Source organism: Monodelphis domestica, chromosome 1, assembly GCF_027887165.1.
Source record: "Monodelphis domestica isolate mMonDom1 chromosome 1, mMonDom1.pri, whole genome shotgun sequence".
Classification (NCBI taxonomy): domain Eukaryota; kingdom Metazoa; phylum Chordata; class Mammalia; order Didelphimorphia; family Didelphidae; genus Monodelphis; species Monodelphis domestica.
The window spans coordinates 213,488,248-213,761,144 of NC_077227.1; the positions used below are offsets into that span (position 1 = coordinate 213,488,248).

Below are 272,897 nucleotides of genomic sequence, written 5' to 3' on the forward strand. Positions count from 1 at the left end.
GAAGGAAGGAAGGAAGGAAGGAAGGGAGGAAGGAAGACAATTTGGATCATATAACTTTGGAAAACTTATGTGGAAATTTATTACATGTAATTGGTAAAGAAAAATAAATTAACAAAATAAAATATAAATAAATAAATAAGTGAAAGGGTGATAATAGCTAACACATATAGCATTTTAAGGTTTGAAAAATCCTTTAAATTTATCATCTTATTTGATTCTCACAATATCCATATATGGTAGATATTATTATTATTATTCCCATTTTACCACTGAGGAAACTGAGACTGAGAAAGGTTAAATGACATGCCCAAGATCAAATAAATAGCTCTTAAGTTTCTGAGACGGTATTTGAACTCAAGTCTTCTTATCTCTGAGTCCTCAAAGTTCTATCCAACATGCCAACCTTAAAATAAGTGGACAAAGTAGAATGTAATAAAAAAACAAAAGGTGCAAAAAGAGGCCAAGAAATTGATATGAGAAAATTTAAGGAAGAGGAGATCAAGTCTACCTGGTACTTGAGCGAGAGCTACTCTGAGAAGGTAATACTAAGCTAATTTTGATGGGAGAGAAGAATTTCAAATGGTGACAATGTAGATCAATTGCATTCTGGGCATGGGACATGGCCAACTCAAAGGCATGGAGCTGGGAAGTAAAATGATACATTTGGGGAACAGATAGTAGTGTTGGTCCATTTGCCTGGAACTTGACTTGCACAAAAGGAAGTAGAGTGAAATAAGGACATTGTGACAAGGAAATCACTTTAAAAGACTGATATATATTAATTTAAGGTCGCCAAGGAATTCAGCTATGTAATTCCTAAATGAAAACTCAAGTCAGCAGTCAATCTTTTATGGAGTTTAATTACAATAGGAGGAAGAAAGGAATTAGAGATAGAGAGAGAGAAAAGGGAGAGAAGGGAATAGGGCTTAAATACCCCTTCTGTTTGGCCTGGGCCAAAAGGCCCAAGCCCTTAGATAGCTGGGGCAAAGAAAAGAGATCAGTCCCTATTACTCACGTGACCAAAATGGAGAAACAGTCTCAGAGGCCCCCACCTTCAGCTTCCTCCAGAGCAAGCTTCTCAGAGCACACTCCAACCACTCAGACAAACTCCTCAACCACCACCCCTGAGTCTTCAGACCCCTCTCTCTTTAAGGAAACCATCCAAGTTCCCTCCCCTCAGTTCTCACATCTACCAATCACTCTCCATCAATTTCCCTGTGCCAATGGAGGCTCTAGCTTAACCCAGGACCGCCCAGAGGTCTCTGGCTTTGCACATGTCTGTTGAAGGTCATATTTTCAAATAATTAAATCTTTGATCCTTTGCTACAGCCTTTCCTAAATCCTGTTAACCTGAGTAGGGTAGAGATTGGAATAATTAAATTTTGATCTATGCTGCAGCCCTTCCTCAATCCTGTTAGGACTGAGTAGGGTGGAGATTGATTCCAAGTATCTCCATTGTATCAATTCTAAAATCAATCATGACTCAAAGAAATTCCTGTTCTATGCTTAAGCATAGGTCAAAGTCCTTTCCATTGTTCAGCAAAAGGTTTCTGTCCTAAAGTAATCTTAAGAAGGGAGGAGGAGGAAACTCTCATGCCAATGGGGTTCACATTCCAATAGCCAAGACCCACTATCAATAGGAAATTTTTCAAGTATGAAATTTCCCAATGGTGAAATTTCCAACATTTATAAGTCTAAGAAATTTTGAGGTTTACACCATAAAGGAGATTGAACCCATATCATTAAGGGCTTTAAGTTCAAGACTGAGTTTATAAACAATGAGAGCTCAATAAATGAAGTTTTGAGGGGTTTTTTGGAGCAAAGGAGTAACATGGTTGGACACTAATTTGGCAGTTATATAAAGAACAGATTGAATGGGTGAGAGAGTAGACAAGGAGACCAGTAAGAAGGTTAGAGATAATGAGGAACTGAACTAGTAATGGTCTTATGAATGAAACAGAAAGGATAGATTCAAGAGATATTGTAGAGAAAGATTAAATAAAACTAACACTTGCAGTATGAAGATATGGGAACTAGATCCTAAACCTATTGTAAAGATAGAATTTGTAGGACTTGGGGTTACAGATTTAGAACTGGAAGGGATCTTGGAAATCATCAAGTGGAACTCTGTTTTGCAAATGAGGAAACTGAGGCCTGGAGTGTTTGTTGGCCCAAGATCAAACAACTTGACAATAAATTGACTATGCACCTGAGAATTAATGGAGATTTGAAGCTGACTGAGGTTTTGAGGATGGAAAATGGACAGGAAAGCAGTTCAAAAGAAGTAAGAAAGTTGAGAAGAAAGGCAAGTTTTAGAGGAAAGATGAGTCCAGTTTTTGTTAAGTGTGAGGTATTGATATGGTATTCAGTTGGAGATGCCAAGCAAGCCATTTAGAGGTATATGACTAAATCTCAGTGGGAAGATCAGGGCTATGTATATAGATCTGAGAGTCATTAGTATAGAGATGATGATTGTGGTTTTAAGCTTTAATCTCTTATTAAATAGCTATTAAGTCACTATTTAATTAGCTATTTAATAGTTATTCAATAGCTATTAAAGCTTAACACAACACTAAGAAGAAACAAAAACAGAGAAAGTCAGAGCAAAATGATAGATAGAAATAGATAGAAGCTGTCTTCACAGATGACTGTGCTCTCATGGCCCACCAAGAAAATCATCTCCAAACCATTGTGGACAGGTTCTACACCGCAACAAAACTGTTTGGCCTGACTATCAGCCTCAGCAAAACAGAGGGGCTGTTCCAGCCTGCACCAGGGAGGCCAACTAACCAGCCCTGCATTACAATCAATGGCACGCAGCTTTCTAACGTCAACACTTTCAAGTACCTGGGCAGCACCCGACGGGTCCCTAGACCACGAGATTAATGCCTGGATCCAAAAGGCCAGCCAGGCACTCGGGCGGCTGTGCTGCAAAGTCCTCCAACACAGAGGTGTAAGCACTGCGGGGAAGCTCAAAGTGTACAACGGTTGCGAGACATGGACACTGTACCGGAAGCACATGAAACAGCTGGAGTGATTCCACCAACACTCTCCGGTCAATCATGAGGATCCGATGGCAGGACCGAATTACCAACCAGGAAGTCCTCGACAGAGCCAACTCCACCAGCATCGAAGTCCTGGTCCTCAAAACCCAGCTACGATGGTCTGGACACATCATCTGCATGGACCCACAGCGAATACCAAGACAGGTATTCTATGGTGAACTGTCAGCTGGACTCAGGAAACAAGGCCGACCAAAGAAAAGATTCAAGGATCAGCTAAAGTCCAACTTGAAGTGGGCTGGCATTACACCAAAGCAACTAGAAGCAACTAGAACTCGCTGCCTCTGTCAGAAGCAGCTGGTGAACCCACATTAACCATGCCGCCACCACCTTTAAAGATGAGCGACGTCGACATCTTGCTGCTGCGCGTGAACGCCGACACCAGGCCACAACCGCACCTCCCGTAACAACTGGTGTTCCATGCCCCATGTGCCACAAACTCTGCGCCTCAGCCTTTGGACTCCAAAGCCACATGAGGGTACATCAATAGATGATAATGCACAAAGACAATTGTCATTTTCGGTCACCGAGAGACTACCACTAACTGTATATGTAACTATTTTATTATATGCATATATATTATAATTTTACATTAAAAAATTTTGTTCTTAAAAAAAATTTTTGTTCTTAGTGATTTATTATTTGTTTCATTAGTTACTAACCTCATCAATTAAATTGAGATTTGTTATTCTTTCCCCTTTTATCTCCCTTCCTACTCTTTCAAACCTCAAGAATTTGACTCCTGAACTAATTCTAACTAGAATTTGATTTAATTAGGGTATTCATGAGATGGAAGGCTCAAAAAAGATAAGGCATGTAAAACTCTGCAAACAATACATACCTTTGTTATTGTTTTATTTTTATCTTATTCAATAGTGTTCAGATGTAAATGATCATGGGACAAGTGGCTATCTTGTAATTCTTTTAAAGTTATTTTTTGTTACTTGAAACTGAAAAGCTTCTGTAGACAACATTAATGCATCTAGAATAGGAAAGGAAGTGTTCTGGAGGGAGGGCATTTTGCATCAAATTCTCTGATAAGTGTTTGGTAGCCAAGATATAGAAACAATTAAGAAACATATATTAGACTAATAGCCATTCCCTAATATATAAATAGTCAAAAGATATGAATAAACAGTTCTCAAAAAGAATGGCAAATAATTTATAAGTACATGAAAAAATGCTCTAAAACACTAATAATAATAAGAGAAGTGCAAATTAAAACAACCCTGTGATTTTACCTGACATCCTGAAAATTGGCAAAAATGATTTAAAAAAAATAGCAATTGTTAGTGTTGGAGAGGTTTTTGAAAGATAGACATTCTAATAAATTGTTAGTGAAGCTTCAAAGTAGAACAACCATTTTAGAGAGCAATATGGAATTATGCAAATAAAGGACCTAAAATGTCCATACTCCTTGAACCAGAGATTCTGTCATTTGGCTTATACCTCAAGGAAGTCATTAATAAGAAAAAAGTCCCCATATACTCCAAAATATTTTTGCAGCCCTTTTTGTGATGCTAAGAATTCAAAACAAAGTAAATGCCCATCAACTGGAAAATGGCTAAACAAATTGTGATACATGGATGCAATGGAATATTTCTGTGCTGTATTGTAAAAATTAATGTCAAATAATAAAAATGTTATATTTTAAGGGATTTGTTAATGATCGTTAGAAATCAAGGAATAAAGAGGATACAAAATAAAGACCATGTGCCCATGGCTGATTAGCCCATTTAAAATCCCGAAGCTTAGCTTACTACCACCACCAAGCTCGATGTCATCATGTCAAAGAGGCCCAAGAGGACTGCCCACTTGCTAAATCCTCTGTCTACAGGAAGTACATAATGACAGGAAGTCAGTGGGCTCTGGGGAAATGTAGTTCTTTTTTTAGGGTAATAGATTTTCAATTATACATTCCCCCTGAGATCTGTGGAAGACTAGTCTCTCCAATGGATCTTGTAAACATAACCAACTTTGAAATTACAATAAGTTGAGGATAAGAGGAAAAGAGAACAAAACCAATGACTGCTAGGTGCATTGACAAAAAAGCCAGTTACAGGGCATTCTGCTTTGGCATAAGAGTATACACACAAAAACAAATGCATTCAACCCCACACAGTTCAAATCACCACATCCCAAAGTTCACTCTGGATCTTCTGGTGCAGTGTGTGGTCTGTGGAGGCATCTTCATGGTGCCTTCTCCAAATAGTTCACTTTCTGGATTCAGAGAGGTAGGATGTTTCTTATCCTAAAATTACTCTCAAAAATAATTTAAACTTAGCATTTTAGAATAATAATACATTCCCCCATGAAGAGGGTGTTGAAAAACACAGGGATCACTTAGGGATGCATGACTGAGTTATGAGGTCTATTAATCAATTGACAAGAGAAATAAAAAACATTTTTAAAAGTCCAAACTAAAAAAAATTTCTGGATGAAATATAGACTACCAAAGTCTTATGTGTAAAAATTTTAAGTAAAGGAAAATAAAACTATAGCAGGTCTTTTAATCAGGGCCCAATTAAAATGATTTATGTAATTTTGCACTTTCCCAATCAGCAGCCAGGATTACAGAAAATTTTGCCACACAATGAAAGATGGAATAGGGACTAGATTATGGGAGACAGGTAGGAGCCAAATTTGAGATACTTGGTAGAATGTAGTCCAAGGAAGACCTGCCTTTGATATATGTCAAAACAGCCACAACCTTGGACCCCAAACAAGTTTAAGTCCTCTTGTCTTGGCTCAAAATTTCATCAATCCCATTGGGATTGGTTGGTCTCTTTGACCTTGTGCTCAATAGGCACTATTCAGTTTAGCTTCGTGCTTCTTTGGCACTGTTCAATGGCTATATCATGCATATAGAGAAGCATGGAAAGATCTTTATAAATTATATTATAAATTATTATAAATAAATTACGAATTAAGCAGAGCCATGAAAATAACATACACAGTAACTACAATAATGTAAAAAGAAAGGAAAATGACATCTCAAGAAATCAAAAGTAAATGTAACAAAATTATAAAGCTCAAACAGGACTCAGAATGAAGAGACAGACAACCCCCCCCAACCCACTTCTTCATTGAGGTAGGATATCTATAGGTGTTAAACATTGCACATCTTTTCAGGTTTTTTCAATGTACCAGTCAGATTGATGACTTTTTTTTCCACTCTCCAAAATATACTACTTGTCATATCGGATGGTTTTCTGGGAAGGGGAGAGGGAAAGATGCAAGAGATACTATGGTGATATAAGAAATAGAAAATACCAATTAAAAACTTGTTTTAAAAAGAAAATTAAAAATAAGGTTAATATTTTTCAAGATGTTGAAAAAAGCAAATAAAATAAAATAAGTATTGGAATGGAAGTTTATCTCTGTAGGCTTGCTGAAATTGTCTGAGGGTAGACCAGTATCATACAGGATTATATTGCCTGAAGATGATCTGTACCTTGATTTTTATTTCTTATACTAGGTTGTTGAACCTATATTTGAACCAATTTATTCCACAAATATTGGATATTACTAGTATTTTATATAGTAACATGTATTTAAAAAATTTTCAAGTTTTTGTGGATTATTGTTATGTCACATTGATTGTGGGCAATAAGTCAGTCTATGATGATGGTCTAGTTATATGGCATTTATTGGTTGAATTCTCCAGGATAAATTGGAGTCTCTCTGTAGTTATGGGAATTTATCATCTGTCAGTCCATGAAAGGTAGCATGATTCTGATGTATAGTTCTAGCCACTGTGTCTATTCTTGCTAGTGTAAGAAAGATTTGGTATAATTATAGAGGTAATGAGGTGTTAATGTTTTAACTATTAATATGTTAACAGCAATCCTTTTATGAGGTAGGATCAGGTCACCTATGAATTAAAGGGAACAATCTAATTGGGGAGCAAACAAATTAGCTACATCCCTGAGAGCTTCAAATACCTAAGCTCTGGAGAGTTCCACGGTGGCCAGGTTCAGCAGTGTTTTGTAGAAGAGACACCACTTCTGGGGGTGGGGGTGGGGGTGGAGAGGAAGAGAAGGAATTTCTCTTTCCTGTCTATCAGGGTATCTAATAGCTGAGTGGAAAGCTCTTGATCCAGCTGTCTGAGAATTCATCAGTTCTCATAATTAAGGAAACAAAAGGAACACATTCCAGACAGAAATGGATGTGTGTGTGTATATGTATATAAAAACCACAGGATTATTTCTAGAACCCAAAGAAATAATATTCTCTGAGCCTAAAAGTGTACACCTCACTAGTTATTCAGTAGATGCTAACTTCTTGTAGCTTCGTCTTACAGTTTCTACTGTTTATTATTATTATGCAGAATTCCAGGCATAAGCTGATCAGAATCGAATATGGTATATCTAATATGTCCCTTGATCTGGACATTCATTGTACTAAATATACTATTAATACAGTCTAAATGTGCATTTAGTTTTTCTTAGCAGCAATATCACATTATTTGTTTAACCAAAATTTGGCTTACAATCAAATAGTCATCCATCATAAAAATTAACATGAGAATATCATAAAAGTTCTTGATTAACACAAAGATATAACTAATAAGGTAACGAAATTCCTTAATTCCTAGTTTAATATAAAAATTTCTCAACAGACTCTATCCCACCCCCAAAATCTCCTTACAAATTATATTCCCCTACAAAGTTTATTGATTTACAACAAGGGATCTGTCCCTTGCCTTTTGATAGTATAATACTTACTGCACAACAATAATATTTGACTCCCTAAATAATATTTGACCCCCTAAAATTTCGAGGCCAAGATTAATAGAAGACAGGGAACTGAACTTTCCATCATCATGATTTGAACTCCACAGAATATCATGCTCTGGGTAAGAGTATTATCTGGGTAAGAATATTCCCCTCAGGGTTTTGGTTTCCTGTTGTATACTGGGAAGCAGTTAGATGTCTCTGGTTTGATGGTACCATTATCCTTCTAATTACCCAGACTTACCACCTAGGTGTCATTCAGGACTCCTCTCTTTCATTCATTGACTCCTCCAGCCAAATCCAGTCTGTTGCCTTGTCTGATCATTAGGTCTCCTTTTCTTTTCAGACACAGCTACCACCCTGGTGTTATTATCCCTTATTTCCCCTTATCTAGACCAGCTGTACACTCTCTACTCTTAATGAACCCAGCTCCTTCTACATGGGTTCCCTAGACAGATCTAAAGTTTTATTCCTTAATATTGTTAATTGCTATAATATTCTAACACATCAAGCTATATATTTTTCCAACTAACATTATATTACTAAAATTGATGTCTTATACAGAGTTTGATAACTGGGTCTAACTTTCTAAAACTTAAAATTGCAATTACTAATCTAAAGGATCATATATGATCACTTGGTTCATGATCAATAATATGAAGGCAATATAACAATTTCCTTTCACAATGTCTTTCATTGGTCTTCATGTTTTATTAGATCCGACATTTGTAGAAGGCAGGTAGAAGTGAACTTTCAGTAGCAGTGATTAAAATAATCAGGGTAATTTAAAAAAAAGGAAAAACACAAATTTTTAATAATCAACCTGAAAAAATGTTCAGCCTCACAGCATATTCTCTGGCTGTCCCCCCATACTTGGAATGTTCTTCCTCCCCCACTCCAACTATTGACCTCCCTGGCTTTCTTCTGTCCCAGCTAAAATCCCACCTTCTACAGGAAGCTTTCCCTAATTCCTCTTAATTCCAATGCTTTCTGTCTTTTAAATTTTTCTTATTTATCCTGAATTTAGCTCATGTATTTATTTTCATGTTGTTTTCCCCATTAAATTATTAGTTCCTTGAAGGCAGGAACTATTTGCCTCTTTAGTAGGTACTTAATAAGTATTTACTAATTGATTAAAGAGATTAAAATTAAGACAGCTTTGAGGTGCTATCTCACACTGATCAAATTGGCAAAATAACAAAGCAACAAAACTCCCTGTTGGCAGCCTTATGGAGAAACAAGTATATTCATTAGTTGCTGGTAGAATTTCAAACCTGTTGAAATCTGTTGGCAATATACAATCCAAAAGACTATAATAACCATGTTCTTTCAAAATTTGCATTTTGGATAATATGCTCTGTGAATATTATCTACAAGAAAAAAAGAGTTCTCTGTTCAAAGGGTTTTATAGAAGTGTTACTTTAATATAGGTGCAGTACAGTATAGTAGGTGGCATATAGGGTTCCAGACAACCTCAGGTATTTATTAATAATAGCTATATGATCCTTAAGCAACTCCATAGGACATATATTGTCATAGGTAGGTTGCTAATAAAATCACACATCCTTTGGACATTATTTGTAGTTTTTATCTTAAATATTTAAAAATAGGAGAATATTTAAATAAATTATGATACATTAACGTACCAACAGAAATATGAGATGTCTTAATGCATTTACATAAAGAAAAAAACGTAGAACCAGAAAAATAAGGGCAGCAAGTTGGCTTGGTGGATAGAGAGGCAGGCCTAGAGTTGGGAGGACCTGAATTCAAATGTGACCTCAGACACTTCCTACTTGTAACCCTGGGCAAGCCACTTAATCCCAGTTGCCTAGTTGTTCCTCTCTTCTGCCTTATATAATAACCATATTCTTTCAAAATTTACATTTTGGATAATATGCTCTGTGAATATTACCTACAATAAAAAAGAGTTCTATGTTCAAAGGGTTTATAAATAATGATTCTAAGGCAGAGGGTAAGGGTTATTTTTTTAAATGGAAGAATGGATCATAAGATAATCATATCCTAGGGGTTAGAACACAGGGCCTGGAATTAGGAAGACTCTAGTTCAAATCACATCTAAGATAATTACTACCTGTGTGATCCTGGGCAAGTTATTTAATTCCTATTTGCCTCAATTTCCTCATTTGTATAATGGGAATAATACTAGCATCAATCACAGGAGGGTTGTTGTGAGGATCAAATGAGATAATAATTATGCCTGGCACATAATAAGCACTATATGTTAACTATTATTACTATTATGTCCATAGAAAAGAAAAAGCGACTAAGAATAAATGGGCAATGGATACTGAATAAGGGAATGAATGAAAGGTTATGGTATTTTACTCATTGACATTCATTATTTAATTGATTATATTGATGTTTATTGTTAATTTATAACAAATCATTCAAAATCTTTAAGAAGAAAAGTTCTTTTATAAAATGAACCTTTAAAAATTAGGATTATGACTTCCATCCAAACTACCACTGTTCTTTGTACCTATTACCTCTGGCAATGTGCATCTATTCCATGCTAAACTGCAGATTGTTTTAGACTACTTTTATCATCTAGTGATAAGTCTAGTCCTATAACAACAGCAGACATTTAAATTATATTTTGTTCTTTTTAAAGTGCTTTACAGACATTACTTCAATTTATACTCACAGCTCTGTGAGGTAAGCAGTTACAGGTATTATTATCCCTATTTTAGATTGGAGGAAATTGAAGTTTAGAGAGATAATAAGTGACCTGATGGAGGAGGCTCACACAGTAACTACCTGAGGCAGAATTCACTCTGGTCTTCTCAACTCTAAGCCCTCTATTATACTCACTGTAACACACTATCTCCAAGGAAAGAATGTTATTCATTGTAAGTTAAAAATTTAGGTTATGATCTGTTGGTTATGTACTCTGGGTTTCCTACATTACATTTGCCTCCATTTAAAACTAGTGAGGAGGGTGTAGGTAGGTAGCTTAGTGAATAGAGAGCCAGGTCTGGGGCTGGGAGGTCCTAGATTAAAATCCAACTCTAGACACCTCCTAGCTGTGTGATTCTGGACGAGTCACTTAACCCCAACTTGCCTGGCCCATATGTCTCTTCTGCCTAGGAAATGATATGGATTCTAAGACAGAAGGTAAGGGTTTTAAAAAATAAAACTAGTGAGATTAGTCTAGGATTTTACTATGATTTCTAATCTTCTCAGGAAGCTGATCTCTAGCAACATTCATGCCCTTATATTGGTTAGAATGGATTGAAAAAATTGTAATAATGTAGAACTGACTCTGCAAGTCAGTTCAATTTTCCAATGGGGAAAATAAGCAAAACAACAACTGAACTACTGTTCTGCATCCTCCCTTTCAATTCACATGTTTGTTGAATAAGAGATTTCAGGAAGCATGTAGCTGCTTCTCTGGCATCTGGCATCACCATTATTTACTCTCCAAAATGAAGCTGTTGAAATGAACCTTGATGGCTTACTGTAACCATAGCCAACATTGAACTGAACCCTGATTCCTTTCATATCCTGGAGGCCACTGACATGACATAGGATTTTATGAAGTAAATAATGCCCAGTGAAAAAAGTGAAAAAGTCAGACTCAGATATCAAGGAAAAATATAGGGCAAAAGGTCCAATAAACCACACACACAAAAAATAACACATAGTCCCCGTGGGCAGCTTTTAGTGAGGCAGATTAAAAGTGAAGATGAGGAAAATGCCAAAGGGGTATTTGGAAAGAGGAAGAGGTGAGTCAGCAGCTTTTGTGAGTTGAGCTGAGATCTGGCTGCAGGGGTGAAAGAGGACAGCCGGAATTAGCAGTGGATACACTTTGACCAGAACCTGGAAGTGAGTGGTAGCGCTAGGAAACAGGTGGAAAAGGGAATGTTTTGAAGGCAAATGACCTAGAGTACAGCTGCTCAGCTTGTCCAATCTGTCCTGGGGGGGGGGGGGGGGGAACAAAACCCTAAGGTTTTCAAGACAGTGGTCATTAAATTTATTTCGGTAAATTAATTGTACAGAATTGTCTGACCAGCAAAATTCCAGTTCCTATTCTCTACTAATATACTAACTTTCGGGGGGCAAATAATTTACTTTCTCTTAGTGATATCAGATGGAAAATGAGGAGAGGGACTCCAACAGTGTTGCTTTTAAGTCCGAGACAAGGGAGACTCCTTACCCAGTGAGAGAAGGGGCCTCAATAATAAATCATCCTTAACTTCTTCCCGGAAAAACAATCCTAAAATAGTGTATGATTTTCATTTAAGGTTCCAGACAAGTATTGGGTGTCTCTCCAACAACAGTTAGAGATCTACTTCGTTTAAAGGCCATGCAAATGACAATGATAAAGGATTTATACAAGGCAAAGGCCTAAAAGGTCATTTTCAAAAAATTGCCAAAAATATTTAAATATGACCCCATATTTAAATAAATAAAATAGTTCTAATATTTCTTTAGGCTTCTTTGCCTTCAAAAAAGGAAAAGAAAGGGAAAGGGAAAGGGAAGGGGAAAGGGAAACGGAAAGGGAAAGGGGAGGAAAGAAAAGAAAGGAAAAGAAAAGAAAAGAAAAGAAAAAAAAGAAAAGGAAAGAAAGGAAAAGAAAAGAAAAAAAGAATATGCACGTAGAGAAAACTACAGTTGTACAGGAGCTTGCTAAATGCAGAGCCACACAGAACACACTTCTCTGCGCCGCTACCTCCCATCTATCTTTCGGTGATAGATCAGTCAAGCCTGCCAGAGTGGGCGTTCGATGGCTCGGCGTTCGGTTAGTGGGGGCTGCAGAGTAGCCCAGCCCGGGAGCTCCCCTCCATCCCTCACACACTCCTGCTCGCGGACTCCCGGCTTCTCCGCGCGCCTCTACTCCTCAGCCACCCGGACAGCGCGCGACCCCCGTGCCCCTCCCCTCCCCGCGCGCCCTGGCGCCTGCGCCTGCCGGTCAGTCTATCCGTCAGTTCTTTCATTCGTTAGTCTGTCCGATCCTTGCTCAGGTTCCGCCGCCTTGAGGAGCCGGTAATGTGCCGGGACGGGACGGGGCTGAGGACCGTGTAGGGCTGGGAGGGAGCAACCGAGGGGAGGCTCCCCGGGAGGGGGCGTTCTCGGGACTGAGGTGATCCCGGCGGTCTGATGGTGGGGGCACTTCCTACCACCCTTGATTCATCCTGGTGGATCAAGAAGCCGCGTCCCGGGGTTCAAGAATGTCTTTGGCGAGGTCTGGTCTCAGAGGAGAGATAGGGATAGGATCTGAACTCCTGACCCAGGGAGAGGGCCGAAGAACCCATCCCGCCGTTCCCAGTCCCCGGACTAGAGCTTCACAGCCCCCCGGATCCCCGAGGGAAAGACAGCAGCGGGAGTTTTGGAGGGGAGAAAGAGGAAGCTGGGAATGACGATGACAACTGCTGTCTGTCCCGCCGGTGCCTATGCGCACAGGCACAACAGGTAGGCGCAGCCTGTGGACTCTGTGCTGGCCCTGGACTCCTGGAAACAATTAGCGGGGATTGGAGGGCAGGGCAGGGCTAGGCTTGGCCTCGCTTAGCCCGGCCTCTGGGTGTGCCCCACCTCCCCGACCCCCAGGGGACCCGCCCTAGCCGCTGCCGGCTGCGCGCCCCGGCGGGCAGCCCTACACTTCTGGAGCGGAGCTCAAGAAAACAAATGACATCCAGCCCAAACATATTTCATTTCTTGTAGTGGACCTTGGAAAGAGCGCTATGTATTGGGGGCATGAAGGACAGATTTTACTCATATCATTCCCGGACAAACTCACTGAATTTACTTGGGAAAAGGGGTGTAAAGTTTTCTCAAAAGTTAGTTTTTTTCTGGAATAACCAGTCTACTCTTTTATCACTAAGGACACAATTGAAGTGATTATTAACCCTTTACCAACTCTCAAGTTGTATATAATTAATTATAAGTAGTTGTGGTAATGTATACCTGGGGCAAGTTATTCTAACTTTCCTGTGTGAAAGAAGAATCCTAACTGAACTGTTAGAGTTCTCACAATAATGGGGCTTTATAATGGCAAATTATTACATAGTATTTATAGTAGCATTGTCGAATTATAGTAAAATTTGACAATTTAGTCTTTACCTCACTTTATTTGAGAAAGAAATGGCACCTAAGCTTTGAGAATAAGAATTATGTTTTAAAATGAATGATTTATTTTTATTTTTACAAGTGTTTTTGTTGACAGCATTGAAAATCATGGCAAAACTAGAGATGGAACTAGAGGTTGAACTTTTGCCCCTTCATATTTTTTATTTTTATGAATTTGCCAAATATCAACAATATTCTTTATGCGGAGATTTCAAAGCATAGTAGTTCCAACATTGTTCAACTTATTTCTCTCCCTTCTGTACTTTCTTCTGTTCACTAATGTGAACTTTAAAAAATGTTCTATTCTCTATTCTTTTTTGGAGGGAATGTCATTATCACTACCTCCTCATCCTCCCCTCCCCCAGGTCTACCACCACACTCCAAAAAAAACTCCAGATTCCTTCCTTGCAACAATAAGTATTGTGGAGCAGAACAAAACTACACATTGTCCCTGAATCAAAAATGTATGCATACTGTCATACCACTCTTCAAATATATCAGTCTCCAATAACATTAAATTCATGTGATAACAGATTTAGACTGTAAGGAACCTAAGAAGCCATCTAGTGGATGTTCTCCTTTTCTTTTCCATTTTACAGATGAAGAAACTGAGGTCTTTAGACTACAAAGCCAGTGCTAGATTTTATAATTTTCTTGGTTTTGTTATTCTGGAAGAAGGGAGAGAGGGAGACAAATGAGAGATGTTGTGAATGTAGAAACAAGAAGTTTGGCAATAGATTTGTTTAGGAGAGGATAGTGTGAGTGAAAAGATGAGAATACCTAGGCTACAGATTTGAATAACTTGTAAAGTGGAATGCTCTCTCTCTCCTTATTCTCAACTCTAACTTCCCTAACTTTCTTCAAGTCTCAAATAAAATCTTATCTTGTAGAAGCCTTTCCCAACCCCTCTTTAATTCTAATGCCTTCCTCTTTTAATTATTTCCTATTTCTCCTGTATGTAGCCAGTTTGTATATATCGTTTGATTGTTGTCTCTCTTTACATTGTGAGCTCCTTTAGGGTAAGGACTGTTTTTTCTTTTTTCTTCTCCAGTATTTATCACAGTGTCTGGCTAGTAGGCACTTAGTAAATGTTTATTGACTGATTAGTGGGTTTGGTAATAATAGGGAAGTTCAGAATAGGGAAAGATTCTAAGGGGAAAGATAAATTCTTTTTTAGGTATATTGATCTGGAGGTTCCAACAATTCATTGAGATTTCTAGAAGGCAGTTGCATTATAATACTGTACACTTAGGGGAGACTAGAGCTGGATATAAAACTGGGAATTATTTGTATAAATATAATAATTGAACTTATGGGAGCTGACAAGTGATAGTATAGTGGGAAAAGAGAAGGGGGCCTAGGACAGACTCTTGGATATCCATGGTTAGAGAGAAGGGGAGCCAGGAGATAACAGTATCATGAAAACAAAGAGAGTAGAAAAGACACAGAAGCAGATGTTAGTGCCAAATACTGCAGGGAGGTCCAAAAGGATAAAGATAGAGAATAGGCCGTTAGTTTCAGTAAGTAAAAGATAATTAACAGCTTTGGAGAAAATAATGAAATATTTTTATGCCATCTGTATCTAGTATAAGTATTCTATAGTTCATATATTTAGAAGGAATTGTATTTCTAACTATGGAGATAACCACAATAATACGTTTCTTTTATAAGACACTTACCTGAGGGCAGATGGGTAGCCAGGCCTAGAGATGGGAGGTCCTAGGTTCAAATGTGGCCTCAGACACTTCCTAGCTATGGGAAGTCACTTAACTGAGCAAGTCACTTAACCCCCATTGCCTAGCCCTTACCACTCTTCTGCCTTTGAACCAATACACAGTATTGATTTCAAGATGGAAGGTAGGGGTTTAAAAAAGAAAAAAGTCACTTACCTTTTGGGTTGTTGGTTTTATGATTGCAAATATCGGTATTTTAATTTAGATAGAAAGCTAGGTTAGAGCAGATTCTATATCATCCATATCTTTCTATGGAATGGTATAATGGAAAGAGGGTAGTCATAAGTGACCTACCTCTGACATTGTGTGACCCTAGGCAAGTCACTGAACCTCTCTAATTATCAGTTTCTTGATGAATATAATACCTAAAGGCATTTACCTTACAGGATTGTTTCAAGGATCAAATGAAAATGTGTATATGTACTTTCCAAACCATTAACAATTTATATAAATAGCAGCTACTTTATTATTTGTTGAATGAATGAAAAATTTTATCATGGCTTAGCATATAAAATTGACATTTTGCCTTAAATTTGTAGATTAGCAATTTCTAAAACATTGTGATTTATAAGTTAAAAATTAGCCATAAATGGTAATGTTACCTATGTTTAAAACTTTTGGCCAGTAACTTCATCTAGTAACATAATAGCAGCATTTTAGATCTATGATTATTTAGTACAAACCATCTTTAATTTTATAGTTTAGGAAACTGGATCCAAGAGGCAAAGTTACTAAGGGACAAAGAGACTAAGATTCCATATCACATGGTATAGAATTAATATTTTCTAAATATGTATCTAATGACTAAAGCTGAGATTTTTTTGGTCTTTTTAAAATAGGAAAGGTAATTATGAGCATGAAATCTTACTTCTTTTATCAATAGAATTGGAGTATTAAATCTCAGCTCTAAATAACCTCTTAGGAGAATTAAAGATTCAAGCTAGAAGCAAGTATCCCAAGTTATTCTTTTTTTTTTTTTTAATAAAAAACCCTTACCTTCCGTCTTGGAGTCAATACTGTGTATTGGCTCCAAGGCAGAAGAGTGGTAAGGGCTAGGCAATGGGGGTCAAGTGACTTGCCCAGTGTCACACAGCTAGGAAGTGGCTGAGGCCGGATTTGAACCTAGGACCTCCCGTCTCTAGGCATGGTTCTCAATCCACTGAGCTACCCAGCTGCCCCCCTAAGTTATTCTTATTATTTTTAATAGTAATAATATAAAAATATCTATAGCTTAAAAGCAGACATAATGTTGATAAAGCCAAAAAATACTATTGCTATTACCTCTTGACAAACTTATGATACTGAGAGAAATAACACTTTTGAGGGTAATTCTTAATTTCCAGTTTCTTTACCTCTTTTTGCTTCATCTTCCTGGTCTGTAAGCATGACTTAAAGGGGACAACCTATATTGGTTGAATCACTGCATTTTTTTTTATACGCAGAACAGAGATAGGATGGAATTTTTTGTTTCAAAGTAAAATTGAAATAAAATTTTGTGTCAGTTAATATTCCTGGTCTTTTTAGTGTTAAATGTGAGGTTTTAACTTCAAAGCACTAAAATCTTTTTTTAAATGGGTGTGTGCACATTAACATCCACATACAATAGAACTTGATTTTATCAACATATTGGAGAAAAAAGCTTTTTTTTGGAATTGAAGTTTTCAGATAGCTAAAATTTATCCTTTAAGCATCTAATCTTTTTAAAAATGTAAAAAACTTTGGGCCAGTGAGGTGGCTTTGTGGATAGAAAGCCAGGTCCTTGGTTTAAATTTGGTCTCAGATACTTCCTAGCTGTGTGATCCTGGACAAGTCACTTAATCCCTATTGCTTAGCCTTTATTGCTCTTTCTACTCTGGAACTAATTCATAGCATTGCTTCTAAAATGGAAGGTAAGGCTTAAAAAAAAAGTAACTATTTTAATGGAAATCTATGAAAAACAAATGGAATTCCAAGAGCTATAAAAGCTTAAAATTTCACTAAAATTTTGAAAACCCTGTATTAAACATTTCTATAAATTCTTGAGCATATTTAATAAATACTAAAAATATTTTAACCTTTTTTATCCATATTGAGATCAGAATATAGAATCATAGATTTAAAGTCAAATGGTACCGTAGAGATCATCTAAATCCTGCCTTTTCATTTTATAGTTGAGGAAACTGAGACCCAAAGAAATTAAAATGGCTGACCCCAGTTATAGGTGGCAGAGTCAGGGTCCATTTGATGCATTGAATATATGGTTGAAATAAACTTTTTTAGGCAGATCCAGGAACATTCTATAGATAACACTTCACCTGGAAAAATATATTTTGATGAGATTCCTAAAGACTAAATACTATATGTTAGAGTTGCCCAAATATAAGAAAATATGATAGTCTTTTAAAAATAATTTTTTTTAACATTCTTTAAAAAATTTTTAACATTCCAAATTCTTTCCCTTCCTCCAGTCCCTCCCTTACCTTTTGAAAAGGCAAACAATATGATGTCAATTATGTGTGCAAAGTCATGTAAAACATATTTAAATAGTAGCTAGTTTGTCCCACAAAAAAAAGGCAAGAAAAATAAAGTGAAAGAAGGATAGTGGATATCATTTTTCATTATGAACCCTTTAATTGTCTTGGGATCATTGAATTGATCTTATACAGTTGATCATCATTATAATAGTGCAGTTACTATGTACCATGTTTTCCTGGTTTCAGCTCACTTTGCTTTGCATTAGTTCAAATAAGTTTTCCTAGATTTTTCTGAAACCATCCCTTCATCATTTCTTGTAGTATTCCATCATAATCATGTCACAACTTGTTCAGGCTTTCACTGTTACCCAGTTGATGGGCATCCCATCAATTTCCAATTCTTCACTACCAGAAAAAGAGCTGCTATAAAAATTTTATACATCTTGGTCCTTTTTCTTTCTTTTTTTCTTACTTATTTCTAAGTCAAAGGGCATGCACAGTTTGACAGCCTTGTGGGCTTAGTTCCAAATTGTTCTGTAGAAAGGTTTGGCTAGCTCACAATGCCACCCACAGTACATTAGTCTACTGATTTTTCCACATCCCTAACAGCACTTATCATTTTTCCTTTTCTTTCATGTTAGCCAATTTATTGTTGTGGGATGGAACCTCAGAGTTGTTTTGCATTTCTTTAATCAGTAATGATTTAGAGCTTTTTTCATATAACTATTGGCAGCTTTTATTTCTTCTGAAAACTACCTTTTATATGATAGATTTATTATTAGCATTTTTAAACCCACTGATTAACTCCCCCCCCCATTTCCTCATTTGTATCTAGGAATTTGGGAATATGTTGGGAAGTTGAGGGATTTAGCTATGGATTGCAAATATATATACTGGTGTTTTTGCCCATGATAGTAAGATAGAATTGACTAATCAATGTGTTATGCAACATTTTAGAATTTGGAATTTTACAAAACATTTAATTAACATCCAGATTGGGTACAAATATAGATAACATTTCTTGTCTTTAACTTTTTTTTAAGCCTTTACCTTCCTTTATTGGTTCTAAGGTAGAAGAGCAGCAAGGGCTAGGCAATGGGGGTTAAGTGACTTGCCCAGGGTCACACAACTAGGAAGAGTCTGAGATCAGATTTGAACCTAGGCCTCCCTTCTTTCTAGGCCTGGCTCTCAATTCACTGAGCCACCCAGCTGCCCCCTATAATATTTTTCTAACATTATAATATAATATAATATAATATAATATAATATAATATAATATATAAAATATAATATACTTCCTTATGTTAGTTATTCAGTATAGAAGGTATAAACAGACTGACTACTTTTAGCCATTAGGACTAAGTCAGTTCTGAGGAACTTTAAGTGACTTTGTAGTTTTTAAGGGGAAAAAAACAGATTGTTTTACCTTTTGTTTATTTCTCAGTGAGCAGGGCCTAACATTTCCTTAAAATCTAAAGTCAAAAAATAGGCTAGAAAAATAAGCTCTCAACCATAAAAAATTAAAAACAAAAAACAAAAAACTTGACCATAAAAAACTACTACAGTGGCAGGAAAGTGCAAGGGAAGACTTTTTCACATTGCTGTTTTCAGAGCTAGTTTTGAGGATCTGCAAATTTTCAGTGCTTCAAAGTGCTTCAAAGATTATATGATAATAGAAGAATAGGAGAAGTGTGATCTCTGTTTTGGTCTTCACCCAGAAAGGGTCCCTATCCCCCTGCAGCTATAAACCCTTGATGCTCTTCTCTGATCTTTCTTTAGGAATGCGTGAAAGTCCTCCATTTCATTAAATAACCACTTTTTCCCTTGAAGGATTATATTATTCATTGACTATCAAGACACAAACTCAAAAGAAGACAATAATGTGGAAAACCTATGAACAAACTCCAAAGAAAAGTTCAAGAGTTTCTTGGAGAGTTAAAGAAAAAAGATCGAAGTGGTAGAGGAAAAATTGGAAAAAGAAATGGGAATAATGCAAGAAAATGATGAAAAGAAGGTTTATAACTAAGTTATAAAAGGCATAAAAATACTGAAGAAAAATAACATTAAAAAAAAAACAGAACTAGCCAGATGGTAAAAGAGAAACAAAAATTCACTGAAGAAAACAATTCTTTTAAAAGCAGAATTAGCCAAATTTTAAAAAAGAGAGAGATCCAAAAGCTCACTAAAGAAAATTAGAATTGGACAAGAGGAAGCTAATGACTTAGATATCAAGAGATTTTGTAAAAAGTCCAAAGAATTTTTAAAAAGGATAAAATGTGAAATATCTCAAACAACTGACCTGGATTATAGGTAGAGAGATAATTTAAGAATTATTGGACTGCCTGAAAGCCATGATCAAAGAAGGAGCGTAGACATTGTAGTTTTTAAAACTGTAAGAGGCAGCAAGGCAACTTGGGATAGAATTAGGCCTGGAGATGGGGGATCCTGGGTTGTGTTTTGGGTAAATATTATTGTTGGAGGTTGATGAAATTGCAGATATCAGTTTTGAACACTAGGAATACTTATTTTTGGAGGAGAGTAGGTATAGGAAACAGGAGATAGGAAAAAGGATTGTATATCTTTTAATCCTTATACTATGTCTTAAAACCTACATTCTATAACTAAATCTCCAAGAAAATCTTAACCTAAGAATCTTCTTGCCTGGCAAAGCAGGCCTAATTAAACCTACTCTCTAACTAATATTAAATTCTCTCTCTTTCTTATCTAGCTAATCAATGAACATTAAATCAATAACAAACTCCTTAAAGTAATTCATCTATTAACTGTCAGAAGTAACTGCCAGTTCTTTTGACACAGAGACACTGATGCAGCCTTGCTCTCTCCGAAGCCCTGAGGAGGCAAGCCCCTCTGACAGCTCCTTTTCCCTCAAGGAACTGAGGAGAAACAAAACCTCCAATAACCAGACTCTTTCTCAAAGCTGGTATCTATAAACTCTCAAAAGTAACTGTCAGATCTTCTTGACTGAGTGAACAACCACCAAAATCCCCAGAACCCTGCTCCCTAGGAAGACAGAGAAAGTGGAGTGGAGTCTTAACTGAAAACTTCCCTTATAAAAACTGCTCTTAAAGAGACAGTGAAATTAAGAACATCTGCTCTTACATAGAAACTCTGCTCTTCAGAGACAGTGAAATTAAATAAAACTCTTTATAACAGTTGTAATATATCCCAGACACTTCCTAGGTATGTGACCCTAGACAATTCATTTAACCCCATTTGTCTAGCTCTTACTGCTCTTCTGCCTAGGAAACAATACTTAGTATTGCTTCAAGGACAGAAGGTAAAGTTTTTAAAAAATTGTAAGGGAGGGGCAGCTAGGTGGCTCAGTGGATTGAGAGTCAAGGCTAGAGAGGGGAGGTCCTAGGTTCAAATCTGGCCTCAGATACTTCCCAGCTGTGTGACCCTGGGTAAGTCACTTGACCCCCATTGCCTAGCCCTTACCACTCTTCTGCCTTGGAGCCAATACACAGTATTGATTCCAAGAAGGAAGGTAAGGGTTTTAAAAGAAAAAAATTGTAAGAGAAAACTACACTGGTATCTTTAAGTCCAGGGAGCAAAGTAGAAATGAAAAAAATCTACTGAGATCACCTTCTGAAATAGATGCCAAAATATAATCTCCCATGACTATTATAAATAAATTCCAGAGCTCTCTAGTCAAGGACAAAATTTTGCAAGTATCCAGATAGAGGAAATTCAAACATCATGGAGCCATAGTCAGGATCACACATTTGGCAGCTTCTACCTTGAAGAAATGGAGGGCTTGGAATATGATATTCCAGAAGGTACAGGAGCTAGGATTACAAATGAGAATGAAATACTTAGTGAAAATGAATATTTTAATCCTTCAGTGGGAAAAAAAACAGATATTTACTGAAATAGAGGAATTTTGAGTGTTTCTGATGAAAAGATCAGAACTCAATAGAAAATATGACATTCAGACACAAGACTCAAGAACTATATAAAAGGAAACATGAAAGAGAAATCAGACTGAATAAGGTCAAACTGTTTATATTCCTGTATGGAAAGATGATACATGTAACGCCTAAGAACTTTATCATTATTAGGACTGTTAGAAGGAATCTTTCTGGATAGAGGGCGAGATGTGAATTGATTATTTTGGGATGATCTCAAAAAGCAAAATGAAGTGGTGAGAAAAAGAGATTCACTGGGAGAAGAGGAAAGGATAAGGAAGAATAGGGTAAAGTATGTAACATAAAAAAGGCACACAAGGAAAAACATGCAGTGTAGGGGAAAATGGAAATACTGGCAGGCAATGCTTGAACCTTAATCATTATATTTGGTTCAAAGAGGGAAGGGAAAAAAAAAAGAAATATACACTTAGTTGGAAATAGAAATCTATATTAACCCAAAAGGGAAGTAGGAGGAAAAGAAGATAAGAAAAAGAGGGAAGGTTGGATTAAGGGAGGCAGTTGTCAGAATCAAAACAGACAGGGTAAAAAGAAAGAAAAAAACAAAAATAGGATGGAGGGAAATGTGGTTGTTAATCATAACTGAATGTGAATGAGATAAATTCACCCATAAAACAAGTGGATAGATTGGATTAGAAACCAGACTTTAACAATATGCTGTTTACAAGTGTTACATTTGAAACAGATACATAAGGGGCTAGAATGGGAACTTTTACTTCAGCTGAAGTCAGGAAGGCAAGAGTAGCAATCATGATCTCAAAGCAAAAGTAAAAATAGACTTAATTGAAAGATAAATAGGGAAAATACATTTTGCTAAAAGGTACCATAGACAATAAATATCACATTTTTTAATAAGAAAGTTCTCTGATAAAGGCCCCATTTCTCAAAAATACAGGGAAGTGAGTCATTTATAAGAACCTTTCTTGAAATTGATCAATGACCAAACGAAATGAATAGGCATTTTTCAGAAGAAATCAAGACTATAGTCACTTGGAAAAAAATGTTCTAAATCACTATTGATTCAAAATGCAAATTAAACAAATCTGAGTTACCATCTCACATATGTCAGAAATGACAAGTGCTGGAGAGGATAGGAAGATAGGTATAGTCATGAAGTGTTGGAAGAGTTCTGAACGGGCCCAACCATTTTCTATTCCAGAGAACAATTTGGAACTCTGCCCAAAGGATATATCAAATTGTGCATATTCTTTGACCTAGCAATACCATTAAGTGGTCTTTAACCCGAAGAAATTAAAGGAAAAAGATCTATGTGTACAAAAATGTAGCAGCTCTTTTTGTTGTGGCAAAGCATCAGAAATTGAGGGGATGCCTATCAATTGGGGAATGGTTGAACAAGTTGTATTATATAATTGTGATGGAATACTATTGTGTTATAAGAAATGACAAAGGAAATGACTTCAGAAAAACCTAGGAAGATTTATATATGAACTAATGCAGAGTGAAGTGAGCAGAGCAAGATCATTGTATATAATAATAGCAATATTATGATAGTCAACTATGAAAGACTTAGTTATTCTGATCAATGTGATCCAAGACAATTGGAAGGATTCATAATGAAGAATGCTGTCCAGGGGCAGCTGGGTAGCTCAGTGGATTGAGAGCCAGACCTAGAGATGGGAGATCTTAGGTTCAAATCTGGCCTCACACACTTCCCAGCTGTGTGACCCTGGGCAAGTCACTTAACTCCCATTGCCTAGCCCTTACTGCTCTTCTGCCTTAGAACCAATACACAGTATTGATTCCAAGATGGAAGGTAAGTGTTTAGAATTTTTTTAGAGAAACCATCATTATGAACCCATAGTGAAAATTGAAATATAATTTATTTGTGTCAAAAAAATTGTTTTAAAGATTTTTTTAAAAGTTTAACAAAACTGGGTAACATCAAAAAAAGGCCTTTGCTATATTCTAGACCCATGGACCTCTGTAAAAAAGAGTGGGAATTATGTTTTCTTTGTGGCTATTGTAAAACTAAAAGACAAACTGTAAAAATAATGGGCAGTGAATTACTGATTATAAGCTGATTTAGATACTCTGCTTGCTGTGCTTACAAAGTACTTTCAGTTTATATAAATGAAGTAAAGCTCATAAGTGAATTTCTCTTCAGAGCCAGGTGCAAGGATGCTACAGAGACTCTTGCTATATAAAAATAGACTATTTATTGAAAATATAAGGGTAAAATGTATTTCTAACTCTAAAAGATTCTAACTCCGCCCAAATAAAACTCTCTGGTTCTATAAGGAACTGCTTCTTCTGTTTCCATGGGTTATACTGATCCTTTCTGATCTGACTAATCCAAATTTTTACTATTCTAAATAAACTAACACTGTTATCCTTAAAATTCTCAACTTCATCTCCAAGTATAAAAATAACAAAGGCTAGCTGGCTGCGCCTTAGCAAGAACCAAGTTAGGACTCTGAGCCCTAACAGATCAGAGTCCAAATTAAAGACCAGGTCTTTCTTTGGTCTTCTCAGATATAAACAAGTTGGAAAAAGAAAATACTTGGCTCCTTCAGGTTCAGGTCTTTCCCTCTTTTCCTTCTACCTCAGAAAGTGAGGGGAGAGAGAAAAAAAGATGTTACCTCTTCCAAGCCCTCAGAGAGTCTCTGCCAACTGCCAGAGACCAACTGCCACACAGAAAAACCATTAGAGGGGAAAGCTGGGTAGCTCAGTGGATTGAGAGCCAGACGGGAGGTCCTAGGTTCAAATATGACCTCAGACACTTCCCAGCTGTGTGGCCCTGGGCAAGTCACTTGACCCCCATTGCCTAGCCCTTGCCACTCTTCTGCCTTGGAGCCAATATTGACTCCAAGAGGGAAGGTAAGGGTTTAAAAAAAAAAAAGGAAAACCATTAGACTTGAAATTGACACTCTCTCAGCTCTGTTTGAAACTCCCAATTCTTTCTCAAACCAGCTTCTTTTCTCTAAACTCATATAACAAGACTTAATTTCTAATACCATCCTTATAATTTTCCCCCTTTGAGCATATGGAGAGATAAAAAATCTCTCCTGTATGCTTGCTATTCTATGTAATTCTAAAGCTATACCTAAACTTATTGTTATATTTTTTAAAAATAGTCTTAATCTTACGCTTATCTTATCCTATTCTTATTGCTACACCTTATCTATGTTAACCTGCACTACGGATATAAATCAAAGAAAAGAAATTTCAATGAAAACATACTTGCATAAATGCAAGTGCAAAATATAATTACAGAATTCAAAATGCATACTTTTGAAACAATAAGATGCAAAACTATGTTGTAATAAATAGACCAAAGCACAACAACAAAAGGATTATGTATATGACTGAATTTCTAATATATATAGTTGTTTTTTTAAGTAATGAAGCTCTCCTACTTCTCTGAATATTTCTGATCTTTCTTCTGTTCTCTATAGACTATATAATATACTTCCATGACACTTTTCTTTGTTTTTTTTTCCTTTTTTTTTTGGCAATATTATTACTCAGTCCTTTTCTCTTCCAAGTCCCCTATCCTACTGGGGGGAGAAAAAAGGATAAACATAATCCTTATAACTAATATATATAATAACAAATATATATATGTAATGCCATAATGGCTATACAAAAATATATCTCCTTAAGCAAGTTGAATCCATCACCCTACTATCACAAGGTTAGTATGCTTCATCCTAAAGCCTCTGGAATTGTGGTTGGTTATTTCATTGATTGGAGTTCGCAAGACTTTTAATTTTAGTTATTTGTCTTTACAGTGTTTTTATTGTATATATTGTTCTCCAGGTTCTCTTCATTTCACTGTCAGTTCATACAACCTTTTCCAGATTTCTCTGAAACTATCTCTTTCAAAATTTCTTACAATGTCCTAAAAATCAATTACATTCACATACCATAATTTGTTCAGTCATTTTCCAGTTGATGGGTTCCCCCTTTCATCTAGTTCTTGGCTTTAATAAAGAAAGCTGGTGTAAATATTTTTGTACATATGAATCTTTCCTTTTCTTATTTCCTTAGGGTACAGAATAAACTACTAATATTATCACTGGAACAAAAGGTTATGGACAATGATTTTTAGGAAGTGTAATATACACCAATAAGGAAGATTACACCCACCCACACTGGTGAATTGGGGAGGAGAGAAAGGGTTGAGAGAATGAGAGGGAAGAAGAGGATAATATTCCCCTCTCTTCCCTTTGGTGAAGACAACCTGAGTTTATCTCCCTGAGGGACAGAATATGTCTCCTTAGAGAATGGGGTTGGGAGGTGAGCTTAAGGATTGGGGGAGAGGACTTTAGAGAAATAACCCACTCCCTCCCTTCTTGATCTTAGTTATTGTTGAGAGGTAGGTTAGATTTTCTTGCCTTTGGATCTTCCCAGTATCCCAACTACCACTTTTCCCTTTAAGATCTGGGTTCACTCCTCAGCCCTAGTCTTGAGCTAGTCTTCCTCTTTGGAGAGAGGTATGGTTCCCCCCAAATCTTCAGTCCCCTTCTTTGGTGTCAGAAAGTGGACTTGATCTAAATAGTAACACTTTAATAGAGAACCACACAGGGAAGGGGAATTGAAAATTGAGTAAGGAAAGTGGGTAGCAGGAGTCCCTAGAGACAGGAAGACTGACCTCCCCCAAATCTCTGGTGGTCTAGGTCCACCACCTTGACTCCTCTTCTGGTCAGCTGCTGGTTGTCCCTACTCTTGAGCTAATCTGATCAAATTGCTGGAGTTCAGGACAAATTAGAGATAGAGAGGTGGAGAAAATCCTTGGAGAGGATTTTCTCACTAGATGGCTTCTTCAAAGTCCTATCTACAATGTTTGAGATGAGCAAAAGACTTCCAGGTATCACTAGGAATCCAGAGAGAGATCTCCAGCCTCCAAGATTCTCTTGTCAGGCTCTCAGATGAAGAAGTGAGAGTTGAAGTGGCAGTTTTGAGTTCTATTCAGCCTCTGTTCTCAACCTGTAATCCTGGGTCTCTTCCTTTCTGCCCTTCTTCCCCCACATGGGCTGCTTCTTGCTTCACTGGACCAGATTTCTTTCTTTTGCATCTTCCTTTCTTTTTGCATATTCTTCTTTTACAGAAGCATAGTTCTAAATTACTTTCCAGAATGGCTGGACCAATTCAAAACTCAACCAACAATGTGCCTTTTATCCCATAACTCTTTCAACAACTCAAATTTTCTTTTTTTTCATGTTTGTCTTTCTGAAGGATATGAGACTAATTTATATTTCTCTAATTTTTAGTGATTATATCATTTTTAATATGGTCATTGAGATTAGATTTCTTTTTGTTAGAATAGTGATGGTGAAGCTTTTAGAGACAGAGTGCTGCTCCCCACCTCCTCAACCTCCCAGGCCCCCCATACCCAAAATAGGGGAGGGAAGAAATGCTCCCATTGGGCTACTGGGCAGAGGAGTGGGTGATAAGGTGGCATGTGTGGAGAAGGGGAGGAGATTGGCCCAAGCTCTCTGCTTCCCTCCAGCTCTGCTTCCCCCCAGCTATGTGCCATGCTGTGATCTATGCTCCCCTCAAACCTAACTCCTCTCTAACTCCACCATGAGAATCGCCTTCATTACAGACTCAGCAGGCCTATTCCTCACCCACATGCAGCATATGAGTACCCCCTCCAACCCTCAGCACCTTACCACAGACAAGGGAGGGAGGAAGTGCTTCCATTGGGCTGCTGGGCAGAGGGCTGGGTCAAGTGAGGAATGTCCTCAGGCACATTGAGAAGGGGAGGGAAACAACTCTGTCCTGAGTCCCTCTGGCTTTCTAGAAATGAACTCTGGTGGGCAACTGCAGGCATGCTCACAGAGAGAGCTCTGTGTTGTTATAAGTAAGATGTAAAGATTAAAATTTATGGAATATGGGGAGACTGAGGCAGGTAGAAATTAGTTTCTCTCTGCAAGGAGTATTATATTTTTTAGAGGTTTATTAAAGGTTAAAGATTAAGAATATACAAGTAAGAAACATGTGCCTAGGCCAGAGGCCTAGACAAAATAACCTCACATCATGGAAGAGATGCCTCTGCCCCAAAACGGAAGTCCAAAAAAAGCCAAGCCCCCTTCAACAGCCTTTGAATCCGCTTAAAAATCTTCTCGATCTCGGCCCAGGTGAGATTACAAGGCATTCTGGGGAAGTGGAGCAAAGGCTCATGGGGATTGTAGTCCTGTATTCGAGTCTATTTTTTACAAAGAGAGTAGATGAAGTTGGTCTGCAGGGAGATGCAGATGCAGAGAAAAGATTCTAGAATGTGGGGGAAAAATGTGAGACAGTTAATCTTTGGCACCCGTGCTATAAGTTTGCCATCACTGTTTTAGAACTTCATGTGAATATTCTTTGACTATTCCTCTGTTTGGGAATGATTCTCATTTTTACAAAATTACTCAGTTTGTTATATATCTTATATTAACAGAGACACTTACTGAAAGATTTTTCCCCATTTAATTGTTTCTCTCCTAATTTTATCTGCATTGGTTTTATTTGTATAAAATCAATTAAATGTTATGAAATCAAAATTTACAATTTTGATGAACATTTCTGAGATTATCTCGGTCCCTTATTTGGTGATGAACTCTTTCCCTATCCAAAGTTGTGAGAGGTATTGTTGAAAATAAAAATCTGAGAGATAAAGTTCTGGGTGTGATTTGCAAATTTATTAACTAAGCTCTCAAATAATCAATAAATTGATGTTCATTGGTCCTTCTCAGTGATTAAAGACACCAAGGGAGCATCCTAAACCAGTATAAATCCAGTTCTATTTTCCTGATAGAAAATTACTTGCACCCCCTACCACCTCCACCCCAAGAGGAAGGCACTCCTAATTGGTAGATCTTTTAATGAGAAGGTAGGCTAAGAGCTCTCAATTCCTCCTGATTCCTTCTTTCTTTGGGGGTTGGGAGGGGAACCATCTTAGGGTGGTCTTGAGGTTCCAGCTTCCTCTAGCAATTTGGACACAGAAAACCATTTCATTTGAAATCAAACTGACTAAATTTCTTCTTCTTAAGCCAGGTCACTCTAGACTTTTAATTGGAAAAGCCAAGATTCCAGGTTGACTGTTTTTGTTTGTTTGTTTGTTTTTGTTTTTGTTTTTTAGATCAGTTTGGCTTTTGTTTACACAGTAAATAGAGAGGTCTAGCCTAAGCCTTGGGATAGATTGGAATGTAATTCCATTCCTTTGCTAGAATTGGGAAAATTTTCTTGAGCTAGGCTAAGAAATGGGGGAGATTTTAACAGAAAAGAGAATATTACAGATTAATATTAAAAATCAAATGATACAACATTAAAATTAATCTTACTCAGTATTTTCTTCCTTTCTTCTTGTTCATAATGTGACCTTTTATATCTAAGTTATAGATCCATTTGTAGCTCATCTTCTTAGTATATGGTAAGAGATGTTGGTCTATACCTAAATTTTGCTAGATTGTTTTCCAGTTCTCTGACCAGTTTTGGGAGAATAGTGAGTTCTTCCTTTAAGATTTGGGGATCTTTGGATTTATCAAACACTACATGTACCACTCTGTTCTTTTGCCTTTTTTGTGTTGTTAACCTAATCTTTTTTTACTTATCAACCTCTTTATTTTTTTAACCATTACCAAACAGTTTTAATGAATATTGCATTGTTCTATAGTTTAAAATCTGGTATTGAATGGAATTTCTCTTTTTTACTGTTTCTGCTTGATTTTGTTGGTGATATTCTGAAATGCTGATGACATATATGGATTTATTTTGTATTCTGGAGCTTTGGCAAAATTATTTGTTCCTAGGTAGTTTGTGATGTTATTAAAAATTCCAAACACCTTTCTTCAGTGCTCAGAATTTACATATATATGAAAAAAAGACTTACCAGGAATAAAGAACTTCATAAATGCATTACTTGGTATTTTTGGTTCTCTTAGTATATATACATTTTTTTTAAAGAGACATTTTACCCCTGGCCTAAACTCTTAGTTTAGAATTTAAGCAACCACTTAAAACATTTAAAGTACATATATTTTTACTTTTAGAGCCAAGAACTCTTTTAAGAAACCTTTTTTATGAAGGTAATCACTTTTTCCTTCTCTTAAGTTTCGTTGGCTTTAATCTTAATGACCCTTTCCAGGTATATGATATAGCAAAATATAACAGATACTTGTAAGTCTCCTAAACCAACAATTACTAGACCAGATCCTTAGCAGATAAAAATAAGTTTTCTGGATAAAGAGTCAGAGGATTTGAGATTGAATCTTGGCTCTGCTACTTGTTGCCAGGAGGCAAGCTGTTTAACCTTTTTGGACCAAAGTTTCTTTATCTGTAAAATGAGAAGGTTGAAGGAACCTCATTCCTTCCAATTCTATATCTATGGTCTCAAAGTAATCAAGAAGAATTGCACAAAATATTAATAGGGAAGCCCATCTTTTCTTACTAGGACCTTTATTAAGTAATATAGAAAGTAATAACTATTGCTCTATACAGCTTTTTAGTTTTCTGGTTTGCAACCAGTAAGTTCACAAAGTGCCAGATCACAAATGGAAATCTTGGCTCTTGGCTGTAAATTTGGTATAAAATGGGGAAAAATCATAGTTATTTATTCTTTCAGAACTAGTTATTATAAGAAAGGCTTAGATATGATTGGATATATTACTGCAATATCCTTATGTTTTTGAAATGTGAGAAATCTTTAGAATACTATTTAAATTAGGAATCTGAAGGTCAAGATGAACTTGATAAAAGAAAATATTGACATCTAAATATGAAACACCTCACAGCTTTTATGTAAGCCCTTTTGTTTGAGAATTAGTCTGGTCTTTTGTGGCTTATAGAGGTGGATTCTGATACCTTGTCTTCCCAATATTGTTCTTTCAAAAACAAACTAGGCAACCATGCCACATTGTTTGCTATGGGTTTTAAAAGTGTTTTAAGTAGTAGAATTCCATAATTTCCTTCCAACTGGTACATTAAATCTTATTGTAAGTTCCTGAAATAACCATGAAAATTAGAAAGGTGCTTTTAAAATATCTAGCTTCTAAATATCTAAATTATTTTACCTCAAATCAAAGGTGTGTGTTCTGTCTTCCTTTTAGATAGGCATCAAAATTGAAAAAATATATATATCTTGTTTTTATTCCGAAGCTAATTTAACCATTAGCTTCTTAGTTATTGCTATGGTTCTAAAACTGCATTGTTTAGATAAATCTTTTGAATACTAACTCATTTACAAGTGAAAAACTTGTCTCTGTTGATATGCAGTGGAGAACTGTCTTAGAAAAAATAGTCTGTCACAAGTCTGGTTTTTTTCTCTCTGGAAAACTTATCCCTTGTTCCTGGCCCCCTGCTGTTCTTTTCTCTTTCCTTCAACTGTCAATAACATTTATTCTTTTCTTATTCCACTAGTCCCCAGATTAATACTATTTAAGTGTCACTACAACTAAGAATAGCCTGAAAGCAAACTCAAAGTATTTGGTGAAAAAGGTAGATAAACATCAAAACAATGCTAACATTTTTATTAGTTGTTTTACTGTTTTGAAGTGAGCCATTCATGAGCTAAATTGTAGGACTTTTTTCTCCAATACATTTGTAACACTGGTTAGAAAATGATCTCAAACCAAAAGTTTATATCTTTAATTTATTCACTACCTTTCCAAAGACTAGTTATTCTAATTATTCACTAGGCTGAACAAAAGAGACAAAAGGCTTTATATTATGGCTTGAGAGCCTGAAGGCTATTTTGAGATTTCTGTGTTGTAACATGTTGCAAAGTCCATGCTTTTGGTTATTTTATATCACAAAACTATATTTCATCTACTTTGGTGTAAACTAGATTTCAGAGAATTATGTAGAGACTAAGTAAGTAGAAGCTAAATCATATGCTTTAAAAGTATGGGGTATCTTTGGGCCTTGAACAGTCACTTCAAGGAATGAGTACCCATTAGAGTAGAATAGGATTACTCAGCAGCTCTGAGAACTCAAACTGATGTTAAGCATTATAAATTTATATGGGTGAAATCAACTTGATTTAATTTCCTTCCCAAGGGATACTCAACAATTTTGGTTTAGAAAGAGACTTAAGTTGTTTTCTTTTCTTTCTTTCTTTTTTTTTTTGGTATCTAGCTTTTAGCATGGTGCCTGTCACATAGTATGTGCTAAATAAATGCTTGTTGAATTAAATTGAAATCATGGTTGAGAAAAAGCTGGTAGAGGAAGAAGGGAGGAAAAAATAGATTTTAGGATAGTGACTTGCAGAGTATTAAAATGTAGACTGGGTTGAGTTTAAGAATAAAAATGTAAGTTACAAGTCAATATTGATTTGGGAAGATGATCTGGGAGTAAAGCTGAAAGATTTTACATTATAGTGAAGGTGAAAAGTAGATTAAATGAAAATTAGAAAGGTAGGAAATAGGACATTTTGATCAAAGTAGAATTTTGAATCAAAGTTTAGCATCTTAAAGATAATATAGTTTTTTGAAACATTAAGGACTAAGGTAGAAAAAGATAACTAAGAGGGAATTAAAAGAAAAGTCATCAGAGCTGAGGAGACTGAAAAACTTCCTTGCATGTTTTTCTTTTTTAGACTAGACCCAATTTTTCATTTGTGTAGGGTTCTCACAGGCAGGATCTTCCCTTACCAATGCAGATTCCTTATAATCTTTGAGGGTTGCCTAGAACACCGAAAAGTTAAATGACTTGTTCAGAGCCATATGACTAGTATATTCTATAGGTAGTCTTAAAGTCTTTCTGAACTCTTAAGATAAGCGCTCTATCATCTAAGCTTTCTCTCTCTGCCTTGCACATGGTAAGTATGTATTTTTTAGTTTGAATTTTCATGCAGAATTTTAGTGTGTTTTGTAGTTTCATTTTACTCCAATCTTTTCTAGGACCAGCTACAAGTACTTTGCAATTGTAGAAGTATTTTATGGCACTGTAGCACACTTAGAATATAGCATATACCTCTAGGAATCACTCTTTGAGGATAGTATAGAGGTCATACAGTTCTTTCAGATTCTCATTTTAAATGCCTAATCAGCTTTGAATTCCTTTCTAAGTAACCAAGCCTTCTACTTTCACTCAGTGTATTCTGTTAGCAACTTATAAAATGCCACCATCGGGGGCAATTAGGTAGCACTGTGGATAAACACTTAGCCTGGAGTTGGGAGGTCCTGGGTTCAAATTTGGCTTCATTCATGTCTTAGCTGTGTGACCCTGGGCAAGTCACTTAACCTTAGTTGCTTAGCCCTTGCTACTCCTCTGTCTAACAATTGATATTAAGACAGAAGGTAAGGGTTGGGGGGTGGGGGGATTGCCAGTCCTTCAACATTGTTCTGTGGAACCAGCCTGAGCCTATACTTTAACCTGATTTTTGGACAGCTCATTAACAGCTTTTTAACAACTCATATAAAAAGTACTTCGCAGAAATGGTTTAAAGAAAATTGCGAAGATGCTAATGATAATCCTTAAAATGGCCAATATGTCATTGTTGGACCAGTAAAAAATATTGAAATGGTCAGAAATATTGTTTTATCAGGTAAATACACATCTGTGAGTATGATTGAAGCAGGGTTAAATTTTTTCTTGTTTTTTTTTTTTGTATGTGTATTGCCTTCTTTTTCAAATCTATCTTGCCCCTTCCTTACATAGAGAATCATCCTTTATGGCAAAGAATTGGAAAAGGGAGGGGCAGGAAGCAGCATCTTAGTAAAACTAACTCAACATATCAGCTAGTCCAACAGTATATGCATTATCCTACCTACAATAGTCTCTCATTCCTGCAAAAAAAAAAGGCAATGCATTTCTTCAGGGCCAAACTTTTAACAATTATAATTATACTGTATTAAGTATTTCTTTTGGTTGTTTCTATTTGTTTTACTAAATTTATATATTGCTTTCCTGGTTTTACTTCATGTGGCATTCATTTATATGCCTCACCATGCTTCTGTATTCATCATATCTTATGATTCAGTAATATTCCATTCATCTTCTTCAGCTTATTTAGTCATTGTCCATTCATTTTGACATCTACAGTATTTTGTTTCCAGAAACCACAAAAAGTACTGCTATAAATATTTTGGTATGTGTTTGACTTTTTGTCTTTAATTTCATCTTGGGGAATGTGCCTAGCAGTGGGATCTTGATCAGTTAAATGCAGATAAACAGAGATTTAACACTTTGTTAGATTTAAAATAGTTTTGAGCGTTAAATAGTTGTAGATAAGAGAGTGGGAGCCATAAAATGTGATAATTAAAATGTTTGGGAGCAAGGGAAATATATAACAATTATGACCACTGAAATATGTTTTCTACTGTGTCTTGGTTTTATATAAATATAAGATGGTCACCAGGGAATATATTCCCAATTTATGAATATGCCCAAGCCAACTGGGTTTTATAGAGAAATTTAATTTATAATACACTGATTAATCAATAGAAAAAGAGAGAAAGTAAGAAAGGAATAAGAATGAAGGGCCTCAAGCCAATAAGGCCTAGACCTCAGTCCTAAGAGATAAATCAGTCAGTTGGTTTTATCACTCACCCAAGATCTCTCTAGGTAAGGCTTCTCATGCCAACCTCAGGCTCCACCTTCAAGAGAGCCTCCTTTCAAGAAATGTTTTCAGAGAATCCTCCTCCTGACTCCTCCTGAGTTCTCCTTCCACAGCCTCCTTCAAGACCTCTCCAGGAGCTCTCCCTCCAGGAGCTCTCTCCTCTCAGACCTCCTTCAGAGCATCAACCCTCCCAGACCCCGCTATCTTTAAGCCAAAAATCTAAGTTCCCTCCCCTCAGTTCTCCCATCTACCAATCACTGTCAATCTCTCCCCTCTGCCAATGGTGGCTCTAGCTTAACCCAGGACCGCCCAGAGGTCTGCCCCCTTTGCACATGTCTGTTGAAGGTCATATTCTCAAATAATTAAATCTTGATCTTTGCTGCAGCCCTTCCTAAATCCTGTTACTCTGAGTAGGGTGGAGATTGTAGTTTCCAAGACCTGGTTCTGTCATTCCAAGTATCTCTATTGTATCAATTCTAAAATCAATCATGACTCAAAGAACTTCCTGTTCTATGCTTAAGCATAGGTCAAAGCCCTTTCCATTGCTTAGCAAAGGGTTTCTGTCCTAAAGTAGTCTTAAGTAGGGAGGAGAAGGATCCTCCCATGCCAAGGAGTTTCATATTCCAATAGAGTTCTTACTATCAGTAGTAAATTTTTTCAAGTATGAAATTTCCCAATGGGGAAATTTCCAACATCCATAAGTCTAAGAAATTTTAAGGTTTACAACTTGAACATTGAAATGTTTAGAAAAAACTCATGGCATTTGATACCATCATAGATTTAGATCTGGACGGGATCTTAAGGGCCATCATGTCAAATATTTCTCATTTTACAAATGACAAAACTAAAGTCCAGAGAGGTTAAGTGACTTGTCCAAAGTCACATAGATATTAAGCGAATAAAGCAGGATTTGAACATCTGGCTACAAATTCATTATTATTTCCACTGTAGCAATGGGAAACTAGATGAAATTATTATTATTTTAAAACTCTTAACCTTCTGTCTTTAAAATCAATACCAAGTATTCATTCCAAGGCAGAAGAATAGGAGAAAGACTATGCAGTGGGGATGAAGTGACTTGCCCAGGGTCATATAGCTAGAAAGTGTCTGAGGTCTTAACTATCTTTTAAAGAAAAATAATGAAGGCAAGTAGAGGTGGCTCAGTGGATAGAGAGCCAGGCCTGGAGACAGGAGATCCAGGGTTTGACATTTCCTAGAAGTATGCCCCTGGGCAAGCCACTCAATCCCAGTTGCCTAGCCTTTACCCTTCTGCCTTGGAACCCATACATAGAATCTACTATAAGACAGAAGATAAGGATTTTTAACAGAAAAAAAAGGAAAAATAGTATCAGTGATAAAACATGCCATTTTATCTCCAATGTGATCCAGAATCAAAGCCTCAAAGTTTGCATAGAAAATACTAGCATTCCGAACACCAAGGAAAATAAGCATGCCAAAATCAATAATGTTGAGTCTTTACTTAGACATCAATATTTTTGTTTGGACAGACTTTTTTTTTCTCTCACAAAGTCAATCAAATTTGTTACATAGACATATAGGAGATTTATTGAAAAAATGGGGAGAGGGGAAGTTAATTATTGTAGGGTAATTGGTTTTTTAAACTAAAAGCAATTTCTCAGTTCACAATGCATTTTTAAAGAAACCCTTACCTCTTGTCTTAGAATCTTAGAATTGGTTCCAAGGCAGAAAAGCAGGAAGGTCTAGGCAGTTGGGGTTAAGTGACTTGCCCAGGGTCATACAGCTGTGAAGTATCTGAGGCCAGATTTAAACTGAAGACCTTCCAGCGCCAAGCCTAGCACTCTTATCTAGTGAACAACATGACTCTCCAACAGTGTACTTTTTGCAAAATATTCTTAATCAAAAATTGATCTGATTAGCCTTAATAATTTACATTAATCAGTATACTTGACTCCATATTCTTTTTTGAATATCAGAGTTAAAATCAAAGGAGAAAGATTTGCCTCTTTTGGGGATTTTCAACAGAATGTGATGCAGCCTTTGAAATCAGTATCAAAAATGTTTTAAGTCATAGCAGCATTATTGAAATAAGAACAGGCAGTTTGTGGCTTGTGAATAGGTTATGTTCCTGAGTTCTTTTGTAAGATAATTGTCTGAAACTTGGAACACATTTACCCACCTAGAAACAATTTTACAAATGCTGGTTAGATTTCTAGCCCAATACCCAAAGCATATTTATATGTGAACCTGGGGACCATGTAGAGTGGAAATCTTTTATGTTTCCCTTGTTGGTAAGATAAATGTGAATTGGATGACTACTCAATTACATGAATTTATATGTGGTTGAAAATACTCAAAGAGCATTGATTAATGGATTGATATAAATATGGAAGGAAAGTCTTTAGTAGCACACCAAAGACTCTTGTTAAGTCTGTACAATATATACTCTTAATGTCTTGAGTGAAGACATAGAGAGCATGTTTAGAAAATTTCTGCCCAACACAAAACTCAGAGAAATAACTAATATTAGATAATAGACTCAGGATTTTCATTTATTTAATTATTTTAACCCTTACCTTCCATCTTAGAATCAATACTGTGTATTGGTTCCAAGGCAGAAGAGAGAGTGGTAAGGGCTAGGCAATGGGGGTCAAGTGACTTGCCCAGGGTCATACAGCTGGGAAGTGTCTGAGGCCAGATTTGAACCTAGGACCTCCCATCTCTAGGCCTGACTCTCAATCCACTAAGCTACCCAGCTGCCCCCAGACTCAGAATTTTCAAAGATCTTGATAGGTCCAAATCTAGAAAAATGGATTTTAAAAGGAATAAATGTGAAAAAAAATCAAGCAATTCATATGAAAAGAACTTAGGTATTTTATTTGAAAATGAGTCTGTTGTGAGTCAACATTTTGATGAGGCAAAGTTCTCAGCTTGAGAGAATGAGAGAAGGGGAAGCCATAGGAGGTTTGAGAAGGGAAGAAAATATATTGGAAAAGCTGCTTTGGAAAGGAGGATAGAAAGTTAATAAGACAAGTATAACAGGATTGCCTACCAGTACTAAGGGCCCCGTTGAGGATGTATAAGATAAATGTGTATTGGATCTAATTAGAACAGTTGTGTAGCTTCTTCCACTTTTGTTCAAGTTGCGCAGATGTAGGAATGAAAGTGATATATAGTGGTAGTGATCCTAGGCTGAGGCATAATAAAAATATGATCAGGCCAGGAACTCAAGAGAGAACAGTGTAGAGTTTAACTAGTTCACCGAAGAGTTAAGTTGAGGAATAGAAGAGAGAGTAGCTAGTGTAAGGGTGATGATGTCCTGGGAGACAATTGAGAGGTTGAGAGTTTGAAGTATAAGAGGTTGAGAAGTTTGAGTTTGGTTGAGAGAGGGTTGAGAGTTTGAGAATATGGCATGGATGAAGAACAAGGTTTGATAAGGGAATGCAAAGGGGAAAGGTAGAAAGCCAATAGATCATGGTCAAATTAGAGAATTTTTAGAATTCCTTACCAAATGGTAGTGATGCATTTGTGATGATAGGATTTGAGTTTGACCATCTTTGTGTGTGACTAAAATGGACTGGAGTAGGAGGTATGGGAAGTGAAGAGGTTAAGGAACTGAGTGGTTAGTATGTTTGAGGGATTTTCAGTGTGTATGTTGAAGCTCCTAAATATGAGGGCATGAATTGGGGAAGAGAAATAACAATATTCATTGAAGAAGGAGGGGGAAATTACTTGACAGTCTGTAGACAACAGCTACTAGCATTTTAATTGGGTTTTAGATATCATTTGTAAGAATCTTAAAGGAGGATTTTAATGGAAGTAGCATTGGAAAAGAATCATTCCAACTCCACTGGCTTGTCCATTGAACCTAGAAGAATGAGGAAAGGGACAATCAACTGGAAAGAGTAGCCAGCAAAAAGATGACCAGATTTTGATAGCTAGAAGATGGAAGGAGTGGGAAAGGAAAATATTTTGGATTAAAATAAGTTTTCTGCTTATGGAATAGGCATTCCAGAGGGCACAGTGAAATAGAAAAGTGGTGTTTGCTTAGAATTTAATTCTGTTGAGAACAATGAGAGTAAGGGATAGGGAATGGAATTTGGGTGAGGATCTCTGAAATGAATGAGGTTTTACCAGGCATGAGAATATTCATCATTGAGTGGAAGGTGCTACTTCTTGTCAGAGGACTATGGAGGTTGGACTGGACACAAGTGGAGCCCTAGATGGAAGGCAGATGATCAGATGGGAGGCTTCATTTCATGGTTTCCTCTACATTCTGAAGGCGCAGGATTAGGCAGGAAACTGGAACAGGAGATAGAAGGCCCATTTTCCACTGACTGTCTTCTGCCATTCCTCTCAAGGAATAAGCATGTCAAGAGATTGCTCCTTTTTGGATGGGACTTAATTCACAGCCAGGTTGGAGGATGGGTCTGGCAGCAGGAGGTAGAAGTTGCCTTGTATTGACACAGATGGAAGTTGCTCCTCTGGGCTCTAGCAGTTTCTTCCTTCAGGGAACAATCTCAGCAGGAGATAGAAAATGCAGTGTTCTCTTTGAAATATTGTTAGATAAAAAATATTTGAAGGGATTGGGTAGATTCATCCTGAAAAAGGAGAGGTAATGTCTGAGAGGTAGCGTGGTATTTTAGAAAATTACTTGAATCTTAAGATGCCATGCGAAACATAACCTGCTCTGTGACCTTGAGCAAATGACTTCATCTCTCTGTACCTCAATATTCACATTTAAAAATGAGGAGATTGAGGTAGCTGTTTCTCAGATTCCCTTCCAGCTGTTATATTATCCTACACACATTTTTAATGTCTTTTAATGTCCTAAATCCTTAAAGGACCATCATGTATTAAGAGTGCTTAGATTTATTCTTTGTCACTCCCCATATCAGAAATAGGACCAAAGGGCAGAAATTACTGGAAAATAAAATTTTATCTCAATATAGTACAGAATTTTCTGATAATCAGGTCCTTCCAAAAATGACAAGGACTTTTTTTTAAATAAGATAGTGACTTTACTGGAATTTTAGAAGTAAGCAAGAAGAATAATGTGGGGTATTGCAAAGGAGATATATTTCAACAGTCTTTTATCGCCCCTTGGGCATAGTTCCAAATAGCCCTCCAGAATGTTTGGATCATTTCACAACTATACCAGCAGTGCTTTAATGTCCCAACTTTACCACATCCTGTCCAGCATTCATTACTTTCCTTTGCTGTCATGTTAGCCAATCTGCTAGGTGTGAGGTGATACCTCAGAGTTGTTTTGATTTGCATCTTTGATTATAAGAGATTTAGAACACTTTTTCATGTGAATTACCTTCCCTGTCTCTTTTGACTAGATCTATTTCTACTTTGGCTTTGTCAGATATGATGATTGTGACTCCTGCCTTCTCTTTCTCAGTTGATGCCGAATAGATTTTACTCCATCCACTTACTTTTACCCTATATGTGTCTACCTTCCTCATGTGTGTTTCTCGTAGACAGCATATTGTAGGATTTTAGTTTCTAGTCCACTCTATTCGGTTGCATTTTATGGGTGAGTTTATTCCATTCACATTCAGAGTTATGATTACCAGCTGTGTATTTCTCAGCCTTTTGATTTCCACTCCTAGTCCTGCCCTTTCTTCTTTTACTATTTTCTTCTACACCAGTGTTCTGTTTTTAGTCAGTCCCCCTAATTCTCACCCTTATTTTGCTTCCCTTTCTGCCCCCCTCCTTTCTTATTCCCCTCTTATTTTTTACAGTCTTTTTAAACTACCCTCTCTCACCCTCCCTTGTATTGCTTCCCTCCCCACCAGTCCTTATGTTACCCTTCTACTTCCTTATAGGTTTCAAATCAATTCTCTGCCCCAATGTATTTGATTGTTCTTCCCTCTTCAAGTCAGTTTCAATGCATGTAAAAATTGAGTATTTCTTATCTCCAACCTCTTTACCTTTCCAGTGTATTGATGTTCTCCCCCCCTCCCACCATATACTTCTTTGTGACATGTAAATATATCCCATTTTGTTTCTTTTTCCATTTCTCTTAGGTTTAACCTCTTTTTTAAAACTCCAGTTGTATATATATATATATATATCTAATATATATATATGTATGTGTGTGTGTATGTGTATGTCTATACACTTATATATTTATGCATACATATATTTATATACATATTTATGTCTTGGCCTTTCATGCTATACAATTTGTCACTGTTTCCTCCAAGTATAATGCTTCTAGCTACCCAGGTGATAACAATTTTTAAGAATGACCAATATCCTCTTTTCTTGTAGGGATACATATCATTTTAACTTATTGGGTCCCTTAAAAAAAGTTTTTTTTGTTTTTGTTTTTTCCCCCTTTCTTAATTACCTTTTGATGATTCTCTTGAGTTCTATGTTTGGGCATCAAATTTTCCGGTTAGGTCTGATCTTTACGAAGGCTTGGAATTCTTCTATTTTCTTAAATGACCATACTTTCCCTTGTAAGAATATAGTCAGTTTTGCTGGGTAGTTGATTCTTGGTTGTAGACCTAGTTCCCTTGCTTTCTGGAATATCATATTCTATACCTTTTGGTCCCTCAGTGTAGATGCAGCCAGATTCTGTTTTATCCTCACTGTAGTTCCATGATATCTGAATGACTTCTTCTTAGCAGTTTGTAATATTTTTTCCTTGGTCTGGTAGTTCTTGAATTTGGCTATTACATTCCTGGGTGTTGTCAGTTGGAGGTGATGTGTGGATTCTTTTAATCTCCACTTTTACCTCTTTTTCTTTAGAATGTTGGGGCAGTTTTCATGGATAATTTCCTGTAGGATGATGTCCAGGCTTTTTCTTTTGTCATGGTCTTCTGGTAGACCAATAATTCTGAAGTTGTCTCTCCTGGACCGATTTTCTAAATCTTCTATTTTGTGAATGCGGTGTTTCATATTTTTCCTCAATTTTTTCAATCTTTTGATTTTGTTTTACAGTTTCTTTCTGCCTTGTGAAGTTGCTTGCTTCTAATTCTTGTATTCTGGTTTTTAAAGACTGAATTTCATCCCTGGCTTTTTGGTCATCCTTCTCCTTCTGGTCTGATTTTGTTTGGAGGTCATATTTCATCTTCTTTGCCTCATCTTTCATTTTCTCTGCCTCATCTTTCATCTCCTTTGCCTCATTTTCCAGCTGATTAATTTTGGCTTTCAAGACACTATTTTCTCATTTTAGTTCAAGTACCTCTGTTTCCAGATGACTTATCTTGCTTTTTAAGTTCTTTTCCCAATTGTCTTCAGCCTCTCTTAATTGTGTTTTGAATTGTATTTTGAGTTCTTCCAAAGTCTGTGTCCAATTCACTGGAGTTTCTGTGTTTTTGCTTGGTATTCCTTGATCCTCCTCTGTTACATTTGCCCTTTGTTCGTTGCCTAGATAGAAGCTGTTGATTATAATTTCATTTTTCTTTTTCTCTTGTTTGCTCATGTTTTCCCCTTCTTTTCCCCCTATAGTTGGCTGTAGTCTTGGTCCTCTCATTATTTGCTGGGTCTGTGGGTTTGGGCTTTTCTGTCAACCTTCACCCTTGGAGCTTAGCAAGGCTATCATATCAGTCTGTGGGGGAGGGGTATTGGAGCTTGTGCTTCCCTGCCCTCTGAATGCTTGGATTAAGCCCAGTGGAGTTGAACTTGCAGAGCTAGATGTGCCCTGAGGCCAAAACCTCAGGAAGGGGTTGGTGGAAATATGGAGTGTCTCAGGTATGATTGGGCTGCCGCCTTTGAGATTCTCCTCCAGCTGCCTCCCCGCCACCTGTGTTCAAAGCCCTGAGCCTGGCACAGTTTTTCCCGCAAGGTTCTCCCTCTAGACTAGACTCTTTGCCCACCCAGATATTCCAGCCAGTGCTGGAGGCTCAGTACTGTAGGTGGGGGAGGGGTTCTGGGACCTTCCTTCTTTCTTCCCCATAAACCTGAGTGTTCTCAAATTCAGGCTTTTGGGGGGCGTACCTTTTAAATTGCATCCATCAGAGGGTTCCTTAGCTCTGTCCTGTTGTTAGATTTGGTTTTCAGTCCCCTAGGAACATTTTATTTTTAATTGGTATGGAAGGGTTTTCAGAAGTCTGAACTTTTGCTGCCTCTATGCCACCATCTTGACTCCCCCTCCCCCTCACTGGACTTTCTGTTGTATCTTTCTCCATGAAATTGACAAATACTTTTGGTGAATATACCCTACAATCTATTGATATTAATGATCAGTAGCAAGCCTTTCAAGACATCATTTTACTCTGTTAAATCAAATGCCTCTTATAGCAAATAAATAATATATCTAGTGACAGCTCACAAATTCTTACTGTGGCATATAGATATTCTTATAAAAATTTTATGTAGTTGGGAAAACAGGCATATAAAGGGTAGTAATATTCTCTGAGTTCATGCTTTCTGGCATTAAGAAGGTCCAAGATTTTTTCCATACTGTCACTTTTAATGCTGATATTTCTTTTCATGCCATTATTATCTTCTTTTCCTTCAGATACCTTATAATACCTTAATACTCTTGTAATTATATTACCTCCAGCATAATCACTCTTCTTTATATTTATATTTATATATATATATATATATATATATATCCAGTCCAGTCTGACTCCTTTTCCCACCTTTAGTACCTTTTCTACTGTTAATAAGCTGCAATCATCAGCATGAAAAGATCATCATATTGTCATGCAGACTTTTTAAAAAGATAAATGCTTATGAGTAGTACTGCAATACACAGTATCCATATTCCCCATCAAATAAAATTTCTTATAGCTTTTGGGCATATAGTATAATACAACCCACACTGCCAACTCTATTTGTGAACTATACTCCTATTTGGCTACAACTTTCTTCTTCCAGTTTCATTTATGGAAGAATGTCAAGACTTACATGGTTATCACCTTTAGCAGTATGCCCACTTATTAGTCATTGGGCAAAGATCTCACATTAGAGTACTAGTAATCCAATTGAAGGATTTAGACATTCTGAAAACTATGCTTCATAGCATCTTTTGCTTCCCTTCCTACCACTTTGCTACTGTTATTGCAAAAGCAGAAGGCATTCACACAGGCTTTGTTTTATTGTATGCCATGGTCAAAAAAAATTCTTCATCAAATAACTAGTCTGCTGGTAATAAATATTTCTTTTTGAGGTTAGCTAGGTTAATTCTCAGAAATTAGACTTGGTTTCTAACAGGTGCCATAACTTAAAGTATTTCTGGCATGGTAGAAACTACCATAGATTGTACTCTGGTGGCATAGCCTTCAAGATTGCAGGCTTGCTGAGGTGGTTCAGTGGATAGAGCACAGACCTGGAATTAGGAGGATCTGTGTTCAAATGTGGCCTCAGACGTCTTAGCTGTGTGACCAAGTCATTTAACCCCAATTGCCTAGCCCTTTCCACTCTTCTATCTTAGAATCAATACTTAGTATCAATTCTGAGGTATGGATTAAAACAAAAAGACCCCAGAGTTATCCTATAGGTGGTACTAGATTAGAAGCAGAAAAGCAAATCAGTGGAATCAAAACTTATAAATATACACAATATATGTATTAATCAAAAAACCTAAGAAATTAAAACTACTAGAAAAGACTTGGAGGAAAGGATTCAAAATAAAATCAAAGCACAAAATGGCTGTAACAGTGTAAACAAAGTAAATATAAGGAGGCAACACAAATGTCATCTGTGTTAGTACTGTATTGTCTTATGTAAAAGTGTACATGCCTCTTTTCTCTTAACAGTTGATAAACATTTGAGGAAGTGTACTTTTTAAGTGGGTTTGTTTAGATTTTATATCAAGTTTGTGTTGCATAAAAAAATATCTGTTAACAAATAACAGAAAAAAAGAAATGTTTCTCTAATCCCATCACAACTCTTAAAACAATAGGTAATATCTGTATTTATTGGGCATTTCAGTATATTAACTTTTACCAAATAACAGAGATTTGTATCTTGGAGCTTTTGAAACAGGCAAAAGCTGAGGTTTTTATTGCACGTTTTTACAGAGCCATTTATGAGGAACAGAAGTTATGTGTTAGATTAGAATGATAAGGATTCTAGGCAGAGATATGCATAACTAAACAGCAAAAGTCAGAACTTTTACTCCCAAGTAGGAAAGGTAAAGCTATTCCACTAGATATGCCTCATGAATGTTTGTGTACAAGTTAGGGTTATGGTAACAAATAAAATTGGTGGTCTTGATGCTCTTTGCCTATTTACATATATATTTTATATATATCCATTCAGAAATAAAATTTAAATTAAGAAGTGATTTCTAAGAGTAGGTACATCTTCATTTGTAACATATGGCATTTTAAGAAAACATTGATAGTGCTTGCTTTCTGAATGGGAGGCAGAAAAGGAAGGGAGCTAAGAATTGGGAACTCAAAAAAATTTTAATGAATTTTAGGGACAACTAAGTTGCTCAGTAAATAGAGAGCTGGGCCTGGAATTGGAGGTCCTGGTTTCAAATTTGGCCTCACACACTTCCTACCTGTGTGACCCTGGGCAAGTCACTTAAACCCTATTTCCTAGCCTTTGTTGCTCTTTGACCTTGAAACTGATACTTAATCAGTTCTAATTCCAAGATACAGATATGAATCAGCATCAATTCTAAGACAGAAGGTAAAGGTGTTTTTTTTCATGAATGTTAAAAAATGTTTACATGTACTTGGAAGAAAATGAAATACTTTGAAATATTTAAAAATAAAACATTTATAGCACATATGTAGGATTATACAAATTCTTAGCACATTTTATACTTTATATGATGTATCAAAGATTAATATTTAATTACTCCTTTGGGAACTGGTTATATGCAAAATATATTTTTAGTATTGAAGATAATTTTCTGTCATGCCTATGATGTCAAACTTTGTACTAAATTATTTATCATTGCATTGTATTACCTGTTTTGCTACTTGATAGATCATTTTACACCACAGTCTTACTGTTGCAGAGGGGGAAAACATCTCTTCAGCATGTCTGATGACTACTAAGAAGGGTAACTTGCTTTTGACCCAATTTTGACTTGTCCTTATAGCTTTTAATATTTTCTCAGAGATAGCTAAATTAATTTTCACACATAGCCATGAATTTTGAATATAAATGTAGATTTTTTCTTTCATATACTTATCTACTTCTCTGGTTTTCATTCTTTCAAATAACTTAAGAAAGGAGAACTTTTGAAAAATGTTTTACTGGAATATGAGACTAATCTTTTACTAGCAAACAGTAACAATAGGGTATTTTTTTTTTAAAGAATAGATTTATCAACTAAATTTCTGTAATCTTTCTAGAACCACCCAAAATGTATGGAAATATTAGTTAACTGATTTCTCTCATACCGACATTAACATTTAGGACAAATGTTGTCAACATTAGTTTAAAGGTGTAATGGCTGGTTCATTATGGTGCCCAATATACATTATATTGATAATGTCTCTCTAAGGCATCATAGAGTAGTGGAATGAATACAAGAGTTGACATCAGATGATCTGGGTTCTAATTAGGATTTTGATATATATCAGATATATATCAGTGACAATATCATTTGTATCTTATCTCTCAACTTCTGTCTGTTTTCTAATCAATGAAAAGGAAATAAGGTTGTCATAAGAAGTGCTTTGTAAACCTAAAAAACTACAAAAGTAAATTATTATTATTGTTATTTTCTATATATTTCAAAATTAGGTTCACCATCCTTATCTTCACCTATTGGGTTCCCTTGCTTCTTTTATGTGCTAATTATATCCCATCTTCTCCAAGAAACCTTTTCCAACCCCATTTAATTCTAGTACCTCCTTAGTTTTTTTCTGTTTTCCCTATGTAGAGCTTATATGTATATATTTGTTTATTGTTTCCTCCCATTATATTATGAGCTCCCTGAAGCCAAAGACTGTTATTTGTACTCTTTTTGTATCCTCAGCAGTTAGTACAATATCTGGTACATAGTAGGTACTTAATAAATGCTTATTTATTGGTTGATCAATTATTAAAAATCATATTAAAGTAGTTGTAATTTTGCAAATTTGAGTATCCATTTTAAAAGTAGTATATATTAAACTGTGCTTCTGCTTGCTTTAAAATGTTTTCATAAAACCCTAAATTATGCTTTCTTCTCCATTTAAAAAAATATTTTGTTTTATTGCAGATACTTGTATTTAAGTCTACTAACTGAATTTTAATGAGAAGAATCCTAGCTGTCACTCTGTAAGTTTTCAATTGTGGTTTAAAAAGAAAGAAGATTATTTGCAAGGAATGGAACTGGCTCACAGCTTATTGCTGAATGAAGAAGCATATAATCAACTTGGAGAAGTTCAGAAGGCAGAGTTTGTTTTTGAGTGGTTGAAATTTTTAGAGAAAGTTTTACTAGCAACCAGCAGGGTATGTAAATTTAAGAAAATCATTACTTTTTAAAAATTTCCAGCTAGCCTTTTCTTGATTTTCTTACTGTTGCTCATGGTCTTATAAATGCACAATGTATGCCACTTTTTAGAATTTTTGTATTAATTATATAGGTATGTAGTGTGGTGGCCAGAAAAGGAAGGCCTTTCTATTTGTGTCAGGGTGTCAGCCAACTACATATTTCACTGAAGTGGTTACAGTTCTGAATATATCTTAAAATATTTCTAAAAAGATAAACTCTTATAACTCTGTGATGAAGTAGTCTTATATTTCTCTCATAAAAAGAAATTTATTTTATATTGTAATTAGTAGATAGTTTGTCACATAAAAAGATGTAAAGAAATAAACCAGAATTTAAAATTGTGTTTAAAAAATTAAAGATTTTTGACTGTCCTCTCCTACTTTACAAGGTATACCCAAAGTCTTAGTTCAAAGATACTTTGATAAGTGCCTACTGCAGAACATTTCAATAGGAATACTTCTGGTATTTCTTTTTTTTTTGTATGTAAGATTTTTGATCATATGAAAAAATCTCTCTTTTTACATATTGTAAAATATTTTAAACATTTAAACAAGAGTTTTATGTTTTATCAAAGGTTTTTTCTGCATCTAATATTATTGTATATCATTTTTCTCATCAGTTGGATTTATTATATTGCTTTTCCTAATATTAAACCCATCTTTTTCATTCTATTCACAAACCCAATCTAGTCCCAATAGAAATCTTTTTAGATATACCTCTATATTCTATTTGCAAGACTTTTATTGATATTTTTATGTTAGTGTTTACTAATCATATTGATCAATAGGATTTTTTCCTGTTTATTATTATGAACCTGACAAAAATCAACAAACACAAACATTTACCTATAAAAGGAGAGTGTTTTAAAAGACTGCATTTGAAACCATAAATCTCATTACATACAACTTTGGTATTTTGGGTGTAGATTTCAAATTTAACATAGTAGTTTCTTTTACTAGAGGCAGCTTGGTGGCACAGTGAAATAGAGCTCTGGGGCTGGAGTCAAGAAGATCTAAATTCAAATCTAATCTCAGATGCATCCTAACAGTGTGACTTTGGGCCTTATCTTGTTTCCTTAGTTGCCTTAATAATAATAATACAAGTGTAAACAAAGGAAGAAAAAAATAGGCATAGACTTTGTAGTAGATAAATTACTCTATTAAGAATGTATTTAATTTCCAACTTCAAAATAACTTGTTTGGCAAAAATGAAAGCCTTAGCCACAATATTATCAAGTCACAAAGAATGATGGGAGGAAGAATCTCTTAGGACCATGGTGGTAAGCCTGTGGCATGTATGCCAGAGCCCTCTCTGTGGGTCCACACAACATCACCCAGCACAGAGTTCATCAGAGTTCATTACTAACTAGAAAGCCAGAAAGCTGAAGGACCAGGCTGCTTCCCTCCCCCTCCCCTGAGGACATTTCTCACATCACCCGCCCCTCTAAAAGGTTTGCCATCACTTTATTAGGGTATAAGCATAGCAAAGTTATTTTGCTTCATGAGCAAAAGATGCATATTTATTGCATATTTAAATTTATAAAAATAATGAGTTTAAGATATTGAATTTAAAAATATGAGACATTTATAGACTCATATTACTTTTTAATTGTTTTTTTGTTAATTTTATTTCTAGGCTGACATAAGGGAGAAACAGAAGAGGATTGTTGAGCAACTCATATCTTTGTTAAACAGCTCTCCAGGGCCACCTACCCGAAAACTTCTTGCTCAGAACTTAGCTATCCTTTATAGTATTGGAGATACATTCTCCGTTTATCAAACAATTGATAAATGTAATGAACTCATTCGTAGCAAAGATGATTCTCCAAGCTATCTTCCCACAAAACTGTAAGTTGAATATTAAACAACATAAAACAGAAGAATATTATGTGATATTCTTTGTGACATGCTTAAATTGTTTGAAAAATGGATTCAAAACTCAATGCAAATTCAAATTGACATCCTTTTAAAAAATGTCTCTTAAAGATTTTATAGGCTTTATTTGAAGGTTGAGAATATTAGGAAAGTTGAGAAAATAAGCTATTTTCATATATTGTGTTTAATATACTTGAATGGCATGTTGTAAACTCTGGGTTTGGTGAATCTGTATAGCATTTAAAATACATAGGTGATTTCTTAGTGAAGGAGAAGTTTGAATAAATTGCTCACATTTTGGAAGGACAGTAATTTTAGAATAGTAGTTCCCATCTCTTAAGTTATTTTCTTGACTTCAACAAATTACATTGTATTGGAGGAAAAATTGCTACTTTAAAAGTTTCTGAAAATAAACAGTTCACCATTATACTGTTTTTCTCCCCATTAAGAAGATTCAGCGGGGGCAGCTGGGTAGCTAGCTCGGTGGATTGAGAGCTAGCTCTAGAGACAGGAGGTCCTAGGTTCAAATCTGGCCTCAGACATTTCCCAGCTGTGTGACCCTGGGCAAGTCACTTGACCCCCATTGCCTAGCCCTTACCACTCTTCTGCCTTGGAGCCAATACACAGTATTGACTCCAAGAGGGAAGGTAAGGGTTTAAAAAAAAAAGAAGAAGAAGATGATTCAGCAAATTAGGTATAGTAATTTTTAAAAATTGTTTGCTGTTGTAGTTATTAGAGAATGTGGAGCTTATTATAGAATCTTTTCCCAGACAACTCTCAGATTTCACAAATAATTAACATGAGGTTCTCGTCAACTTCCCTCATTTTACATGAAAGCCTAATTTTGATTAATCACCTAAGAAATCAAGTATACTAAAAAATTATTTTGCCAAATTTTATAATTTTTAGAGCTAGAAGATAATATTGAGATAATATATCTCAATCTCCTATTACAGATGAGTAAACTAAGGTCGAGAGAGATTATGACCAGCCCAAGAGAATACAGTTGGGTAATATCAGAGCCAACACTAAAACTGAAGTCTCCTGACTTCTACTCTAGTGCTTTTCCTACTATATAATGATGCTTCAAGAAAAAGATCTTAGAGGGGGCAGCTGTGTGGCCCAGTGGATTGAGGACCAGGCCTATAGATGGGAGGCCCTAGGTTTAAATCTGATCTCAGACACTTCCTAGCTGTGTGACCTGGAGCAAGTCACTTAACCCCCATTGCCTTAAGCTTACTCCTCTTCTGTCTTAGAATCAATACACAGTATTACAGAGTATTGATTCTAACACAGAAAGTAAGGGTTTAAAAAGAAAAGGATATTAGAGATTTTAAATTCATAGAATTGAAATTTGGATTAATTGAAAATTAGTTGGATACTTTTAAAATCACAGGTTTCTTCATTTGTGAAATGAGAAGAATGAATTAAATAATATCTAAGGGTTTGACTGTTCTTAATCCTAATCTTTGAACATGAATTTTGTTTGTACTATTGAAGTATCAGATGCTACAGTTTAACAAGTGATTTTTATAGCAAAATTGAAAAGCATTTTATTTCTACCAAGGATTACAACCTATTTTTTTTCTCTTAGAGATATATCACCTTTTTGTTCTAAGATTTTTCCTTCTATGTTTGTAATCATTTCTCTAATGTAATTTGTATTTTATTTCAGTGCTGCTGTGGTCTGTTTGGGCTCTTTGTACAAGAAATTAGGGAGGCTATTGGGCAACACCTTTATAGATACAGTGGGGAATATACTTAAAGCTATGAAGAGTGCAGAGGTAAGAAGCCATTAGTTTGAATGAAGAATAGCAGAAAAATGTTTTTAAGGCTTTGCAACTATTTAAAGACTATAAAATTTTGTCATAACAAATCTATATAAATCTTGCTAAGTATGTGTTTGAATGTTTTATTTGAATGTGTCATATACATAAATACCAGAGCATGTAATAGGTATACGTATATACATCTTTTTTTTTCACTTTTTTAAAAACCATATATAATTCGCAACTTTTTTTTTTTTAAACCTTACCTTTCATCTTGGAATCAATACTGTGTATTGGTTCCAATGGAGAAGAATGGTAAGGACTAGGCAATGGGAATTAAGTGACTTGTGCAGGGTTACACAGCTAGGAAGTATCTGAGGCCAGATTTTAACCCAGGACATCCCATCTCTGGGTCTGGCTCTCAATTCACTGAGCCGCCACCCAGCTGCCCTCCTCTTTCACAACTTCTTAAAGGTTGTCTAGTTTAGAACTTAAACTCTAGCAATAGCTACCAAGCTGGAAATGTTTTCAAGTTTAAATCTGATGAGAGTCTACTGCTGTTCAAGGTCTAAGTTCAGAATTTTAACATTTTAGTTGATGAATTTTTTAGCTAAAGAAATTCTTAAAGCCCACCAGCTAAATTACAGAGAATTTGTTTTCTACATTGATGGGAAAAAGATAGACCTATACTGATAGCATTATGCATTCTGGAAATAATGAAGTAGATGAGTATATATTAGTAGTATCTAAGGATGTATATATGTATCTGTGTGACTCCTTTTTACCTCTAGGATCTCTTACATTTGAAGGTCTTCACCGACTAGCTCCAACCAACCTTTTTAGGCTTGCTCTATATTACACAACTTCATACTCCCTTTCATTCCTGACAAATGGGGCTTGCTCTTCAAACAGCATTACTTCTCATTTCTCTGGTGGGCCTTTGCTCTGCTTTCCATGCTTGGAGTATATTCTCTTTCTTTCCCTTTTTCCCTCTCCTTTCCTCCCTCTTTCCTTCTCTTCTTTTATCTCTCCCTCAAATCACAACTCAGGTAACAAACATAGACTCTCACCTCTCAAAAAATTACCTTTCCTCTGATAAAATGTTTAACTACCCAAGGGCAAGGACTGTTAGATCTTTGTCTTTGTAGTCTGAATGCCAGCACTTTTCTTTTTGGTTTACTGGTTAATTTTATTGATGTTCCATACATATATATGCACCCTTAGGTATGCCTAACCTATCACTTATCCCACAAGCTCTGCCTGTGCTGTTCAAGAAAATGAGTGCTGGGGACAGCTTGGTGGCACAGTAGATAGAGTACCAGGTATAGAATTAGGAGGACCTGGGTTCAAATTTCACTTGATACTTTCTAGCTGTATGACCCTGGGCAAGTTACTGGTCCTTGCTATTCCTCTGTCTTATAATTGATACTACTACAGAAAGTAAGGGTTGTTTTGTTTCTTTGTTTGTTTAAGAAAAGGAGTGTTTGGGGTAGAGAGGCCAGGAACCGACTTGATCTGAATCTTAATTTATGACACATGACCAAATCCTATGTCTTAATGATTATGAGCTAAACAGCTGAGATTCCACTGTATTTCTAGAATGTGATAGAGTTCTATGAGAGACAATCTGTTCCTGTTTTTTTACCTTAATGGTTTATGATAATCACCCAAAGAGTTTTTTCATAGATCCAATATATGAAGATAGGGATGGAAGAGAAATTAGAGAAATTTTCCTTTATTTTAGCATTTTCATTATCCAATGTCCTTTAGGACAATGGTAGAACGCTTATTTTTTGACTTTTTATAATATAAAGGTAATTAGAGTATTTAGTGTAGTATTTAATATAGTTTCAACACAAGAGAATGGCTTTTCATCTTTTTTGTTACTAATTTTTTATCAATTCAGTGGTTTTCTTATTTCAATTTTATTAATTTCTCCTTTGAGTTTTAGAATTTCCAATTTGGTCTTAAATTGGGGATTTGTAACTTGTTCCTTTTCTAGTTTTTTTAGTTGCATGCCCAATGTATTGATCTGCAGTTTCTCTATTTTATTTATGTAAGCATTTAGAAATATAAATTTTCCTCTATGTATTGCTTTAGCTATATTCCATAAATTTTGATTTGTTGTCTCCTCATTGTTATTCTCTTTAATGAAATTATTGTTTTTATAATTTGTTCTTATTTTAAGAATTAGATTATTTCGTTTCCAATTAATTTTTAATTTGTCTTTCTATGGGCCCTTATTTATTACAATTTTATGGCATTATAATCTGAAAAGGATAAATTTATTCTTTATGCTTTTCTGCATTTGGTTGTGAAGCTTTTATGCCCTAGTACATGGTTAATTTTTGTGTAGATGCCATGTACTGCTGAGAAGGTATATTCCTTTCTATTGCTATTCAGTTCTCTCCAGAGATCTATTATATTTAACTTTTCTAAGATTCCATTTACCTTCTTAACTTTTTTCTTGTTTGTTTTTTAGTTAGATTTGTCTCGTTCTAAGAGGGGAAAAGTGAGGTCCCCCATTGCTGTCTTTTTCTTTCTATAGTTTATTTAATTTCTCCTTTAAAAATATGGAGGCTATGTAATTTGGTGCATATATGGTTAGTATTTTTATTACTTCATTGCTTATGGTACCTTTTATCAAGATATAATTTCCTTCCGTGTCTCTTTTAATTAGACCTATTTTTATATTAGCTATGTCTGAGATCATGATTGCTGCTTTTACTTTTTTTTTACTTTAGCCAAAGTGTAATAAATTCTGTTCCAGCCCCTTACTTTACTCTTTGTGGGTCTCTGTGCCTCAGATGTGTTTCTTGTAAACAATGTATCGTAGGGTTTGTTTGTTTTTTTTTAATCTGCTATCCTCTGTTTGATGGGTGAGTTTATCCCATTCATATTCACAGTTAGGATTACTAACTCTGTGTTCTCTTCCATCTTATTTCCCCCTTTTGCTCCTGTTCTTTCTCTCTCCTTCCACTCCATCCCTCCTCACAGATGTTTTGTTTTTAATCCCAGATCCCTCATACTTGTCCCCCTTCTGATATCTTTCTCCCCCATTCACCCCCTTGTCTAATTCCTCTCCTTCTCTATGAGATCAGATTCCATATCCAAATGTATGGTTGCCATTTCCTCTCAGAACTAGTTCTGCTGAGAGTAGAGTAAGTTTTGTAAGAGTAAATAAGAAAGTGATGTAATTTCTAAAGGAATTGTTTAGGATTGAAGAGGTACAGGGGATAAGGAAGGTTTTGTAACAGGGAATGGAGGAGTTGAAGGGATAGAGGGAATATGAATGCTGGTGAGGTAAAAGAGAGATACCCCCCTGCTGAGAGGCTGTCTTTGAAAAATGGGGTTTCCAAGAAATGGGCCAACTATGATAGCCCGAGTGGATGTCTTCTTGATTGATGTTGAAGATATCTCAGAGCAGGTAAGCATGGACCCTTCTGAGGGACAAGCCTCAGGACTTTAAAATGACTGTCCTTAGGTTCTGCTCCCTCTATGTCCCCCTGAGATGATAGTCCTCCTCCTCCTATCTGACTGTAGGTTATTTAACTCAAAATGAATTTATTAACAAGTTTGGATTGGGAAGGTATCAGGTTAGAGGGAATAAGGATTGCCCTATACTTTGCCACAGATTGGATTTGAGTCTCTCTCAGCTTTTGAGCTGAGGCCAGGCCTTGCAGGCTTGTGGAGGATTTCTTTTATTCCTGTCTATGCTAATCTATGCTAGCTTTCTTAAGTTCAGAGTCTTTAGCAGTAGACAACAAGAGGAAGAAAAGGTTCTGATCTTCAGAACTGGTTGGGCTTGTCTCTTCAGCATAATCCTCTAAAGACTGGTGCTACAGTTCAACCTGCTGCCTTTAAATCTTTTTGTTCAATGACATGATCATAGGAATCTAGGTAGAGCACACAGTTGGGAAAAAGCCAGGAATAGAGGTACTTCTATCCAGAGATAGGGAGAGAGCACTCCTTCCAGTCCGAGGTCCAGGAAAGAGAGTCTACTTCAGAGCAATTGTCACTCTCCAAGTTGCCCCCCCCCCCAACAACTGTCTTCGCTGTCCATCAATCTTCACTCATTCCAACTGCTGTTTGCTCCACATCAGTGGCAAAAAAATCCAAAGCTTGATCCAGTTTTCCTTCCCACTCCCCTTTTTTTGTTGTGACCTTCCCAAGGTTACTTATATTTATTATACTTACCAAGCTACTAAATCTACTTTCTAACTACTTCCCTCAAAATAATAAACTTCCCTCAATTATTCTATCAAAATAATAAGCTTCCCTCAATTATTCTATCTCTATTCTATTCTAATCTTAATTAATCTAAGGAATTTACTCTTGCTAAATTAAACTAATACAAACATTTTTCCTATTTTATTTAGCTATAATTATTTGCAAACTATTTATATATATATTTCTACTAAATACAATTTCAGCATCAGCTTTACAATAAACAATTACAAGTTTACTATCTGTAAATGCAGCTTAAGTCTATTCCTAAGTATAAGTAACTGTCTATGCTATGCTTAACTTACTCCTAATCTATTCCCTATTTATTACAACTATTCTTTGAATTTCTTATCTATAACCTAATCTTATGTACAATGTATATACATGCTATGTTACATATTTACAGACCCTATCACTATGCTACTAGCCTAATTATATATATATATATATTATTTACAGAGATTATTTACATATAATACAATAATATACATTGTTTTCACATCCTGATGTTAGTCAAATAGAAATATCTATTGATCTTTTATTTGCCTAAGACCTTATGGAACTCACTATGTACATATTTACATTTTGCATAAATGCAATTTCAGACATTCATTTATTTACATGAGGTCTCCTAATACATGTCAGTTTGTAATTTTGTGTTTTGTGTCTAATAATGTTGCGTTCAATGGATACTTATCAAGTTTCTTCAGATTTCCACTTCTCATGTTGACTGATGGCTCTCTTATTTCTTCCAAGCTATGTAGTGTTGCATGCTATTTCCATAATATGTGAAATTAATTTTGTTTTGTGCTTTCACTGCACTCAGTCTTACATATAAGTCCCGTTTTCCATCTGTCCTCTTCTTGTATAAACAAATTTACAAAGTTCAAAGTTTTAGGTGTCTATTTCAGCTTTTTTCTCTGTTTCTTCTTTCTGGCAGCTTTTCTTGATGCTTTTCCTCTGGGATGCTTTAAAATCTTTTCCTCTGGGCTGGAAACTTGTCTTACTGTAGCATGCTTGACTGCTGGGATCTCGTTGTCTCAAACATTATGTGGCACTATTCTTTCTTTGTGGTATACTTTTTGATGTTAATCAGTTTTTGTTTTCATTTCTCATCCCTATCTTTTTTCTAATTATCTTCTTCTATGTCTGTTAGAGTGATGTTGGATTTTTCTGATTTTATGTGGGAACAGTGAAACCATGAGTCTTTCCCTGCAATTTTTATAACTGTCGGGGTAGTAAGCAATACTTTATGTGGTTCAGTCCATTTTATGTCTGTAGCCAATTTTCTATTGAAAATTTTTATGTATATTTTGTCTCTTGACTTGATGTTGTGCAAATTGTAATCCAGGGGTACTGTTTGTTCTATCAAACCCATTTCGTGCAACTCTGCTGTTCTTGTTTATAAAGTTTGTATATATTTTGTTAATTGACAATATCCTCCGATCATTACAATGTAAGCTGGATTACAAGTCCTTACTTGCCAAATTGTGTGTTCATATAGCATCTCAAATGCAGAGATGTTCAGATCTCCACTGGGTCATTTTAGGTATGTTTCTGCACAAAATCTACCTATTAATGTTTTGATGTCTTTGTTTAATCTCTCCACTTGCTCTCAACTTTGGGAATGATACAGTGTGTGGTATGCTGCTTTTATTCCTAGATTTTTATAAATTTCATTTAATATTGATTGAATAAAGTGACTTCCCTGGTCTGAGTCCAATTTTGTGGGAATCCCAAATCTAGGTATGATTTCTTTTAATAGGATTTTTACCACAAACACTGCTAAACTAATGCAAACTGCCTTGTTCTTTTTGGCAGGAAAAACTTCTGGCCATCTAGTCAGTCTGTCTATGATCAGAAGGCAATACTTAAACCCTGTATCTTTCGGCATGTTGATAAAATCTATTTGTATGCATTCAAACCGGGTATATGCTAAGTGATAACCTCCTTTGGTCTTATAAACTCTCTGATTGAACTGCATACAAATTTTACATTTTTTACAGACCCTTATGGCTTAAGAGGATATTCCAGGTGCAGTCCAAAATCATCTCACTGAATTGATCATGGCTTGGGTACAGCATGTATTGCATTGCACATGTGACAGAATAATGTTCTAGGCAGGATGGACTTGCCTAGTTGTGAAAACCATATGCCTCTTATTTATTTTGCTCCCAAGTTCTTTATCTGTGATTGAATTTCCCATTCTTTGTAGGCGTTAGATTGTCCTGTTCAACTAGTGAGAAATTCAATACATGAAAAGGTCCTTCTCTAGCTCCAAATTTTGCTGTAATGTCGGCTCTATGGTTTCCTAAAGACACATGATCTTTAGCCCCCTGTGTGATCTGCAGTGGATTATTGCCACTTCCTTTTGTTAGTTGTACAGTCTCAAGAAGTTGCATGATGACTTTGGCATATGTGATTTCTGCCTGCACTTGTCAAAAATCCTCTGTTTCCAAATTTCTGCTGTGGCATGAATTACTGAGAATGCATACCAGGAATTGGTGTAAATATTGACTAGTTTATCTTTCCCAACTTGACAAGCTTTTAATAAAGCAATGAGCTCTGCCCCTTGAGCACTCACATGCTTTGGTAAGGATGCATACCATAATGTATTACTACTGCCTCTCCTATGTACCTTTCCCAGTTAACTATCATGCTTGAACCATCTGTATACATTTTGATGTTGGGCTCTTCCAGTGGAAAGTCTTTTAAATCATTTCTTAGTTTCTCTACTAATGATATTGTTTCCTGGCAGTTATGTATGAGTTCCCCTTCAAATGGCAGATCTGAAATCAAGGTTACCGGATTCAATGGTTGGCAACATTTTAAAGTGATGTTTTCATTGCTTAGTAACACAATTTCATATTGAGAAAGTCTTTGCTATGTGCAAGCTTGTAAATTACATTTCTTTAATATGTACTGCAGTTGGTGTGAAGAACAGACATTAAGTTTTGATCCTGATACCTAATCAGATCACTTTTGAATCATGGTTGCTGTGGCTGTGATTGCTCTGAAGCAGGGAATCATTCCTTTCTTGATTATATCCAGCTGTGTACTGTAATATGCCATTGGCCTAAAATTGGGTCCTAAAGTTTGGACTAACACTCCAGAAGCTATACCTCTTGAAGTCATGTACAAAGAGATGGAATTCTTTGTTGTAGTCTGGAATACCTAAGATGGGAGCTGTTATTATTGCTTCTTTGAGCTGTGCCAAGGCTTGGAGGTGTTCTTTTGTTAGTTTCAATGGTTCTGTGACTATGTTTTTGGTTAAGTCCATCAGGCATTTTGTTATTTGGCTATAGCCTGGGATCCATTGTTTGCAGGAACCTGTTACTCCTAAAAAAGGCTCTCATTTGTTTCTTAGTCTTTGGCACACTGAGCTTTTGTATGCCCTCTACTCTTTTCTTGAAAATCTTTCTCACCCCTTTTCCAAGATAAATTCTAGGTATTCAACTTTAGGCATGACCCATTGTAATTTTGATTTGGAAACTTTGTGGCCTTTCTTATATAGCTCTAGGAGGAGTTTTTTACTGTCCTGGTAACAAACTTTAGCAGATGGGGATGCAAGAAGAATGTCATCCACATAGTGCACAATTTTGCTTTCTTTGAATTGGGTATTCTTTAAATGTTGTTGCAAGATTTGGCAAAATTCTGTTGGGCTATTGCAGAAACCCATTGATAATCTTCCCCATGTTAGCTGAGTCCCATTCCAAGTGAAAGCAAAGATGTTTTTGACTTTCCTTTGCAATTGGAATGCTAAAATAAGCACTACACAGATCAGTGACAATATAATGTCTAGATTTACTTGGAATAGATGGCTGGGAATGACTTCATGGGGCTTTTTTACAGAGTTATATACTGCTCTTAAATCTTGGACCAGTCTCCAATCAACTTTTCCTTCACAGTCATGTTTTGCTTTCTTTATGGGTATGATTGGTATGTTGTACTCTGAAATTGTTGGGATTAAAATTTTCTGCTCTAACAAGCCTTGGATTATGGGGTTGATTCCATCTATGGCTTCTTTACTTTGTTTATATTATGGTATCTTTGGTGATGTCCCTTCTTTAACTTCTACTTTTACTGGTGTTGCTGACTTTATAATCCCTATATCTATAGAATGTGTATCCCGAAGTCCGGTGCATCACGTGGTATTTCAAATATTGTACCTTCTTTCTGATCTTGTACATCATCTACTTGTCCCATGAACAGCAATGGATGATGTTTTAAAGACTTGGGTAGATGTAGAAAGATTTTTCCCAATTTATCACACTGAATGGTTGCTCCTATTTTACACAAAAAATCTCTCCCAAGAAGGTTGATTGGGCATTGTGGGATTAACACGAATGTGTGTTCTGATGTTAGGGGTCCTAGAGTTACCATCTTTGACTTTAATTTTGGTACTCTGTTTTTTCTCTGTAACCCTAATTATTTGTACATAACTTGTAATTTGGCCGTCTTCAGGAGATGTTTTTAAAACAGATTTAGTTGTCCCTGTACTGATAAGGACTGAGTAGATTTCATTACCACTTTTTGTGTTCTCATTTTGTTGGCATACTTGGATCATAGGTGTTTGTATTTCTGTTTTGCTCATATTCCCATTTTGTTCTTCAGCTACAGACTTCTCTTGTTGCTTTGAACATTCATTTTGCAATCCATCATCAGTTTGCACTGGAAGTGTATTAGCATGGAGACTTAAGGATGGTGTAATAATGTCTGTGTTTTCTTTTTCTGGTGCATTTCCTATTGGTTGGAATTCTTTGAAATTTGGATTTAAGGTTGACTTTTCTATTATGTCACCTGGGACGCAGGAAAAGGGAATTTTGGGAAATTCTTAGGGACTTCTGGGGGATGAAGTCCAAAGGCTCAAAATCTCCATTTATACACTAATTTGAATGATCTGTTACTGCATTTTCCTCCCCCTTGGACCATTCTGTTGTTTGTTTATGTGCTTCAATTAATTAAATTTCATTTTGTTTAGAATCTCTAGAACCCTCTAATATTTGTCTATATGGTTTTGCTCTTGGTTTTGCTATTTGTTCTGTACTTTCTGTTCCTGAAGTATACTCTTTCCTTTCTGCTAAGTTACTTTTGTCTTGTGCTGAGAAATGTTGCAATTAACTATTGCTTGGATCTAATCTTTTGTGTTCTTTGCTTTTTAAGGTATAGTTTCCTAATATGTTTAAGGTTTATGTGTTATACACTGTTGCCAGATCTGTTCCTTCCCCTTTCTTTGTATCTTGTTCCACTGTTCCAAAAAATTTCTCTGTAATGTCTGTTACATCATTATCTATTTGGATTTCTTTCTCCATCTGTTCTTTTGTTTTGTTTTGTGCTTTTGGAGCCCCAGATTCTATTTGCATGCAGTCTTTTTCCCTTTCATTTTCTTCATTTCTCTTTTTCTTTTTCCCATTTGATGTTACCCCATGCACCTCTGGCTTCATAATTGGCATTGTTTGGCAGCAGCTGAGACTACTTGAGAATAACGTGCTTTCACCCCTTGTTGGATGAATTTCTCCATGGTTTCTAAATTTGGTGCTTGCAATGAATTCTTGCAATTGCAATTGCAACATTTTGCATTTGTCTGTGTATTGTTGCTGCTATACTTTGTTTTGCTTTTCCAGGAACTCTTTTTGTTGTTAGCTTGGACTAACTGTGCCTTTAAATAGCAGTCACAAACTATGTGTCCCAGTTTTCTGCATAGGAAACATTTGGGTACATTTCTCCTTTGATGGTTTTGTGTGTAATTTCTTGTGGGTTTGTATGACTTCAGAGTGGCTAGATTTTTTATTTCCTCGATTTCTTTTTGTTTAACTGTGCGATTTGCCTTCTTGAGCTTGGTTTTAAGTTCTTTTATTATTTAATCCTTTTCATTTAGGATTTTTTAATGACCTGTGAATATGTAAGTTGATCTAATAGGTGTGTTACTGATTTTCACAAATTGTCTCCTTATGTATTGGATATTTTGTTCATTTAAATTCCATTGATACTTACTTAGACTGTCATTCAGATATTTTCAGGTCAGTTGTTTTTCCAATGAAATATTTAATATTTTTGTCTTTTTTAATTCTTTTGATACTGTTTTATTGTTTCTTAATGTCTCATGAAGTCATTAGCCTCTACTTGTCCAGTTCTGACTTATAAGGAATTATTTTCCTCCATGAAGGTCTTTTTGATCTACTTTTCCATTTTGCTAATTCTACTTTTTAAGTAATTCTCTTCTTCATGAGATTTTTTGTACCTTTTTTTCTCTTGGCGAGTTCTACTTTTAAGTGTTATTTTCTTGTGTCATTTTCATTTCTCTTCCCCCCTTTCCCTCTCCCTCTCTTATTTGATTTTTAAAAATCCTTTTTGATTCAGAACTTTAGACCAATATTTTTCATATTTTTCTTTAAAGTTTTGCATGTAGGTGCTTTGATTGCACTACTTCTTCTAAGTTTGTGCCTTACTCTTCTTTGTTTCCATGATAATTTTCTCTGTGGTTAGGGTTTTTTTAAAGTGTTTGCTCATTTTTCCAGCCTTTTTAAAACTTTTACTTTTATCTTAAAGGTGGGCTCTGTTCTCAGGATAGAAGGGATACTCTCTTATGCTTCAGTTTTCCCTTGCTGCTCCCCTCAGCTCTAGTTTTAGGCTTCTACCAATTTCAGTACTTCCATGGTAGTATGATATTCTGTGGACCAAGAGCTCTAAAAGCCACTTCCCGCTACTAATTCAGTCTCCTCCAGGGCCTGTGGATGGCTTGTAGGGTTCAAAGCACCTTGTGCTGGGGTTCACTGATTCACTTTGGGTGTGGGCTAATGCTCAGAACTTACAGTGGTCAGATGCATTTTGAACTGCCTTGTGCTGGGGCTTGGGAACCTCACTACAGGCTTGGACAGGAGCTTTGGGCTTTCCCTTAGGCTTACATTGGCCAAGCTTATTGTAGACTGCCTTTTACTTGGGCTAAGGCCCTTACTATAAGCTTGTACTAGGGGTTAGAACTTCAAAATATGGGTTTGAGTGCTCTGCTATTGGCTTAGGTAGGATCTTGGGGTCTCAAAGTTGGTTTGGGCCCCGGTTCAGAACCTGGAGCAGTAAGGGTGGGGTGGAGACTTGCTATTGGTTTGCACAGAGACTCCTTAATGCAGACTACACAGCTTAGCTACGAGCTACATGGCTTAGCTGTGGGCTGTGCTTCTCTCTCACCCCAGTGAAACAGACCCTTTCTACCTACCTTCCAAGTTGTTTTCTGTAAGAAAGTTGCTTAATTCCATCCCCTTGTTTATTGTCATTCCAGTATTCATTTTGAAGTGTTACTTTAAGATTGGCCAGAAAAGATTCTCAAAGAGATTCAAGCTTTCTATATCTCTATTCTGCCATCTTGGCTCTGCTACTCTAGTTACTTATTTTTTTTCAAATTCTCTGTTAAAACTATCTTTTAGTTCTTATTTTTGTTATTAAGTCAATTTTAGGCATGTGTGATTCTTCATGATCTCAATTGAGGTTTTCTTGGCAGAGATACTAGAATGATTTTCCATTTCTTCCTTCAGTTAATTTTACAGATGAGAAAACAGAGGCAAACAGAGTTTAGTGATTTGCCCAGGGTCCCACAGCTAGTAGATATCTGAGACCAGATTTAAACTGTATTCACATTGCCACTTAGTTGTTCTTTCTTAACAAATGACAAAATGTTATTATTTATACAAAATCTATATACTTATAAAGAAGTCTTACATATAACTAATATACCCTTTTTCCTATTTGTCATTGAAAAATTGTTCATTTCTCACCCTTTTTGATAGTCTCAAGGTCGCTATGAGATTATGCTGAGTTTGCAAAATATCTTGAATGGACTTGGAGCTGCTGCTGCCCCTTGTCACAGAGACATTTATAAAGCGGCACGATCATGCTTAACAGACAGGTCCATGGCAGTTCGGTGTGCTGCTGCAAAGGTAAATAATCTGAAAACCAAATTTTATAAAAATTGATATAATTGCAAAATAATGTACCTTCCCTCTATCCCATCTTTTTAGCTACTTGAACATATTATTCAGTGATATTAACATTAAATGAGGATTATTTTAAAACTGTGTTTTCCTAGCTATATATATAAATATATATAAATTTAGGAAGTAAAATAGATCTGTTACTTACAATTATTCATTACCAACAAGACTGATTCCTAATAGGGATTTTTTGACAATTTGCTAAGTCATGAATAGATTTTTTAAGTCTAATATGTTGCTTTTACAATCACTATTCATATGCTTTTGTTAGAAAATGTTTTTCTTAGACCCTAAGAATCTTTTTTATTATTTATTTCACAAATACTTTTATGTTGCTTATTCAGTTGTTTGATTTTTTTCCCCTTCCTGGATAGTGTCTACTTGAACTTCAGAAGGAGGCTACCTTTATGTGGAGTACAGACATGGACAGTGTTGCAACTTTGTGTTTTAAGTCATTTGAAGGTTCCAATTATGATGTGCGAATAGCAGTATCAAAGCTCTTGGGTACAGTATTGGCTAGAGCTGTGATATCCAAACAAGGAACAGGTAAAATTTGTGAAATCCTTTTGAAAATGCCCTTTAAATTTTTGTCGTTTTTGCTTTTGATCCTGAGACAATTGCTCAATTGATTTGAAAACTCTTAGGTTAAAAGTTTTCCAAATTGTTCCATGCTCACCAGATATGTAATTTTGTTTAAACTTTTTGTAGTGCCATTTAAAAATATTAAATTGTCATAGTATATGTATTGCTCAGCTATCTGTACAAATGGAAGTGAGCAGTGATAGTTAACTCCAAATGGCAAATAACTTCAAAAATAATTTTATTTGCTTTTAAATTCTTTGTTATTGTTATATAACACAGTTTCCTTCATAATAATAATAATAATAATAAGCAGTTTTGCTTAGTGTACCACTTTGTACATAGTAGGAAGGAAATTTGCCATAGGATCATGTATGGGTGCAAATGGAATTAACTTGTGATTAGAAAAAGATGGTAAATAATTCACTATATAGTTCGCACATAAATTATCAGTTACTATATAGCAGTGTCTTCTGATGTAAAAATTGCATTGAATTTATTTTTTATTAAATCATTTATGTAAAACTTTTTATTGACTGTCAATTCAACTATTTAACTTGAACTAGTTAAGCTGTTTTTACTTAGAACCTAAATTTAATTCAAAAAATTAAAAGATAGCAACTTCACATAATCTTGCTAATTTCCCTTTGGCATTCTTTGTATTAATTCTTGTTAATTTTTCTTCTCATATGGGCATAATTATTGTGTACTCTATTCTTATAGTTCTGCATTTTTACATTTTGGACTTTTTTCCACATTCTTCAGACTTTTTAGTATTAATGGTATCATACTATTCTATTACCTTGATTTACTACAATTTATTTAGCCATTGCTTCAATTATTAGACATATAGATTGTGTCCAACTTTTGTAAGTATGCATCATTTATACATGTTCTTAATCCTTGTTTCTGAAGAGAAAACGTTTTTTGTTTGTTTTTGATAACACTTTAAGGATATAGTCACAAGAATGAAATTAATGAGTCAAAGGATATTATTACTTTTGTAACTTTTCCTTTATATCACAAAACTGCTCTCCAACAAAATTTTACAGCCCTAAAAATAATGAATGAATATATGTTTTCTTTGCAATGTGACTAACAATAACCTTTATTATTTTTTTTCCAATTTGGTGTGAAATGGTACCTTTAAGTTTTGTTTTCAATGTGCATATATTTTCATTAGTAGTAGTAAGATTGAGAATTTTTTTCAAGTAATTATTTTTAAATTTTGAAAATTTATCTATTCATATGTTGATCATTTAGCCATTGTGGTAATTACCTTTGTGAATTTTTATAGCTTCCTATATATTTAAGATGTCTAGTCTTCATCAGACCAATAGAATTAACACTCAGATATAAAATATAAAGGAACAGTTCATTGTCTGTCAAAAATGTAGAAATAGAGGATTAATAGGAGGAAATTTTAAAAGAAATGTTGCATTTAAGCAATTTTTTTTTTGCTCAGACTTGAAGGATATATATTTCTCAGCTTTGCTAAGTGGTTAAAATTACTTGTAGATTGAGCTTACACATGATTTTTGTAAATTAGGATTACATAATAACTATAGGCAATAGGACATGAAATCTTATGTCTTTAAAAATTATAGAAGTGGGGCAGCTAGGTGACTCAGTGGATTGAGAGCCAGGTTTAGAAACAGGAGGTCCTGAATTCAAAACTGGCTTCCAATACTTCCTAGTTGTGTGGTACTGGGCAAGTCACTTAATTTCTATTGCCTAGCGCTTACTGCTCTTCTACCTTCAACACACTATTGATTCCAAGACAGAAGATAAGGGTTTAAAAAAAAAAATTATAGAAGTGATTTTTGCTTTCTGTGATTTTTGGTAAAAATCAACAAAAAATTTAGGACTACCAAAAAATAACGGATAATAATTTTAAAACAAATAACCTTTGGGTCCTCTCCTATAACTTGATTTTGTTGTCTAATCCCATATATTTCCAATATATTTCAATGACTTTTCCAATCCAGAGGAAACTACCTAAATCTGAGTCATCCAAATGGTGTTCTATGGAACTCTGGTGTTCTGTAAAATGTAAATAAAGTTTCAAAAAGAAAACTTCAATGCTAGAAGTATTTGTCCCTCTATAATACTAAATGTTAAATTATATGTGTGCATTAAAGACTATCAGAAGTTCTGACTATATACAGCATTTTTGGGGGGTATTTTAAATAGGTCTCATTTTATTCATTTTCTTCAAAATTTTCATGATTTCCCCTCCTTCCATTCTTGTTTTCCACTAAGTATTGAATGAGTTCTGTAAATATATTTCAAGAGACTGAATTACTTTGAGAAATGCCAGTCTTCCTAACAAAGCCTTCTTGTCATGTAATTTGGACAATGAAAGCCTTACTAAGGAAAATGATTTTTTTTTATCAAGTAATGAGAAAAGAGGATTTGATTTCTCCTCTTCTGGTAGTCATAAAGTATTGTTTTCATTATTTAAAATGTTTTATGTTTATATACCAATGACATTTTTCTTCATTGCTCCTCACTCTTTGCTTAATTTTTGTCTAGGAACTTCTAAATAAACCACACTTTGTCAATCCCATTTTCATAAATATTCTTTATCTTTTCAACTGAAGAGGACTTCTTTTTTAGTCTTATGCAAATAGTTTGCACATAAATGTCCCCAAAAGAGGATTTTATCATGAAAGTTCAGGGAGGAAAAAATAGTTATTGAGGCAGCCTTCTGCTGGTAAAAGTTTGCTTCCTAATGTATATTTCCTAGTCCTTTGGTCTGGTCTTTACTATTTCAAATAAAGGGCCCAAATCCTCCATAAATAAATAGTAGAATGTGGAAATGAGGCAGTAAATGTTCATACTGGGTAGCTAAAATAAACATTCTAAAAGATTTTTTTTTAACTTTTATATGTGCATTGTTGTATATGAATTGTTATATATGAAATGTATATGAATTGTTATGTACTAGCTGTTATCATGTCTCTTTTTTTGCCAGATTTTACTTTTTTAAAGTTGTTTAATTTTGAGTTATATTAATTTGATGTCATATTCCAGATTTTTTTTAAGCCAGAAGTAGAGGCTACCTTAGATCTTATTTCAGATTTTTTTAAAACCAGAAGTAAAAGCTACCTTATAAATCTTGGTAGCAAATAATAGAATTTGATTTTTCCATTTCAAATCCCTCAATTTTTCCTGCTTTTCAGTATTATGATGGAGGACACAAGTATCATTATTTTTTATCTTTGATTCCAAAGTTTTACTTTTTAAAAATTTGCCTCAAGATTGCTAGAAATTTCACACTTTGTTTTACAGTTAAAATTTTATCTTTGTTTCAAAAAAACTTTTACTTGAACTTAACTTTTTTCTATGAAATGTAAATTATATTTAGAGTGTTTTGACTTTGTTTATTTTATATAGCAGCATCCCGACAAAACATTCGTAGAGTCTCTCTGGAAGAAGCCATGGAGTTACTTGGAACAGGATTTCTGCGTGGGAGTTCAGGATTTCTTCGAGCCAGTGGAGATATGTTGAAAGGAACCAGTTCAGTCAGTAGAGATGTTCGAGTTGGTGTTACTCAGGTTTGGATCACAAATTAAATATCTGACCACAGTTCTCATTGGCTTAAATCAAAAGCCTTTTAAGTATAATCTCAGCCCTCATTTTCTGGCATGTTTGGGATAATGTTGAAATGTAAACTTCTTTAGAGTTAGTATGATGACAGGTGCTCACAAGTATGATGATTTGACATGTATCATTTAAGGCTTTTGAAGACTATAAGCAAGAGAGCCTTATTTTCACTTTGATCTTAAGCAAAGCCAACTAAATCTGAAGAGAATTGATTTTGTTGTTATAGTATAGTTACGTAATTCTTTTGTTTCTGAAGGTTCATTTTCTTATTTCTTATGGTTAAACATTTTTCAGTGTGCTTACAAAATTTTAGTTGTCTTAAGGTGTGATTGTATGGGACTATAATAAAATGTAATATTTTTTAAAATTATTCAAAAATACTATATTTCAGGGACACCTAGGTAGCTCAGTCTACCTAGAGAGCCAGGTCTAGTTTCAGATCTGGCCTCAGACACTTCCTAGCTGTGTGATCCTGGGCAAGTCATTTAATCCTCATTGCCTAGTGCTTACTGCTCTCCTGCCTTGGAACCAATACACGCTATTGATTTTAAGATGGGAAGTAAGGTGTTTTTTTTTTAATATGTTGCCATTTTCTTTTGTTTCATTTTGAAAATAACAGCATATATAAAGTAATGATCAAAAGTAATGATCAAATCTTCAAGAAAAACAATATCCCCAGAGAACTTATTTAAGGAAGAGGTTTCCAAAAATGACTAGTATAAAAAAGAAAAAGCATCTAAAACTTATTTTTTAAAATTTACCTGAATGTTACAGAAAACTCAAGAAGACCCTAGAATAACACTTTTCTTCATTGACTTAATTTCTAGTTTCTCATTTAAAATCTCCTATAGTATATATATGCATTCTGTTAAAATTTTGTTATATCAGACTTACTGAAAATTTTGTTGTTTAGTTTTATTTATGTCCTACTCCTTACCTTGTTTTGGGGTTTTCATGGCAAAGATACTGGAGTGCTTGCTATTTCCTTTTGCAGCTTATTTTACAGATGAGGAGCTCAAAGAGGGTTAAGTGACTTGTCCAGGGTCACAGAGCTAATAAATTTCTCAGGCTAAATTTGAACTCATGAAGATAATCAAATCATTTGTACTGGTAAATGAATGCTGTTGAGCACTTGTGAGAAACAGGGATATGTAGAGGAATGACTGTTTTCTGGTGATTAAATATATCATGGCAATTTATAGAGGTAGCTGTGACTCAGTGGTTAAGAGTACTGGGCCTGAAGTCAGGAATACATGAGTTCAAATCCTGCCTCACATACTTCCTAACTGTGTGACTTTATGCAAGTCACTTAATTTCTGTAAACCTAGGAGGCAGCGAAGTGGATTGAGTCCTAGATTTGGAGTTAGGACGACCTGAGTTCAATTCACGCCTCAGACACTTTCTGGTTGTATGACCCTGGGCATTTCATTTAACCTTTGATTGCCTGACAAAAAGGATCTCACTAGAGAAGGAAATGGCAAACCACTTCTGTATCCTTGCTAAGAAAACCCCATGGATAACTCTGCTCCATGGGGTCATGAAGAGTTGGATATAACTGAAGAACCACAAAATTTATCAAGTAGTTCTGTATATTATCTTTTCTTATAGTTTCCTTGGTCTTTGTATCTGTGATGAAGCCAAAGCATTAAAATTTGTAAAAATAAAGAAAAATCTTGATCATTGTAAGCATTTACTTATTTCTCTCTCAAGAGCTGAAAGCTCTTTAGGTTCTGGATTTGTTACATAATAATTTTTAAGCTGTTTCTTACATTTGATTTCAGATTCCAAGTTAAGAATCTCAAATTGCTGGAACTATTGTTTAGTGAGGCCAGAGACAATGTTTTATGTCTTAGCTTCCTGGGTTGGTTCTCTAACATTTCTCACTCTGAAACAAAATAAAACAGACAGACAGGTTAAATGAAATTAGAGTTTAAATCTCCATACATTATAGCCATGGATTTAAATGGAAAAAGACCTGAGATCTATCATTAATTTAGTGCAATGTAGCTGTCACTGAGAAAATATTGCAGTTTTCAAAAAGAAACATTTCTAGTTTTTTTCTTTATAATAACGAGAATATTATTATGTCATTGAAAATGTTTTAATTTTGATAGTCAAACTCTCATTCTTTTTCAGGCATATGTGGTATTTGTTTCAACACTAGGAGGACATTGGTTGGAAAGGAATTTTGCCACCTTACTGTCTCATGTTCTAAGCCTTGTGTCACAGTCTCACCCTAAAGCAATCCAAACTCAGATGGATGCTGTCTGTTGTCGTCGCTGTGTTTCCTTTATCCTTCGAACTACTATAGGAAGCCTTCTTGGAGAAAAAGCTCAAATTGCTGCTGCCAAAGATATTTGTCAGGCCATCTGGAAACTAAAGAAAGTTGCTGGTATGACTCAAATAAAATTACCTTTTTAAAAAACAGTTTAGTACTAAAGTGAATATTGTCTGGCCCAATAACACAGAAAATCTTATGCATGCAAATTCCAATAACATCCAAAACTTTATCATTCCTGCTCAGTTGTTTAAGTAATTACCAATTTTACATATATATATATATATATGTATATATATACATATACACAAGTGTTTGTATACATATGCATATACAAACATATTTAATGCAAACCTCAGAAATAGTTGTCCAATTAAAGAAGATAATATGCTTTTGAGCTCAATTCACAGTATCTCATAATAGTAAGGAACCTCAAAGACCGACTAGTTTAACCTATACCTGACTTAAGAATCTCTTTTAGGATATTGTTTTTGTCTTAGCAGTATTAGCTTCTAAGTTAGTAAAAAAATATATTCACACATACAGATACATATAGCACATACACATGATATTTATGCATTGTGGATGGTGAGATGTTTAAACAGATTAATTATATGTATTGCAACCATTTAGATAAAAGGAAGCTTTTCCTTTAAGCATTCCAGAGTTTCATCCAAGAAGTCAAACTGTCCATGTTCCTTACCCTGTGTTGTAGAATAGCTGTATTTATATAATTAATGCTTGCACTTTTATCAGATGCTGTAATGAGTGAAGGTAATTTGGAAACTCGACCTGGCCCTGCAGATGTTGCTGCCAGCCAGCATGTGCTAGTATGTGCTTTACAAGAACTTGGGAATCTTATATATGGCCTTGGCACAACAGCTGCTCCTTTATTACAGGATTCAAGTGCAGGTAATAAATTTGTTCTATATATCTGAGACTTTTATCTTTTTTCTTTTTCCCCCCCTTTCTTTAATTTTAATTTATTATTTTTTAACCAATTACCTATAATAACGAATTTCCACATAAGTTTTCTGAATTTATATAATCCAAATTGTTTCCCTTTCTCCCTTCCCGCCCCTCATCCTTGGAGCTGGCAAGCAATTCGATTTGGGTCATACGTATGTTATAATGCAAAACATTTCCATATTGCTCATTTTTGTAAGTGAGTAATCATAAAATCAAAACCTAAATAAACAAGTGAAAAATTGTATGGTTTGATCTGCATTCTGACTCCAATAGTTCTTTCTCTGGAGATTGATAGCTTTCTTTGTTATAAGTCCCTCAGAATTGTCCTGGGTCATTGTATTATTGAGAATACCTAAGTGATCAATCCACATTATTGCTGTTACTATATACAATGTTTTCCTGCTTCTGCTTATTTCATTCTGCACCTGTTCATATAGTTCTTTGTAGTTCTTTCTGAAATCATCTTGTTTATCATTTCTTACAGCACAATAGTATTTCATCACCATCATATACCACAATTTGTTCAACCATACCCTAGTTGATGGACATCCCCTCACTTTCAAATTCTTTACTACCACCAAAAGTGCAGCTATAAATATTTTTTTAAAAGTAGGTCCTTTCCCCTTTTTCTGATGAGACCCTTACCTTCTAAAATTTTTATTTCTTATGGACATTAATTAAATGCCTTAAGGACTTCATTTATCTGGTTAAGAATCTTCTGATTTTGAAGATATTGTACTGTTGTTTTAATTATGTATGTATAGCCAATGGATATTTTTATTATTTATTTATTTGTTTTGTTTGTGTATTAAAAACCCTCACCTTCCATCTTATAATCAGTACTATGTATTGGTTCTAAGGCAGAAGAGTGGTAAGGACTAGGCAATAGGGGTTAAGTAACTTGTCCAGGGTCACATAGCTAGGAAGTGTCCGAGGCCAGATTTGAACCTGGAACCTTCCATCTCTAGGCTTGGCTCCCAATCCACTGAGCCACCCATCTGCCCCCCCCCCCCGGATATTTTTTTAAGAGAAACACAATTTAAATTTTATGTTTTAATGTATAGATGTCAGAATTTTTTTCATTTTTTTTAAATTTAAGGGCTTTTAGCTAACTCCTTTTTCTCACAATTTATCTAGGCTCTATTGCCTAATGGATAGTAAACTGTCCTTAGATTAAAAAAGACTTTCTTTAATCTAAGCTCAAGTTCAACCACTGACACCTGCTAATTCTGTAACCCTGAGCAAATCACTTTAACCTCTCAATGCCCCAACAATCATATTAGAGTATAACTTGCAGACTAGTTGTCTATCTGTTAGTAGATAGTTTTCTCATCAGGAATTTTCTAACCCTGTGAAATAATAGGACTAGAATGAAGTTTATATAAATGTATTCCTACAATTAATTCTCTATAATTTCAAACATAATTAGATATAATGTTTCATAAGTCACAAATAATTTAGATATTTAAAAATGTTTTATTTCAACTCTTTTAGTTGCTACTTTTTAATGTTTGACTAAGTTCTTAATGTCATACAGCACTTGCTTCAGCTGCCTTTATGACATTTAGAACAAATTGTCCTCATCCACTTATTCTGTTTGAAAGAAGTCTTCATGTGCTTGGGGTAGCTACTCCCCTAACTCACTGATGGGTTTGTGACCTATTGGTTACCCTTCACCTGGTTTTAGCCATTTACATGGTTTACTGAGGTGTGGCTGCTGCACCTGCTATATAGCTTCTTAGAGCCACTAGTGAGAGTTGGGTGACAGGCAGGCACCAAAGGCAAATGAAAAGCCCTGAAAAGAACTCAGTAAACCCTCACACCAGAGGTACTAGTCCTCCTTGAACATCCATATAACCCTATGAAGGCAGCTGGCACAGCGGTCAGAACAGAAACCCTGACATCATCTACTTCATCCTGGACCATCCCCAGTTATCCGGAATTTTGACTTGCTACTGGACTTGGATGTTTCTGGAAGAGAGAGTGAGACTCACAACTCTGTGCAACTCTGCTGCACTTAAATCCAGTTCACACATAAGTCAAGACATTACCTTGTGATGTCATTTTGCCCTCTTTGAAAATGAAGGATGAACAACTACAACAACTTTTCAATAACTTAATGCTGCCTCCAACCCTAGGACCTTTCCTTATAAAATATAAGTGAAGGTTGTTGGCAAGCACTTATTAAAGACTTTATATGGACAGGACACATTTCCAAGTGCCAGAGATACAGAACCTAGCAAAAAGACAGATTTCCAACCCTCAAGGAGCTTATATTTTAATGGGAGAAAACAACCTATAAAAGAGAGCAAAATTAATCCACCTTTGGCCATACATGAAAATGTATCCCTTAGTCTAGTGAGATGATACAATGGATAGAACACTAGGGCCTAGAGTCAAAGAGACTCGAGTTCAGAACCAACCTCAGATACTCCCTACCTGTGTGACTCTGGCAGATCACTTAACCTCTGTTTGCTTCAGTTTCCTCAGTTGTAAAATGGGGATAATAATAGCACCTACCTCTCAGGATTGTGATATCAAATAAGAATATGTGCAGAGTGCTTAGCACAGTGCCTTTCACCTGGTGGACTCTATATAAATGCTTATTCTCTTTCTTTTCTCCCTTCCCATTCCTTATCCATATTCTACTACATATCTACAAAGATCCTCTGAAATCATGATTTGCTAAATTCAATAGAATTCTGAATTCCTTCATTATTAAATCTTCCTATATATTCTTGTAGTCATTAGGTAAATTTATTTTCTAGTTCTGTTTACTTTACTTGAGCTCATTCAAATTTTACCAAGTTTATCTATATTTTTCATATTCACAATTTCTTGAACACAATAATGTAGTTGAGTTTTCGAGGAATTTCCAAACTATCTTGGTTGCTTGCCTCATTAGAAAAATATTTATTACTTGGCATCTTTTTTTTTTAAACATTATTTTATTTGGTCATTTGGCATCTTCTTGCTGTTACCTGTTGGTGTCTTTTGGGCTATAGGCAGCTCTCTGAGAAGACTTACTTTATAATTGTGTGTGAAATGATTTATTTTAAGTCTTTTATCTCAGTGTCAAACATATATTATTCATGGGGCTAGTAAAAGTATGATTGATACAACAATCATCTAAAAATTAATACAGATATTTTACTTTATAAATAGTAGTCATAGAAATAATAGAGTGAATCCCACTGAGAAATGTTTAACTTCTATTTCTTTTTAATATTATTCAAATAAAAACAACCTGATGAAATAGAGCTGTATTAAATGGTCAGTAAAATGATATGCTAAAGTAAAGGGAAACATTAGGATAGGAAAGGCTTAGAATGCCTTTTTCTGAATATTTATTAAACAATTTTAGTTCCTAGTACCAAAGAGAATAAAAAAAATCTTGTAACACAGTTTAAAGAATGTAACTTTTTTTGTGAGCTGACCTAGTTCAGACCTATCTATAGAATTGTCTTATAAAAAGAAACAGGGTTTAGAATCATATCTCTTGGCTTGACCTTTAGATAACTTAACAACTGCTAAATGAGTTAGAAGAATATAATCTTTATCTATCTGACTAAACATATCCCCTTTTTTTCTTGCTCTAGCTACCTTTCAGACATCTTGAATTAGATGTCCAGAAGATATCTTAAACTCAATATGGACACATTGTCTTTCTCCCTAAAGATTCCCCCACCTTCCCTGTTACTGTTAGAGGGCAATGTCATTCTTCTAGTTCCTCAGGCTCACAACCTAGAAGTCATCCTGTACTCCTCACTATTTCTAACCCTACCATCCAAACTATTGCCAAGGTCTATTGATTTTACCTATTCCCCCCTTCTCTCTTCTGATACTGACACCACCCCGGTGCACCCCTGATCAGCTCATTCCTAGATTACTACAAGCCTGTTAGTGGGGTCTGCCTGCCTCAAGTCTCTCCTTGCTCCAATCCATCCTCTATTCAGCCACCAAAATGATTTTCTTAATGTATAGGCTTGATCACATCACTTGGTAAACTACAGTGGCTTCCTATTAACCTCCAAGATCATACTTCCTAACCAATTTCCTCCTACCTTTCCAGTCTGTTTAAACCTTATTCTCTGGCATAGTTATATAATGACACTGACCTTCTGGCTGTTCCACATACAAGGCACTCCATCTCTTGGCTCTGGACATTTTCTTCAGCTGTTTGTCCCTGTAATGCTTTCCCTCCTCTGCTCCAACTGCTGACCTCCTTGGCTTCCTTTAAGGCCCAAATAAAATCCCACCTTCTACAGCAAGCCATCCTCATCCTCTTTTAATTCCAGTGCCTTTTATCTATTAATTATTTCCTATTTGTTAGTCTAACTTGTTTTGTATATATTTGCATATCATCTTCTCCATTCAGTTTTAAGTTCCTTGAACATAGGGAACTATCTTTTATCTTTTTTTTTTATCTGTAGTGCTTAGCACAGTGTCTGGTACATAGTAGCTGCTTAAATGTTTATTGATTAATTATTAAATCAGCCTTCTCTCTATAAAAATTAATTATTTGTTTATTTTTATTCCAGGGATTCTTGACAATGTCATTTCAATTATTATTCATCCTAGCATTTCAGTTCGATTAGCAGCAGGCTGGTGTTTACACTGCATTGCTGTAGCATTGCCTTCCTACCTGACCCCACTTTTGGACCGTTGCCTTGAACGACTAACTATGCTCAAATCCTCATCTGAAGCTGTGACTGGCTTTAGTTTTGCTGTAGCAGCTCTGCTAGGAGCCGTAAAGCATTGTCCTCTAGGAATTCCACATGGAAAAGGAAAGGTAATTATTGTATTAATGTGCAACTTTCCACATGCAGTGGTGCAGTTTTAAGTTCTTACTAATCATCTGTAAAATAAGAAGGTTGGACCAGATGACCTACCTCTAAATCTGATTCTATGATCCATGTTTTGTTGGAAGCTTAAGCTACCAATGTTACACTGAAGATTATTCTGAGAAAGATTTTAAAAATTCTTAAAGCTAAATATTACTTTTATAATTATAAATATGATTATTTTCAAATAAATACTTTTTTGTATGATTCGTTACAAATTTAAGGAGTATCATCTTCCTAGATTTTTGAGCAATACTATCTATATCCCACAGTAGAGTTGTTCTTTGAATACTTCATTTTGTTAGGTAATATCTAAGTATCAAGAAGCTTTGCTTAAAGTTGCATTTGACCTAAAAGTGGTTCCCAGGAAATGATGTTCTTGTAATTTATTCAAACAGATAAATGCCATTGTTAATAGAACACCTATTCAATATATTGATGTTTTAATAAGAGGCATTTAAAAATATTGCAAAATTTCATCTTTAAGAGCTGAAGAAAAGGAAGGAAGTAGGGTTGATAAACATCAAAGAATTTTTAGAGAAACTTTGAACTGGCTAATTACAGCAGGAAGAAACCACTGTTTAGAGATGAAAACCCTTAAAATTTAGACTACTCCCCTTCCTTTCCCATCAAGCACTATTGTAGTATTATTGAGCATGAATGGGGAATAACTTTATCATTTTATTCTTAGTAAAGTAAACTTTGCCAAGGGTTTGAATTTTCCTTTTTCAACATCTGGTTAGGATTACTTCTACAAAACTCATAAACCCAGTCAACATTTTTGCCCCTACAATATTATTTTTTATATTGGTTTCCTGGAAGAATAATCAATATGACCTGGTATAGATAGGCTAAAATGAATTAATTCTAGCTCTTGCCAGTTTTTAGAAATGTAAGGCAAAATTGACGTAATTTCCCATTGTTAAACCTGCCACCTGGGATTCATTTAACAGACCTAAAGTACTTCTTTTTTTTTTCCTTAGACAAAAGCGTCATGAATTTGCAGTTCTAATTTAGCTTTAAGTGACTTTTAAAAATAAATAATCTGAGGCTGATTTTTATCTATTACTTGTATCCTTTCTCCTCTCCAAAAAATGCAGTATCACAACTGAAGAAATCTACTAATCTGAATATAAAATTCTTCCTTTCAATTCCTGCTTTTTAGATATGATCAGGGATAGAATGTTATATATGAATTATGACTCTGAAATTATAAGACTTGTCAGCTGGTCTCATTATTTTAGTTGCACCTCAGTAAGTAGCCCCTTAGTCTTTTCATTGATACTTCTCTGATTCACCAAAGAAAACAATACGGAAGTATGTTTACTTTACATGGAGGTTTATTAGACATCCTTGTACCTTTAGTGTTAACTAAGCTCAGTGTGTGATTTTTGGCTTCATTACAGCAATAACACTCAAAGTCTAAAATAAAATTAAATACTTCTAATTTTCTAGAAAATATTTGCTTTTCTGTTTTTGTTGTTTTGATTTCTTATAAAACTTTAAACTCATTTGTATCTAACATCTTTTTTACACTGATTAAATCATAGATCCAGACCCTCCCCCCAAAAGCAAATCTTGGTGGAATATTCTGTTTACATGAAGATAAAACACTCTGTACCACCTAAATCTATCATAGCTCTTGTCTAGGGGTGCTTAATTATTGGAAATAGCAAAGGATCTCATTCTAGTAGCCTTAACTAAAAAAAATTATTCAGAAAGGTTTCCAAGTTTCTAGTATATTACACACATTACATTAATTTTGTAGAAGTACAGTATTTTGTTAGGCATGTGGAACAAAGTAATGGTTTGAGAGTTAGTATATTTGATTTTCAGTTAAATGCCTGCTTTCATGTGATTTTTAAATGTAAAAATTTTGCTAGAAAAATTTGGCTTGCTTAATTTAATCAGGAGGATGTTCAGGGAGTTCAGAACATCACTAATGAAATTGAACATAAGGAGATTAGATTTAGGAGAGAAGCCATTTTAAAGTTGGTGTAGCATCATCCATCTTACAACAGTTTTCAATCAGGTTCCCCTCACTGTATTGCCATAACTGAGTTACAAAATAGCTCACAGCTTTGTTATACTATGCCTAGCATTTCAGTAATTAAATTCATAACCTACTAATGTAGTTATGATTATGTTGATATATATGGTCTTACAACATAGAACACAAGGATAGCTCCCTAGCAACATTCCTATATATTATATAAATTAAATAATATTTTGAAATTTTGTTTAAAAAGTAATGTTTATTGTTCAACTTATGTACTTTTGGGGGGTCTTTTTCCTTCTAATTATAGATAATTGTGATGTTAGCAGAGGACTTGTTATGTTCTGCTGCTCAGAATAGTCGCCTTTCACTTCAGCGAACACAAGCTGGATGGTTGTTGATGGCTGCCTTAATGACATTAGGTAATTGGCTTTTGGAAATTTTATACATTTCTGAGTGTATCATGTTTTCTGAGTCAAAAGGATTTTATAGATTGTATAATAATGTGACAGACTAATTTTATTTATGAATTTATAACAAAAACAATATAAACATGTCTTCAGAAGTATTTATTACAAAATATAATTTAACAAAATAATGATCTATCTCTTGGAAGCTAGGTGGCACAGTAGATAGAGTGCAGGACCTGGAATCAGGAAGATTCCTCTTTCTAAGTTCAAATCAGACACTTAGTAGCTTTGGGACACTAGTTAAGTCACTTAACTCTGCTTCAGTTTCCTCATCTATAAAATGAGCTAGCAATGGAAATAGCAAACCACTGCAATATCTGCCAGGAAAGCCCCAAATGGGGTCATGAAGAGTTGGACAGAGCTGAAAACGACCAAACAATAAATACTCTCTCTTCCTTTCCTTTGGATTTTTATCAATTCAGATCTTTGTTCTTTTATGCTTTTCATCTAAAATCATATGCATATAAATTATAGCAAATGCATTTAGTTCAGATTCTGCTATAATTTTTATGTTTTAACATGGAATTGAACCTGTATTTTCAAAGAATATGCCCCATGAAAATTCTAATGTTAGTATGTACTACCTAGCAAGAAAGACTTCTAATAATACCAGCAATGAACTGGTTTAACTATGAATTTTATTTAAGAACAAGAGAAAGGGTCATCTCTAGAAGGCTAGCCTCTGGGTGATGAATTTTTTTGGCCACTACCACTATAGAAGACTGTCAGCCAAGGTATGGGGAGGGAATTGCATAAGTAGAGGGATCATTCATGCCACTGAAATCACAGATCCTTGAAAAGTTAAAATAACGATACTATAGTATTTTTATTATTGTGGTTGATATTTTCATTGATAAACCACTTTGGAAATTACTTTTTAAAACAAATACCAAAACCCAAGTGGCAAATGAAAGTTATTCTTCTGAATTTTTCACTTAGGAGGCTGCTTTTATTCCAGAGATGATGACTAGGCAAGAAACATTTTTGGAACTCAGCTAAAATGTCTTCAGAGTCAGATTATGGGTCATAAAAAAATAATCACATTATTTTTTGGTTTGGGATCTTTTTTTTTTTGCCAAAAATTGTTTCATTCTTTTTACCCATGTTGATCATCATACTTTTTCAATAGATTTCACTTTAAATACTTTAGCTATTTTTTAGCTAAAAAAAATTAAATTTACTATTAAAATAATTAAGATTTTCTACAGTATGAAATATTTGAAAGAATTTCAAATAGACTAGAAATGTTCCAGAGGAAGAGATCTAAGAATATTTCAAGCTATGGCATGAAAATATTATTTACTTTACCTTATTAAGCTGTGGGTGTTGCTTTGCCAATATCTTCAACATTTTATTGTGTTGCTTTTTTATAGTTTTATTTTACTGTTAAATTTCTACCTCCAAGTAAAGAAAACTTGTTTCCATGTAATAAAGTAGATTTGTAAAATGTTGACTTTGCTATCTATGATATAGTTTAATTTTAAAAGAAGCTTAAGGGGGCAGCTACGAAGCTCAGTGGATTGAGAGCCAGGCCTAGAGAAGGGAGGACCTAGGTTAAAATCTGACCTCAAGCACTTCCTAGCTGTATGAACCTAGGCAAGTCTCTTGACCCCCATTGCCTACCCCTTACCATTTTTCTGACTTGGAACCAATACAGAGTATTGATTCCAAGATGGAAGGGAAGGGTTTTTTTTTTTAATTAATTTAAAAAAATAAAAATTAAAAAAAAGCTTAAGACTAAAAGTAAGTAATTAGTTGATTAATGACAATATAATACTTAATGTTCTTCAGAAATGAAAAATAGACTGTTTTATAAAAGCTTATTAAAATACTTTAATTGCTGGTTACATAGAAAGTGAACCTAGTGAAAGTAAATTTTTAAAAAATGTATCAACCCAGGCTACAAAATACCACACTATCCTGACTTTAAGACTCTTCTCTCTCCATTACTCCACCAGGCAAAAAAAAAATAATAATTACACAAAAAGTCTTACATTGTAAATACATTCTTATTTATAACAATATTATTGAAAATCAAAAACTGGTTATTTTTCCTGAAATGAATCTCTTTTCTTTTATGCTTTATTATTATCATTAATTTTTACCTTTTGTACCTTAGTCTTAATTCCTATAACTAAAATTCTGTTTATTATATTCAATTTCTTCCTTTCTTTTATTGTCCTCAGATACTTCTTTGAATATAGGCAGATTCTTTTAGATATAACCTTAGAGTTTGAAACAACATTTCTCAAGCCCTTTTCCGTTTTAAACTTCAAAATTTTTCTGACCCTCTCTCCCTTCACTAATATACTACTTATTGGTGGTATTGAAGGGATCCTGGATTATTGAAGCCTGCCTATTAGCAGCTTCTTCCTGACTGGAAAGGCATTGAATGTTGCCCTGGAAGATCAACCTCTCTGTGTCCAAAGAGATATCACCAGAAGGTTGGTTATCAGGTCATAATATTTTTTAACCATAGTAACTCAGGAAACTACCTACTAAGAAGTGCAGGGATTGTGATCTTCATTGCTGGAGAAAATCCCACACTAATGAAATCATGGATGTTTTAAAGTATTAAAACAAGTTATAAAAGGATTTTGCCTTAATCGAATGATATTTGGTCTCATTTTTTCCTTTTAGGTCATCAACCACTGCAAGTGTCATTCAGTGTGTTTTTACCTTTGTATTCCAATGGGGCTAGTAGTACTGCAGGACCTTGCATACAATAAATGTTGAATTGAATTGAATAGTTGAAAAATGGGGAAAAGTTTTATTTTTTTTTCACTGACTTTTGGAGGAAGTCTTAAAGCCCTTCATTTACTATGACCCACCACTAGATGGTATTCATGGACCTATGAAGCAAAAGCCTCAATGAATTCTCAAAGATTCTCATAATTGACAGGTGCCTTACATTTATTCTAACCTGTGACTGACTGAACAGCCTTCTGCATCATTCCAAATAATTGTTAACCCAGCCTTTGCTTGAAAGCCTTTGGTATAAAATATTTTACAAACTTTACAGGGCTGTGTAAATGTCTGTTGTTATTACCGCTCCTATCTTCTCCCAAACCCATTCCATTATTGAATTGTTTCAATAATAATTTTTCTTTCTTGTTATTATTCTTTCAGTCACATATGACTTTTAATGATCACATCATGACTTTTAAAAGTCACATATGTGACTTTAATATGTGACTTTTAAAGTCATATAGCATACCCTATTCATTTCACCTTTTGCCTTCAGTCTTTCTCAACATCAGTCTTTTCCATTGTGTCCTATCTTCTTGTTATGTAGCTAACATATTTAAGCTTTAGCTTTAGTACTTGACTTTATTAGTGTTGACTGATTTGATCTCTTTGCTCTCTAAGGGACTCTTAAAAGTCTTCAGCACCATAATTTTAAAATGTTGATTCTGTAGTTTATTTAATTATAGTCCAACTTTCACAGCAATACATTGCTACTGCAAAAACCGTACCTTTGAATAATATAGACCTTTGCTGACAAGGTGATATCTCTACTTTTTAATATACTATCTAAATTTTCCATAACTTTCCTTCCAAGAAGCAAGAATTTTTTTTAATTTCAGAAAGGCTGCAGTCACTGAAGTGATCTTTGTGCCTCAGGATATAAACTTTGACATTGCTTCCATGTATTTTCCCTCTGTTTGCCAGGAATTAATGGCACTAGTTAAATCAGCTTTTACACTCTTCTCTTCTACCCTTATCAAGAGGCTTCTTAAATCTTCACTTTCTGATATCTGAGTGGTATTGTCTGCATATCTGATATTGATGATATTTCCCCAAACAACCTCAATTCCAACTTTTGATTCATCCAGCCTCACATTTCACATGATGTAATCAGCTTGTAAATTAAAAGAGTTGACAATATACATCATTGTCATACTCTTTTCCCAACTTTAAACCAATCAATTGTTCCACGTTAAGTTCTAACTGTTGCTTCTTGACCCATGTAGAGGTTCATCAGAAGATAAGTAAGATGATCTAATACTCCCATGTCTTTGAGGACTTGCCCATTTTGTTGTGATCCACAAAGTTAAAGGCTTTAGTGTTAGTGAAGCAGAAGTAAATGTATATTCTAGAACTTTCTCTACTTTCTCCATAATCCAGCATATGCTGGCAATTTGGTCTCTAATTCTTCTTTTCTACAAAATTAAATATCCTCAATTCAGTACTCTGACCTTCATATGTAATGGTGTTAAAGCTCTTTGCTATCATGGTTTCCCTGTTCTATATTGTCTCTAGGATATTTGTCAATATTCTTTCTAAACTGTGGCACCAAAAATTGAATACAGTACTACAAATGTGTCTTACCTATTGCAAGGTATAGCAAAACCATCATATCTCTAGGCTTAGACTGCTCTTCACTTATATACCCTGAGATTATATTACTTTTTTTTTATTAATTTCATGTTACACTCTACTATATCAGAATATTAAGAAACAGGCAAGTCATTATTTCCAGGATGCTTAACATAGGAGAAGAGAAGATATAGGAAAGATATGATGAAGAAGAAGAGACTTCCTTTATTATAATTTAAGTCAATTCTTGATTTAAATAAAAAATGCTTAGAATAACTCATCTTCCTTTTAGATATCTACTATATTGTCCCTAATTGCTTGGTAAAACATAGCATCTAGTTTTGTTTATGATTTTTTAAAAGTTTTACTCTCATTTACTGCTTATTGCTTTAAGAATATATAAATAATATTTCATATTCACAGATTTTGCATTGTTCAAGACTTTTTCACTAAAATTATGTCCATTGGATTTACTTTATGCCAAGGGTTAGCATAGAAAATTTTGTTAATATAGCTATATTACTATCCTCAGAAAACAGACCCAATGTTAACTGTTAAAATACAATCATTCAAGTATTTTAATAAGAAATCTAATGCTTTTTAAGAAGTAAAAAATTGTTCATATTATTTGAGAACTGCATGGGAAAAGTGATATTTAATAATAATAACAATATTAATAGCTAGTATTTATTTCACATCTTAGAGTTTGCAAAGTGCCTTACAGATATTATTTTATCCTCAACAGAATCCTGAAAAGTAGGTGCTACATATCCCCATTTTACAGATAAGGAAATGGAGGCAGACAAAAGTTAACTGACTTGTCCTTGGTCACATAGCTAGCAAGTGCCTGGAGCTGGATTTGAACTCGTGTTTTTTGACTCTTAAAACTAGATTTCTGTCTACTCTATCACCTTATTGCCTTTCTATTTTTAAATAAATTAATTTTAACATTGATGTGCCTGTTTAAAAAATGACTTAAGAATATAGCCATTTTGTGTTTTCCTCATTGCAAGTGACAATCCTAAAATGTTACAGGCTCTTCATTTATCAGTCACCATCTTTCCCGGGTGCTAAGGTTATGGAAGTGTGTTTTTCCAATATCTTCTAAGGATCTAGAAACAGAAAGAAGTCGAGGAGACTCATTTACATGGCAGGTGACCTTGGAAGGTCGTGCAGGTGCTCTTTGCGGTAGGTTGAGTTAAGCATTCTTCTTCCTTCTCTGCTTGAGGGAACACGGTTATCACTTAGTGTTTCTCCTACTGTATAAAATCAATTTGGTCATCTAAATCAGAATTTCTTAACCTGGGATCCACAGAGATACTTAGGGATCTGTGAATTGGCATAGAATATTTAAAACCTTTCTTTTAATTTAATTGCATTTCTTTAGAATAAATGCAGTTTATTTTATGCATTTAAAAGCCTTATTTTGAAAAGGATGTTCATAGGCTTCCCTATACTGCCAAAATGGGTCCATGACATAAATAAGCTAAGAATATCTTGTTCTAGAAGTTAAATTGAAGTATATTATATTAAACCAATTACATGGTTTTATACCTCAGGGTCATATGTAACTTATTAGATATAATCAGGTTATCAGAAAGTAGGATTTGTTTTACTTGGATTCAAAACTAAAAATGCTTGCAGTAAGTAGTGGTGATGATTTCATTTCTTTTTCTTAAAAAGGATGATATTTTAGGAGAAGTCAAGACTATTCATGAATACTAAAAAGTATGACTATTAGTTTTAATTTAGAGCCTAGTACTATGATTAGGGTAAAAAAAAATAGAAAAGATATAGCCCATGATCATACAGATCTTTCTATTAGGCTAGATAAGAAAATTATTTCTTCCTATAGTAAGTACTTCACATCTGAAAATGTGTTCCTAATGGTAAATGAAAATACCCTAAAAAGACACATCTGCATTGGATTATTTTTTTCCTCTAAAATTTTTGCTTAGTTTTTTTTTTTAAGTTTTACTTTTGAAAAAAAAAACTTTCCCATAATTATAGAAAATGTATGATCTATGAGTTTTTCAAAGAGATTAATTCTGGTTCTTCCTCTATTAAAACATGCTGAAAGATTTGTGGCAGTGATCTTTTAAATAACCTTTTTTCCCCCATTTTTTTTTAAACCCTTACCTTCTGTCTTGGAGCCAATACTGTGTATTGGCTCCAAGGGAGAAGAGTGGTAAGAGCTAGGCAATGGGGGTCAAGTGACTCGCCCAGGGTCACATAGCTGGGAAGTGTCTGAGGCCAGATTTGAACCTAGGATTTTCCCCATTTTTTAATTTCATGCAAAACACAATTCCTTACTGATCACTGTTGTAAGAACAAACTCATACATAATCAAAACCCCAAAATAAAACTATAAATACACTGATGTGAAAGATGACTCCAACAGTTCTTTCTCAGGACATGGATAGCATTCCCCATCCTAAGTCTTTCAGGATTATCCCAGATCAGTGCATTGCTGAGAGTAGCCAAGTTTTCACAGATAATCATTGTCCAATATTGCTGTTGTAAGGACCAGATTGTAAGGGGTAAAAATAAAGTAGTTGGACTAAATTTATAAGAGTGTAGTCACCAGGAATTACTACTCAATTCCAAATGATTTTTTTTGTGGTAAGTTTATTTACAAAAGGAGAAAGAGTGAAAGTTAAGAAAATCAGAGAAAGTAGATACAAATAAGGCAGGGCTTCAGAGGTCCCAGCAAAGGGGGCCTAGAAGTAAATTAAACAAGGGTTTTAGCCACAAGGCCTCCTCCAAGATAAGGCTCCTCTTCAGAGTACCTCCTGAACAAGACAGGAAAATGAGTCAGTCTTTTTCACTCACCCACGTGGTAGTCCTAAGGGAAAATAGAAAGCAGTACAAAGTCCTTTGCCAGTGTTCCTCCAGGGTCAAGTTCAAGGCGAAAGACCTCCTCCCAGAAAGTTCTTTCCACTTTTAAAGACAATTCCTTTCTCCACTTCCTGTGCCTTCCTTCCAGTTTTATGTGGACCTATACTATACTATACCCAAAACTATAGCTATAGTTTTGCTTAGGACTGCCCTGATTCTGATTCGTCACACACATTGGTCACAGACCTCCCCCACTTAAGGATAAGTGGGGTGTATATGCTTCTCGTGATTAAATCTAAAAATGGGCAGGGGGGAGTTAATTCCATCTTCACATGTTAGTGTGTAGAGGTTCTCCCAGATCTGCTTTACTCTGTATCAGTTCCCACAGATCTTTCCAGCTTTTTCTGAAATCATCTTGCTTATCATTTCTTATAGCACAATAGTATTCCATCACCAACATATACCACAGTTTGTTCAGCCATTCCCCAATTGATAGACATCCCCTCAATTTCCAATTCTTTGCTACCACAAAAAGAGCAGCTATAAATATTTTTGTACAAGTAGGTCCTTTCTCCTTTTTTATTATCTTTTTGATATATAGTCCCAGTAGTGGTATTACCAGATCAAAGAGTATGCATAGTTTTATAGCTTTTTTGGATATAGTTCTAAATTGCCCTCCATAATGGTTGGATCAGTTCACAACTCCATCAACAATGCATTAGTGTCCTAATTTTGCCTCATCCCTTCCAACATTTATCACTTTCCTTTACTTCCATATGGGCCAATCTTATAGGTATGAGGTGGTACCTCAGAGTTGTTTTAATTGGCATTTTTCTAATAAAAAATGTTTTAGAACATTAAATAACCTTAATGAAAGATTGTTTATAGAGTGAAGGAAGAAGAAAAATCATTTTTTTAATTAGGTGCAAATATCAGCAACATTAGTTCTATTTTATTTTGTCTCAGCTTTGGTTGAAATGCAAATGTACCACAAATGAATATAATTTTTTACAGTTAATTGAATTGTACTAACTTATTATTTCTTCTCTAGCTATCAAGAGCTTTGTTACCCACTGTGATGATCTTCTTACTGATGAAGTCATTCAGCGACTTCTTCCTCCCCTTCCATGTGCTATTGATTTACTAACTCAGTAAGTACCAAATATGATATACAATTTTCCAATAAGATCCAACTTTCTGAGTACATTATAATTTTTGAAACATAATTATGAGCTTTGTTTTCTTTTTTATAAACCAAATATTTGAACCCATTTTGATTTTAATGTAATATCTTGAGTGAAAGATCTTAAATATTAGAGAGAAATGACTTCAAATGAGGAAATAGGTGTAGAATAAACATTAACTTAAATGTACTAAAATTGAATAAAGAAACTAAGCAAAAAGCTGTTGTCATGTCAGGCCTTTATTTAAATCATTAATTATCTTTTTGTCTTTAGCTACTAAAATTTGGGGCTTAGGACTTAGTTATAAAGAACTTAAAATATTAAACAGAGGAAATTATATTCTATTCTAGAAGTAGTAGGGAGCCCCTGAAGCTTTTTGAGTGGGGGGAGGGATCTGGTGAAACCTACCTTTTAGGAAAATCACTTTGACAGCTGTGTCTTAGAGGATAGTTTGGAGTAGTAAGGGACTAGACGTATTGAGACCAAATAGGCTGTTGTAATGGACCTACTGAGTATTAGGTCCTATAAGGACCTAAATAAGGATGTTAGCTATGTTAGTGGAACAGATATGAATGATGCATAAATGTTAAGATGTAGCAACCAATTGGATAGATGTAGTGAGAATAGAGAGTTAAATGACACCAATGTGGGTGACTAGAAGAATAACAGCCCCTTTGACAGCAATAGAGAAATTTGGAAGAGGGTGGGTTTGAGGGGGAAAATAATGAGTTCAATCATAAATATGTTGAATTTATATTGAATAAGGGATGTCTGATTTTTTTTTCACTTTAAACATTATTTTATTTGGTCATTTCCAAACATTATTCATTGGAAACAAAGATCATTTTCTTTTCCTACCCCCACCCCCTTTCTACCACCTCTCCCATAGCCGACGCACGATTCCACTGGGTATCACATGTGTTCTTGGTTCGAACCCATTTCCATGTTGTTGGTATTTGCATTAGAGTGTTCATTTAGAGTCTCTCCTCAGTCATATCCCCTTCCCCCCTGTAGTCAAGAAGTTGCTTTTCTTCAGTGTTTTTACTCCCACAGTTTATCTTCTGCTTGTGGATAGTGTTTTTTAGATCCCTGCAGATTGTTCAGGGACATTGCATTGCCACTAATGGAGAAGTCCATCACCTTCGATTGTACCACAGTGTAACAGTCTCTGTGTATAATGATTTCCTGGTTCTGCTCCTTTCGCTCTGCATAACTTCTTGGAGGTCGTTCCAGTCTCCATGGAATTCCTCTACTTTATTATTCCTTTTAGCACAATAGTATTCCATCACCAACATATACCACAATTTGTTCAGCCATTCCCCAATTGAAGGGCATCCCCTCATTTTCCAATTTTTGGCCACCACAAAGAGCGCAGCTATGAATATTCTTGAACAAATCTTTTTATTTATTGTCTCTTTGGGGTACAAACCCAGCAGTGCTATAGCTGGATCAAAGGGCAGACAGTCTTTTAGCACCCTTTGGGCATAGTTCCAAATTGCCCTCCAGAATGGCTGGATCAATTCACAACTCCACCAGCAATGAATTAGTGTCCCTACTTTGCCGCATCCCTTCCAGCATTCATTACTTTCCTTTGCTGTCATGTTAGCCAATATGCTAGGTGTGAGGTGATACCTCAGAGTTGTTTTGATTTGCATCTCTATGATTATAAGAGATGTAGAACCCTGAAAGGGATTTCTGATTTAAAATATCCAATAAGCAATTAATAATAGAGAATTGGCACGCTGAGGAGAGACTAGGGGTGTTTAAATGATCCTATAGCTCCTCCCAAAACCTCCATTTAAGGAAAATGTCAAGAGTAACCATGACTCATTCCTCTCTAGGCTGAACTCTGGACTTTCTCTGCCATGCTCATGTAGTAGGTATCTTTGTCTCTTTTTAACCCACACTTTCTACTTGCATTTATACATTTTTCCCCATTTGATTGTTAAACTCCTTGAGGTTAGGGATTGGCTTTCTTTCTACTTGTATTTGTATTTTCGCCGCTTAATCCAGTACCTGATACTGGTAGTGTCAGTTAAATGATATGTAAATTTGGAAATTATCTGTATAGATATTGGATATAATTAGATAAATATACTACCACTAGCTAGATAAAATATTCAGCCATATGGTATAAGATTAGATAGAAGAAATAATTAAATCCATAGGACCTGACAAGACCACCAAGTGTGAGGGCTGGAAAAAAAAGAATAGATAGTATATAGCCTGGGAGAATACTTACAGTTAATGGACATAAAATCACTGGACACTGAGAAGTTGTGATCACACAAGTATAAAGTAGAACCAGGAGAGAGCAAGTGTCAGGAAAGCCCTCAGAGGAGAAAAGTTGGAAAAGAATGAGGACTGAGCAAAAGTTATCAGCTTTGGCATATCAGATCAATGATAACTCTAGAGAGAACATTTTAAACTAAGTATAAAGTAGGAAGCCAGATTGTAAATGGTTTAGTAGAGAGTAAAATGAAAGAAGTATAGCTTTTCCAAGACATTTAGCTGAGATGAGAAAAGAACAGGATGATACCTAGTAGGGATGATAGGATCAAGAGAGTTTTAAGTATAGGGACAACTTGGGCATGTTTTTCAGTATCTGAATTAGGTAATAAATTTAGATAATTTGAACCTCAGAGGAGGAGAATCTGGAAATGACATTAGAGATGGAGGAGTATTCCAAACCACCTCCACAACTGGTAAATCAGAAGCTATGAAAGAAAGTACAGTCAGTACTAATGTAAAAGATGCTCTGTTGTCAGAAGGAATATAGGTCTCATTTAGTGTCAGAAGATAAAAGGAGAAAGAGAAGAATAAGATTTAGGATGAGGGAAGTTTGCTATTAATGGATCAGACTCTCTCTGATCCACAGATTCAAGGACAATTGACAGACACTTAATAAATGCTAAAATTGTGGGCCAGGCACTGTACAGGGTATGGGAGATACAAGTATAGTAATAAAACAACCCCTATTTACAAAGAGATTACATTCTAGAGGGGAAGACAGAGAGGACATACTAATGGGTACTGATAAAATCACCAAAGGACTGGGTTTGAGAGAAGTATATAAGATGCTTAGGACAGGAACCTGGAGAACTCTTACCTTGAGAGAACTTGATCTAAATGAAGAATCAACAAAAGAAACTGAAGATCAGTAGAGGAAGAACTGGGAGAAAAGTTATGAAAGCTCAGAGTAGTAGAAAGAAGATGGAGAGAATAGTCAAAAATATCAAAAACAGCAGAAGAGTTAAGAAGGGTGAGAACTAAAAAAAACAAACAAACATCAAATTTGTACATTAAAAGAGAATTAAGGGGCAGCCAGGTGCCTCCAAATGGAAGGAGAATCAAGCTGAGAGATAATTCCTGGGTTCAAATTTGACCTCAGACACTTCATAGCTATGTAACCCTGGGCCAGTCATGTAACCCCAAATACCTAGTCCCTATAACTCTTCCACCTTGGAACCAATATTTAGTATTGATTGTAAGGTATTATTTTCTTCAGTATTTTTTGTGTTTCCTTTAACAAGCTGTTGATTCTTTTTTTGTGATTTTCCTATATCACTCATTTCTTTTCCCAATTTTTCTTCTACTTCTCTGAATTGATTTTTAAAATCCTTTTTGAGCTCCCCCATTCATTATTTATGGGCTTGAAACCAACAATATTTTTCTTGAAGGCTTTAGGTACAATAGTATTAGCATTGTTGCCTTCTTCTGAGTCTGTATTTTGGACCAACCTGTCACCAAAATAATTTTCTGTGCTGAGTTTCCTTATTTGTTGCTTTCTCGTTTTCTAGCCTTTTACTTTTTTCTTTTTAAATTTTGTTTTGGTTTGTCCTTTTAAAATTTTTTTTCATTTATTTATTTAGAATATTTTTCCATGGTTACATGATATTATTCTTCTCCTCCCCTCTTCCCTCCCCGCTCCCTGAGCCAGTGAGCAATTCCACTGGGTTTTACATGTACCATTGATCAAGACCTATTTCCATATTATTAATATTTTCAGTAGAGTGATCATTTAGAATCTACATCCCCAATCATATCCCTGTTGAGCCATGGGATCAAGGAAATGTTTTCTTCTGTGTTTCTACTCCCACAGTTCTTTCTCTGAATGTGAATAGCGTTCTTTCTCATAAGTCCCTCATAATTGTCCAGGATCATTGCATTGCTAGGAGAGAAGTGTATTACATTCAATTGTGCCACAGTGTATCAGGTTCTGAGTACAATGTTCTCCTGGTTGTTCCTTTTGCTCTGCATCAATTCCTGGAATTCATTCCAGTCCACATGGAATTCCTCTAGTTCATTATTCCTTTCAGCACAATAGTATTCCATCACCAACAGATACCACAATTTGTTCAGCCATTCCCTAATCGAAGGACACCCCCTCATTTTCCAATTTTTTTGCCACCACAAAGAGCACATATTTTTGTACATGAATTTTTCCTTATTATCTTTTTTGGATACAAATCCAGTAGTAATATGGCTGTATTAAAGGGCATAGTCTTTTCCTTTTAATTATAAAAAGCTCTTGCAGGGTGGAACCATAGAAAGCATAGAAAGTTATTTTGATGATAGGGAAGACCAAAACACAAATTCAGAAGAAGACAAGGTTAATACTGCTATATTCAAAGCCTCCAAGAAAAATGTGAATTGCTCTCAAGTCCCCCAAAAGTGAATGAAGAAGCTCAAAAAAGGATTTTAAAAATAAAATAAGAGAGGTAGAAGAAAAATTGGGAGAAGAAATGAGAATGATACAGGCAAAACATGAAAAAAGAGTCAACAGCTTATTAAAGAAGGCACAAAAAAATACTGAAAAAATTCATACTTTAAAAAACAGAATAGACCAATTTGTAAAAGAGGCACAAAAATCCAATGAAGAGAAGAACTTCTTAAAAAACAGAATTGACCAAATGAAAAAAATTTTTTTTTTTAATGCACTAAAGAGAAGAACTTCTTAAAAGGCAGAATTGGCCATGTGGAAAAAGAGGTACAGAAATTCACTGAGGAAAATAATTCTTTACAAAATAGTATTGGCCCAATGGAAAAGGACGTACAAAAGCTCACTCAAGAAAATTATCCCTTTAAAATTAGAATTGGTCAAGTGGAAGCTAATGACTCATTAGACATCAAGAAACAAAGTCAAAAGAATGGAAGAATAGAAGACAAACAATTGACCCGGAAAAGAAATCCAGGAAAGATCATCTAAACATTACTAGACTATCTGAAAGCTGTGATTAAAACAAGTTTAGACATCATCTTTCAATTAAAATCAAGGAAAACTGCTCTGATATTCTAGAACTAAAAGGCAAAATAGAAATTGAAAGAATTCACTGCTTACTTCCTAAAAGAGATTCCAAAAAGATAAATCCCAGAAATATTATAACCAAATCCAGAACTCTCAGAGAGAAATATTGCAAGAAAACAAAAAGAAACAATTCAAATATCCCGAAGCCACAGTCAGAATAACACCAGATTTAGTAGCTTCTACATTAAAGGATTATAAGGCCTGGATTATGATATTCCATAGGGCAGAAGAGCTTGTAGTGCAACCAAGAATCGCTTACCCCCAGACAAAACTGAACACAATCCTTCAGGGGGGAAAATGGGTATTCAATGAAATAGAGGACTTTCAAACATTTTTTTTAACCCTTACCTTCCATCTTGGAATCAATACCGTGTATTGGTTTCAAGGCAGAAGTGTGGTAAGGGCTAGGCAATGGGGATTAAGTGATTTGCCCAGGGTCACACAGCTGGTAAGTGTCTGAGGCCAGATTTAAACCCAGGACATCCCATCTGTGGACCTAGCTGTCAATCCACTGAGCCACCCATCTGCCCCCAACTTTCAAACATTCTTGAGGGAAAGACAAGAGGTGAATGGAAAATTTGACTCTCAGATACAAGACTCAAGAGAATCATTAAGAGGTTAACAGGAAAGAGAAATTTCAAGACATTCAAGAAGGTTATACTGTGTGTATACATACATGAGGAGATGCTTCTTATAATGCCAAAGAACTTTTTTCATTATTAGGGCAGTTAAAAGGAATATGCATAGGGAGCAGCTAGGTGGCTCAGTGCATTGAGGGCCAGGCCTAGAGACAGGCAATCCTAGGTTAAAATCTGGCCTCAGACATTTCCCAGCTGTGTGATCCTGGGCAAGTCACTTGACCCCCATTGCCTAGCATTTATTGCTCTTCTGCTTTAGAGTCTATAATACATAGTATTGATTCTAAGATGAAAGGTAAGGGTTTTACAAAGAAGGAAGGAAGAATACATAGAGGACAGGGGTGTGAATTGAATATGATGGGATGATATAAAAAATAAAATTAAGGCATGAAATGCATTGGGAGGAGGGGGAAGGAGAAAATAGAGGTAAATTATCTCATTTAAGAGGCATGAAAGAGCTTTTCCAGTGAAGGGGAACCTTAATGTCATCAGAATTGGCTTAATGAGGGAAGAACACACACAATCAGGTAGAGAAATCTATCTTACCCTACAGAATAGTAGGATGGATATGGCGTTAAGAGAATAGAGGGTAGGGTTGATTAAAAACAAGAGGGCAAATTGGGGGAAGTGGTTGTCAGAAACTAAACAAGGGGAAATAGGATAGAGAATAATGCACAGTAATCTTAATGGTGAAAAGAAATTTTTACAAATCTCTAATAAAGGCCTCTTTTCTCAAATACATAGGGAAATGAGTTGAATATATAAAAATACAGGTCTTTCCACAATTGATAAATTGTCAAAGGATTTGAACAGGCAGTTCAAACAATTAAAGCACTCTATAGTTATACAAAAAAAGGCTCTAAATCACTATCAGCAAGAGAAATGCAAATTAAAATAACTTTGAGATACCACCTTATACTTGTGTCAGATTGGCTATTATGATAGAAAAAGGAAAATGACAAAACTTTAAGGGAGTGTGGGAAATTTAAGACATTAATGCGATGTTGGGAGAGTTATGAAAAGATTCAGTCATTCTGGAGAGTAATTTGGATTTATGTCCAAAGGGCTATAAAACAGCATATACCCTTTGACCCAACAATACTATTAATAGATTTGTATCTCAAATAGATAAAAACAAAAAGAACCTTTATGTACAAAAATATTTAAAGCCGTTCTTTATAGGGGGCAACAAATTGGAAAGTGAAGTGGGGTTGCCCCTCAATTGGGGAATGGCTAAGTAATAGTATATGATTATAATGGAATACTATTGTACAATAAGAAGTCACTAGCAGGAAGATCTCAGAAAAACTTTGAAAGACTTACAGGAACTGAAGTAGTTAAATAAGCAGAACCAGGAGAATATTGTATCAGTGAAAGGAATACTATACAATGAAAAGCTGTTAATAACTCAACTATTCTCAGCAAAACAGTGATACAGAAGTATCCCAAAGGACTCATGATAAAAAATGCCATCCACTTCCAGAGAAAAAGAACTGATTAAGAGCCTGAATCCAGACCAAAGAAAACTTTTTTCACTTTTGTTTTTAATTTTTTTATTTGACTTTCCTTCCACAAAAGATTAATATGGAAAAATGTTTTATGTTATTGCACATATAAAATCCATATGCAGTTGCTTACCATCTCATGGGTGTGGGTTGGGTGGAGGGAAAGGAGGGAGAGAATATTTTTTTTTAAATGTTGGAAATTGTTTTTACTTGTAATTGGGGAAGAAAATTAAATTAAAAAAAAAGAAAAGACGATGTACAAGTGTGCACTCTGTTTCTGTGGTGAAGGGAGCACTGTTCCAGGCTTCAGGTTCTTTGTGCAACTTCCTTGAGAGCTAACTGTGGGGATCTATAAGTTTTCAGTTCTTCCAATGTGGTATGATCTAAAGAAAGGTGTGTTTAGTACTCTCCTAGCCTATATCATGATCTGTGAACAACCATAAGCATTCTTTTCTTCTTTGGAACTGTGACCAATGCCCCCTTCTCCCCTGGCCATAAGCACTGGTAGTACTCTTTCACCCTGAGACCCTAACCCCGGACTGTGACCTGGATCTGTGTATAGACAGTGTGATAAGAATCTTGCACCCAGAGCCAGCAAAGGGACCTCTGTAATCTTCCGAACATTTGTCTGACCCAACACCATTTGTGACTGAGAGCTCCTGAAGTCTTTGCTGATGCATCACCCATTGTTGTATAAGGGGAATTTTTAGGGTTATGACTTAATCTAATTTTTATTGGTTGCCAGAGAATATCCCAAATAAAAATACCCAAGTCAGTTTGGAAATTTTATGGTGGTTTAATTAATATAGAGGGAAGGAATTAAGGAGAAGAGAGAGGGAAGGGGTATAGGATTTCTCCCGCCTGGCCTATGCCAGGGGGAGTTCAAAGACCTCTGCCATGAGGTCTTTTCAGAAGATTAGAGGCTTTCCTAAGAGAGTAGTGTTTTGGAAGGTAAAGGAGAAAAGAATCAGCCTAAACTCTGAGAGAGCTCAGAGAAGACGCCTCACCTGAACTAGGTTACTAAGCTTCCCCCAGTAGTGTATCAAGGACTCTCACTGCCAAACCTGGATAATACCTGCCGCCACACCAAGATGCCAAGACTCTCAGCATGCTGCAACCAGAGCCACCTCTCCACTAAAAGAGACCGAGAGAGGAAGTGACGTGAAATATATAGACCGTTTTTACAATCACTTTCCTGCATCTCACATGTACCAATGGTAGCTTAAGCTTGACTTATGATAGCCTGGGGTCTGTCAATTGTTTCTGGTTTGTCATTTGCTAGCACATGTCTGTCATAGGCCAACCTTCTCAATACTTAATCCTTAAGTAGAGCTATAGACATTCCTGTTTTGTTAAACTAAGCAGGGTGAAGTAAATCTAAAGTTCACAGTTGCCACAGCATGACCTGCCATGGCATTCTCCTTTGTGTTTCTCTTCCACCCTGGTGCAATAGATCTTTTGTGATGGCTTTCTAAGTTGTTTTGAGCCGAAAAATTATTTCACTCCTCTCTATAGGTTATGCTGCTCTAGAATTCGTTTTGAAGCATCATATCAGTTTTTGGAGAGTAATTTAGTAGTGATCAGGTGTGTGTATGTGTGTGCATGCATGCATGTGCACGCTTGTGTATCTTCTCTACCATCTTGGTTCCACCCTCACTTTATATGGGTTCTAAGACAGAAGGTAAGCGTTTTTTAAGAGAAAAAATTAGTTACTTTGGAGAGAGCAGTAACATTTGAATGACAGGATCTTATGATCATATTGCAGTGGGGTGATTGAGTGAGTAAGGAGAGAAAATATGGACAGCAAGCTTAAAACAAATTTTTCTAGGAATTTGGGAAAGGAAAGAGAATTTAGGAGTTAGAAGGGATGATAAGTCTAGTGGAGCATTTTTTTTAGGATGATTCTTGGGCATCTCTCAAGTGACCTTGTACTAGACATTATGGTGGGGTCCTGTGAAGCACTTGGGCATCTCACTTTATGGCAGGCACAAACAGGAGGGAGTGTTCTGGGGAATCTGGAGGCAGGAAGAAGTTTATCTCCTGGGTTAGAGTTGGTGATATTGTGGTGAGGTTCATCAAAAGCTTGATCAAGAGGTAGAGGTCTCGTATGAGAGAAAACCTGTTATAATTAATAGAGGTAACCTCTGACTTAGAAACTATTGGGTTCAAGTTGTGCCTCTGATACATACTAGTTGCATGGCATTGGGTACGTCATTTGTCTTTCAGGACTCCAGGCAATTCAGAGATTATAAGATGCAGAACAATTTTCCCCAGCTGCATTGGTAGGGGAAATTTACTCACTGGCAATTAACTACACAAATGAAGTCATAGCCTTCATTACCCTTCCCTTCACCAAATGTCTAAGGAACTGTGCCAAGTACTGGAGATACAAAAAATAAAAACAACATGGTCCCTGGACTGTCGAGGCACTTATGTCTAGACAGATATGCAAAAGCTGATACATGATATATAGGGTATAGAGTATGATGTGGATAAAGAAAAAAATCGACACTCAGTGCTCCAAGGAATTTTAAAGCAAGAAAGAGGTCACTTTCTGGTGGAGGTACGATGGCTTCATAGAGTGAAGAGGGTCTATCCTAGGGTATACTGGTGGGAATCAAGATTTGAGTGAAAAGATTTTAGAGATATTCAGCAGAATTTAGTGATTGAATTAAGATGAGAAATGAGAGAGAAGTTGAAAGCCAAAATAGTAACATAATTTAGAACTCTTAAGAGTTATAAATAGTGAAGAAAGAAAAGGCAGATATTTAGGGAATGATAACCTTAGTTTACAGTTTTTTAAGTGCTGTAATATCTAGGGAGATATTTCCTTTAAGAAGTTGGAGGGAACTAGGTGGCTCAGTGTATAGAGTGCCAGGCCTGGAGATAGAGGGTCCTGGGTTCAAATTTGGCCTTGGACATTTCCTAGCTGTGTGACTCTGGACAAGCCACTTAACCCTAAATTCCTAGCCCTTACCTCTCTTCTATCCAACCATTCTGGAAGGCAAGAACTATGCCCAAAGGGCTTTAAATGACTGTTTACCCTTTGACCCAGCCATAGCACTGCTGGGTCTGTACCCCAAAGAGATAATAAGGAAAAATACTTGAACAAAAATATTTATAGGTGGGCTCTTTGTGGTGGCAAAAAAAAAAATGGAAAATGAGGGGAAGCCCTGCAATTGAGGAATGTCTGAACAAATTGTGGTATCTGTTGGTAATGGAATACTATTGTACTCAAAGGAATCATGAACTGGAGGAATTCTATGTGAACTGGAACAACCTCCAGGAATTGATGCAGAGTGAAAGGAGAAGAACCAGGAGAACATTGTACACAGAGACTGATACACTGTGGTACAATTGAATGTAATGGACTTCTCTACTAGCAGCAATGCAATGATCCAGGACAATTCTTAGAGACTTATGAGAAAAAACACTATACACACTCAGAGAAAGAACTGTGGGAATAGAAACACAAAAGAAAAAACATTTCCTTGATCACATGGGTCAATTGGGATATGATTGGGGATGTAGACTCTAAATGATCACTCTACTGAAAATATTAATAATATGGAAATAGGTTTTGATCAATAACACATGTAAAACCCAGTAGAATTGCTCATCGGCTCTGGGAGGGAGGAAGAAAAAGGGGAGGGAAAGAATATGAATCATGTAACCATGGAAAAATATTCTAAATTAATTCGATTTTTTTAAAAAGTGGAATTGAGGACTGCGATTTGTGATATAGATTTAACAATGAGATTAGAAGTAATAATAAGTTGTAGAAGTAAATCAGATTGTGAAAGTAAAGTGTTATAAAGCAAAAGGAAGAGAGCCAAAGACAAATGTTTGAAAGACAAACTAAAGGAAAAAGAAGACCAGATTTCTAAAGCTAAAGAAGAGAATATCTAGTAGTAAATTGTGGTCAATAATGTCAAATATTACAAAGATAAAGTAAGTTATTGATTGAAACAGAACCATTGGATTTGGTGATTGAGATAACTGACAACCTTTAAGAAGGTGATAGAGCTTTGGAGATAGAAGCAAGAATATAAGGAATTAAAAGAAAATTGAAAGATGAGAAAACAGAAGCATTAGGTAAACTTCTTTTTCAAGTAATTTGCTCATAAAGAAGTGCAATTGTAACTAGTATGGTAGATGGGAGTATTTTTGTAGAATTTTTTAAAACCTGAGCATATTGATAAGCAGGTGGCAAGTTGCCAGTGGAATAGAAGAGAATGAGGGAAAAACGAGTGCTGGTTCAGGGTTCTAGAGTAGGCAAGGTTGTTTAGGACACCAGGAGTCATCCATGAATCATCCATGCTCTTCGCCTGAAACATAAAAGTCAAGGAAGGAAAAAGTATCCAAGAGGAGGAGGAGGAGGAGATGGTTAGCATTGTGAAAAGTTGCAAAGGGATCAACAGAGATGAGATTGAGATTGCCATTAGATATAGACATTAAGACAATTTTAGTTAAACTTGAAGAAAGAAGTTTCAGTGGACTGGTGGCATTGGAAGTCAGACTGCAAAGGGTTGAGAAGTAAGAGGAAGGAGGAATTGAAGTCAAGGATTGTAACTGGATTATAAAAGAAATTTGGCTGAATTTGAAGTTGAGTAACATAACAAAGTCAGTTGAAGACTTTAAGGTTGAGGAAGCTATGAGCAGATTTATAGATGGCAAGGAAGGAGGTAATAAATAGTTAAGGAGAAATTAAAATTTAGGGTTGGGGTCAGGTGAAAAGCTGAGCATCTAGAAAAGATCAGAAGGAATGTAATTAAAAACACAAATGAAGAAGTTGGCCTTGATCAGAAAGGGTAACCTTATTGTCAGAAACAACAGCCAAAAAAAAAAATAGAGTACTGACATGAAAAGAAAAAAGGAGAAACTCCCCACAAGTAACCACAGATTTTTTTCAGTAAGGTAGAAGATCCTCTTCTAATAGGGGCCAGTATAGGAGAATCGAGGAGAGGTTTGCAACAGCCACTTCAGAAAATATAGTAGTCATTCAGAGAAGAATTTAAGGATTGAGTGCAGCACTGAGATCTCAGTTAAGATTAAATAGTGTAACTATTTTTTATCCTGAGGTTAAAATTGCCTAAACCTAGTCAGTACATTTAGTGATTTCCTCCAGCAGAGTTCAGCAACCCAAGAAAAGGAGCAGAGAAAGCATATGTGAGAATAACCAGCGTTGTTTGGCTTGAAGAGCATTAGAACTACAGAACAAGAGAAGAATTCATGGAGAGGATGACCTCTTGAGCTGGTCTTTGAAGTATTTCAGCACACATTCAGAAAATGTGCAGAGTGTTTATTCTAGGCATAATGGATAGTTTGCTTCATGAGATTATTTGAATCAATTATCTATAGCCTAAGGAGTTATAAGTAGGAAACACTTAATAAATACACCAAGCTAATTCACATTTTCAGATCAACTTTGTTACTGAAAGTAGGGATTCTTTTATTCCTTGTACTTGTATCTGCACTGTACCTGGTACAGTACCTGGCATATATAGCAGAAGTTTTTTTTATTAATTATCCATTCAGTGTTACATAATTTATACACTTAAAAATCTGCTTTTTTTAGACTTTCTTCAATACAGAAAACATATGGAAGTCCTCTGAAAACCCCATCAATGATTTACAGACAAAGACTTTATGAACTATTGGCATTATTACCTCCTGAGATCTATGCGGGTATGTGCTTTGGGTAGAAATAGATGCTACTGTTTCATGACTTTATCATGCATTAGGGATATGGTTCCTTACTTCCAAGGATTTTTTATTTAGTAGTGATATTTAGTAGTAAATCTCATTTTCCATAGTATAATATTTCTTTAATATAAATAGAGTACATTAAAAAAGCAAAACTACTACCAACTCTGGTCTTCTAGGCCACATTTCATTTTAGGGGGGGAAAATCTATGCATTTAAAGAATAAATTAAAATAATAATAAATAAAATTCACATTTATAACTAATAGTGCTTTTCTCACAAGCACTCTAATAACTAATTGTAGTAGTAGTAGTTTACAATTGAAGTGTGGGATTGTAGGAAAAATTAGTCATAAGGTCTGGATTTACCTCCCTAGGTTTGAATCACTACCTCTACATGGTCACCTATGTGACCTTGGACAAGTTCTATAAGGGAGGGGGATTGTTTGTAGATGATCTCTAAGGCTCTTTCTAGCTCTTGATTTTGTGAAACTTATAGAGGTTAATGGATCCCCATTGCACCCCATGTCTTCCTGCTTTCATACTAATGATGCTCTCATCCCTCTACTAGGCTTAGTCAAGTTGAGATTCTTGCACATGTAGGATTTTGACAGTAGAAAATTTATCACTAAAACATCAACAGGGAACAAGTAGATTGAGAGCCAGGCTTAGAGATGACAGATTCTGGGTTTCAATCTGGCCTCAGACACTTCCTGTCTGTGTGATCCTAGAAAGTCACTTAACTAACCCCCATTGCTAGAGAGTACCCAGCAGAGGTCAGCCAAGATAGTAAGGGGCCTCAAATTCATGACATAGAAGATCAGGTGAATTGGGAATATTTAGCCTGGAAAAGAAAGGAAATTGGAAGGTCTCACACATATCTTCAAATGTTTCAAAGACTGTGACTAAGAAGAGGGCCTAACCTAGTTCTATTTGCCCTAGAGAGCATGATTAAAGTGAAAGTTAAAGAGGAAAATTTAAGAATGAAAGAGAAACCTTACTAATCTTGGGAGCTATCTTGGGTGGGATGAGAAGCAGTTGATCCTTCCTGTGGGAAGCCTTCAGGAAAAGTTATCATTTGTTGAGCTTATGGTAGAAACAGTTATTTTTTATTTGTGTGATGGACAGGGAGACTTGGGAGTCCTGTCCCACTCTCCATATCTAAATTTCTAGTAGTATTGAGTGTCAAAATATTGCAGGGGCTATTTAAAAATTATCTTTAAATATCTATTTTAAGAACTTTCCAGTATATTTTAATTTATTATTTTAATACATATTTTAATAGAATCTGTTATTCTTAAAAAGTACTTAGCTTGTTTTAAAATCGACACATTTAATTTAGATGCAAGCTTTGATTGATATAAGAATGACTTTAGCCATCATGTTAGCCAGGTGTTGCTGTCTGAGATAGTTTACCCTAACACCAGAATATTCCCCAGGGGAAAAAAAAGAATTTGGTGACAGGTCTAAGGATTGGAACAGAGGGAAGGGGAACTTATTGTCATGTTTTCTTCATTTGAAATTTGTCAAATTTGAAGTTATTTTTAATGTACAGTAATTTGAAGTTATTTTTAATGTACAGTATTTTATTTCCTAAAATCATTGCTTCAAATTACCTACAAGGACTGTTCAGATAAGAAGAAAAACTGTAACCCTGATAAGGATCTCTTAGCAGAACAGATTTGTGTTGCCAGAATTCTTTTGTTTTTTGAACCCTGCTTACATTTCTGTTTTTTTTTAAACCCTTACCTTCCATCTTGGAATCAATACTGTGTATTGGTTCCAAGGCAGAAGAATGGTAAGGGCTAGGCAATGGGGGTCAAGTGACTTGCCCAGGGTCACACAGCTAGGAAGTGTCTGAGGCCAGATTTGAACCTAGTACCTCCCATCTCTAGGCCTGGCTCTCAATCCACTGAGATACCCAGCTGCCCCCTATTTCTGTTTATCTGTTTCAGTATATACTTGCATATAATTAGATGTAAAGGTAGTATTAAAGTAAAAAAGTTGCCCTTTTTAAGAAGATCAGTTTTGCAAACAGCCATATTAATCAAAAAGTCAAATCGAGTGATTTTCCACAGTACTTTAGAATACTCTGCTTAATAAAAAGGGTCATTAAAGCATTGTTTCTCTTGTATACTTATAGTACATTAGCTACTTGACAATTGTTTGGAGTGGGCCTAGCATCAAAGATAATTTTAGCAGTATATGAGTTAAACTTTTAAGATTAAAAATATATTCCCCAAAAATTATAGTCAGATTATACACTACTGCATATAATAAAGCTTTCAATGTGAGGAGTTTTATTACAATTTAATATTAATCAAATGAAAATAACCACTTGATATTTTACTGTAAACTGGTAGAAAATTAGCTGATTCATAAGGATACTTTATGCACACCTTTTTCAGGAATATATATTTCAAATAAGTACAGCTAGAACATTTAGTCTTTGCTATTCTTCATGTACTTCAATCATAGCATTGAAAGAAGATTATGTTCTTTAAATTGTTTTGTAATAGTCCTGATGGATTTCTGCTGATCAGTCCACATCTCTCCCTTGGTATCCCATATAACCAGTAGCACATTTGAAACATATTTTTAAGATACTTTTTTTAGGTTTGTAGGAAAAGCGTTTTGCCCATGGAATACAACAAATCTAACTTGACCTGAAAAAAGGTAATACACAGCTTTTTGTCAGGAAGATCAGGGTTCACATGCTACCGCCAATACATCCTAGTTTCATAGCTGTAGATAAGTCATTTAATCTTTTTGGACCCTAGGGGGCTCTGATTGAATTACAGATGTCATGCTAATCTACCTTATTAGGAAAGATTTCTAAGTTGTAAGTTCCTCACACTGATGAAACCATAGGTCTGGACAAGAAAAGAAACTTGACCCTTACAAAGATAAAATTCATTGTCTATGTTTAACTACCTGAGCTAATTTTTGATAATTGATTAAATATCCATTTCTTTTCCCTTTTATTTTGGCTCATCAGGAAGCCTCTGTGTTATTCTCAAAGAACTGGCTACAGATCTGACTGCTTCTGATATCCAGATGGCAGCATCCACATTCTTACTTCCACCCCTCTGTCATCAGGATGATCTTTTATTACTAAGTCCTTTACTACAAGAAACTGACCACAGATTTATTGAAGAACAGGTAAAGTTCATTCTCAAATAGTTCTTGGCTAAGTTCTGGATAATGTCAATTTGGATACCACAGCTAACAAGCTTTATTTATCTTTTTTTTTTTAGCTCCTCCTTGGAAATGGCATTGCTTGTGGAAGCCTGGAGTATGACCCATTTTCAATTTATGAGCATGGTATAGAAGGGAATTCAGTACCTAAGCCCCTACCACCAATGTTTTCACTTATCAGTTCTGCAACCAGACTTTTTGGAATTGTGTGTGCCCATGTAGGAGAAACTCAGAGGTAAACATTTTGAATCTCTTGAATAAACACATGGCTTCAACTTCAACATGAAAATATGCTATGCAACTGTTGAATATTTGATAGAAAAATGAATAGGAAGATCACACTTTTTGTCAATATGTACATATCTTGGGTTTAAAGAAGTTGATAGATCTATGTGATAGAAAAGTATTGTGTTATTTATGAGATATTTGTTGAGCATGTCCTATGTACATATAACTGTGCTAAGCATCATTAGGAATGCAAAGTATAACATGTTATAGAACTTACAGTCTAGTTGGGGAGAAGGGGCATACCTACATACATGAAAAGATAAATAACATTACAAACCTATGATCTGAATTCCACAGCAGAGACAGTTAACTTAAAGAGATCACTTTGGACTGAAATGGTCATTGAAGGCTTTAGAAAACAGACTAACTATCCTAGAAATTTATTATATTTTAAGACATAATTTAGGACAAAAATTTTAGGACAATAATTAACATTGGTCAAAGGATCAACGTTGTATCCCAATAATTGAAGGATTTAGATGTGTAGCCCTAGAAAGAGAATACCACTATGTTTTTGATAGGCAAAGAGAAAGATTTGCTAAGAAATGAATTCCAGGAAGTATTGTTATCATTTTAAATTTGTTTTTGTTTTTTTAAACCCATACCTTCCACCTTAGAATCAATACTGTGTATTGGTTCTATACCAGAAGAGTTCTAAGGTAAGAGCTTGGCAATGGGGGCTAAGTGACTTGCCCAGTTTCATATAAGTAGGAATGTCTGAGACCAAATTTGAACCCAGGACCTATCATCTCTGCATCTGGCTCTCAATCCACTGAGCTACCTAGCCACCCCCTTTAGTTTGGTTTTGAACCTTTAACCTAGATAATTTGATATCCTCATCTTGGTAACTACTGAGAAGTTTCTATTCATAGCTATAATCCAGCTATAGCTTACAAATAGGACGATTTTTTTCATGGCTGTCCCTTTTATAGTAGTACTGTTTATAATTTTACTAGGGGTGGAGCCAAGGTGGTAACTTGGTAGCAGTATAAGCTGAAACTGCTCTGAGAAGCCTCATAAACCAATATTTAAAACCACCTCAAGACAACAAGAGTCAAAAACCAAGAACAAGACAGAGAGAGGGGGTTCTCCTGTGGAAAACAACATGAAAGATAGGCAGAGAGAATTGATTTTCACACAATAACTGGAAGTAAAATTGCACACAGAGAAGTGCTAGCCAACCACCCCTCACTATAACTGCACCAAGTTCTGAGCCTAGGCAGAGGCCTGTAAAATTTAAATTAATATCAATAACTCCAGGTTCTTATTTTTCCATAGAGTTTTATTAATAATCACTTGAAGTAGAAAAAATAAAAAGGATAGATGTATAAAGCCTAATTTTTTAACTTAACCTACCACATGTGTGGATTCTCTCACATGGCTCTCAGCCAGCCTCCTCAGCTGCGTTCCAGGAAAAAAGAGAGAATCCACATATGTGGTCAGTTAGGTTAGAAAATTTGATTTTACACTGCTATCCTTTTTATTTTTTCTAATTCAAGTGATTATTAATAAAACTCTATGGAAAAATAAGAACCTGGAGTTATTCATTTTAATTTAAATTTTATAGGCCAACTTTGGGATCCTGGGACCCTGCCTATACAAACAACAAAACAACCCACTTCCCACCCCCAACCCCTGGAGTCCCAGGCCCTGGCACAATTCTGCCATGAGGCCTAGAAGTTCATACCACTTGGCCCTTTCAAGCCTGTGCTATTGGTGAAGCCTTAGTCCCAGAGCAAAATAGCTCAGAGTGCTGAATCCTACAAGCCATCAGCAGAAGAGACAGAAGTAGCAGCTTTCAGAACTTTCAGTCCACAGGCAAAAAACAAACAAAAAGCAAAAAAAAATGCCTAACCATATAAAATTTCTATGTAGACATACAAAGCAGAGTCAGTAGAAGACTCTTAGATCCAAGCAACCACATGCAAAACTTCAAAGAAAACTGGGAATTGATTTCAGGCACTAGAAGAACTCAAAAAGGAATTCAAAAATCAAATAAGACAAGTGGAAGAAAAATGTTGAAAAAATGAAAATAATGCAATAAGAAAAAACAGCTTAAAAATAAAAATGGGTTAACTGGAAAAAGAGGCACAAAAATCCAGTGAAGAAGTGTTTCTTAAAAAACAGAATTGACCAACTGGAAAAAGAGGCAAAAAAAAAATCCAATAAAGAGAAGCATTCCATGAAAAGTAGAATGGACCAAATGAAAAATGAGGATCAAAAGGTCAGGGAAGAAATTCAGTCTTTAAAAATTAGAACTGGGTAAATAGAAGCTAATGACTACAAGACATCAAGAAACAATAAAACAGAATCAAAAGAATGAAAAAAATAGAAGAAAATATGAAATATCTTACAGAAAAAAAAAACAACTGATCTAGAAAATAGATCCAGGAATGACAGTTTAAGAATTATTGGACTACCTGAAAGTTATGATTTAAAAAAACTTAGACATCATAGTATAAGAAATTATGAAAGAAAACTACCCTGATAGTCTTGAATGAGAGTAAAATAGAAATTGAAAGAATCCTCAGATTATATTCTTTCAGGGGAAAGTATGATCTTTTACTAAAATAGAAGATTTCCAAGCATTCCTGAAGAAAAGACCAGACATAAACAGAAATTTTGATACTCAAATGCAAAATTCAAGAGAAACATAAAAAGATAAATAAGAAAGAAAAAAATTTAAGGGTTTCAATAAGGTCAAATTGTTTATATTCTATATGGAAAGATGACATTTGTAACTTAAAAATTTTTATCATTATCAAGATAGTTAGAAGTATACATAGACAGAGGGTGTGGTATTAAGCAGTTTAGAATGATATGCAAAAAGAAATTCAAGGGATGAAAAAGAAGATTGCATTAAGAAAAATGAGAAGAGTGAAGTAAAATGGGGTAAATTATATCACATAAAGAGGCACAGTGGGGCAATTATGATAGTGGATGGGAGAATGAAGGTGGTGACAGCTAAATACTTAAACCTTACTCTCCTTGGAATTGACTCAGAAAGGGAAGAACAGCTAGATTCATTGGAATGTAGAATCCTATCTTACCTTCTAGATAAGTGGAAGGGCAATAAGAAGGTTGGTGCTGGGAAGGGGAGTAATATAAAGGGTGGGAGGCATGATTAAAAGCAAAATACCAGTATGGGGGGAAAGAGTGAAAGGAGAAAGAACATGATTAAAATATATGTGTACTATCATATTAAACTATATTATGCTTTTCTAATGGTGAGAATGATGCACATATTAAATTCTAAAGCATTTTGCAGTGGGTATAAATAATTTTTTAAAAGTTAGGGAGCAATTAAAAAGGAAACCTGCTACCTTAGATAGACATTCATTAGATATAAATGTTTAGTAGTTTGGGAAATATTAATAAACTAGGTCATAAGAAATTATTTGCAGTTTCCATTGAATTTCATTAGAGGACTAGGAAGAACAAACTGCATGAAGGCAACAGATGGGAAAGCTATCCCACTGTGCTTTGAATTTTAAAAGTTATAATATTTATGGTTGGGTTCTATATGTAAATTTCCTCATTTTCTCACAGTTAAGATGTAACTTATTAAAGATTACTTGCTGTTATTCACCCTTAGAACCACGCCTTTTTAGGTTTTTTTGAGATAAAAACATAATTAAAAGTTAGGTCTTAAATTTAAAAAGGTTAATTGGAGAGCAGATAGGCATTAAAAGCTTGGGGTTTTTGTTCGATGTGCCATACTTTCATTTTTTTCTGGCATTTTTGTTGCTTGCATACATTTGGTTCCCTTTTTTTGCATAGATACCTTTTCCTTTTGGTTGCATTTTTTGGGCACATGACACCCAGACTTGAAGAAATCCTAGTTAAAAATTAAATTAAGGATAGAAAGTTGTTTTTCTCTGTTCCAATCCCACTACACTTGCAATAAGAAAAATTTTTATTTTGAGAGCATCTTAAATCCCAAAATGTAGGAATATTTTATGTATATAATTTTATAGTCATCATAAATAATATTGGCAAGATATTGTGCTAAGACTCATATTATAGAATATCATTTAGTTAATCATTAAATGGTTTTTAAATGCCTGTTCTATAACTGGCACTTTATTAAACATTGGGGATTTGAAAAGAGGCAAAAGTCCTCCACCTTGAGGAGCTCACAATCTAGGGAAGGAGCAACTTATAAACATAAATATAAATATAAACAAAACAAGCTGTATACAGATTAAAGTGGAAATAAAGGGATTGGGAAAGGCTTTCTTAAATAGACAAGATTTTGTTGGTATTTAACAGAAGCCAGCAGAGCCAATAGAATTTAGAAGGAACATTCCACGCATGGGGGGGGGGGGGGGGGAGAAGGACAGCCAGAGAGAATGTCTACAGTTAAGAAAGGATGTGTCTTGTTCATTGTCTCTGGCTTGAAGAGTACAGGGAAGATAATAAATTGTAAGAAGACTGGAAAGATACAAGTTTATATAGGACTTTGAATACTGAATAGCAGATTTTGTATTTGATCCTGGAAGTGATAGGCAACCATTAGAGTTTATTAAATAAAGGGGGTGACATGAAAACCACTTTGGTACTTGAATTGAAGACAGATTGGAATGAGAAGAAACTCAAAGCAGCCAGACCTATCAACAAGCTATTGCAGCAGTAAAAGATGATAAGAGCCTGCTCCAGAGTGGCAGCAGTGTAATAGGAAAGAAGTATTCAAGAGATGTTACATAGGCGAAATCAGTGGGTGCTGACAACAAATTGAATTTGAGAGGGATGAGAGTTAGTGAGGAGTCATGGATCACCTCTAGATTATGAGCTTGAAGAACTAGGAGGGTATTGCCCTTTTCAATCTGTTTTGGATATGATAAGTTTAATATGCTTACTTGACATCCAGTTCAAAATGTCTGAAAAGCAGCTGGAGATGAAAGATTAGAGTTCAACAGAGAGGTGAGAACAGAAGAAGTAAATATGAGAATTGTCAGCACAGAGATGGTAATTAATTCCATGGGAGATGGATCAAATGAAATAGTATAAAGGGAAAAGAGAACAGGACCCAAGAAAGAACTCTGAGAGACACCTATGGTTATAGGGCATGTTCCAGATGAAGATCCAGCAAAGGGGCCTGAAGAGTGGTCAGATAGGTTGAAGAAAAGGCAGAAGAAATTGGTGTCCTAGATCAACAGAATCAGAAACTGCAGAGATGTTAAGGAGAACAGGGATTTAGAGAAGGCCTTTGAATTTGGCAACTAAGAGATCATTAATAACTTTGGAGAAAGAAATTTTAGGGTAATGATGAGGTTGAAAGCAAAAGAAGTTAAGGAAAGAGTGGGAAGAGAGGTAGTGAAGGCATCTACTGTGTATAGCCTCAAGGAGTTCAGCAAAAAAGGGCAGAAGAGAATGATAGCAGGGATAGGAGAAAATAAGAGTTTTTGTTTTGTTTTGTTTTTTTCCCAGAGGAGATATAGGTATGGTTTGTAGACAGCAGGAAAGGAGCCAGTAGAGATTGAAAATAAGTGAAAGAATAGGGATGACAGAGGATGGCAATCTGTTGCAAGATTCAGGAGGAAATAAGATCACTTGAACAAATGAGGGGTTAACCGTCATAAAGAGTAAGGCCACTTTGTTATGTTAGATGGGTGAAAGAAGAGATAGTAGCAGAAGGCATCTAGTGTTAGGTGAGGAAAAGGGGAGAAGATGAAGTTCATGGTAAATAGCCTTAGTTTTTTTTCTGTAAAATATATGGCAAAGTTCTCAGCTGGGAGAGAAGGAGAGGAGAGGAACCATGGAAGGTTTGGAGAATGATGAAAAGGTTTGAAAAGGCTCCTGTGGAGAGTGAGATAGGGATTTGATGAGACAAATATAGAAGGAGTTTGGTAGTAGCAAGGGCACAATTGAAGTTGTAGAACATAAATTTGTGGTGGATCCAGCCAAAGTGTTTACATGATTTTCTCCACCTTTGTACAGCAGCATGTGTGTAGGAGTGAAGCAGTAAAGGGTGCAAGTTATCTAAAGCTGAAGTTTGAAAGGGTGTAAAAGGCAAAATAAGTGTTTTAGGTTTTCAAGAGAGGAAGATAATATAGTTGAATTGGCTCACCAATAAGGTCAAGATGGGGAAAAGAGAAGACTCTGGCTAGAGATAGCTAAATTAATTGGGAAAAATATCCCCTTAGATAATTTTTTGAGAAATAATGTATTTTTGACAAATAACATGGGCAGTAGAAAGAGGAAGTTGTCTCTCCATATTTCAAAGTAAACTTATTAGGGGAAGAGACAATTGGTTTCTTCTACCTAATATACTGCTTGGTTAGATAGCTTGGCACTTAATGACTTTTCATTCATTCATTACCTAGTTAATTTTTTTCCCCAAGAGTTTACTTAGAGCATATCTTAGAGTATATTTTACAGGGAGTATAAGTAGAGGAAATTGGCAATTTTTAGAGTTTGGTTTTTTTTTTCCTGTGTAAATGACTGGTCTCTTCTCACTAGTTCCTTATTATATTTTCATTCAGACCAAAAGAAATTCATTTTATGGGGATAGGTAGGTGGCTCACTTAATTAAGATCCAGGCCCAGATGTGAGAGGTCTTGGGTTCAAATGTAGCCTCAGATACTTCCTAGCTGTGTGACCCTGGGCAAGTCACTTAACCCCCATTGTCTAGCTCTTAGCACTCTTCTGCCTTAGAACAAATAAACAGTATTGATCCTAAGACAGAAGGTAAGTGTTTAAAAAAAATCATTTTAGGTTATTATTTTTCCTCTCAAGCAGTTCTATTTGTGGTAATTGACAAAATGACAAAATTTTACAATTTCTATCTGGGGCCTGATTGGTTCCTAAGAATCTGTTATTTTCCTTTTTTTCTCAGAGCCCAAATTATTTTTCAGGTCTCTACTGCCATCAGCATGCCCATTATCTGAATTAACTGGGGAAAAAGTTGCTATGGGCTGTGATAAAGATGAACAGAAATTAGTCCATGAGACTATACTATGACAGAAAATATAAAATAAATTAAGGTATTTTATCCTATGATTAAAAAGATAACTTTTCCATCCTTTTGAGAGGGACCATTTAAAATCTGTCTATATATCAAACAACTTTTTAAAATGATCAGAGTAGATTGAGATTAGTTGCTCAAAGTAGCAACATTTATGAAGATAGATGCCTCTTAAATAATGTATCTTCTCATCTTATATGAAGTTGATGCTACTGACCCACTGTCAAAGTATCATATTTATTGTTATCTCATCTCTTTGAGAAGAGATGTGTTTGTGTTGATCTTTTGACACTCTTGCCCAATCACAAAGATGCATAGCTCATGCTCAGTACCTCTGGAAATAGTGATGTCTTTGATGACTGTTACAATAGGTAAAGCTAGCTGATTTTGGTCTCATTTGCACCATAATTTTATTAACTCAACCAGCTCCTAAAAGATGACATTTTTAGTAGATAAGTCAAGATTGTGATTCAAGGTTAAGAATACTTGTAAACTTTTCAGATGTGCTTACTTTGTAGTTGGTAGTAAGGATAAAAAAAATAGCATACTCCCTCTTCTCTAGTTTAATAGGAAGGATAAAACTTGTAAGTAAATTAATAAGCATGATTATAACATAGAATATAATAAAGGGAAAAGAAGAAGTCTAGACAAAGTAAAATAATATGAAACAGACCACTTTCACATAGGATTAATCAAATTCACTTTATAGACGAAGAAGCAATTGATGGGGACATTAAAAAGAGAGAAGGGCGTTACAAGAGGCAGAGATGTCGGGAGGAGGGGTTATTCCATGGGTGCAAGAATATGAGAATGCAGAAAAGATTCTAGAAGGCAAGACAAGAAATGCCAAATGGTACAATTTAACTGGCACATATATGTAGTTTAATGATGAGGATAATATTGAAATGAAGTTTGTATGAAATAGCTGTTAAAAAATAAGATGAAAATATTAAGAAATTTACCTTGAAAGGAAGTTATAAGCAGGTTTAAATGACAGGCTAAGGAGTTTGTGTTTTATTCTATGGGCAATAAAGTTTTTTGAGCAAGGAACTGACAACTTGTTCATTGGGATTTTTTAGTAGCTCTATTGTTTATGGGTTTAAGAGGGGAGAGAATGCAGGAAGACCAGTTAGAAACCTATTATAGTAGTCCAGGAAACACTACAATTATTAACTGCCTTTGGAGTGAAGAGGAGGGCATGCATAAGTGAGCTGTTGTAGAAGTAGAGTTGACAGGACTTACCAACTAATTTGATATAGATAAGGGAATTGGAGAGAAAAGTCAAAGATTATATTGAAGCTTTTAGCCTGAATGACTGGGAACATAGTGATACTGTGAACAAAAACCTGGGAGAAAAGCATGTTTTGAGGAAAAGATCAGTTTTGAATATGTTGATATTGAAGCTCTGACCTGATGTTCAAATAAATTTGTCATCAAGCAGTTAGAAATGAGGTCAAGCAGGATGAGGTCTGGGAAAAGTCAAATGGATTTGACAATTAGGAAGTGAGCTGTATATATAGAGTGGTGGGGACAGAAGCCAAAAACCAGGAGGTTTGTTGTGAATGAGTGGTAAAGAGGTTGATTGGGTGATTCTATAACACATTTCTAAAACACTAGTAAGGATGGAGAGAACACATATTTAATAATATCTTGAAGAGACAGTAACAGAGACAGGGGAAGATTATTTTTACTTTGCAAATAAATGTTCATAGATAGCAGGAAAGAATCCAATAGAGAGGGAGAACTTGAAGATAAAGGAGTGGGAGAAAGGTCCCACTTTGAGGATGTTCCTGTAGGAGGCAAAAGGAAATGAGATGAAGGACATAAGAGTGAATTTAACAAGGAGGAGGACCGTTTCATCTCTCAAACTGGAAGAAGGGAAGAGAGTATGGTTCAAATTTTCTGTTATAGAAAAAGAACAATCAAGAAATAAAAAAGATATGGTTGTAGTGTTATATACAGTTAATCCTTACCTTTCACAAGGGTAACATACCTAGAAAATGGTGCAAAAGTAAAAAATGTAAATGTTGATACATTGAACCTATGGGAAATGTGAGATTAGATTCCTGCTACCACCAAAAACTGTTATCTTTTGCTTGAGATTGTGAAAATGCACTTTTCTGTATATAATTTTTTGTAACAAAACAATAATTTTTATAATATTCACTTTTCCTAACAAAGTAACTATGAAAAATCCATTAAATTCAGTATACAAAATAAAATTGGAAGCATGCAAAACACTTTTTCTTACTAGTAATTCCCTAGAATTTTGTGACTTTTTTTGTGCTAACATCTCGATAAATAAAAAAATTCATTGCAGACACTATTCATTTTTCATAACACATGAAAACTACAATGCCATAAATACTATACAGCAAGTAAAATTCTTAAAACAAAAACATTTTAAAATATGAATCTTACCTTCTACTATGTCATATGGCAGTTTTACTGTATACTGTACTGCTATAGTTCCCTCTACCTTGGCCACCCTCAGAAAACCAAGAGAGAAAGAAGTTGTTGATTTTCCTGTGGCTGCTATCCAAAGACACTCATGCTAGTGAGATCTCAACATCACCGTAGAACCTAAAGGACTTGCACTATGCTTTGAAGGCATAATTGTATCCACAAAACTTGAGTTTTAAAGGGAAACAATGAAAATATGCTATGAATGTGCACAGGGACCTCTTTACAGTGATAGAGTGTATAAGATCAGTGAAGAACCTAGTAAGATACCAACCACTCCACTCTCATTTTTTTTCAACTGTTTATAATAGCAAATGTACATGGTTGGCAATGCAGAAGTGATAATGAGGTTACTAAAAAAATCATGGGAATCATAAAAGGCAAACATGGAAGTATTGAGGATTGACTACTAAAAGAAAAAATAATGGAAGCTGAATTGAGAACTTGAGAAAGTTTGGAACAACTTCTGTAAGAAGAAAGAAATTCATTAGAAATCAGTAAATTGATTGTCATGCTATAGTCAATGTCCAATTGAAACTTAGCTAGCATGAACTTGTAGTGGATCCCAGTCAGGATTGTATCATGACTTCCTCTAGCAAGTTCTTGGATGCTTAGCATGCATGGCTCAGAATTAAGAATTAACAAGGCACAAATAGTAAAAGTGCTAAAAGAGTATAGGAATTAGAAGGTTATAGAATTCATTATTATTGAAAATTGCTAATAATAAAATCAATTCTGAAAGAAGAAAAGTAGAACCAGCAAAGAGATTCTGTATAAATACGGAAGCTTCAAAGGACCAGAAGTCATGATAAGTATGGAGAGCAGATTTAGGAGAATGGGATGCAGTAGGAAAGGTATGTGAATAGAAATAGGGAAAGAAAATTTCAGGGTTTAGCATTTTAGAGATAAAATAACTTAAGATACTCTAAGTACAGGTACAAATTTGGGTAACTGAGGAGATGGAGTTCCTAAGAGTTGATGGTGATAAATTGAGAAGTTTCTATTAGAAGAATCACCAGTATAAATGTTGACATCATTGAAAGTGATTGCAAGAGATTGGGATGAAATAAGAATGTAACCAGGTGCAAAAGTCATATAAGAAAAGGGAGAATTTCCTAGAAAGCATTATTTAAGAGTGAGCATAATCTTGAAAGATGATGTAATTGAATGAAATGAACATCTAAGGAGGTATAGTTGTCAAATGATGCTTATAAATGAATGGTCTGGATGTACCATAGGGATTTCCATATTTTTATTAGTGTTGGAACTTTTAAGAAAAAAATCATCCATATGGCATAATCTTTTGGGTAGATAAGAAAAAATGCATCACCCCTACTTATTAAATATTCCCATTATCTCCCATATATTAAAGAGAAAGTATGGCAAAGTACTGGACCTGGAGTTTGGAAAACCTGAGTTCAGTTTTGTCTCTGATACTAGGTCTATGACTGAGCAAATTACATAATCTCTGTCTATTTTGGGCTATTCTCAAAGTCTATGTTACTGTTACAGACATTGTTGTTCATCTGTTTTGGTCATGTTTGACTCTGTGACCCCATTTGAGGTTTTCTTGGCAAAGATAATTAGATTGGTTTGCCGTTTCCTTCTACAGATGAGAAAACCAAAACAAACAGTTAAGTGACTTGCCCAGAATCACACAGCTAATGTATCTGAAAGCCAGATTTGGGCACAGGAAGATGAGTCTTCCAAACTCCAGAATGTGCATTCTATCAACTGTATCACCTAGTTGTCCTGTTGTTACAGATGAGTTGCAATCTATTCGCATTGGTAGATGGAATTCCCAAAAAAGCAATCTCATGTCTTTGATGTTATTTAGTCTAATTGGGTTCCTTTTCTATGCAATTTTAAGGTGTTTTTTTCTCATCAATTGCATAAATTTTAGTACTGCTCATGAAATAATTAAGTATCAAATTACTATAGAAACATCCAAGGAAGTCTTTTTGACTTACTTTTTAAATGAATATTTCATTTTACCTATATCTATTTTTTAATATTTTTGCTTTTGATTTTTAAGGCTTTCAGTATTGGAACTACTTTTGGACAGTATAAAGCACTCAAAAGCATCTCGTCAACAAGTAGTACAATTACATGTTTTGTCAGCATTTTCTAGTTTTTTGAAGGTAAGCCTTATATTTTTGTAAATAAATATTTCCTTGTGTATTCTTTTAATGACACCCCTCCCCCCCAAAAATGCCTTAAAAAAGCAGCAGCCTATCCATCTTCATCTCCTGAGGAAATTGCTTCAAGAATTGAACTTTTTTCCTTTCTTATAATTTTATATAATCTCATTTTTTAAATTCATTTTTCATGTCAATCTAATAGTTACTCAGAATCTACACAATCTGAGTAGCCCTGACATTTTTGTGTGTTGCATATTTTGTATAGACAATTAGCTGCTCTTTCAGGGTAAGGAAAGCATTAAATGTATAGCATAGGAGTCTTAAAATGTTCAGTATGTGTTTCTGTCTTTATAGTATCAGCAAATTGTTATTGAGTAACTACTAGGCATAGGAAACCATACAAGTAATGTATTTTAAATGCCCTTGAAATTGTATTATGCATAAAATTTTGACAGCTTTATGAACATGAAATATTTCCTAAAACTGCTCTATAGCTTAGAGCCTAGGTTGCTTGTAAACTCACCAAATCTCATGGTCTAAAGATCTGCTTCTTTGTGGGTTTGACATTAAAATATTACTTTAAATTCTTGCATGAAGCTAAATGAGTTTCACATTTTGTCAAGTTGTTATTCTATATGGATCATTATTTATGATGACTCTTATAGTTATGTTTCTATTTAATATGTTTGTTTTGTTTAGTTTACATTTGGTGCTATAACTAGGAAGTCCACTCTTGGCTAGAGAAGTGTCAGTCGTAATAGTAATTTGTCCTACTAACATATATATGCACATATTAATATTTTTATATATTTATAGCAAAATATACTGTTTAAAATGAAACTTAAAGCAATCTAGGTTGCTTACAAACTCACCAAATCTCATGGTCTTAAAGATCTGCTTCTTTGTGGGTTTGGCATTAAAATATTACTGTAAATTCTTGCATGAAGCTAAATTACTTTCACATTTTGTCAAGTTGTTATTCTATATGGAACATACTGGAACAATCAAACATGCATGCATGTAAGGTTTTTTCATGCAGTATGTAAGATTGAAATTTTCATTGTGCATGGAAGATATGAGTTCTTCATCAGTGCTTGTCAGTATTCATTAGGTATTCTTCATGTGTGGAAGTAAGCTTTTACATATGATCATTTTCATGAGTGGGTGTATGCATAATGTATAAGTTCTTAGATTTTGTTAGGAATATGAATTTGAAGTTTTCTTATCTTTTGTTTTAATTTCCACAAGGGGATTTATTGTTTGCTGTCTTTTAGATATGTCTTAGAGATAGTAGTTGGATATAATATATTTCATTTAGTCATGGAGTTATGTTTTCATGTTAAATAACTTTATTTTCTTTGCTGTTACTACTCTTGGCAAAGACTTTGTATAAATTATGTAGATACTTTTCTTTGGAGCTAATTTTTTAAAATGCATGTTTTTCTTTCTATCTGTTTTACTGACTATATTCCTTTCCAGAGCTGTTATATTTGCTTTAGCAGAGCTTTTCTGTTGACTTTTACTCTCATGTGTTTTCCTTTCATAGCTTTCCATTCATAAACTTTCATTCATAAGGACTGTTATTAATTATTGATTATTTCTAGGGCTAGTCAACGTTATGGATATGATGCAATTTTACATGGAACCATGGATCTTTTTGATCAACCTTTATAGATGTTGGGGTTGTCATTACGACTGTTGTTGGATCGATCCATCTTGGTTCTGTAGGAGATTCTCTATTAAAGTTCTTGACATATACCTTGTCTCCCAGTTTTATCTTATGCAACGAAAAATCTAATGGTATTCTTTGTCCAAGTAAGCCCAGTTTTCTTAGTTCATCTAATCTACATTGTGTCTGTTTTAAATATTCATTAAGTACACATTCCCCTTTTAACATGGACAAGTATGGTGGCTTTACTGTCCTACCCTGCCAAAGTGGCTGACCATGTAGCATTTCAAATGGTGATATATGCAAGTCAGTCCTAGGTCTAGTTCTTATGTTGAACAAAGCAAGAGGCATAACATCTGTCCATTTTAAGTGTGTTTCTGAACAGAGTTTACCTATTTGTGTCTTCAATTCTTTGTTCATATGCTCGACCTGACCGGAACTTTGGGGCCAATAATCTAAATGATAATTGCATTTAATCTCCAAGTTCTTGTAGATTTCTTGCAGAACTTGGGAAGTGAAATGAGACCCCCTGTTCGAGTCTATGGTATTGGGAATGCCATGATTAGGTATTATCTCTTTTAATAAAAATCTCACTATTGTTGCTGTGTCATTTTTCTTGGATGAACATGCTTCAACCCATCTTGTCAGTCTATCCACAATAACCAATGCATATTTATATCCCTTGTCTTTAGGCATGTTGATATAATCAATTTGAATACATTGGAAAGGCATATAGCTGAGTGGTCTACCTCCCAATGCTATGTTCTTAAAATGTCCTTGATTATACCTTCTGCATGTTTCACATGCCTGACAAGTTCTAATGGCATTTGTTGTTATTCCTGGTGCCATCCAAAACCTCTGTATGGTATCCAGAATCCCTTGCATTCCGTAATGTCCTTTTGCATGAATTACAGTGCATAGATGTTGATACAGCTTTTTAGGGAGAATAGGTCTACCCCCTTGAGCAATCCAGATGCCTTTGATTAGTTTAGCACCTAGCTGCTCCTTCCATGACTATTTCTTCTCTGTCGTAGGATTCAGTGAGATTATACGTTTCAATCAGAAAGAAATTCAGCACACGGTGGGGTCTGATCCTTGCAGCATATTTTGATGTTACGTCTGCTCTATCATTCCCTAGGGATATTCTGTCCTTTCCATGAGTATGTGCTTTACAATGAATTATGGCCACGTCTTTTGGAAAGCCTACAGCATTTATAATATAGTCTATTAATTTGCCATATGTAATTGGTTTCCCAGCCGAAGTTTTATACCCTCTTGTTTTTCCATATGTATGAAGACCAATGCACAGTGGAGAAAACATAGTACAAGTACAGAAAAATGTTAGCTCTTTTTCCTTTAGCTAATTCTAAGGCCATGAGCAGAGTCTTGAGCTTGGCTCCTTGGGCACTAACATGACTTGGCAGTGATGTATGCCAAAGTGTTCTGTCATTATCAACTACAGCTGCCCCTGTGAATTTTCTTCCATTGTGAATATAGGAGGACCTATCTGTGTATATCTCTATTTCTGGATTGATAAGAGGTGTGTCTTTAAGGTGTTCATTTGGTTTGTGCATCATTTCTACTACTTGACCACAATCATGTAATTCTTCTTCACCCATTGGCAAATCAGGAATCAGAGTCACTGGGTTCAATGGTGCACATCTATGAATTGTGATGTTATCATTGCCTAACAGAATGACTTCATACTGGGATATTCTTACATCGGTGAATGGATGCATATTCTGCAACGATAGTAGTTTTTCTATTTGATGTGCAGAATACACATACAATTTACATCCCAATACTATATCATATGATTTCTTGACCATCAGAGCTGTAGCTACTACGCTCCTGAGGCAATTCACCATTCCTTGTGTGACAGAATCGAGGATAGAACTGTAAAACACAATGACCCTTAGATTCAACCCAAAATACTGTCCTAACATTCCAGAAGTGATGCCTTTAGCTTTGTAAAGATAATTTTAGCATTGTGACTTAAAATCTAAATTTAATTTAGTCACCAGGGAAAATCCCAAATAATAAAATACCCAAGTCAGCTGGTAAGTTTATGGTGATTTAATTGATATAGTGGAGGAGATTAAGAAGAAGGAAGAAGGAAAGGGCTAGTACCGGTGGGAAGATTAGGAGATCTCGAAAGTAAGAGTGTGAAAGTGGAAGGAATTAGCCTGACCTCTAAAAGGGCTCAGCCAAGATTCCTGAACCTGAATCAGCTCAAGGGCAAACTCACCTCCAAACCCAGACAAATAACTGCCACCACTCCAAGATGTCGGAACACCTAGCACACTGCCAGCCAGAGTCATCTCTCCAGGGAAAGACAGTGAAGAGAGCCAGTGACGTGCCTTATATAGACGGTTTTACGTCACTTTCCTGCATCTCATCTGTACTAATTATAGCTTAATTTGACTTAGGACAGCCCAGGGGTCTGTCTGCTTTTTCTGCACATATCTGTTGAAGGCCATTTTCCTCAGATATTTAATCAAGTATCTCTATTGTTATTGATCAGGAAATAGCTAAATCAGATCTTCTAAAGTACTATCTGATTATGGTGGAATAGTTTTAAAATTCACAGCTTCATGGACATACAAGTGGAATTCTTCCTTATAATCTGGTATTCCCAAAGCTGGAGCTGATAGAATAGCTCCTTTCAAATGTGACAAAGCATGATGATGTTCTTTGTTCATTTTCAACAGTTCTTTAATTTCTTTCTTTGTCAAATCAGTTAAACATTTGGAAATGAGAATATCCTACTATTGTCTCAAGAAACCAGCAACCCCTAGAAAAGCTCTAAGTTCTTTCTTAGTTCTAGGGACACCTAGTTTCTGTATGTCTGCTATTCTTTTATTAGAGATTTTCCTGGTGCCCCTCTCCAGGACAAATCCCAAATATTCTGCTGTTGGAAGGTCCCACTGAATTTTCTTTTTTGAAATTTTATATCCTCTCTTATGAAGCTTTATCAATAACTTCTTTGAATCCTCGAAACATGGTTTGGGGTCAGGCAATGCTAGCAGTAAATCATCCACATAGTGTATTAATCTGCTACGTTTGAAAGTTATGGTGGCTAAGTCTCTCTGCAGAAGTTGACAAAATATTGAAGCAGACTCACAACATCCCTGCACTAGTCTGGTGTAACACAACTGAGTTTGTCCCCATTGGAAAGCAAAAATATTTTGAGAATCAGGGTATAACAGTATGGTAAAGTAAGTGTTGCTCAAGTCCAACACTGTGTACCACTTAGCTTTTGAAGGTAAATTTGGGTTATTATATCATTTGGCGAAAGTGTTATTACAGTGTGTCTTTTTCTTATAAAGTTATTTATAGCCCTAAGATCTATGACAAATCTCCAAACTGGAGTGCCATCTTCATTGAGGTTGTTTTTTTTTTTAATAGCTAGAATTGGACTATTGTATTCAGATACAGTAGGTCTTAATATGCCTTGTTCTAACAAACTATTTATGATAGGTGTTATTCCTTCTTTTGCTTCTTTACTTAATTTGTATTGTGGTATTCCTTCCCTGACCTCAGTCCTGACAGGTGTCACCAACTTGATCCTACCCACATCATTTTGGTGTTTTGAAAACACCCCTTGTGGTATATCTTTTGGTATTTCATACATAGATATTAAAAATGGAATTTTCTCAGGTTTTTCTTCTAGTTGTTCTAAGTATAACAGTGGGTAGTGTTTCAGTGAATTCTTGAGTAAATGCAAATACATTTTCCCAGATCTTTCACATTGCAACAAAAAAATCCGTCCTAAAAGGGTATCTGGACATGAAGGAATTAATAAGAAAGTGTGATCTATGGTGAGAGGATCCAATTTGACCATAGTGCTTTTAAGCTCAGGGACCTGTTGTATTTGTCCCGTAGCTCCAGCTACAGAAAACATACCCCCTATGTTGGTATCCCCTGGACATGTCTTTAGGACAGATTTTGAAGCACCAGTATCTAAGAGAGCTTTGTAGTTTTTCTTTCCCACTTTAATCCAATCTGGCTTCTATGTAGCTAAGGTGTTTATTGTTACTGAATCACTCTGCATTTCTTTACTACTTTCAGCCAGCTGTATGGTTGAATCAATTAAATCTTCTTGATTTAAAATCATTTCCTATGATATCTTCATTTGAGGTTGATTGTACTATATCCTCTACTTCATTGGAAAATGAATTCAGATCATATCAATGGTTAATCTCATATAATTTTACTTGGTCAGATCCCCCTCTTCCATTTAGAATGTTGGTTTCAAGTTTGTCATTTGAATCCTTGGTTGTTCTAGTAGTTACTAAGTCTGTCATCTGTTCAATTTTATTGATCTGTTCAATTCATCTGTTCAAATTTAACTGTTATTTCACCTCCATTACTTTGAATATGATTATTATTTTCAAATGTAATGTCAGCTTCATTTTCATTAAATTTTGTATTTTCTAAATCAGTCATTGCAGGATGGGAAGTTTCAGCTTCAGGATTCAAATTGGATGTTTTTTCTAAGGAGATCTGTGCCGTATGTGTTTTGTGGGATTTTAAGCAAATCTATGAATATTTCCAAATCATTTACACCTCCATTAACAATAACCTCATTGGTAACAGTAAACTTGTGCTTTGATTTTCTGTTACAGTCATTTTGCTGTAGGGAATTGAAATTTTGTTTCTCTGTATCTCTCACTAACTCCTGCTTGAGTTTATGTGACTTTTTCTTTTACAAAATTCAATCCCTGTGCCCAATCTGTACTGAAAAAAAGTTTTCCAAGAATGCTTTGACTTTATTTCTACTTTTTTCATGTGTGGTTACAATACAGTTTTTCTCTAAGTCTCCTATCTCTGTTGTTATTTGAGAAATGATGTCTTTAACTTCTTCATCAAGCTGTACTACTTGTCTCTGCCTGTCATGTGGTTTGTTACTTGGTTTGCATTTCTCATCACTCACAGATTTAATTTCTTGCACCACCTTTTCACTGTTTCTGCCTAAGTTTAACAGCAATCTGTCTTTCACTATTTTCTCCATCTCCATGTGCCAAACTACATTATAAATCCTGGCTTCATAATTCTCTTCTAACCATGTCTGCATATTTGGGCTTAGTCCCTCATTTTATAGCATCTTTCATTCCCTGTAAATTTGTTGCATGTTGAGTGGATTTCAACATACAATACTCACAAGTAGGGTTTTGCTTTTTTAATTTTACTTTTGTGTTTTTGTTGTTATTAACTTCATACTTCTTTTTTAGAAAAGTCTTTGATCAGGTGTCCTGTCTGATGACAGAAAAAACATTGCCTAGTCTCTCTCTGCACATTTCTTGGCTTATAAACAGGTTTTGTGTATGTTTTAAAAGTATTCAGATTCTTAATTTCCTCAATTTCCTTGTCTCTTGAATTTTTCTATGATTCTTCCAGTTTTTGCTGTAAATCTGCCACCTGTTTATTTTGTTCTGTGTGACTGTCAAAAAAATATGTCGCAGCATCTTGTAATTCAATTAAACTCACTGTATCATATCTAGGAAAATAATGTTTGAAAAAAAATTTTAAGTGTGGTGTGCATCCCTTCAGAAATTGCCTCCTTACGTGGCTTACAGACTTTTCCATGTCCCTTTCTACACCCATTATAGCTTCAGCTGTCTCAGACAGGCAATCAATAAAGGAAGCTGGATGTTCTCCTTTATTTTGCACCAATTTGTCAAATTTTCCCCAAGCACTTGGTTTTGAGCAACACATTTTTATGGCTTGGAGCAAGTCCTCCCTGCATTTCCTCATGTAGATCATTCTAATGGGATTAGAGAAATCAAAGTCTTCCCTTTGCTCCTCTGTCGGCCAACTACAGGTCAGGGCAGTTCCTGACCTAGTCCTATCAATGAACTGACTGTGCTCATGGGGGTTAAAAAGTTCTGCCAAAAGTAATTCCACATTCTGAAAACTGGGTTCAAAAATTTGGAAAGCACATTTTAGCTCCTTATGAGTTTTTATAGGACTCATCAATAAACTTTGGGAACCTTTTCTTCAGGGAATCTAATTCCTGGGTAGTAAATTACCTATGAACCTTTGAAGGCAAACACCAGGCTGTGTTAGAAATCTTGGAAATGTCTTTGAGTGGAAAACTTTTCTCAGCTTCACTATTTGCCTTAGTGTCCTCATCACTGTCATTTCCTTGTGCATTGGATTTTGCTTTCTTGGCCTTTCTGTCTTTATCCTTAGTTGCATTGTCTGCCTGACCATTTCCTTTATCCTTTATCTGATCTAGCCTTTTTGCCTTCAGAAACTCTTCAAACATGTTCTTAACTAGAATGTCCAAGTTTGTATCCACTACCATGATCTGTGCTGTAATGTTTTAAGGATCACACATCTGTAAATGTTTTCAAGGTAGGTCAGAGTCTGTATTACAGCCATGGAAATGATGTAGATCTATGTCAGAATTTGCCAGAGAATGGTTTCTTTTTGAAATGGCATCTGGAGTATGAACATAGTGGTATTGCTTATTTATTCTACAGAATCTATAATCATATTTGTCATTTTGCTATATAAAATATTATAAATCCAATAGCCTGCAATAGCTGCCAGTACTTCTACCTGAGAGATCACCTGTTAGAACATATTGATTGGTAATTGATAACTAACAGATTGGGTTGTTCCCTACTTTCTTCCTCCCTTCCTCCCCTTTCCTCCCCTCCCCTTCCTCCTCTTCCTCCTCCTCCTCCTTCTAAATCAACTCAGTGGTGAGTTTATGATGCTTCAAATGAAATACTTTTTCTCTTCTCTATCTTAAATAAAGGGTTTATTGGGAATGACAGGGAAGGATAAGGAAATGAAGGAAAGAGGATTTGGGGGTTTTTAGAAGAGTTTAGAGATTTTTAGATGATTTTAGATTGGAGGATGGTGTAATATATATAGTTCAATTGGGAGAAATGGCTGATAGGTCTGGAAGTTCAGTCACTATCACAACAGAGCAAGTCAGAGAGATATCTGGACTTTTGTCCTCCTTTCTTCAGTCTTCAAAATTCAAGATCACTTTCAGACTTTTGTCTTAAAATTCAAGAAAGAAAAACTTCCCTCTATCAAGCCACCAAAGTTCAGCCAACAGTTGGTCTGGCTTCCAACTGCCTTTTCTGGTAACATTCCAAAAAGAACATTCTCATTTGAATGATAGGTCATCAGTCTCATCTGCTCCAAACTCTTGTTGCATGCTTTCCCATTTTCTCTCTCTTCTACACCTTGTGTTTGGCAAAAGCATAGATCCAGGTTTGGGGATAAGAAATCACTATTTGGTAAAAATTGCTGGGACAACTGAACGCTAGTTTGGCAGAAACTATATATAGAATAATATCTTACACCATTCACTAAGAGAAAATCAAAATGAATATATTATCTAAACATAAAAGGAGACAAGTAAATTAGAAGAACAGGGAATGTGTTATCTATGAGATTTATGGAAGGAGAGGAATTTATGAGTCAACAAGAGATGGAGAGCATTGTAAGATATAAGTGGATGATTTTGAGTACATTAAATTGAAAATTTGTACAAATAAAACATGTTGACAAGATTAGAAGGAAAGCAGAAAATTGAGGGGAAATTTTTATAGACAGCCTCTTGGATAGAAGTCTCATCTCTAAATTATTTATAAATATAAATATATTTATATATTATATTTATTTTTATATATTTATAATATATATTATACATATATAAATTATTTGACTTTTGTCAAATTTATGAGAATAAGAACAGACCCACAATTGATAAATGGGCAAAAGATATGGACAGACAATTTTCAGATGAAATCAAAACTATATATATATATATATATATATATACATATATATATGTATATATATAAAGAGATGCTCCAAATCACTACTTATTAGAGAAATACAAACCAAAACAATTCAGAGATATTATCTCATACCTATCAGATTGACTAAAATGACAAAAGGGCAAAATGACAAATGTTGGAGGGAATGAGGAAAATTGGGGACACTATTGCACTATTGGAGGAAATGTGAACTGATTAGCATTTTGGAGAGCAATTTGGAATTACATCCAAAGAGTCATAAAACTGTTTATATATCCTTAGACCTGAAGTACAATTGCTAGCTTTGTTTCCCAAGGGGATCAGGGAAAAGGTAAAAGAACTTATATGGTCCAAAATATTTATAGCAGCTCTCTTTGTGTTAACAAAGAACTGGAAATTGAGGAGATGCCCACCATTTGGGGAATGAACAAATTGTGGTATATTGTTGTGATGGAATACTACTAGGCCATTAGAAACAATGAGCAAGCTAATTTTAAACTTGGAAAGAGCTACTTGGGATAATGAACAGCAAAATGAGTAGAACCAAGAGAACAGTATACTTGGCTACAGATTTAATACTTGAATACTTGTAAATGTCACTTCCAGAGAATGAACTAAAAAATGGAAACATAAATGATACAATCTATGCATATCTGTCTTCCAGATAATGTCTTCTATGATGTGAGAGGGGAGAAAGGGGCTAAGATTCTTTTAAATAAATTCTATTAATTAAAAATAATAATAAAACAAAAATAAAGGGAAAAATAAAATAAAACTAGTTTAATGGTTTCAGTACAATGATAGATGGTTTCCTACCTCTAATCACTAGTTTTTGAACCTTGGGGAATATACATATAATATAAATATTATTAGAAAGGAGTCAAAAAAGTCATCTTAAAGACCATATAATACCCATATTACTTCAGTAGTTCAAGAATCTGTAATTCTTTACTGAGTGCTCCTTTTACTCTTCGGAGTATGTATTTTTTATAATTTAATGAATCATATTAGGGAGTTTCTGTGGCTGGTGATAAGCTTCTCCAAATTTAATAGGCTAGTCATGAGACAGGAGACAAATTAAGATCTATCATTAGGCCTTGTACTTGTACTTAAAGAGTTTACATTTTGGATAGGATCTTCCAGATTAAAGTTTCACAGGTATAGTCTAGGTGATCTTATTATAATGAAGCATTGTAATAATTAGTGAACTTTAGTAATCATATTACCTCTAAAATTAATTCTTTCCTAGGAATAATATTTTAAATATTTTCAGTTTCATTGGTTCTTCATGACCCCATTTGGGGTTTTCTTGGCAAAAGATACTGGAGTGGTTTGTAATTTCCTTCTCCAGCTCATTTTACAAATGGGGAAATTGAGGCAAACAGGTATGAGTGACTTGCCCAGGTTACGCAGTGTAAAAGTTAAAATTAAATCTCAATAATAAAAATATTATATTTTAAGAGATTTGTTAATGATCATTTGAAATAAAGGAATAAAAGGGATACAAAATAAAGACCACGTGCCTGTGGTTGATCAGCCAGTTCAGATGCCCCCCTTACTACCACAAAGCTTGCTGTCATCAAGCCAAAGAGGCTGAGCAGGACCGCCCACTCAATATTTGTCCTCTGTCTACTGGAAGTATGTAATGACAGGAAGTCAGTAGACTCCTGGGAAATGTAGTTCTTTTTTTAGGGTAACAGATTGTCAATTATACATTCCCCCCTGAGATCTGTAGAAAACTAGTCTCTCCAATGGATCTTGTAAACATAATCAACTTTGAAATTACAATAATTTTGAGGATAAGAAGAAATGAGGACAAAACCAATTATTGCTAGGTGCATTGACAAAAAGCCAGTTGGGGGCAGTCCCGGTAGGCATAAGAGTATACATACAAAAACAAATGCATTCAACCCCACCCAGTTCAAATCACCACATCCCAAAGTTCACTCTGGATTTTCTAGTGCAGTGTGTGGTCTGTGGAGGCATCTTCATGGTGCCTTCTCCAAACAGTTCATTTTCTAGATTCAAAGAGGTAGCATATTTCTTATCCTAAAATTATTCTCAAAAAGAATTTAAACTTTGCATTTTCAAATAATTATACAACAGCTAGTAAGTGTCTGAGGCCAGATTTGAACTCAATTTTTTCTCAATCTAGAACTGGTACTTTTTTCACTGTGTGCCACCTAGCTGTCCTATTTTTAATAGTTATGTTGATAATTACAGTAATAATAAATATTTAATAATAATAAATAATAATAATATATAACACTTATATTTCTATTTGACACTTTTAAATTAAAGACATCAAGATATATTACAACTAATAACCTATTTAAAAGCAAACAAATTTATGTGCTTTAGGGCCTAGAAAAAGCATGACAAGGAATCCTGAATAATTTTTATAATGACTGGCATTTATGTAATACATTAAGTTTTGCTAAGTGCTTTATATTTTTCTTATTTGAACCTCAATAAGTTTGTTAGGTTACAGGTTATAGTTAAGAAACTGAACATCAGAGACTAAATGACTTGATCATAGTTAGTAATAGAGGAAAGATTTGAAATTAGGTCTTCCTGATTCCAAGTCTAAAACTATCCACAATAAGGGGCAGCTGGGTGGCTCAGTGGATTGAGAGTCAGGCCTAGAGATGGGAGGTCCTGGATTCAAATCTGGCCTCAGACACTTCCCAGCTGTGTGACCCTGGGCAAGTCACTTGACCCCCATTGCCTAGTCCTTACCACTCTTCTGCCTTGGACCCAATACACAGTATTGACTCCAAGACAGAAGGTAAGGTTTTCAAAACAAAACAAAACAAAACAAAACAAAACAAAAACTATCCACTATACAGAGTGTCCAAGAATGCTCTTAGATAACACAGGGCCTCTGTTATTTCATCTGTAAAATTTTGAAATGAGTTCAAGCATTCTTAACCATTTTTGTGTGTCATAAACCCCTTTGGCAATCAAGTGAATCCTCTGTACTCCTCACAATAATGTTTTTTTTAAAGCTTACAAAGAGAACCAATCATATTGAAATATAATTTTCATATTTTTTAAAGTTTATGAAACTCAGGTTAATAACCCCTGCTCTAGATGATCTCTAGATGCCCTTATATTTCTAATGTTCTGTAATTTTAATGAAGAAATAAAAAATAAAAAAACTGCTTCCATTACCCTCTGCTTCAGAGTCCTTTTTTTTTTAAGAGAGGTCAAACCACTTTCTTCACTGAAGCCTCTTGTTCTTACAAATTTCTAGTACTCTACATCTCAAACAATATACAGTGCTGATCAATTCAACATTCATTAAATGTCTATTATTTGTATATTTGATGTACAGGGAATACAAAGCCAAAAATGGGTTCCCTGACCTAAAAGTGATATCTCCCTGAACTCTCAGAACATTTTGTACCTCTTCTACCTGTATAATTCTCTACCTTATATAATATTTGTAATTCATTTCCACATCTTGAAAATGGAATGGTCTTTTTCTTTGTAATTTCCTCAACACTTTGCATGGTACCTTATATATATGCAATATGCTCAATAATTATTTAGCATAAGTGAATGGACTTGGGCATGAAAGATTATAGGAATAGCCTTCTATATAGTAGGAAAATGGGGTCATCTTGCTCCTGTTAGAATTGACTTGACCATTTTTCTCTGAGTTTATCCCTGTGTAGTTTATAGACAAAGTACGAAAGAAAAAAGAAAATCTCAAAATCATAGTATTTAGTGAATTAATAATTTCTCCTTGAATGCCCAATATATGAGTTTATCAATTTGTCTAAATCCTCCCAAAATGTAGATCATCCTTATTCTGGGCCTACTCATCCCATATAAATTTTATCTATCTCTCTAATCCATAAATACCCCTGAAGGACAAGGACTATCCCTAAATCACAGTCTTATGAGTGAATTATATTCGCACTATATTTTTGAACTATATTCACACTAGATTTTTCCACCATATCATGCCTTTGATTAATATAGCTTGCAGCACATCAAAACCCCAGCAAGTAATTACCTAGTTCATAGGAACTATTCATTGATTTTTCTCTCCATGCTATTACTATATTATTATATATTAGAGTATATTACTATACCATGCTCTCCCCCTATTACCATCCCCTGTTTTTTACCAGTCATGTTTCTTTGACATCTTTTATGCTGTTTTTCTTGCACAATGCCTCATTTATAATATGTTTTAGCCCACTTACTAACACATTTGTATCTCTCCATTAAAATAATGTTTAAAAGTACAGTAAATTAATAAGCACTTTTAAATGATTTTTCATTCTTTCTGACTTAAGCTCTCTTAGTGAACACATATACAGTTATAATACAATTGTTTAAAATTAATCTGGTCATTGAGAATGTGTTTTTGTCATATAGTACTTTGAGAATATAATAAATTATAACTTAATATAGTTCAATAAGTATATTTTAAGTATTAAATATATGTATATATATTTCCTGTATTATTATTGTTTGAAAATGTGAAATCCAAGTGTGGTATATATGGAAATTCCTTAGTAAGAATATCCATTTCTAGCCCTGCCAAGTAATAGTTTGTTGCAGATGTTAATGTAGATACTTGTTTGTATTTCAGTATGTGGCCAGCTCCAGAGGAAATTTAGGCTCAGAAGAAATTAAAAGGCCTGCACTAACATTATTGATGGGAGCCTTGGAAAGTGCCAACCCCTTAATGCGATGTGCTGCTGCAGAGGGTTTGGCTAGATTGGCCCAAGTGATTGGTGATGGCTCCTTCACTGCTGGATTAGCACAAGTTAGCTTTGACAAGTAAGTAAAGTTAACATTTAATAACTTTGTATTTTAATGTTCTCATCAAAAGTTGAATGAAAACATCTATTTTGTTAGTGATATCATAGCCCTACAAGCTAATTTTTAAAAAATTCCTACTTGATGGACCTTTTATAAGGGAAAAGAAAGATAAATACAGAATATTCAAATGCAGGAAAAAACTCATTTTACTGGTTTTAGGAAACAATTATCTGAGGTTTTCATGAGCTTCTTGTATTTTAATGAGAGATGCTGTGCTCAGAGGCATAAAATCTCAGAATGAGATAGGATCTCAAAATTTATCAAATCCAACTCATACCTAGTTCCCGGCAAGTAATTACCTAACCCAGAGATGTCAAATTCAATTAGAAATGGATCCCTGAAGAACTCATATTGACTTAGAAAACCAGAAGTTAACATTATCTGTTTTGTATTTTATTTTTATTTTGTTAGACCTTTCCCAATTACATTTTAATCCAGTAAATAATCCAGGCTCATGTCTAGCCTCTACTTGAAGATGAACTTACTACTTCTCAAGGAAGCCCATTCCAGTTTTTGAATAGTTCTAATTGGAAGTTTTTCCTTGTTAAGACAAAATCTGTATCTCCACTACTTCCACTGATTGTTCCAAGTTATCTCCTCTAGAAGCAAGCCTAATGAGACTCATCTTTTTTTCTCATGATATCCTTTTAAATACCCCAAAATAGCTATCATTCTCCTCCTGCCCTCTAGTTCCTCACCCCTCCACAGCCTGCTAAACATCCATAGTTCCTTATATTTATCTTTCTTTAGGTTAGTTAGGTTAGACCACTACCCTGACCACTTCTGGACATGTTCCAGATTACCTGTGGCATCCAGAACTAATTAGAATACTATACAATACACAGTATCCTTACTTATTGTGAACATTACACTTTTAATGAAGACTATATTCAAACTAGATTTTTCCACCATATCATGCTTTTGATTAATATAGCTTGCAGCACATCAAAACCCCTTTTTTGTTATGTGCCAAATTATTCTAGTCAATCATTATTTTTTTTTTCATTTAATAAGTTAGCTCTCTCCTTACCCAGTTTTATCACCTACAAATTTGATAGGTATAATGTCTGTTTTTATCCACATCATTAATAAAAATGTTGAACAAAAGAAAACCCTATTAAGTGAGAGATATCTTTCTAGGTTGGCATTTATTAATCATCTCTCTTTGGTTTCTTGTTCCCCAAGTTTCAGACACACCTGAAATGTCCTATCATACCCCACAACTCTTCTTATCTTGTTTTCAAGGAAGTGTGAATAATCTTGTCATATATCTTGCTCAAATCCATGTGGAATGTATCTATGACATTCACTTAATGTGCCTGTGAAATAACCTTTCAAAAAAAGTAATTGTTAGTCAGAAATGACCTATATATATTCCCAATGTTTTAATAGATTTTTATTGTATAAAGCTGAAGTAGAAAGGTAGCAGCAATGATATGCTTGCAAAAAAACCCAGCAAGTTTAGAGTGAGGAAAGTGACTTTCTAGTTTCAATTTTACCTCGGCTAGTTCTTTTTTTTGGACTAAGCTAGTCATACCATCTAAACCAAATGTCCTGACAATAATTATAGGCAATAACATTTAGCTTTCCTACCTTTGAATGTTTTTATGAAAACAAAATTTTATCCTTTATCAAAATGGTTTTTAGTGTTTTTTAAAGAGCCAAGAAATAAATAACTGAGGCAGAAAGAGATCCCAGGGATACTGAACTAGTATAGTGTACAGGTCATTTGGCAGCTTTGCCACCCACTAACCAGTCCTAGGTCATAGATCCAGGGTGGAGAGAAGCAGTCACAATGTCAGCCCTGGTTGTTTATGGAACAGTAAACAAGTGCAAGAAGCAAAATGAAGCTGTGTAGCAATGGGACTCTGATCCCACAGCCATGTGAGGACTTGGCTCTAGCCCCTAGCCTGGCATGGAAGCCTAAAGTGGAATAATCAAGGCAATAGTGACAGACCAAAGTGAAGTTTGCAGAGCCTCCCAGTAAGTTTATAGTGTCAGAGACTAGCAGCATTCCCCTGAAACTCCCAACAGATGCCAATTTGAGTTTGGAACTTACAGAGTTCAGACCAGGAAGGCAATGAGCAGACCTCTGTCCACATCACATAAATTTGGGAGCACTGAAAGCTTCAGGTCCCCAATTTGAACTGTGAAAGCAGGAGAAGAATGTAAAAGGACAGAAGTTCAAAACAGACATTCCATTACTGAAGTACCCAGAGCCCATTGCTAACATAAAAGTCAAGCTATAAAGCAAACTGAAGCAAAAGCAAACAAAGAATCTCACCATAAATAGCTATTGTGGCAACAAGGAAGTTCAAAACATAATTCAGAAGAAGACAATGACTCAAAAACATATTGCTTGCAAAGTCTTCAAGGAAATTGCAGCTTAGATAGAAATCCAGCAAGAATTCATAGTAGAGTTAAATAAGCCTTTAAAAAGGAGCTAAAATCCACCTCCAGAGAAAGAACTGTTGGAGTCATCTTTCATATTGGTGTATTTATGGTTTTATTTTGGGGTTCTTGTTATGTATGAATTTGCTCTTATAACAATGACCAATATGGAATTGTGTTTGGCATGATAATAAAAAAATGAAGGAGAAAAAAAAGGAGCTAAAAGTGAATTTTTTAAATTAAAAGGAACAATTAGGTAGCACAGTAGATATAGTACCAAGCCTGGAGTCAGGAAGCCCTGGGTTAAAATATGACACTTTGTGACTCTGGGCATGTCACTTAACTCCATTTGCCTAGCTCTTAACCTTCTGTCTTAGAATTGTCACTAAGACAGAAAATAAGGGGGAGGGGCAGGACTTAATGAAAGTATTAGAGGCAAAAATAAAAAAAAAGAAATGGAAGCAATGGAAGAAAGATATGAAAAGAGGAAAAGGAGGTACTAAACTTTAACAAAGAAAATAACTCATTGAAAATTAGACTTGACCAAATAAAAGTTAAATGACTCAAGGACATCAAGAAAAAGTAAAAGACAAAAGGACTAAAAAAAAGGAATAAAATGTGAAATATCTCATAAGAAAATATTTAACGTCCTTTCTCATAACCTTCTCAGTTCTTCTTGGGGTTCTGCCATTTTTTTTTCACTTTAGTTGCTAACGGTTTTGCCGGTTACCCTTGGGATTGGGGGTAGGAAGTAGGGAGAAGGGCTTCATTTTGTTTGGCTGTTTTATCCCTCTTGTGTTTGGGTGACTCTACTTTCCCCTTCCTTTTTTTAATATTGAGGAAAAATAATTGAAGAATTATCAGACCACTTGAAAACCATGAACATGCACAAAAAGAGCCAGAACATCATATTTCAAGAAATTATAAAAAACAAATGCCTGGATTTCTTAGAATTGAAGAGGAAAGTAGAAATTGAAAGACTCTACCAATCACCTTCCCCAAAATACTTCAATGGATTTAGACTTACAACTAAGAATTACTTAACCAGAAAAACTAATTCCACGAGGGGGGAGAATTGATCTTTAATGAAATAAAGGAATTCCAAACATTCCTCTTGAAAAAACTAGAGCTGAGTAGAAAATATAATTTATAAACATAGGAATCATAAGGAATACTAAGAGGTTTGCATAAGAGCGCAATCATAAAGGACTAAACAAGATTAAACTGTCTGTATTCTTATATGAGGAATGGTACATATTACTCCTCAAATCTCTATCCTCAGGAGTTACAGAAGAAATTTTACTAGACAGGGACAGTGAGTAGGTTCCATTATGTTTTGATGATTCCAAAAGAAGACTGAAAGGGTAAAGAAAATTAAAACCCTGGGAGAGGGAGTAAGGAAGAAGAAGAAAGGGAAAAATTATCCTACATAAATGGAGTGTGAAAGTAAAAGTCAGTACTACCACAAGAGTATAGTGGAGGGTAGCACTATAATCTGAAAAGATAAAAGGAAAGAAGAATACACATACACACAGTTGGTTATAGAAATACATCTTGCCCAATAGGGAAATAACAACAAGATATTAAGAAAAAATGGGGAGAGATTTAAAGAGAGGGTAGCTTCAGGGAAGTATTAGCCAATAGTGAAACAAACTCTTAAAGCATAGGTGAAGGAGGAAAAAAAGTATGAAGGGAAATTCACAATTTTCTGTGATAACTGTGAATGTGAGTGGAATGAATCCACAGAACAGAAGAATATCAATAACAGGGTGGTTTAGAAACTAGAAACCAGAATCCAGCAATCTGTTGACTACAAGATACACACTTAAAACAAAAAGAATTAAAATAAGAGCCTGGGGTGGACTCTATTATGCTTCAATGAAGTTTATTTTTAAAGATTAGACTAGAATTCCTAGAAGAGATGAAGCAAGAAAAAAAATTTTTTTAATATTTTTACAAATGAAATGAAAGCACTTTGGGAAAAAAATAGGAAAGAAATTAAAGTTCTGGAAGAAAGAATTGGAAAAGGAATTAATACCTTGCCACAACAGATGTAAAACCTTGCCAGGCAACAAACTCCCTGAAAATTCATTTTTTTAATGTTGTTTGCTCATTTTCCAGCCTTTTTTAAATTTTAATTAAAAAACAGTTAAAGTTGGGCTCTGTAACTATGGTGAAGGAAGCACTGTTCCAAGCTTCAGGGTTTTTTGTAACTGCCTTTAGAACTAGCTCCAGGGATCTATCTGCTTTCAGTTTTTTCAAAGTGATATGATGTTTAATAGTGTGTTTAATACTCTCCAGGTCTGTACCCTGGCCTATGAGTAACCATAAATATTCTTTGCCATCTTAGAACTGTGATCAGGATCCTCTGGACCCCTGTGGCTGTAAACCCTGGTGTCTGCTAATGTTCCTCCTCACCCTGAGATCATGGGCAACACGACAAGAGTCTTTCACCCAGTGCTAGCAAAGGGATCTCTTTAATCTCCTTCTTAGCAGTTGTCTGATCTCCTTTACCATCTGTGGCTAAAGATCTCAGAAAGCCTTTGCTTCTATTTTAGGTGCACACATTTCCCCCCACCCCACCCCACCCCCTGCCCCATGCTCCCAGCCAAGGCCTGTTTCCATGGTGGGGCCTGCCTTGGCATGCTGCTTTGTGCTATACTTTCACTCTGATACAATAGAATTTTTGTGCCAGCATTTCAAGTTTTGGACTGAAAAATTATTACATCCATGGATTAAATGACTTTCCCAGGATCACACATCTAGTAATTGTCTAAGGCTGAATTTGAATTCAAGTCCTCCTCACTCCAGGGCTAGTGTACCACCTAAATCTTTTTTTTTTTTTTGAAAATTTTATTTAATAAGATGATTTGGAATATTTTCCCATGGTTACAAGACTCATATTCTTTTCCTCTCTTCCCCCTCCCTTCTCTGATGCGTAATTCTACTGGGTTTAACATGTGTCATTGATCAAGACCTATTTCCATATTATTAATATTTGCATTAGGGTGATCACTTAGAGCCTACATCCCCAGTCATATCCCCATTGACCCATGTGATCAAGCAGTTGTTTTTCTTCTATGTTTCTTTTCCCACAGTTCTTCCTCTAGATGTGGATAGTGTTCTTTCTCATATGTCCCTCCAAATAGTTCTGGATCATTGCATTACTACTACTAGAGAAGTCCATGCCATTTGATTATACCACAGTGTATTAGTCTCTGTGTACAATGTTCTCCTGGTTCTGCTCCTCTCACTCTGCATCAATTCCTGGAGGTCATTCCAGTTCACATGGAATTCCTCTACTTTATTATTCCTTTGAGCACAATAGTATTCCATTACCAGCATATACCACAATTTGTTCACCCATTCCCAAATGGAAGGGCATCCCCTCATTTTCCAATTTTTTTTTTTGCCACCACAAGCAGTGAGGCTATGAATATTCGTGTACAAGTCTTTTTCCTTATTATCTCCTTGGGGTACAAACCCAGCAGTGCTATGATTGGATCAAAGGGCAGACAGTCTTTTAGTGCCCTTTGGGCATAGTTCCAAATTGCCCTCCAGAATGGTTGGATCAATTCACAACTCCACCAGCAATGAATTAATGTCCCCACTTTGCCACATCCCCTCCAGCATTCATTACTTTCCTTTGCTGTCATGTTAGCCAATCTGCTAGGTGTGAGGTGATACCTCAGAGTTGTTTTGATTTGCATTTCTCTGATTATAAGAGATTTAAAACACTTTTTCATGTGCTTATTAATAGTTTCGATTTCTTTATCTGAAAATTACCTATTCATGTCTCTTGCCCAGTTGGGGAATAGCTTGATTTTTTGTACAATTGATTTAGCTCCCTATAAATTTTAGTGATTAGATCTTTGTCAGAGGCTTTTGTTATAAAGATTGTTTCCCAATTTCCCTTCCAATTTTTATTGCATTGGTTTTGTTTATACAAAAAAAACCCTTTTTAATTTAATATAATCAAAATTATTTATTTTGCATTTGGTATTTTTTTCTAACTCTTGATGAGTCTTAAAATCTTTCCTTTCCCAAAGATCTGACAAGTATACTGTTCTGTGTTCACCTAATTTATTTATAGTTTTCTTCTTTATGTTCAAGTCATTCACCCATTCTGAGTTTATCTTGGTGTAGGGTGAGATATTGATCTACCACCTAAATCTTCGAAGAAAACTGCCCAAATCTCTTAGAACCACAGAACAAACTGGAAATAGAAATAATTAATCTCTTACCTCTTGGAAGAAACACAAAAATGCAAACTCCCAGGAACATTAATAAAAATCCAGAACTTCCAGGTCAAAGAAAATACTTCAAGTAGTTAAAAAGACAGAATTCAACTACCAAAGAACCACAGAATCTCATATAATTTAGCAGCCACTACTATAAAGGAATGGATAACTTGCTATGTGACATTCTAGAAGGCAAAGGATATCAGCTTACTGCCAAAAATAACTTACCTGGCAAAACTGAATATGATGTTACAGGTAGGTGGAAACAGATCTCTGAGGAAATAGAGAACTTCCAAACATTCCTGATGGACTGACCAGAACCATGGAGAAATGTTGAAATTCAAACATTTGAACATTCACAGGCATGAAGAGAAATATAAAAATAAACAGGGGCAGCTATGTAGTTAAGTGGTTAGAAAGCCAGGCCTAGAAAGCAGAGATTCTGGGTCCAAATCTGACCTCAGACACTTCCTAGACACTTCCTGGCTATGTGACCCTGGTCAAGTCACTTAATCCCCATTGCCTAGCCCTTACCTACTTCCACCTTGGTAACATTACATACTATGATTCTTATACAGAAGGTAAGGACTTAAAAGGAAAAAAAAGATCAACATGAATGAACAATGGTAAAGGACTAAATATGGATAAATTGATTCCATTAAAATATGAGGAGATGAAACATGATCCTAGCAAAATCTGTCATCATTAATGTTCATACAGGGAGTTCACTTAGAACTTGAAATGGTTCTGTTATGTCTTGATCTTAAGCCAAGAATGGGAAGAGAGGAGGAGGAAGAAAAGGAAAGGTAGGGAAAATTAACTCACATAATCAGGAGAGTTTACATACATAGAGTTGGGTATAGAAATACATTTCACTCTACAGGGAAATAGGGAAAAAGGAGAATTAGAGAGATGGCAAATTCATGGAGGGGTTAGTCCTAAGCAAAGCAAACTTTAAGAATGAATAAAAATATTTATACCTTTTTTTTTTGAGATGACATGGGAATCTGAAGGGATAACTGTCAGCTGGAAAATTAATGAACAAGTTATGGTATATGAATGTGATGGAATACTATTTTTCTTAACGAAACGATGAAGAGCATAGTTTCATAGGAACCTGAGAATACTTGTACCAACTGATACAAAGTGAAGAGAAAAGAACAAGAACAATTTTATACAATGATATCCATAATTCCAAAGGACTAATAATGAAACAAGATACCTATCTCATGAAAGACTCAGAGTGAAAAGCAAGTTATGTGTGCGTGTGTTTAGGAAGTTTTCAGGGAATAATCCAAACTATCAAGATCCATATGAAAAAGCCATCTAATTCATTAATAATAAGAAAAAGGTGGATTAAAACAAATCTTAAGGTTTTACCTTATCCCAACATATTGGCAAAGTTAACAAAAATGAGAAATGACAAATGCTGGAGGGGCTTTGAGAAAAACAATTAATGGAGCTTTGAACTGGTCCAACCATTCCAGAAAAGAGTTTGGAACTATACCCAAAAAACTGTGAAACCTTGCGTACCCTTTAACCCAGTGATACTACTACTAGGTTACTACTACTACTAGGGGGGTGTATGGGGTGCTCAGGGAGGGGTAGTACCTCTGGTATGGAGGGCTTGTCGTGCCCTCCTAGGGCAGCTCTCCAACCTCTGACCCTCACCTGACACCCAGCTCTCACTTGTGGCTCCCAGTAGCTGCTAGCATTCGGCAGCGGCCACACCCCGGGCAACGGCTTTGACAGGCCGGCTAAACCTTGTGAGAGTAGCCATCGGGTCCTCGACCCCTGGTGAACCAGGGCTTTGCTCACCCAGCATGTGAAGACTGTTTCAGCAGAACAGGCGGAAGAAACCAATAAGAAGGTTCAATTGCTGAGATGGCTCAACGGCTGAGATGGCGACGCAGCAAAGCACTGTGGAGTGCTTAGGGCGTGTTGGAGCACAAAGGACAACACGGCCATCCAATGCAGCTGAGGAAGTCTCCGGGTGTAATGACTTTTCGTGCCACTGGACCCAGTCTTCCAACACCGAGAGAGTGGGACTGTCTCTGTGCATCGACTTTTCCACTTAAATCTCCTTCACGCACAAGTGTCTTTGTGCACACTCATCTACATCACAGATGAAAACGCACAAAGACAATCATCATCCTTGGTTACTGAGAGACTACTACTACTAGGTCTATATCCTTAGAAGATCAAAAATAGAAGATAAGGACCTATGTATACAAAAATATTTGTAGCACTTTTTATACTGGCAAAGAACTATAAACTAAGGGAGTATCCATAAACTGTGAAATGGCAGAACACAATACTATTGTGCTATAAGAAATGATGATGGAGATGACTTTAAAAAACTTAGGAAGACTTGTAGGAACTGGTGCAAAGTGAGATGAATGGAACTGGAAGAACAATTTATGTAATAAAAATAATATCAAGAAAACCAATTTGAAAGACAGGAACTCTGAACAACATAATGAGCAGTGACAGTTTCTAAGGGCTTATAAAATGAGATTTATGAAATAACATACTATTTACCTCCAGATATAAAGCTGAAAAACTCAGAGTAAATATTGATTAAAGCATATTTTCTTTTTTTGGTGGACATTACTAATATGGAAATTTGTTTTGCTTAATTATACATATTTGTAGCACTTTTTATTTTTCTTGTTGTCTCCGTGGTTAGTAGAGAGATGGACAAGAGAGAACTCAACTAAAAATAAAATTGAATTTCATAAAATAAAACAATAATATACCTTGTTTAATGAAAGTATTTCAAAATAGAATGCCATTCAGATCATATTTCCTGCATCACTTCTTTCTTCAGTATAACATATGTGTCTGAATTGAGTGAGTAATAAATTTGCTGATGATACAGGCTTTTTTGCTTTTGTATGAAGTACAATTATCTAAGAAATTTATAAAGTGTTCATTGAATGTTATAGCATAATAACTACTATCTTAAAACATAGAAACGTGCCTACAGATGCACTTGAACTAAAGTTTTAGTATACTTTCACCTGAATGACAATAGAGCTATTCATAATGAATCATTAAGTGTAATTCATTTTAAATTATTACTCTTCATATAGTTAAAATTTCTGAATATGTTATTACCCAACTGTAATAATAGTTCTAGTTTCATAACTGATTATAGTTATTCAGGAAATTTAACATGACAATATAATTGTATTCCCTTTTATTAAAAAATTTATTTTTATTTTTCCCATTAAATAGACTGAAATCAGCTAGGGATGTAGTAACCAGAACAGGACATTCTTTGGCTCTGGGATCCCTGCATAGATATTTAGGAGGAGTGGGGTCTTCTCAGCACTTGAATGCTTGCATTGGAATCCTTTACACTTTGTCACAGGACGGGACTTCTCCTGATGTACGGGTAAGGTACTTAATTTGATACCTTCATCAGAAACATGCATTTTATAGGTGTTATAAGAGATTTTTCTTTCTTTAGGAATTAACAATTTATAAAAAATCTTTTTCTGTATTGATTTACAAAGCCATTTCTAGCCTTGATTAGTTCTTTTTTTTTTCAAAATCTCAAATTCATATCAAACTTATTTTCCCCAAAATCTTAGCCTACTTTGTATCTTACCATTTTTTTTAACCCTTACCTGGAATCAATACTGGGTATTGGTTCCAAGCAGAAGAGTATTAAGGGCTAGGCAATGGGGGGGGGGGGGTAGTGACTTGCCCAGGGTCACACAGCTAGGAATTGTCTGAGGTCAGATTTGAACCCAGCACCTCCAATCTCTGGACCTGGTTTTCAATCCACTGAGCCACCCAGCTGCCCCCTTTACCATTTTTTATTCATGATACACTATTGTCTCCATTTCCAAGTTAAAACACTGATAACTTTCTTAACTCTTTTTTTCTTTTCTCTTTTGCTTGTCTTTTCAGCACAGCCATGAAGCCATTAATTATTCCTTCAAAAATATTTCTCAGATTCTTCTCTTACTTTCTAATGTTACCATTATTAAGTCTAAACCCATACTATTTCATCCCTGAATTACTACTATATTGTCATACCTGACTTCTTTCTCAGTTTCTTCCCATTCAAATCCCTCTTGCAAATTAGTCTTTCTAAAAGACTTTTCTAAAACACATAATGTTATCTGCTTAAAAACTTCATAATGAATTCCGATTGCCTTTTGAATCAAATCAAAACTCCCAGTCTGATTTTTAATTTTTATTATCAAATAACCCTACCATAATTATTTACTTTTGTTTCCTATCATGTCAGATTTCAATTCTATCTGATATCCATTGCCTTCCCTGCATAAATGTCATTTTGATTCCTGCCTCTGGTGCTTTCTTTCGCTTTCTTATTATGCTCTTTTCTTTGCTACCAATTCTTATCTGCTCTCAGGTCCTACCTACCATTTCTGAAATTTTCCTTATTCCAGCCTGCCATTCCTGAAAGTATTAAAATATGTATAGTCTATATTAATCCAGCAGTTAATGACATATTACTTTGCATTGTTTCATCTGTTCTTCTAAATTTTAATCTCTTCAAAATCAGAGATTATTTTGAATTCTTTTCTCTCTACTCTCTTACACAGTCAATTTAATAAATGTCTACCAGGCACAGAGTGGACACTTATTTAATAACTTTGGTTGATTAATTTTATAAAAGGATCCAAATTTTTCAGTGTCATAAAGATAGCATTTACCCTTTATACAAATTATTTTTGGAACACTAGTTGATTTTATGGTAATATAAATATTTTATGTCAGACTTTTGTTCTGAAGAATAGTAAACTGCTAGAAGGGAAACAGAACAGAAAAGGGGATAGTTGAAAGCTGGAGCCATGAGCTACTGTTCACTCTAGCCTCCCTTTCAGTGCTTGGGCATAGCATTTATCAAACTAGTGGTGATTGCAGCAAGATTTCAAGGACTCCTGATGTAGGTTGATTTTCTCCCACCTGCACCCTTTTTGCTGCTCCTGTTCTTCAGAGCCCTGTTCATGCTGCTGCCACTGTCCCTAATCCCATCAACAATATGTGTTCGCTACAGAGAAGGCTAAGACAATCCACAAGGCAAACCTGCACAACGGCAATAGCCAAGCAGTGGACCAAGCTCTCTCATGAAGAGTGTAACCTGCTCTCTGTGGCCTGCAAAGATATGTTTAGAGGGCAGGTGTCAGCTTGGAATAATTTTCAGCATTGAACAAAAAGTACCTATAATAAGATACTACTGGTCAAAGGCCATAGGGAGAAAGTTGAGCATAAACTAAGATCCATCTACACCATCCTACAAGTGTTGGATAAGTTTTCAATAGCAGATAATTCATAGAGCAAGATGAAAATAAAGGGAGACTGTTCCCATCACAGGTTCAAGTAACATGTGATAATGATCAAAAGCATATAATAGATAATTCCTAAGGAGTTTTTAAAGAAGCATTTGACATCAGAAAGAAAGATATCACCTGTATACCCAGTTTATCTGGCACTAGCACTTAACTTTTCTGCATTTTACTATGAGATCCTAATAACCCAGAGCTTGCCTGCACATTGACTGAAAGAGCTTTTGGTGATGAGATTGCCTGAGGAAGAAAATAGCCTGGAATTTCATTTTCAAATTTATATATGTTGTTCATGATAGATGTGGGGATAAGGAGCTTTTAGGGAATCTATTTCTTTAAAACAGGTATTTGATCTATTATTTAACATTACTACAATTTCTTAAAAAACATTATGTTCTTTGTTATAACAGTTTTTTTTCTTCTAACTTCTTAGACATGGGCCCTGCATTCTCTATCACTGATAATTGATTCTTCTGGTCCACTATACCATGTACATGTGGAATCTACCCTCTCTCTTATACTAATGTTGTTGTTGACTGTTCCACCTACTCATGCTGAAGTTCACCAAAGTCTTGGAAGATGTTTGAATGCACTTATCACCACATTGGGTCCAGAGTTGCAAGGTTTGAATAGCTACTTTTTAAATGATTAGTTCATAAGAAAGTGATAATTGGAATTTTTTAAAAAATCAATACATTGTATAGTAAAATATTGGATTGCTTGTTTTGCAATGTTCTCTTTTACCTTTTGGAGAATCATGTAAACTATTGCAAATTTTTAACAATAATGTAATGTGAGAAAGCATCCAAATGAGAAATAAATGAATGGGTCCCCCAAAACTAATATATTCATTTCAGTCTGTTTAAAACCAGAGGTATGAAGTTTTAGTAGTAGAAAATACCTTTCAACTAATGTAGTATATTTGCTAACAACTCAGTGCTAAGGTTATCTGCTAATCCATCCCCAACTGTCCAGAAAAAAATTTTGATGTGACCTTCTGGTACTTGACTGTTGATATCTTTTTTTTTTTACTACTTAATGTAACTTTTATTCCATTATGATCTGAAAGTGATGCATTTAACATTTTTTATGTAAGGTTTTTTTTTTTATATTTGGTCATTTCCAAACATTATTCATTGGAAACAAAGATCATTTTCTTTTCTTCCTTCCCCCCACTCCCACCACCTCTCCCATAGCCTACGCGCAATTCCAATGGGTATCACATGTGTTCTTGATTCAAACCCATTTCCATGTTGTTGGTATTTGCATTAGAGTGTTCATTTAGAGTCTCTCCTCAGTCATATCCCCTCCACCTCTGTAGTCAAGCAGTTGCTTTTCATCGGTGTTTTTACTCCCACAGTTTATCTTCTGCTTGTGGATAGTGTTTTTTAGATCCCTGCAGATTGTTCAGGGACATTGCATTGCCACTAATGGAGAAGTCCATTACCTTCAATTGTACCACAGTATATCAGTCTCTGTGTATAATGATTTCCTGGTTCTGCTCCTTTCGCTCTGCATAACTTCTTGGAGGTCGTTCCAGTTCCCATGGAATTCCTCCACTTTATTATTCCTTTGAGCACAATAGTATTCCATCACCAACAGATACCACAATTTGTTCAGCCATTCCCCAGTTGAAGGGCATCCCCTCATTTTCCAATTTTTGGCCACCACAAAGAGCGCAGCTATGAATATTCTTGAACAAATCTTTTTACTTATTGTCTCTTTGGGGTACAAATCCAGCAGTGCTATAGCTGGATCAAAGGGCAGACAGTCTTTTATCACCCTTTGGGCATAGTTCCAAATTGCCCTCCAGAATGGCTGGATCAATTCACAACTCCACCAGCAATGAATTAGTGTCCCTACTTTGCCACATCCCCTCCAGCATTCATTACTTTCCTTTGTTATCATGTTAGCCAATCTGCTAAGTGTGAGGTGATACCTCAGAGTTGTTTTGATTTGTGTCTCTCTAATTATAAGAGATGTTAGAACACTTTTTCATGTGCTTATTAATAGTTTTGATTTCTTTATCTGAGAACTGCCTGTTCATGTCCCTTGCCCATTTATCAACTGGAGAATGGCTTGATTTTTTTTACAATTGATTTAGCTCTTTGTAAATTTGAGTAATTAAACCTTTGTCAGAGGTTTTTTGAAGATTGTTTCCCAATTTGTTGCTACCCTTCTGATTTTAGTTACATTGGTTTTGACTGTTGATATCCTATTGAATCGGCCTCTTATTTCCTGAGTAATTTAGTATTTTTATAAACCAAATAACATCTACAAATTTTATAGAATAAAATTTACTTCAAGAATATTATTCTTTTAAGATAGAAATAAATGAATTTCTCCTTTTTGTGCATCTTAATAATGAAGTGGCATAACTTGAAACATTATGGACCCAATTACTAAGTTTTCTCTTTTCATTTTAGGTAACAGTACTGCAGTTTCTGCCTTACGAACATCCTGTCTCTTGGGATGTGCAGTGATGCAGGATAACCCAGATTGTCTTGTTCAAGCTCAAGCCATCTCTTGTCTTCAGCAGCTTCATATGTTTGCTCCACGTTATGTCAACTTATCTAGTCTTGTCAGCTGCCTGTGTGTAAGTATACAATTTTAAATGTACCATTTGGTTCTTTGAAATTTTATAAAATTTATCCTAAATCATTTTAAGTATTCATATCTATCTTAAATTATATTAGTCCATTTTTTTAAATCATGCTTTCCATCTTGTGCTCAGAAGCTCAGGGCTTAAGAGATCATTAAGCCAAATATTTTAAATATTCATTCACTAACCAGATATGTGTCAAGTGGCTACCAGGTACAGGGCAGTATACTAAGTCTACAAATATGTATGAAGTGTGATACTTGTTCAAAGATCACTTGTCTTAAAGTCAGAAAACATCAGACTATTAGCTAGACTAAGTCACAGCCTGTCTTAGCCTCAGCTTCTTTTTTTTTTTTAATTTGATCATTTCCAAGCATTATTCATTAAAGACATAGATCATTTTCTTTTCCTCCCCCCCACCCCCCATAGCCGACTGGGCATTACATGTTTTCTTGATTTGAACCCATTGCTATGTTGATAATATTTGCATTAGAGTGTTCATTTAGAGTCTCTCCTCTGTCATGTCCCCTCAACCACTGTATTCAGGCAGCTGCTTTTCCTCAGTGTTTCTACTCCCATAGTTTATCCTTTGCTTATGAATAGTGTTTTTTTCTCCTAGATCCCTGCAAATTGTTCAGGGACATTACACCGCCACTAATGGAGAAGTCCATTACGTTTGATTATACCACAGTGTATTAGTCTCTGTGTACAATGTTCTCCTGGTTCTGCTCCTCTCACTCTGCATCACTTCCTGGAGGTTGTTCCAGTCTCCATGGAACTCCTCCACTTTATTATTCCTTTTAGCACAATAGTATTCCATCACCAACATATACCACAATTTTTAGCCTCAGTTTCTTAATCTCTGAATTAGAGATGATAGTATTTACAATACCCACTTCACAAATTTGTTTTAAGTTTTTGTTAATATTAAAGCAATATAAAAATATAAACTCTTATTAAAAATAAGTTATATGTCATTCTCAACAAAAAATAATTTTATTAGGTTTCTGAGTATGCTTTCATAGCATATCTGTTATAACAATACACGGGGAATAATCAGATAGTACTATTCTTTAAAGGAATAAAAAAAGGTGTTGGATATTATTCATATCCTAATTTGCTTTGAATTTTGGTTTCATGTTAAAAAAATTTATTACATGAAAACTTGTCAATTAATCAGACTTAATTTGGTTTAACCTCAGAATAAGAAATATGTTTAGTTTTATATTCTTTAACAAATCTGTGAATTTGAAGTTAAAAGTAAAACATAGAATTTTAGAGTTGTCAGGACCCTTAGAATACATCTCTCTAGTTCAGGACTTTAATTTTACAGATAAAGTAACAGAGGAAGTAAAAGTAACTAACATTCCACAACTATTTCTGGTTGGAACTGGAACCTTTTTCCCTGACTTCAGGTTTTGATATTGAGTTTAATTTGGACATATGTCCCTCTTCCTACAAACCAAATTACTTCTTTGAATTGTGCTAATTGTTCCCATTGATTATAATATTTCAGTTTCATTCATTTCTTCTTACACCAGTTTTTATAGCAGTGCTTATATTTCAGCAACCAGACTGACATGGGCATCTCCTCTACCAAGAGATCACAGTTCCTTTCTGCCTTAGTTGTTACCTTCTTGTAAGCTGCAATGACCAAAGCAAATCATTACCTTATGCTGATAAATCTGTCTAGACTTAGATAAGTTGGTCCTACTGACTTAGAATCAGTAATTAAACCCATATTTAAAATATTTTCCACTTATATAAAACATAGCTTGTGTTTTACTGATATAGGGATTAACTAGACATTATGATAAAACATTCAGGTAGAACTCTGGTTTAAGTTTGGGAGCAAACCGTATTAAAAAAGTCAGACTCTTTATTGCTTCAGCCAAACAACTCAGAAAAACTAATCATATGCAAATAGGACTTTATTTTACTTGAAGAGTCACCATAGACATAAAACTGTCCTATCTTTTCACATTTGAAAAACCATTTACAAACTCCATTCTTAGAATAGTATTGATCAATAGTCATCGTCTGCTTATTTTGATTTTATTTTATTTGGGCATTGATTAGGAATAGTGCCATCCTTTTACTTGAAAAGCATGAGAGAACCTTCTTTTTTTTTCCAAACTCCAACTCTAAATTACCCTCTGATTTGCTTTTTTTTTTTTTTAATCCTACTTTTAAGCTGCTAAAATCTATTACAAGGGGCAGATAGGTAGTTTAGTGGATTGAGATCCAGGCCTAGAGACAGCAGGTCCTAAGTTCAAATCTTGCCTCAGCCATTTCCCAGCTGTGTGACCCAGGGCAAGTCACTTGACCCCCATTGCCTAGCCCTTACTACTCTTCTGCCTTGGAACCAATACCCAAGATGGAAGATAAGGGTTTAAAAAATAAAATAAAATAAAATAAAATAAAATAAAATAAAATAATAAATTCCATTAGACGAAATTATGCTGCCTAGATGCACTAAAATTTTACATCATCTATTATCAATTAGGCCTTAAATGTTGCAGGACAGGCCTTTTATTGTTCCCTGATTGACTCTTTATTATACTCTTCATAGTGGATATTTCAAACCTTCTTTGTTACCTCAAACTTAATATATCTCCCTTTCAGCAGTGTTCTTTGCCTCCTACTTTACTAAGAAAATAGAGTTCATCACTTCATCAATTGCTGGCAACTTTATCTCCCATTTTATAGTTCAAAACCCTTCTTTATCATCTATTCCTTTCTCTTTTGAGCCAGTCTCTAGTGATGAACTAGTTCTATTCTTTGTCTTGGCCAACCCTATTCTTTCTCATCTTCTCCAGGAACTTACCAGTCACCCCCTTTCTCTCATCTTTGTTCTTATTTTTTAACTTCTTCCCTGCAGCTCACAAACACACTCTTATCTCACCTATCCTTAAATAAACAAACAAAAAACCTTTCTTTTCACCCTGCCACCATATCAAGATATTCCACTCTTTTATATCCAAACACAATGAAATCAGGTTATCTATTCCCATTGGATCCTCATCCTGACCAACCACTCACTTCTCCATTTCTACTTTTGATCACTGTTCTTCTGTGACTGCTCTCCCCAAGGTTTTTAAAAAAATCTCTTAATTGCTTAATATCATGACTTTTTTTAGTCCATATTCTTCTTGATCATTTTGCAATTTTTGACACTATTGTCTAGTCTCCTACTTTATGTAATCTCTCCTCCATATATTGTCATGATACTCTTCCCACTTGGATATACTTGTAGTTCAGGCTTATCTCTTTTTTCCTATACTACTACAAGAAATTCCCAGTTTGACACTCTGCTTCTAGTCTTTACCTTCTCCAGCTTTTCCTTCCAATAGTGACCAAAATAGTCTTATGAAAGCACAGGTGTCACTCTTCAACTCAAGAACAAATAGCAATTCCTTGTAACCTCTAGTATATTATATAAAATATAAAGCCTAATATTTAATGCATTTATGATATAGTTCTACCCTGCCTTTCTCTGAAAATTTATATTACACCTTTACATATATTTTTCTGCCCCCGTTAAAATAACTTATTTGCCAACCTTAACATTCTGTGTTTCACCTCCATTTCTTTTCACTGGATTACTGGAATGGACTCTCTTTTTTAGGAGAACTTTCCCCTCATTGTTAGTTCTCTCTTCCTCTCCACACTATCTTATATTTGAATGTTGAATCACAGCAGAGAATTTACACTAACTCTTTGGGCTTTTTAGATATTGTCTTTCAGAATTTTGTTTTTGTCTACTAACAGCCTATCACAGTATCTTACATATAGTAGGTGCTTAATAAAAAATCTTTAATTGAAATGGGTTGAGTTTATGAACTATTATAATATCCTTTTAAATTTGCCACTTGAATTCCTTAACATAGTGGAGGCAATTCAGAAATGCATAGTTAGACCAAGTATTTTGGTAAACAAGGACCAATCAAACCCAGTTATTTTCAATTTAGTTTATATAGCTATATGCAAAAGTGTCATATAAAATAGACAAATAAACCACAATCTTTGTCATTAGTGAGTTTACACTCTAATTCTTCTTTGACGTTTTCCAGATAGAGAAAAAATATACTAAGAAAAAATAAAGAGACTACTGACATGGCCAAATTTTTACCATAAGTTGAAAGTTTAAATGCTCAATTACAATTCTTCTCTTTTTTTAACTTCAGAATTTTTCTTACATTTTCAGAAATTGTGTCCAAATATTTTACTACAACATTAATTTTTAATCATTATGTATTCTTAAAGATTATTCTTTAGTTTGTTATTGTGGTTTTCAATTGAGTTATGATTGATAGTAGAATTTCTAATTTTCAAGTTATGTTTGTGATATAACAAAATTATTAGTGATATCAGCTGGAATTAATTATTTTCTTGTTGATAGGCGTTAGTTTCAGGTTTTATTTTTGTCATGTGAAAGAGAGATTATACTTGTCCCACTTGTCTCCTAACAGGCAGAACTAGAAGCAATGAGTGGAAATTACAGAGGTGAAAATTTAGATTTGATGTCAGAAAAAACTTCCAGCAGTTAGAGATGTCCAAAAACTAAAATGTGCTGCCTTGGGAGATAGTGAGTTTTCTTTCTTCCTTATAAGTCTTCATGAAATGGCTCACTTACTATGTCAAAGTGGTAGTCCTCTTGGGAATACAGGAGGGACTAGGCAGCCATTGAAGTCCCTTCTAACTTTGAAAGTCTGTGATTCTGTGAAGATTTTTATGTTTTATATTTGTTTTGGGTCTAACTATGTATACAGAATACATTCCATTCACTATGAGAGAAAATATCCTTCTAAGTGGATAATATTTAACCTCCGTCGTGAATTTTACCTAGCTCTACTAGATAGTCAACATTTAATTTTAAAATTCTGCTTTTAATTTTAATAAATCTATAATTAACTCTTGATTACACAAACCATAATATATCTCACTTGCTAGAGGGGGTGGCTGAGTGGCTTAGTGGATTGAGAGCCAGAACTAGAGACAGGAGGTCCTGGGTTCAAATTTGGCCTCAGACACTTCCTACCTATGTGATCCTGGGCAAGTCACTTAACCCCCATTGCCTAGCCCTTACTACTCTTACAACTTACTTACAACCATTGTTGGTTCTAAGGCAGAAGGTAAGGGCTGAGATTTATGAAATGATATTTATATATCATTTGCTAGATATTCTGGCACATTTGTACAAAATTCGCACAAAAGAAATTTTTTTTCGTCTGTTTTAGATAATGAGGCTTCACCCAGAAATTAAAACTTTGTAAATACATAGTTCTTCTATATTTTTCTATTAATTTGGTAAATTTATTTTGCATTATTCAAGTTTCTACTTAGTTGAGCATTTTCAAGATCTTTTACCTTTTAATATGGTGAAATCTGAATAAATAATTTGTGGGATATTTTTGAAATGTGGCTAAGTAAATCTGAATGATATTCAACAATATTTGTTCTCAATATTGTCAACATCATCCTGGTGTTTATCTTTTGGTTTTGTCATGACCAGTTTGTCATTTGTTTTTGTGCAGGAGATCTTGTTGGATAATTCTGTGTTGGTAGGTCCCTGACCCTTGACTCTTGGTTTTTGGAGAGTGTGAAGTGCTGTCTGTGTTGGGTTTTTGTTGTAATTGTTCTTGTTTTTATTGGCATCTTTGTTCAACTAATCGTTAATGCAAAATGCAATATATGTGTAGCATGCTCTATGATATTTGTTTCATGGCACCCTAAAGAAACCTTTCCAACTTTGTCTAGCTGGTACATTTGTTCTTTTTATCTATTTAATTTTGCATCAGTTTGACTTTATGTATTCATTGCAAAAAGGAAATGCAGTTGTAGTTTAATTTATGTATTTTGCTTGCTTTGTTTGCCTTAGCCCCTTTTCTTCCTTTTCCCACTTTAAATGCTAGAGAATGACATAGCAATACGAAGCCTGATTTGCCTCATGTGGCATCCTGATTTGGGGTGTTCTTTTCTGATTAGTTGGCAGTCATTTTAAGCATGCCCTTACTGGGAAAATGTGTGACCAGCTTAAATAAGCACTGTATTGGTCTTGCTTATATGCTTAAAAAATCGATTTAAAATAACTTACCACTAATGTTGTGAGATCATTTTAAAGATTTAAAATATATTTTCTTAAGTGCATAAATAATCCTGGGCCTGAAAAGTGTTGTTCCATTTGTGTTTTAACATTTTCATTAGCTCATGAATTCATATCCTTGACATATTTAATATAGATGATGGGCATGGTAATAGTTCAAGTTTTTTCTGCAAGAGAAAATTCACTCTGGTGGAGTACTTTATTCTATCAGTTCCCTTCTGATAATTTTGAAGAAGTACTTTCATTTTAATGGTCTCCCCTTTAAATATTCTTTACAATTATTTTCTCTCTTTTTGAGTCTGAGCCAGTAATGCCATGCCTTATACCTCTACCAATCTGAAACAATTTTTTCCCCAAGAAATACTTACTGTCTCATATTCTTTCCCCCTTCACAAAGCCCGATACTCTCAACAACTAATTTACCCAACCTATTCCTATTTTCCATCTTTAACCCAACAGCATTCCTTGTGGTACTCTGCAAGAATTATGCTACCAGTTCCTAAATTTTGCTTTGGGAACCATTATTCAAAGGGACATTTTAACTGTTTTTAATCTATGAGTACTCTGGTTATATTAAAGTAAATTTTATAAGTATTACTCTTTTTACTCTGTTCCCTCCACTCATGGAATCACTCAAATTAAAATCTTTTCCTGTTACTGGAAATCTTGGAATTCGAATTGGTAAATTAAAATGTATTGAAATTATTCTGCGTTATTTACTAGACCCATAAATAATGCTTAAATTGTCTTACACAATAAAGAATAAGAAATTCAGTTATAAAGGGGCAGCTGGGTGGCTTAGTGGATTGAGAGTCAGGCCTAGAGATGGAGGTCGTGGGTTCAAATTTGGCCTTAGACACTTCCCAGCTGTGTGACCCTGGGCAAGTCACTTGACCCCCATTGCCTAGCCCTTACCACTCTTCTGCCTTGGGCAGAAGGTAAGGGTTTAAAAAAAAAAGAAGAAGAAATTCAGTTATTTAGATGTTGAAGGGGAAATATTTGGAAGCTAGTCACAAAGTTGTTGCTATATCTAACTACCTGACCTTTTCCTCTTTGAAAAAATATAGTCTTATTGTGGTTTGGGGATAAAAATGCCTCTGCTTTTCTTTGAAAATGCATTTACATCACACTAACTTAACATCTGTTTTAAAATTAATTGCTCATTTCTGAATGATATGTATTAGACATATACAAAATACCTTAAACAGAAATGAGCTTGTCTATTAGAGTCTTTCTAAAAAATACTTAGACACTATTGGGATGAACAAATATCAGGGCAGGTAAATATTATATATCCTGTACAAGAACAAAAATATCATGACTACTATATAAAGAGCAAATAATTTGTTTCTTATCTCTTTTTTTCTATTAGTCATGTGAGTTCTTTGCTATTTTAAACTATCATTCACTTGAATTTGTTCTGCTTTTCCAAATTGTAGTTTTGATATTCTGATTATTATATACTTATCATACATTGTATACACAATTTCTAAAGCTGCTTCCAAAAATTATAAATAATAGGAAAATTAGCATTGTAGTCTTAGGGAATATCAGATGCCACATTCTTATGTTTAACACAGTAGTGGTAGAATTTGTTAAAGTCAAAGAGGGGATCAAACATAATACTTATTCAGACCTTGGTAGTACCTCCAAGAATTTAAGCCTACTTATGCTTTGTGTATTGGATATTTTTAGGTGAATCTCTGTAGCTCCTACTTGTTACTGAGAAGAGCAGTCCTAGCTTGTTTACGTCAGATTGTGCAAAGGGAGGCAGCTGAAGTTTCAGAACATGCTGTTATTCTTGCTAAAGACAGCAGAGAAGACTTAATTCCAGGTAATGTCTATTTCCCAAGTAATACTTTACTGAGTGAGTATCATCTATTATCTTAAATGCACATTTTTTCTAGTTTTAAATTATCTAGACATGATTAAAAGCTTTTTAACTAATTAGTTCATAGTTTATAGCCTAAAACAATCACAAGAAGCAATTCCTATAAAAGTCTCCATTGGGAACATCTAACAAATATGTAAATTATGTAAGACCTTATTTTTTTTTAAAGAGCTTTAAGATTTGGGGGTTAAATTGGGAAAACAGTTTTATTGGCCCTTAAGTTATATTTTAAAATATGTATTCTATTTTCAAATAATAATGTGAGTGAATTGAATTGCAGATAAAGATGACTTAGCCTGAAAATAATCAAAAGACTAGGTTACTGTGCTATGCTGATTTTCAAATTGCCTTCACAATTCTTAAAATGTCACAGACTTTTTAATAACCTTCCCACATTTGCTCATATCAAAACTGTAATGCATTAGAACACCAGTCACAATTTTTAATGTATAAATTTAACATTAACATTGTAATTTCATTTTTTAATCAAAGCCTGCATCCTAACTTGAATTCATTTAATCCTGACTGATCATTTGTGTTTCTAGTACAGATTCTTTTACAACCAAACACAAAAGTTATTAGATAATCCTTCTAGGAATATACTTTTGCCAAACATTATAAAATAAAATAAATCTTACTGCCAAAATATACTGCAACTTCTATCTACTCAAGCAATATACTATTGATAATGTTTTATATTTCATTTACAATTCACTGATAAAATTCCTAGAATTATTGAATATATCCTTCAATAAAATAATAAAGCACAAAATAAAATCTTACTGCCAAAATATACTGCAACTTCTGTCTACTCAAGCAATATATTATTGATAGTGTTTTATATTTCATTTACAATTCACTGATAAAATTCCTAGAATTATTGAATATATCCTTCAATAAAATAATAAAGCACATTTTCCTCTCCTTTCATGAATGAACAAAATCTTAGATCAAGGTATTATAGAAGTTAATAGTGACATATAACACAGACAGTTTCTACAGTGACATAAAGCAAGTTGAGGACAATACCCATATTCCTTTTAATCTCTATAAGTTCTGTCCTTCAGCAAACATTTCTAAAGCCCATACTGTGCATAAAGCATCATGGTAGGTTTTAGACAACTAAAATTTTTCCTATTCTCAAGGAGCTTAAATTTTACAGGAAATAAAACTTCAAGATCAATAAATATGATTAATGTTATTGTAAATATAAGATAGGAATACATGGATAATCCACACAATATTCTTGGAATATTTGAAGAGTGGAATAACATTTTGAGTGCTGGTGGCAGGGTGACTGTCTTGAGAAGATGGCAAGTGAATTGAGCTTTGACTGGAAATAAGAATTTCGAAAGGCAACAATGAGAAAGGAGTGTATTTTAAGCATGGAAGATGTCCTTTGTGAATACAGAGATAGAAAATGACATATTAAGTTCATGGAACAATTAGTAGTCCAATTTGGAGGCAATATAAAGAATAAAGAGGGATGATGTGAAAGAAATAGAAAAGCAGTACTGGTAGAAAATTTTGACCTCAAGGCAATAGTGAGTCACTTAAAGTTTTTCAGCAAAAAATAAAAATAAAAATGACATGATCAGACCTCTGCCTTATGAGTATCTCAGCATTCTATGAAGTCTGGAGAGGGGAGAACCTGGAAGCAGAGTAACCATTAGAATATTATAATATATTATAAGGCCTGTACTAAGGGAGTAGCATTGCCAATAGAGAAAAGATAATAGCTGCAAGAGATGATGTGAATAGAGAATCAGTTAGACTTAACAACTGGATATAGGCAGAAGAGTAATTAGAACGAATAAAATAAGGATTTGAGGTTTCTAATTTAATTAAATACAATAGAAAGAAGAAAATTTTCAGTGGAGGGAGTTTAAGAAGATAAGTCCCTTTTGGACATTTTGAATTTGAGTTACTATCAAGATACTACTTGGAAAATATCTATCAGATAGTCAGAAACACAGAACCAAGATATTTTTAAGCTATATTAAGAGATGCATAAGTTCCAGGACTGGGGAGATAATAGTTTTGCTGTACTTGTCAGACCACATGTTGAGTATTATTTTCTAAAGAAAATGTTGATAAGCTAAAGAATATCTAGAAGAGAATAAATAGTCAAGATCCTTGATATTATGTGATATGATTATCAGTTAAAGGAATTAGTTATTGTTTTAGTCTAGAAATGAGAAAACTTAACTGTCTTTACATATTTGAAGGTTGACTTTATGAATTGAAATTAGGACTAGATTTATAGATTTCTCAGTAATCTGCATAAAAATGACGACTATATGACTGAGCAGTAAATAAGAGTTAGCTTTACTCAGATTTTTTCAACAATTAAGAAATAACATATAAATTCTACCATGTGTCTTGGGGGAAAAAAAGACATAGAACAGAAAAATATTGAAAGAAATCACCTGAAGAAGCTTATGATTACAAATGTTGTAAAAAGTAAATTGGGAAGCCCCTGAAAGATGGATCAAAGTTTAATGCGACTTGACCTAACAGGATGCCTTCCCTCCAAGACAAAATGGATGTCTCTCTCTGCTCCATTTCTGGATGTAACTGGTGACCAAAACTGTTTTCTGTGACTTGGTCTGGAAGAGTAGCTTCTATAAAACTTAGGGAACAAGTTCCCTTTCTGGGCCCCCTAAGCTGGATCAGCTTAGTTTGTGTGATAAAGAGGTTACACAGCAACTGTGTCAGAGAGAAACAACACCTCAAGGAGAGAATGATGGTTTGCTACAAATTCAGCTTCACTTTGCTTCCTGAGGTGAATTTCCTCTGACCCAGACTTGCTTGAGAGAGAGGGAATGTCGGGTGATTGAGACTTGGCTTAGCTCAATCAAATGCAGACCCTCTCTCTCCAAAATCCCTCTATCTGGTCCCCTCATATCCTAATAGTTAGATCTGACTGCTTTTCAGGAGTTTCAATATTTATTTAAAAGGTAGCAAGGGTAGGTTAGGGAAAAGAATCTAGGAGCCCTGACTAATACCCACAAAGAGTGACAAAGTTTAGGCTTCGGCCTCAGCCAAGGCCCCCATGAAAAATCCTGTCTGATATAGATGTTCCCTGTCAATAGGTAACCCATGGCTAAATCAGTGGAACAATAGTCTCTTGGCTGTTAGCAAATCAGGTTGTGGGAACTTCTGCTAGCTCTGGGGCCCTAGGCATATTCATTTTGGATATATTCATATTACCTTGAGTATAACACATTAATTTTTCACTCCACTATAATTATGTATCGCCTCTTTTCCTCCTGCCTTTTCATGTTATCTAACTTCCTATTACTAGTACCAGACCCCAGTAAAGGGGTCACCATGTCATCCTCCCCCTCCCCCACCCCATGCCAACCAGATGACCAAAAGATTTGTTGTCCTCCTTTCTCCATCCCAGTGAAGTGTAATTAAGATTTCTACTCCTTAGTTAATTATGGGCTTCCCAAAAGACCAGTCCTACTTTTCAGAAAACCCTGTGAACTTATATTATACCTTTCCCCCTGCCCCAACATTAACTAGACCATAGTAAGAAACTTTTCTCTTACCTCCTCCTGAAAACTCAGAAACCTCATGGACAAAATACAGAGCTCATTGGTCAAAGCAAAAATACTCCAAACAGCCATAAAGTTAGTAATTAAAATACTTAGAAACCACTATCAGTACCTCACAAGATTTGGCAGTTGCCATTTTTTTGGGTAGTAGAGCTTGGTATTCAGCATTGTAAAAGATGAAAATTTATAACCAAAAATAACCAGTAAAATTAAGTATAATCTCAAAGGGGTGAAATGAATTTTTAGTGAAAATGTATATATGTCCAAGTATTCCTGATAAAAAGGCCAGACACTTTGAAATATAAGAGAGATTGAAAGAGAGAGAGAAATATAAACTTTTGATCTCTTGGAAAGGCTTATGTGATGATGAATTCTTTAGTGCTAATAAGGGGAGAATAAACAGTTGCCCTCTCAGAGATATAAAGTCTTCAAGAATAATAAAGAAACTATGCCAGGTGGAAGGGAGAGAATTCAGTATCATGTAATAGAGGTGAATGAGATAAAAAAATATACCAACATGGAGGAAAGGAAGACATCCCATTAATCTCACTTTCATTCGAACCTGATAAAAGAAGATAGACCATATTCACATTCACAAAGAGCATGGTACAGAAATGCATTAAACTGAATAGAAAAATAGGCAGAGAAAGGGAGAAGGTGGAGGATGTCATGAGGAAGTTCAGAATAGAGGAGGGAACTGTCTTAAGCAAAATAAACTGTACCCTTGTGATGAGGAAAATGAAGGGAAGGTTAAAAGATAAGGAAAAGAGGTGGGTTTGTTTGTTTTAATCTGTGGTCAAGTCCAAGACAAGTAAAAGTAAAGAGCATCTTAAAAACAGATATCATATGTAAGTCATATGTGTTAGGCAAATTCCTCATTACCTTCTTCTATTTTGGAAAGAAAAGGGAGGGGTTAAAGGAGAAATTAGAAGGAAATGCACAACTGTCATAAATGATTATTAATGGGATGAGTTTATACATAAAAAACAGAATAAGGTAGCATAATGGCTTAAGGAGCAGATCCAAGAACATGTTGTTTCTTGGAAATACTCTTGTAACATAAAGATCACATAGAATTAAAATGAGGGGCTGGAGCAGAATCTGTTAGGCTTTAATGAAATTTTTAAAAAGCAGCATAAAAATCAGACTTTGCCAATGAAAAATAGGCAAGATTAAAAAAAGATAAGCAAGAAAACTATAATATACTTAAATACAGTATAGATATAAACATAATATCAATACTTAATATAGGCACTCTGAAAACATATTATCTAAATACTTAAAAGAAAACTTCATCAAATTGCAAAGAGAAATAAAATGTTACATTGCTATTAGGGGAGAGGCTATAAATTTATTCCTTCAGACTTTGACAATTCTAACAAGTAATTAAAAAAGAAAGCAATTAAGAGCCTGAATAGAACTTTAGGAAAATTTGTGATGGTAAATTTCTGACATGTACTGAACGGAAATAGAAAGGAAGTAATAGAAATAATGGGGGAAAATCATTGAAGAAAATAATCGTAATAAGACAATATATCAACACTTATGGGATACAACTAAAGCAATCCTTAAAGGAAATTTTGTATCTCTAAATACTTCAATCAACAAAAGAAAGATGAATGCATTGGATGTTCAAATTTTAAAAAGAAATTTTAAAGCAACAAATCAAAAATAACATTTTCAAAATTAAACAACTGAATTGATAGACAAAACTAGGATCTGATTATTTTTTATTAAAAATAGGTAAACAGTGAGTCTGATTTTTTAACAGACAAGAAAAACAAAATGTCTACAAAATAAATATCCTTAAATTGGGGGATAATCAAGCAAATGGTAGTACATGAACGCCATGTAACATGATGAATACAGAGAGGCCATAAAAAAGACTTAAATGAACTAGTATAGAATAAAGTAAGCAGTCAATTACATAATATACATGATACTACAACAATATAAATTGAAAGAACAATAGGCAAAGAATAATAAAAATTACATATAAGCATATCTCCCAAAGAAGAGATATGAGAAGATACCCTTAGTCCATTACTCTTCTGCAGAGGTGAGACCTATGGGTATGGAACATTGCATTTATTGTCAAACTTTTTTAATGTTTTGATCAGTTTTTTAGTTTTATTTCTGTTTTCTTTTAAAAATATTGTTATATGGGATGGCTTTATTAGGCGAACTAGAAGAATACTTGGGGAAATTTGGCAATATAAAAATAAAATGTATGAATATTTTAAAATAAATGTTTATTAAAAGAAAATCCAATATAAAATAAGAAACAACTAATAGAAACCTCTTTAATCTATACAAAAGGCATTCCTCAATGAAAGTACTCCAAAATTGCTCTGTAGAATCATTTTCCAGCCCAAAATATCACCAACAAACTAAAATAAACCCCAATGATAAATGAGCCACAGTAACTGAACACTTGATTTTGCCAAGACTTACATAAATAATAATTAAATAACTGAATGTGTGCTTCTGATATAGCAGTTTTGTTTTCTGTGTTACTCAGATCATGGATTTTCTTCTTATCAGATGCTAGTATCCGAGAAGTGGGCCTTGAGGGGGCACTGTTGAACTTACTAGATAAAGAATCTGATCAGAGATTGTGTCAAGATATCAGAGAGACCTTAAGCCATATGATTACCTCAATGGCAGTGGGAAAACTTTCTTTTTGGCTAAAACTTTGTAAAGATGTCCTTGCTTCATCAACTGGTGAGTGTTAAAACATTCTTATTTCAATAATAAAACTTTATTATATATCTATAGGGTTAAAGTGGATTCTTTCTGAAAATTTAAGACTTCCTAATGTAAAACATTGGCAACATCCATAAAATGTTACTTAAAACTTTGTATCCATTCCAAGACAGAAGATTAGTAAGAGCTAGGCATTTGGGAATAAGTGACTTGCTTAGGATCACACAGTTAGGAAGTATGTGAGGTCAAATTTAAACCCAGGACCTAGCTCTCCATCCATTAAGCCACCTAGATTCCCCAATAAGCCAGAATTTTTTTTTTCAGTCATTCTCCATTTCTTGGCCACCTATTAGAGCTTTTCATTGTCACAAAAACATTTCTTCTGTAGATCTGACATATTTGGTGGGTTCTCAATTAAGAACCACTTTAGAATAAAATGATTATTTGGTAAGATCTGTGGGTCAAAACTTTTGAAAAACTTAACTTTCCTCATATAATTCCAAATAAAACACATTTTAATATATTTTTATCCTTTTATTGGATGAATATTATTCCATTTTTAATTTTTGCTTATTCAGGTTATGGTACAGAGATTAATGAAGCAATTTTTGTGAAAAAAAAAATTAGAGAAAAGACACCATCCAGTTAAAGGAAGCTATAGTTTTATCTTTTTCACAAATTCAAATATCCCTTCCCAAAAAATTAATGTATCTATTTCTGATGTTCCCCATTTTAAATGGGATACTATATTTAAAGTGCTAAAGAAACTATATAAATATCAGCTATAATTATCTTTATTTTTTCTTACCCATCTAAAACTCAATTTTATCTGTCTTGCTGCCCTTTTATATGTTCTATTGATGCATTTTTTTTGCATCAGTAATCTCTGGATTTCCCTCATTCTCTCATTCAATGAGCCTACCCATAAATGAAACCAGCCCAACATGGAGGATCAACATTCTGCAATACTCCATACTAATTCATTGTCTTATTGAATCTATAATTTGAGTTTTCTCTTAGCCTTTAGTTATTTTTCAGTTCTTTAAAACGGACTTTATTCTTTGTGACATTTTTGCTATTAAGATGAGTAAAGTCAACAAGCATTTATTAAGCATTTGCTCTGTGCCAGGCTTTGTGCCAGGGCCTATGGATACAAATAAAAACAAAAAGAGTTTTCTCCTACAAGGAGCTAATGGGACAAAAGTAAATATTGACAGATTATATTTACAGAAAGAAAAGTAAATTTCCTTTCATGTAATCTAACAAACAACTTTGGGAGTCTTTACAAAAGAATCATCAGCCATATTGTAATAGTCATGGCAGTAGCAAGTCAGTTCCTTCTAATGGCATTATTAATTTATAAATGTAATAGATGCTACCTTTCACATTTAACTGTACTGTAGTTATTTTGGCAAATGACATCTCTTGTGATTATTGTAATTTCTTTGCCTAGCTAGACATGTCTTTTGCATTACCAAAAGATGCATAAATTATAAAAGAAATTGCTATTCTAGTTTTAATTTTCAGACTTTTGTAACCTTTTAAAATATATTTGAATCAGTTATAATGTGCCTGTTTTTTCCTAATAAAAACATAGATTTTACAACTGTTGCTTCTGTGGACACAACTCAGGAGGATGAAGTAGATAAAGGAGATGATGCTTCAGTCCTAACCTGCCGAAATGATGAGAAATACCAGCCTATTGCAAATCCACGATGGTCTACTAGAGTTTTTGCTGCTGAGTGTGTTTGTAAAATAATTAACCAGTGTGAGAATTCAGACAGTGCTCACTTTGACATTATTTTGGCTCAAGAAATGAAAGAAAGGGATTCACGAAGTGAGTATACAACAAGCAAACTGTTAAAATGATATTTGAAGGGATACACTGTTCTTTTCATGTGTAATTTAGTGCCTGATTTTCAAAACTGATACTTAAAGGCATTAAAAATAAACTTTTTGCTACTAGACATTCTCTAATGCCTCATTATGAGAAATGGTAGCCCTGAATTCTTGAAGGCTATTCCAACAAAGTTTAAGGTTAAACAGATCCTTTTAAACTAGAATGGCTTCAAATATAGTCCCAGTGAGGGGATAGGAGGGGGACTCAGTCTTGGTGGGGCAGGCACAGCATTTGGTCTTGAAAAGGTTCTAAAAGGTTCACTATCACTGCACTAGGGCAAGTGGAGACTCTAGACCAATATCTGATCAATGCAGGATGCAAGAACAGATGCTCACTGGCAGCTTTGAAGTGCGCAACCCATTTTCTGACTTCCTTTGTTTCAATTAAAATCTCATGTTTTATAAGAAGCCTTCCCTAATTCCTCTTAATTCTAGTGCTTTGACTCTTAATTATTTCCTATTTATTCTTATTTAGCTTTGTATAGATTTGTTTACATATTTCTCCTTTGTCAGATTGTGAGCTCCTTGAAAAGAGAGACTGTCTTTTGCCTCTTTTTTGTATCCCCAGAGTTTTAACACAGTTCCTATCACTTGGGGGGTCACTTAATAAATAGTGATTAATTAGTTGAAGTAGTAGACTTACTTTCCTAGTTCAAAAAACTAGAATGTTTAGAAACTTTGGAATTCAAACAAAGGAATTAAGAGCAACACCAAAAGGTTCAACATAAATGAACAATCATAAAGTAGTAAATAAGGATAAACTACTCACATTCTAATGTGAGGAGATGATACCTGTGACCCAAGGGAACCCTATCATCCTCTGTTGTCATACAGAGTCTCATTAGACAAGACCTGGAAGTGATCCATGCTTTATCTTGATCTCATGAGAACAGTGGAAATGGGAAAAGGAAAACATTTGAGGAGGAAGAGAAAGAAAGTTAGGGAAATCTACCTCACATAATAAGGGCCCACAAACAGACATCATATTTCTTTAAATAAGGAGGAAAGGGTGTGGAGAACAGCTGAACCTTGAACCTCACTCTTATCTGTCCTGGTCAAAAGAAGGAATACATACATATACATGAAAACAAACACATATACAGACACACACAGGTGCACATGTGCACATAAAGAGAGTTGGGTACAAAAATATATTTCAGGAAGGAAAAAGAAGGGTTGATTTGAGAGTAGAAGAAAAGATTTACAGATAAACCAAAATACTTATAACTCTTTCTGAGGTAAAAAAGAATGAAAATCTGAGAGACTGCTATCTATTGGAGAAATTAACAAGTTATAATTTATGAATGTGGTAGAATACTATTTTGCTGTAAGAAATGATGAAGGGGTAGTTTCAAAGAAACCTCAGAAGACTTGTATGAACTGATGCAGAGTGAAATAAAAAAGAACCAGGAGAACTATTTATATGATGACAATATTATGGTAAAATCACACAACTTTGAAAGAATTAGCAACGCTGATCAACATAATAAAAAAAAAAACATGCTTCCAAAGGACAAATAATGAAATATACTATAAACTTCCTAAGACTCAAAGTGAAAAATGAGACAAATTTTTTTTACACATGGTCAGTGCAGAAATTCATTTTATTTGACTATACATATTTGCAATAGGTTTTGTTTTTTATTCATTCTCAATGGATTTGGAGATTTGGGATTTAGGTGAAAAGTGACTTTGCTAATAAAAACAATTTTTAAAAATCAATTGGAAATTTATTAGGCCCCTAATATATGTCAAGAGCAATAGTAAATCTGAAGATTTAAGACAGTTTTATTTATTCCAAAGCTACCAGTTAATTATAGGACTTCTTCATATCAAAATTATCTGGCTTTACATAGAATTTAATAGTAGCCCTAATCTTTTTATAACTGAAAAATTTTTGGATGGATACATAATGCTGGAGTTGATATAAGAACAAAATTATTTTTATGATTTCTGAAGCTAGATAGGTAACTTTTTGTAACTGTGTCCCTTGTAAGCATTCTTTTCTGTATTTCTGAGAGCCCGTCTGGGGAAAATGGAATATAGACTGCTTATTTGCAAGTGAGCAAAGTATAGATTTAGAAGTAGAACAGAAGTTGGCCATCTAATCCAAATTTCTTATTTTACAGTTGAGGAAACTGAAGTCCAGAGAGTTTAATTGACTTGCCCAAAGTCACACAGTAAGTGGCAGAGAGAGGATTTGCACTCAGATCTCTCATTCCAAAGCCAATCATCTTCCCATTGAAGAATGATCAGTCCACATTCAAGAACTATAAAAATCTATTAGAAAACCATTAGGACTGTTAGCCCTGAACAAAATGAAACTGTCACTGTTGAAGATGATTTCTATTGACTTTTAAAGTCATAAGGCTGATTGTTTTCCAAGTTTTCTCAGAGGTTCTTAACACTTTTTCTGTCATGGACCCACTGACTGCTTTTTTGCATTCTGATGAAGCCTATGGCTCCCTTCTTAAAAGAATGTTTTTAAATTAATAAAATGCATTGAATTATGAAAGAAACTAATTACCTTAAAAGTTATAATAAAAACATTTATGTACTAGGGCCTCAGGATAAAAACTTCTGAAATGTATTAAGAAGTAACTTTTTACACAATTTACTAATAACTATTTTTCAAAGGTGTTAATATTGTAGCTTGATTTTAATGGGACCGGTATTTGATCAGAATTTATCTGGTCACATGTAAATAGTTTTATGTACATATAGAATTAATTATATTCATTATCTCTAATTTGGGGGGGGGGGGAAACACTATCTTCTTTGTGGTATAGTCCTAGGGAAAAACAAACCAAAATAATTATTTCCACCTTCTTTAATGAAAGAAAAATTAGGTGAAGAAGTATTTGAGAGAAAGAGAGAGAGAGAGAGAGAGAGAGAGAGAGAGTGTATGTGTGTGTGTTTGTCTGTGTCTGTGTGTATTATAAAACAAGAACAAAAAGGTATTCATATATGAGAAATTAAGTATCAAAACAGCACAATTTTTACCCCTGAATAAATGTTTGTTTTCTTTTTGTATCAGATGATTTTTTGGTGTTACATCTTGCTGACTTGATCCGAATGGCTTTTATGGCTGCTACAGATCAGAGTGACCAGCTCCGTCTGTCTGGTCTTCAGACACTCTTAGTTATTGTTCGGAAATTTGCAACTATTCCAGAACCAGAGTTCCCAGGTCATGTGATTCTGGAACAATATCAAGCCAATGTAAGATATTTTGTGTTAGATAACCTAAAAAAAATATTGTCATAGTAATATCCACAGTTCCCTAAAACTAAGTGGCAATATCATGATGAATTTTTTATGTAAAGATGAATGGCCTACTAAAATATCAAAACCTAATCAGTATAGGAAGGTTAGTTGTAATAAAATGGAGCTTCTATAACAATAAGTCTGGAAAAGAAATTTAGTAAATTAATTGTCTAGTAAACCTAAATAGTTTATGTTGTTCTTTGATGTACAAAAAGTTTTTATAACTTTAAATATTAAATTAATGTGTTAACACTGCTTTATTCTTTTGGTTTGTGAAATAATCTACTGCTAAATTCATTCACAAAATGTCCAGGCAGATAGTAAATCATCCTAACTGGTAAAGAAACTATTTACCCTTTCTTCAAACTAATTGTATTTATAGTTGTCCTAGGAAGATCATAACCTGTTTCAAAATCCTTAAGTAACATTCATCAAAGAAAACTTCCTGCTATGATTCAGAGATAGCTACTGATGACTAGAAATTAAGGAGACTAGTGCAGTTCACCTCCTGGTTAGCATTTTTCAACTCTTTCCAGTAGTAGATAATGAGAAAGCTAAGGAAAAAGAGATGGAATGGGTCTGAAATTATTTAAAAAAAATTTTTTATAATGAACATTTTAATGGAACTTAACCAATAAAAGCCCTCTTCTCTTTGTAAATTGATATTTGCAATTTTGTGTGACATATTATCAGGTGGGAGCAGCACTTAGGCCAGCTTTTACTTCAGATACACCACCAGATGTGACTGCTAAAGCATGTCAGGTAAGTGCTTCAAAAGACAAAACTTTGAAATTAGAAACCTTTTCAAGATAGAACTTCTCCTATACATATTTCAGTTGCTGAAACTTTTTAAATATACTTTTCTAATTATTAACATTGCTTCTTCCCCCCTTTGAATACTTTGTCATCATATTTTCATTAAATTATCCTATGTTAGGTTTACCTCTTTGAATTCTTATCAGATGGGATTACAGTGCTCCATGTTTTAAGCAACTATCACTATAATGTTTAAATGAAGTTAATTTTAAATTGAAGTCATCAGATAATCTTATATATCAAAATTTATTATATATTTATATATAAGAAGTAATTCGAGTTAGAGTTAGCATATATGAATTAAGTCTACAGAACATCCAGAAACATTTAGGTCATTAGTTTCAACTCTTTGCCAGATATTATCAGAATTTGTAGAAGCAACAAAATTGAATGATTCATGGTAGTCTCTCGGTGACCGAGAATGACTATTGTCTTTGTGCAGTTTCATCTACGGTGTACCCTCATATGGCTTTGAAGTCCAAAGACTGAGGTGCAAAGTTTGTGGCACATGGGGCATGGAACACCAGTTGTTACGGGAGGTGCGGTTGTGGCCTGGTGTCGGCGTTCACGCACAACAGCAAGACGTCGACGTCGCTCATCTTCAAAGGTGGTGGTTAATGTGGGTTCGCCAGCTGCTTCTGACAGAGTCAGCGAGTTCTAGTTGCTTTGGTGTAATGCCAGCCCACTTTAAGTTTGACTTTAGCTCATCCTTGAATCTTTTCTTTGGTCGACCTTGTTTCCTGAGTCCAGCTGACAGTTCACCATAGAATACCTGTCTTGGTATTGGCTGTGGGTCCATGCGGATGACATGTCCAGACCATCGTAGCTGGGTTCTGAGGACCATTACTTCGATGCTGGTGGAGTTGGCTCTGTCGATGACTTCCTGATTGGTGATTCGGTCCTGCCATCGGATCCTCATGATTGACTGGAGAGAGCGTTGGTGGAATTGCTCCAACTGCTTCATGTGCTTCTGGTACAGTGTCCATGTCTCGCAACCGTATAGGAGTGAGCTGAGGACCACTGCATTGTACACTTTGAGCTTCGTCGCAGTGCTTACACCACTGTGTTGGAGGACTTTGGAGCACAGTCGCCCGAGTACCTGGCTGGCCTTTTGGATCCTGGCATTTATCTCGTGGTCTAGGGACCCGTCGTTGGCGATGGTGCTGCCCAGGTACTTGACAGTGTTGACGTTAGAAAGCTGCGTGCCATCGATTGTAATGCACGGCTGGTTAGTTGGTCTCCCTGGTGCAGGTTGGAACAGCACCTCTGTTTTTCTGAGGCTGATAGTCAGGCCAAACAGTTTTGTTGCGGTAGAGAACCTGTCCACAATGGTTTGGAGATGATTTTCTTGGTGGGCCATGAGAGCACAGTCATCTGCGAAGAGAGCTTCCAAGATGAGTCTCTCTGTTGTCTTTGTTTTTGCAGTCAGGCAGCGAAGGTTGAATAGTGAGCCATCCAGTCGGTATTTGATGTAAACGCCCAGATTTAGATCCATCACAGCATGTCGTAATACTTGGGTGAAAAATAGGTTGAATAGTACCGGAGCAAGGACGCAGTCTTGTTTCACGCCATTGGAGATGTTGAAGCGATCAGAAGTCTCCACCAGATAGAACTTCCCCTGTCATATCGACATGAAAGAGCTGGATTAGTTTGACAAATTTTGCTGGGCAACCGAGCTTGCTGAGGATCACCCACAATGAGTCCCTGTTCACTGTGTCGAACGCCTTTGTCAGGTCTATGAAGACAATGTAGAGACTCAGGTTCTGCTCAAGCCATTTTTCCTGCATTTGCCTCACTGTGAAGACCATGCTGATGATGCTGCAATCTGATCGAAAGCCACATTGTGATTCAGGCAGGTTCTGCTCTGAAACAGATGACAGGATTCTGTTGAGTGTAACACGGGAGAGGATCTTTCCAGCAGTGGAGAGTAGTGAGATGCCTCTGTAGTTGTCACAGGCTGCTCGTGTGCCTTTGTTCTTGTATAGGGCTACGATGGAGGCATCTCTGAGTTCTGGGGGCATGTCTGCCTCTTCCCATATGCTGGTCAGCACTATGTGGAATGCCTGAAGCACCTTTCCATTTAAGGCCTTGTACACCTCGGTTGGGATCCCGTCTTTACCGGGTGCCTTGCCTGCACTCATTTGTTTAATGGCTTTTTGGACTTCCTCTATTGAAGGAGGGATGTCAAGTTTTTCAATGGTGCAGTTTTGGGGGATCTGGTCAAGGGCGCTTTGGTCAACTGAAGAAGGTCGGTTGAGAAGCTGACTGAAGTGTTATTAATAATAATAATAATAGTATTAGACTTTTATTCAGAACCTATGTTCAAATCTTGCTTCTGCCACTTACTATGTGATCTTAACCAAAATTATTTACCCTATTTGAACTTCATTTTCCTATCTGTATAAAATAAAATTCATACCTAAAATTGATAAGTTTAAGTTTCATACCTTAAAAAATGGTGATTTTTTTTCCTTATTTCTCCCCATTGAGGTTCTGTTTCAGAGGTTCATCTTAGCAATTAATTGATCAAAAGATAACTAACTAGCCAGAGGGAAATAAAGAAATGAAAAGTTAAAATAATGCACAAACTAGGAAATCATTTCTTGAGCAGATAGATAGACTTTTTCTAAATTATATCATCATTAATGACTTTTAATTGATTAAAAACTTAGAACTATATGGTTTACCAGGGATCAAATTCCTATTACTTATAATTCGAGCTAGGTGACAAATTCATTTCTCAGACACTTACTCTCTGTGTAACCCTAGGCAGGTCACTTAACTCTGTTTGCCTCATTTTCCTCATCTATAAAAGGATCTGGAGAAGGAACTAGCAAACCACTCCAAGATTTTTGCCATTTTGTTTTTCTTCTTCATGTCTGACTCTTCATGATCCCATTTGGATTTTTTTTAATCAAATATTTAAGTTAATAAGTTTCTAAGGTCAGCTTCAAACTAGGTCTCCTGCTAGGATTGGCACTCTGTACACTCCACTACCTAGCTGCCACCTTACGTTGCCAAGAAAACCCCCCAAAGTCAGGCACAACTAAAACAATTGAACAACATGATTTGAATGTTTTTCCCCTACCAAATCTTAATTGTTAAGCATATGTTTAATATGAGAGTTATACTAAAAATAGAATCTTAAATAATAAACATATTCCATCAAGATTAGAAATTTCTCTTAAATGTTAATTTAGACATTTATATATTTACCCTCTTTAGAAGCTCTGATTGCTTCCCCCCCCCATATTAATGACCTTAAGAAACTCTTCCCTTTATAGTTTTTAATCCTCTTCATTACAATCACTACATTCATTCCCTTAATTTCTTCAGCTCTTAAATTGTGATTTTCAATTAATTATTATGGTTCTGGCATTGACACCACCTCCAATTTTGTATAATACACTATTTTCAATGAACACGTTCCTAAGATCTAAATAAACACCACCAAAAATACATTACATCATTTATAATTTAAAAAAATAAAGCACATCTTCTTAAATTGCTAGGTTTGCAGTGCCTGGATAGCAAGTGGCGTTGTAAGTGATCTTAATGATCTCCGAAGGGTGCATCAATTGCTTGTGTCATCTTTGATGAAAATACAGGCTGGGAAAGAAGCCTTGAGTCAATTATACAATGAAAGTGCTTCTGCTATGGAAATCTTAGCTGTTCTCAAAGCCTGGGCAGAGGTTAGTACTTTTCCATCTTTTACTCAATTTTCAAAGATTGTCTTTTTTTATACATTGAAACATAAAATGTAAAAATATTAGCTGTTTGTGTCATATGTATGTCAATTCTTTATGATTTAAAAAATCATGCACAACACTGGGAGTAATTTGTGTGTCATGGAAAATTTAGCCTTCCATATTCCTGCTACCAAGTTAAAACAACAATTTTTTTCCACTATCTGCTATTTTAAAAAGGGTTAGATGAGGATGTTCTGATAGAAGTAATAAAATCAATTTTTATGGTAACTTTCAAGTAAAAACTTGCTATAGAAGGAGAAAGTTCACATTTCCCTGTGTGATCTGCCAACTTTATAATATCTAGAAAATTCATACTGTGACATTTTTTTTCAATTGATAGGGAATTTAACTTGATAGGCACATCTCAGTGATCTAATTTGGGACAATAAGGTAAAATATGAACAGGCACTCTTTAAGTGTTTGATATGTAATTCCAAGCAATATGCTAAGAGTTGCAGATATAAGGAAAAAGCCAAAACAGCCCCTGCTCTCATGGAGCTTAAAAAGGTCACTACAAAATTTTCTTTCTAAAAATTATAACTCAGAGTATATATACTATGGTAATTTTTGAAACCACTTCAAAATTTTCCTAATGACAGATTAACTTCATCACAGGTTTACATAATTGCTGTAGAGAGACAGAAAAAACAAACTGAAAAACAGAAGCAAATCACGAAGATTGTCAGCCCCATGGAGGAAAATGCTAGAGATGTGTCATCTTCCATAGATGGACTTCTTGGTTTAGTCCAAACAGATCTTGGAACACTAAGCAAACTTTGGCTTGCTGCACTTCAAGATTTTGCTCTCCTAACTTTGCCTTCAGAATTTGCTTCCCAACTTCCTCTGGAAGGTAAGATAGCAAAAATCTCCTGGTAATTGGTCCCTAAATGTCAGTAAACAATATTTTTAAAAATTCTTCATCTGGCAAGTTATTATACATTTATTTTTCACCTCTTCATTGCTAGATAAAAATGGCCTTTTCTCGGTCCTCATCCTTCTTAACCTCTCTGAAGCCTTCAACAGTCTATCACATTCTTCTCTTTAATACTCTCTTCTCTCAAGGTTTCCATTACCTTATTCTGTCCTTCATTCAGATCATGACCGCTATTTGGGCCCTCTTCTCTTTTCCCATTTTCCATACCATTTTGCATGGTGATCTCATCAACTCCAATGAATTCAGTTATCATCTCTGTATTGATGATTGTCAGATCTACATATCCAGATATAACCCCTTGACTAACCTTATCCAGATTTGTATCTCCAGCTGCCTACTGGACATCTAAAACTGGATGTCCTTCTTATACTCTATATGTCCAAAGCAGAACTCAGTTCTTCCCTTCTCTTTTTTTCCTTCCCTTTACTGTGGAGGTCACCACTATCCTCCCAGTCACCCAGGCTTGTAATTTAAGTGTTATAACTCCTTACCATCTCTCAACCCCCATATCTAGTCTGTCACCAAGTACTATTGTTTCTGCCTTCATAACATTTCTTATATATGTAGATTGACATCTTCTGCTGCATGACACTGCCACCACTTTGGTACAGAATGTCATCACCTCACGCCTAGACCATTGCTGTCGATGTCTAACTCAGTCCCCTGTCCTCAAGTCTCTTTCCCCACTCAACTGTCAAATTGGTCATCCAAAAATGCAGGTCTGATCAGGTCACCACCACTCTTGTATTAAGCTCTAATAGCTCTGTCTCCTCCAGAATCAAATACAAAAATCTTATTTGGCATGCAAAGCCCTTCATAACCTGCAGTTCAGTGACAGTGACCTTCTTGCTCTTTCTCAAACCCAACATTCTTTCTCCTGATTAAAGGCATTTTTACAGAATATCCCCCATACCTGAAACTCTGTCTCTTCTCTTCTTCTTGGCTTTCTTCAAATCTCATTTAAAGGTCCATCTTCTGCAAGAACTCTTTTTCAATCTCACAGATCTATTAGTATCCTGTTATAATAATCTGAATAAAGGCTAATAAGGATCAGAACTAGAGGAGACGCTTTATGAATGGAGAAAAGGAACAGATAGAATTAAAAGATATTGTAGAGGTAGAATCTATAAGATTTGGCACAGAATTGGATTTGTTGGTGTTGAGGTGGAGCTGAAAATGACTCCAAGGGTGCAAACTTGGTTGCCTGGAAGGATAATGCCCTTATCAGCAGAAATGGGTAAATTTGGAGGTTGAGTTTGGATGTGCAATTTTAATTAATTCTCTTTTAATTATGTTGAGTTTGAGATGGATATAGATTATCAACCAGTCAACAAGCAATTAAGCACTATCAGGTGGAGATGTCCAAGAAGCTATTGGCAATGTGGGAATGGTTTCCAGGAGAGAGATTAAGAGATTAGACATACATACATACATACATACATACATACATACATACATACATATCTATATACACATAAATTTAGAAATAAACTACATGGGGATAATATTTGAACTCAAGGAAAATAACAAGATCTTTAAGAAAGAAAGCACAGAGAGAAAAGAAATAGACTCAATGACAGAGCCTTTGAAGACATGATTTAAAAGAGTAAGAAGAAATGGCAGACATGTTCATTGCTTTCCCAGGCCATTTACCTCCTCTCTAGCTTTATTTTTCCTTCCTCCCAGTCTCAATTATTTCAATATCACATTGGCCTGTGTTCCCGAATACCTTGTTCCCTTGTTTTAATGCTACTTGTGTCTTGTCAAAACAAAACTTCGGACTGTACCTGCCATCTATCTCTGCTTCTACTCAGTTATACGTAAATCATGTAACCATGGAAAAATATTCTAAATAAACAAATAAATGCTTGCTGATTAACTGATTGTTATGTAGTCATGAGAGAGCAGTGTCCCTGAAGCCAATTAACATAATAACCTAAATGACAGATATCAAAAGCTACAAAGAATCAAGTAAAATCAGGACTTTGAATAAGGCATTTGGATTAAACAGTTAAGAAATGACTGCTTGGTGTGTATCAATGGTTGTCATAACATTAATAATCTTATTGTTGCTCAAAGTCTGGATAATTTTTATAAATAAAATCTTTGGGACAGCTAGGTAGTTCAGTGGATTGAGAGCTAGGCCTGGAGTCAGGAGTTCCTGGGTTCAAATCTGACCTCAGACCCTTCTTAGTTTGACCCACAGTATTGATGCTAAGTTGGAAAGTAAGAGGTTTTTTTAAAAAGAAGAAAAAGAAAATCTTCCCAACTATGATTACAAAACAGTGAAATTTTTAAAAAAGAGAAATGGGAGATAACATGGCATAGAGCACTGGCTCAGGGGTTAAAGCACTTGGGTTCAAATACCTCCCCAGACACTACATCTGACACTGAGCAAGTCATTCAAACTCTCTGGGCCTCAGTTTCTTCTGCTGTAAAATGAGGATGTTTGATCAGATAGCCTCTCTCATCCTTCTAGCTCAGGGACTTTGATCCTATTAAAATATCAGATCACTGGTAACCTAAGATGGACCAGTTTGAGGTGATGGTTATTTGAAAAGTTTTCCTAGAATTAATTCTCTTCTCATAGAATGTGCAGATATACATTCGTGCGTACACACACACACACACACACACACACACACACACACACACACACAGAGTTTTTTTTATTTTAAACTTTATTTAATTAGATGATTTAGAATATTTTTCCATGGTTACAAGATATGTTCTTTCCCTCCCCTCCCCCACTCCTTCCCATATCTCACACATGTATTTTATTTTATTTTTTTAAACCATTACCTTCCATCTTGGAGTAAATACTGTGTATTGGCTCCAAGGCAGAAGAGTGGTAAGGGCTAGGCAATGGAGGTCAGGTGACTTGTCCAGGGTCACACAGCTAGAAAGTGTCTGAGGTCAGATTTGAACCTAGGACCTTCCATCTCTAGGCCTGACTCTCAATCCACTGAGCAACCCAACTGCCCCCTCACATGTGTATTTTAAAGCAATGATAGTTAAGTGACTTTTTATTTTTAAGGCTAAGAAGGCCTTGATAGTGCTTAGTGTTTGTTATTAATTAAAAAACTTTTAACAAAAAAAAAACTTCATTGTTGGTGGTTATGGGTGAAAAAAGTGTCTGAAATGAAAAATAACATTTTGTTTTCCCTTTTTTGTAGGAGGAGCTTTCTACACTGCAGAGACAAGTGAAAATGCAAAGCTACACTATCATAATTCCTGGGCTCTTATTCTTCATGCTACAGCACTGTGGCTCACTAGCACAGGCTTCATTGTAACTGATCCAGATGAAGGAGCAACTAATCTCTCAAGACCTGTAACACCAACTACAATGTGTCAAGGTTCTTCTGGGTCAACAGTGAAATCCCCTGAAGATGTTTATACAGACAGATTTCACCTTATCTTAGGTCAGTAATAGTATGTGTAGACTATTTTTCAGTTCTGCTTTATCTCAAATCAATTCTCAAAAGCTTTCATGCAGAGCGAGAGGAGCAGAACCAGGAGAACATTGTACACAGAGACTAATACACTGTGGTATAATCGAACGTAATGGACTTCTCCATTAGTGGCGGTGTAATGTCCCTGAACAACTTGCAGGGATCCAGGAGAAAAAAACACCATTCATAAGCAAAGGATAAACTATGGGAGTGGAAACACTGAAAAAGCAACTGCCTGAATACAGAGGTTGAGGGGACATGACAGAGGATAGACTCTAATTGAACACTCTAATGCAAATACTATCAACAAAGCAATGGGTTCAAATCAAGAAAACATCTAATGCCCAGTGGACTTACGCGTCGGCTATGGGGGGTGGGGGGGAGGAAAAGAAAATGATCTATGTCTTTAACGAATAATGCTTGGAAATGATCAAATAAAATATATTAAAAAAAAAAAAAGCTTTCAAATTGATCTCAGTATATAGTGTAGTTATTGCATTTCACTGACTTAAGTTACTGTGGTAACAATAAAAGTTAAGAACTCCCAAGATTACATATGGACAAACAGATTTTTCAGCTCAATTTTGGGATAAAGGCTTTTATAAACTTTTTTATGACTCAGAATTTCAGGCAATGAAATATCAGAAATTAACAATTAATATTGTGTTCATTAATGTTAATTAATATTAATATGTAATAAAATAGTTATAGGATAAGCAATTGATTTTTGAGTAGCTTACATATGATACAGGAAAATTGTTGACCAAATGAAGTAACATACATATCTCTTTTAACTAGCAGACATTTTTTATGTGTTTATTCTAGGATAGCATTTAAAGAAGTTGGCTTGTGGGTATTTCTATTGAAAAATTAAGATTTACTTTGAATCTGGTTTTAGTTTAGTTAGTAAGTTTCAGTTTTCTTTGCCAATTTTATAGCTTTCAGAAAGATAAAGCATGACTAAAAATTACAGAGATATGATTTTATTTCATGCATTCTACAGTTCACTAAATCACTTGTTTTAGTCTTTCAACTTTAAAAATATAAAAATGTTCACTTTCATAGTGAAATTTTAGTTTACATTGTCTCTACATAGAGAACTTCCTTAAGATCCTCCATCCATCAAAAAACAACTTTTGAGTATTGGTAATTTTGTTATATATGGTCTTATTAGTTTAATTAATTGATCTGCCTCTCAAAACCAAGCCATTTAATCTCTCTGGTTTTTCTCTGTATTAATTGCAATTTATTTAGATGAATTTGTATTAGACTTATTTTGATTTCTTAATGTGACATGTCCTATATTTCTAACCATTTATTTTTTTGTAATTTTACAAAATAATTCTCAGGGAAATCTTTTTTTCTGTAGGCATCAGTGTGGAATTTCTCTGTTCCCTACGTTCAGATGCAACCATGGAAAGCATCACTGCTTGTTTACATGCACTACAGGCTTTATTAGATGTTCCTTGGCCCAGATCTAAAATTGGCAGTGATCAGGTAATTTGTTTGTTTGCTATCATTGAATTCATAAATCAAGAAATTTGGGTTACATTCCTACCGATAACACTGACTTTCTATGTAATTCATCAGTATCATTTTGCACTGTCCAAGCATTTACAAAGTTCCTGCCATTTATGACAAAGGCCTTTGAAAAATTAGATATCTCTTTTTGTACCTGTATCCTTAAGCCTTAAAAAATGAATAATATTGCCTTTCTCCTATAATACCTTTTTCTGGAGATCTGCTCATTTTACAAAGATCTGTGATTTCAAGCAGTATGAGTACACTTTCCATCAACATAGATCCCTTTACATCATAGAAGATGGTCTTTATAAGTTTCCATGACTCTAAAAAGCTATTACTGAGAAGCCACTGTTTTGATGATGAAACTTTCCAGCTTAGCTATGTTGCTTCTCAGGCCATAAACATAAAGTAAGTTATCAGCTCAATCTGGTTCTTTTGTTGCATGGTCAACCTTTAAGAAACCTCTATGCCGTTGGAGTTTGACTCTTTATGAAATATTCAACAGAGAAAAATTAAAAAGTGGAAGAATAATATTATGGGAGTTGATCCAAGCTGTTTATTTGCTACTTAACTAATCTATCGATTAATTGAGAAACCTGCTTCTCCTGTTCTGCCTTGTAGTCATTTTATCAATTTTATAGTTCCCTCTGATATTGTGGTAAAGAAGATGAGATTATAATTAAAAAGTTTAGCATTTTCTTTATAATCCATGCTTCATCTTGAGGTTACTCAATTGTTCGTTATCACAAATAATCAAGAATTAGCAGGGGTAGCTGGGTGGCTCAGTGGATTGAGAGGTAGGCCTAGAGATGAGAGGTCTTAGGTTCAAATATGGCCTCAGATACTTCCCTAGCTATGTGACCCTGGGCAGGTCACTTAATTCCCATTGCCTAACCTTTACCATTCTTTGGCCTTGGAACCAATACTTATTATTGATTCTAAGATGGAAGCTAAGGGTTTTTAAAAAATTAGCCAACTACAACTACTAAAAACATGTTTCCTGTTTTCTTATTGTTGTGAAAAGATAAATTCAATCTAATTTCTTTTGCTATTGGAATTGATAATATAATTTCACCAAATTACCTTTCCAGTATACCAATAGAAGACTTACAACCTTGTCTCATACCTATAATTCTCAACATTGGATTTTATTCTTGATGCCTTACTTATCCTTCAGTCTTTATTATTATTAGAAAATATTAATAATTGCCAATTATTTTTCCTTAAAAATCTTAAATCTTATTTAGTGATTTTCTTTTTCTCTTTTCAAAGTATAAATTCTTATGCTACTAGCATTTTGGCTATCATTGTAGTAATAGTAAGGACATCACATGTTAAGTATAAATGTGCTTTCATGTATTTAGAAATTAAATCTTTTTTTCTAAATCTACATACACATTTCTTGTTAGTTTTGTAAGGAATTAAAATTAAGGGTTTGACTAAAATATATGAAAATTATAAATAATACAGTGGTCACCGATTTAAAATATAGGTCAAGTCAAAATGATTTTCAATAGTTTTTACTTACAAAATAGGTGGAAAGAGTGAAAGTTGAGAAATGCAAAAAGAAGGACTTGAAGATATTTAGCCTATCACACTAAATATTGCTCTAGTGCTCGACTCAGCTTGTCATGACTTGTTAACCCTAGACTCTCCAGAAGTCAGGAAAAGAAAACCAGCTATTCACTCACCCAAGTTCCCTCCAAGAGGCAGTTGGAGCTTAAGAGAACTCCTGAAGCTGACCTCTAGCCCCAGAAATTTAGGACTTTTGTAGTGACTTCTTGTCCTTTCCCCTCTTCACAGGGACTAATCACAGCTTTCAAATTGTCTAGCACTGCCTAGGAAGCAGTGTCTTTCGGGATCCACTTCTCATCTTCTGGAGGTGTAAACTCTTATCAAAAGGATTCACAATTTCCTGACTGATTGAACTGTTACCCACTTTAGCAAATGACTTGAAAACATTCTTACTTAGTGTCTGGTGAGGTACTAAGTAGGGATACTAATTCACACTTCACAGTCTGGTAAGGTACTAAGTAGGGGTACTTAAGTTAGTGTTAACCAAGGGTTAACTCAAAATAGACAAAGAGACTAAAAGAGTTCCCTTTCACAAGTGTTAACTCAAAAGAGAATAAAGAGTTCCCTTTCACAGTATTTTTTTAGACTTAAAAACAGGGGCCTAATTTGGCAGCAAAAAAATTATTAAATTAATTTTAATTGAATTTTAATCTTTTTTTCAAGATTTAGGCCCAACAAAAGATTTTTTAAAAAAATTTTAAGCCCTTACCTTCTCTCTTAAAATCTCTAGAAGTATCCGTTCCAAAACAGAAGAATGGCAAGAGCTAGGCAGTTGAGGCTAAATGACTTGCCCAGGATCACAGAAGTGTCAGAAGCTAGCTTTTTACCCAAGTCCTCCAGGCTCCAGGCATTCTGTCCACTAAACCACCCAACTGCCCCCTAATAATGATTTCTTCTGATTTCATGCTTCTTCTTGCTCTTTATCTAGTTGTATTGATAACTCCTGGTTTTGTGATAGTAAATGACTAAGAAAGAATAAGGACTTTAAAATCATTTTAACTTATAAGTTGATTCATAGAGATTTTAGCTACAAAATTGCTGCATGATGTTTATAGGCATTTGCAAATATGTTGAAATAAGATAAGTCTATATCTTTCCTAAATAGCATAGTTTTTCTATACCGTTGATGATAGAGCCACTAAGAAATCTTGCCACAGTTTAGAAATGAAAAGCGGGGCAGCAGGGCGACTCAGTGGATTGAGAGTCAGGCCTAGAGACAGGGGGTCCTAGGTTCAAATCTGGCCTCAGACACTTCCCAGCTATGTTACCCTGGGCAAGTCACTTAACCCCCATTGCCTAGTCCTTACCACTCTTCTGCCTTGGAACCAATACACAGTATTGACTCCAAGATGGAAGGTAAGAGTTTATTAAAAAAAAAAATGAAAAGGACACAAGAGGTAGTAATAGGTTATATAGGCTCTAAGTGATTACAATTTTGGTTTTGTGCATGTATTTCTTTATACACATGCGCATATACACATTTAGGGAAAAGACCTAATGAAGATAGATAAGATTAAAGGGAATTAGCATTATTTTATAGTGATAACATGTAAACTTTTTTTTATTCCTTTTTTTGAGTTTTCCTTGAACTTATTTTTTGTTCCTTTTGAGAAATAAAATTAAGGAAACTCAGGTACCCAGAGGGAATTATTTATGTTCCTGATCATATGTGAGCTTAACCTTGGAAGAACTTACCTTTTTAGAGAAAAGTCTCCAATTAGGTGTTCACTGTTAAGCAAAAAAGTGTGTGCGATCACATATTTCAGAAACTAGTTATTCTAGTTTTTGCTTCTTTCCTCACTGCTTAAATGTGTTTATATTAATTCCAATGTTAGAACCACTAAATGTAATTTTATTTTATATTAGTAATTCCATAATTAACACTAATTTAGTTTTATATGTGATTTTTGGAGATATTTTTAATGTTACTGAGTTAATTAGTCGTTTATTATGAAATGGGGATCTTTGTTTTGAAATAAAGAACCATGTTTTTTTAATCTCTTATTAAAGCAACTTTCTGATACTTTAGTGGTTAAGAGTGGGTTATCAACCTACTAAACAAATTTTTCTTAACCTGATTCAACTGTTTAATTTAGTATTTTTTTAATACTAAAATACAAAAATAAATAGCGTCTTTGCCCAAATGAACTTCAGCATAATATTCTCTGCCACAGGACTTAGGAGTTGAGCTGCTGAATGTACTCCATCGAGTAATACTGACTAGAGAGTCACCTTCCATTCAGTTAGCGTCACTTGAAGTTGTAAGACAGATTATCTATGCAGCCCAAGAACACGTAAAAGAAAAGAGGAGAAGTGCAGAAGGTAAGTATATAGTATACGAGGCCAAAAACTGATCAGAGAGCATCATCAGAAAAGGGTATTATATCCTCTTGGGGGAAACATACATAGATAAGTCATTACAAGATGAATATTGTAAAATTTTAAATTATATCTTAATAATAAAAATATTATATTTTTAGAGGTTTAAGTGATCATTAGAAATCAAGGAATAAAGAGGATACAAAATAAAAAATAAAAACCACGTGCCCAAGACTGGTTAGCCATTTTCAAATTCCCCACCTTACCACCATCACCGCTATGGCTACATAATGCCAAAAAAGGAGGATCAGGACTGCCCCCTGGATATTTATTCCCTGTGTATGTAATGACAGGAAGTCAGTGGGCTCTCAAGAAATGGAGTTCTTTTTTAGGGTAACAGATTTTTCAGTTATACAATATCGAGTAAATTTTGAAGGGGAACAATCAATAACAGCTGAGAAGATCAGGAAGGACTTTCTATAGGAAGTATCACCAGAGTAAAGTTTCTAAGGAAGCTGGGGGTTTGAGAAGATAAAATTACAAAGGAAATTAATTTCAGACACTCTTTCACTTTCACACACTCTTTCAATGATCTCAGTAACTCCAGGGAGTTACATTGTCATCATTGTACAAATGACTTCCAGATTTATGTATCTAGCCCTATCATCTCTTTCCTCCTAATCCTCTCCTACCCCTAACTGCCTACACCCCATCCAAGCTACTTGTCTGCTCACATCGATTGAATGAGATGGAGTCAATTGTATTCCTTCTAGTGAGATGGTGTCTTGCTCTTGCCATGCCTCTGGCTGCCAGACCCCTAGGCACTGTATATTGACCTCCTGATGGACACTTGGGCCTCACTATCACAACCCTGACTCTAAACCCTTAGAACTTACAGGCAAACTTTCCATCTGCCCAGTAGCTGAAATTTCTTTATTTTTTTCCTTAAATCCTTATCTTCTGTCTAAGAATCAATATTAGGTATCAGTTATAAGGCAGAAGAAAGATAAGGACTAGGCATATGGAGTTAAATGACTTGTCCGTGGTCACATAGCTAAGGAGTATCTGAAGTCAGATTTAATCCCAAGACCTCTCATTCTACTAACTGCCCTTGAATTTTATGTGCTGAGCTTCTTGAGAGCAGGGACTGTCTCACCTTTTTTTATTTCTTTCCCTTGTACCATGGCTTGTCAATAACTATTTCCAATGAGATATTCCATAGGCCTCTAAAACTCAATATATATAAAATCAAAATCATTTTCATTCCCCTGAAAACACCACTCTTCCCAAGTTATCTTGTTTCTATTCAATGAACCACCACATTTCTAGTCATCCAGATTTACAGAGATATTCTTGATTCTCCCTCACTCCTTATTTGCACTCATTTACCACTTCATCAGTTCTTCCTCCAAAACACCCTTGCATCTTTTCCCTTCTCTTTATTCTCAGGGCATTAGATACAGTAATTGAAACATTTTGGGACAATCAAATGTAATAAATTGTGCTACTAATAGCAATATAATTATCCAGGGCAACCCTGAGGGACTTTTGAGAAAGAATGCTATCCACATCTGGAGAAAGAACCATGGGAGTAGAAATACAGAAGAAAAACAGGATTTATCACTTGTTTTATATGTGTATATGATTGGGGGGGTTGGTTTTAAAAGATTATTCTATTAAAAATATGAATAATATAGAAATAGGTATCGAGTGATAATACATGTATAACCCAGTTGATTTGCTTGTCAGCTCTGGGATGGGGGGGGGGACAGAGAGGGAAAGAACATGAATCATGTAACCATGAAAAAATATTCTAAAATTAATATATTAACTTTTTAAATATGGTATTCACACACACACACACACCACTGAAATCTGGTTTTTAACAATGGGACTTGTTAGTTCCATGACTACATTTTGTGTGTCTTGGCATATAAATACCCAGATTGAATTTACTTTAGCAAACCAAAACTGGAGTACTTTTCAAATCTAAGTCTTTATCCCTTACAGTTGATGATGGAGCTGCTGAAAAGGAAACCCTTCCAGAATTTGGAGAAGGAAAGGACACAGGAGGATTGGTACCTGGAAGATCACTGGTGTTTGCAACATTGGAGCTGTGTGTGTGCATTCTGGTCCGGCAGCTCCCAGAGTTAAATCCTAAATTGACAGGTAGTCCAGGAGTAAAAGCTGCAAAAGTACAAATTCTGTCAGAAGATGGAAATAAGTTGGTTTCAGCAGCATTAATTATCCTCTCTGAACTTCCTGAAGTATGCTCTCCTGAAGGTAGGATGTTATATGTGATCTTCTTATGTGGATTGGGAGGTGGGAAATAGTATTAAGAGATAATTGAGGGAGCAGCTGGATGACTCAATGGATTGAGAGCCAGAACTAGAAATGGAAGTCCTAGGTTCAAATCTGGCCTCAGACGCTTCCTAGCTATTTGACCCTCAGTAAGTTACTTAACCCCTATTTCCAAGCCCTTACTGCTCTTCTGCCTTGGAACCAATACACAAATAACTTGGGTATATAAAAGCTATATACAGAGTAAATGAAGGTAATCCTAACACAAACACATATATACACAGACCAGATGATTCTAAGACAGAAGGTAAGGAGGGGAGGGAGGAAGGGAGGGAGGGAGAGAGAGAGAGACAGAGACAGAGACAGAGACAGAGAGAGAGACAGAGACAGAGAGAAAATTGGGTATAGATGCTAATCTTTATGTTAAACTAATGCTTAAAAGCCAAAAACCTAGCCATTGTTTTTAATTCTTTAACAATACAAAATTTAAGTAATACATTATCGTAAATGTTGGAAACAAGTGGTTATTGCTGTGAAGAGCAGAAGATTATTTACTTTCCCATTATTGAAAATCTCTTTTGAATGAATGGATGACAATCACTAACACATAAAATGGCATAGCAAGGTAATTCACTATTTTATAATCTTATATTGTATATAATCTAATGTTCCAGCCTTAAATAGAAGTAAAATTTTGACATTGCAGCCATTTTACTTTGGATCAAAATCATACTTTTTAAAAATCTGTCTGAAGATCTTATTATCAATAATTATAAAACAAAAAATTACTTTAACTCTGTGTAATAGAGCAGTTCATAATAAACTTTTAAAATTTCCCTATTACTTGTCTTCATTTTAATAGCAAATCTTAAATGTAAATTATATTACTTGTGTTAATTGCTGGCCTACAGTGACACAAATTACATTTGTATGGATTCAGTTCTTACTAATAAAATTCAAAGTCCAATAAAATGTCATAACAAGAAACATATAATGCTTTAACATGTATGCACATATCTTATTTGAGCTTCACAACAACTTTGGGAGATAGGTACATGATTTATAGATGAAGAAATTGGAGCAGACAAAGGTATCTTGCCCAAGATAGCACATCTAGTAGATATCTAAAGCAGTATTCAAACTCAGGTCTTCCTGACTCCAAGTCCAGCTCTGTTTCTTCTATGTCACCTAGTGATGATAGAAAGTCCGCTGTTAGGAAACATTGTGAAACAGACATTAGTAAAATGCAAGATTACCTTTTAAGCTAAATTAGTCTATATTGGTTTTTATTATATAATTTGAATAAATCTATTTACCTTTTAATCTGTACATTATTTTTTTGGTAATAATTACTCCTTTTATAAAGGAGATATATTCCATTTTAGTGTTTTTAAAATTTTAAGTCAATGATTCTGTTCATGTTTATGTTATTACATGATATGAGATATTTTCTGGCATATCACCTTTCCTAGTACCTTTGTTAAATAATAAATCCTTCCCACGTTTTTATTTTGCATATGTTCAATAGACACCAAGTTTGTATATGTATTTCATTCACTTTCTGGGTTCCCTATTCTACTTCTTTGATCTAATTTTCCCTTTTTTTACCCAATATGTATGGTTTGGGCCATAACTTGCTTTGGATATGCAAGTTCACCTTTAATAGCTTTATTTTCTTTTTTCCAAAGTAAACCCTTAGGTGGCTTAGCAGTTGGAGCACCAGGCCTGGAAACAGGAAGTCCTAGGTTCAAATATGGGCTCAGTCACTTTCTAGTTGTGTGAGTCTGACAGTCACTTAACCCCAGCTGCCTAGCCCTTACCATTATTCTACCTTAGAACTGATATTAGAGTTTTTTGGATACATAGACAGAGATAGATAGATAGATAGATAGATAGATAGATAGATAGATAGATAGATAGATAGATGGATGGATGGATGGAAAGAATCCCTTGATATGTCTTTTCCCTCCAAATAAATTTTAATAAGATTTTAAAAATTTCTACAAGGAAATACATTAGAGTTTTAATTAACAATGTAGTAAATATCAGCAGAAATTTATTAAACACTTATTATGAGCTAGGCACTATGCTAAGGCATGGGGATACAAAAATGCAAAAAAGGAAAGAACAGCCTCTACTCTCAAGGAGTAAATGTATATCCTAAAGGATGAAACTGAATGTAAATAACTAGGTATATAGAAGTTATACAGTCATCCCTTTCTATATCAAAGTTCACTTATCAAGGCTTCACTGTATCTAGGGTTTTAAATATATATATATATAAAAGTCTGTATGATGGAGTTACACTTATTGCAGCATACTATTGGCTGATGGAATGAAAGGCAACCAACCACAGCACTTTGTTCTGTATTCTGGTTCAGTGACTGTAGGTTAATAATAGTGTGGAAAAGGTTTATAATAGAGTGGAAAGGGTTTATAAAGTCTTAAAATATATATATGTAATAAAATAAATATAACACCACTATTTCAAGGATTTTTACCTATCATGGGGGTCTCTGGAACATAACTCTTGGGATAGGTGAGGGATCACTGTATAGAGAATAAATGAAGGTAACTCTAACACAAATACATATATAGATATAGATATACCTATTGAAATCCTACAAGGCCCAGCTTCATCTGTGAAGCACTTTTTTTGATCCCCCAATTGGAAGTAATCTCTCCTTTAAGGAACTCTCATAGCATCTTTTACCACTTCTGTGTATTCTGATCTATGTTATATCTATCTGTGTTCCCACTTTATCTTCCCTTCTCAGTTTTAGTCTCCCTGAACTACAAAGATTTATTTAATTCTATAGTAAGTACCTAGCATAATGTCTTTGTAAACACTTGACTGTTTGTTAAGTTGATTTGAAAGCCAGGTTTCTCCCCATAATTAAAGAACCAACTCAATTCAGATCTCCTTTGGGAAGCCTTCCTTAATAATTGTCCATATTAATCTTTGATTTATTTATTTCTATTATACTTTATTGGATATAACCACACAATTAAGCTGTCATAATCTCTCGTTCTATACTATTATGTTCTCTAATTGCTCATGTATGCCTTAACAGTGCTATGAAATTATTTGGCTCAAAAGGAAAAATGTCTGCTCTTCCCTTAAGGAGTCCCTGGGCTTGAGAAAAGTCACCACTTTTCTTAGCTTCTGGGAGGGTGAAATATGAGACTATTTAACTTTCTTCTGAAGAGAGAACAATGGGAAAAGTTGCCTGAGACTCCTCCCTTCTAGGGAAGTTTCCTACTAGTTCTGCCTATCTGGGCTTCTCTTCCTGGTTTAATTTTGGTTCATTTGTGCCAAGTGGAATTCTTTGATGGTCTGAATACATAGGGTTCTCTGCTTTGGGGAAACCTATTTACTTTATAGTTTATAGATAAAAACTTCTTTCGTTTATTCGCTTTTCTTGGTATCCTCAGTACTTAGCATAGTGCCTATTATATCATAAAGGCTTAATAGGTATTTTTTGATTGATTTAGCCCCAAGGTGACTGAAATCCCTGCCATCAAAGGTTTCTCTTTTCTTTCTCTGGGTAGCAGAATATAGTCTTCCTTTTGACTGTCTTTGAGCAAATTAAATACAGGGCAGTAATGTACAGTCTTAGCTTAATTTCAACTTTTAGAGAATAGGTAGAAAGATATGCAAAATAGACTTTAAAGAAGCAGAAATAAGCTTTGGTATGGACACCTCCTCCTTAAAAGGAGAGACAGAAGAATTTCACCTTTGTTGCTTTGGGCTAACAGGACAGTAACATTTTTTCCTCTTCTCATCCTCCTTTTTCCAATATCTCAGCCAGTTTGCTTAGAGAATGGCAATGGTAGTAACTGCAATAACAACTTAAGTGTTTTAGCTCTCTTATCTTCTTTCCTTTTAACCTTCCTGAATGAATGAATTTGGTACATGGCTCACAATTTTTATCCTCCTCAACTCCTTTCCTCATACTAGGGAACTTCAACACACATATTAACTTTATCATATAACATATCACTTAAACACCCTAAATATTCAGTTCCTCAAATTACTTACTTCCCAAGAGCTACATCCCATTCTCAGCCTTATATAAAGATACCTTTGATCTTTCCATCAAGGACAAATGTACTCTCTTCAAGAATTCTGAAATCCCCTAATCATAATCTATTGGCTTTTTACTTCTCCTTCTTTCCCTTAAAAAACCCTATTTCTTGTCTTCACTGTGCTCTTTAATCCCCTGACCCTTTAATTCTCTCTCAGGTCATCTCCCCTGCTGTAGCCACCCTTTTCTCTTATTCCCATCTGGACCTCTTGATAAACTAACGCAACTCTGCACTGTCCTCTGTTTAATCCCTATCCCCTTTATATTTCCAGTTATACCTAGCCAGGCCCCAGTCTTGAATCACTTCCACAATCTGTTCCCTCCATTCTTACACATATGCTGCTGAACATACATAGAGAAAATCATGCAACTATTCTGAACCCACTACAAATTTTTCTTTAAAAACCTCAACTTGGGCCTCTCTGCTGCTGCCTACCTACCTACCACACCTCCCTTATCAACTCACTATTGTTTTATATGTTGTTGTTGGCTCTTTTTTAGCTAAACTCCTGGAAAAGACCATCTATAGTGGTTGCTTCTACTCTGTCTCCTCCCACTGTCTTCCTAACCCCCTTGTGATCTGGCTTCCAATTTTATCATTCCACCAAAACTGTTCTTCCCAAAGTTATTAATGATCTTTTAGTTGCCAAATACAGTGACCTTTTCTCAGTCCTCATTCTTCTTGACTTTTTTTGCATCCTTGATGCTGCTAATGACTTTCTACTCCTTGATACTCTCTCCTCTCTGGGTTTTCAGGACACACCTCTCTCCTGACCACTCTCCTTTGCCAGATTCTCCTCCATATCATACCCTCTGACCATAGGTATCTCTCAGGACTCTTCTTTTCTACTTCTATACTACTTCATTTGGTGATTTCATCAGCTCCCATGGATTTAATTACCATATTTATTCTGAGGTTTTTTAAATCTACCTTTCCTGACCCTGCCTCTCTACTAACTCCAGTCATCCAGTCTCTCTGCCTACTCTAACATCTCTAACTGGATATCCAGTAGGCATTTTAAACTTCACATATCTAAAACAGAACTAATTATCTTTTCCCCCCCTAAACCTCCTCCACCCCTCCTACTTTCCCTATTATTATTGAGTGCAACACTCTCCTTCAGTTCCTCAGGCTCACAATCTTGGAGTCATCCTACATTCCTCGCTCTCTCTTATCCCCCATATCTAAAGAGACTAGATACTATATTTTTAAAATATCAACTATAAGCTGAAAAATTTAATTCTATACTAGAGACATTATTATTAAAGATAGCTTTAAAAGTTCATGTCATTGATCTTAACAATTAAAATACTTAAGCAAGTATATCTCAATGGCATTAAATTATATTTAAGTCACAGTATGTATTGACATATCCTAGTCATGAAATCATAGACTTAGAGCTGAAAGGAACTGTGTGTTGATGTGGCTTTTTAGACATACTATAAACATGTAAAATTTAAGTAGGAATTTTTTTTTTCAGGAAGCATTTCAGTTCTCCCTACTATTCTATACCTCATAATTGGGGTTCTTCGAGAAACTGCTGTGAGATTACCTGGAGGCCAACTCTCTTCTACTGTTGCAGCTGCTCTACAAGCCTTGAAAGGAATATTGTCTTCTCCCTTGGCTCGGGCAGAAAAGAGTCACTCTGCCTGGACTGACCTTCTTCGAAGTGCTTTAACAACAGTCCTAGACTGCTGGGAGCCAGGTAATTAAGACTTTTTGATAAACAGAACTTTCCCAGTTTTCTTTTTAGGATAATCTGTTGCCTGATTCACTGAGACTTAAATTTAAATAAAGTTGCAGCAAAATCCAAAATCCTTTCATTTTATAGAACTGTCTCTCTTCATTGGATATGTGTTCCAAGAGTAAGCACATGTAGGTAGAGAGCTAAGCACATAAGTGTTCACATTTTAGTGTGATCTTTAACCTTTATAGGAACTAAATGTCATGCATTCTGGTGTTGAGGAGCAGCTGAGGCAGTATGTTTAATAAAAATAGAAGCAGTACTCAGCATGACTGATTAATCACCACCCATCAGTTTTCAGTTTATTTTTTTCTTTGGTGATTTTCATTTGCAGCTGCTTAATAACTAAATAAATAGTTAATAAATATATTAATTATAATAAATATATTAATTGACAATATAGTGATTAATAAAATATATTGATATATTGATGATAGATATATTAATATAATAAATATAAATAAATATTCAGTGCTCTTAAGTATAAGTATATATATATGTATATATATATACATATATTTAAGCATATACTGCCTCTCTACTGCATTATCCTTATAAAATTCAAAGTCCTCCCATCCCATTATTATCTAATGCAACATTTTCTTAAAGCTACTTCTCTCCCATTGAAGTCAAATTGTATTATTATTCCATTCTTTTCTTCCATCTACCTAAGTATCCTATTCTGTGAAGTTAATGGAATGGCATTAAGTATAGCTTCCTAACCTAAGATAACTTTTGCTTCGCTTTAAAAATGAAAGTTTCTGATGAATATAACTTATTGATTTAATTGACTTAATGTTTGAGTTTGCTGTTCTGGTTATTCATTTTAAACTGGTTACTTTTTTCTTCCTTGATCACTAGTTTTATTTGATACTCTAAAGACTATGCTACTTTAATCTATCCCAGTTATATGGTTTTTATTTTCCTGTGAACAGTTAAAATGCTTAAAGTTCTGCTTTAAAGAAGTCATTTTCCTAACCATTCAAGAGTGTTTTAAAATCTTAACTCCAGTGTTAAAATGCAGTTCTTTTATTTAAATAAAAAGGTTAATACAATTTAAAAGAGGATAACTCTCTGATTAATCAGTGACTCCACAACCATATTTTTAAACTCATTTTGAATAGTACCCACATTCATATCATTTTTAATGCAAATTTCATAATGGGAAAAGAATGTATGAGAAAGCATAAAAGCACATGAGTAATACCTTCAGCAGCAGCATTAAAAAACCATTCATTAACTATACTCAGACTAAATGGCACTAAGCTGAGTGCTAGGTTTTATAAAATGTAGGTCAGAGAAGGTCCCTGCCCAAAAAAAACTTATAATTTTTAAAAAATCATTTTTACTGAAAGTCAGTAGGTGGGTAATAAAGGAACTAGAACAATTTAAAGAAGACTGACTGACAGTAAGTTTTTGGTTTTCATAGATTGATGGAAATGAAAACCACAAAGTGGATTTTACTCCTACTTTGACATCAGTTTCTCCAAAAACAGTAAAACAGGCAACTTCTTTGATTAGAATCAACCTGTTATCTATAAATTCACCCAAGAAATGACTGCTCCTAACTCTGTATTTACCCAAGTCATGTGTCTTTGTTCCTGATGAAACCTTTATTAGCATAATTATATCTAATTCTTATTTTAATATGGGATCTATTGCTCTTTTGTGTAGTATATCCTGTATTTTATTCAGATTCCCATCAATCCTATGGCAAGGGGCATAGCCAAATTAATATGTACTTAAGATTTTTTTTAATGTTTTGGCTTTTCCTCTTAGGCTTAATTGTATTTTCATTAGACATTTTTTATCATATCAGAGTATGGATAATAGAAATATTATCTTTCTCCAATATCTGGCAACTATAGATGACAAGTTGCTTTTATAACCCCACTTAAGCAATATTTACAGACTCAAAAATAGTAAGTTTCCATTTTTCTAATTTGTTGCTTATGATAGGCAAATGCTTTGTCAGTTCTACAAATTATTCTAAAAATATGGGCCAGAAACCTGTTCATTTGTCTTTAAGAAAATTAGTCTCTCTAAATGATCACTCTATTACAGATATTAATACTATGGAAATAGGTCTTGATCAGTGATACATGTAAAATCCAGTTGAATTTCTCATTGACTATGGAAAGGGGGAGAGAGGAGAGGAGGGAAAGAATATGAATCATGTAACCTTGAAAAAAATCTTCTAAAATAAATACATAAATTTTTTAGGAAAAGGAAAAAGAAAATCAGTATCTCACAACATATGCTTAAAACTTTAAAATGTCATACTGAACTAACTTACATATTATAAAAAGGCTCTACTTTTGTTGCCATTGCCACTGCTGACCCAATAAAGGCCATAAAGGAACTTTGCACCCATTTCAAAAGAAGATGGGAGTAGGGAAGGGCACAAGTTGCTTTAGAAAAAAGATGATAAGAGAAAGAAAGTTCAGATAGAGCATTATCGCCATAAGAATGAAAGAATACAGACTAGTTGCCTAAGGTATAGTGATAGAATTAAGAGTTATAAGGTACTTTAAAAATCTTCCAGGTCAACCATTTTCCAAAGCATAAATCCTCTCAACAGGGTCTCTAACAAATGATCATTCAGACTCTTTTTTGAAGATTTCCAAGAATGAGAACTCACTAGTCCCAGAAGCAAACCATTCTATATATAGGTAACATTCTCAATCTCTCTGTCTCTGTCTCTGTCTTTGTCTCTGTCTCTCTCTGTCTCTCTCTCTGACAATTCTTAATTCATGTGAAAGGGGTTTTTTGGTGTTCATTTCAGTTTTTTTTATCTCCATGAACTGGTCCTAGTCCTACCCGTTGAGGAGAATTAGAATGAGGTCATTCTTCCAATATGACAGTCCTTCAAATATGGAAGACAGCCATCATGGTCTCCCTAAAGTATACTCTTGTCTGCATTCTTTCAGTACTCTAAATCCTGCTTTCTTTTCTTTGGGCATGTTCCCACTGGTCAGTTTCCCTATATATATGTGTAGCATATAAAATAAAATACAATACTGCAGATATGATTTGGCAGAACATAGTAAGATGATAACAACTTTTTTCTTTTTTTAATTTTAAACATTGTTTTTTTATTTGGTCAATTTCAAACATTATTCCTTGGTTACAAACATCATTTTCTATTCCTCCCTCCCCTCCCCCTCTCCCTCCATAGCCAACGCACAATTCCCCTGGGTATTATATGTGTCCTTGATCAGAACCCATTTCCATGTTGTTGGTATTTGCACTAGGATGTTAATTTAGAGATATCAACTTTTTTCAATCACCAAAAATCTGCCTTCTCTTCACCATCTCTACCCATCGCCAACTGAGAAATGAAAAAAAAAAACTGTTATAAATATATATAATTGGGCAAAAAAATTTCCATATTTGCCCATGTCCAGAAAAGATATACCTCATTCTTCACTCCTACCAGAAGATGGATTGCATTTTTCATCATTCCTTTGAAATTCTGGTTGGTCATTATGCAAATCAGAGTTCCTAATTACTTCAAAGTTGTATGGTTTTACTATATTGTTATTGTATAAATTTTTCTCTTGGTTCTATTCACTCAGTATCAGTTCATATAGATCTTCCTAGCCATTATTTCTTACGGCAGAATCATATTCCACTTTTATATATCATAATTTGTTTAGCCATCCCCAATTAATGGGTACCCCCTTCAGTTTCCAATTCTTTACCTACACAAAAGGAGCTATAAATATTTTGTATATCCTTATTTAGAGTTTGTTTAACTTAGGACTAAGATCCCTCCCTTAGTCTACTCTCCCTCAAATTCATTCTTTCCCTCTTCTCTCTGTCTGTTGTATGAAATGTATTTCTTTATACTCATCTGTATATGTCCATATGTGTTTGTATATTCTTCCCTCTTTTGACCAGTTCAAATGAGAATCAGGTGTAAGTATCAGCCACTTCCCTCAACCTTTTCCTCTTTGTATAATTGTACATCCTTATTATATAAAATGATTTTCCTCTCCCTTTTCTCCCTTTTTTATTCTTCTGTTAAGATAATCAAGACATAATCAACCATCTCTAAGGCTGATAGCAATAATAGCTAACATATGGGACATACCTTGTGTCAGCCACTGTGCTAAACACTTTACAAATATTATCTCATTTTATTCTCACAACAACAGTGAAAGGTACGTACAGTTGTTATTCAATCATTCAGTCATATCCTACTCTTTGAGACCCCATTGCATACTAATACTGTCCATGGGGTTTTCTTGACAAAGATACTGGATGAGTTTGCCATTTTCTTCTCCAGTGCATTAAGACAAACAGAGGTTAAGTGACTTGTCAGGGTCATAAAGCTAATAAGTGTCCAAAGCTGGGTTTGATTTCTTATCTTCCTAACTCCAGGACCAGCAGTCTCTATCCACTGAGCCACTTAGTTGCTATTATTATCCCTTTTTCAGACTAGGAAACCAGGGCAGAGTTAACCTCTGTGACATACTCAGAGTTAAACAGCTAGTAAGTGAGGCTAGATTTGAACTCAGGGCATACTGATTCCAGGCCTGGCCCTCTATCCCTTGTGCCACTTAGATGCCCTTAATTTTTTCTAATTAGATTCCTTTTATATCCCTGTTGATGATGGGGTTCCAACAGTTCTATTAGTCCCTTATGATACTATGTTCATGAATGCCTTTTTATGTTTCTCTTGATTCTATTTATACTTTAAAGATTTTCTGCTGTTTGGGTTTTTTGGCAGGAATGCTCAGAATACCCCCATTTCACTAATTGTCCATTTTTCCCCCATACCACAGTATACTTATTTTTGCAAGGTAACTTGTTCTTATCTCTAAGACTAGATATTTTGCCTTCTAAACTATTGTATTCCAAGCTATTTACTCTTTTATTGCAGTGGTGACTGCTGAATTATATGTACTTCCAATTGTGATTCCTTAGTTCTTTCTTTCTGGCTACTTATGGTGCTTTTTCTTTGACCCAGAAGCTCTGGATTTTGACCGTATAATGTTGCTAGGAGTTTTTATTTTGGATTTTCTTCCATGATATGCCTCCTGGCTTTTCTTCTATTTTTATTTTGCCCTCTTCTAAGAGATCTGGACAGTTTTCATTTGTGATTTCTTCAAATCTGCTTTGGTCTTAAGGTAATTTTTAGTGATATTTTCTGTTTCTTATTTCATCATAGTTATCCCAGGTATCCTTGTCTCCTCTTCCTCCCAGATAGCCATCCCATAATGGGAAAACAAATAGAACTGCATACCAGAGGGGATGGGGGGCACTCAGTACAAATTAATGATACATTGAATAAGTCTGAAAGTATGTGTGATAGGTAATACCTACCTCCAAGAAAGGGTAGATTGGAACTGTCTTCCTCATATCTCTTCATTTGAAACTAAGGTCTTTATAATTTTATTACATTTACTTTTATTTTTTGGCGTATGATTCTTTGCATTTACATTGATGTAGTTACTGTATCTATTATAGTTTTCTTGGGTCTACTTCACTCTGCATCAGCTTATATAGATCTTTCCATATTTTTCTGTATTCATCACTCACATCATTTCTTATAGCACAGTAACATTCCATTCCATTACTGTACCACAGTTGTCTAGATATTCCAAAATCAATGAGCACCTACTTTGATCACTCTAGTGAAAATATTAATAATATGGAAATAGATCTTGATCAAATGACACATGTAAAACCCGGTGGGAATTGCTCATTGGCTACAGGAGGGAGGGGGAGGAGAAGAGCAAAAGAATATGAATCATTAATCTAGACAATATAAAACATTTAGGAATCTATCTGCCAAAACAAACACAGGAACTATATGAACACAACTACAAAACACTTTTCACACAATTAAAACTAGATCTAAACAACTGGAAAAACATTAACTGCTCCTGGGTAGGATAAACTAACATAATAAAAATCACAATCCTACCCAAATTAATCTACTTATTCAGTGCCATACCTATCAAACTACCAAAAAACCTTTTTTATAGTATTAGAAAAAATTATAACAAGGTTAATATGGAAGGAAGAACAAAAGATCAAGAATATCAAGGGAAATAATGGGGAAAAAATGTGAAGGATGGTGACCTTGCAGTACCAGATCTCAAACTGTATTATAAAGCTGTGATCATCAAAATAATGTGTTACTGGCTAAGAGACAGAAGGGTGGATCAGTGGAATAGACCAGGGGTAAATGACCTCACTAAGCTAGTGTCTGATAAACCCAAAGACCCCAGGTTTAGAGACAAGAATTCACTATTTGACAAAAACTGCTGGGAAAATTGGAAAACAGTATGGGGAAAAGTCGGTTTAGATCAACATTTTAAACCCTATACCAAGATAAATTCAAAATGGATAAATGACTTAAACATAAAGAATGAAATCAAATAAATTAAGTGAACATAGATTAGTATACCTGCCAAATCTATGGGAAAGGAAGGAATTTAAGACCAAGCAAGAGAAAGAAAACATTGCAAAATATAAGATGAATGATTTTGATTATATCAAATTAAAAAGGTTTTATACAAACAAAACCAATGCAACCAAAATTAGAAGGAAAGCAATAAACTGGGAGAACATTTTTATAACAAAACTCTCTGACAAAGGTTTAATTTCCCAAATATATAAGGTATTAAGTTAAATCTACAAAAAAATCAAGCAATTTCCCAATCAACAAATAATCAAGGGATGTGAATAGGCAGTTTTCAGAGGATGAAATAAAAACTATCAATAAGCACATGAAAAAGTGTGCTAAATCCCTCTTGATTAGAGAAATGCAAATTAAAACAATTCTGAGGTACCATCTCACAACTAACAGATTGACCAATATGACAGCATAGGAAAGCAATAAATGTTGGAGGGCATGTGGCAAAATTGGGACACTAATACACTGTTGGTGGAATTGTGAATTGGTCCAACCATTCTGAAGGGCGATTTGGAACTATGCCCAAAGAACTTTAAAAGAATGCCTGTTCTTTGATCCAGCCATACCATCACTGGGTTTGTATTATTAGAATAGAATAGAGGGAATGAGGATTTGAAATGGGTTTGAGTAAGCAAGGACTTTAGAAAAGCAGCTTGCTGGATGTCTGGAACCATATGGGCTCCCATTCTGGAATGGGAAGAGGGCATATAAAGAGATGCTTAGATTCCATGGGGGTCCTTTGATCTTGGGACACTGAACAGAGCAGAAGCTTACTTCCTGTGGCTATTTTGGATCAGGTTACAGGAGGTTGCTGAAGTCTCTGACAGATTTGGAGGTTCCTGTTATCCAGAGATTTTCTCTGATTCTGAAACTGGTGACATCAACTCTCATTTGGATCATCTGTGTGTGTGAGCTGCTCAGGCCATTGGCCTTTAAGCTATATTATCTGACAACCGAACTATATTCCTGTTTACAGTGGACCATATAGGCAGATTAGGTAGTCAGGAATAATTTAGGCAGATAGAGCAGAGAGTGTAGCCCAACTTTGTCGGGACCGAAGCAAACTTTGGAGGTCAGATTTGGGGAAATAGCTAAGAGTTTGATAGAGCTAGGTACTCTGTCTCCCTGGTCCACTTACCCATTCCTGTATTTGATGAAATAAACCGCGTTCATGTTTATATCATCCTGAGAGAGCAGTCAGATCGTGTTGTCAGCATCCTACAGCACTGAGGTCTACAGCTGGGCTTCAGCCTGTTTTCAGTTACCATTGAGTCCAACACTGGTTAAAATACAATCTAGAGACTTTTATCAGATCCTCTACACACTTTTTTCCAGTTGGCAAGCCATTTCAGAACCCCAAAGAGATCATAAGAAAAAAAAACCCTTGTACAAAAATATTCATAGCTGTGCTTTTTGTGTTGGCAAAAAAATTGGAAAATGAGGGGATGCCCTTCCATTGGGGAATGGCTGAACAAATTGTGGTGTATGTTGGTGATGGAATACTATTGTGCTAAAAGGAATAATGAACTGGAGAAATTCCATGTAAACTGGAACGACCTCCAGGAATTGATGCAGAGTGAGAGGAGCAGAACCAGGAGAGCATTATACACAGAGACTGATACACTGTGGTACAATCGAATGTAATGGACTTCTCTACTAGCAATAATGCAATGATCCAGGACAATCCAGAGGAACTTGTGAGAAAAAATGCTATCCATACCCAGAGAAAGATCTGTGGGAACAGAAATGCATTAGAAAAATATAATTGACCACGTAGTGTGATAGGGATGTGATTAGGGTTTTGATGTTAAAGGATCACTCTACTGCAAATATTAATATGGAAATAGGTTTTGAACAATGATACATGTATAATCCAGTGGAACTTCTTGGCAGCTTTGGAAGGGGGAGGAGGAATAAGGTGGGAGAGATCATGAATCTTGTAACCATGGGAAAATATACTAAATAAAATTTTTAAAAAATAAACTTAAAAAAGAAAACAAGAATTGGCTTTTAAGTCTCGGTTCTACCACTGCCCACCCCATAACCATAGACAAGATACCAATGTTCTCTGGACTTTGGTTTCCTGATCTGTAAAAGACAAAGGTTTTAGAAAAGGCCCCTTCTGGCCCTCAGTCTTGAATTCTGTGTTCAGGGCCTGTCTCTAATGGATTATTTCTCTTTAGTAGATGGAGCACATCAAGAACTAGATGAAATCAGCCTACTTACTGCCATAACAGTATTTATCTTGTCTACAAGTCCAGAAGTGACCACCATCCAGTGCCTACAAGAGCGCTGTATAGAGAAATTTAAAGCTACACTTGAGTTAAAAGACCCAGTAGTAAGTGTACTAAGTAGATTAATCAAAGCTCTTTTTTTTTTTAAACCCTTACCTTCCATCTTGGAGTCAATACTGTGTATTGGCTTCAAGGCAGAAGAGTGGTAAGGGCTAGGCAGTGGGGGTCAAGTGACTTGCCCAGGGTCACACAGCTCGGAAGTGTCTGAGTTCTGATTTGAACCTAGGACCTCCCGTCTCTAGACCTGACTCTCAATCCGCTGTGCTACCCAGCTGCCCCCATCAAAGCTCTTTTTAAACTACCCACAGCTCTCTTTTCCAGCCTGCTGCCTTCCTGTTCTCTTCCTCCAAGGGACCAGATTTATCATTGATCCATCCATGTATTCCCTCCAACAATGAGATTATACCCTACCTGCATCTGCCAATACTATCCAGCTCTGATTTGTATCCTCCCTCAAGGGTTCTTTTTGACCTCCATGCCCCCTTTCCCATGACAATTCCCCAATTACTCAGACTTTCCAATCTAGTAAAATCTGCCTTAGCTTGTTCACCCCACTTCAAGCACTCACAGCCATCTTCATACCACAATACAGCTCATGCTTTCAAAAGATGCCATGTGATACAGTAGAAAGACCACTGACTCTGGAATTAGAAAATGAGTTCAAATGCCACCTCTAATGTTACCATCTATATGACCATAGACAAATCACTTTAGCTATCTTGGGCCCTACATTCCTCATTTGTAAAATTAAGGGATTGACCCCTTGGATTGCAGTCAGCTCTAGCACTATATGATCATGTGACTCTGGGGCTTTAACATTTACTTTCTCTCTTAGTAACAACTATGAGACAGAAGGGTAAGGGCTAAGCAAACAGGCTCAAGTGACTTGCCCAGGGTCACACAGCGAGGCAGTGTCTGAGACCAGATTTCAACCTAGATCCTCCTGACTCCATGCCTGGTACCACCTAGATGCCCTTTTGATTACTTTTTGAATCACAAGACCAGGTAGTTTCAATTAATAATTGAAAAGGGTTTATGCCCCAACTTTTGAATAGTGTATTGCTAAAACATTATCTAGTATTGCTGTTTACCAATCTTTTCAATATGGACACTAAACAACTTAAATAAATTGTTTCCAGATATTTACATATGGTATTTTGTGAATTTTTACATTAAGACTTCACAGATAATGCAAGGAATAATTAAGTATATTCCTCACACAGAAGTCACTCTCTTAACAGTTAGTAAACATAAGTTCCTTCTGCTTACATAGAACTAATAAATTCTGTTTCTAAAAGTATAGGAACCAATTCTGATTCTTAAAAGGAAATGTAAATTGCACATCCCACCCTTAGAGATATTCAGATATGACCAACGTCATCTGAATAATGAATAATTTCTATGTATTTATTTTTTACCTCATGCCCTCCTTATACAATGAAATAGATAGCTTTATAGTACCTTTCCATGTCCTTTGCTACAGCCTTAAGCACAGACTTTAATCATAAGGGGAGCTATGTTATATAAAGGTATTTAACTTGTGTAGTCTGACCACAATTTCTTAATCTTCCTCAAACCATAACTTGGCCTCAAAAATAGTCACATTCCTCCATTCCTTCCTATATTGCCCAAATAATTCTAAAATCACCTTAATTGAGAATGGAAGAATTTGTCTTTCACTTTATATAAGACAGTTTAAATGTATGATACAGATTGAACTTCAAATATGATAATGAAATTGAGAAAAGATTCCAAAGTAAATAACACTGCCTAGGTTCCTACCCATCACATTTTCATGGTGACTTTGTCTTAACTACTAAAGTCTCAGAGGTCTCTTCTGTTGTTTGTAATTCCTATTTTCCTTTCAATCTGTAATTGTCCATATGTTTTGCCCATTTAGGTACAAATCAAATGCTATCAGCTGCTGCTTTCCGTTTTTCAGTATCCCAACCCAGCAGTATCTTACCCTTATATTCATTCATTAGCATCATCCATTGTGAGGAAACTTCAGGAGACAGATAAAATAAAACCTGAAGATGCTGCTGAGCTTCAGGCAATTCAAGAAGGCATCAAGGTTTTAGAAGCCCTAGTGGCTATTGCTGAAGAACAGCACCGTAAGTACACCCACCATCTCCTCCTCTCTGCACTGCAGCTTAGCTATTGTGAAAAGATTGTTGTAATAAACAATTTGAAATTTTAATTTTGACCTACTGTGAAAAAGAACAGAAATCAGAAAGTTACTTATATTATATTGTATTGTGTCACATACTTGTGGCATTATATTCAAGGCAAGAAACATTGCATATCTGCTGTGTTCATAGGAGAGAGGTCCAGATTGGAGAATCAGTGGCATAAGAAAAGCTATTTGGAGGTGTAAGAGTACATGTGATGTATAAGGGGGAGAATGTAGAGGGGAAAAGAACAGGACAAAGGGCAGAACCATGGCAGGAACCAACATTTTAGAGGTCAGGATGATATAAAGAAGAGCCAGAAGTTGTATTTGTGAAGGAAGGAAGAAAACCAGTATGGCACAGTGGGAAAGATGTTGTATTTTAATAGAACAATCATAAGATAACAGCTAACATATAGAACCTTCTTGTTTTTAAAGCATTTTATGTATATTCTACCCAAAATATACAGTCCCAGCTCAGTGACTACAGGCAATCCACTTAGCCTTGGGATCTCAGTTTCTTCATCTGTAAAGTGGTGATGGTGGGGTTAAATATTAGATAGCAACTAAAATGCCATCTTCCAGCTCTATTTCTAAGAACCTGAGAACCATAAGAAGGCAGTGGAAACGATCAAGAAATATGAGTTCATCAGATTTTACAGAGGCCAAAGAAAATAAGGACCAAGAAAAGCATTCACTTTTATATTAAAGAAATAACTGGTAACTTTTGAGAGAGACACCCTTCTGAGTAGAGTGTGGATTAAGAAGCAATATTGCTGAGTATGGAGGAGTGAGCAGGTGGTGAGAAGTTAGAAGTACCAATGATAAATTTCTTTCTGGAAATTTGGAAGTGAAAGGAAAGGAGAATTGGGTAGCTAGAGACACAAGATCATTAGAGTTAAAGTTAGGAGAGACAGAATGGCATCTATAGAAGTTACAGAGATTAGCTGAGAACAAAGAGAAGGAGACTATGATCTTGGCACAAAAAAAATCATTAAGGAAAGCAAAAGAATACTTTTAGGATTTAGATGGACAGTAGCATCATGAGACTTGTGGGCTTCCCAAAAGGAAAGCGATAGTGATAGTAACAAGTGATAATGAGTCATAGTGACAGAGAAACAAGTGTATGAAATATGATGCCAAATTCAGACTTGCCACCTGTTAGTAGGAAGGAGAAGTTTGTAAGGGAAAGATGAGATCAGGAAAACTGAATGGTTGTTGGAGAAGGACAAGGACTTAGAGAAGTTTGCTTGCCATAGAAATAATTGTATCTTGGGAACAGAAGTTAGAGAGATTTTGTTTTTCTCTCCTTAGGAGCAAAAATGTATCCTCAAAGAAAATTAATCTTATATAGATCATGTTATTAAATAAATACATACTGTTTACTGAACCTAGGGTTCATGTTTTATGTTCAAATTTTATAGGAGCTCAGCTGGTGGCCGGCATTCTTCCCATTCTCATTTCCTTTCTTCTGGATGAAAACACTCTGGGCTCAGCATCTACCACAATGAGAAGCTTACATGACTTTGCTTTGCAGAATCTGATGCAGATTGGTCCCCAGTATTCATCAATTTTTAAAAATCTCATGGCTTCTTTTCCTGCAATGAAGGCCCGCCTTGAGGCAGCTATAAAAAGCAATCAGGAAAGTATCAAGATCAAGACAACCCCTAAACATATCAAGAACTCTGGAAAAAATTCAAGTATTCAATTAAAGACTAATTTTTTTTAAGGTTATTTTTCTTGAATTGCAAGCATCTTAATCATATACTTTAGATGGAGAATTGGTGCCTTTTCATTTCCATTTGAGGACTAGAGTAGAATTTTAGGCACAAATACATTTGGAAGTTGGATCTATTCTAAAACAAAATTGAAGAACATTTTTAGTCTTATGTGACACTGACCTTTTAATTCAAAGTAAACTATTAAAATGGAGAATGAATTTTAATTGATAAAATTGCACAAAAACCCTATCAGAATGATTCCCAAGAACTTCAGGAAGAGATAATGAACTTAAATTAATTCAAGAATCTATGACTTTTTTTTTTTAAGAAAATGAAATGGATTCCTTCTGACAGTCCAAGCACACGTGATATATTTAGTACCATGTTAGATACAGAATTAACTGTAGTGCAGTTAACTACAGTTTATAATGATCACAAATGCTAATTTTAAATTCTCCCCTATCAAGTAAATATATTAAATGTTCTTAGATTCTTCAAAAAAGATAAATTATTGTGAAGTTGCTTAAGCCAATTGATTACGGTAATATTGATAGCTTTAATTAAATTCTAAAAGGCTCTAAAATTATCCAATATATTTTAATACACAATTTCATTATGGTTCTATAGTTGTGTAACTTGAAACTTGGTGTCTTAAAAAATGACATCTTTTTCAAAATATGTTTTTGGTTTAGTTTTATATTCATCATTTCGGATGATGGAAATTTGCTAATCCTGTATGGAGTTAATTCTCCTATTGAAGTATGTCTTAAATGAGTTTTGTCTGTTTACTCTACGCCTAATTATTTGGTTTATTTTAATGTGTTGAATATATTCATATTACTAAGTTTAATATACATGTAAATTCATATCCATCTATTGGGATTGGCAATGGGTTTACAAAACTGTCAGATTTAGTAATGACTTTCACATCTTGAAAGGAGTATAAATGCATTTTTAATAAGGAACATATTTTATTATAGAAAGAAGCATAATAACTGCTCTTAAGTACTTCCTAATTGTTGGTGGTCCTTGCCTTTCCCTTTCCATGACAGTATTATTCTGCATAAACCAAGCACTGTGTCAAAATAAGCACAGTATTTCCTTGCTAAAAACTGAAGTGATAGAGGTACCTTCAGAATTGGGAAAACACACTGGGGCTCAGAATATGTGATGCACTGTATTTTATTATAAGTTTTGTATATATTTACTATCATAAATTGTACAGAATTAAACATTTGATCAAAATTCTAACATCAAAACCAATTTTTCTAATTTACATAAATAAACCTAATTTTCTTCATCATTGTTGTATTTTAAGTTATTTTCCCCACAAGAGAAGATGGTCAGTGACTTTTTTGCCTCAAGAATTATAGTTGTTTAGAGCCACTAGTTGGCTCAGTGGATAGAACCTCAGACCTGCATTCAGGAGGACCTGGGTTCAAATTTGGCCTCAGACACTTCTAGTTGTGTGACCCTGGGTAAGTCACTTAACCCCATTTGCCTAGCCCTTGCCCTTCTGTCTTAGAGTGGTTACTGAGATAGGAATCAAGGGTTTAAAATAAAAAATTTTGTTTTTTGGGAGCAAATAACATCAATATTTGGTGTCCTGCATCAGATGAAAGTGATGACTTAAATCTACATAGTGACTTTGACATAGTTACTTCAGAGGCACCTTTTCTTTTATAGTACTTTTTATAAGGATGAGTAAAATCTTTGTCCTCTAGCAGTTTCTGGGTTCATACTTCCTAATACAGATAAAACCCAAGTTGGGTTGTTTGGTAGTAAACAAATCCATGCATCTTTTATTTTGTAGTCCTACATCTTTAGATTGTCAAACAGTTATTTGCATGCAATATTTAGTACCTTAGTGTTATTTAGATGGAAGGTACTATATATGTATATCTGGATTGGTAAGGGATCATCTCTGAAGTGTAAAGAATTTAATCTTGGAAAGCTTGTCTTGGGTATCTTTTCTATAAATTATTTACATAAAAATTTCAGTGAACTAAGTGAGCATTGATTCATCTTTTGATTTTATTCTTTTAGAATACTTTTGAATACACTTGGCCCTAAAAATGAACTTCATATTTTGCCTAGTACCAAAATAAAGTTAGAATGGTACTTAATAGCTTTTAAGAGAAGATGCTAGCCAAAAAACTAGTGGAAGTTCAACCTACAAATCAGTTGGCACAAATAGTGTTCCTGATAACAGATTTTATATACAGTTGCGTATTCTTCATAGATGGACAATAATTTAATAGCTACCTATATAGATTTGAGATACATTTTATAAGATGGACTTGGTTTCTAATCTTTATCAAAAAAAAATATAAAAATAACTAGATTCCTTTCTGATAAAGTAATATTTAAATCTTAAAATACTTCAAATATTCTGCATGTATTCTAATAAATTTGTGATGTTGATGTTACTTTAATTAGTTTACAAATGTTTTCCAAATTAAATATGCCAGTTAGCAGCTTGGAAAATTTTTTTTAACAGAGATCTCCAAATGACGTGATAGAAACATTAATGTTTTCAGTGCTCATGTCTACAGTTCATATAAGTGACAGAAAATGTGAACTGTTGTTTTGCCTTTCTTTTTATATTGTCCCTAAAAGAAAAGAAATAGCAACTAAACTTACTCAGCTCTCTGGTTTAGTTTTAGGGTGCTATTATTTTAAACATTTCCCCTCCCCAGCCCTCACCATAAAAAAGAAAGACATTCTATTTTATGTGTTCTCCATGATCAGATGTTTGGAGTAGCATCTTTGACAAAGCTACTTTCTATTAAAAGAACATTATTGCATCTAAAGGGATATTTTACTTAGCAAAGTCAAAGGTAAAATTAGTAGTAGTCTCTCGGTAACCGAGAATGACAATTGTCTTTGTGCGCTTTCATCTGTGATGTAGATGAGTGTGCACAAAAACACTTGTGCGTGAAGGAGATTTAAGTGGAAAAGTCAATGCACAGAGACAGTCCCACTGTCTCAGCGTTGGAAGCCTGGGTCCAATGGCACGAAAGGTCGTTACACCTGGAGATTTCCTCAGCTGCATTGGATGGTCATGTTGTCTTTTGTTCTCCAACACGCCCTAAGCACTCCACAGTGTTTTGCTGCATCGCCCTCTCAGCCGTTGAACCTTCTTATTGGTTTCTTCCGTCTGTTCGGCCGAAGCAGTCTTCACATGCTGGGTGAGCAAAGCCCTGGTTCACCAGGGGTCCACGATGACCCCTTGGCTACCCTCACAAGGTTTAGCCGGCCTGTCGAAGCCATTGCCCAGAGTGTGGCCGCTGCCGCATGCTAGCAGCTACTGGGAGCCACAAGTGAGAGCTGGGTGTCAGGTGGGGGTCAGAGGCTGGAGAGCTGCCCTAGGAGGGCATGACAAGCCCTCCATACCAGAGATACTACTCCTCCCTGAGCACCCCATACACCCCAAGGTAAAATTAATTTTGGTTAAATAAGCATATCTTTACCTTTATTTCCCTTAACCCTAAACCTTAAGTATTACCAATAATATTCAAATATTGATGTCCCTCAAAGTGATAAAACTTGACCCTTTTCCTATAATTAAAAAAGCCTCTAAAAAAACCAGTATGGTATGTGTGGTTACAGAAATTCAAATCAGTGTTTTAATAGGATCTGGTAACAATCTCATGTTAAATAATAGATAAACAAATGACTGTATTATGCCTTTTTAGTTTCATGATTGAATTTGCCTTTTTAGTTTCATGATTTAATTCTAACGGCTGGTCTCACTTAGAGCCTGGAAAAGACTGTTCCTAAAGACTGTCTGTTGGACATTCCAAAGACAAGATGGTGGCAGAGTGTCCTCAAATTAGTGATTATCAAAAGAAGAATACAGAGGAATTTACACCTCCCAAAATCATAGGTCTTAAAACTGAAATGAACCTCAGAAACCACCTCGTGCAACCCTTTCTTTCTAAAGCCATGAGGACCATGGCCTTACCATCCTTAAGGGTTAGTTCATATGCTAAATTACGTCCATTAAGCCTTCCCTGAACCCTTGTATAAGATAATTTAATTAATGTTTTTTTAAATTCTATAAATTCCTTAAAGAATGTCTACATAATATTTCGATTCCCCAGGTTTCTCTAATTCAGTTAAGTGATACTTACTAAGTGCTTATGTTCAAAGCACTGTACAAAATACGGTACTTTTTCCTCATTCCTAAAATGGCATTGTTGAGCTACATTACATATTATATTCCCTTCCATCCCTTGTCCTATGATCCATGGTTCCCACTTTCTGCAAGCTTACCACTTAACAAGGATAAGATATGTATACAATATTAATTAAAAGTGTCCTATACCACTTAGTTAAACATTAGGCTCAGTGACCTTCCATATGTATATATGCCTAGAAAGCAATATAAATGAAGTAATGAATGGATAAGCTATATATGAAAGCAACTTATTTGTAGTCATATTTTGTACATTGTGTAAAATATAAAGACCAACTAGCTACTTAATGTATTTAAGAAGAATATTCTGTATTGAAAATATATTTTTTAATTGTGCTTATGTATACAAGTAGACCCCCTGAGAACCCAGGACCAGCCACCTTCATGGGATGTGAGAAGCCAAGAACTTTGGCTTACTCTTCACTAGCCTGCCAATGGAAGGCAAGAAGAAAGACCAGTGTTACCTGTTGTCACTGAAAGTAGGCCTTCCCTTCACCATCCACCTTCATTGCCCTACTGCCACGTTGCCAGCCATCAAAGGATGTCCACTGACAGCTATATACCAACCTCTGATCTCTACCTCTGCTAGAGGTTTCCTAGAGCCTCTCTAGGCTCTTCATCCCACTATCCTCTTGATAAAGACCAACCATTATTCCCCCAAGATCTCTTTGTCTTTTCTATATGCCCTGCTACATTCCTGGTCTAAGTACCATCTGCCTTTTCCATCTACCATGAACTAAATATAAACAAGAGCCCTCCTTTATGTGTTATCTCCCCAATTACTTCAAATTCTAAATTCCCTGAGAACAGAGAATGTCTTGATTTTTCCCTTTGAATAGTGTTTAGCACAATGCTTGCTATATAATAAATAAATGCTTTTTCATTCTATTCCAAGGAGAAGCAGCCATGATGCATTGAATAGAGAACTAGTCAGGAAGAAACTGATACATAGTGACTGTATAGTATGTTCCTAGGAATGTTATTTAATATTTTTCAGTGCTCCAAGACAGCTCTTAACACCTGGTGAGCAGATTCCAGTGTGCATAAATGGAAAAAAATAGCTCACTATATGTAGGAAATCACAGATTTGATTGAAAAAAATATACACATTGTGAAGATTGGATTTAGCTATCTCCTGATTGTAACAATGAAGATACTTAGCTCTTTCATTGTTGTGAATTTAAAATTGTAATCTCCTGATTGTAACAATGAAGGGACTTAGCTCTTCCTTTATATTGAAGCTAGAATTGTAAGCTACAATCTATTTTTACAAAATAGGTGTTAAGTACAAAAAGGTGTTAAGTAACTACAAAAGGTGAATTAATCACAAAAAGGTGTTGTTAAGTAACTAAAAAAGGTGAACTTAACAAAAGAGGTGTTTAGTAATCCAAAAAGATAAAATCTAACCAAAGAAGGTGAGAACTAAAGAATGGGCAGTCCTGGAGAAAAGCGTTGGCTGTGATTGGTAGATGTGAAAAATTTAAGGGAGGTGACACAAGAGAAAAAGATCTTTAAAAAGAGGACATAAAGGCCAGAAGGACACATTCAGTCACCCGGGCTTGGAGTGAAGGATCAGTCACTTGGAGCTGAAGGGAAGACAGACATTCGAACAGTCAGTCATTGGACTTGGAGTGAAGGACGGAGGAGTGACTGGAAGACCAATACCCAGACTTCTTTTAGACTGTTACTGTTGGTGAGTGAAAAGCTGACTTAGTGACTCCGCCTTTCTGAAGCCTCCAGGTAAGACCCATCTTCCTGAGACTCTCTTTCCTTGTCTGGGACTTAGAATTTATAACTGGTAGAAGAAGAAGCCAGAGTTTTCCCTCTCTCTCATTCCTTAATATCTTCCTTCTATTATAAATATTGTAAATAAACTACCATAAATTCCATTTATTTTAGTAATTCATTTGGGATTTAGAAATTAAATCCCTGGTGACCACATAATATATATATTCAGAGTCCAACCACAATTTAATTTTAATAACACACAAACAAAAAAACTGGAGAAAATAGTTCCAGAGGGTTGTTACCTGATCTGAGGTACCTAATTCCAAAGTCAAGGCTCTTTTCCACACTACTATCTATGGAAAACTAATTTGGATTAGGATGATTTTTTTACCTCAAGTGACACTAATGTAGAAGGCAGCCACAAAGGCAAGAAAATCAGGGTATAAATCCAACCTCTGATATAGTACCTAGATGACTAGAGGCAAGTTATTTAACCTCCCAGTGGCCCAGGATTTCCTATAAAAATAGTTCCTTAAACTAATGAAATAATAGATCCAGACCAAAAGAAAAAACTGACCAGATATATTAATGTGGCAAATCACAGATTTTTTTTAACCCTTAACTTCTGCCTTGGAATCAGTACTAAGGGCTAGGCAATGAATGGGTGACTTGCCCAGGGTCACACAATACAAAATGTCTGAGGCCAAATCTGAACCTAGGACCTCCTAAGTCTAGGCCTGGCCCTCAGTCCACTGAGCTACCCAGCTGCCCTCGACAGATTTTTTTTAACCAAAAAGGAAAGATGATAGCATCTACACATGTTATGCCATATCACCAAGAAAAGAGAATTTTGTTCAAAATGTCAAGAAAGTCCCTAACACATCTGTAAATGAATTTATTATGAAGTCTTATGAAAATACATTGTATAAACTAATGTTGACTGTTTTAATCAGCTTTAGAAGGACTAAAGCAATCATGTCACAATCTATTCTTAGAATACTGGGATAAGTCCAAAGTAATAACTAATAAAAGATTTCAAAAGCTGGCTGAAAGTAGACCAGCTACTGGATGAACTGAATATTGAATAAGAATATGACTTCAAAATTAAAATACTCTGATGTAATTATGAGGCTTATGAGCACCTAGCAATAAATCTGTTCATTATTTGTTTCTATTGGATTTTTTGTGAGAAAGATTTGGAATTTCTCTGGGTGACTTTCAGAGCCAAAGGTTAGTCTTCAGCCCTACAATTTGCCGGGCATAGTGCTGAGCTGTAGGAATACAAAGAAATGCAAAAAACGGTCACTTCTCAAGGAATTCAATATAATGCCAAGAACTAGGTACAAACAATAAAGAGTAAATTGGAGATAATCTTAGAGGTAAAATAACTAAGATTAAGGAGGACTAGGAAAGGCTTCTTGAAAGAGGTGGGACTTTAACTGAGACTTCAAGGAAGCTGGGGAATCTAGAAGGCAGAAATGAAGAGGGAAGAGATTTCCAGGTATGAGAGACTGTCAGTGAAAATGCCTAGAACTCTTGGTGTTGGACTGCAGATCAAAGCATGTGATTTTTAACTTAAGTTTATTTGAGTTTTTGTTTTGGGATTTTGGTTTTATATGATTATTCTCTTTCAGAAATTATAAATAGGGAAATATGTGTTGCATGCCAATATATGAGTTGCTTGCCAGCTCCTGGAGGAAGGAGGGACAGGAGAATATGAATCACAGAACTTCAGAAAACTTATGTGGAAATTTGTTATTTTATGTAAAAAAACAAACCAACAACAACACACAAAAAAAAAACACAATTAAAATACAAAAGAAAAATGTCCAGAGTTGAGAGTTGGCACATACAACAAGCAGCAAGGAGGCCAATATTGCTGAGTCATAGTTTGTGGGAGAGTGTAAGATGTAAGAAGCCTGGAAAGGTGGTAAGAAGGGACCAGGTTATAGAAGGCTTTGAAAAAAAATATTGAATGATGGAATTGGAGATAAGAAGCCACTGGATATGAGAATCATATGCATATAGATGATAGCTGAATTCATAGGAGCTAATGAGATCATCAAGTGAAATAGCATAGAAGAATTAAAGAAGATTCATGGTAGAACCTTAGAATGGGAGAGACCCACCATTATTGGGCATGATCTGGATAAAAATTCAGCAAAGGAAACTGAGAAAGAGTATTAAGACAGGTAGGAGGAGAACCTCGAAGACCCAGAGAACCAAGTATCAAGGAAAAAAGGCAGGTGAACAGTGGTCCATCATCATCATACAGTGTGCTGTAAAGGTTGCAAAGAGATCAAAAATGAAGATTAGGAAATCTGTAACAACTCTGTAAAGTGAGATTTTCAGTAGAATCGCCAAGTGATTAAGCCGGGATCATCTGGTAAATCTTTTCCTCCACCCTGTTAGTTTTGTCTCCTATAAATTAAGAATGAGAACCTGTTTATCAAATCTGAAAGCTATTTTTCAGTAGATGCTCTGCACTGTTGAAATGCTTTTCAGCCTGAGTTAAAATGTCCTATTGCATCAATATGAAAATGAGAAGTAGTTAGTTGCTTCCTCTTCTTTGAGTCAATAGTTTTCAAAGAGCTACTGACCATTCTTGTTCTCCTCTCTGAAATTTTACTAATATTTAATTTGTCCTATATTGCACATCTATATTATATAATGCTGTATAAAAAATTCTCCTCTCTGAATTTTTACTAATATTTGATTTGTCCTAAATTGCACATTTATATTATATAATGCTGTATAAAAAAACATACTTTTCTAAACATTACATAGTACTCATCTCCTAACACAATACAGTCTAGCCCCTTGGCCTTTTTGCTGTTCTTTATAAACAGAATTCCATTTCCTTGGCTATGTCCTATGCAATTGGAATGTATTCCCTTCTTCACTTTTGAGGCTTCTCCCTTACATTCCTTAGTTTTTTCAGATTTTGCTCAGATGCCACCTTCTTAGGGAATTTTTTCCTGTGCCTGTTTTGTATAATTATTTGGTCTCTTCCCCAGGAAGACTAAGTCTCTCAAGGGCAGGAACTATTATTTGTCTTTATATCCCTGACACCTAGTACAGTGCCTGACACATACTCTCAGTGGTATGCTGGTAAATGTATAATGACCAGATGTCTGAGGGAAATAATTATACCTGAGCCTAGAACAATCCCCACCTCTAACCCTGCCCCCTTAATAAATGCATGTTGATTGATTATATAGCGATAAGGGTACATTTAGGTTACATTACTTCACTGAGTCTTTTTAAATCATATCAGCTAGAAGGAATTTAAAGAAATTATGCTGTCCTTCTCTGGACAATGCTACTCTTATATTATCCTGAGTAGTTTTAATATCACAAAATTATAAAGTTAGAGCTGAGAGGTCCCTTAGAGGTCATCAAGTCCAACCCCTTCATCTTACAGATGTCCTAGAGAAGTTACATGACTTTCATTAATCACACCATTCTGTCTGGGGTAGGCAGAATTAGAACCCAGTTAGGTAATTCTCTAAATAGAGCACTGAGCTTAGAATCAGAAAGACTTAAGTTCAAATCCAGGCCCAGAATTTTATTAGCTGTGTGACCTTGACCAAGCCTAACTCACAGTGTTGTGGTGAGGAAACTAGGTAACATAGTGAATAGAACACAGGACCTGGAATCAGAGAGACTTGAGCTCAATTTGGCCTCAGATATTTACTAGCTCTGTGATCCTGAACAAGTTAACCTCTCTACCTCGATTTCCTTAACTAGAAAATGGGAATTATAAGAGCACCTACCTTATGTTATTGTTGTTAAGGATTAAAGTGAGATTAATATTTGTAATGCACTTACCTGTGCCTGGAACCTAATAGATTTTTTAAAATACTTGTTCTCCCTTTCTTACTCCACATTAAGATTTTTTAAAAATCTTCAAGTTAGAAAATTCCACACTAGAATTTTCCATGGAATTCCACCCATCTCATATCCTTAAGTCTCTTTCTTGTCTTTGCTGTGATCCCATATTTTCTATAATAATTTAGAGTAATTGGTTCAGTTTGAGTCAAAGTTCTTTATGAAGGTATCAAATCTCCTAAATTAAAAGGCTAACAGCAGCCTTTCTCCCTTATCTGTCTTCTGTGTCTGCCCACCCACAAGCGGACATGCTAACCTAAAAGCATGAAGAACAGCAAATTACAAAGTAATTAAGAGGGGGCAGCTAGGTGACTCAGTGGATTGAGAGCCAAGCCCAGAGATGGGAAATCCTGGGTTCAAATCTAACCTCAGACACTTCCTAGCTGTGTGACCCTGGGCATGTCACTTAACCCCCATTGCCTAACCCTTATCACTCTTCTGCCTTAGAACCAACCCACAGTATTGATTCCAAGATGGAATGTAAGGATTAAAAAAAAAAAAAGTAAGAGGTCTGACTGAAGAAGGAAATTTGTTCAGACTCTACCTAAAGAAAACAGAATCTTGATACTATGGTTAAAAGCAAGGTATACAGTACAGTATTGCATTGATAATAACTTCATTCATTGATGATTTCATCAGTATATTTATTCTCACTGTTTGATGTAAATTGTGGTGTCTTAATAGATGATCTCCATAAGTTATAGCTGGCTTTGTCCTCAGAAAATAGTCCTGTCACATGTAGTCCCTGTCATCAAAACACAATCAGGCTAGTCTTACAGATCTGCTCTTGTTTAATAAACTTTCCTTATCTTTCCTTGATAGAGTAAAGGTTGTAATGGGGTTGTGGAACCTCAAGTACATATTAAGTTCCCCTGCCTTCTGCCTTTTCTCATCTTCACTAGGAAGTAGAAAGGAAAAAAAAGAAGGGGGAGGCTAAACTCAAACCAGTTTATCTTACTAGTCATCCCAAGCTCTGGTAAGTAGTTTGGGGCTGGCAATAGTAAAAGTGATTGGTTATTCCTTGAAGATTCTAGTAATCTCTTCCTCCCTCATTTTCTACCCCTCTCCCAATCATTGCCAGGAGTAAAGGATACTAGTTGACCAAAGCCACAAAATAAACCTTCTTGAATGAGGTGACTCAGAAAATTTCTAAATCCATCTCCAAGTCCAAGATTCCACAGAGGGCAGCAAAGAGCAAGACAGCAATGGGGACCACATGACTGTTGCCTTCCTTGGTTCGCTAATTAATACTATGAAAAGCTTTTCTAAATTGGTTGACCCATCCCTTAGTCACATGCTTTCTTACAAGTTGGGTTAGAGGAACAGAAAAACATCCCTTGGATCAAGCCTTTGCAGGCAAAGAAGGTATGGTAGGATAGGGAAACAGGTTATCTCTCTGTAACCTTAAGGAGTAATACCTTAATGAGTATCAAAACACTTGAGTCATCTGCATTTTGTTTATGCTGCTCTCAAGTCACACATCCTTGGACTCCATTATAAATGGAAGGGGATAAACTGAAGTATTACCTCTATAATTAAACTAGCCCTGCTGAACTCCAATAACCATAATCCTCAATATTTCCCCTTATTTCTCTTGAGTGATTTTTCCACTGTCTCATTCTCATTGCCATACTTTTATTCCATTAACCTAGTGTAGAAAGAAAGAAAGGAGGGAAGGAAGGAAGAGGAAACAAGAAAGAGAGAGAGAAAACAGTTGCATTGAATTGGAACCACTCTGGGTAATCATGTGGGGGAAAACTGTGTAATTGAGAACCGATCTGTAGAATGCTAGTGGTGCTAGTGATGTTTACAACTTTGTGGAAATTGTCAACATCTAAGCAAAAAAGAGCACAGAGAGAAAAAGGAGAGGTCTTCAGGGTATCCTGTTAGAAGCTTTCTGAAAATCCCATAAAGTATTAGCAGTCATTATTCAGCTTCTAGTCTGTTGATGGCCAGTTTTTTAAATTACAAGTGATCATCACATTAGCCTTAACCACATGGTTATTATTGACCACTTATGTACATATGGGTATTTTTCCTGCATAATTACAACTAGGTACCAGGAAAACAGATCAGTGTTGTTTTCCTCTCTACCACCAGTTCTCTCTATTCCAAGGAAAAATTCCTTCTTTATTGCTTATATTCTGCATTTTTTTCTTTGGCCTCCTTGCTTCAATGTTGTTCTGCCAACCTTTACTACCTTGGACTCAATCAATCTTTACACAGTCTCTGTTTTCTTAACTTCTTTTATGGCTCCCTGAACTACCCTCCTATTTGTTTATACAGTTCTGACTAGGAAATAGAAAAAAGACCTCATTTCACTATTAACTTACAAGGTGACCTTGAGCAAATTATTTGGTACCTTTGTACCTCATATTTTTCCCATATAAAACAAGAATGATCAGTTTCCCCATCTGTGAAATAAAGAAATTGGAATAAGATAGAGTCATTTCTGAGAGACTCTATGACAAGTATGTATTGCTATTGAAAGGAACTGATTAGAGAAAGATTAAGACACACATTTGTTTTTATTCTCAATTATTCTCACATTTTCCCAGACTTTTTGTGTGTGTAGGTCTCCCATTTCTTCCTACTATTGCACCTTGTAGTTGATAAGCTCTCACCATTGTGCATCCTAATTAACCAGATGAACAACATTAACTCAGAAATCAAAAACATTTACTAAAAAGAAAGCAAAATAATAACATTCCATTCATAAGCCTGTGGTACATTATTGTACAAATGCTTATAGTATCCACAGGGGAGAGTAAATACAAACTTACATAACCAAAGCAAGTACATGAGTATGGAATACATGTACCCAGGATTACTCACAACTCTTTACTGATGCCCTTTGGTTCTCTCAGCTTCACAATTCTTTAATGAGAACAATGATTCTAATGTTCTTAAGTCTCCCCATTCTTGGGCTCCTGAATTGACATATTGCATTTTCAGCAAAAGTTAAAATCTTAAGCCTGGGACCTTCTAGAGCTTCTAGAGCTCCCTTGGTTGGGGTCTGGAGGATTTCTACCTCTCAAAAATTAGCTAGTGATAAGGGAAAAACCTTTCTATTTCCAGTCATTTCTTCCAATAAAAGTCAGTCTATCTCTCCCCGCCACCCCACCCCCCAGTCAGCTCTTCTAGGCAGCAGGTGGCAGTGTAAGCTCTGAGACCTCTTCCCACACCTGATCCCAGGTCTCTCTCGAAGCATGACTCTCCAGTCATTCCTGTTTTATGATGATAAACCAAAATCTATATATCTGCCATTGATATCATAATTAGGTAATATACATTCGTCCTCTAGCCACCAAACACTTTTAGGGACCAGTATTTCCCAGCTATTACATTCAACATCCTCATGAAATCATATGTAAATTATATAATGGTAAATAGGACACAGCCTATCTAACCTGTGGAGCTAGTTTTTTAGTTTTTCTCTCATCCCTGTTCTTGCTTCTACTCCTTTCCCCTCAGCAAAACTGACCATATCTGGAAGGGATACCCATGTAAATGTTCATTTTCATCTTTGTATCATCATTACCTTGTACATTGTAAGCATTAAATATATTTTATTTAATTTAATATCTCCCCTGAGTATTATGGGGGGGAAATAAATATCTCAAAAGACGTGGCTGCTATGTTAAGACATTTGCAATATCAGGTAGTTAGTTTTATAATATCTGTTAAGATTCTTGCCACATAGACTAAGCTAATTTTTCTCTAAAAAGAAATTTCTCTGAAACTACTCTCAAGACTCAAATCAGTGAACTAAGGTGGAAAATTTTGACATAGTTTCCTTATAACATGCTCACATAGCTATCCAGAGTTAGCTGGTGGCTCATTGGAAAGAGTAATGGGCCTTAAGTCAATAAGATATCAGTTCAATACCAGCTCATTCACTTATTAGTTGTGTGATTCCTTTCTGTTTGCCTCAGTGTCCTCAAATGTAAAATGGGAAGAATAAGAGCACTTACCTCCCAGGGTTGTAGTAAAGACAACATATTTGTAAAGCACTTAGCACAGTGCCTGGCACAAAGTAGGTGCTTATAAATGTTTGTTCCTTTCCCTCTTTCCCAGAGGCAATAGAAAACCACTGTAGTTGATCCAGTAAGGGGTCAGATCTGTTCTTAAGGAAAATCTCTTTGACAACAATATGTAGGAAGGACTGAAATGATGATAAAGTTGATTCAGGGAAACCAATTAAGAAGCTGTTGCAATAATCTAAGTGAGAGACGGGGAGTAGTAGCTGTGTGCCTGGAGAGAAGGAATCATATATGAGAAATATTATGAAGATAGAAATGACAATATTTGTCAACCAATTAGATATGTGGGATGATGGAGGATAATACAAAGGTTACAAATCTAGGAAACAAAGGAAATGGGGAGATTTGGAAGATGAGTAGGTAATGGGAGAAAGATAATTCAATTTTGGACACATCAAGTTTAAGATGTCTCCAGACAGCCATTTTAAAACGTCCAATAGATAGTTGATAATGTAGGTCTGAAGTTCAGAGGAGAGGCTGAAGCTGAACATATATTTATAGGACAGAACCTTGGTTAACACTCAAAGATAGGGGTATTGAAATCAATAATTAACTAGCAAGGTTAAAGAGAAGTAACAGTCAGACAAGTAGAAGGAGAATGAGGAGGAATTAGTAGAATGATATCATGAAAACCCAGAGAGAAGAAACTATAAACCATGTCAAATGCAGAAGATAATTCAGGAAAGGTGGACACTGAGAAAAGACCATCCAATTTGACAATTTTAATAGTAGGTCATTGATAAAGGGGGCAGTTTCAGTCCCATTATGAAGTCATAAGCCAGGTTGCATAGAGTTGAGAAGCAAATGAGAAATGAGGAAATGGGAGCTCCGAGTGTTGACTGCTTTTTCAAGAAGATTGGCTGAGGAAAGGAGAACAAATATAGGGCAATAGCTTGGTTTTGGTTGTTTTAGGAAAGGAGAATATTTAGTAATGTCTGAAGACAGTAGGAAAGAAACAGAAAAGGAAAAAAGAGAAAGGGAGGGATGACTGAGGATATAGTCCTCAAGATTTAACCCCAATCTTTTCTCTGTGATCAAAGTAGAAATTTTCTTACTATAGCATATGAAAAATGAATTTTATTTATTGTTTTTCATTTTTACATCACCATAGTTTTCTCTATGTAAGAGAGAAAAATCACTTCCAACATGCAAAAGACCAACCCAAGAGGGGGAAGGGCAAGGAAGACCCAAGATTCAAAAAAAAGAACAGAAGAGCTGAGAGGATTCAAAACACTTACTTCACTTCTCTTTGGGAGTCCTCCTGGAGTGGATGGTCTGGGAGGAGGCCTGTTACAAGGGAATCACTTTAAAAGACTGATTTATATTAATTTAAGGTCGCCAAGGAATCAGCTATGTAATTCCTAAATGAAAAACTCAAGTCAGCCGTCAGCCTTTTTTGGAGTTTAATTACAATAGGAGCAAGAAAGGAATTAGAGATATATATAGAGAGAGAAAGGGGAGAGAAGGGAATAGGGCTTAAATACCCCTTCTGTTTAGGCTGGGCCAAAAGGCCCAAGCCCTTAGATAGCTGGGGCAAAGAAAAGAGATCAGTCCCTATTACTCACGTGTCCAAAATGGAGAAACAGTCTCAGAGGCCCCCACCTTCAGCTTCCTTCAGAGCAAGCTTCCTCAGAGCCCAGGAACCACACCGACCCAAAAACTCAACCCCCTCCTCGAGTCTCCAGCCCCTCCTATCTTTAAGGAAACCATCCAAGTTGCCTCCCCTCAGTCCTCACATCTACCAATCACTCTTCATCAATTTCCCTGTCAATGGAGGCTCTCGCTTAACCCAGGACCGCCCAGAGGTTTCTGGCTTTTGCACATGTCTGTTGAAGGTCATATTTTTCAAATGATTAAATCTTTACTCCTTTGTTACAGCCCTTTCTAAATCCTGTTAACTTGAGTATGGTAGAGATTGGAATAATTAAATTTTGATCTAGGCTGCAGCCCTTACTCAATCCTATTAGGACTGAATAGGGTGGAGTATCTCCATTGTATCAATTCTAAAATCAATCAAGACTCAAAGAAATTCCTGTTCTATGCTTAAGCATAGGTCAAAGTCCTTTCCATTGTTCAGCAAAGGGTTTCTGTCCTAAAGTAATCTTAAGAAGGGAAGAGAAGGAACCTCCCATGCCAATGGAGTTCCCATTCCAATAGACTATCAGTAAGAAATTTTCCAAGTATGAAATATCCCAATGGTGAAATTACCAACATTTATAAGTCTAAGGAAATTTGAGGTTTACAGGCCTCTGAGACAGAGATCCTCTCTGGGCATTAATCATCTTCCAGTGAACCCCCAAATTCCTCTGGTTCCAGCAGAAGACAATAAAAGTAGATTTGTGACTTTGTAGAAAGCCATCTGCCAGAGAAGATTCTCTCTATCCCCAAAATTGTCCTTGAACTTCATTTTACAACTAGATTAGATTAGGAGGAAGGCAACCTCAACAACTGACTGAAAAAGGATCAGGCAGACAGTCTGAACCCTCAAGATTGGGGAGGGGATGATTTGTTAGTTCATAGAGATTCCCACTTCCCACTTTCCTCATTCAACTACCCCGTTCTCCCTGCCTTTTGTGTCCCCTAGAATTAAGAGTTATCCTTATAGATCAGGTCTGCTTTCTAACATCACTGAAGGAGACCAAAACTGTGGGGGGAATTATATCCTCCCCAAGAAGGGGAGTTAGCTTCAAACCAGGCTGTAGAGTGACTCCGATCTAAAAGGGAGAAAGGTGGCAATTGGGAGACTGGGAAATCCAGGAGCAAGAAAATTACTCTGCCCTTCAACAACAGCCAAGATCAAGAACGAAGGCAGTGGGTCAATTCTGTAGGACCCTCTCCTTCAGTCTTTAAACTCCATATACAACCTAATCTCTGAGGGGACATATTCTGTCTCTCTAGAAGACAGTTTGTGTTACCTTCCCTAAGAGGAGGAGATGGGAGGATAAAATCTCTTTCCTCTCTCCATTTCTGTAGCTCCTGCACATCTCTCTCTCTAGTTTCCCATTGTAAATGTAGGTGACCTCATTCTGGCCCTATATTATACCTAGTATCACTTCCATAGTATCCCTCTCCCAGAGAAACATTCTATTTTTTTTAAATATTTTTTAATACTTGTACAAAAATATTCATAGCCACACTCTTTGTGGTGGCAAAAAAAATTTGATGGCTGAACAAATTGTGATATATGGTGATGGTGGAATCCTATTGTGCTGTAAGGAATGATGATCTGGAGAATTTCTATGTGAACTGGGAGAACCTCAATGAACTAATGCAAAGAAAAATGAGCAGAACCAGGAGAATATTGAACACAGAAAGTAAAACATTGTGGAACAATCCAATGTAATGAACTTTGCTACTAATAGTAGTGTGACAAGCCGGGACACTCCTGAAGGAAAGAATGCTGTCCACATTGAGAGAAAGAACTATGGAAGTAGAAATGCAAAAGCAAAATATATCACTTATCACATGTATATATAGGTATGTGATTTGGGGTTTAGGTTTTAAAAGATCACTCTTTAGCAAAAATGAGTAATATGGAAATAGGTATCAAGTGATAACATTTGTACAACCCAGTGGAATTGCTTGTGGGCTGTGGGAGTGGGGAGGATAGAGGGAAAGAAAATGAATCATGTAAACATGGGAAAATACTTAAAAATAAAACTTTAAATAAATTAAAGAAAAAAGAAAAGAAAAAATAGTATTTTTTAAAGATAAAAAAAGGAAAAAGAAGAATGAATCAGTATAACCAAACTACACATTAAAACATCCAAAAACATGTGCAATAAGCAACAATTGTAGACCTCCCACCTCCCTGAAGGGATTGGCTTAGAAATATCCTCTTGTTTCTATTCTTTCCAGTCATGCTTGATATTTAAAATTTTGCTGTATTCCCTTTTGATTTATTCATGTGTGATTGTTCTTTCCATTTACATCATTGTAGTCACTGTTTATGTTATTTTCTAGACTCTGGTTACCTTATTCTACATCAATTCCTCTAGCTATTTCTATACTTCTCTTTATTTATCACCTTCATTATTTCTTATAGAATAGAACATTTTCTTATAGACTTATTATAGAATATTTCATTATATTTATGTATCAGAATCAGTTTAGCCATTCCCCGATCAGTGGACATCTACTTTATTTATAATTCTTTGCTAAAATACTGACATAAATATTTTATTGAGCAAAGCAATTTTCATCTTAGGATAACTTTCTTAGGATATAAGCCCAGTAATGATGTCTCTGGGTCAAAGGATGTAGACATTTTAGTCACTTTATTTGTATCATTTTCCCAAATGGTTGAACTAATTCACAGCTCAATAAACCACTCCAGTATTGACTATTGCCATATTAATCATCTTTGCCAATTGTCAGAGTTGAAAGTTTGTTTTGGTTTATATTTCTTTTATTATTAGTGATTTGGTTTTATTTTAGTGGTTTGGAGCATTCTTTTATGTAGTTGTGAACACTTTGCAATTCTTCTGAGAATTGTTTGTTCTTATGTTTTGACCACTTACTGGGGAATGGTTATTTTACAGATAGATAGATAGATAGATAGATAGATAGATAGATAGATAGACACACTAAATTAATATGTAATTATGTTAGTGGTTCATAAATCTTGGACACTATCAGATAACTTTGATAAAAAGATTTTTTCCCATTTAACTACTTCCTTTCTTATCCTAGATGCAGTAATTTTATGTGTTCAAAAGCGTTTCAATTTCACACAATAAAAATAATCTATTATATATTTTCTAATTGCTTCTAAATCTTGTTTAGTTAAGAATGTATCTGCTACTCATAGCTAAGAGATGTTCATGATCTTTCTCTTCAATTTTTTAATAATCTTAATATTAAGGTAGAACATCTATTTAGAATGTAAAATTATGGAACTATGCCCAAAGGGCACTAAAAGACTGCCTGCCCTTTGATCCAGCCATAGCACTGCTGGGTTTGTATCCCAAAGAGATAATAAGGAAAAAGACTTGTACAAGAATATTCATAGCTGCTCTCTTTGTGGTGGCAAAAAATTGGAAAATGAGGGGATGCCCTTCAATTGGGGAATGGCTGAACAAATTGTGGTATATGTTGGTGATGGAATACTACTGTGCTAAAAGGAATAATAAAGTGGAGGAATTCCATGGGGACTGGAACAACCTCCAGGAATTGATGCAGAGTGAAAGGAGCAGAACCAGAAGAACATTGTACAGAGTCCAATACACTGTGGTACAGAGTCCAATACATCAAATGTAATGGACTTCTACATTAGTGGCAATTTAGTGATCTGAACAACCTGGAGGGATATAGGAGAAAAAACACTATCCACATTCAGAGGAAAAACTGTGGTAGTAGAAACACAGAAGAAAAACAATTGCTTGAATACATGGATCGAGGGGATATGACTGGGGATGTAGACTAAATGAACATCCTAGTGCAAACACCAACAACATGGAAATAGGTTTTGCTCAAGGACACATGTAATACCCAATGAAATTGTGCATCGACTGCACAAAGGGGAGGGGGAGGGGAGAGAGGGAAATAATATAATTCTTGTAACCAAGGAATACTGTTCTAAATTGACTAAATAAATTAACTTAAATTTTAAAAAAAGAATGTAAAATTGTAGAACATGGTATAAGGTGCTGGTCCAAGCCTAATTTCTATCAGACTATTTTCCACTTTTCCCAGCACTTTTTATCAAACAGTGCATAATTTAGGTAATTTATGTTTATCAAACACTAAATTACTGAGTTCTACTCTTTCTGACTCTCCATTTTATTTTATTTTCCATTGATCTACTTCTCTACTTTTTAATCAATGCCAGATGATTTTGCTGATGGTTACTTTATAGTATAATTCTAATACAGTTTACATTTTCCTTTCATCCATTTGGGGCCAATAGGTGGCCTTAGACACTAGTTATGTGATGCTGTGAAAGTCATTTAACCCTGTTTTAACTCAGTTTCCTCATCTGTGAAAATAGCAACCCATTCTAGTATCTTTGCCAAGAAAATCCCAAATGGAGTTATGAAGAATTAGACAGTCCACATGAACAACAACAAATTTCATCTATACCACTTTTCAGCATTTCCCTTAATAGCTCTGTGTGTATGTTTTGATTGAATCTTCTTATTATTTTATCAAATTCCATAAAGTAACCTCTTGGTAAACAACCTCAGACCCTTCTGTTCTTCCAGGTGCCATCAGTTATCCAGTCTTTCATATATCTTCATCTCTGTCTCTCCCCTCACTAGCTTCTTACCCTCTGACTTACAAACAGGTTCAGGACATTGTTTATCCATAGATCTAGTTACAAGACTCTTCTGTTCCTTCTTGCCTTCTGAATCAAGCTCAAACTCTTTTGCCTGACATTTAAAGCCCTTTATAATCTGTTTCACTGTGCCTTTATTTGATATAACTCCCTTTCATATAATCTGTGCTCCATCCAAACTGGATTATGCTGTCCCTTGAAGATAAAAGACATCTTGAACTTTCCCATCACTGCATCTTTGATCTTGCAATTCCCTATACCTCTGGCCCTTTTCCAGTAGAATTGCAATCCACTTCAAAGCCTGAAATAAATGTTACTTCCTCCATGAAACCTTCTCTGACCCTCCAAGTTAGTCACTGATGGCCTCTCAAACTTCACATAGGGCAAATGGGTGGCCCAGTGGCTAGAGCCCCAGGCCTGAAGTCAGGAAGACCTGAGTTCAAATTTAGCCGTAGACACTGAGTGACCCCGGGAAGTAATTTAACTCTATTTGTCTCATTTTCCTCATCTGTAAAATGAGCTGAAAGAAGGAAATGGCAAACCACTCTTGTATCTTTGCCAAGAAAACTCCAAATGGAGTCATGAAGAATTAGACATAACTGAATAACAAACAAACTTCACACAGCAGTTAATGCATTTGAGAAAGCATGGTGGAGTGGATAGAAGGCCAGCTAAATTCTTCTTCAGAGACATTATGAGAGTGCTCCTGGACAAAGCATTCAACTTCTCAAAGGTCTAGGCAAGTGAAAGGAATTTGATGAAAGTAATCTCCATTCTGGGAGCCTACCACACTAATGAAATCCCAGGTGGAGATCCCTGTCCAGTCTCCACCTCCTTATAAAAATGAATTTAAGGTTGTTAAGTGTGGGCCTATAAGGTTGTAGGTATAAGTCTTATACTATACCTCTTATACTATAAGAGATTATGGAAGGCCTTTCAGATACAAAAGAAACATTCCAGGTTTTAGATTGTGGTCAGAAGCTCTAATTGCTCAACTGCATAAGTTCCTTCTGATGATTGTGAACTTGTCCCTCAGCAAGGATACCTTTAAATATTTTGTATAATACCTACCATCTTCCACTCCTAACACTACCCAGTTTGAGACTGGACTATCATAAGTAAATATAGAAGGGCCCGCTAGGTGGCACCAGACCTAGAGTTGGAAAGACCTGGGTTCAAATTTGACCTCAGATACTTCCTAGCTGTGTGACCCTGAGCAAGCCACTTAAGCCCATTTGCCTAGCCCATGTCCTGCTGTCTTAGAGTTGTTACTAAAACAGAAAGAAAGGGTTTAAAAAAATGATAAGTAGAGTCCTTCTCTGGGATGGTTTCATCTCTGAACCCAGAAGAATTATAGAACAAGAGAGAAAATCTACCTCAAAGCTAAGACTCTGAAGGAGTCAAAGAGGAGAAGCTTTTGCAGATCCAAGGCTGAAAAAAAATATAGTATTGTAATGCCCAGCTAAACCAGAGGCTCCGTGTAGGTGGTAAATAGCTGCAGCTGCCCATCAACAAATGAACCAAGGGAGTCCTAGCAGATCTCTGTTTAGCAGAGGTACTATGCCCTGCAAAGAACCCAACTGTGCAGCAACTTCCCAGGCTTAGTCTGGCAGCAGCTGCCCAGAGTCAGAACAAACCTGCCCAGGTCAGCAGCTGCTGCCAAGTCTGATGAAGAGCCCCTTCAACAGCCAAGGAACCTGCCTTGACTTGACCCATCAAAGGCAAGGTGAGGTATTCTGGAAGAAGAGTATTTTACAGAGAACTCCCATAAGGCATGTGCTCCCAAGGAGTTCAGAAGAAGCAATGCAAGGACACTCTAGAGTTCTCTCTGAAAAACTTTGGAATCCATTTTAAACCCTGGGAGACACTGGCACAGGACCATCCAGCATGGAGTGCCTACAACAAAGAAGATGCTATGCTCTAGGAACAAAACAGAATTGCAGTAGCTCAAAGGAAGTATGAGATGTACAAACTGAGAGACATTTCCATCCCCAGTGTTTATATGGGCTATTTGTGCCTGAGCTGTGGGAGAGCCTTCTGAGCTCATATTGGTCTGCTTAGCCACAGACCCCCAACTCAGTGATGCCATTTTGGTCATCTTCACAAATGAAGGCCATCAACCAACCAGCCCATCTGAGCAGGGAAGGGGCCCACCTGTCTTCTATATCATGTCCCAATGTCCCAACCTTCACCAGGGTTCCTCCAACGAGGGAAAAAAGGACAATAATGCTCTGCAGTTACTGCAGTCATGATTTGTGTTCCATTGCCTTGTAATTTCCTCCCATTAAAATGTAAGTTCCTTGAGGGCAGGGACCAGCTTTACTTCTATCTGTATCCCCAGGGCTTTAGCACTGTGCCTGGTACAAAGAAGGTACTGAATAAATGCTTTTTTCAATCATCTCTTTATTAATTCATGTCACCTGAGTAAATGTTTTTGTTCTGACTTGAATCCCCTGACTGGCTGGTTGTCTTAACTATTACACTATTGTGGTCTCATGAGCTATTTAAATTAGCCACCTACCCTGTTATCCCCCATTAGATTGTGAGTTTCTGGAGAGCTTTTGCTTTTCTCTCTATCCCCGGAGCTTACCATCTTGCCTGCTACATAGTAAGCATTTAATATATGTTTGCTGACTGACTGACCCCACCCCCCAAACTCTGAGAATAAGTAGGAGCTGCCTCTTTGGGCGGGCACCCAACCTGTCAGTACCATTTTGACTTGGAGGAATGAACCCAGAGGGGCTACTACATAATATTATGCATTCTATTTATCTAGTATTGTGTGTCTTCTAGACTCTAAGATCCATGAGGTCCAAAACTAACTTATTTACACTTCATATCTTCTCAGGCAGTACTCTGCACCCTGTTGGCACTTAAAAAAATATTTGTTGAATATTTAAAAAAATTCCAGGTTTGGAGGGTAGCTGGATAGCTCAGTGGATTGAGAGTCAGGCTTAGAGATAGGAGGTCCTAGGTTCAAATCTGACCTCAGACACTTCCTAGATATATGACCCTGGGCAAGTCACTTAACTCCCATTGCCTAGCCCTCACCACTCTTCTGCCTTGGGTTTAAAAAAAAAGTTCCAAGTTTAAAATTGACCTAGGAATCTCAGTTTGTTTTGGTTGCTCAGAACCTGTTGAGTTCTTAATGCATCTTTGTTGTGAAGTCACAAATACTTCTTTAGTCATGCTTTGCATGTACTGAAACAGTGTGGGATGAGTCATGGAGGCTGGGCCACTTTTAAATGTAAAGTTTGTCCTGAGAGCTTCCTGTATCTTCTCTGTGTGACTCACTTGTTGAAACTGGACATCTCTGTGTCTAGGTGTAGAAGAAATCAACTGAGATTGACATTCTCAGGCAGGTAACACCCAAATATCCTTGACTTTGCCACTGAGGAAACAGAAAATGAAAAACAAAACAAAAGCCAACAGGTGGCAAGTCAGTGAAATTTGGAGGCCATGGAAGAGATGCATCAAATTCCATGATTGATCCAGTGCCTCTTGAAGCTACAGCAACAGACTGACTTGCCTCTTGGCCACCATACCAACGAGAGAGAGTTCCTTTCTCAATTTAGATCGCAGGGTAAAAATTGACTTGGCAGAAATGCTTCAGTGGCCTCAGATGTAGTTTTATTCCAGGATGAAATCACAAGACTAGCTTTCTAATAAAAGCCTTTTTAAGACCAAAGAATGCAACCGGAGCTGCTGAATCTACTGCTCTATTCTTATAATTTATTAAGAAAAAGGAAAAAAGACCCTTGGATGGCCTGAACAAAGGAGGAAAAGCAAGATCTTAGGTGTATTCTCTGTCCCTCTGGTCTGAAGCCAATGAGAAGAAAAACTTGTCCCTACTTTATATTTGACAAGCCATTTAGACCCAAACTGCTGATCATCGTGTACCTTTTCTTGCATATGTGTAAGTCTGAAGACATACTCAGAATCTGAGCCAACACTGGCTTCACTTCTTGCAGAATAAAGTTGAAATAGTTTTTGTGGCTACAGGCCAAAACCTGTCAGATCCAGTTCAGAGGCCCAAATGATCAGAGACTAGAATAAAGAAAATGGCAGATTAACACAAGCTATTTAAGGAACTAAGTAACTGTAATACAGTTGACAAAAACTGAGCTGCTCTTCTGGCTCAGAAAATTAAGACAGCAATTACTTAAAGAAATACAGTGAAATCAAGTAAAATTTATGTAAAATTCAAAAATCAAGTAAAATTCAGGAAGTCAAATTAAACTTGTTTTATTCTTCTAGGAAGTGGAGACTTTAGCAGTAACTTTTTCTCTCTCCATTGGCTCCTCTCTTCCTCTCCAGGTCCTCCTTTATTTTATTTTTTTCATTTTATCTTTATTTTATTCCAATAACAAATTTACAAGTTAAATGATTCATGTTGTCTCCCTCCCTGCTCCCAGATTGACTAGCAATTGAGTCTGGGTTATACATGTATTATGAAGCCAAACATAGTTCCATATTATTCATTTGTATAAGAGAGTAACCTTATAAAGCCAAAACTCCAAATCATGTACTCTGGGCCCTCGTTTATTTGAAGCATCAACACTGAAGGAAATTTTTAGCCACAGGTTTGTAGTTCAATTATCTGGAGACTAATTACGACTCAAATGAATATTTCTGTTTACACAGAACTGAGATAGAAGTAATGGGTTTGGCTAGTGGAACCTCTGCAGGAAATATTCACAGTGATGCATGGTAAACAAAGGAGAGATCAGGTAAAGAAGAAGGATCCAGGAATGTGAGTTGTGTGACTTCAAATACCTTCAGCTGAAGAGTATTGTATGTTACCTAATGGACTGTGGAGAAATGAAAAATCATGTGCTGGGTTACTTGTAGAGCTAGGCAGGCTGCCAGAACTCTCTTATAATGCCAGTGCCGGGCCTATCCCTCTGTCTACTGGCTTTTGATGTATTTTCCATTTATGTAATATGTACATCTATGGAGCCAAAGGGGGGCTTTTAGTCTCTTTAAGTTTTGCCAGGGAAGGAGTGCCTCGACAAAGGATCAGATGTCTACAAACAAGGCAAGTGCAAAGCAAAAAAATCAACCAGACACTCTCATTAACACGAGAATCCCCAAGGATGTGCTGGAGCCAGCTCATACTGCCTTACAAGTCTACCATTGCAAGAGTGAGCATTTACCCCTCAGAAATCCATCAGGGCTTGACTTACTATATTTATTGTTTTGTTGATTATCTAAACTTAAGCAAATGTTAGAGAAAATGTTAATAGTACAGATGAAACTTAAAAGTGTGTTAAATTTACCAGCATGCCCTGCAGCAGTAGCCAAGCTTGGGCAGCCACCAAGGAACCTGCCACAGCTTAAACCATCAAGGAAGAGCTGTCCCATCTGAGCAGGGAAGGGATTCATCTGTCACTCACACCATGTCCCAAGTCAAACTTCATAAGGACCCTGTAAGAGAAAAAAAGACAATAAAGCCCTGCAGTTCTGGAATAAGACAGCCTCCCTCCAATCCTAAAGCAGATCACAATAAACCAATACCAGACATCATTGTTGCCATTCTCATAGTGTCTGCTTTTGTGTCAGGTTGAATACCTGTAGATGCCCATTACTACTACACAAACATATAAACACAAATAATGTATACATATACATTTTATATATAAATAAATGTTTTATTTATTATATATAATTATTTTTAAAATTACATGAAAAGTATATGTATACATTTTTATATATAAATAAAATGCATATATGTATATATATTGATAATTCTGGATATTTAAAATATTATATGCCATAATTGTGACTTTTTAAATATTAATAATCTAGTGTGTAATTGTCGGGAATCCTTGTTAAATTCATACTAGAATTCCTAACAGCTCTGATGAAATTAGTTGAACCAACAATGTCCAACAAGATATTCTAATGAAGGAACTCTAAGGTATTCAGATCCCTTGAAGAGCTGATATGAAAAAAGAGACCCTAATATTTCCTCCTGTTTGGACATCTTTTCCTCTTCAGAAACTGATCCATGAACCTCTCATCTCCTTCCTACTTGTAGTTGTAACCTTTTAAAAGTCCTATTCACAGTCCTCTCAATGAGTAGTTTCTCTTGCTAGAAAGGACTTAGCCCCACACACATGTTAAACTTTTCTCTCTTAATAAATCCCTCTGGTTTTAACACAGATTTGTCTCCAAAATTATTTTCTAAGTTTATGTATGTGTGTATATGCAGGTATATGGGTATATGCAGGGGTGTATGGGGTGCTCAGGGAGGGGTAGTATCTCTGGTATGGAGGGCTTGTCGTGCCCTCCTAGGGCAGCTCTCCTGACTCTGACCCTCACCTGACACCCAGCTCTCACTTGTGGCTCCCAGTAGCTGCTAGCATGTGGCAGCAGCCACACCCCGGGCAAGGGCTTCGACAGGCCGGCTAAACCTTGTGAGGGTAGCCATCAGGTCATCGACCACTGGTGAACTAGGGCTTTGCTCATCCAGCATGTGAAGACTGTTTCAGCAGAACAGGCGGAAGAAACCAACAAGAAGGTTCATCGGCTGAGATGGCGATGCAGCAAGGCACTGTGGAGTGTTTAGGGCATGTTGGAGCACAAAAGTCAACATGGCCATCCAATGCAGCTGAGGAAGCCTCCAGGTGTAACGACTTTTCGTGCCACTGGACCCAAGCTTCCAATGCTGAGAGAGTGGGACTGTCTCTGTGCATCGACTTTTCCACTTAAATCTTCATGCACAAGTGTCTTTGTGTACAAAAACGCACAAAGACAATCATCATACTCGGTTACCGAGAGACTACCACCACACATCTACACGACTATGTACACATACTTAGTTAATACATGCATATTCATAACTTCATATACACACATGCATGCCTCAATGTATGCATATTAATTCCTACACTTCTAAAATATATATATCACAATCTGCACCCTGAAACTATGACTTCTTTCATCTCATCTAGAATCATGGTTGATGAGTGTGTTGATCAGAGTTCTTAAATCTTTCAAAGCTGTTTATCTTTGCAATGTTGTTTTTGTATAAAGTGAATATTGTATTGTATAAAGTGTTCACCTGGTTCTTCTCACTTCAGTCTGAATCAATTTACTGAAGCTTTCCCAGGATTCACTGAAACCTTTCCCTTCAACATTTCTGACAATCCTATAGTATTCCATTACATTCATATACCCATAATTTGTGTGGCTGCTCCTCAATTGAAGGCACCCCCTCAGCTTCCAGTTCTTTGTCACTACAAAAAGAGCTGCTATAAATATTTTTTACATATATATAGGTCTTTTTTCTTTTTTTTAAATCTTTTTTGATTATAGATCTAGTAGTAGTAGTAGTAGTAGTAGTAGTAGTAGTAGTAGTAGTAGTAGTAGTAGTAGTAGTAGTAGTATCTCTGGGTCAAAGTGGATATACACACTGAAGTGACTTTGGAAACACAGTTCCAAATTGCTTTCAGGAATAGCTGGACCAGTTCACAGCTCCACCGACATTGGGCATTAATAAATAATGGGCATCAATGTACCCATTTCTCCACAGGTCCTGCAATGGTAACTAGACAACTACTCTAACAAGAAAGGCAAATTGAGAAGTAAAACCATCAGTGGAAATGGCAGGAAGAAACCGACTTAGTGTGTAAATGTTGCAATGGTGCCAGTTTGTCCCAAAATGCACAGAACTGCCCATTATTTCTATTTCTGGGAGTTGCAAAGTCTGCATGTGAGTGAAGTTCATGAGGAAGGCTTGTGTTGGCAAGAAACCACATGTGCTTTCATTAGTGAAATATGCAGATTCAGTCTTTCCCTAAATTCAGATGTAGTGAGGGTCTGTTCTCTACTTCGCCAAATGGCCTTCAGAAGCAGACTTTCTCTTTTTTCCACCCTTTGAAATGATCCATGTCACAAAGAACTCTTAGAAGGGTAATACTTATTTCTCAAATCTACTACTCACCAATGAAAAGGTGCCTTCATCCATCTAAATGTATGAATCTGTCATTTGTCTTATGAAGGAACCTCCTTTTATTAGGAGAAAAAAGGTCTAAGTTCCCAGCTACAGTAACATCTCCTGCAATGTAGAACCTGGCATTCATCTTGTCACATCTAAGAGCCTTCCTGGGGAACTTGGAAATGCCGAGAGATTTATTGAAATTTTAAGAACTTAAAGAGGTAGCACAGCTTGGTGGATATAGTTAGGAAATTAAGTTCAAGTCCTTTCTCTGACACACACTAGTCATCTAATTCTTAGTACATCATTTAAACAGCTAAATCACTAAGGTAAACAAAATGCTAATGAGTTGCCCAATCTGCCTTGTTTCCACTCTGGCAGTTCTCTTTACACATGAAGTTTCAGATTAGGATTTTATTTTATTTTAATTTTTAAAAACCCTTACCTCCCATTTTAGAAACAATACTATGTATTATTTCCCAGACAGAAGAGCAGTAAAGGCTAGGCAATGGGGGTTAAGTGACTTGCTCAGGGTCACACAGCTAAGAAGTATCTGAGGCCATATATGAACCTAGGATCTCTTGTCTCTAGGCCTGGTTTTCAATCCCTGGAGCTACCCAGCTGCCCCTAAGATCAGGACTTTAAAAAAAAATTTTTTTTTTTACTAAGTGTCTACAATATAACTGTCAGGAATTTATTAAAAAAAAAAAGGCTAGGATATAACATATAACCTCCATGCTATTTGATCAGAGGTCCTAGGGCAATTGGTCTTGACATCTTTATAAGAATAAGTAAGAAAATTAATAGACTGAAACTGTTTCTTTTCTTTAAAAAAATAAAATAAAATGAACCCCCTTACCTTCCACCTTAGAATCAATACTATGTTTTGGTTCCAAGGCAGAGGAGTGGTAAGAGCTAGGCAATGAGGGTTAAGTGACTTGCCTAGGACCTCCCATCTCTAGGCTTGGCTCTCAATTCACTGAGCCACTGAGCCACTTGACTATCTATTCCACTCCCCCAAATCTGTTTCTTGGACTAAACAAACATATCCTATATTAAGTAGCCAAACCCCAATAAAGACATTAGGAGTTTTGTATCTTTTTAGTAAAATAATCTACTTGGTAAGGTTGGATTGAAGATTTAGCTACAATGTTCTTTTTCCTATGTTTGGCAAAATCTAAGACTCAAAGATACTAAATACCTCCTGGTCTTAGAAACTATAGGTCTTTTGGCTTATGAAGAACTGCAAATTAATCCTTACCCCTTCATCTTTCCATTCAGATACAAATGAAAGTCAGTTTAAATAATATTTCTGTTCTATAATAATAATAATAATACCACATTCAAATTGTGTTCTTAGATTTATGAAACCTTTTCTTCCCAAGAGCCCTTTGAGGCAGTTAACTACAAAAACTTTTTCCCCATTCTACATATCACAGGCATGACTAAGATGAGGGAGGGGTCTAAATTTTCCAGGGAGCCTAGAGTAGGAGTTCCAGGGCTAAAAGAAGAATGCTTATTGGGAGAATAAAGATTACATTTCTGATAAGTCCACATGACCACATCATGGCTAAGAATTTGGACCAGAAGTCTTTCGTGAAGAAGGAAATTTGACAGAAGAATAGTAGAAAAAATACTAATAGTATATACTCAGAGAAACAAGTTTGTAAATTTAATATTATTCTAAATTCAAGTTTTTCCAACCTACAGTTGGAAAACTAAAAGCTCTAAACTAGCATAATTTTGTTACCACCACCATGACCTGAAACATGATTCTGTCTGCACCAAAACAATTGGAGAGTACATTGGTAGGAATCTTGAGGGGGGCAGGACAGAAAATTAAAAAAAATATTTTAAAACAGGTTTTAGGTTAATATTCCAAAACAGTAGTCATTAACAGTAGTCACTTAATCTTCAACTAGAATAATCAACGAGGCAGTGAGGTGGCATAGTTAATAGTGTCAGATCTGGAATAGCAAGAATTGCCTTCATGAGTTCAAGTCTGGCCTCAGACCCTTACATAGCTGTGTGACTTTGGGTAAGTCACTTAACCCTATTTACTTCAATTTCCTCATCTGTAAAATGAGCTAGAGAACGAAATGGCAAACTACTCTAGCCAAGAAAAAACACAAATGGGGTCAGAAGAATTGAGTAGATTGTAAAACCAATGAAATAGCAAAACCAAATGATCAATACCTTAATTCTTTCTGAATGAAGAATAGTAAGTCATGATACCATCTCCTTAGGGGAGAGGGTAGGCAATAATCTCATCTACACAGGAGATAGTGCTCCTTTTACCTTTGTCTTTGTTCTTTTCCCCCATAGGGAAAATTCTGGAAGATGTTTTAGGTAGAGAAAATAGTATTTCTTATTATTTTCAGTTGATCTAATAAAAGAGGTTTTTAACTAGCTTCCCCAGATGTTCTTGACCATGAGTAAGGAGAGACAAGATGAACCAATGGGATAAAGATATCTGTAGCTGAGAGTGATCAGCCACTCAAGCCAGAAGCTGCATTGTAAGCTTGGAATAGTCAGACAAGGGATGAGCACTAGCCAAATGCTAGAAAGAACAATTTTCAAATAGTAAAATCAAAATTTTACTCACTGATATTTCCCATCTGAAGTGAAACTACAGCTGCGAAATACCATTGCCTAAACTTCACCCTAAAGCTATGAATCTTTTAGAGGAGTCTGTTTCTACTTTAGAAAATAAGGGAATTAATTCAGGGCTATTATGGGATTCAAAAGGAATAATGATTATAGAAGAACATCATTTATTTAACAAGCCTTAATGAGTTACTTAAATGTCAGTTATTATTGTTGTTATTATTATTAAGTAATGTCCAAACCCTTAGTGACCCCTTTTGGGGTTTTCTCAGCAAAGATATTAAAGTGGTTTGCATTTCCTTCTTCAGCTCATTTTATAGATGAGGACACTGAGGTAAACAAGGTTAAGTGACTTGCCCAGAATCACACAGCTAGTAAGTATGAGTCTAGATTTGAACTCAGATCTTTCTCATCACAGGCCACCTAGCTGCCCTTATTATTATTACCATTAGCCTAGAATCATCAGGTCTACAGTCTAGTGATGACTTTACTCCTTGAACCTTTTGCTACACTTCTGCTGAGCTAAACAATGTTTCTAAAGTAATACACAAGTATGTTGGTAAAGGTTTAAAGAAACATGGTGGAAGTCCTAGCTAAGACCAGATTTGAACTAGGGAAGATGTTTTTATAACTCAGGCCCAGCACTCTATCTGCTACATCACCAACCCACACTCTTTACCAGCTTTGCTTCCTAGATCTGAGAGATGTTTCAGTTGAATGATGTCAAGATGCAGTTTGTATTTAGAAGAGATTTAGAAGACAGAAAGTAGAGATACCAAGTGCAGCCCCTCCTCCCCCCCATGGATTTTAGAGGAAGATAGATACAGAACAATAAGTAGTAGCACTGTATTATCTAATGAGGACCTTTTAAATCTGGGAGAGATTTGAGCATGTGTGTCAGCAATAGAAAAGACAGAGAGTGGGGATGGTAGTGAGGGAGATCTGCTGGAGAAGAGAATATCAAAAGCAGAAAGAGATTGGTTTTGAGAAGAAGAGGGGCCACCTCTTCATTAGAGTCTAGTCTAGAGTGATGGAGGAGACAGTGGGGAGATAATGTTAAAGGGATCTGAGCAGAGAAAAGGGTGGGGTGGGGAATGCTTGGAAAATGGGCTCAATTTCATTGTGAAGTATGAGGCAGGTCCCCAGATGAGAGAAAGGGGGGAGAGCAGGGAGGAAATATTATAGGAGTCTTGAGAAGGGTTTGGAATAGCCATCGTGTTCAGTGAAATAGAGTTGATTACAGTGGAGTGGGATTGATTGTCTTGGGGTAGTAAGGGCCAAGCTGCAAAAGATAGCATAAATTTGTCATGAATATAATATGGTTTGGTGAATTCCTCCAGGTCCATTCAGAAATATGTGAGTAGAAGAAAAGGAGACAGACATTGAGAATAATCCAGGCTTTCTCAGGGTATGAATGGTGATCAGACAAAGGCTTAAGGGTCTGAAGTAGAGTAAAGCAAAACTGGATCACCTAAAGGGCAAGATGGAAAGGGAGAAGAGTATAGTCAAAGTAGAGATCATGACATGAGAAATGCCTGAGTGATGGAAGGATTAGAGGCTACAGTCCTAGAAATAACTCACTAGTAAAATCTCTAGGTCCAAAATTGTATCCGTTCTACTGAGCTGCCCCTGTTTTCACTACTTACCACCTCTTCAAAAAACATGTCTTCCTTTTTATGGCCCTAACTTGGAAAATCACACCAAATAGGGTCATATTTAGAAAGATTATTTTTGATTCAAGCTATGGAGACCAGAGTCAAAAGCATTATTCTGCTGGTTACACTGTCTAAGGATATTGAAGTATTTTGGATGCCTGGGAGGTAAGGACAGAGTTATTAGGATGTTGTAACCTCCACCATTCCCTTTAATTTAATTGACTTCTTTGTCCATGAATGAACTTAAAAGCCCCCTTTCTCTTCCTTCCTTAGAAGAAGGGGCTACAAGGCCATCAAATGAGGAGATCCTTCCTTTTTTTCCTCTTTATTAGGGGGAGGAGGTTGACCCATGAGATCTAGGAAGGACTGATAAAATCTTATATTTTTATAAGATTTACACCTTATGTACATTATTTCATCTGATTCTCACAATAATTAGGTGAGGCAAGTTCTATTATTATTAAACCCATTTTATAGATGAGTTTCAGAGAGGTTAATGGCTTTCCCAGGATCACAAAGTTAGTAAAGACAAGTATTCTTATTTTTAATTTTTTCTCTTTTTTTTATTATTGTAGCAATGTACCTGACAAGGGTTGTTTGCATAAGGCGAAAAAACTAGTGGCTGAACTGCCGCTGCAGGAAAAGATGAGTATTCTTATTTCTCTCTTCTGGCCCCTATTTGGAACTTGGGTGTCACCTATCTTTTATAGCCCCTCCCTGTCTTCTCCCACTGGGAGTGGTTTACTCTCTAGTCACTGCTCTTATAGATACCCTTCCACCCCCAGGAGTCTCCATAAAAACATTCCTGTAGTGACATAATGGGCCAAGTAGCCCACAGCAGCTAAGGCTAAGTTTGGTCCAGCAAAACAATTCAACAGCCTGGCTTTTTTGGTTGTTGTTGTTGAAAATATCTGTCTTATTCTGCATCTCTAGCTCATCAATTCTCTGCCAAGCTATTGGTTGCCTGATGTATCAGCAGTCTTGTGAAGTCATGTTGACTCAGAGTTCTAAATTATTTCAGAGTTATTTTCTTTTAAATTAATATTGATTTAGTATAAATTGTTCTTGTTATTTTTATTTCTCTCTATATCAGTTCACACCAGTGTTCACAGATTTCTTTGTGTTGTTCAATTGTTTCACTTGTGTCCTACTTTTCATGACCTCATTTGGGTTTTTCTTGACAAAGATACTGGAATTGTTAGCCATTTCCTTCTCAAGCTCATTTTATAGATGAGGAAACTGAGGCAGAGTGAAGTGACTTGCCTAGTGTCACAATTTAGTAAGTGTCTGATGTCCAATTTGAACTCAGGTCTTCCTAACTCTAAGTCTGTCATTCTTCTACTTCACTTCCTAACTGCCCAACTACAGCTACCTCTGTATTTTATGGTACAATAATTTTCCAATACATTTACACAGCATAACTTATTTGGCCATTCATTTGATAGGCATCTACTTTATTTCTAGTTTTTTGCCATAACAAAAAGTGCTGCTATAAATATTTTGTAATATGGATTCTTATCCTGAGGTAGATCTCTTTTTCATCTTTATTTTATTTTTTTAATTAACAACCTATTTCTCTTCAACCTTTGCTCCATTAAAAAAGAAAGGAAGGGAAAAAAGAAAAAACCCTTATAACAAAAATATATAGTCAAATAAAACAAATCAAATGTGATCAATGAGATATAATTCTTTGTTAACAATTTTTTCAATTTTTTCAATTATTTTTTCAATATTCAATATTAAAAAAATAAATTTTAAATTAACAAAAATCTATTTTCTTTGGCTCCTACCTCCCCCCCCCACTACCTCCATTAAAAGAAAGAAAAAGAAACCCCTCTTAACAAATATACAAAGTAAAACAACAAATTTACAAATTGGCCTCATTCAAAAAATATACATCTCATTCTGTACCCTGAGTAAACCTCTTTTGTCAGGAGTGGGTAGCATGCTTCCTTAATGGTAGGATTTGAACTCAGGCCTTTTAGTCTCAAAAGCCAGAATTTTATCCACTGTGGCAGGATGCTTAATTATTCTGGAAATTTGGTCCTGAAGAGAATGAGGGGACTTCCAAATTGAATACTCATTCTTCTCTTCCTGCAGAAGCAATTCAGCCACTAGTCTTTTTGCAAGTTTGTGGACTGGAATAGAAAGCAGAACTTGGAATCAGAAAAGACCTGGCTTCTACTCCTCCCTCAGGCAATTACTAGTTGAATGACTTAATCTCTCTTTGCCTCCCTTTCTCAGCTATAAAAGGAGGCAGGCAGACTAAATGGTCTTTACTAGATGGCTCTTTTTCAGCTCTAAGATCCCAGGATCCATAGATGGTCTAGTACAGTTAGAAGTTTTCAAATGCTGCTGATCAACTAACCCTGCTGTCTCAATGGTTCTTTTCCAGAATCAAGCATTGCCTGAGGGCTCAGAACATTCCCTCCCTTCTCCCTCCTACCTCCTTTGACCCACCTCTCTCAATCTATGGATGTAAAGGTTTTCACAATTCCTTCTCAAAGCTACAACTCCAGAAAGTATTTAAATACCCTTTCCCCTTGTCCCAGAAGATAACCCAGTGCTCCCCCAGAGGGAGTCTCCCTCACTTCTTCCAGACATTCTTTGCTAGGAGCATGTTATACTACACTACACTACACACACATATGCACATATGCACACACATATACCAGTCCCACCAAAGCACTGGATAATCTGGATCCCAATTTATAATCTTCTTGTCTTGAATTAAAGACCCTTTATTTATGACTATTTTGTAAATTTTATACCAAGGAGTACCAATGGGGGTTTGGGGAGGTTGTTTTGTCTTACAACTCTTACTTTGTACTTAAAGTCTTAGAATTGATACTCTGTATTGGTTCCACTGCAGAAGAGTGGTAAGGGCTAGGCAATGGAGGTTAAATGACTTGCTCAGGGTCACACAACCAGAGAGTGTCCTAGTTCAAATTAGAATTCAGCACCTCCCATCTCTAGGCCTGGCTCTCAATCCACCAAGCTGCCCAGATGAATGAGGTTTTAACTTTTTGCTGAGTGTCTTAAAATTCACTGCATTATTAATGGGGCATTGTATAGCAATCATCCTGGTATATTTTGTTTGGCTGGTGTATAGGAACCTTTACTTAATGAACACAATACAAATGATTTTCCTATAAATTGGTTTGCTTTGCTAGTACACACATGCTTTGGCTCTGTCTTTCTCTTCCCCTCTTCTCTCTATCTCTCTCTCTATCCCTCTCTTTCTCTTTCTCTCTTTCTCCCCTTCCCTTTCTTTCTCTCTCCTTCTCCCCGTCTCTCTGTCTCTGTCTCTCTCCCCTTCCCTTTCTTTCTCTCTTCTCCCCCTCTCTGTCTCTCTGTCTCTGACTCTCTGTCTCTCTCCCCCTCCCTCTCCCCCTCTCTCTGTCTCTCACTGTCTCTGTCTCTCTGTCTCTGTCTCTGTCTCTCTCCCCCCTCTCTTTCTCTCTCTCCCCTCCCTCTCCCCCTCTCTCTGTTTCTCTCTGTTCACCAGCATCCTGGGTACTTCTTTATCCTTACCCCTGGGTGGATAATGGGCTTGACCTCATTTCTCCTGATGTCAGAAGAGAGCCACGCTAATACATGACAAACAGTGGCACCGAGTAGTGAAAAGACTGTGTACAGGAAGCACATTCAGATCCAGGAGAGACACAGCAGGTCATTTCTAGTCTTGGCATAAAGCTCCAGGGTTAGAGAGGCAGCTGCACCTGACCCTTCCTTAGACACAGTGGGCAGGGAGACAAAGCTACATGATACGACATTAAGAAACCACATGGCAGTTTGTGTGGCCAACTGAGACATCCTGCTGAGTCAGGACCCTGATGCTTAAGGGGTTAGGTCAGGCTCCAAGCCACCTCAGAGCCCATCAGGCCTGTTCTTCCAGGTTTCTCTCCTTATAATCATCCGAGGAGTCTGCACTGTGTGTATCACAGCTTGAATCTTGTTTCTGACTAGAGTTGTTAGTTCAGGTAACAGGGAAAGCAACCGGAGTCCCTCCCAATCTTTAGGTTTCACGTTGCGGCCGGCCTTTATTATTTAAGTCAGGATATCCTGTTCTTGCTAAAGTATACATGAGATACTCAGCATTATAATCACAAGGAAGAATCAGCTCTTTCCTCCTATAATTAGAAGGAGGAAGTTTACTAACCTAAATTACTAACCTAAATAGTCTCCCCCAGAGGGTGTCTCCCTCACTTCAAGACATTCTTTGCTAGGAACAGGCTACTTTTGAACAAGCTACACACACACACAGAAACATAACCACAGACACACACAGAGATACAGAGATACACACACACATAGAGACATACGCAGACACATAGAGACACAACCACGCACAGACACACACACACACACACAGGCACACAACCATAGACACACACAGAGACACATACAGACACACACACACACACACACATAGGAACAGATACAAACACAAAAATATAGACACACAGAGGCACACACAGGCACACAACCATAGACACACACGAAGATACAGGAATACATACAGACACACATACAGACATATACAGACACAACCACACACAGATAGATACAAACACACAAAGGCATAGATATAAACACATTCACAGATATACACACAGACACACATGCCACCACCACCACCAACAACAAAAAACAACAGCAACTCTACATCATCCCTCCCACCTCCTGGAAAGAGTTACGATTTGCTCTGTAAAATGCCTGCTTATGGTTTCTGTAAAGGTGATACAACTTAGAAGTAGTTATTTTTTTTCATAAATCAAATTCTTCCCACTGTCCTTTAGGGTTAGTTATCTTTATATCCAAAGTTCTTAGCACAATGCCTGGCATATAGTAGGTATTTAATAAATATTTAAAAGCAGGATAGAGTACCAGACCTGAGTTCAAATCTAACCTCAGACATTTACTAAATGTGACCCTGGGCAAGTTATTTAACTTTCTTTGCCTCAGTTTCCTCATTTATAAAATGAACTGGAGAAGAAAAAGGCAAACTACTGTAGTATCTGCCAAGAAAACTGCAAATGGGGCCACAAAGATTAGGACATGCCTGAAAAATGACTGAACAACAACAGTAATAAATGTTTATTGACTGACTAATAAATACCACATCCTATTTGTAAAAGAATGTAAGCTCCTTGAGGGTAGGGACTGTTTTGCTTTTGTTTTTGTATCCTCAGGACTTAGGAAAGAATGTGAAAAATACTCCCAATTTGAAGTCAGAGGACCTGTGTTTAACCATTTCTGTCACCGACTACCTCCATGACCCTGGCAAATAAATTGACTTTTGGTCCTCATTTTCTTCATCTGTAAAATGAAAATATTATATTATATCAGGGTTCTTAACTTGGAATACATTAATTTTTTTTAAACCTCTACCTTCCATCATCAATAATGTGTATTGGTTCTAAGGCAAAAAAGCAGTAAGGGCAAAGCAATTGGAATTAAATGACTAGTCTAGGGTCATACATCTAGAAAGTATCTGAGGCCACATTGGAACCAAGGACCTCCTGTCTCTAAGCCTGGCCCTCAATCCACTGAGCCCTCCAACTTCCCCTATGAATTGTTTTAAATTCCTATAACTGTATTTCAATATAATTGATTTCCTTTGTAATCCTATGGATTTTATCTTATGCATTTAAAACAGTCTAAGAAGGGGCTTCACAAGACTGTTCAAGGGGCCTATGAGACACCAAAAAGGATAACAATCCCTAGACTAGATGGACTTTAATCTCCCTTCCAGCTCTGTCTATGATCCTATGACTTCATTCATGTAGGGAGCTCCTCTGTAAAAAATTCTTCCTCTTACATAGATTGCATCTATGAGTAAATGATATAGCTATGTGTCAGAGGCAGGTCTCATACTTCTGGACTCGAAGGCCAGCCCTCTCTGCTCCAAAACAAACTGCACTGTAAATATTTGATAAGTACTTGATGAAATGAATAAATAAAAAGTCAAGAAAGCAATAAGGAGTTTGAAGGTAACGTTTTTGTCCTGCATCTTATTATTCATTATTTTTGCGTCTAAGCCTTTCTAATTCGGCTCGGCTCTTCCTTCCCATTCCTACTTCTCCCAGGAGAACATAACAGAACTCCAAAACATATTACCATTAAGAAAGTACAGCTATGCCTATCTATAGAGAGAGATTGTATTTTCTTCAAATTAATCATACAGCATCGCAGAATGTTTGAGCTGGAAGGGATTGTAGAAAACATCCAGTCCAGCAACTTCAAGTCTAACAAGTGTAAGGCAGTTGATCTTTAATTACCCCAATGTAATTATAAAGTATTTATGAGGTGTTAAACTATAAGGAATCATCTATACCCGGATATCTTTGTGAGGTATGAGCATCTTTCTTTAAGCATATCGGAAGGGACAATCCATTGACCGATGGAAGATGAGCATGATCCAGCTTTAAAAGACAGTCAGTCATCTTTGCAGTTCAAGGGCTCTTTGTGCAGGAGACTCGAGTAGGAGGGAGAAGGAATCTTTTTTTCTCTTCCCAGCACTGACTATGATATCTAGAAAAGATTTGACCAGAAAGAATAAACCCAACCTAAATAGCCAGTAAGCAGTTCAAGAGCTCAAAGGGGTCTGAGATAATTGAAAGAACACCCTGGAGATAGCAACAGATGAAGAAAAGCTGAACTTAAAGGAAGAAGAATGATTAAAAAGAAAGATCCCTGGCAGCAGAGAAGAGAGAAAGTTATGAACTCAAGAGAGTGATAGCCCTGGCAACTGGGACATGAGCTGTGGAGAAGGGCAGACACTGGATACCCAGCTTAGTAAATTTTGTGGATGTATCACACACAGAAGAGATATAGGAGGATTCTGTGGAGAGAGAAAAGGATTTCCAGGACCTTTCCTACCAAAATTTGTCATTTACCTTTGTCACTCATATATTTTACATATGTACTTCAATTTCATTATATTCTAAGGCTGAACCCTTTCTTTCCATGGGTTCTGTGTAAATTTATGGGATATATCCAGGATTATGAGAGGGATATGTTCAATAATTACTCTACTTACCATGCCATGAGATTGGGAGCTCTTTGAGGGCAAGGACTATCTTTTACCTTCTTACTTAACACCCCCAATACTTAGCTCAGTGTTTATCATACACTTAAATGTTTACTGATGGAGTTATTAACTGCCAACTTATTAAATGCCTTTGCTGAAAGCTAATTGTGTTTACTAGCCCTGAGATGTCAAAGAAAAGACAGTAATAGCCATACTCCTGACATACATAATACTACATTTTAAAACTAATTGAAGGGACATGAGGTAACCCAGCATGCCAGGTCTGCAGTTGGGAAGACTTGGGTTCAAATTTGGCTTCAGGTGCTTCCTAGCTGTGTGTCCCTGGACAAGTCACTTAACCCCAATTGCCAATCCCTTGCCACTCTTCTATCTTAGAATTGATTCTAAAACAAAAGGTAAAGTTAAAAAAAAAGTGAATATGTGACTGGCAGGGATACTTATGTACCAATTAGTGACCCCCATTTCTATTTGAACCTGATACCACTGTACGAGCTGATTGATTATGAAAAGCAAACATGTTGGGGGCTCAGGAGCTATAGCTATAGTTTTAATAGTGGGTACTCCCTAGAATTCTAGAGGCAGCAGCCATATTCTGGGGAACCTATCTGTAAATGTGAGTGCAAGTTGGGGCAAGGAAAAATAGCCTAGAGATTTGGCAATAGATTGACTATATAGGATAGCAATGGTGAACCTTTTAGAGATGGAGTGCCAAGCCCCACCCCCACCCTACCTTCTAGACTAAGTTCCATGCTGGCCCCCTACCAGAGACTGAGTGCCATTCCCTACCCCATCCTTACCCCAGACAGGGGAGGGGGAAAGTGCTCCCATTGGACTGTTGGGTGGAGGCCCGTGTACAGAGGGGGAAGGGAATGGCCCCATCTCTCTGCTCCCTTCCAAGTCTGTCACCTGTGAGTTACCCACCTTACCCCCTGTGCCCTCCCATTGGGCAGCTAGACAGAAGGGTGGGAGATATGAAAAAAATGTCATCAAGCATGTTGGAGAGGGGCAAAGGAGCAACTCTGCCCGAGTCCCTCTGCCTTTCTAGTAACAAACACAAGGGTTTTGGGGGGGGAGGGGCTGAATGCCCATAAAGAGCTCTCCGGGTTCCATCTTTGGTTCCTGTGCCATAGGTTTGCCATCACTGATACAGGATAAGTAAGGGTGGGAAGTTAAGAATGACCCTGAGATTTCAGAACTGAGTGACCTGGAGGATAATAATGCCCTTGACAATAATAGAGTAATAGAGACATTATGAAAGGGAGAGAGGATTAAAGAAAGATAATCAGTTCTGTTTTGAACATATTGAATTTAAGAAAACTATAGAATATTCAGTTCAGCCTGTCCAAAAGGAAGGCAGTGATGTGGGGCTAAAGCTTAGGAAGGAAACTATGACTAGATGTCTATATTTGGGTATAATCTACATAGAAATTATAATTGGGAACCATGAGAGATGATGAATTCTCCACGTAAGTGAGGAAAATAGAGGGAGGAAAAAAAGGAGAGAGCATTAGGAGACTCCTGGGGTTAACAGGTGAGACTAAGAAGGAACAGTCAGTGTAGATAAAAGGGGAACCAGAAGAGAGCAGTATCACAAAACCCTATCAAGGAAGGAATACCCAGAAGGAGCATGTAAAAAATAGTGCTGAATGGGCACTGTGCAAGGCACTGAAGGTACAAACGCAAAAGCAAAACTCTCTTTGTCCTTTGCTCTAATGTAAGGACCTTACATTATAACAGTGGTGACAAGATAGACAAAAAAAAAATAATATATGGAGTATATACAACACATATATGCTGAGTAGCTACAAAGTGGCCTAGGAGAGGACCACATTAGAAGCTGAGGACCAAATATGGCTTCAGATACTTCATAATTGTGTGACTCTGGGCAAGTCACCTAACCAACTGTCTAGTCCTTACTGCTCTTCTGCCAAAGAATTGATACTTAGTATTGATTCTGAGACAGAAGACAAGGGTTAAAAAAAGAAGGTGAAGCTGAAAAGACTAGAAAAGGTTTCAGGCAGAAGGTGGCATTTGAGCTGCAATTTAAAGGAAGCTAAAGTTTCCAGGCAGCCTCACAAAAGAACAATAACATCTTCGTTCTCTTCCTTGGAGGAAGAAAGCTACAGTAGCTGGTGACAGCTGTGAAAGTGGAATAGAATGGCAACAGCAAGGGGCACACAATGCCAAGGGAATTATGAGGGTTATAACTGAAAGGGAGGGACTCCTAGACATTTGTCAGAAGATAGAACTGTAGAAGTCATTCGAGGCAAAACACAACCCTTCCTCACCTCAGAGCACCTTCCTCATCCCACCTTCTGTGGGAAGGTGCATCCATTTTATGTATAAAAATTAAAAATTATTCTGTTTATTTGACTTCCCCCCTGTTACTTATTCTGTCTTAATTAAATGCCTTACTCTTTAACTTGCTGTTGCTTTCTGGAGGGAATTGAAGCTAAGGGAGATAAACTAAACAATTGTCTCAAAATTTCATACAGAAAATAAATAATGGACTAAAGAGAGACTAGAACCTGGGTCTCTTTACTCCTCCTGATCTTTCTGCTCACTACTGAGCTCCACAGATTTTACTTTATTTCTCATGCTTTAGTACTGGAGCTTTCAGGTTCTAGAAAAACACAGGTCATGACCTAGGACAGATAAGAGCACCAATAAACATCTATACTTACCACCATGATGCCATGAGGGGAAAAAGATAGAGGACTCGCTCTGCCTACTTTGTTCTAGCCTACATATGTTCATCCCATTAAGTGATATGATTTTTTTAATACTATGCCAGAAGTACTATTTATTTATTTGGAAATTTTCTTGAAACTCTTGCCTCTGCCTTGGAATCAGTATGGGTTTCAAGACGGAAGAGCAGTAAGGGCTAGGCAATCGGGGTTAAGTGACTCAGGGTCACACAGCTAGGAAGTATCTGAAACCAGATTTGAGGCCAGAAGCTCCAGTCTCTAGGTCTGGTTCTTAATTCACTGGTACCTAGCTGTCCCTAAGAGTACTATTTGTAACAACCAAAAGCTGGGAATAAATTATATGCTCAATAATTTGGCTGAATTAACTGTGTTATCTGAATGTAATGGAATATTATCAGTGTGTAAGGAATAACAAATAGAAAGAGTATAAAGAAATACAGGCAGATATATGAAACAATGTCATGAAGTAACAAGAACCAAGAGAATACATTGACTATATTTATGTAAAAGAAGACATCAACCTTCAAAAATAAACATTTTTTAAAATCTAAGGTCAAATGCAAAGGACAAAGTTTGTACTAATTTATCACAGTGGAAATCCTATCTTTTCAATCTATTGTAACTATAAAAATACGAGGTTAATCATATTGTTATGAGTGTTGCTTTACTTAACCATTTTTGGAGAATGTATTTTGTGAGTGGTTTGTCTATGATTATATTTGTTTGCTGCATAAACATAAAATTTAGCAATTAAAAAATAATTCCAGGGTAGAAGCAGTGATGCCATCAACTACCACTCAATTTAAGATCCAGCTCAGTTAGAAATGTTTTTCAATGGATCTCCTGTGTCACATAAGGTAATGCCTATATTTTATCTCTATTATCTCCTCTCTCCCTATGCCCCTACCATGCTTGTTTCTCCCTGTCATGTTGAACTTTGATAGAGCTGCTTTACAAAAAATATTAACAAAGATATTAAACATTAAAAAGACATTAATCTTTAAAAAAAAAACAGGGACGATTTCCTCCAGATCCATCCCCACTATCCTACCGTCTCCATTTATAGACATCTTCACTCACTAATGATTCTTAGAACTGCCCCAGTGCAGCCCTTCTTCTTTCTCTTCCTGTTTGCACTGTCACCACAGCCTTCTTTTCCTCTTTCTGCTCCTATTGTCTCTCTTATGTTCCTTTTTCCCATCATTGTCACCACAGGCCTTTCAATCAGAGCTGGTGAGTCCACCAGGTCTGAAACCCCATTCCCCCCCATCATTTCCCTTCTCACTGTGAAGATGGAATGAACTCTCCCCTGCCCATTTTTAGATTTAATCACCAGAAGCATATACACCCCATTTACATGTGAGTGTTGGAATTGATTAAATTTCTGGCAACCCTCCTCTTAACTAATCCAATCCAACCCCTTACATTCTGGTCCTTTCAGCACCAAGAATCTGCTTAAGTCCAGTTCAACTCTGGTTCCACTTAAGAAAGCCTCCATGGTTAAGGTAACATACCCCTGGACAGCAAACAAGCAAAAGACCAAATAAAAGTAATGGTAGCACTCAGGACATGTGGGTACTAGAGACCTTGGAGGCCAAAAGAATTCCCCAGGAGCCTGGATCCAGTTTATGGTTTCTACTATAGGGACTCAACAATAGCATCAACAACAGGGCAGAGAGTGTGGCACAGAAGAAGGTGAACTGGGATTGGACAAAGGAAACCTGAATATAAATCCTGGCTCCTACTTTTACTAATTAAGATGCCACAGGCAAATCTCTAAACCTCTTAGGGCCTCAGTTTCCTATTTTATAAAAAAGGAGTGACAAAATTTGCATCCTATATTTCACATTTCTATGAAAATGTTGAATAATCATAATAAACAGATTTTCATTAATTTCTTATTGTGTGCAGGCCATAATGGCCTGGAACCTGACACTGTGAATTTAGGTAAATAATTATAATAATGACAGCTAGTATGCATATTGTCCCTACTCTGTATCAGGCACTATTCTAAGTGCTTTTCAAATACTATGTCACTTAATACTCACAACAAGGGCAGCTAAGTGCAGGGGAGAGAATGCCTGGCCTGAAGATAGCAAGACCTGAGTTCAAATTTGACCTCAGATACTTACTAGCTTATGACCCTGGACAAGTCTCTTAATTCTGTTTGCTTCAATTTCCCCATCTCTAAAATGAGCTGGAGAAGGAAATGGCAAACTGCTCCAGTATTTTTGCCAAGGAAACCCCATATGGAGTTATAAAGAATCAGACATTGCTGAAACAAACAAATACCAGCAAATATATACAAGGTACTTTGGGAGAGAGGGCGCTCGTTGGTAGGGAATCCAGAAAGACTTCCTGCAGAAGATGAAGCCTGAATTTAGTTGGCAACGCTGTGAGTGGAAAGGAGTCAGATGGAATTGCCAAAAGGCATTTGTGTAGGGATTCTCTTTAACAATGATATCCCAAGACTTGTCCAAATCCTATTCCCTCCCAAAGCCAATGTTGAGGAATTCACTTGTTTCCCAGAACAGAAAGGAAACTCAGAGGTCATTTAGTTCAACATTTAACAGAAATTCTTTGGACAACATCTCTGATGAATGGTTTATTCCCCCCAGTGGTTTCTGTAGTGAGGGGGAACCTGAGGAGGGAATCCACAGGAACTTGCCATAAGACACATTGTTAGTCTACAATTCCATTCACTGTGTGTCTGTAAGTCAGGAGATTACTGTCCAAATTAGAAATACATTTATGACTTCATTCTGAAAGATCTATACCTGTGGTCCCTATTGCCCTGGGTCATCTCTACACCTTAACACACTGACATATCTGGTTTCTACACTCACTCTGGAACTCTTTAGTATTAGTCGCCCATATCACTGATTATGACCTTCGTCTCAGATGTATGGGACTCAGATGTCAAACAGAAATGCCACACACCACCTGTGTTCCCCTCTTCACTTTGATCTCCAGGTTTCATTACAATCTAAGTCTCCTTTGGAGCTTCCAATAGGAAACAGGAATAGAATTACCTCACTGCTTGCCCTGAACTTGCACATGACCAGCATAATTCCTGCACAGAGTAAAGACTCTACAAACTTTTACCCATCTCTACTGGCTCCTGCCAGATAAGAGTGGAGAAAAGCTATAGAAATGACACTTTGAGGAACAGGTTTAACACACAACATATATAATCCAATCCCATCCATTGTTCTCACCTTGTGTTTATTATGTGGCCATATTTTTTTTTCATTTCCAAGTTCTTTTGCCAATTATTCCTTTAGGCTCTCATAAATTCAAGCCTCTTACCACTCCTTGTAATTTAAAATACCATCACTTCCTTAGCGTATAAATTTATAATATTTATAAATACCACTCACAAAAAATGTCATTTTATTTCTTTTCAAAACCTTTACCATTCATTTTAGAATCAATATTAAGTATTGAATTTAAGGCAGAAGAATGGTGAGGGCTAGGCAATTGAAGTTAAGTGACTTATCCAGGGTCATATAGGTAGGAAGTATCTGAGGTCACATTTGAGCCCAGGTCTTCCCAATTCTAAGCCTGGTGCTCTATCAGTAGAGATGCAAATGGCAAATCATTCTAGTTCTTTGCCAAGAAAACTCCATATGGGGTCACATAAAGTTAACATGAAAGAAATGACTGAACAATAACAATACATGCCAGATACTCTGCTAAGTATTGAGGTTAAAAAAGCAAAAATGAAATAATGCTTGGCCTCAAAGAAATTATAGGCTATCTGTGGGATATGACTTGTACAATTATAAGTAAATATGAAAATATAGAATGGGGTTGCAAAGACTTGGACATAACTGAAATGATTGAACAACAACAAATGAAAACATAGAAGGCTGAGTGACTGGTGTGCGCCTGGCAGAAAAAAAAATTAGATGTTCTGTTGACAAATTGGTCACACTGATTTGGACTTCCAAATCGGGATGAAGACTAGATATAGAGTTACCTTCTTTAAGTGGATACTTGAAATGTTAACACTGAAAGGGTTTTTTTTACATTTTCTTTTTCCCCAATTACATGTAGAAACAATTTTTGGCAATTGCTTTCTGATGTGAAAGGAATTTTCAAGAGGTAGAGTATAGTCTTGAGAAGAAAATAGAACCAAAGGCAGAATTTGGGGACTATCCACCATAAGGAATTAAGAAAAAGACAAAAATCCAATAGAATAATAGAAAGGGAGAAGTTAAAGATGTAAAATGGGAAAGGATCATGACTGACTGGAACTTCTGAAGAAAAGAGGGAGAAAGAAGAGTGGATTAACTTTGTAAAAAAAATCACAGGATCATTGATAGATCATCTACTCCAATCTCATTTTACATATAAAGGAACTGAAGCTGAGAGAAATTAAATAACTTTAATTAGGGTCACCCAGCTAGTAAGAAGTTAAGACAGAATTTGAACTCAGGTATTTATAATCCCAATCCTGGCACTCTATAAAGTTCATTTCATGGAAGTAAAGGAGACTGAGGAATGCAAAAATGTATTTTTTTTTCATTATTAGGTGGTTCTGAGCAGCTTCTGAGAAAATAGTTGTCAGAAAATGGTTAGAACAGCAGCCATTTTATATAAAAGATGAAGAAAATAGAATTGCGTAGTTAGGAACTGGAAGCAAAAAGATTAGGAATTAAAAATTCATGAAAGTATTCCTATATAATATTGTCAATATACACATATTTTAAGATGGAGTTAACAACTGATAATTAAAATAATTACACATACTTTAATCATTTATAATGTCTTTTTTTGGTTGTTGGTTGTCCTCATCTGATTTTGTGGTGGTTGTTCAGTTGTGTCTGACTCTTCCTGATCCCATTTGGGTTTTCATGGCAAAAATATTAGAGTGATTTTCCTTCTCCAGCTCATTTTACAAATGAGGAAACTGAGACAGAGTTAAATGACTTATCCAAGGTCACACAGCTAGTGAGTGGCAGAGGCCAAATTTAATTTCAGGACTAGGGCTCTATCCACTGCACCACCTAGCTGCCCATCTGATATTTTAGTTTAATTTTATATTATGCTCATACTTATATATTTGAATACTTTTACTTGACAAAGAAAGTTAAAAGAAGATATCTTTAAGAAAAATATATAAGGGGCAGGTATTGAGAGCCAGATCTAAAGACTAGGTCTTGGGTGCAAATGTGGTCTCAGACACTTTCTTGCTATATGTCCCTGGATAAGTCACTTGACTGATTGCCTAGCCCTTTCTGCTCTTCTGCCCTGGAACTAATACTTAACATTGAGTCAAGACAAAAGATAAAGGTTTAATTTTTTTTTGGAAAAATTTTATTTAATTAATTTAGAATATTTTTCTATGGTTACAAGATTCATGTTCTTTCCTTCCCCTCCCTCCACCCTCTTCCCATAGCCAATGTGCAAATCTACTGGGTTTGACATGTGTCATTGATGAAGACCTATTTCCATATTATTGATATTTGTACTAGAGCGATCATTTAGAGTCTACATCCCCAATGATATCCTCGTCAACCCATGTGATCAAGCAGTTGCTTTTCTTCTGCATTTCTATTAAGGGTTTAATTTTTTTTAAAGAGAAAGAACATATAGATAATATAATATTTTGGCATATTACTTGATAATTTAGTCCCTTATGAATTTGGTTAGCATGAATAATCTAGAACTTGATAATCTCTAAATGATATAATGGTATTCCATTACAGCCATATGCCTGGACTAGTCCAGTCATTCCCCAATTGATGGGCATCCCCTCAGTTTCCAATTCTTTGCCACCACAAAAAGAGCTGCTATCAATATTTTTGTACAAGTAGGTCCTTTCCCCCATCTCTAATCTCTTTGGGATACAGACCTAGCAGTGTTTTTCTGTGTCTGGACACAGGTATTTCTGTGTCCATATATTGTTCTTGAGCTTCTGCTTTCTTTTCTCTGCATCACTTTAAATGTTTTCCTATTTCTTTGAACTCATCATATCAATCATTCTTGTTATATTCCATTGCATTCATATTTTTAAATGTCTGCCATTACTCTGAAGCAATGGCTGCCTTAAAAAAAGCTGTTTCCAACTTTTATGTTATTAGAAATAGTACTGCTAAAAATATTTTTTTAGGGGGGCAGTGGAGTGGCTCATTGGATTGAGCAAGGCCTAGAGATGAGAGGTCGTGGGTTCAAATTTGGCCTTAGACACTTCCTAGCTGTATGACCCTAGGCAAGTCACTTAATCCCCATTGCCTAGTGCAAAGATTAAAATGAAAGGTTTGACTGAAATTATATGAAATTATGTAGCTGCCAATATTTATGATATCCTGAATCAGAAATTTATTTACAAATATTTATAAAACAGAGAGGAAACAATAAAGTAGAGAAATATAAAGGGAATAGAGAAGTTATCTATCCTATCTTAATCCAGGCAGAGATTAATTATCTCTCAACTAGGAAAGCTGGTAGTGAATAACCATGAGGCCTCCTCCAAGATGGAAGCTAGTCTCTCCAGAAACTAGGAAAGGAGTCAGAACCCAAGTTAAAGCTGCATTCCAAGCCCACCATCCAAGATCCAAACCACATCCTCCAGTGAAGCTCACTTGAAGATTCTCTCCAATCAGGAGGCTATCTCCACAAGATTGACTCAAGCTGAAGGATTCATAGCTTTTATGGTGCTAGCACTGCCCAGGCAGCAGTTTTGTGGGAACCAGTTCTCACCTTTTGGAGGGGTGAACTCTTATCAAAGGCCTCTGAAGGTGTCAGTTCTAATCATAGGATTCACAAATTTGGAATCCATACCTCTCATCCTCTGAAGGTGTAAATCTTTTTTTTTTTTTACAGTGAGGAAATAAAAGCCATGAACCTTTACTGACAACCTCAGATGGATGAACACCTTGTCTCCTCCTCTTTCTTTTCTTTTTTTTTCTTGTAGACATTGTTTTATTTGGTCATTTTCAAACATTATTCCTTGGAAACAAAGATCATTTTCTTCCCCCCCCCCACTACCCCTCCCATAGCCAACGCTCGATTCCATTGGGTATCACATGTGTCCTTGATTCGAACCCATTTCCATGTTGTTGGTATTTGTATTAGGGTGTTCATTGAAGGTGTAAATCTTATCAAAGGATTCACAAGTTTCTGGAGTTGTCATCCATTGTAGTAAGTGACTTGTGAACTCCTTAGTCTAGTTCAAGCTTTTGTTGGTTCAATCCAAAAGTAGACAAAGGAGAGTTAATCCTGTCTTCACAATCTAGTGAGGTACTAAGTAGGGGTACTTAAGTTATTATTTAACCATGTGTTAACTCAAAATAAACAAAGGAAATAAAGACTTCCCTTTTACAAGTGTAAACTCAGAAAAGAAAACAAAGAATTCCTTTTCATGCTAGCCCTTACTGCTCTTTTGCCTTAGAACCAATACACAGATTTGATTTTAAGATAGAAGACAAGGATTATTAAAAAATATATGTATATATTTTGTATAGATGGATATTTCCACCTTCCTATATCATCTTTATGCTATATTTCCAGTAGTGAGATCACTGCATATACACATGAAACAATTTTTATTGTGTAATTCCATGTTGCTTTGTAAAAAAGGTTAGTGAAATTCATAATTCTACCAGCAGTGTAACAGTACATTTGTATTTTTTTTTACCACATCCATATCAGCATTATATTTTGTGATCTTTAATTATTTTTGCTATTTAATTTTATAGAGGTTGAATGGAATCACAATTGTTTTCATTTGCATTTTTAGGATTATTAGAGATTTTGAATACTTTGGTTTCACTCTTGACTGTATTTCTTCTAAGCAATAGGCATTCCTATTCTTGACCACTTGTCAATTGTGGGAAATGCTTTTACTCTTCTAAATTGCCATAAATTCTTTATACATGCTGCATGTCAGACTTGGATCAGAAGTGTCTGATATAAAGATATTTATTTTAGTTTGTTTCTTTCCTTCTTGTTCTAGATTAATTTTTGAGATACAAAAGGTGCTTATTTTATATAATTGTTTTAATTTAATTTTTCTTTTATAATTTCCTCTCTTAAAGAATTTATCCCCTCTTGAGGTCCTGGGTGCAAATATGACCTCAGACACTTCCTGGCTGTGTGACCCTAGGCAAGTCACTTAACACCCATTGCCTAGTCCTTACCACTCTTCTGCCCTGGAACCAATACATAGTATTGATTTTAAGGTAAGTAAGTAAGAAAGGTAAGTATTGATTCTAAGGTAAGGTTTAAAAAAAAAAGAGGCCAGCAGGAATCTTTTATTTCTACACATGGGACATCTGTGTAAAAATAATGGGTTTTTCCAGTTTTCCTTTCATTTTTATGATGACAACAACAAATAATGACAGAGTAACTGGGCAATGGTGATGCTTTTATCCTGCATAACTGAGGAATAGAAGAAGTATTCCCTGAAGGATTGTTGCCATGGCGTTCTCTAGGGATATGTGATAGCCCTGATGAATAGGGCTGCCAGGAATTTCCTGAAGGGATTTCAACAGTGGACACCAACCTTCTTGTAGAGACTGTGGTAACTCAGACAAACAACTTCTTTTTCATCCAGAGGTAAAAGGTATGATCTCTGAGCCAAAAATACTCTTCTTCATCTAGGGCATTTCATAGCAACTCCTCAAGAGAATTCAATAATTTGGGAAAGAAGCTTGGTTTCAGAGACCCAGTGGCTGAAATCCCATGATTTATCTGTACAATCTGAAGGCCTGAGACTAGGCCATCACCTAGGTAGCCGTTGAGAATATGCCACATATCCCAACCTAGAGTATGCAATTACCAGTAGTATTAAAGGCAAATTTATGTTGCTGAATGCCTAGATTAAGAAGAAGAAAAAAGAGAGAATAATAAAATTTCCACCTAGAGGCATTGGAAAAGGGACAAAGTAATATAGTACATGAAAGGAAAGTAGAAAGAAGAATATATAAGAGTCAGCTAGTGGCTCAGAGGATTGAGAGTAAGACTTAGAGACCAGGTCTTGTGTTCAGATCTGATCTCAGGAATATCTATGTGTGTGTGTGTGTGTGTGTGTGTGTGTGTGATACATATGTACCCACAAATATATACACTCACACCCACATTGTATGTCTATGTGCCTGTGTGCATATTCCTTAAGACTAAATTTCCTAAACTGGGTCAAAGGCAAAAGATTTAGGCAATAAATTAGATAAAAGGATGGTGAGTTCTTTGCATTGAAAAGAATTAACATTGTTTATCATTAGTTAACTTTTCTTTTGTTTTTTTAACTTCTCATATGCTTATAGTTTCCCTGCTAAATTATAAGTTCACTGAAGTAGTCTCCTAGTATATGCTTCTCTAAAGGAATAATTTGAACACTTCTTTTTCTTGATTTGAGACCACCTTAGAGCAAATGTTGCCCCAGTCAAATGTGTTCTTTTTGTTCTTACCCATTTAAAAAAGTACTGGGGATCCAGATGTACCAGTGATTTCTCTTGCCAATATAGGCCAGATGCATTACATTTCCCTTCTCCTTCAAGGTTCTCCAGTACCTTTAGGAGTTATTGAATGTCTCTCATCTCTAGCTCTGGCTCAAGTACCTGCCAACTGTGTTCTCCTACTTTTAGGGATTCCAAAATCCCACTTCCATTTAACCACTTAACAGTCAGATTAGCTTTTTTTTTTTTAAGGCGTATACTGGATATATTTTTTTAAATATTTTATTTGATCATTTCCAAGCATTATTCATTAAAGACATAGATCATTTTCTTTTCCTCCCCCCCCCCCCCATAGCCAAAGCATAAATCCACTGGACATTACATGTTTTCTTGATTTGAACCCATTGCTATGTTGATAATATTTGCATTAGAGTGTTCATTTAGAGTCTCTCCTCTGTCATGTCCCCTCAACCGCTGTATTCAGGCAGTTACTTTTCCTCGGTGTTTCTACTCCCATAGTTTATCCTTTGCTTATGAATAGTGTTTTTTTCTCCTAGATCCTTGCAAATTGTTCAGGGACATTACACCACTACTAATGGAGAAGTCCATTACGTTCAATTATACCACAGTGTATTAGTCTCTGTGTACAATGTTCTCCTGGTTCTGCTCCTCTCGCTCTGCATCACTTCCTGGAGGTTGTTCCAGTCTCCATGGAACTCCTCCACTTTATTATTCCTTTTAGCACAATAGTATTCCATCACCAACATATACCACAATTTGTTCAGCCATTCCCCAATTGATGGGCATCCCCTCGTTTTCCAGTTTTTGGCCACCACAAAGAGCGCAGCTATGAATATTTTTGTACAAGTCTTTTTGTCCATTATCGCTTTGGGGTACAGACCCAGCAGTGCTATGGCTGGGTCAAAGGGTAGATATTCTTTTGTCGCCCTTTGGGCATAGTTCCAAATTGCCCTCCAGAATGGTTGGATCAGTTCACAACTCCACCAGCAATGAATTAATGTCCCTACTTTGCCACATCCCCTCCAGCATTCATTACTTTCCTTTTCTGTCATGTTAGCCAATCTGCTAGGTGTGAGATGATACCTCAGAGTTGTTTTGATTTGCATCTCTCTGATTATAAGAGATTTAGAACACTTCTTCATGTGCTTATTAATAGTTTTGATTTCTTTATCTGAGAACTGCCTATCCATGTCCCTTGCCCATTTATCAATTGGAGAATGGCTTGATTTTTTGTACAGTTGATTTAGCTCTTTATAAATTTGAGTAATTAAACCTTTGTCAGAGGTTTCTATGAAGATTTTTTCCCAGTTTGTTGTTTCCCTTCTGATTTTAGTTACATTGGTTTTGTTTGTGCAAAAGCTTTTTAGTTTGATGTAGTCAAAATTATTTATTTTACATTTTGTGATTCTTTCTATGTCTTGCTTGGTTTTAAAGTCTTTCCCCTCCCAAAGGTCTGACATGTATACTATTCTGTGTTTACCCAATTTACTTATGGTTTCCTTCTTTATGTTTAAGTCACTCCCCCATTTTGAATTTATCTTGGTGTAGAGTGTGAGGTGTTGATCTATTCCTAATCTCTCCCATACTGTCTTCCAATTTTCCCAGCAGTTTTTATCGAATAGTGGATTTTTGTCCCAAAAGCTGGGATCTTTAGGTTTATCGTATACTGTCTTGCTGAGGTCGCTTTCCCCCAGTCTATTCCACTGATCTTCCTTTCTGTCTCTTAGCCAGTACCAAATTGTTTTGATGACTGCTGCTTTGTAATATAGTTTAAGGTCAGGGACTGCAAGGCCCCCATCATATGTGTTTTTTTTTCATTATTTCCCTGGATATCCTTGATCTTTTGTTGTTCCAAATGAATTTTGTTATGGTTTTTTCTAAATCAGTGAAGAAGTATTTTGGTAGTTCAATGGGTATGGCACTAAATAGATAAATAAGTTTGGGTAGGATGGTCATTTTTATTATATTGGCTTGTCCTATCCATGAGCAGTTAATGTTTTTCCAATTGCTCAAGTCTAGTTTTAGTTGTGTGGAGAGTGTTTTGTAGTTGTATTCATATAGTTCCTGTGTTTGTCTTGGGAGGTAGATTCCTAGGTATTTTATTTTGTTTAAGGTGCTTTTGAATGGGATTTCTCTTTCTAGTTCTTGCTGCTGAGCTGTGTTGGAGATATATAGAAAAGCTGATGATTTATGTGGGTTTATTTTGTATCCTGCAACTTTGCTAAAGTTGTTGATTATTTCAATTAGCTTTTTGGTTGAATCTCTAGGATTCTTTAAGTAGACCATCATGTCATCTGCAAAGAGTGATAACTTGGTCTCCTCCTTGCCTATTTTGATGCCTTCAATTTCTTTTCCTTCTCTAATTGCTACTGCTAGTGTTTCTAGTACAATGTCAAATAGTAGAGGTGATAATGGGCATCCTTGTTTCACTCCTGATCTTATTGGGAATGTGTCTAGTTTATCCCCATTGCAGATGATATTAGCTGATGGTTTTAGATATATACTGTTTATTATTTTTAGGAATGACCCTTCTATTCCTATGCTTTCTAGTGTTTTTAATAGGAATGGGTGTTGTATTTTATCAAATGCTTTTTCTGCGTCTATTGAGATAATCATGTGGTTCTTGTTGGTTTGCTTGTTGATGTGGTCAATTATGTGGATGGTTTTCCTAATATTGAACCAGCCCTGCATCCCTGGTATAAATCCTACTTGATCATGGTGGATGATCCTTCTGATCACTTGCTGGAGTCTTTTTGCTAGTATCCTATTTAAGATTTTTGCATCTATATTCATTAGGGAGATTGGTCTATAATTTTCTTTCTCTGTTTTTGACCTGCCTGGTTTTGGAATCAGTACCATGTTTGTGTCATAAAAGGAGTTTGGTAGAACTCCCTCTTTGCTTATTATGTCAAATAGTTTCTATAGTATTGGGATTAACTGTTCTCTGAATGTTTGATAGAATTCACTGGTGAATCCATTAGGCCCTCGGGATTTTTTCTTAGGAAGTTCTTTGATGGCTTGTTGGATTTCATTTTCTGATATGGGATTATTTAAGAATTCTATTTCTTCTTCTGTTAGTCTAGGCAGTTTGTATTTTTGTATATATTCATCCATGTCACCTAAATTAGTGTATTTATTGCCATATAATTGGGCAAAGTAATTTTTAATGATTGCCTTAATTTCCTCTCCATCAGAGGTGCTGTCCCCCTTTTCATCTTTGATGCTGTTAATTTGCTTTTCTTCCTTCCTTTTTTTAATTAGATTGACCAGCACTTTGTCTATTTTGTTTGTTTTTTCAAAGTACCAGCTTCTTGTCTTATTTATTAAATCAATAGTTCTATCACTTTCGATTTTATTAATTTCTCCCTTAATTTTTAGGATTTCTAGTTTGGTTTTCTGCTGGGGGTTTTTAATTTAATCACTTTCGAGTTTTTTCATTTGCATTTCCAATTGATTGATCTCTGCTCTCCCTAGTTTGTTAATATAAGCATTCAGGGATATGAATTTACCTCTGATTACCACTTTGGCTGCATCCCAAAAGGTTTGAAAGGATGTCTCGCCATTGTCATTTTCCTCGATGAAATTATTAATTGTTTCTATGATTTCTTCTTTAACTAAACAATTTTGGAGTATCATATTGTTTAATTTCCAATTGGTTTTAGATTTGGTTTTCCATGTATCCTTACTAATCATTATTTTTATTGCCTTGTGATCTGAGAAGGCTGCATTCATTATTTCTGCTTTTCTGCATTTGTGTGCTATGTTTCTGTGACCTAATGTATGGTCAATTTTTGTGAATGTGCCATGTGGTGCTGAGAAAAAGGTGTATTCCTTTTTATCCCTATTTATTTTTCTCCATATGTCTATTAATTCTAATTTTTCTAAGATTTCATTCACTTCTTTTACCTCTTTCTTATTTATTTTTTGATTTGATTTATCTAAATTTGATAATGGTTGGTTTAAGTCTCCCACTAATATGGTTTTACTGTCTATTTCTTCCTTCAATTCTCCTAGTTTCTCCATTAGAAATTTGGGTGCTATATTATTTGGTGCATACATGTTGATTAATGATATTTCCTCATTGTCTAAAGTCCCTTTTAACAAAATATAATTACCTTCCCTGTCCCTTTTGATCAGGTCTATTTTTGCTTTGGCTTTATCAGATATCATGATTATCACTCCTGCCTTCTTTCTGTCAGTTGAGGCCCAGAAGGTCTTACTCCATCCTTTAATTTTCTGACCTTGTGGGTGTCAACCCGCCTCATGTGTGTTTCTTGAAGACCACATATGGTAGGGTTTTGGATTCTAATCCATTCTGCTATTTGTCTACGTTTTATGGGTGAGTTCATCCCATTCACATTCAAAGTTATGATTGTCATTTGTGGACTCCCTGGCATTTTGATATCCTTCCCTAATTCTAACCTTTTCTTCTTCGGCTCTACCTTTTAGTCCAGTGATTTACTTTGAATCAGTCCCCCTTGTCCCCTCCCTTGATGTTTCCCTTTTTAGTCCCTCCCTTTTTGTTCCTTCTCCCTCCCCCCCTCTTTCCCTCCCTTTTTGTTTTCCCTCCCCCCCTCCCTCCCTTGGTTTTCCCTTCTCCCTACCCTCGTTGGGTAAGATAGAATTCAAGATCCCAATGGATCTGGAAGTTTTTCCCTCTCAGAGTTGATTTCCCTGAGATTAAGGTTTAAGTAAAAAACCCTCTCTTCCTCTCCTTCTAATAGGAGTTTTCTTCCCCTCCCCTTCCCATGTGAATCTTTGTGTGAGAAAGATTATTCTATTTGGTCTTTCTTTACCCCTTATTTATACATTACATTTCCCCCATATGTTAGTATACATAGATTGATAGAAATGTAGTCCTTATAGAAGAGAGTTTGAATAAAAGAAGAAGATAACATTTTTCTCCTTTCCCCTTTCCTTAATATTTACCTTTTCAGGTATTCCTTGCTCTTTGTTTTTCGGTATCAAACTTTCCACAGAGCTCTGGTCTTTTCTTTGCAAAAAGTTGGAAATCTTCTATTTTGTTGAATGCCCATACTTTCCCTTGGAAGTATATAGTCAGTTTTGCTGGGTAGCTGATTCTTGGTTGAAGACCCAGCTCTCTTGCCTTTCTGAAGATCATGTTCCATGCCTTACGATCATTCAGAGTAGAACTTGTGAGGTCTTGTGTGACCCTGATTGGCATTCCTTTATATCTAAATTGTCTTTTTCTGGCTTCCTATAGGATTTTTTCTTTTGTTTGAGAGCTTTGGAATTTGGCAATTACATTCCTGGGAGTTGTCTTTTGGGGGTTTAGTGTAGAAGGTGTTCTGTGAGCTCTGTCAGTGGCTGTATTACCCCCTTGTTCTAGAATCTCTGGGCAATTTTCTTTGATTATATCTTGTATCACGATGTCGAGTTTGGTGTTTATTTCTGGCTTTTCTGGAAGTCCAATTATTCTTAAATTATCTCTTCTCCCTCTATTTTCCAGATCTGTCACCTTGTTGGTGAGATATTTTATGTTCTCTTCTAATTTCTTGGTATTTTGGCTTTGCTTTATTAATTCTTGCTCTTTTACCCGATCGTTGTCTTCCAGTTGCCTGATTCTGGCCTTTAAAGCCTGGTTTTCCTTTTCACTTTGGTCACACCGGTTTTGTAGATGCATGAATTTCTTTTGCATTATTTCCCACTTTTCCTCCCAGAAGGCTTCCATCTTTTTGGTCATTTCTGATTCAAATTCTTCATGGGTTTGTGGAGAGTTTCCATTTCCTTTGGAAGGTTTTGGAGCATTTTCTTGTGTATCGTATTCTATCTCCTCTGTATTTTGTATTTTGGCTCCATAGAATGTGTCCAATGTCACCCCTTTATTCTTATTTTTCTTGGGATTTTGGGGCTTCTGTGCTTCTGTGGAGTTTGCCATCTCTGAATGGGGAGGATTAGCTTTTGTTATCTCTGTCTGGTGTTCAGAGGCTTTAGTCCTGGGCAGATTGTCCGTTCTATGAGCTTTCCCTGAGTTGAACTGAGTATGCCTTAAGGCAGTGACTTTCACTGGAACTGGAATGGAAGGCTCCAGCCAGGGGGCCACACTCTCCCCCAGCTCTCTCTGTTTCCCTGCTGCTAAGGTGCCCCCTCGACTGGGTCGAGTTGCTTTCTGGAAGTTGCCTTCAGAATAGCTGGCCGTGAGGCTGTCTTGTCAGCCCTGAGGGTTACTCTTGTTTCAGACGACCCTGCTCTCTGGGGGCGGGGGGACACATGGATTCCTGGAGCTCAGAGGGCAGTGACTTTCACTGAGACTTGGATAGAAGGATCTAGACCTTGAGGCTGTCTTGTCAGCCCTGAGGGTTACTCTTGTTTCAGACGACCCTGCTCTCTGGGGGCGGGGGGACACATGGATTCCTGGAGCTCAGAGGGCAGTGACTTTCACTGAGACTTGGATAGAAGGATCTAGACCTTGAGGCTGTCTTGCCCGCCCTGAGGGTTGCTATTGTTTCAGATGTCCCTGCTCTCTGAGGGGGGAGGGGCCGTGGCTTCCTGGAGCTCGAGGGCAGTGACTTTCACTGAGACTCGATAGAAGGCCCTGAGGGTTACTGTTGTTTCAGACAACCTTGCTCTCTGAGGGGGGAGGGGCCACGGCTTCCCGGAATCTTGGACTCTGAGCTCCTACTTAGGTCTGAGCCATCTTGGGTTCTGGCTTTTGAGGGGGGCCGTACCTTTTGATCCAGGTCCAGGTCCAGGAGGAGGATTCCCAGGGTCTATGCTGTTGATTGTTTTGAATTTCGGCGCCTTAGGAGCTTATAGTTTGAGATTGGTAGGGAAGGGTTTCCGGAGATCTGAACTTTAGCTTTCTCTAAGCCGCCATCTTGACCGGAAGTCCAGATTAGCTTTTATAAAGGAATACTTATTACAAAGTTGGATCAAGGCTTAGCATATGATTTTCCTCAAAATTTCAGGACCTTATACCATTTTAGACTAATAATTAGGTTCCTTTCTTATTTCAATTCTTACTTACATTAGTCCCACCTAATTCCAAGTCCAATGCCTGGACCCAAAGACTCACAGTTTCTCAGTGCTTTCCTGCATGAAGGGTAGCAACATTTGTCCTGGAATCATAGACTCCAAGATTCCCATGGTTCAATTCCTGGATCAAGAACCCTACTCCTTAGATCTGGAACTGAAAAGGAAAAATATTTCCCCCAAGGTCCGAGTCTCTTTCTCTGGGCCAAAGGATCTAAGAGGAAGGAGAATGTGGCTCTTGTTTGCCTAGCTGATGGCAAGATGTCTATCCTGTGAGTGATTGGATCCTTCATCCTCAGATGCCACTGGAAATAGAGAGTGGTTGTGCTTCACTCAGGTGGATTAAAGTGTAGTCAGTTTCTCCTACATAATGGAACATGGCTATTCCCACCCATATAGCAAGACAGTGCAGAATGTCTTCTCCCAGAAGTTGGTCCCTGACGTCTTCTTCATGGGTGCTTCCATCTTAAGTGGTCTGGATGTATGCCAAAGCTCTTATACATAGAAGTTTCTGCTCTGAATTCACAGAATACTATCTAGCACACAGCAGGCATTTAAGAACTCTCCTTTGAAGTGAATTGAATTATATTATATCACCCACATGGAACAGTGCCTGGAAGACAGTAGGCTTTTGGATATTTGGGCAGCTAGGTGGTACAATGAATCTTGTTGTCTGGAATTCAAGTCTTGCCTTAGACACTTACTAGCTATGTCACTCTGGGCAAGTCCCTTCATATCTCTTATCTCTATTTCCTCATCCATAAAATGGAGAAGATAAAAGCACCTACATAGTAATGGCATCATAAGAATAAAATGAATTGCAAACCTTGAAGCAGTTTATAAGGACTAGTTGCTCCTATTTGTTGCTTGATAGAGTGTACCATTTTCAAGATAGTTCCTGTATGGATTCTTACTATAGTCATCTCAGGATCCATAAAATTGACAATACAGATATGGTGTGTGATTTGCCCTCATTATCTTCTATTTTTCATTATTACAAGGGGACAATTTTTGATGCATATACATTTTAGAATTAGGGTTTTTGCCACATTTGCCACTCCCAATTGAACAGTATGTTCTCCTTTTTTGTTTTGTAGAATTCAATATTAGTTTATTTGTTTGATTTTTTTTAAACTTTTACTTCGGGGGGGGGGTGGCGTTAAGTGGCCCAGTGGATAGAGAGTAAAGTCTAGAGATGTGAGGTTCTGGGTTCAGATCTGCCCTCAGTTACCTCCCAGTTGTGTGACCCACTTGGGCAAGTCACTTATTCCTTATTGCCTAAGTCTTTTGCCTTGGAACCACCACTTAGTATCAATTCTAAGATAGAGGGTAAGAGTTAAAAAAAAAAAACAACTTACTTTTTGTCTTGGTAACAACTCTTAAGACAGAAGGATAAAGGGGCAGCTGGGTAGCTCAGTGGATTGAGAGCCAGGCCTAGAGACAGGGGGTCCTAGGTTCAAATCTGGCCTCAGCCACTTCCTAGCTGTGTGACCCTGGGCAAGTCACTTGACCCCCATTGCCTAGCCCTTACCACTCTTCTGCCTTGGAGCCAATACACAGTATTGACTCCAAGACAGAAGGTAAGGGTTTAAAAAAAAAAGACAGAAGGGTAAGTATAAAGCTGCATATCAGTATATAGAGGCATACTATGATGGCAAATTTATGGTATGTATGCCAAAGATGGCCCACAGAGAACTCTCTGTGGGCATGCACACTGTCCCTGGCAGAGTTAGTTACTAGAAAGGCAGAAGGACTCTGGCAGAGCTACTCACCTCTCCACCACACCTCTCCACCCCTTCCCTGACCAGGGTGCTCAGGCTACTCCCCTTGCTTTCTTCCTTCACTCAGTCTCTGTTGTGGCGTCATTGCACACAATTGGGGCAGGGGGTGAGGGGACAGCACATGCTCTCTAAAAGGTTTGCCATCACTGGAAGCAAGACTTGAACATGGTCTTCTAGGCTTCTAGGACATCATTCTGACCATTAAGACATACTGTTTTTCAATCTACAGCATTCCTAGAGAAAAAAAAGATAGGGAATAAAAGCAGACATTGTCATGAGCATGATGTTGGGTCAATCAAAAGGAAGAGAATTCTTTTACAAGTTTAGTTAGTCTGCATTAATTTCAGTCTCGGGTTCAATTTCCAGGAGGGCAGTTTTGCTTGGTAGGATCCCATACTTTAGTAATTGAGGGTGAACTTGAAGGACGTGGATGTTTCTTATCTCTTTCATACTGTTTCTGAGAATTCTCTCCTAGACCCATTTTATCTTCTCATTTTTACCTCCTAATATCACAGAATTTTTCCTTGCCTTGTCTAGGGTTCTTTCTTTTCTTCCTAATTATTGAACTCTCTCCCTATCCTCCATTTTGCTTTGATGAAATTAATCACTTTTGGTGAAACCCTCTAATATTTTCCATCTGATAGTGGAAGGTTTCTAAAATATAGACATCTATGGCAGTTGGCAACATATGCCATATAGGACAAAGAGAGCATGAAAAATGTAGAGTAGGCAATATGCTTCCTTTTCCTTTCTCTATCATCTTTTTATATTCCAGAAGCTTCTATGCCTTTGAGATCAAATCCTGCCCCTGCCACTTGTGTCACTTTGGACAAGTTACTTCCTGGGTCTCAGTTTTCTCATCTGTAAAATGGGCTAGATGGCCCCTCAGGTCCCTACTACTTCTAACTTTACAACTCCTCCCTTTTCTCTCTACACATTCATCTTGTAGAATGAGAGTTTTGTATCATATATCAGAGCAAGGATTGCTACTGATCAGTGATTTCATTGGTGTAGAGACTTCTTTGTAATTTATAGCCTTTCAGAACTTCCTGGAGCACTGAGGAATTAAATAGTCATATAGCCAATATGTGTCAGAGGCGGGACTTAAACCTATGTCTTCTTGGCTCTTAGGCCTCCACTAAATTGTGCTGCCTAACATACATAGCAAGAAGTGACTAAATCAAGATTTGGTACTTCAGCCCTGAGAGATTGCCAAATCCTCATCCAAAAGGCTGTATTGACCTGCATACCATTCTTGTATTATGGCTTCTTTCACTGACATATCATAGACAAAGTTCTTAAATATCTGGCATCTTAGTGTCTTCATCTGCAAAATGGGATGGTTAATTCTGAACTAATTGATTCCCTGGGGTGTGGTAAAGCTGAATGAAGGTCAGCCTTCTGGCAAAGCCTCAGTAAAATACTAGGGAGAGAAATGCCAGTATATTCAGCGAAGAGAAATGTGAATTTCTGAGAGAAGGAGCAAAATCTGGTAAGCAGGACTCAATTAGGGGCTGGGGGGCTAAGGGTGGGAATGAATACTCCTAAAAATATAAGTACATGGCATGTAGATGGTGCAATCGATAGAGTAATGGGCCCAAAGGCAGAAGTACTTGTTCATCAGCTTAAATCTGACCTCAGACACTTACTAGCTGGGTGACCTTGTACAAATCCCTTAACCCTGCATGCCTCAGTTCCTTTGTTTGAAAAAGAAGCTGATAGAAGGATGGAGAAATAGAGAAATAGATAGATAAATAGGTAGAACGAAAAGAAATATAAGTAGAATTGCTTTTTGGGGAAAATGGCTTCCTTTAGACCTATGGTGGTGTACCTATGGCACACATGCCAGAGCACTCAGAGCCTTTTCTGTGGGCATGCAGCCAATACCACAGTTCAGAGTTTGCTAAAATTCATTACTAGAAATCCAGAGGGACATGGGTCTGGGCTGCTCCCCTTCCCCTCTTCATCAGCGCCTATCAGATCTCAGGCAAATCATCTCTGTATTACAATTTCCTCATTTGTAAAAGTGCGACAATAATAGCACCTACATATGAGTAAATATATATAAAACATTTTGCAACTCAAAGCACTATATACAGTTTAGCTATGATTATTCTCAATTTATAATGTTTACAAAGTTCTAATCCTCAGAACAGTTCATTAAGAAAGATATTATAGTTATTGTCCACATCTTACAGATGAAGAAACTGATGCTGAACAAGGTTAAGTGACTCCCAGAGGGCCATACAGATAATGCCTGTTAGAGGAGTATTAAAACATAATTATCCTCTGACTCTGGGTCCAGAACTTTTTCTACTGTGCCATGTTGCCTTCTAGAATAAAAAGGTTCCCTTGAAGACACATAGGATGGAATGACTGGATTTAAATTTGACATCCCATCTTTGAAAGGTTGCCAATTGCTAGTCTAAAAAAGAATGTTTTAACCCTTCTGTTTTGGCTCATTTACAGTCATATTGTGGATAAATTTCTTAATTGCTTGAAGCCTCTATTTTTCTTTTTGCAAAATGAGCCAGATAGTTCTTATTTACCTAACTCTCTTGAGTTGGGTAAGGAGGAATTCAGCCACACTTATTAAGCATTTCCTATATACACAGTAGTTGGGTGACCCAGTAGATAGAACATTTGGATTGGAATCAGCCATTCCCTGGAATCAGGAAGACCCATCTTAATAAGTTCAAATCAGGTCTACAATACTTACTACCTATGTGACTCTAGGCAAGTCACTCATTCCTGTTTGCCTCAGTGGCCAACCCCTTGCATATCTTTGCCAAGAAAACCCCAAATGAGATAACAAAGAGTCAGACAATGCCTGAAAAATGACTGAAGAACAACATATGCAAAGTATATCGTGGGGATACAAAGACAAGAATTGAAAGGATTTTTGTTGCCGACAAGCATGTATTCTTTTGGAGAGATATACCACAAACAATTACAAAGTAAGTACAAAGAAATACTAAGTAATTCAAAGAGATAACATTTGTAACTGTTTGGAAGGTGGTAAGAGGTCTTGTAGGGAAGGTGGCATTTGAGTGTGTTTTGAAGGAAACCAAAGGTTCTACTGCACATAGATGAGAAGGAGTATTTTCTAGAAATGGGAGACTGCCCATGTAAAAGTGCAAAGGTTAGTCTAATGCAGGGAACAGGTTGTATTCCAGCTTGAAAAGAACAGAATATGTTAGGGAGAGTAATATGAAAAAAGACTGTCAAGAGCTTCAAATGTCTAATTTTTTAAAAACCTTTCCTTCTGTCTTGGAATCAATAATGTGCATCAGTTCCAAGGCAGAAGACCAGTAAAGGCTAGGCAATAAAGGTTAAGTGACTTGCCCAGGGTCACACATCGAGGAAGTGTCTGAGGCCAAATTTGAACCCAGGATATCCTGTCTCTAAGCCTGGCTCTCAATTCACTGAGTCACCCAGTTGCCTCCTAAATGCCTGATTGAGGATATTGTATACTAGAAGTAATAAAAAGCCATTGAAGGTTTTTGAGTAGGGAAGTAATGTGGTTAAAATTGTAATTTAGGAATATAAATTTGGTATTTGTGTGGAGAATGAATTGGAAAGAGGAGAAAGTAGAAGAAGGCATTCCAAGGGAAGGTGACTCTGTTGGCAAGAGAAGCAATGACACTAAGAGAGAGAAACTAATATGTTCAATGAAGAGAAATGCCAATTCTTGAGTGAGAGAAATTTTATGCTTAAAAAGTATTTTTACACTAAACCAGGGCTAATATGGGGATGTGAACCTTTATAGAAATATACTTTTTTTTTAGTCACATTTGACTTTTTGTGACCCTATTTGAGGTTTTCTTGGCAAAGATACTGATGTGGTTTGTCTTTTCATTCTCCAACTCATTTTGCAGATGAGGAAATTGAGGCAAAAAGAGTTAAGTGACTTGCTTAAGGTCACATAGTTATTAACTGTCTGAGGCTAGATTTGTACTCTGGAAGATTATTCTTCCTTCCTTTAACCACTGAGCTACCTAGCTACCCATAGACTATTTTTTTTTCCTCTGAGAGGAAGGTATAATCAAAAGGATCTTATCATAACAAAGCAGTTTTCAGAACAATTAGGATAGGTTATACTATCTGAACAACTCCCAAGACAAGCTTATTGGAAAGATGACAAGACTTGGTGGACAAATTTTTGTGGGTGGTCATCCTTTTAAAGAATACCAGAATAGAGGGCAGCTAGGTGGCTCGGGAGATTGAGAGCCAGGGCCAAAGATGGGAGGTCTTGGATTCAAATCTGACATCAGACACTTCCCAGCTGTGTGACCCTGGGCAAGTCATTTAACCCTCATTGCCTAGTCCTTTCCACTCTTCTGCCTTAGAACCAATATACACAGTACTGATTCTAAGACAGAAGGTAAGGGTTAAAAAACAACAAAACAAGTGTAGCTACTCTACATTTAAATTTGTTTTTATTATTAATTGAAATTCAACAAAAATAAGTAATTTGTTATATAAAAATAGAAAAGAAGAGTCTATATGAAGCTGTGAATTTCTGCAACAAACTTTTGAGGTGATTTTAAAATTTGATATGATAGTAACAAAATATCCTATCTTGTTTGTGTCCCTTTTTGAACTTGACATGAAACCTTTTCTCTGATTCCCTTTTGGTTGTTAGGCAGGCAGAGGAGTAGAAATGGCAAAGGACTTGAAATTAGTAGAAATTTGTGTTCAAACTATTTTGTTTCTTTTTTTAAATTTTATTTATTACCAATTACATATAATAAATTTCCACACAAGTTTTCCTAAGTTATATGGCAAACTTATCTCTCTCCCTCTTTCCCTTCCCCCTCTTGGTGCTGGCAGGCAATTTGATCTGGATTTTACATGTGAATATCCTCTAACATATTTCCATATTGATCATTTTTGTAAGTGAGTAATCTCATAAAACAAAACCCCAGAAACATATAATGTTTAATTTCTACCTTTGACGCTTACCAACTGTGTGATCATGGGCATTTCACTCACCTCACTAAACCTCAGTTTCCTTGTCTGTAAAAAGAAGATGATAACAAAACTTTCCTTACAGAATTGTGAGGCCATGATATAATATATCTAAGGTAACTGGAAAAACTTGGGGGAAATTCTAATTAGTGTTGTCTCTTTTTTCAAATTATCTTAAATTTATGTAATTGTGTGACTAGTTGTATCCTCCAAGGAGAACCTAAGCTCCTTGAAGGCAGCTTCCTTGTCTAGTATGTCCAGATGTTTGGATACCTTATCAGAGCAAACATTTAATATATGGTCAATTGAACCCAAACTGTCTAGTAACCTATAGTAACAGGAATCCAACAATTTTTCTCCTACATAACAGAGCATCAAGAGTTAATTTTCAGTATGCTATGTTATACATCCCAGATAATCTAACAAGAAGTCAAATCGCCTCTGAGTTTCTAATGGAATGTTTCTCAGTGGAAAAGTTTCATGGCAAACACTAGAACATCAGGAAATCACATTTTACTTTCAGAAGTCTCTCAGTCATTTGTCTCACTGCCAGGCTTCCTCAAAGAAAGAGAGTTTTGTGGCGGTACTTAACTGTTTGCCAACAGTTTGGGGTGGGTTTTTCCTTTTTGGGCTGTTGTCCTTGACCAGCATGCACTTTGATTCCCAATGACCTACAGTATCTCAGTCACACACACATCACAGCAGTAAGATGAGTAATCATAACATTAGCTTATGTGTGTTGGGCAACCTTTCACACGTTGCCCAATGCAACATATTGCATAATATATTTGCCAGGGAATGAGAAACACCACGTTTTACATTTGACTCTAGCCATCCTCTCCATGCCGGCAGCCAAGAGAGTAAACACTACTCCTTACTTTTAGAAACATTAGCAGCTGACATTGTGTTCCAGGCTTCCTCATGTTGTGTAACCTGGTCAAGTGTGGGGGTGGCAGAGAGGATCTCTGAGAAAGAAGTGAAGAACAGATGAGGGTCCAAATCTGCTCTCCCAGTACTCTATTTGGGAGAAGCTGAAAATCTGGAAACAAATTAATTGTGGTTGCAAATAAACCTATCCTTTTTAAAGAGTTTTGTTTTTCCAGAGGAAATACTTAAGAACTAGGGTACACAAAATAAACTATACTTTAATAAACTTTATTTTTTAAAAGTTTAATAAACTGTATTCCATCAATAACAACTAAATCTCTGTCCTGGGAAAAATTCCCCATCATCTCTAAAGTGAGGTTTCATGTGAAATCAATCAGGGAAAAGAGATTTTCCCATAAACGAACATTCTATTACCATCTCATAAATGTTATAATACAGTATGTGCTTCGCCAAAAGAAACTATCCCATGAAGAAAAGTTCTGTGCTTTTTCTTGGAGGAATCAAGATCCCAGTTTTTCTTATTAAAAAAAAAATTCTTTTTGGCCAGGTTTTTAAAAAGCCTTCAGTATATTTTAGCATATACAATCCAATTTGTTGTTTTAGAATTCTCCCTTCTCCATTATGTACATGAGATTACAGGAATATTCATGTGAAAACTATGGGTAATTATGTTTTCTACTTAGATCCCAGACCATTAAATTAAAGGAAAGGGAGGTTCTGTAAGGAAAACACACAAAAAATAATTTGAAATTGGGTTTCTATAAAGAAGAGAGAAGAAAGAAAAGAAGGGGAGGGGGTGTTCTATCTTCCTGTGGTGGTCAGATCTTTTTGGTCCAGAGAAAATTTGCTTTTCAAATATAGGGAAACGAGCAAGACAGATTATGCTAAGAATGGACGAACTATCTTTTGCTATACTGCAGGACCAAAGGAAAACAAGTGAGCTATGCAATAGTTAGTTATTGGAGTTATAATCCAGCATTTCTGCTTATTTTTTAAGTTAAAAAAGAGCAAATTAAGGTCCTAAAATGAGGCCTCTGGTTTTCAGATCTGAAGTAAACCCAACAGGTCCCAGGTTACCAACTTCCTCCTGCCCTCCCAATGAAAACTGAAATGATTATTGTCAGAGCCACTTCCCACTTGCATAACCTGAATGTGGTTAAGTGTCACTCACTTTGAGGGAGGAGCAAAGGGCCAAAGTTCGCCCTCTGATTGATTAATGAATCACCAGTGCCCTGAGCTGAATTGTACCACCAAGAGTACCAGGTCTCTAAGCTACAACGTCAAGTTCTGAAGCAAGTGAATAATGATGACAATTTACATCACTGGCCTCTAGATCATTTTCCTAGATAGAGTCATAGAAGCCATTTCTCCCTACTTTGTTACATGCTGTTTTCCCAAAGAATTGGGGGCAGAGGAAATAGCCTCATATGTTGCCATACAGGGATGCATTCTGAGTGTCGGTTCCTTTAAAACTAGTACTAAACTGGATCATGTCATCACTAAGGTGACTGATTATTTTCTTGCTCAGCAAACACAAGATAAAGAGAGGTTTCACAACTAGGGAAATAAGACCAGAGACAGAATGTTAGATTTATTCTGAATACTCTTCAGATATTCTTTTTGATCTCAATATCTAGTCAGATTCCTAAAAGAACCTAATGACGAACTATTTGAATGAATGAATGAGTGAATGAAAAACATACTCATTGAGAACTTATTATATGATGAAAAAGTAGTATTAGTTATGCTTTATCTTATAGATCAACAAGGATGGAGGGGAATCTGTGGAACTTACTGAAAATGGGACAGTTATTTTACTGCTTGTAGTGAATGCCACAACTCAGGTTTCTATAGTAAATCTGTGGTAACTTTCCTTTTTTTTCCCCTCTAAGGGATGCTTTCAATTCAATTCAACAAACATTGGTAAAGGACTTCTAAGTAAGAGGACAGGGTAGCATAGATGAATTGAAAATTCTTATATTTGATGCAGGGAAGCTAATTTATCTGACCATAATGTCTGTATTTGGCTTTCTTCTGGAAATCAGCTATTGGCTGCAGCTATAGCAGAAGAAATAATTTGTGACAAGCATATATACGGAAATGTTGCTAATATTTGAGACTTTCAGTCAAAGATTGTTTTGGGAAAATGGCAAGTGCTATCATCTTTTTTGTTTGTTTAATGAATAAGGCAACTGAAGTCTAGAGAATAACTGGAAACCTTAATTTAGATCATGAAAATATGTGAGCGGGCAGAAAGCGATTAAGAGAATCCTGATTTTTTTTGACTGGAGGCTCACAACCCTCTCTTTTATATCAATTGTCCTAGAAAACAGCATGGGGAAAAACACTATGGAAGTAGCAGATTCAAATTCCATCATTTTGATTTTGTGCTAAACTAGAGTTTCAAAGCAAAGGCTATGTATGATGTACAAATCAGGGATCTGAATATCATCAGAAAGAAACGTGATCACTCATCTCTGGTTGAAGGGATTCTAGCTGGGAGGGATTCTAGCTGTGACTGATTTACTGGCATTAAAAATAGCTAGCACTTCAAAGCTATGATTTTTTAAAGTTAAGGCTTGCAAAGCACTTTACATATGTCATCTCATTGATTCTTATAACCCTGTGAAGTGGGTGCTATTTTTATCTTCATTTTACAAATGAAGGAACTGGGCTGGGAAAGATTTCAATGACTTGCCAAGTTCATACAACTTGTGAATGTCTGAGGCAGGTTTTTGAACTCAGTTTTTCTTAACCCAAAGGGTAGTGTGCTATTATTTTTCATAACTGCCACCATTTCTCCTATTCTAAGACAAATGACCTCTTCTGAAGCATTATAGATCTCTGAGAGTTTTATTCTTGGAAGAGGAAATATAAATGTAACTTTCACTCTCAATCTGTTCTTGGCTTAAGGAAAATGCCTATGATTTCTAATCTAGCTAGTCTAGTTGGCTTATGTTATTCTTCAGTCAATTTTTATAAGAGTGATAATATAATAGTGATAATAGAATACCACTCTGGGCTAGGAACTAAGCTAAACGCTTTACAAACATTGTCTCATATAATCATCACAACAATCCTAGGAGGTATGTGCATTAAGAGATGATAAAGATCCCTTATAGTTCAGATGAAAGAGTTGCCTGGATTTTTTTTTACTATAAAATTAGCATATTGAAGAGTTTTTTGAGTTATAATGTTTAGGTGAATATTAGGCCTTTGATGCCAGAGACCCATGAAAAAAAGCGTATGTATAGCTTCCTCTTACTCTTTCCAAAGAAAATGAAGTTACCTTTGTATAGACTATCTAATAAGGTGACACCTAGAGAAAATGAGTTTAATTACTTGAATATTATTATCAGTACTCAGCAAATTCTAGGCATTTGCTTTCTATAGACTATGGGGAATAGGTGAGTGTTGTTTGGGAAAGGAATATTTCTATCTTGCAGTCTAGAACATATTTCTTCAGAGTTTCCTTGAAATCTTATAAGGCACACTTTCACCCTTTCACACTTTCTAAATGGAGACAGATGTGGTATTATATATTTCACTATCTCACAATGCCCAATCATCAATCCTTTTTTCTCTACTATACCAACTTTCTGATTGTGCACTAGAGAAACTATATAAAAATGGCTTGGTAGTTGTGTTTTTGTATTTTTATTTTGTATGTTCATATGACTATTTATGCCAGTGGTATCCATAGGTTGTAAACTCATGGATGGCATCTATTTAGATCCTATATATACCGGACTAAGAATCATGATCTGGTCGAGAATATGAAGTGATTATTAAAATGATGAGTGAAGACAGAAGACATGACAATCTTTTTTTAAAATGCCTTTTCATCCTCCATTAAAGTTCAATTTGCTTCTCCATCTGTGGCATATTGGTGACCCTGGGTTCTCAAAATCTATGTCAACAGAGTTTGAATTCTAGCAGGTCTTACCAACTGGAAGTTGGTCAGTTCAGAGCCTTTTACTGTGCTAAAAATAGTGAAAGACCATTTGATGGTTATCTAAGGATTAGCCTGGATAAGTCTGGAGAAACTCATCACCAAGTTGGCCACTCAGTAAGCAATCACTTTTTTTTTTTAGTCACAGCAACTCAGGATAAATTTCTATGAGATATGGAGTTGTTGCAGTCTGCATTGGTGGAAAGAATGCCCTTGATGACCAAAATGTCAAATTCTTGAAGTATTGAAGTATCTTCAACTCAGTTCACAAAACAGTTATGAAGTTACTTTTTGGGGGCAAAGTACTGTTAGGAACTATGGCACACACACAAAAAAAAGGTAGACCTTGCCCTTAAGGAGTTATATTCTACTGAGGAAATACAACATCCACACTATTTTCAAAGTAGATAATCAGACATTATATATATAAGAATATATCTTATAAACATTTATAACATATAGTATAATATGTATAATACATTAATAACATGTATTATGTTAAAACATAATTACAATAGACATTATCCATTATACATTATGTTATATAATAATATACGTATTCTATAATATAATAATAATAATAATTACATGTATATGTGTCTCTTAATTGAAAAAATATGTTTGGAATTGTTAAGTAATGGAAACAGCTGAGACTTATCTAAACTTGTATTTCCTCCTAGAAATGTGCTTTGTACACAGTTGGTACTCAAAAAATGTTTGCCTTTGAACTGAATACTTTTCAAGTGGTGGGGGATAGTTGAGAAGTACTGCCAAGGAGATGAAATTTATCCTTCCCTTTTGTTCTTTCCCTTCCCCTAGAGGAAGTTGTAGGGAATATATTACAATATTATTATATTGAGGTTGCATCTTTTGAGAAGGTACACTCTGACAGGTGCTTTTATGGTTGCATTTTTCTCAGCTGAAACCCATCTTACAAAATAATATTCTAACACACCAATTTTAAGGCTGTGAGGTTTCACAGGATCATTTTTTCCCCTACTAGATCTTTTTTTTTTTGAGATCACTTTATCTTGTAACTTGTAGAATTATTATCCATGCATGGAGATTTCCTCTTTATCTCATCCATTACTATAGGTTCATACCAGTGATATTTAGTGATTAAAGGAGTCTACTAGTCTGCAAAAGGAACATGTCACTGTATTATATAAAATTTATTGGAAAGTTGTTGAGCACAAGTCTTTGTCACAATCCATACTAATATTGGGCACCCTAGAGGAAAAATAAAAAAAGTGTTGATTAGCCTGGAGCTTATTAAGTAAGCTTGAGGGCTTTAATGTAGAATATTGACTTCAGGTCAGTACCAGTACTAATGTAAATCATGTATACAAAACTAGTTTTGACTGTTTGGATAGGATACTATATTTCAGAGTTGGTGCTTTGTCATTTTCTCCACATGCTTAATAAATAAACTTGCTTTAGCTATTGTAAAGGGGGTAAGGGGGTTAATTTTGAAAGGGTTGGACTTTATTATTTAAGAGTTTGGTCACCAAATATTTAATTACTAAATCCCTAATGAATTATAAAGTCAGAATGGAGCTTATGGTAGTTTATTTTACAATAAAGATGGAAGATATTAAGGAAGAGAGAAAGAGGAAAATGAGAGAGATCCTCTTGAGTCAGGCAGGAGTTCAGAGGTCCCTGCCAAGGGAAAGGAGTCTCAAGATGGTGGGCCTTTCTGAAGGCTGGTGCTTCCAAAAAGGCCAAGGGAAAGGGAGTCAGCCTTTTCACTCACCATGTGTCAGTCCAGTCAGCAGATTCTTCTGCCCCTCTTAACCAGCCTCAACTTGAAAGCATCAAGAATTCCTCCTGTCTCCACTTCTGAAAATGAAGAACTCCTCTCATAGGAGGTTCCATTCCAAGTGTCTCAAAGTTGAACTACCAGAAGAACTGAGTTCAGGCCTTTGTCTCTTTCTTTTAAAGACCTTTTTTCTTTCATCACTTCCCCTAATTCCACATCTACCAATCACAACTGACACTCTGTTCTAGGACTGCCCAGAAGGCAGTTAGTTGATTCTGACCTGGGCAGGCACCACCCATTTAGTATTCATTGTAAGTAACCCCTTCCCTTACACCCTAGCTTCTAGCTATGATTCCTTTCCCAAGCTTGATTGTATTGTCAGTATAGTTTGAACATTACCATTTCCTTGATGCTATGGTAGTGTCAATGATCTTTTCCTGCCCCTGGACCTTTCCAGATGGTATATAAGTTCCCCAAATTCTTTTGTTCCTTGGAATCATCATCTAGTGCGGTGGCACTCCCAGGGATAATATCCCCAGAGTCCAGGGTTTATACCCTGTAAAAGTTGTGGCGCAAGACTCTAAAGAATCAAATACTGGACTTATCCCTATCCCGATTAAAGAGAGACTTGGTTTTTCTATTTTATAGTTCTGTGTTATTTCCAAGTTAACATGTGGGTCACAGATCTCCCAGTTCATGATTAAGTGGGATATTTGCACTTTTGGTGATTAGATCTAAATGGGCAGATCTTCATACTTAACTTTTTTAAATAGTGTTTGCACTTTTTGGGATTGAATCTAAAAATAGGCAGATCTCCATACTTTAACTTTTAAGTAGGGTGTTTACACTTATGGGGATTAAAATCTAAAAATAGACATGAGTTACAATTCAGAATCAGGGAAGAGCTAAGTACCTTCAGTGTTACAATCGGGGGAGAGAGAAATTCAGGCTTCACACTATTTAGAGAAGAACTTAAATGAGTGATTCCAGAGAGCCAAAAACGAATGACCAGTTTATAGACTACAATTTTCAGTAATATATCCAAGGTTTATGCAATGACAATAATTTCGTTTCTTAGTTTTCTTTTTTTTTCCTGTTAAATGGCACCATCATTCTCTCAGACTGAACCCTGAAGTAATCTTTGATTTCTAATTGCTTCACCCCATACATTCAATTTTCCTCTCAAACATCTGCTCCCCAAACTCCCATCATCTTATTGTAGTTGGTGTCCAAATTGTTTTGTTTTGTTTTATCTTGTCCTCCTTTTCAAGATCCTAAAATTTTGTCCTATTAACTTCTTCCTTTCTGTCTGACTTTTAAAACCCTTCTTAATTCAGTTTAAGGCTCTTCTTAATTCTCTAATAAATTAGGCTGGTTATCTTACTGTAACCCCAACATTCAGGAGTATGCTGGAGCTAGCTCTACGTAAGGAAGCCAATGACCATTTACACCTCAGAAATCATCAATTGCTACAAATCAGGTCTTGACTTATTTTGCTGGTTATCCTGACTTAAGACAGTGTTAATGCAGATTAAAAATCAAAATGTATGTACAATCTCTCTCTCTCTCTCTCTCTCTCTCTCTCTCTCTCTCTCTCTCTCTCTCTCTCTCTCTCTCTCTCTCTCTCTCTCTCTCTTTCCCTCCTCTTTTGTTAAATAATAACCCAGCAGTTCAGTTAAAAGCTCAGGGAAAGAAGTCATTACCAGACTGGAGGTATGACAACTATAGGCTAATAATAATAATAAGCAATTATATAGCTCTTCAAAGTTTACAAAATGTTTTATATTCATTATCTCACTTGAGCCTCATGACCTTTCTGCAAACAGCCCATGATGACTTCTATTTTCTTTTCTTTTCTTTTCTTTCTTTTCTTTTCTTTTCTTTTCTTTTCTTTTCTTTTCTTTTCTTTTCTTTTCTTTTCTTTTCTTTTCTTTTCTTTTCTTTTCTTTTCTTTTCTTTTTTCTTTTCTTTTTTAAACCCTTACCTTCCATCTTGGAATCAATACTGTATATTGGTTCCAAGGCAGATATGAGGGTCAAGTGACTTGTCTAGGGTCACACAGCTGGGAAGTATCTGAGGCCAGAATTGAACCTAGGACCTCCCATCTCTAGGGACTTCTCTTTTCTATTCTCTTTTTCTATTTTCATGTCTTTTCTTCAAGTTTTTCCCATTGTTTATTGAAATTCTAGCCATCCTTCAAGGACCAGTCCAAGGCCTACCTCTTTCATGATGTCTTTCCTGAAAATGCCAGTGGATACCAATTTCATTCTAATGATAATGGGCTTGTATTATGATTGTTACTAGTGAGTGTAATCCTTGTCACTTGGTCTCCTAGGTGCCATCCTAATTATTTAAGGAAATGTTATATCTTATTTGGAAAATGTACCTGTGTAGCTATCCTAAATTAGCATTTGTGACTGTTGAACTTCTTCCTCATTTAAAAATCAGTAATAGGCTGCAAGAAATGAACAGGATGATTTCTGAAAGAGCTAGAAATGAACTGATGCAAAATGAAATAAACAGAACCAGGAGAACATTGTACATAGCAACAGCAATATTGTAGGATGATCAACTGTGATAGATTTAGCTATTCTCAGCAATATAATGATCAAGGATGATTCTAGAAGACTTCTGATAAAGAAAACTATCCACCTCCAGAGAAAGAGCTGTGGGAGTCTGAATGCAGATCAAAGCATATGATTTTTTACTTTAATTTATTTGGGGGTTTTGATTTTATATGTATATTCTCTTACATCAATGAACAGAATGGAAACACGTTTTGCATGATAATACATGTTTAACCCAGATCAAATTGCTTACCATCTTTGGGAATGGAGAGGAAATGAAGGGAGGGAGACAATTTGGATTTCATAAATTCAGAAAACTTATATTATTACATGTAATTGGTAAAATAAAATATCTTTTAAATTTCTTTTAAATCCATAATAGCAGTCTCAGCAAACTAAGAAGCAGAGAGCAGATAGATTAGTGCTTTTAAACTCAATGAACATATGTGGAGTACCAACAATGAAGGCATTGTGATAGCTGCCAGGGATACAATGACAAAAAATGAAATCATCCTGCCTTCAAGCAGCACCTCAGATGGAGTCCCAGCTGTGCTACATAGAGTCAGTGTCACCACAGAAGTCAATTTACTCATTTTGTAAAATGAAGGAACTGGACTTCTAAACCCTCTTATAAATCTAAGATTCTATAGGGTTAATTGTGCTAACATTTTATTCTCCTTTTTTAAAAATTAAAGGAAAGCACTGTTATAATATTCCAATTAGAACATCCTAAAGTACATCAAGTTCCTTTGAGTAGGTGATTGTTCTTAATGAGAGTAAGGCAAAAGGCTTTTGAAAAAAACAATGCATGTAGTCCCACTTTCTAGGATATGGATCTTTTTCCATGCTCAAGACTGAAGGGGACAGTGCTTGTTCACACAGCACTGCATGATCCAGTTTGGTGAGATTTTTGGTTTAGAACTGGCACTTTAGTGCCTGTATTTGGGCACAATGAGGACAAAATAGAGGAGCTT

General features: G+C 35.8%; 1 protein-coding gene across 16 annotated transcripts; it reads left to right on the plus strand.

The window, feature by feature from the left end:
• The first annotated feature begins 12,571 nt into the window (after positions 1 to 12,571).
• HEATR5A (HEAT repeat containing 5A) lies at positions 12,572 to 198,778 on the plus strand. Of its 16 annotated transcripts, none has more exons than XM_056810409.1 (37): positions 12,572 to 12,733; positions 46,642 to 46,874; positions 48,553 to 48,764; positions 50,467 to 50,575; positions 62,569 to 62,718; positions 63,147 to 63,318; positions 66,754 to 66,911; positions 69,097 to 69,352; positions 69,995 to 70,150; positions 74,749 to 74,999; positions 77,358 to 77,469; positions 82,873 to 83,025; positions 85,727 to 85,826; positions 98,889 to 98,998; positions 102,014 to 102,177; positions 102,273 to 102,448; positions 113,967 to 114,072; positions 128,138 to 128,328; positions 138,243 to 138,402; positions 140,763 to 140,952; positions 142,756 to 142,925; positions 148,469 to 148,495; positions 150,733 to 150,871; positions 157,036 to 157,215; positions 158,795 to 159,034; positions 162,134 to 162,315; positions 163,054 to 163,122; positions 166,689 to 166,868; positions 167,541 to 167,775; positions 171,036 to 171,281; positions 172,681 to 172,808; positions 176,585 to 176,732; positions 178,740 to 179,012; positions 184,600 to 184,824; positions 193,477 to 193,631; positions 195,488 to 195,701; positions 197,182 to 198,778. In XM_056810409.1, the coding sequence occupies exons 2-37, from the start codon at positions 46,749 to 46,751 to the stop codon at positions 197,484 to 197,486; spliced, it is 6,168 nt and encodes a 2,055-aa protein (XP_056666387.1). In that variant the 5' UTR covers positions 12,572 to 12,733; positions 46,642 to 46,748; the 3' UTR covers positions 197,487 to 198,778. The 16 variants fall into 16 exon arrangements, with proteins under 16 accessions (XP_056666387.1, XP_056666392.1, XP_056666394.1 ...); XM_016427533.2 differs by having other exon boundaries at positions 12,581 to 12,733; positions 66,751 to 66,911; XM_056810408.1 differs by having other exon boundaries at positions 12,589 to 13,234; positions 66,751 to 66,911; positions 193,480 to 193,631.
• The last annotated feature ends 74,119 nt before the right edge of the window (positions 198,779 to 272,897 follow it).

Coding starts and splice junctions, on each gene's coding strand:
- HEATR5A (XM_016427533.2), top strand. CDS start 46,749: ATGGAACTGGCTCACAGCTTATTGCTGAATGAAGAAGCATATAATCAA. Junction 75,000..77,357: donor TTCCACATGGAAAAGGAAAG/GTAATTATTGTA, acceptor TTCTAATTATAG/ATAATTGTGATGTTAGCAGA. Junction 184,825..193,476: donor CCTAGACTGCTGGGAGCCAG/GTAATTAAGACT, acceptor ATTTCTCTTTAG/TAGATGGAGCACATCAAGAA.